Raw genomic sequence first — 269,633 nt, 5'->3', positions numbered from 1 at the left:
GCTTTGTATCATAACTTATCGAAAAGGTGAAAACGGTCTCCCGTACATTTTTTCACGTAGAATGCAGTGACGTAACTATTTCTTCGTTGGAATCTGTCTTTTTTTAAATTGACTAAAACTTATATGTTTTTTTAAATACGATATTTTGTATATTATTTTTTTTTTCCTTGTTACGAGCTTTCTAAAATACTTATTTTCATAAACGGGGTAAAAATGCATTATTTAACTTTATTACATAGTCGGCCGGTTTAAATTAGGTAATCAAAACAATCAACTAATTTATTCGACGTAAAATGTTGGTTAATGGCATGTTATTTAAAAGCAGCACAAGTTCAGTTTCCGTGTAGTATATCAAAATATCACGATGCAAAGCAAAATTATCTGGTAAAATTAAGTTAATTAATTAAATTAATAAAATAAGAGCCGTTTAGCAGTTTAGCAGTACCTAAATAAATAAATATAGAGTATATTATAATTTTAGAAAGCTCATAACAAGGCAAATAAAATAAAAAATAATATATAGAGTGTCCTGTTTAAAAAAAAGAACATAAGTTTGAGTCATTTTTCGAAATAGACAGCTCCCAACGAAGAACCACTTTCGTCACTGCCATTCTACCTGAAAAACGAGACACGGGCGGTGGGTAAGTACTCAATAGGTAGAACAAAACAAAAAATCAGGGTATCCGGTATATACCTGTACATTTAGATGAACAGTCTAATTTTATAAAAGGTATTTCCAACGACTGCATAGTAAATACCCGATATAATACCAGTAATGTCAGGAATACGAGTATATCTACAATATTTTTTATATATATATATATATATATATATATATATTGGTATATATATATATATATTATATATATATATATATATATATATAAATATATATATATATATATATATATATATATATATATATATATATATATATATATATATATATTGCAGATATTATATATTGGTATATTTCTATTCCCGGTATTATACCGGGTATTTACTATGCGGTCGTCGGAAACTCCTTCTATCTAAATCCACAGGTATATACATATATACCCAGATTTTATTTATCTACAAATTGGGTACTTACCCACCGCCCATCACTGACACTTTTCACCTTTTCGATAAGTTATAAGATAATCGATATACAAAGGTTATCGAAAATGCAAAAATTTCTACTAATTAAAAAAATAAAAAGTAAAAAGAAATAAGTTAAAGAAATAATTTTTGAACTAAGAAGGCTGGGATAAATACATATTTATCCTAGCCTTCTTAGTTCAAAGTTATTTCTTATTTCTTATGTAGCATATTTAGTTTCATAATAAGTAGAACAATGATGTGAAAATAGCATCTTTATATCTCTACTCATAAACCATAAACCCCATAAAACACACACAAATTGGACATCCTGTACATCTAGCAATCGCCAGTCGATATAAAAGTAATTCACACACAATAGTCTAAAAAATGGAAGAAAAAACAATATCTATTGTCTTCATATTTGTGAAAAAATGCATGTCCATATTTATGTAATCGTAGCGACAAAAATAAAAAAATAGAAATAATGTGCATGATGCCTTTACAAAAATATCTGAAGAAATGGGGATTGACATCATTAACGTTTAATTAGTATGTCATATTTCATGGTTTCGATATAAATTACATAATAAACTTTACTCTATTGTTGACTCGCCTTGTACATTCATACTGATATACCTTGGACATGATACTGAAATATTCGGATTTATTAAAAAAAATATATTATTAAAATTCAATTTTTATTTTTGACACGACAAGGAATTGCAGTTTTATAAAATAAAAACTATGCGCCTTTCGGATTTTTTAAAAATTTTAGAGGTTACTAGATATTTCGTATTAAACATGTAGCTGCTATATTAAAAATATTTTGTGGTGTGTTGTTGCATAACTGACTAATTTCCAAGCATCGAATGGACGAAGGAAGGAAGCGAAGGGACGAAGGAACGCGAGGAAGTAACGCGAGGAAGTAAGGCGAGGAAGGAGCGAAGTGTGAGTATGGGGCTTTAAATAAGTGGAAATATTTTTAAGAAAATATTTATCGATCTCAGGAACACGTCTATGAAGATTTTTCGCGATGAAAAATGCTAAAAATTTTGAATTGTTCTAATTATATTTAGTTTTGGAGAGGTTTGGAAAGATGGAAGAGTTTTGGATGTTTTTTTGGTTTTTAATTAGAAAATACGTATAATATTTTGATATTCTGACAACATAGGTAGTAGATTAAATTTAGAACCTAACCTAACCAAAAAAAATCAAGTGGTTTTCAAAATTTTAACACAAAATCATTTTTTTTTAAATTTTAAATGTAATAACTCAATTATTTTAGTCTTAGGAAAAAAGACAAATACTCTCATTTTCTAATATACAAAGAAACAAAGGCAATATATACAGGGTGTTTCAAAACAAATGCGAAAAACTTCAGGGGGTGATTCCTTGTTCAAAATAAAGGGTAGTTTGCTTTATAAACGTTGGGTCAAAAGTCAACCATTAGGGAGATATCGCGGTACAAAGATGGCGGAAAAATAATGTTTTTATTTTTTATCTTGAAAACAAAAAGAGATAGACTAATGAAATTTATGGAAGCATTACTGTTATGAAAACACACATTTAGGTAATTTTTTTTACTTTTTTAAAATGAGTGGAAGGGGTTGAAATAAACTACCCCTATCATTCTTGTTAACGAAATTTAAAGAAAAATCTTATCAAACACATGCAAATGCTTTAATTTGGATAGTTTAGTTTGTTTAGAAACTTTTTTACTTCTTGTGTTTTTTTGATAAAACTCGCCGACTGGAAATTAAAAAATAAAATGTAAAGCATTACATGTCAGGACAAAAAAACATTTTTAGATTAAGAATCTAGTGATAATAACGATAATAATAATCATCTAGATAATAACGTATTGCAGTAGAGTAATGTCAAATAAAATAATATTAGGAACATCCTAAAAACTAACAGCGGCCGACTAGATTTTTTCCTAAAAAAATTACAGCAGCCCACTAGATTCTTTATCAGAAAATGTTTTTTGTCCTGACATGTAATGCTTTACATTTTATTTTTTAATTTCAAATCGGTGAGTTTTATCAAAAAAATACAAGAGATAAAAAAGTTTCTAAACAAACCAAACTATCCAAATTAATTTTTTTGCATGTGTTTGATAAAATTTTTCTTTAAATTTCGTTAACAAAAATGATAGGGGTAGTTTATTTCAACCCCTTCCACTCATTTTAAAAAAGTGAAAAAGTTACCAGAAAGTGTGTTTTCATAACAGTAATGCTTCCATAAAATCTCATTAGTCTATCTCTTTTCGTTTTCAAGATAAAAAATAAGAACATTATTTTTCCGCCATCTTTGTACCGCGATATCTCCCTAATGGTTGACTTTTGACCCAACGTTTATGAAGCAAACTACCCTTTATTTTGAACAAGGAATCACCCCCTGAAGTTTTTTGCATTTGTTTTGAAACACCCTGAATACAGGGTGTTTCAAAAAATATGTGCCATCTCTCGTGGGGAGATTCCTCACGTAAAAATAAGATTTATTTTTCATATCAACATAGGTCCGATTCTGCTTAGTTTCGTAGCTACAGGGTGTTAAAGTCTTGCATATGGGTTGTCACTGATTTATTTTTCACAAAAAAAAACATGTGCGCCACTGACTTTTCTTTTGATATCAAAATTGTATAGGCCGTTTAATACCAATTAAAAGTTAACTCTTGATATTTTGTCGAATTTGGCCTCCTTGATTCGATAAACGCAATTTTATTAATGACAATTAATAAAATTAAAATAAAAATAAATTTAATAAATTATATATTTTACCTAATTTGTTATTAAATATAATTACTATTAGTTATTATATGAAAAGTTTTAACATCCTGTAACTCTAAAACCGGAGGCCGGATTCGACAAAATATCAAGAGGCAACTTTTAATCGGCATTAAACTCAATGGAAGGAAATATGCTTGGAATAACCAAGAAAGACAAAAATAAATATTTTTCATCACAAAATATAGAATTAAAATCCTTATAATATCTTGATCCCAGCACGAATTTTGATATAGGAGAAAAAAAATCTCCAACACACCCAAAATAAATTTCGAAAAAAAGAAGATTATATAGAACAAAAAAAAACAATTTTGATGTGGGTATTTGAAAAACCGCCAGTGCGTAAGGGCTGAACAGTTTTTGATTCGATTATACACGTGTGGGCTATGGAATTAAATAACGCGATTTCGTAATAATCTCCATTATTAATTTTTAATCTCCTGTCGGCCGTCTGTTTCCGGACTACACGCATATATCTATCGATATTTTTGGAAAACAATGCCCTAACCCAATAATGCGCCCGGCATTATTTTGTGATTAGCCTGGAATTTTTTTTGGGGAGGATACAGTTTTTATTAATTTATCAGGGTTAATTTAATATTTGGAACAAGGTAAGCTGGCATGTGTTTTTTTTTCAAGTTTTTTTTCATGTTTTTTCAGCAAACAAAACAGAACAATGTTTATCTATAGGTGCGTACACATGGAACGTGCAAAAAAGTAATTTTACAAAAAAAAAGGTACACGTTTAAAACATATTTTAATTATTACACAATTAAAACTAAAAAAAAGTAAAGATTTCTAATCTGGACGGGGCCTACTTTGTTTACGCGGAATCCGAACCGCGGTCCTCGGCCATATCATGGTCAGTGGCCTACCGACTTAGGAAGTGTCTAAATTAACTCTTACTCACGAGATATCCGATTTCATCCGGCCTCGAACCGGCGTGAATGAGCAGTGTGTATCAATCATAGACTTAAAATAAAATATAGACTGAGCATCTCATTCATAAATAGCTGGAACATGCGGTCAGACACTGTCTTGTTATTGTTGTGTTATTGTTTTAGGTTATAACGAGTGCGCCACGAGCGATAGATAGGTTGTCTCTGTCGTAACGGTCGTTCCCTGACGACTCTGCCGACAAACACAACACTGTCTTTTTTCTCGGTACACCTGAACTCTCCGTATCATAGCCGGGTAATTTTTATTTTAATGAAGCTATAATTAAATTAAAAATATATCGTATTTAAACTTTTTATATTTTATTAAGATTTAGGACAGGTTTTAAATAAAAGTTTAGAAAAAAACAATTTAGAGTCCAAAAGGATAAAAATAATAAAATACACGTTATAGAAGAAATTTTATAATCGAAATTAAGTAAATTTTGAAATTAACAATAAATTATTAATTTTAGTCAAACATTTACAACCCTAATATTAATCAAAACAGGATCTATTCCACAGATATAATAGAATCGGCGACAGGGAGAGAAAAAAAATATGATTGTTGTAATTTTTTTTGGTTAAGTGATGTCTTATTATGTAAATTAGAAAAAACATAATATCTGTTCCATTAAAGCAAGGAAGGTGATAGGAAGTTGAAAATAAAAACTACATTTATTTAACTCAGTTTTGATCTCGATTATACGGGTGCGTGTGTGGCTCATCCCCATTAATTTTTTATATTTTCAAATAAAAAACAAGATTTAGTATGTTAGTATATGAAATAAATTGTTTCCGATTGACAGCATTCAATTGATTTTTGGTCACTTCCTGTTTCACCGGAAATGACTATAACTTTTAATTTTTAAACGGCACCCTCGGTATATTTCTACTTTATTCGATAGAAAATGACACTCTGAATAGAATGACATACCATATGTCAACTTTTGACATTTTCGCATATGGTTTAATTGTAATTGTAACACGCGGTTCATAACGACAATTTGACTCGAAATACCAAGTGTGTGGTATCAATATATTCATAAAAAAATGCTTTTTTCCAAATATGCTAATGAGTCACCCTTGTTCCATTTGAAAAAATTGACATATGTATGATTAAAAATACGATTTGTACATCTTTTAACCGGCCTAGACAAGACACGAAACCTATTAGACGATTAAAACTATTTTTCCAAGGCTCCTTGATTAAAACTTAGTGGATTGAAAAAAACTGGATTGAAATTTAAAATAGGATATGTTTTTAAGCGACAATGTCAAAAGTTGACATATGATATGTCATTCTATTCAGAGTGTCATTTTTTATCGAATAAAGTAGCAATATACCGAGGGTGCCTTTAAAAATCAAAAGATGTAATCATTTCGGTGAAACAGGAAGAGACCAAAAACAATTGAATACGTCAATAAATCCTAATTTATGTCGTATACCTACTAACATACAAATCTGTTTTTTTATCTGAAAAATAAAAAAAGTTATAGGGTGAGCCACTTTTGAGACGACCCGGTATATTAAAAAATATTGTTTCATAATGTAATATCATTTTAAAATTCTTGTATGTTATTTTAGATTCTGAAGATAATTTTAGAATAAACCGGAATATATTTTTAATAAAAACATTATTAATTATTAACAGGGTTATAATTATGATTTTGTTACAATGTAAGTAAGTAAATAATGTAATGTAAGAGAAAAAATTCAGATTTTACATTTTACTAAAATATTATCTAAATAAGCGCCTTTCTACAACAACGCCACTGACTCCCAATGGGTAAATTGAGAGTTGCCTACCGGTCAAAAGTCGTTTCAAGACTTAAATGGATTATTTAAGTCAAATTTCTTGCAAATTTGGCACTGGCGAACCATATTTTATAGTTCTTGAACAGAAAAAGTCAATAAAATAAACACTTAAGCACTACAAGCTAAGAAAATGCGTTAATACAGCCGGGGAGATAGCGGCAACAAAGCTTTACCGCACACGTGCGACACGTACTACAAGGTAATAAATGAATGAATAGGCTCCCTCGCCTCTAATCGGTGTTGTCATATTGTAAAGAACTTATCCTTTTTAAACAGTATCCGACTTATAATTTAGTAGTATAAGGACTATTTAATACATCTCTGGAATATTAAAACCTACTTTATTAAACTGTAGTATTAATATCTCAATATATGTGTATAACAAAAAAAAAATATTGATAATATTAAAGACGTGACAACATAGGCTGGATGAGGAAGGCTCGGTCGACTGTACCCAGAAGTAAACATGTGTACAAAAAAGGTTGTTTGTCCGCGTTGAGATGTAAATAGTGTAGTCTATATTTTATTTTAAGTCTATGGTATCAATAGATTTTACACTTTTCCCTTGGACCACAGCCTGATATAGAGTTTCGAACCGGTCACCCGTCCATCCACCAGTATCGCCTTACGTCGCTTAACTTCGGTGTTCTAATGAGAACCGGTGTTTCACCGTAGTTAGGCGGTTGCCCGAATTGAAACTAGATATGAACCTATAATTATGTGACAAAAATTAGTTAGATGAAATCAAATGCTCAAAATGTATCCTTTCCTGTTAACTGCATAAAATTCACTCAAAAGTATTTCACTCTCGACCCAAAATTAATATGCAAAGAAGTTCTTGCTATAAGAACAATATTCTCTTTGATTCATGCAAAAATTCTTGATTGAAAAGGGACATTTCTTGATTAAAGAAACACTTTTCTTAAACCAATAGCGAATACTATTGACTTTTAGCGAAAACTAAAATTTATTTTGATCTAAGAGAAGTCTATACTTCATATACAGGCATATTACGAGGTAGGTATATTATTTTCTGATAAATTTAGGTTTTCCTGGTCTTTAGTAAGTAAAGTGATATTATTTTCCTCGATAGTAGTTATTTCTGCTTCTTCACTCCTTGGTATTTTTTGGGGTGGTTCATCACTCTACAAATTACAAAAAAATGTTACATCACGATTAACCAAAGTAAAGCAAATAAATTATTAAAATTATAAGCTTTGGTCACATTTTGAATTTTTTAATACGACGACTTGAAATTCTAAAATTTTTGTAATTATTTGCATAAAAAAATCGATACATATATTCTTATTCTATCTATAGTCATGCATGCATTATCTAAACAGGTGCATTAGGTAAATGTCTCTTACCTTCAAATATAGCAAATAAATGCTCTAATTTCCATTTTTTCAGAAACTCCTTTAAAGCATCCATATATCCTAATATTTGTCCATAAAAAATGACAAATGCATGTTAATAACGATCACTAATTTGTTATACGATATGCGTTTAAAAAGCAAATTATGCAAAATTCCAAGTGGAAAATTCCAAGCAACAAAACCCGTGCGTACTATGATGTGCGACCTGTGAAATGCGACGTACGACTGATCGGACTGCCGACTGATTGTATATACCGTCCTTCGTCATCTTCTTTGCGTGTCGTTATTATTTTTCATCAAAAGAATATTTAGCTATTGGAAAAATGGCCATGTTTCTTGAATGAAGCACTTTCTAGCGTATTTTTCTTATTATCTTAAAACAAAGTAACTTGCACTTGGTTGAATGAAAATAGATTCAAGAGAAATTTTCGAATTTTTCAAGAGAACCAGTTTTCTTGTGTTAAGAGAGTTTTTCTTCAGGCAAAATATTTTCTTTTACGCTAAAATAAATTCTCTTGCCACTAAATTTTTTTTTCAAGAACGATGACGACTTTAGTTCAAGTCTATCTTTTTTATCAGTGTACAAATAAATTTAAGAAGAAATTACATTAGAATAAAAGATATTAAGCCACGCCTGTATTCGCTTTTTATCTTTCCACTGTTCTCGAAACACTTGCGAACTTGAAATATTTTACAAGAAACGAACCGTTTTACATAATCCCAAACAATTACGGATTCCCCCCAAGAATCATAAATATTCAGGCATAATATTAACACAAGATTAAATCCTTTGTATGTTCTCTCTCTCTCTACTTTTAATTGAGTTTTTCGTCTCTCCGAATTAAATTGTGCATCCGTTGTATTATTTCTGTCTCTCTCTTCTGTCTTTTCTAATTTTTTCGGTATTAAAACACAACTGATAAGATTGCTATTGGTTCAGTATACAGGGAGAGTCTTAAATAAGTGCAAATATTTTCAGGGCTGGTACATATATTTCGACCCCCGAAAAACGATTATGAGGTTTTTTCGCAAAAAAAGAGGTTGAAAATCGTGCATTTTCTTTTAAATTTCCCTGTATATTTTTCGAAAATTTTTTAGAACTGCCTGTTCACCACAAATTTTCGCACGGTATAATTTCTTAATCTCTGATATTACCATAGTTACGGCTTTACTCTATGGTCACGGCACTAAAAGGGATGCAATTACAGAAAAAATCCGGTGGCTCTCAAAATTTTTTTCGAAAAAATTCAATTTTTTTTTTAATTTTCAAACTTAAATAACTCGGTTACTTTGAACTTTGTGTGTATGACAATGCTTGTAATATCTGGCACCCGCACAAAAAAAAATCTTGAAAAATAAGCTATTATTAGATACTATTATACGTTTAGTACTAAAGGTTAGGTTAGGTTGCTGGGGTTTGGGATCATGTTTGATCCCTCACTCGGAGGCCTTGGGCCCATTGTGATACCGCAATACCCCTGTATTGTTAAATAAATAAATAAATAAATAAATGCCTTTATTGTCAAAAAATTTTTCAATTTGTAGACAAAGGTAAACTAACAAACAAAGTAGAAAAAAAACAAGGTACACAAACAAACAAACAAAAGATAATAGAAAACATTATATAAATAATATTATTAAAGTCTTTTATTAAAGAGTCTTATTGTTAAAATAAACATTTATAAATGTTTACAATGTCAAAGAACAAAAAATTTAAAATAATATTCAAAAATATTTAGCCAGTTTATAGCAAAATATCAATGACCTCTAAATAAATTAATTTCGATGTCATTAGTAAATATAGCAATAGCAAACATTAGACCAGTGTTTTCAAGATCAAATTCGATTTTCAATTCAAATATAATTCATTTACGGCGTAGAAAGCCTTGTCTACTAAATAAGAGTTCAATGCTTTGCGAAATGAAAAAAATGATGTTATGGATTTGATTTCAAATGGCAGGTGATTGTGCATTTTTTTCGAGTTGTATAATATTGAACTTTTAACTAACTCTGAGCGTGGGGTAGGTAGATAAAGATCTTGCTCCGCGTTCCTGAGTGGATTAGTGTGAGATGGCCTTTCTTGAGAAGCTGATACATGTTTACGTATTAGGCAAACGGATTCAAATATAAATAAGGAAGGAAGAGTCAATATTTTCAATTCTCTAAAAAAGCCCCGGCAATGAGTTCTGCTGTTTAGTCCTAGTGAATATCGAACAGCTCTCTTCTGGAGCTTGAAAATGCGGTCAAATTGAGTCGCACAACACGTACCCCAGAATGGAAGGGCATACCTGAGGTGCGACTCAAAAAGTGCATAATAAACAGTTCTAGCCACTGACAAGTTAAGCTCCTTAGAAACAGACCTTACTGCAAAACAGGCAGAGCTCAATTTTTTCGACAAAGCTTCGATATGTATGTCCCATTTCAGAGAATTTTCCACAACAAGCCCTAAAATTTTTACAGATTTTACGACGTCAATGGTGGTGTTGTTAAGTACAAAACGCTGCAACGAGTTTTTATACGACAAAGCTTTAGTTTTAGAAATGTTGAGACTCAGGAGGTTCGAATCGCACCAAGATTTAATGGTGATTAAGTCATTTGATATAATCCTATGAAGTGCCGTGATGTCCTTGTTGCTCCAAGTGAAGCTAGTGTCGTCCGCAAAAAGACATATTTTGCCACTGATGTTTATGTTAGCAATGTCGTTAATAAAAAGAAGAAACAAAACAGGGCCTAGTACTGAGCCTTGTGGTACTCCACATTCTATTGGCTTTCTAGAAGACAACGTGGTATCCACCCTCACAAGTTGACTTCTGTTGCTCAGATACGACTTAAACTATCCGAGAGATGATCCCCTGAACCCATAGTGCTGCAGTTTATTAATTAAGATCTTATGATTAACAATCGAACGCCTTAGAAAAATCACAGAAAATTGTTGCTGTAGAATGATGGTTGTTTAGGCTGGAGTAAACTTTATTAAGGAGGGAAAACATAGCGTCATTTGTGGACTTGTTGCTTAGAAATCCAAATTGATATTCAGTAAGTATTTCGTACTTAAACAGAAAAGATACCAGCCTTCTTTTAACCAACCTTTCTATGATCTTAGATAGCGTTGGAAGGAGTGCAATTGGGCGATAGTTAGAAGCTTCATCTTTGTCTCCTCCTTTGTGCAGAGGAATGATTATTGCCGTCTTAAGACATTTTGGAAAAACACCATTTTGGAACGACATGTTTATTAAAGTTGTTAGGTGATTCAGAGTGCTTTCTGGCAGATTCGAAAACATTTTTAAAGTTAGCCCGTCGGTCCCAGAAGAGGATTTATTTTTGATGGTATTAATTGTACTCCGAAGCTCTTCAAGAACTACGGGCGAAAAAAAGAAACTGTGTAAGTTTACATTATCATTAGAGAGATAAGAAAGTGGATCATGAGGAGGACATATGGTATTAGTTAAGTTTTTCGCTACATTTACAAAGTAATCGTTAAGGTTCTCAGGCGAGGTAGAGATATTGCTAGACGAAGAAAAGCTTTGTTTCTCAACTCATTCACAATAGACCATGTTTCCTTAGCAACATTACCAGAATTGACTATTCTCCTATTATAATAAAGGTCCTTAGCGGCTCTTATAGTCTTATGATAAATTTTTCTGTATAGTTTTACGTAATTGTGGAAGAAGAGACTGTCTGCGAATTTTTTTAAGTGAGATAATGAACGCATGTTTTTAGAAGATATGCGTAGACCTTTAGTAGTCCAAGGTTTATTATGCTTATTTTTATAGGCCTAAGAGGAAAGGATTTGAACACTAGACTGGTTAATGTTTTTACGAAAATAGAAAATTCGGTGTCGACATCATAAGAGCTAGTATCCCAGTTGGTTGTTTTACATAAGTGGCTGAACTTTTGACCATTCTTTTCTGAAAAAATACGACATCATTTACGAGGGGCATTTTTGATTTTGGACTTTATCGAAAATTCAGTTAAAACTGTTTTATGATCAGAGAGACCCGAGCTAAAGACGTTGCAGGCGATGGAGTTAGGATCAAAAGATGATACAACATAGTCTATAGTACTAGAACTGGTATTGGATATTCTGATAGGTGAGCCTACATGCATGGCCATTCCAAAAGAATCAAAAATGGACCGAAAAAACTCCTGAGCAGCACATACACCAAGAAAGTCAATATTAAGATCACCACACAAAATTAGTTTGCTTTTCAAGGGCAGGGACTCAAGCAAGCTTAGTAGATTATGACAGAATAATTGCACGTCAGAGTCAGGTGTTCTATAAATACAAATAATGTAAAGATCATAAGCATTATGGTGGACAATAAAGTTGTACCAAACCTTTCTCTCATTCTTTCTTTGCGTTGCACTATGGGATAGAATTCAGTTATTTTGACCATGAAAGGATAAAAAACCAAACATGGGTTTAGGATGGGTTTTTTTCCAAACCAGTTTGAGTATTATATGCTTTTAAGAGAAACTTAAGTTAAATTTTAAAATCTCATGGCATTTTTTTAATTTTTTTATTTAAACGGAAATAAAAATTATTATTGCAAGTTCTAGACAATTTTTCAAAATTGAATGTGATCTAAACATGTGTGTAGAAAATAACATGTTATTATTTTTTTTCAGTAAAATACAATGTCAATTAATGAAATTTATTTACATTTACAAAGAAATAAATGGAAATCGAACAAAGTGGATAATGCAAATATGTGAAAGTTGTGAAAATAATTTTTTTATCTAAATCTAAGAACTATCATTGTTATGACTAAATACTTAACATTTCTGTATCAAGTTCAATGTTATCTAAGCCTAGATCCTCAAGAAAATTGTCTAGATTACCACAGTCTTCGGCATCATCATTGTCTTCTGTATGAGGATGATGATCTTGATTGTATGACTCTAGAAGATACTCTACTTTAGAAGGCAACGTTGTTTTAATTTGGATTTTCGTGATCCGACAGATAAACTTGAAATTAATGGGTCAGATGTATCCATAGCTCTATTGAAAACGTCCGTGAGAGTGTTGGTCCTGCTGTTTCTTCGTGCATGGCTTTCCCGATTTTCTGCACACATGTTTTTATTTAAAGTATACCTTTATTTGCATATTTGCTCTATATCATCTGCCACGGCCTCTCCCCTGGCCCCATCTTTGGCAAGTCTGTCTGCTTCCTGATTGCCCACCACATTGCTGTGGCCTGGCACCCGGCACAGAGTAGCCCCGCCCTGACGCAGCCAGGACAGTGCTTCTCGGCATTCCATCACAGTTTTCGATCTCACTGATTGCATTTTGATGCTTCTTAAAGTACCCAAGCTGTCAGAGTATATCACTATATCCCCTATAGGTCTATCAGCAATTTGCTCTCGTATACAACTAGCCGCTTTCTTTATGGCATAAATTCTGCAAGTAGAACATTACAGCCATCCGATAGCCTTAAATATCGTCGGATCTCTAGTTCCGCTGAGAAGATACCTGTGTCCCCTGAATTTGCGGAAGCATCTGTGTAGACTGCTATCTTTTGAGTGTTCATTACTCAGTTGCTTTCCCATTCTTCTCTTGTCGGGATGCAAATCCTTATCTTTTCTCCAAAATCATGTTTGGTGGGCATATATTCCGTTTTCTGGTATCTCTGGCAATTTTCTCTATCACTGGAAATATCCTCGAGTGACTGTTACTTTAGTACTGTGACAAAACTTTCCAGATTTGTCCGTTAACATGGTAGTGTAGCCTTTATATAATTATAATTAAAATAATTTATTGAGCGGTAGGCAGAACTTGGATAATGAGAACACCGACTTTTCAGAGCGTAAATATAGTTTATCGTTTACATATAAAAACAAAATATAACCAGCTAAAAATCGAAATTAAGGCAACGCACTTTTATGGTAAGGGCTCTTTCTAAATTCAGTTACTATAAACTCTATTGCCACTTACCTTATTACGTCAACATCCATCAGCAATACATCAACAACAAGAACCTATTGAAGACTTCGTTGGTCCCCTTGTAGATCTACCCCTTCGATCTTGGACTCATTCTTAAGATTGAACCACTCGACCGGTTATCACAGTGTTCTTTTAAATAACTTAATATTTTAGTGAATAGGTAAAATAAAGAAATAAAATGCCGATTTTTCACAACACCTAACTATATTTAATATAAAGAAATAAATAAATAAAAAAATAAAGAAAAAGATTTAACAACAAAACATTTATAATTAATGAAAAAGAAAGAAATTGAATCAAAAATAATTAATGACAATTAGAGAGTTGAAATTAAAACTCAGAGATAATAAAGTTAAAAAAAAATACAAAATATTCTTCTTATTAGAATTCTTATAGAATTATCATTGGCAGAAAATTAATATATTAAAAAAATATTCACTGAACAATTAAATTTAAATTAGAATTTAATAAAAAGAACAATTGCAAAATAATCACTTATGCAATGACATCTAAAATTTACTAAAGCCTTTAGAACAAACAGAAAGTCTTAAATCATTAATAAAGAAAAGTATTAGAGAAAATCCAAAAACAACAATTAAAATACTTTAAGCATGAATAGTTAAGAATTTCCTAACTTGAGAATTTATTTGAGACAATCTTTAGATAGAGAACTTACTAAAACAATTAAAAAGACCACTGGATAATATAAGATCTACACGGAGTAAATTCGACCGTCTAAATTAAAAGTCATTACCGAACTAATTTTGAAGATGAAAATACTAATGCTGGTACTATCTCAGAAAGGCGTTACTACATCTTCGGCACGCCCCTGTTTGAGGAACCTTCGAATACCCATCCAAATGCATATTTTGCACCTTTTTAATTGGCCGAAGGGTTCCTTCCCCGAAAGATCCCTAGACTTCTTTCACCCTTGTTTCTGGTTCTTATCCCGAGAGGGCATCAGCATGTCCTATTTATTAATTAAATGTAATTTTTAAACCCTTCCGTGTAAATCTTACTCTTTTACCAATTTGCTGAATAATATTCATAATCTAAGCCTTAACTAATACAAATGATATCGTGCCATAGGATTACCTTAAAAAAACCGCCTAGAAATTAGCTCTTTATTTCTTCACATTTTTGTCTATTTCTATTTAACTCTAGGAACGGAAAAAAAGACAATCCTATTTCTATCATTTTCAGACATTCATCTCGTGAACATTTGGATTCTAATTTTAAAACATATTTAATACTTTTAATTTTCAATTCAAAACCTCTAGCGAGGGGATGATTTAATTTTACTTATTTCGTTAAGCATGCCTACGTGCTTTTTCTGCGTTGTTTATTTTGAGATATCCCTAGGGTACACACACAACTGGTACCACTCTGTCAAATAGAGTTTTGATAATAAGGGATGAATGTTTGTTCTACTTTACCCTCATTTATGTGACTTTAAATTATTTAGAAGATTGTATTATTTGCTTAGTTAGTTTCTCAGGATATATGCGTACTTTTAGAGAGTTTATGTGTCTTGAATATCCTTAGATTATTTGCTTAGGCCTTTTAAAATTCGTTTGCCTATGTCAACTGATAACTTCGTAAACTGAAATGGTCTCATCTTAGAATAACAAACCAAAAGATAAAATTTTACAAAGCTTGATATTATTCTATTACAGTACTAAAGGAGACGGCACATGTTTTTGAGACACACCGTATAATAAAAACAAAATGTATAAAATCGCGACGATCTGATTTTGCCATTTAAACGGTAGCAAAACGCAAAACTTACATTTACACCCGACAAAAACCTGGTGTATTCGAAATAAAGAAAGCGACCCAAGCACCCGAAAGGATGCCATTATCGCTGGCGGGGCACAAAAGCCTCGCCACAAAAGAATTAATTTCGTTCGCTTATTTTCCTTTTGTCTTTTCGCGCTTAATTTTCACGGACAAAACTGCCCCCTGCTCTCTAATTGCTTTTTTTCAACTATTTTTCCGCTATTTGCCGTGGTTTTGTGCATTTTTTAGCAAAGTGTTACGGCCAAGGATGGGTTATGTTACATTATAGAAGGTGGCGCCTCTTATACGAAGCGGAAACTCCAAGGAGAACGACAGTTTGTATTGAAATGAAATTTCATGAGTATGTGTAGGTTAATTTAGAGCATTTTTTAAAAATATAGTGAGTTTTACAGGGTGTCCCAAAAAAAGTTACATATCAAAGTTGTGTTTTTTGTAACGGAACACTCCATATATTAATTGATTTTCGGATTCTAGGAGAAAAATGAATGCGAGTTTCATTAGAGAAATATATGACTGATATGTAAGATTTTTGACATATTTAACATTTTCTTAAAATGATGAACCAATTTAAAATTTCAATAAAAGCTACTTAAACGGAAATTTAACCGGTATAGCCTAATATGTAGTTAAAATAACCATTATACTCTAAATGAAATTAAAATTTCACGCAAAAATTATACAGGACACGATAAAATTAATATTGAACATTGGTCGCATTTAAAAGTAACCCATACAGCACATCAAATCACATTTACGATGTGTTTACATTATTAGATGTAGACACAGGGTGACACAATTCCCCCGATGTAAATATGCTACGTTTACACATTGTAGTTCAACACGTATGCACCAAGGTTAAACGTCCGCCTCACAATGTAGCCACAGTATAGCATTTACGTATACACAAAGTAAGGGATACACAGTGTGCCGTAGGATACACAGTGCTTGTTTATTACGTTTAAACTTTGTTTACACATTGCAGTTGTGACTACTGCGTGTATACGTATGTATTTTGCTTCGTATATACATCTTGTGCTAGGTAAAATTACTTCTTATGAACGAATTTAGGAAATAATACCAGTTTTGATGTCTAACTTTTCGTTCTTTTTAAGAAATATTTATTCAATGATACCAATTATATCTTTTTAGAAGGAAAATTAGGAAGGCAAAACTTTGTATTTTCCAAAAGTATCCCGTAAGTTCAAGAGAAGTAGCGTTAAAATTGTTCCATTTTTGTTTTGTATTAAATGTACCATTTTTCTTCCATAAAATGGATAGATCCTAGTTAAAAAATGAAATTCTTATATTTCTTTATATCATGAAACGCAATAGCGCAAATAACACAATAATAATTATTTACACTGCAGAAACCAGAACTAAGAAAACACTGTAAAAGAACAGAATTTGTATCAAAATGTATTAAAAATATAAGTATCTAGTATAACAACATACTAAAATGGTAAACACTGGTATATCGCCACGATTTGGTGGACCTCGTTTAGTCATTTTTTTCTGCTCTTTTCCCTCCAAGCAGTTGGTTTGTTAGCATACTCATTCAACGAGCACTCTGTTGGACTTTGTTGTATTTTATTTCCAGATTAACAATCTCACCCTTAAATTTTATATGAAACTGATTATTGAATATTAAACATATCTCTATTATTGATCCATCAATAACTTACCGAATATCAATGTAAGAAGTTCTTTGAAGTGTTTAAATCTTTCTTTATCTGGTCCATTTAGATTTTTATTATTTCCAAATTAAAAAAAATGATATTTCAGAGCTAACCTCTTTGTCATTCTACGAGAATATTTAGAGTTTTCATTCATTGGTGTCAAAATTTGATAAATTAGGTATCGAGTAAGGGAAGAGTCGCTGCTATAATATTAATAATACTTTAAACTACACGCAAACAGAACATTTATATAGAGCTTCCGAATGATAAAACAATAATGGCTGCTAACACATACCACTCCTAGAAAGGAGGAAGTAAAGAAGACACATAAGATACACTTGGTCGGTGTATCTACGCTGAGGCTATCCGCGCGTGCACACACCTTCATTTCGTGCTAAAATGTACACAACAGTACACTATTACAAAGTGTCTTATAGATATTTATATTATGTGTATACGTCACATTTTTACAAGGTGTGTACTATAGGCACAACTATGATACGAAGTATCACACATACTTATACATTGTATGTCTCATATACCGACGTCAGATTTCATCATTATAATAATTATTTGTTACGTTACAAAAAACTCTTTAGAATCTTGAGTGCATACGGTATACAACTAGTAAACACTGCATCACACAATTCTATCAATATAAACCTGCGTGTATCTCATATGTATATGTTAGAACTAGATGAACACTTAGGTTCACTTTAACATATGTTGTTTCTCATGTGTCTCCCTTGTAGAAACGTAATTTCATTTGGACGTGCTGTATGGGAAGTTACTCTTTTATTTTAAATGGAACACCTAGTATATTATTCCGTTATTCAATGGTGAATTCATGTCTCTTCAAAATACTATTAAGGTTGCCTACCCCTCAAGCAAAGATTTTTCTAGATATTTTCATTTTTATGATTTAGGGTCAGTAGATCTTTGTTATTTGGTAAAATCTAGGTGGCTATAATATGTCTGACGTTACTTCAACGTAGATTCAAATTCAAATTCAAATTTCTTTATTAGACCCCATTAAGTTTTACAGAATAATATTAGTATTAATAAATGTGTGTCTAAAGGGATGGCACCGCGATTATAAAACCGATACAATGGCACAAAGTGCCAGAGTAGTGCGACCCCAAATAAAAAATAGAAATAAATTCAATTATAAAAACAAACAATTAAAAAAATTAAAATGATATAAAAAAAGTCAAAATATAATTTTATCAGGGACCGGAACAGCAACCAATGACGGGCATATCAGAAGAACAAGATCTCACAAATCAGTCGAAGAAATTATAATATTTACGTATTTAGTAAATGACTTTTAATTTGTTTTTTTTATAATCTGTAAAGGATTGAAATTTAAAGTTATTAGAAATATTATTCCACAAATGTGGCGCTATGAAACTGAAAGATTTTTGGAAGTTAGCTGTTCGGTGTTGAGGAATTTTAAAATAATACACTTGTCTAGTCGAATGATCATGGTCAACGTAGTGAAACACTGAGAACAAATAGGGAGGCTGCTCTGTAGTTAAAATTCGATAAATGAATGTCATTAAATGAAATTGTCGTCTGTTAGTCATAGATAAAATAGATAAATTTTTAAGATGTGGCGTTATATGATCTCTAAAATGAATGTTAAAAGAAAACCGTAGATACGAGTTTTGAAGGATTTGGATTTTTCTAGAGAATCTAGCGTTTATGGATGTACCATAAACAACATCGCCATAATCAAATAGATGTCAAAAATTAGTTCAACTTTAACAACTAGTTATCGTTTTGTGTCAGTTAAAACAAAAAAATTCTCATGAATTTGCCGAAAATGGAAACTTCTCCTACATCAGAGAGAAATGATTTTATTAGTTGGGGACTGCAGTGTGCATTCACCAATTAATAGAATACTTAAATTGTCCTGATTTATCTAGTCTGGACATTTTTTTATAGGGATATTTGAAAAACTATGTTTTCAAAACTCGACCAACAATAATTGTTGACAACATGAAAGAAATAATTGTGGCTGTTTTTCGAAGTAGAACTTCACATACCCCTTCACATACTGAAAAGATCTTTTGAAAAGATTTTTATTTTATGCTTTGAACCGAAATAGGGGCATTTTGAGCATTTCGTTTCATCTAGCTAATTTTTGTCACATAATTATACGTTTATATCTAGTTTTAATTCTGTAGTAACTAAAAATGTTGTAAACGTGTATCTTTTTATTGCCTCTGAATATTTTACATTACATCCTTTAATTTTTGGTAAATTAACAAAAGCTATATCACAGCCACCTAGATTTTATCAAATAATAAAGATCTACTGACACTAAATCATAAAAATGAAAATATCTAGGAAAATATTTGTTTGAGAGGTAGGCAATCTTAATACTATTTTAAAGACTGTTTTTTTATATTTTAAATAACTGTTGGTCTTCTTACTATCTCTTGTAAAATAACGCCACATCGCATAGCTTTTTACAAAAACAAATTGTAGAATTTTTTCCAAGCAGACTTACAAAATATACGTTAAGGTATAATACTACGCATTTTTGAATCAAAATAAGTTATCCATTTAGAAATTAAGCACTAATCACAAAACATCCCCCTTTAGGACTTTTTCTTTAATGGCCATAAGCGGGAGTAAAAGCCCAACCGCCCGAACAAACACTAGAGGCGCCACCGGTCATCAAATGGTGTAAAAATTTCGAAAATTTAATCATCTAATTTTGACACAAGGGGTCGCGCTTAACTTTTTCAATTTTAATTCAATATTCATTGTTTTCAAACTATATTATTAGACTTTGTTGTATTTTTTGAATGTATAAACGTTTTCTTAGTATAAAGTTGCATTATAGTAATTTAAATTATATTACATACATATTTAAGATTCAAATATTATGACATATATGTCAGTTGCCGTCTAAAATGTCATCTTGATATCAAAAAGTTAGTTATTGTCAAAAGTAGTTAAAATCATGTTAAAATATTAAAATTTACAAGTTATAATTAGATATTTTATATTATTTCAACAACAAACACATAATAGTACAGCGTAATGTTGATATGCAGGTTCAAAACAAAAAGTGCCGCTATATTTTTCAGTTTTCGTTGTCAGACGCGGAAATTTCAGTGATTTTAGTGTTGTCGGATATTTTTATTTGTGAAATAGAAATATTGCGTTTGGATTGCAAAACTAAAAGTGGAAGTTTTATTGCAATGTAAGTAAGCGTTTGTCCATTTTATATTTTACTTTTTTCATACCTACGGCAAATATACATATATTGAAATTTTATAATTCGTTTTATTTAAAAAATGTTACAAAACAAGCTTGTAATCCTGTAATTGACATAATTGTTATGTAATATATTCCATTTAAATGTAATATATTACTTTACAATTAAAAAAATGTAAATTTAAAAAATATATTAAAAATATATACAGGCATTAATTGAAATTTTTTGAGTGCGAACAAACACGAGAGGCGCTTTATTATTTACTTTCATTTCTTAACATGACAGATGAAGTTCTAAAGGGGGATGTTTTGTGGCACTAATAGCGCAAACTAGGACACATTTTCAATCTGTTTTATACCAAGGTTGACCGCCTAGAATTATCGATTGCGTCGCGTTAATCAAGACGGCCAATTTATTTTCAATCGCAAAATCGCGTCCATTATTTTCGAAATTAGATAACGGTCTCATTAGATGAGATGGATTTGGATAGAATGCAGCAAATACAGAATCCGGGTGCGGCTTTGCGGAAACCTATTGGCCTACGTCGTCTCTAATTGATAATAAATTTCTCTTGTGATTTTAGCGAGGATACATTACCGATTTTAGAGTTCACTAGGGTAAAATAAAAAAAACTGTGTATTGTTTTATGAGGAGTAAAAATGATATTTATATATAATTTATTTATTAATTATATAATTTATGATTTTGTGGTAACAGGTTCATGAATCCTTTATACCGTATGGTGCATCGGGAAACGGGACATGTTGATTTATTGATTCATTGATTCATTAATTTATTAATTTATTGATTTATTGATTTATTGATTTATTGATTTATTGATTTATTGATATATTGATTTATTGATTTATTGATTTATTGATTTATTGATTTATTGATTTATTGATTTATTGATTTATTGATTTATTGATTTATTGATTCATTGATTCATTGATTCATTGATTCATTGATTCATTGATTCATTGATTCATTGATTCATTGATTCATTTATTCATTGATTCATTGATTCATTGATTCATTGATTCATTGATTCATTGATTCATTGATTTATTGATTTATTGGTTCATTGATTCATTGATTCATTGATTCATTGATTCATTGATTCATTGATTCATTGATTCATTGATTCATTGATTTATTGATTTATTGATTTATTGATTTATTGATTTATTGATTTATTGATTTATTGATTTATTGATTTATTGATTTATTGATTTATTGATTTATTGATTTATTGATTTATTGATTTATTGATTTATTGATTTATTGATTTATTGATTTATTGATTTATTGATTTATTGATTTATTGATTTATTGATTTATTGATTTATTGATTTATTGATTTATTGATTTATTGATTTTATTGATTTATTGATTTATTGATTTATTGATTTATTGATTTATTGATTTATTGATTTATTGATTTATTGATTTATTGATTTATTGATTTATTGATTTATTGATTTATTGATTTATTGATTTATTGATTTATTGATTTATTGATTTATTGATTTATTGATTTATTGATTTATTGATTTATTGATTTATTGATTTATTGATTTATTGATTTATTGATTTATTGATTTATTGATTTATTGATTTGTTGATTTGTTGATTTGTTGATTTGTTGATTTGTTGATTTGTTGATTTGTTGATTTGTTGATTTGTTGATTTGTTGATTTGTTGATTTGTTGATTTGTTGATTTGTTGATTTGTTGATTTGTTGATTTGTTGATTTGTTGATTTGTTGATTTGTTGATTTGTTGATTTGTTGATTTGTTGATTTGTTGATTTGTTGATTTGTTGATTTGTTGATTTGTTGATTTGTTGATTTGTTGATTTGTTGATTTGTTGATTTGTTGATTTGTTGATTTGTTGATTTGTTGATTTGTTGATTTGTTGATTTGTTGATTTGTTGATTTGTTGATTTGTTGATTTGTTGATTTGTTGATTTGTTGATTTGTTGATTTGTTGATTTGTTGATTTGTTGATTTGTTGATTTGTTGATTTGTTGATTTGTTGATTTGTTGATTTGTTGATTTGTTGATTTGTTGATTTGTTGATTTATTGATTTATTGATTTATTGATTTATTGATTTATTGATTTATTGATTTATTGATTTATTGATTTATTGATTTATTGATTTATTGATTTATTGATTTATTGATTTATTGATTTATTGATTTATTGATTTATTGATTTATTGATTTATTGATTTATTGATTTATTGATTTATTGATTTATTGATTTATTGCTTTATTGCTTTATTGCTTTATTGCTTTATTGCTTTATTGCTTTATTGCTTTATTGCTTTATTGCTTTATTGCTTTATTGCTTTATTGATTTATTGATTTATTGATTTATTGATTTATTGATTTATTGATTTATTGATTTATTGATTTATTGATTTATTGATTTATTGATTTATTGATTTATTGATTTATTGATTTATTGATTATTGATTTATTTATTTATTGATTGATTTATTGATTTATTGATTTATTGATTTATTGATTTATTGATTTATTGATTTATTGATTTATTGATTTATTGATTTATTGATTTATTGATTTATTGATTTATTGATTTATTGATTTATTGATTTATTGATTTATTGATTTATTGATTTATTGATTTATTGATTTATTGATTTATTGATTTATTGATTTATTGATTTATTGATTTATTGATTTATTGATTTATTGATTTATTGATTTATTGATTTATTGATTTATTGATTTATTGATTTATTGATTTATTGATTTATTGATTTATTGATTTATTGATTTATTGATTTATTGATTTATCGATTTATTGATTTATTGATTTATTGATTTATTGCCACTTTTTCAAACGTATGTTTTGTTTAGTTGTTTTACCAATTTTAAGATTTTTTAAAAATTATACAGGGTGTTTCATAAAATATGACCATTGAGTAATCACGATTCTGCTTAAACTGCTTGACGTTCAAAGCTAATTTTTGGTAAACGGATTGACTGTGGGGTGTAGAGGTTCGATAAGGAGGGGTTGTAAACACTATTCAAATATTACAATATTTGTTATTTAAAAACGGTTAGTCTTTCGGGAAAACGCTTGGACACGCATAATTTATTTTGTTTTTTTATATATTTTGAAATTTTTTAAAAAATCATACAGGGTGTTCCAAAAAGTTGGGTAATTGATTAACCACGATTCCGCTTAAACTGTTTGACGTATAAAGCTTATTTTTGGCAAACGGTAACCTCTGTTAGTAAGCAGTTTCAAATATGCGCACATAGTGCATACACTGTATTTTTTTATTTACATCACATGATTAAAGTAAAAAAACACTTGATCACGATTTAAATCATGCCAGCCCTGCTTAAAATCCGTTTTGAATATCTGAGGCGCCTGGAATAATTTTTTTTTCTTTCTTCATTTTCTAACCAACTATATATATATAACTATATGACTATCTCAACCATACATAAAATTGATTTCAACGCTTGCCAAAATAATATCGCCCTTGTATCCGCGAACAAACATCCGAAACAGTCCAACAAAACAATTTTGGAAGTTTTTAAAAATGTTTTCCGACTAATATAACTATTTGACGAAACTTTGTGTAACTTTATTTCCGTCACGATGCAGATTTGCCTAAGAACAGCGACTCCAACAATGAAACTTTTCTGGATTCTCTCCGGAAGCTGCGAATGTACGACCGACTAAAACGCTATTGCTTTATCCTTGAAGACTCGTCCTCGATGTGTGTATTTCCAAGGAGAAAAGCGCATTCGAAGTAAACACTTCCACGATAAAGTTGCACATATATACATGGATATATATTTCTATCGGCAGAATAAGTTGAAAATCTTCGGGAAGTCGAATCATTTCGCTCGAGTTGAGAAACACTTTTAAATTCCGATATTTGGCTCCAGACGAGAATTGTGTTCAATTTAATATTTTACATTAGAAACATTGACTCAAAACTGACATTACAGTTGAGGGTTGGAACCTTTGATGTTACACAGCAAAATAATAACACTAAATCACCACAATACACCAAAACACTTTTACTTTTACACTGGACGCGCGTTTCGCTAACCATGTTAGCATCATCAGCAGATGATTATAAACTCAACTAAAGTACAATCTACAATTGGAGCGTTTATATACTCGCTCAGTGGGCACAGAGTGGGCGTGGCAAGATCTAGCCAACCGAGTCAGAGCCAACTGAGCGTAACAGTTAGATTTCCGCCACTAGAGTAGTAGGAACAAAGAACTTGAAGGAATTGGACCGTTATCTCTGTTCATACTATCTTTACATTTATTATAAGACGGCAATAATCATTCCACTGCACAAAGGAGAAGACAAAGATGAAGCTTCTAACTATCGCCCAATTGCACTCCTTCCAACGCTATCTAAGATCATAGAAAGGTTGGTTAAAAGCAGGCTGGTATCTTTTCTGTTTAAGTACAAAATACTTACTGAATATCAATTTGGATTTCTAAGCAACAAGTCCACAAATGACGCTATGTTTTCCCTCCTTAATAAAGTTTACTCCAGCCTAAACAACCATCATTCTACAGCAACAATTTTCTGTGATTTTTCTAAGGCGTTCGATTGTGTAAATCATAAGATCCTAATTAATAAACTGCAGCACTATGGGTTCAGGGGATCATCTCTCGAATGGTTTAAGTCGTATCTGAGCAACAGAAGTCAACTTGTGAGGGTGGATACCACGTTGTCTTCTAGCAAGCCAATAGAATGTGGAGTACCACAAGGCTCAGTACTAGGCCCCTATTTTGTTTCTTCTTTTTATTAACGACATTGCTAACATAAACATCAGTGGCAAAATATGTCTTTTGCGGACGACACTAGCTTCACTTGGAGCAACAAGGACATCGCGGCACTTCATAGGATTATATCAAATGACTTAATCACCATTAAATCTTGGTGCGATTCGAACCTCCTGAGTCTCAACATTTCTAAAACTAAGGCTTTGTCGTATAAAAAACTCGTTGCAGCCTTTTTGTACTTGACAACACCACCATTGACGTCGTAAAATCCGTAAAATTCTTAGGGCTTGTTGTGGACAATTCTCTGAAATGGGACATACATATCGAAGCTTTGTCGAAAAAATTGAGCTCTGCCTGTTTTGCATTAAGGTCTGTTTCTAAGGAGCTTAACTTGTCAGTGGCTAGAACTGTTTATTATGCACTTTTTGAGTCGCACCTCAGGTATGCCCTTCCATTCTGGGGTACGTGTTGTGCGGCTCAATTTGACCGCATTTTCAAGCTCCAGAAGAGAGCTGTTCGATATTCACTGGGACTAAACAGCAGAACTCATTGCCGGGTTTTTTTTATAGAATTAAAAATATTGACTCTTCCTTCCTTATTTATATTTGAATCCGTTTGCCTAATACGTAAACATGTATCAGCTTCTCAAGAAAGGCCATCTCACACTTATCCACTCAGGAACGCGGAGCAAGGTCTTTATCTACCTACCCCATGCTCAGAGTTAGTTAAAAGTTCAATATTATACAACTCGAAAAAAATGCACAATCACCTGCCATTTGAAATCAAATCCATAACATCATTTTTTTCATTTCGCAAAGCATTGAACTCTTATTTACTAGACAAGGCTTTCTACGCCGCACAGTGGGCCAGCGTAGCCTTATTTTATTGAAAAATTATTGTTCGCGTAGAAATTGGTCTTGAACGTGATACAAAAGCTAATATTGATTAAAATGTGAAAAATATCTAAATTGGACAAGTAGAAACATAATTATATAGGGTATAGTAGGAACTGAATATAATACCGGGTGTACCTCAAACGTGGCTCGCCCCTATAACATTTTTGTTTTTGACGTAAACAAATAATATTTGGGGAGCGTATATAAGAGAAAAATCGGGATTTTTCTGCGTGTTCAATTGTTTTACATCACTTCCGGTTTGACCGGAAGTGACCCTAACTTTCGTTTTTTAAATGGCACACCCAAACTTTCTTTACCAGTTTGATAAAAAATTACATTTTTAGTACAATAATATGTCAACTGGTACTTTTTGACATATTTTTATTTTAGTTTATTTTAATTTTCGATCTAATACTATGTATTAATGTCAAAGTCATTTGCCAAAACTTTAAGACTATTACTTTTCTAAATGTAAAAATGCCATTCTTTAAGAAACACCAACCATTTTTGTGAAACAATATTGAATTTAATAACAAATTTAAAGTAAACAAAATAAACTTTTTTATAAAGTAACAAACACAACAAATATAATAAATACCTACAGGAACAAAAAGTATAACAATAATTATTTCGAATCTTACAAAACTACTAAGCTAATCCGAATCATCATCGCTGCTGTGGTTAGAAGAAGTAGTTTTAAATGACTTGAACATATTAAGTGCTTCTGGGCAAAATATTTTCTTTTTTGGTGTACTATGCTTTCTTAGTGAAGTAATTTTTGGATCGGAAGTAACAAGCAAATAATTAAAAACATCTCTATTTGTTGATACTCTATTGCATTTTCGAGAGTTTTGTTCTCTAGCCCTTCTGTACTCTTTATTTCTGGCCTCTTGGGCTTCCTCTGACAGTTGCCCAATAGGCACAGGAACAGACTTGATTATTTCTGCACTGTGAATAAAAATTTTATGTAGTGAAGCAGGAATTCTATACCATGGATATAGATGCAGAAAAAGTCTTCCTGTAGCAATGCAGTAATATTTAAATTCTCTAATTTTAATATCAAAGCCACTAGCAATGACTTGCAAAATCACATAAATGCGATATATTAGATTTTCGTCAATATTGGTTATTTCAGCGGACACTTTATAGTTTTGAAAAAATGTCCTGGCTGTGTTGCCATCATTAGTCGTCCCTGCTCCCTGTTTTGTTTGATCCACAATAATCCCCAAACGAGATCGAAAGGCTGCTTGGATCCTATTTTTTTCTTGCTTAATGACATTTTTATCATCACCTCGTGCTTGCCACTTTTGTATCTGTAATCGATAACTGATTTTCAAAATACATTCGAATGATCGAATCCATGCATGTAGGGATGTAATTCCGAAGGAAAGATGGTTCTTATCTACAGTTCTTTTCAGAACTGCATCAATATCGTTCATCTCAATGGGTGAAGCACCGCACAAATAACACTTTTGGGATGATGTACCTGTTATTGAGTTAATCATTTTATTATCTACCATTGACATGTATAGTTCATGTTTTACCAAAATAACCGAATTATTTTTTAATCTAAAATTAGTCGGTGATAAATTTAAAATTTCTTGGTCCATATGACTTTTCTCCTTTTTTGAAATTTCGATAGTTTCTTTCAAAAACTGCATTTTTAGAGGTCGGCAATAAACCGTAGATGCAGGGTGGGGGTTCTGCCAGACATAAATTTTTGCGCTTTGACCGTTTGTGGTATTTAACTGTAAAGGAACCAGACATGTAAGCAGCAAATTACTGTCACTATAATTGCCTTCAAATGCTTGTTTATATTCGTTTTGTCCACTACTTCCGTCCATTCCCCACTTAGTAATTAAAGTAAAATTTAAGTTTTCAAAATGTTGGTTTTCTAGATCCAAAGTCGACAAAAGCCTACAAGTTGTATGATCTAGTAGCGATTGTAAAGGTAACACCACAGAATGTTCCTGCGCAGAAATATTCTCCGGATAACATAACTGCTTTGCCTCTCTTATTTTGTTGTAACTGGGGTAGATGTCGAAATTGTTTTCTTTAGCGTTATTTCTTAGAAGTTGGTATGATCGCTTAGTAAGTTTAGCGTCAAGAAATAACGCTAAAGCTTGATCTGAACTTAATGGAGATTGTGCGTTTTTGGAAGTAGTTTGATTATTTTTTTTTATTTCTTGGTTCGGAGATAAAACAGTACGAGATCGAGATAATAATTTAGCAGCTTCTGGTCTTCCATCAGACCTTAATCTTAATTCAGTAGCAAAAATCAGCTCGCTTGTTTCCGTTTTTCGTAACTGTTCCGTTCTTCGGAATTTTCCAGAGTAACTGAGATTTTGAAACTCAGATTTGGGTCTTCCAGTAGTTTTTGTTTTAACACAAGCAAAATTTATGACCCTGTCAAGCCATGTTTTGTTCCAGTCTAAAAATCTACTCTTGGTCCTTTTTGCAGCCAGCCATTTCCTTCGAAAATCAAGGGAATAAAGACGAGAATATTGCATTACTCTTGCCTTGTTTTGCTTCATGCACTTCATACATAAAATAGAGTTTAATGTCTCTTTGATTTTGATCCTCTCTATGCCTTTTTCAAATATTTGTCTTAACTGAATCGTATGGGATTCAAGTTCTAAAAATGCAAAAACCCATCAGAACTATTAGAACTCCATCAAAATTATATATTAAGAACAGCGTTTATTTGGTAAAGAAATAAAAAAATAAGGTCAATTTTTTTTCGATTTGCCACATTTTTTTCATGTCTACATTCTTCCCAACTTTCTTTTTTTCAAATGTAAACGTATGTTTTGTGGTAGCTCGTTGGAAAGGGCACAAAAAAAGGAATATGACCCACTATTTACTTTTGTATTTTATTAAACTCGTAAAAAAAATATTATTTATTGCAAAAAATTGTTGAAAATGTTCACTATTTTTTTCCTGACAGAACCTTAATCTAAAATGAAACTCATTTCCGACATTCTGTATTATTTCTGGGATTATTTGTCTATTTTCTTGTGTTATCTTCCAAATTTTCAGATTTCGTTACGTAAATTTTAGATTTCGGCTACCACAAGGCATTTACATTAAAAAGAAAAAGTTGGGGGTTGTTTTTACCCCCAAATGGGGGGTGAGTGTCATTTGGACATGAAAAAAATGTGGCAAATTGAAAAAAAATTGACCCGTATTTTTTTTAATTTCTTACGAGATGAATAGTATTTTGTAATACAGAATTTATTCCAGTTAAAAGTTCCACCCTGTATAATAAATGTAGGCTTTCACGGCATTATTATTATTATTTTAGATAATAATAACCCGAAAAAACGACTCACAATACTATAAAAATAAGCGTATTGACCTTTTCGTAACAAATGCATAGCAAATAAAAACGCTCATTTTTCAATGGGGGGCACTTTGGGGCAGAATTTTTTTTTATCAAAATAAAATATAGTTGTTATATATTCCAAAAATATAAGTTTCAAAAATATGATATTTCCTCATTTTAAAAAAAGTCTGTGGCAAATTTGAACTTTTCGATTTGAGGCATATTTTTACCAATTCAGGAGTCTTCCTTTAAAGTGCCTTTTGTTGTAAGATTTACTAACAAAATAAAATATGTTAAAGCAGACTACACTTACCTCTTTCACCTACATCCATCACAAAAATTTGATTGCTTATAATTTCCCACAGAAAAAATATCGAAATTGAAACTTTTTAAAGACAAACTTTTTTTCAAATGCGAAAGGCAAACCTGTCGTAAAATGACGCGTTATTTGACGTCTCCATGACGATCAATCGAAATAATTATTTTGTTTTTTTATGGATCAAAGTCTACTAAGTTTATGCAAGTGTTAAGTTATCAGATATGTTAATAAAAATATTTTGGACTTATTCAATATTAAAGGGTATTTCTGGCCCTCTGTGCGCCGTAAATAAATTATATTTGAATTGAAAATCGAATTTGATCTTGAAAACACTGGTCTAAGGTTTGCTATTGCTATATTTACTAATGACATCGAAATTAATTTATTTAGAGGTCATTGATATTTTGCTATAAACTGGCTAAATATTTTTGAATATTATTTTAATTTTTTTTGTTCTTTGACATTGTAAACATTTATATATGTTTATTTTAACAATAAGACTGACAATATTATTTGTATAATGTTTTGTATTATTTTTTGTTTGTTTGTTTGTGTACCTTGATTTTTTTTTACTTTGTTTGTTAGTTTACCTTTGTCCACAAATTGAAAATTTTTTTGACAATAAAGGCATTTATTTATTTATTTATTATTTATATTTATTTATTAATTAATTCTGATGCTTTCATATCATCTAATTGCCTGTAATTTGAGACTTGTTTAAGGAATTTCAAGTTATTAAGATCTATACAATGTTCTTTATCAACAATATGTTCGGCAACGCAAGATTTATCAGGTCTACCATATCTTATCTGTTACAACAATTATTAGGTAATCCAAAGGATAAAACACCTCTACTGGAAAGGTCGGGTATTTATGAAATTTTTTGTAAAGATTGTAATCAGAAATATGTTGGGCAAACTAGAAGATCAATATTAACTAGATTTAAAGAACATTTAGCCAGATAAGATATGGTAGACCTGATAAATCTTGCGTTGCCGAACATATTGTTGATAAAGAACATTGTATAGATCTTAATAACTTGAAATTACTTAAACAAGTCTCAAATTACAGGCAATTAGATGCATATGAAAGCATCAGTATTAATAAATGTAAAGATGGTATGAACAGAGACCAATTCCTTGAAGTTCTTTGTTCCTACTACTCTAGTGGCGGAAATCTAACTGTTACGCTCGGTGGGTTCTGACTAGGTTGGCTAGATCTTCCCACGCCCACTCTGTGCCCACTGAGCAATCCAATTGGAGTTTGTATTTTAGTTTATAATCATCTGCTGATGATGCTAGCATGGTTAGCGATACGCGCGTCCAGTGTAAAAGTAAAAGTGTTTTGGTGTAATGTGGTGATTTAGTGTTTTGCTGTGTAACACCAAAGGTTCCAACCCTCAACTGTAATCTACTATTTTTGATAGATATAAGGCAATTTTAACAGTTGCTATGGACAAAAAATCCTTTAATTTAGAGCCTTACATTAACGATTTGGTATTCCAAAAAGAGTATTTTTTGGAGATGGCCACGTAACAATTATTTTAAGGTTGTACACCCCCAAGTTATTGAAACAAGCGCCGCTACTGGTAACAGTACAATCGTGTTCCTCTCTGTAATCCAAAAACTCTTTAAAGAAAACGCAGACTGAATGACCACTACCGACTGCCGACATGCATTGCTGTATAATTTGCTTGCCCGTGATTTATTTGGACGTGCCGAGATGGATTATGACGGAGCGATAGCAGAATTACACATTGAATACATTGACTGATCGCCTCAATTTAGCAATTTTATTTCGGAAAGGTGAACCGAGAAATATAATTAAGCCATTCTGAGTAATAATTGGTTGGTTCGTTATTTATATTACATTTTATAATTAATTTAATATTATAGCTGTTTTATTTTATAGAGGATAGTTCGAACTGTATTCCGAAAACTTCGGCAGCATATTCTGCAAATAAAAATAAGTAAAAAAGTTCGTATAAATGTATGTCCTAAAATGCTTAGTTTTGGAGATACAGGGTGTAGAAGTTTCATTTTTATTTCGATTTTTTCCAAATAATTTCTAAAGTACCTAACGTCAATATTTAGATGAAAATTGGTATCTGGGAGTTTTTTGACATAAGAAATTTGATTTTGTAAAACTTGGAAAATAAGTTGGTTATAATAATGGTTTTATAATTCGGAAACTCTCTATTTATTTATCTAGTAATGCTAGAACACTCTATTAATTTGAAAGTCGATTAGAGAAAATAGTATGATTCATTGGCAAGCGATGTAAATATTTTTTGCGATTAGATAAAATTGTGATGTAACAGGCTTAGCTTGCCGGCGAGTCAGTAGTAGACGGGACGGCCGGCTGTAAAGTAGTGTTGTGTTGTGTTTTGTTACAGAGCTGACATTTGGAAGTCGCGAGTCTTATAACTAAGGTTGCGAGTATTTTGACTATTAGGATGAGAGTCTTATTGACTATTAGTCTTTTGACTATTAGGATGCGAGTCTTTTGACTATTAGGATGCGAATCTTATTGACTATTAGGATGCGAGTTTTTGACTATTAGGATACGAGTCGTTTGACTATTAGGATGCAAGTCTTATTGACTATTAGGATGCGAGTCTTATTGACTATTAAGATGCGAGTATTATTGACTATTAGGATGCGTGTCTTATTGACCATTAGGATGCGTGTCTTATTGACTATTAGGATGCGAGCCTTATCGACTATTAGGATGCGAGTCTTTTGACTATAAGGATGCGAGTCTTATTGACTATTAGGATGCGAGTCTTTTGACTATTAGGATACGAGTCGTTTGGCTATTAGGATGCAAGTCTTATTGACTATTAGGATGCGAGTCTTTTGACTATAAGGTTGCGAGTCTTTTGACTACTAGGATGCGAGTCTTTATGACTATTAAGGATGCGAGTCTTTTTGACTATTAGGGATGCGAATCTGTTTAGCTGCAGATTTGCGTCCGGGGAAAGCCCCTATACTTATTTCAGGTGACACCAGCTAGTTGTTGAAGATTAACCAATAGATCCGAATAATATTTGAATTAGATGGAAGATATGGAATGGGATATATTGAACACAATACCAGTGGCTAGGGGGCGGAGTACACCCGGGTGAGTTTTACTATTTAACTATCAATTTTATCCAGATCAGTAAATGTTTGTTTTATTATTTTCATGTACAATGAGAGTCTGCTTGCCAATGACCAACTAAATGGATATTTGAGGTGAATTTGCATTGTGAGACCCGGTTGAGTAAGCCCCAGAAATAAGGGATTTTACAATTTTGATATTAATATGACTTCTACTTGTAGAGGGCGCCACTTACATTTGTTTTAAATGATTTGAAGAGTAATATATTTTTCAGAATTCAGAGATTCTTGGTCACTGCATATAGTGACTGCTCTGTGACATAATGTTTTAACTATACCTCTTTTCGTTGCTTCAGAATGGTTCGGAATGGCTTCAGAATGATTCGAAATAATGGTAGCTTTAGGAATTAGATTAGTTCTCAGTTGATAACGATTAGTGATACTTTTGACCGAAACGTTGTCTAAGCAAAATAAATAAAGACAATGGGAGTCCGAAATTCTTTTAGTTTTAATACTGAATCATTGTCTACGACATTGCATTACTCTCTGCCCTTTGAGCCTCTATCCATTCACCATATTTTTTCTCGCTAAAACGAAAACAGCACAAGTCGGCAACGGTTATTATTCGAGTCGATCGCAGTGTATTATACGGTCGAATATGTGCAATGGATTACCATTGTTGCCCTTACAAAAGGGGACTCCCGTTTAGATTGATAATCCGGCGATGATGGGGGTTTTATATTCGGAGGTGCCAGAGCGAAACTGGTTTTGTTATTCGCGCTTCGGTTTCTGTTTTTCGGCCTGAGATTTATCGATGCTCCTTTGACGGCGAATTTCAGTTGTCCGTAAAGTAACGGATAAATTCATTTAAAATTCAACCGTTTTTTTTTTGGAAAAACGCTCGGACACGTCAATCTTAATTTTTAGAGGCGCTACTTTTAAACTAATTTGCTGTTATACAGGGTGGCCCAAAAGAAAGATGTCACGTGACACTTCAATTTTTTAAATGGAATGCCCCGTATATTTTAATGAATATCGATAGAGCTCATCGAGACGAATTCAACGATATAGGGGTTAATAGGTCTATCTTGAACCGTTTGTTTACAAAAAATAAAAAACTTTACAGCTGTTGCAACGCTCAGCAATTATGATTTATTTTAATGACAGTGCTAAGAAATGGTGATAAGGTAATAACTTATTATTTAATAAAGTGTTCGAATTGAAATCCCTCTTGAGCTTGACAGAAACCTAAGCGGTTAATGAATTCCTCTTGAACCCTGCTTATAGTTTCTCGAGAAATGTTATCGCATTCTCTTCGAATCCTGTTTTTTAGTTCTTCGAGATTATCAGGTTTAGTTTTGAATACGACGTTCTTCAGGTGACCCCAGAGGAAAAAATCAAGGGGTGTGAGGTCAGGTGACCTTGGCGGCCATTCGATACTTCCTCGCCTTCCAATCCACTTCCCTGGAAAAACTTGATCTAGGAAACGTCTCACATAAACTGCATAATGTGGCGGTGCGCCATCTTGTTGATACCACAAATTTTCGTGTGACATTTCAGGATTATTTCTATTTGGAAATAATCCCCTTAGTGTAGGTATAAGATAAGTCTGCAGAAATTGAAGATACCTGATCCCAGTTAGAGTGTCGTCAAAAAAATAAGGCCCAATAATACGATTCTCTACAATGCCCGCCCAAACGTTGATTTTCTGAGGATATTGGGTGTGGCTTTCTCTCATCCACCTAGGGTTTTCGTTGGACCAATATCGTACGTTTTGGCGATTGACTTCTCCGTTTAAAGTAAATGTAGATTCATCTGAGAAGATTATACGTTTTACGAATAATGGATCATTATTGCACCTATCCATCAATATTTGGCAAAACTGCATTCTACGATCTGGATCATCTTCGGATAACTCCTGTACTAACTTCATTTTGTATGGGTGCCACCTCTCCAGTCTTAGCAAGCTGTGAACACAGCTTTTCGAAACATTATATTCTCGACCAACCTGACGGACACTATTATGTGGATTTTCTTCGAAAGATAAAAAAATGTTCGTTTTGGCTTCCTCACTGACAGAAGGACGTCCGCTTTTTGACAAATTATCAACAGAACCGGTTTCTCGGAATTTATTTTCTATTCTACTTACTGTTGATTGAGATATGTTCATTTCAGGATATTTATTATTGAACAAAACGCATACTTCTTTCTGTGTGCGTACTCGGTCCCCATATCCAATCATCATTAAAACTTCAATTCTTTGTGTAAGTGATAACGGCATTGTACTTCAAGGCAAAGGAATGTTTAATTGATAACAAAATGCTCTGACACTCAAGTGACAAGGCTAACAATAAGACTGGTGTTTACTTAGCGTGTGCCTACCTGCAGTTAGTCAAAAAAAAATATTAAGATGTTTTTTGATAGTGTAAGTTTTTATTTTTTGTAAACAAACGGTTCAAGATAGACCTATTAACCCCTATATCGTTGAATTCGTCTCGATGAGCTCTATCGATATTCATCAAAATATACGGGGCATTCCATTTAAAAAAAATTGAAGTGTCACGTGATATCTTTTTTGGGCCACCCTGTATAACAGCAAATTAGTTTAAAAGTAGCGCCACTAAAAATTAAGATTGACGTGTCCGAGCGTTTTTCCAAAAAAACGGTTGAATTTTAAATGAATTTATCCGTTACTTTACGGACACACTGTATATATATATATATATATATATATATATATATATATATATATATATATATATATATATATATATGTATATAAACAAAAGATGTTATCGTGGGGACTATAATAAAAAAAAAGAATGAAATTATTGGGCAAACCTACAGTAAGATTAGCCATAAAACATAGCTAAAATAGGAATCAGCAACGATGAACTAGCGATCCTGTAAAAGGAAAAAGGGAAGCAAACGAGGCACTAGGCACCATTTGCAACCTGGTTAAGCAGTAGCTCACAATTCGCAAGCGTTGCTACGAAAAAACCGCTGCGGAGGTACTTCAACATACCTCGCCGCTATCACCTTGGTACAGAGAAAACAATGAACAAAAAATGTTATCGTGGGGACTATAATAAAAAAGAAGAATGAAATTATTGGGCAAACCCACAGTAATCGCTAGTTCATCGTTGCTGATTCCTCCCGTATTCACGAAGCCGGAAGGCAGAAACACTAAGTTACAAAACTCAGATATTTCTGATCGTTTAATATAACTTGCATATCGTTTAATATCAAATAAATCCTCTAAGAAAATCCAGACAGCGCTTATCTTCTTACGCTTCATTTCACTACTTTCCAGCTTTAATACCCAGGCAAACGTTTACAAATTTTCAAAACACGTCAAAGCCTCTCCTGTTTTAATACGCCGAATTTACTCAAAAGGTCTTCCTGACTCCGGTATAATGCATATAGACAAACATTTGAGTGGCATTTAAGCCAAAGACAATGGCCTGATCTCGGTTCGCCGTTGTAGCGAATAATATTGCTCGAATGCATGTAATTCGTACTTTGTGATATATTATTGCGTGGTTGCGTCTAAAGTGGGAAACTCTCTGGGAAGGAAATAAGAGCTGGATAGGAATAAAAGGCGCACAAGCTTGTATTATTAATGGAGGTTTCGGTTTGGGTTTAGGAAGAGAGAATGAAAGCATTTCGAGTACACAAAAGGGGTTTTGCAAAGCTGTTGAGAGATATATAAAAAAAAGTGTCTCATATGTTCAAGGGTTATGATATTGATTGTACAGGTTGAGTCAACGATAGAGTAAAGTCCATTATCTCATTTGTTTCGAGGTTTACAAAAAAATATTAAATATAAAAGTTGTAGAGATGGTCAAGATACACATTTTAAAATTATTATAGAGTATACAGGGTTCTTCAAAGAAGTGTGGCGAATATAACATATGTTTTTTTAAATGCAACACCCTATTTTTTAATTAATTTTTAGATTTTGCGTAAAATTTCATAACTTTTTTATATATAATGTTATATGCCTAAAATTAATAGTTTTTGTTATATTTAAATTTGTTTAAACAAATATTAGATTGCAGTGTGATAAAAAATTGTCATTGATGACATTGATTCTGAAGTTGGACAACTAACATTTGGTAGGAGAATTTTATAGAGATATAGGAAAAGACCTATGTAAAGATATTTTAGTTAGATGTTACAGGGTGTTCACAATATATTTATGAATTTCAACTACTTAAAATCAAGAAATTTCAATTTTTTTAAACGGTACACCCTATATATTATCATTTTTTCTGATAGATTTTACAAAACTCTTCAACTTTTATTAAGTATGTCATATACCTATTGTTATTAGTTTGCGATTTATTCCAATTTTTTCTATTTTTACCCATATTTTTAATACAATTGCGCTGTAACATCATAGTCGCCATGATAAAAAGTAATAATAATTACAATTTCATATCTGTTAAGCAAGTTAAGAACAAAATTTTAATTTTAGTTTAATTTGTTGTAATAAATGGTAGAGATAATAGTTACAGATTTTCTTGAAATGAATTAGTCAATGTGACTGATATACACGGACAAGCCTAAAAAAACACATTTACTACCGTATGATCGAGAAAAAACGGCGTCAGCGATGGCTATGGAATGAAGATCGCTGTCATTTTAAATGTAAATTTATATGGGAAATGTCATTGATGTTCATTTCCCAGCCAACTGGACGCCGTTTTTTTTCGATCATACGGTATAAGAATAGATATATATTATCTAGAAAACATCTTCAGTATGTAATGGGGACGGTTTCGTGGCAGTAGTAATATTGGCTTTACCAAATGAATTATAAACCAGAATTACTACGAAAAAAAGCTTTACTGTATGTCGAAGAAAATTTCTATATCAGCAGTCTTCAGCAATTAGGTAATCTAGTATTACCCTAATCTGTGGCTATTCGCCCTGACAAAAAATCCTTCATAATATAGGTATACACCAAGAAATTCACTACTGCGATTTAGTTTATTTGAGTAAACTTAATTAATTTTAACTAATACCAACAATTGTAACTAATTATGAAGCTATTTATTAAAGGTAAGTAATAAATAGTTTTGTTTTGTCATGGCAACTATGATTTTATAGGGTAATTGTATTAAAAATATGGGTAAAAATTTAAAGAAAATTTAAGTAAAGATTTTTTAATTTTAAGTAGTTGAAATTCATAAATATATTTTGAACACCCTGTATCATTTAACTTTTAACTAAAATATCTTTACATATATATTTTTTCTCATCTCTATAAAACTCTCCTACCAAATTTTGGTACTCCAACTTCAGAAACAATGACACCACTGACAATTTTTTACCACACTGCAATTGAACATTTGTTTAAATCATAGACTTAAAATAAAATATAGACTGAGCATCTCATTCATAAATAGCTGGAACATGCGGTCAGACACTGTCTTGTTATTGTTGTGTTATTGTTTTAGGTTATAACGAGTGCGACACGAGCGATAGATAGGTTGTCTCTGTCGTAACGGTCGTTCCCTGACGACTCTGCCGAGAAACACAACACTGTCTTTCGTTTCTCAAGTACACCTGAACTCTCCGTATCATAGCCGGGTAATTTTTTTATTTTAATGAAGCTATAATTAAATTAAAAATATATCGTATTTAAACTTTTTTATATTTTATTAAGATTTAGGACAGGTTTTTTAAATAAAAGTTTAGAAAAAACGTCTTAGAGTCCAAAAAGGATAAAAATAATAAAATACACGTTATAGAAGAAATTTTATAGTCGAAATTACGTAATTTTTGAAATTAATTAAAAATTATTAATTTTAGTCAAACATTTACAACCCCTAATATTAATCAAAACAGGATCTATTCCACAGATATAATAGAATCGGCGACAGGGAGAGAAAAAAAATATAATTGTTGTAATTTTTTTTCTGGTTAAGTGATGTCTTATTATGTAAATTAGAGAAAACATATATCTGTTCGATTAAAGCAAGGAAGGTGATAGGAAGTGGATAAAATGAAAACTACATTTATTTAACTCGGTACTGTCTTTATTATACCAGGTGCGTCCCAAAGTGGCTCATCCCCATAATTTTTATATTTTTTCAAATAAAAAAACAAGATTTAGTATGTTAGTACATGACATAAATTAGGATTGATTGACGCATTCATTGTTTTTGGTCACTTCCTGTTTCACCGGAAATGACTATAACTTTTAATTTTTAAACGACACCGTTGGTATATTTCTACTTTATTCGATAGAAAATGACACTCTGAATAGAATGACACATCATATGTCAACTTTTGACATTCTCGCATATGGTTTAATTGTAATTGTAACACGCGGTTCATAACGACAATTTGACTCGAAATACCAAGTGTATGGTATCAATATATTCATAAAAAAAGCTTTTTCCAAATATGCTAATGAGTCACCCTTGTTCCATTTGAAAAAATTGACATATGTATGATTAAAAATACGATTTGTACATCTTTTAACCGGCCTAGACAAGACACGAAACCCATTAGACGATCAAAACTATTTTTCCAAGGCTCCTTGATTAAAACTTAGTGTTTTTTACAACACCATGGCACCCTGGATTGAAATTTAAAATAGGATTTGTTTTTAAGCGACAATGTCAAAAGTTGACATATGATATGTCATTCTATTCAGAGTATCATATTTTATCGAATAAAGTAGCAATATACCGAGGGTGCCTTTAAAAATCAAAAGATGTAATCATTTCGGTGAAAAAGGAAGAGACCAAAAACAGTTGAATACGTCAATAAATCCTAATTTATGTCATATACCTACTAACATACAAATCTGTTTTTTTTTATCTGAAAAAATAAAAAAGTTATAGGGGTGAGCCACTTTTGAGACGACCCGGTATATTAAAAAATATTGTTTCATAATGTAATATCATTTTAAAATTCTTGTATGTTATTAAATAACATACAAGAAACATACATAACATACATATAACATATATACTAAAATTTTTAGATTCTGAAGATAATTTTAGAATAAACCGGAATATATTTTTAATAAAAACATTAATTATTAACAGGGTTATAATTATGATTTTGTTACAATGTAAGTAAGTAAATAATGTAATGTAAGAGAAAAAATTCAGATTTTACATTTTACTAAAATATTTTCTAAATAAGCGCCTTTCTACAACAACGCCACTGACTCCCAATGGGTAAATTGAGAGTTGCCTACCGGTCAAAAGTCGTTTCAAGACTTAAATGGATTATTTAAGTCAAATTTCTTGCAAATTTGGCACTGGCGAACCATATTTTATAGTTCTTGAACAGAAAAAGTCAATAAAATAAACACTTAAGGACTACAAGCTAAGAAAATGCGTTAATACAGCCGGGGAGATAGCGGCAACAAAGCTATACAGCACACGTGCGACACGTACTACAAGGTAATAAATGAATGAATAGGCTCCATCGCTTCTAATCGGTGTTGTCATATTGTAAAGAACTTATCCTTTTTAAACAGTATCCGACTTATAATTTAGTAGTATAAGGACTATTTAATACATCTATGGAATACTAAAACCTACTTTATTAAACTGTAGTATTAATATCTCAATATATGTGTATAACAAGAAAAAAAATATTGATAATATTAAAGACGTGACAACATAGGCTGGATGAGGAAGGGTCGGTCGACTGTACCCAGAAGTAAACATGTGTACAAAAAATATTGTCTGTCCGCTTTAAGATGTAAATAGTGTAGTCTATATTTTATTTTAAGTCTATGGTTTAAATAAATTGAAATATTACAAAAACTATTAATTTTAGGTATATAACATTATATATAAAAAAGTTATGGAATTTTACGCAGAATCTAAAAATAAAATAAAAAATAGGGTGTTGCCTTTAAAAAACATATATTATAGCCGCCACACTTTTTTGAAGTACCTTGTATACTCTATAATAATTTTAAAATGTGTATCTTAACCATCCCTATAACTTTTATATTAAACATTTTTTTGTAAACCGTGAAACAAATGAGATAATGGACTTTACTCTATCGTTGACTCACCCGTACATTACGTTCAAAATATAGTAATTTTTGCTTTTACATAAATATTGTAATATTAAAAATGATTTTTAACTAATACAAAAATGTTGAAAATTACGTGGTAATTTTTTATTTATAATTATTGATGGTATATTGAACAGTTTAATTTATCTAAGTGATGTTTTTGATTTTAAAATTATTTTAGTTTTAACAAGCAAATTTCAATGTTCATTATAAAACATATTTTTTAATTATATATAAAGAAAAAAATTAAAAAAATAATTTCTGCTGTTCTATGTTTGTGTGTATTAATTCATAGTTAAAATCTCATTTCTATAACCTATGATTTAATTCTTTCTTTGTTTTTTCTTTAATGTAATTTTAAGTTTTGAAGAGCATGTTTACTTAGTCTATCCTTAACAGAAGTTGAAAAACATTAACAAATTTTATTAGTTTGTAAAATACGAAAATCTTACGGTGGAGTGCTTGCGTTTGATGGAATAATGCTTAAACTTTCGAACTGCCTTAAAATATTGCCGAAAGTACTCTTGTAGCCGGTTAAAACATGTACATCAAAGTTTGCTAAAGATAATTAAAGCGCTTTTTATGAAGTAGGTACTTACGAAGTTTTTTTAAACTGTCTTTTACATTTTTATCTAGAAGTTATGAAGCATCTTGTCGAACACAGATAATAACTAACTACACTGAAAACTTGTTTAAAATTAACTTGTAAAAAAGGAAGAAATTATTTTAGATCATTTTCTTCTAAAAATAATTATTTGTTTATTTTAATGAGAGTAAATTTACAAACATAATTAAAATACAATTACAGATTAATTACTGTAATTAAAGCTGACCCTCCTTATCAAGTTTAGTATAAAATTTTGTAGCAAAGTTTTGAAGTTCAATGAACGCCCAATTAGGGTATCCATTAAAGAATCAAAATGGTTATTATCTTGCAGATAAGTTTGGAAATTTTGAGCGATTAACGTTCGAAACTTTATTTGAACTTTAAAATTAGAATTTACAATTATAATTAAGACGAATTTATTCGTCATGAGGTTTCCTGGCCAAATTTACAAAAAAATATATTTGAAACGGTTTTTTTTTTGGAATTTTGTTTTTTTAAGTATGATTAGCTTATTCAACCATGCATTTCCAATTATGGTGTACAGAACGAGTGTGGAGAGGAAGAATGATGGTGAAAGTTAGAACAAATAAAACTTTTAAGAATATTGGTTCACCTCGATATTCAAGCTGATCTAGATATCTTAAAATTACATTAATTTATTCTTTAGTATATTTATTAAAAAATATAGAAAATAACGACATATATATATATTAATCGATTTAAAACGTTCTACGTCTTCCGATGCCATCTCTCCATGCCTGTCTCTCTCTCCATACACCGCCTCCGAGAGATCTTTCCTCCATAAACGTGTCAATCCCTTCCTGCCAACTTCTTCTCGGTCTACCCGGTTTTCTTCTTCCTGCAAGTTTCCAGTTTATAATTTGCTTTGGGATTCTTATTTCTGCCATTCTTTGGACATGCCCGTACCATATGAGTTGACTGTTCTTCATGTCGTCCACTATCGTATGTTTAACTTCCATAATCTCTCTTATGCGTTCATTAGTTATTCGCTCGAGTCTTGATTTGCCTGCTGATCTTCTCCAAAAATCCATCTCTGTAGCTTCCAGCGTTCGTTTTGTTGTTTCCTTAATTGGTCAGACTTCACAGCTGTACGTGGTTATACTCTTTATGATGGTATTGTATATTAGAGTTTTGTTCTTGTTGTTTATGCTTCTGTCCCACAGTATCCCATTCAATACCGTGATAGCATTCCTTCCAAATTGGTTTCGTTCTTTAATTGCTATATCCAACAGTCCATCATTTGTGATTTGCATACCCAAATATTTATATTTTGTGCAGCACTTAATTTTCTTCCCTTCTTCTAGTCTAGAAAATAACGACATAACCTTCTAAATATTAAAAGCGATAGTAAACGTTTCAAAACGTACAAAAGAATTAAAAAAAAACATTCATAAACATAAGATTACTTACTGGTACAAGGTTTTTTTAATAAAGTTCTTCATCGTGGACAAAATAAAGGTATGCCCGAATTTTCTTCAACCGGGAATTATTCGTATTTTCAAACCGGCTACTTCAAGCATATCGAAACGTTTAATAAGTTCATAGTCACTAGGTACTTTAATATTTTTTTCTCTTGCACTCTTAACTTTTGCTATAACTTCATTATATTGCAAAAGTGAAAAACAGGCACTGTTGCATTTTTGCGAGTGCCTGGTTTACCTTAATTTTTCACCGAAAATTTCTTCGGTATGGAAAATACCTTACAGCACTTTTTACAACGATAACAAAACAATTATACATAACCACAAAAAACAAAGCGAATTTACGCCAGATGTTTGTCAACGTTGCCAACATTTAGCCCAACTTAATGTTATCCTTATATTGCCTATTAATTATTCAACTCATCCTTATTTATCCATATATTTTACATGTGGCAACCGCGCTAACTGAATCTTTCAAACTCACTGCCATCGTTCAGAGAATGTTAGCATTCACTAGTAAAAGTTATTTTACTTTGAAAATTTCCAAAAAAAAATATTTTTTGCTCAAATTTTGAGAACCACTGGATCTTTTCTGGATTTTCTTTCTTCTAAATTTAATCTACTACCTATGTTGCCATATTATCAAGAAATTGTGTTTTTTAACTAAAAACCATAGATTTAGTAAGAACAGATATCACATTGTGCATTTTAACCCGATCAAACAATCGGAGGTTGACTACGTGCTGTAAAAACCAACTGAGATAGAGAAGGCGACATTGCCACATCTCAAATTTGCGCCTATCTACTTAGTTTGATTTGCAGAAAACGTGACTTTAAAACCTTCACCGGATTTCAATAAATCTCAATTTCTTAATTAAATTAATAGTTTATTTTTAAAGAAGCATGCGTAATAATATGGTTATTAACCAGAGGATATATGCGTTACTATTAAAGGACGTGTTTACTGTTTAATGTGCTGAAACGTCTAGAACTATTGGCAACGTCGCTGCTAGTCTTCCAGAATGAAATAAGCCATCCGTCCCACCACCCCTCGCGACGGCCTCTGATCCGTTATAGCGTACTACGTTTAGCTTACGGTGTGTTTGAAGTCGGAATCAAGTCCGAAGTGAACTTTTCAGTGGTTTTCAGTAGTTTTTGATTTTGTATAACATACTTTTGAATCTGCGAATTTTCAATATGGTAGGACAGTGTCAAATGTGTGGAAAAATAAGCTCAAATTACCCGAATTTGTCTTTTCACAGGTAGGTATTGTTTCCGCCGTAATCGTACATAGGCGTCCCACAAGGGAGCATCTCACAATTAAAATAATTTCTAATTATATTTGTTGAATTTTGATCTATTAAAACAAAAACGTATTAGCCGGTAATTGAATTATAATTCGTCTCAATTACTACCTAACTGTTGTAGATCATAACAAATTTGAATATAAACGTTGCATTTGAAACTTTATTATATGCCAGAAAGTGACATTTTTTTAAATTGCGTCATATTTTGGTAATTATATACGATATTCTAAAGGAATTTTGCTCAACAAATAAACAAAGGTGTTTACCCGTCCTTTTTTACATTTTATTGCTTTATTATATCTTATATCTCCCCCTTCGGTCTTGTTTAGACAAGTTTTTACCACCGTACAATACAAATACCTCTTCCTAGAGTTATTTGTACTGTGTGTTTACCTTTTTTTAGAATGGGACGAACAGTAAATAATTCTTAGGCTACTAGTTTTATACATACCTATATACAGAGTGACCCAGGCTTCCAAAAAAGCTTTTTACGTATTACGTTTTTGATTTGTGATTTTTATTTCAATCTTTACATAAGAACGGGGCACATACAGGGTGATTCAATCCGCAATACATATGCTTAATACAGTTCATGAAGATTGGGACGTTTAACTAAAATTTGATTGTCTGATTAAGCTACCTAAGTAATGGATTTATAAATAAATCCTAATAATATTCATTATTATGCGACAGAAATCCCATACTGTAGCACACAGATTTGATACTTTTAATGATAAATGCCCTCTATTGAGAGACTAAAAGGTAATTGCCTCGTATCAGAGCCATCATAATACGAGAAGAAGACCGAAAGTCAAATCTTGTCTTTCAAAAAATACTTTCATACAAACTTTCATATTTTCAAAAAAACACAATTTTCTCATTAAAATAAATATTGATTTTAGGTATAGGAAGTTATTAATAATGCAAGATTAAACAACTATTACACAGTACTTCACAGGAAGCTATCGATTGCAAACTAACTAAATCGTTACTAATTATTAACTTTGAAAAGTTCTTTTTAAGTTCAAAAATGGTAAAACTAAAATCTAAACTATCATTTGAGATTAAACGGGAAGTTCTAAATAATGTTGCCTACTCTAAACAAGAAAAATTTATTTATAAGTTTTATAACACCTCTAATTAAATTTGGACGAAAAGAATATTTCTGTTTGCTGTTAAGGTAATGCTGTTGCAGGTAATTTTCTCAGAGATTAAACGGGAAGTTCTAAGTTCTCTTCTTCTCCTAGGGAAAATACGTAAATAAAAATGAGTTTTTAAATCAAAAAAAGTCAAAAGGACAAGTTATTCCAAAAAAGGACTGTCCTTTTCAAAAAAGGACAGGTGGCAATCCTAGGTATTTCTGGAATGAAAATTTAATGGCAAATCTACAACTTTAGTTTGAAAATATGTTCTGGCCACCTATGATTACAAAAATGTCTAAAATGTGCTTTACCATTGCCTCAATATTCTAAAAAAAAATTGAAAGAAAAGTCACCAACCACAAACCTAATATAGAACTGTTTCGGATGCCTGAGTCACCCTGTAAATATTCAAAAGTAACTGAAAGTTTATATAGAAGTAACTGAAAGTTTAAATTGAATATCGACGTTGGAGCGATTTTCGAAAACTACCTACTAACGTTTCAACATAAGTATATGTGGGATATTAATTATATTATTATATTAGACCTTATAACAAAACTCATCTACTATTTTTATTTTGTACATTTTTCTTGCAGTGGCGAAATACCCGTATAGATTTTTTGGAGAGATGAATCCGCCACATAGGTATAGACATTTTTATGATAACATTATGATGAGAGGAATAAGACAGGGTTGTGTGCTGTCTCCATCGTTATTTAATGTTTATTCTGAGGCGATTTTTCGGGAAGCTTTCTTTTCAACAGACTGCGGTATTAAAGTCAACGGCGAAGTCATTAACAACATTAGATTTGCCGATGACACAGTTCTTATTGCCGATTGTGATACTGGTCTCCAGAGTTTAGTGGAACGACTTGAAGGGTCTTGTAAGAAATACGGGATGAAGATCAATTCTCCTAAAACTAAAGTCGTGGTATTTGGAAAGAACCAAAATGTACCAATTCCTATTAAAATAGAGGGCAATACCTTAGAACATGTCTACAAGTTCAAATATTTGGGGTCCTAGATAGTTAACACCTTGAACAACGACGTGGAAATAAAAACTAGAATAGAACAAGCGAGAAATGCATTTTTAAAAATAAAGAACGTCTTCCAGAACCCCAGATTGGACATTGAGTTGAGAACTAGGCTCGTTAAGTATTATGTTTGGTCAATCCTATTATATGGAGCAGAAACATGGACACTGAACGTTCAAGAGATGAATCGCCTCGAATCGTTCGAAACATGGATATATCGAAGAATGCTTAAAATTCCATGGACAGCCCATATCACAAATACCGAAGTCTAGAACAGAATAGGCAGAGAAAGAAAATTGCTCAATATAATAAAAATAAGAATAACATCATACTAACATACATAATCATACTAATATATACATAACGGCATATATTGAGAAATGAAAAATACCACTTCTTACAATTGATAGTTAAGGGTAAGATTGAAGGAAAGAGAGGTCTCGGCCGGAAGAAACTATTTTGGTTGAGAAACATCAGAAACTGGACTCACCTAACTTTTGAAGAACTCATAAGGAAAGCCGAGAATCGTGAAGATTTTGTCAATCTGATCGCCAACCTCCACGAAAGAGACGGCACGTAAAGAAGAAGATGATAACATTGTTGTTTCGTGTGAATTTCTGTCTTTTCTGGGATAAAATTTAAATAATTTTCTCTCGTTTAAGTTAGATGTCTTTAGTATTACTATTTATCGGTCTGGCTTACCCGAATGATGATACGAAGAATGCGTTTTGGGCGGCACCAGCACAGCTTTCTGGATAATGCTCTTCCCTATATCTGTGACTTTGTCGCCTCCGGCCGCGAGAAGTTTGCCTCCCCCGGAAACCACGTAACCGCTACCTTTGATTATTTGCCCTTTGATGGCCAGCACTCCACCCTGAATGGCTTTCACGGCTTGCAGCAGCGTATTGAGTACGGATTTCTTCAGGTCCCACAAGTTAAATGACGGTTTCTCGTAAGTCTGAAAATTATATGTATAAAGTTGAAAGGATTATACAAATTTAAATGATTGAAATTATAATTTCATTTGATTAAGGGTCCATTTTACTAGTCCGAAAAAGTGGCAAAATAAGCGTTCGGCATTTAAGGTTTTATGTCAAACTGGCTAGGTATTTTGGTTTGGTTTGGCAGAAGGAAATTAGAGATAAATGATTATACTATATCCGTATTGTACACTGATAAATAAAAAAGATAGACTTGAACTAAAGTCGTCATCGTTCTTGAAAAAAAAAAAAGAATTAGTGGCAAGAGAATTTATTTTAGCCTAAAAGAAAATATTTTGCCTGAAGAAAAACTCTCTTAACTCAAGAAAACTGGTTCTCTTGAAAAATTCGAAAATTTCTCTTGAATCTATTTTCATTCAACCAAGTGCAACTTACTTTGTTTTAAGATAATAACAAAAATACGCTAGGAGGTACTTCATTCAAGAAACATGGCCATTTTTCCAATAGCTAAATACTCTTTTGATGAAAAATAATAACGACACGCAAAGACGATGACGAAAGACGGTATATACAATCAGTCGGCAGTCCGATCAGTCGTACGTCGCATTTCATAGGTCGCACATCATAGTACGCACGGGTTTTGTTGCTTGGAATTTTTCATTTGGAATTTTGCATAGGTAATTTGCTTTTTAAACGTATATCGTATAACAAATTAGTAATAGTTATTAACATGCATTTGTCATTTTTTATGTACAAATTTTAGAATATATGGATTCTTTATTAAAGGAGTTTCTGAAAAAAATGGAAATTAGATCATTTATTTGCTATATTTGAGGGTAAGAGACATTTGCCTAATGCACCTGTTTAGATAATGCATGCGTGACTATAGATAGAATAAGAATATAGGTATCAATTTTTTTATGCAAATAATTACAAAAATTTAGAATTTCAAGTCGTCGTATTAAAAATTCAAAATGTGACCAAAGCTAATAATTTTAATAATTTATTTGCTTTACTTTGATTAATCGTGATGTAACATTTTTTTGTAATTTGTAGAGTGATGAACCATCCCAAAAAATACCAAGGAGTGAAGAAGCAGAAATAACTACTATCGAGGAAAATAATATCACTTTACTTACTACAGACCAGGAAAACCTAAATTTATCAGAAAATAATATACCACCTGTATATGATGTATAGACTTCCCTTAGATCAAAATAAATTTTAGTTGAGTCAATAGTATTCGCTATTGGTTTAAGAAAAGTGTCTCTTTAATCAAGAAATGTCCCATTTCAATCAAGAATTTTTACATGAATCAAACAGACTATTGTTCTTGTAGCAAGAACTTCTTTGCATATTTATTTTGGGTCAAGAGTGAAATACTTTGGACAGATAGATTCTTCTATTCTCTAAAGTATTTTTTTAAAGCTTATGAAAAGATAGTTAATGCTTTGGGCAAAGAAACGTCGTTCTTAGCCCTATTGAAAAGCGCCAATCTTTTGGGTCAAAGTCATATTCATTTCGACTGAGAGATCCTTTTCTTCAGTGTAGCACATTTTTCGCGTTCGTCAAGAATGTATACTTTCTCCGCTATTATTTAATATATATAGCGAATCAATTTTTCGGGAGGCCTTGACTAGTAGAAAGGAGGGCATCACTATTAATGGGCAGGTCTTAAATAATATGCGGTTCGCGGACGATACCGTCCTTATAGCAGACAACGTGGAGGGTCTGCAAATACTTCTACAAAGACTAAACAACACGTGTAGAGTCTATAGCCTGAAAATGAACCCTAAGAAAACTAAATTTATGATAATCACTAAGAGAGAAGATGTCCAAGCCAATGTTCTAATAGATGATACTCCTATGGAGAGAGTACAAAAATATAAATATCTAGGCAGTTGGTTGACCGAAAACTTGGATCAATCAGCAGAAATAAAAGCCAGTAGCGTAATTTGAAATGTGAGGCCCCCCCCGCAAGATTTTTTTGGGGCCCTTAAAAGCTCGAATAGAAATAGCCAGAACAGCCTTTGTAACACTCAAAAAATTTCGCTGCAATGGAGACATCAACTTAAAGCTTAGATTAAGAATGCTAAGGGGTTACATATTTGCAACTCTACTCTATGATTCAGAGGCTTGGACACTTAAAAAGGCCAAAAAATCGGCGTATGCTGAGGATTGCATGGACTGACAAGGTTACAAATGTAGAACTTCGACGCAGAATTCAGAAGGACGAAGATATGATTAACACTTTTAAAAAGAGAAAACTTGAGTACTTGAGGTACTTGTACACATAATGAGAGGACCTAAATATGCCTTGCTGCACGACATAATAGAAGGAAAGATAAAGGGCAGAAGGAGCCAAGGAAGAAGAAGAACATCATGGCTCAAGAATTTGAGAAAATGATTTGGAATGACTTCAAACCAGTTATTCAGAGCAGCCGTTAACAAAGTTAGAATTGCCATGATGATTTCCAACCTCCATTAGGAGATGGAACCCGAAGAAGAAGAGCACATTTTTAGACAACTTCTTTATCTTTAAGATGTTGATCGTCAAACATCAACAAAATATTTCTTATGTTTGGAGTAAAATTTTCTCGAAAATAAAGATATAATTTAAAATTCCCTTACAATACGGAAATAGATTGAAGTTTTGTGATTAAAGTAATATATAATTTAGATGGTTTTATAACAAATTGCTCGCTATTTTATGGCAAATGCTGAAGCTCTGCAATCCTTAATCAAGCATTAATCAAAGCACGTGTGTTTGGAATTTTGGGTGTGGCTTAACATAACAGGATAGGGCTAAGTCTTAGGCAGATTTCAGAAATATAATATATATTTCCTTCGGCCAAACACCCGCTTTACCCGATACGTAACTACAAGATTTAGTTAAATAAAAAATGAGTTTTACGATTTTACAAACTATTTTTTCCTCAAAAAAAACTAGACTAGAAAAAAAATACTAGACAGATCTATTAGTTAAAAGTTAAGTCGATTTTTTTACCACCATATTTTTATTTAAAAAAAAGAATTATCTAAATGTTTTTGCATTTGTAAATATTTCAAATTAAATCATTGATATTTCAAATTTTACAAATTCGAGAAAGATATGCAAAAAATAGCTTTAAAATGACATTTATCTAAAAAAACACTCAATGAGAATTACGATATTATAGTAAAAAAAAATCATGGCCAAATCCAATCAACTAAAAAATATCCCAAGACTCAGTGTTCTGAAAAAGCTCCATATCGAACATGTAATTTGAAATTTCCACTCAAATCTTTTTTAGAAACTATGGGAACAATGCAAGCTCAAAAGCTTTTCGAAGCTGAAAACGTGTTTGGCGAAAATCCGCTTTAGTCACACAATTGGAAACTTGATATATAGAGTAAGAATAGAAGAAGTAAAATCTGATCCATTAGGAACAATTACTTTGGAAAAAATCCTAACCAGAACAATAGAAATCATTAAATTACCTATAAATTATATTAGTTTATTATAATGTCCTATAAATTAACATTAAGACATTCTAATAAATAATAACACAACACTTGAAATACTAGAGGAATATATCTAGGGGACAACTAATACACAGCTCAGATCTTTACTACCAGAATTAATATAGCATGGAGTACATATTATGAAAGAGACTCAATTATATTCAAATCTATAATGACAATTAGATATACAGGGTGCTTTCAACAGTCGCAAAAAAAGTCTCGGGTGATTCCTGTTCGTACAGCGGGGTGTTTGCTTTAACGTTGTCAAAGTCAACTGGAGATCGCATAAGAGGCGGCGGCTGCTTGTTTTTTATTCTTGAAACGAAAGATAGACCAATGAAATTTTATGGAAGATTACTGTTATGAAACATACTTTTCGGTACGCCTTTAAATGAGGTTGAAATAAATTACCCCTATCATTCTTGGTTAACGAAATTTAAAAGAAAATCTCATCAAACATATAAAAAAAATAATTTGGATAGTTTAGTTTGTTTAGAAACTTTTTATCTCTCTTGTATTTTTTTGATAAAACTTACTGATTTGAAATTAAAAAATAAAATGTAAAGCATTACATGTCAGGACAAAAACATTTTTAGATAAAGAATTTAGTGGGCAGCTGTAATTCTTTTAGGAAAAAATCTAGTCGGCCGCCGTCACTTTTTAGGATGTTTCTAATATTGTTTTATTTGACATTACCCTACTGCAATACGTTATTATCTAGATTATTATTATTATCATTATTATCACTAGATTCTTAATCTAAAATATTTTTAGTCCTGGCATGTAATGCTTTACATTTTATTTTAATTTCAAATCGGTGAGTTTTATAAAAAAAATACAAGAGAAAAAAAAGTTTAAACAAACTAAACTATCCAAATTAATTTTTTTGCATGTATTTGATAAGATTTTTCTTTAAATTTCGTTAACAAGAATGATAGGTAGTTTATTTCAACCCTTCCACTCATTTTAAAAAAGAAAAATTACCAGAAAGTGTCTTTTCATAACAGTAATGCTTCCATAAAATTTCATTAGTCTATCTTTTCGTTTTCAAGAGATAAAAAATAAGAACATTATTTTTCCGCCATATTTGTACCGCGATATCTCCCTAATGGTTGACTTTTGACCCAACGTTTATGAAGCAAACTACCCTTTATTTTGAACAAGGAATCACCCCTGAAGTTTTTTCGCATTTGTTTTGAAACACTTCTGTATAGATACCTGGACATATAATAAGGAAACTGCAGGTCACATAACGCTCAATGGAACGAAATATGCTGGGATTAATCAAGAAAGACCGTAAAAGAATAGAGTGGATACAACTAAAGACCCAGGTAATAGACGTCATCCACAGAGTCAAATACCTCAAATGGCAAGGAGCAGGACACCTGGCAAGAACGATGTACCATAAAACTCACAACATGGTACTCACAAGGAATTAAGAGACCTAGAAGAAGACCAAACCTTAGATGATACCATGATGTTAGGAAATTAGCAGGGGTAACTTGGACCCGCACAGCTAACAACAGATACAATTAAAAGGAGAACATTTAAATATGTCTGAGAGGGCTATACCACAATTGGAAATGGTTCAATAAGCTGAAATGATGATGATGATGTTGAAATTATATTAATATACAAAATTATCTACATGAAACTCCATGATAGTTTACCTTAAGCACTTTTACTTACTACATGGGGATGATCGTACGATGTATGCGGACCTTTAGCTTCGCCATGTCCCGAAGAACTGCCCTTGCTGAAACCAGCAGAAGCCCCAACTACAGCACCAGCCGAACCTTGAGCTAGCTGTCCTAGTTTCTGCTTCAGTCCCGAAACTAAGGCTGACTTAAACTGGTTGACTATGTCAGCTGAACCACTCACATCGCCGGATCTTTTCGGCCTAAACGAGATTTACTTATTAATATAAAAATAATTAAATAAGTTTTTTTTATATTTCCAATTACTAACCTAGATGGTTAGTTCTGTATAAAGGTGTTACCTGTGATAATATTTCTCCCAAAATTCGATTTCTTTGATATCTCCTTCGATTAAATCTTCACCATTCAAAGGGTAATAGGGTGAAACCACTGCAGAACTTTTGACGGTTTTTGTAGAAAAAAATGTCCAATAAAACATCAACCATAAGTATATCTGTAACAAAATAGAAAAACATATTATACCTATACGTAGTTTTTTTATTTTAGTTATCTTGGGTCTCAGGTTCTGGTTTCTTCTTTTCTCTAAATTAAGACATAGAACAAATAATGTTGTTTAATCTTCAAAAACAAAAAAAAAATCGGCCAAAAGCCTTCATCAGTTCATGTCATGTTTACATACACTATATTGTTATACAAACACTAATATTACTAACAGAACATTAGCTTGTAACGTATATACAACCTATAAGTAGTTAGATTAGCCTGAGTACCAGGGCACAAGGGTAACAAAAAGGCATATGAAATATGCAAAAAGGCTCATCAGTGATGCCATTTATATGCAAAGAAACCTTCTGTGGCGTTGCAAAAGCTGCCACAATTGCCACAAAACAGTCGTTGTCCTACAAGTCGTAGTAGAAAATTTGCAATAATGCAGGACAGACTTGATAAGCAAAGAAAGAAAGACAGTCAAAACTATAGTGGGTCTACTATAAGCTGTCGTGTCGTTTAAAGCTGATGGGATTGACCGGCAAAACCATGTGCATATTTTATCAATCTCATCATCATCATCATTGAAGGCGTTTTCTTTCATCAGCTTTTCTGTAACTGAAAAGCACGATTCGTGATGTTATCTTTCTTCCGCACTCCGGACATTCAAAAATCTCATTACTTTGTTGCCTCTTTACTCTTTGGTTGTCGCTGTTAACTGAGTTTACCTTCTCCATTGCATTCTGTTATACGCTGATTCCTCCCACTGATTCTGGCATGATTATCCCCTCTAAGTTTTCATGGAAAATATCCTTGTATCTTGTGAGTTGCCCACCTGGTTTCCTTTTACCCTCTACAAGCTCACCGTAAAGAAGATATTTCGGTAGGCGGTTTTCTTGCATCCTGCATAAGTGACCAGACCAAAGACATTATAAAGATATACCGAACATCTCATTCATAAATACTCGTTGGTAGTGTATCAAACATTCCAATGTGTCAAACAAAGACAGAAGAGACAGAGAAGTCTAAAATTACCGACCCCGGCAACTAGGCGCATTTGAATTATTCTAATGGCCAGTGGCGTATCGTTTTTTGGAACGAATTTAATTAGTAAAGTAAAAGTAAAAGTAATTAGTAAAATTTTTACTCCATATTAATATACTACATTAACACTTTTTCGTTAGATGAGTTTTGTTATAAAGTCTAATATAATAATATAATTAATATCCCACATATACTTATGTTAGAAACGTTATAGGTAGTTTTCGAAATCGCTCCAACGTCGATGTTCAATTTAAACTTTCAGTTACTTCTATATAAACTTTCAGTTACTTTTTGAATATTTACAGGGTGACTCAGGCCGAAACAGTTCTATATTAGGCTTGTGGTTGGTGACTTTTCTTTCAATTTTTTTTAGAAATATTGAGGCAAAGGTAAAGCACATTTTAGACATTTTGTAATCATAGGTGGCCAGAACATATTTTCAAACTAAAGTTGTAGATTTTGCCACAAATTCTCATTCCAGAAATACCTAGGTTGCCACCTGTCCTTTTTGAAAAGACAATTTTTGGAATACGACTTTTGACTTTTTTGGATTTAAAAAGTCATTTTTATTTACGTATTTTTCCGTGGGAGAAGAAGAGAACTTAGAACTTCACGTTTAATCTCTGAGAAAATTACATACAGCAAACAGAAATATACTTTATACAGCAAATGTGAAATATTTTTCTTTCAAATTTAATTAGAGGTGCTATAAAACTTATAAATAAATTCTTTGTTTAGAATAGCAACACATTATTTAGAATCAGTTTAATTTCAAATGATAGTTTAGGCTTTAGTTTTACCTTTTTGATCTTAAAAAAGAACTTTTCAAAATAAGTAATTAGTAACGATTTAGTTAGTCCGCAATCGATAGCTTCCTGTGAAGTACTGTAATAGTTGTTTAATCTTGTATTATTAATAACTTCCTATACCTAAAAATCAATATTTATTTTAATGAGAAAAATTGTGTTTTTTTGAAAATATGAAAGTTTGTATGAAAGTATTTTTTGAAAGACAAGATTTGACTTTCGGTCTTCTTCTCGTATTATGAAGGCTCTGATACGAGGCAATTACCTTTTAGTCTCTCAATAGAGGGCATTTATCAAAGGGCAAGTATCAAATCTGTGTGCTACAGTATGGGATTTCTGTCGCATAATAATGAATATTATTAGGATTTATTTATAAATCCATTACTTAGGTAGCTTAATCAGACAATCAAATTTTAGTTAAACGTCCCAATCTTCATGAACTGTATTAAGCATATGTATTGCGGATTGAATCACCCTGTATGTTGACTGTATATTGACTGTATGTGAAAAATCACAAACCAAAAACGTAATATGTAAAAAGCTTTTTTGGAAGCCTGGGTCACTCTGTATATAGGTATGTATAAAACTAGTAGCCTAAGAATTATTTACTGTTCGTCCCATTCTAAAAAAAGGTAAGCACACCGTACAAATAACTCTAGGAAGAGATATTTGTATTGTACGGTGGTAAAACTTGTCTAAACAAGACCGAAGGGGCAGATATAAGATATATAAAGCAATAAAATGTAAAAAAAGGACGGGTAAACACCTTTGTTTATTTGTTGAGCAAAATCCTTTAGAATATCGTATATAATTACCAAAATATGACGCAATTTAAAAAAAATGTCACTTGGCATATAATAAAGTTTCAATGCAACGTTTATATTCAAATTTGTTATGATCTACAACAGTTAGGTAGTAATTGAGACGAATTATAATTCAATTACTGACTACTACGTTCTTTACTTTAATAGATCAAAATTCAACAAATATAATTAGAAATTATTTTAATTGTGAGAGGGTCCCTTGTGGGACGCCTATATACGATTACGGCGGAAACAATACCTACCTGTAAAAGACAAATTCGGGTAATTTGAGTTTATTTTTCCACACATTTGACACTGTTCTACCATATTGAAAATTCGCAGATTCAAAAGTATGTTATACAAAAATCAAAAAAACTACTGAAACACTGAAAAGTTCACTCGGACTTGATTCCGACTTCAAACACACCGTAAGCTAAAACGTATTACGCTATAACGGACCATGGGCCGTCGCGAGGGGTGGTGGGACGGTCGGCTCATTTCATTCTGGAAGACTAGCAGCGACGCTGCCAATAGTTCTAGACGTTTCAGCACATTAAACAGTAAACACGTCCTTTAATAGTAACGCATATATCCTCTGGTTAATAACATATTATTACGCATGCTTCTTTTTAAAAATAAACTATTAATTTAATTTTCAAGAAATTGAGATTTATTGAAATCCGGTGAAGGTTTTAAAGTCACCTTTTCTGCAAATCAAACTAAGTAGATAGGCGCAAATTTAAGATGTGGCAATGTCGCCTTCTCTATCTCAGTTGGTTTTTACAGCACGTAGTCAACCTCCGATTGTTTGATCGGGTTAAAATGCACAATGTGATATCTGTTCTTACTAAATCTATGGACCAGACCATCTGAACTTCCTAGATTGCCAATCTGAATTGTCCAGCCCATTGTCAATCTGAAGAATAATCGACAGATGACAGAACACATTTTGGGTTAAGCGACAACTTGACAATGTGTACTTTGTAATAGGCAAATGACAAAGAGCCATATGGGCTGGATGATTTGCCAAAAAAGATTGATTTGAGAACAAACTTCAAAGGTCAGAAGAAGACCACAATAGATTTGAAAAATCGCCGATAGCTACAATTCTATACCGGTACAATGAATAGTCTATAAACTTATTTTATCATATAACATAATATTAACCGGAAGAAAATGAATAACAAATACACAAATGTTCAAAACAAAATTAGTAGTTTAAAAACGTTAGATAACAATAAACGTTTTAAGGTGTCAAATAATCAAATATAACTGAAAGAGCGTAACAATAGACCATTAACAAAGGAAAGAGGAGAAAGTAAACACCTAATCGTTTCTTGTAAATATACAGAGTCAATTAATATTGAAGACAACACATCCTTTGTCATACATCATAGCTCTGACCATATAGCACAGAGATCACGCTAAAATACACTTTCTCTAATTCGACATCGATATATGGGTGATTCCATTTTAACTGAATTTTTTTCTGTCCCATACGATATCAAATATACTACCCTAAACAGATTTACACTTTGCATATTTTTTTTAATCAAAATATTTTAGGAAACAAAAATTAAATTAATGAGTAAAACTAAGGTGTTCCAAAACAAATGCGAAAAACTTCAGGGGCGATTCCTTGTTCAAAATAAAGGGTAGTTTGCTTCATAAACGTTGGGTCAAAAGTCAACCATTAGGGAGATATCGCGTATAAAATGGCGGGAAAACAATGTTCTTATTTTTTATCTTGAAAACGAAAAGAGATAGACTAACGAAATTTTATGGAAGCATTAATGTTATGAAAAACACACTTCTGGTATTTTTTTTAATTTTTTAAAATGAGTGGAAGTGGTCGAAACAACCGCCCCTATCATTCTGTTAACGAAATTTAAAGAAAAATAAGAGGAAACACATGCAAAAAATTAATTTGCATAGTTTAGTTTGTTTAGAAACTTTTATCTCTTGTATTTTTTTGATCAAACTCACCGATTTGAAATTAAAAAATAAAATGTAAGCATTACATGTCAGGACTAAAAATATTTTAGACTAATCTAATGATAATAATGATAATAATAATAATCTGGATAATAACGTATTGCAGTAGGGTAATGTCAAACAAAACAATATTAGAAACATCCTAAAAGTCAATAGCTGCCCACTAGATTCTTATCTAAAATGTTTTTTGTCCTGACATGGGCATTTACATTTTATTTTTAATTTCAAATTGGTGAGTTTTATCAAAAAAACACAAGAGATAAAAAAGTTTCTAAATAAACTAAACTATCAAAATTAATTTTTTTTAATGTGTTTGATGAAGATTTTTCTTTAAATTTCATTAACAAGAATGATAGGGTAGTTTATTTCAACCCCCTTCCACTCATTTCAAAAAAAGTGAAAAAAAAAAAAAAAAAAAGATTTTTTTTTTTTTTTTTTTTTTTTTTTTTTTTTTTTTTTTTTTTTTTTTGTTTTTTTTTAAGTAAGGTTTTCATAACAGTAATAAGTTTCCGCAAAATTTCATTAGTCTATATCTTTTCGTTTTCAAGATAAAAAAGAAAACATTATTTTTCCGCCATCTTTGTACCGCGATATCTCCCCTAATGGTTGACTTTTGACCCAACGTTTATAAAGCAAACTACCCTTTATTTTGAACAAGGAATCACCCCTCTGAAGTTTTTTTTGCATTTGTTTTGAAACACCCTGTATAAAACAGTTATTATTTACATGAAGCTAAATATTTTTTTTTTTTTTGCTTAAAATATCACAACACTATTTACTTAAACCAAAAATTCGTAATACAAAACTAAAGTGTCAAAACAAGTGACAATGTCAGGAAATAAATAAATAAATGTTGCAATTTGACATTTTTTACAGCAAATCTACCACCTGAATCCCAAACGGGAGATAGATAAATCCCAGTTAGTCAGGCCGGCGCCGAATATGTTCATGGTTGGCAACGATGAATTTAAAAATCGCACCCTTCATTACGTAACTAAATGTTTAATTGATATCAAATATATTACTAAATGGCAATGGCAATGGCAATAAATACTGTAGCTTGGCATAGAAATGTATAGCAAAATGCTATTAAAAAAAATATAATAGCAATAAGCAGGAATAAAACAATAATAAATCGCTATAAAAAATAAAAATGTTCATAAAAGTGTCAAAATAGCATCAACCATATTTTAGATTTATTTCTAAATAAATAAATTTTTATGCAGTATTTATTTATATACATATACGAATTATTGAGTTTGAAATACTTAAATATGTTTATTAATACCTTCTTACCTAAAGCAAGTTTCTTCAAAACGTTCTGTTTATATACAGGACCGAAAAATCTAAGGCACGCCAAAAATTCCGAAATAACTTTCACTAAAAATCGAATTTATATCAAAAATATTCCGTAAAAAATATGACATAAATCCCAACGGCTATACATTAAAAGGTTTAAATTTAACGTGTTGTGAAAGTAAAAGTTGGTTTACCCAGATTAGCTCCATTTATATTCGAAATGTCTTTTTGAGAAATGTATTCTACGAATTCGTTTTTTTTATTATGTCATATCGTAGGTATAGCTATTATTATACAGCTGTTTTATTTATTTATTAATTATATCGTATAACTGCTACCCAAGCAGCATTTGGACGTCGGGACAACTTTGTGTCACGCGTCACGCGACCGTTTTTGGGTCGAAACGACGTTGGATACCTACGTTAGCTAGCAGCCTAATTTAATACAAACTGCAACGTTGTATAAAATCCTAATTCACAAAAATTTCTAAAGTTTTATCCTAAATTGGGATAATTATAGTAAAAATATTATTTTTATGATTTAGTCAGAGACATATGCCAGATGGCAGTAAAGGAAAACAAAACAAAAGTATTTAAGTGTGGAGGATGTTTGAAGATCATAATTATTGAAACACTTTAACCAGCTCTGTAACTCGTTACCCAAGGCAGAAAAGTTAAATGCAAACAACTTTATCGATAAATGTATTGTTTCTACTTTGAAAAATACTAATGGGCCTTAAAATTAAAGAAGCTTTAAAAAATTTCTTGAAATTTTTTTTTAGTAAAATGAGAATAATTTATTCGCAGTCGAAAAAAAATTGTTTGCGCGTGATGTTTAGGGTCAAATATTTCAAGTTAATGTATTCAAAAAGCAGGAATTGCTATTTTAGGAACGAAACATTTTCTTATTCAACAACATGGCGGCTTTCACTATGTTGTTTTTTGGAGATTAAGATGGAGTAGTTCGAGTAGTAGCATACTGGACTAATAAAGTCCGAGTTCAGCCTTAACAGGTAGTATCCCATACAGCACGTCCAAATGAAATTACGTTTCTACAAGGGAGACACATGAGAAACAAAATATGTTAAAGTGAACCTAAGTGTTCATCTAGTTCTAACATATACATACATATGAGATACACGCAGGTTTATATTGACAGAATTGTGTGATACAGTGTTTACTAGTTGTATACCGTATGCACTCAAGATTCTAAAGAGTTTTTTGTAACGTAACAAATAATTATTAAAATGATGAAATCTGACGTCGGTATATGAGACATACAATGTATAAGTCATATGTATGATGTATGTGTGATACTTCGTATCATAGTTGTGCCTATAGTACACACCTTGTAAAAATGTGACGTATACACATAGTATAAATATCTATATAGACACTTTGTAATAGTGTACTGTTGTGTCTACATTCTAGCATGAAAGGAAGGTGTGCGCAGGCGCGGATAGCCTCAGCGTAGATACACCGACCAAGTGTATCTTATGTGTCCTCTCTCCTTTCTCCTTTCTAGGAGTAGTATGTGTTTGCGGCCATTATTGTTTTATCATTCGGAAGCTCTATATAAATGTTCTGTTTGTGTGTAGTTTAAAAGAGATTTTAAGGTAAGCACAAGTTTTTAATTACCTTGTTACACCTTCCTAAGAGTATTATTAATATTAGTAGCGACTCTTCCCTTACTCGATACTCAATTTACCAAATTTTGACTCCAATGTATGAAAACTCCAAATATTCTCGTATAATGATAAAGAGGTTAGCTCTGCAATATAATTTTTTTTAATTTGGAAATAATAAAAATCTAAATGGACCAGAGAAAGAAAGATTTAAACACTTCAAAGAACTTCTTACACTGATATTCGGTAAGTTATTGATGGATCAATATACAGATATGTTTAATATTCAATAATCAGTTTCATATAAAATTTAAGGGTGAGATTGTTAATCTGGAAATAAAATACAATAAAGTCCAATAGAGTGCTCGATGAATGAGTATGCTAACAAACCAACTGCTTGGAGGGAAAAGAGGAGAAAAAAATGACTAAACGAAGTCCACCAAATCGTGGCGATATACCAGTGTTTACCATTTTAGTATGTTGTTATACTAGGTACATATATTTTTAATACATTTTGATACAAATTCTGTTCTTTTACAGTGTTTTCTTACTTGTGGTTTCTGCAGTGTAAATAATAATTATTATTGTGTTATTTGCGCTATTGCGTTCCATGATATAAAGAAATATAAGAATTTTATTTTTTAACCACTTAGTCCATTTTATGGAAGAAAAATGGTACATTTAATACAAAACAAAAATGGAACACAATTTTAAGGCTACTTCCTCTTGAACTTACGATCGAGATACTTTTGGAAAATAAGTTTTGCCTACCTAATTTTCGTTCTAAAAAGATATAATTGGTATCATTGAATAAATAGTTCTTAAAAAGAACGAAAAGTTAGGCATCAAAACTTGTATTATTTCCTAAATTCGTTCATAAGAAGTAGTTTTATCTAGCACAAGATGTATATACGAAGCAAAATACATACGTATACACGCGGTAGTCACAACTGCAATGTGTAACGAGAGTTTAAACGTAATACACAAGCACTGTGTATCCTACGGTACACTGTGTATCCCTTACTTTGTGTATACGTAAATGCTATACTGTGGCTACATTGTGAGGCGGACGTCTAACCTTTGTGCATACGTGTTGAACTACAATGTGTAAACATAGCAGATTTACATCGGGGGCATTGTGTCACCCTGTGTCTACATCTAATAATGTAAACACATCGTAAATGTGATTTGATGTGCTGTATGGGATACTAGTGGCAAGATTGCCTAATTTAGTCATCCTAGAGTCTAGCTTATACCGCCCCGGTAGTAGGCTATGACCAAAATCGCATGGCAACACCATCTGTCAAATATTGTTTATTGTAAACCGGCTTAAGATTTGAGAAATAATGTCGCAAGTAAAAAAAAGGAGAAATGGTGGAATATTTGTATAGAAAAGGTGTTAGAAACATTAAAAAATTAGTGCAATTGACTGAACTCGGAATCAGTGCAGTATATTAGACAATAAAGAGGATAAAAAATGGCACAGATATGAAGCGTGGACCAGTTTCAGGAAGACCGCGTAAGATTCGCGAAAACCATTTAAACGCTTTAGTGGCATTAGGACGACTGAATCCGCGCCTAGGGTTTCGCAAATTGGCTAACAGATTGGGAAGTCAACCAAAAATTAAAAGTGTATCCAGAAACCGTCCGCATGTCACTGAAGAGAAAATGCTACATATAAAGGAAGCCAAAAAAAATCCCTGCAATAACACCTCTACAAAGCAGCGAAGAATTGATTTTTGTCAACGTTTTCAAGAAGATCATTTTAATAATGTTTTTATTTTTGACGAAAGTTGTTTCCAGCTTGGTGGAAACCACCTAAAAATCCTATCAAAAGAAAATGTTACCGTTCAAGTTTCAAAATTTCCCACTAAAATAATGGTTTGGGGAGCAATATCTCAGCGTGGTGCTGCACCTCTGTGTATAGTCTATGAAACTATTAATAGTGCAAAATATTGTGATATTTTAAATGGCTTTCTTCTTGAAACGGCTCATATTTTAAATCCAGAGGGGTGGCGTTTTCAGCAGGATAATGCAAGATGCCATACTCAAGCTTGGATGCAAGATGCAAGAACACCATTTGGCAACAATTTCATAGCCAGCAGCTTCACCAGAGTCCCATTGAAAACATATGGGGACTAATGAAGATTGAAGTGGAACGAGCAGCTCCACGAAATAAACAAGATTTGATTCGCTCAGTTTTACAGGCCTTGGACTAACGCCTCTGAAAATTATGGTGTGGACCTAGTTTCGGGTGTACCTGGACGTTTAGTTAAGTGTTTGGAGTTAAATGGAGGTTGTATAAGTAAATAAAATTAATAGTTTGTTATAATAATTGTTTTAACTTAAAATATATATCGATAATTGTAATTTTGTTTTCTTTTTGCCGGGTACTTTCTGGACGGACTATTTACATTGTACATTGTACATCATCATACGTTAGTTTGTGCTAAACCACCCTTACAAATTCCAATATACTGAACTTTTGTCAGTTCCTTTAACTTCCTTATTGATACTAGTAGTTATGTAAATCGTTTTCCAAAAGTTAAACTCTGCTATGATTAATTTCCACTTAATAGTATACAATTAAATACCTAATAAAATTATTTTTGAATACTTAATGGAAACGAGTGCGCTTATATGAGATATCGATTTAAATTGGATTTGAAATTCTTGTAGTGGAAAATTTGTTTACTAGTAGATAATTGAATGATTCAGATCTAAGCTAAGCTGCATATTACATAATTAGTGATATAAATGAGTTAAAGGAATTTGTGTACTAAATAGTATGATATAAGACTAAATAAATTAAAAATGATGCTTAGACTACTTATAGAAATTAATTAGGTAAATATTTAAAAAAACAACAACATAGATTCTTGAATGAATTTAGAAGAAAAAAAGATTTTAAAATAAAACAGACATAATATGCAAGAAAACGAACGTAGGATTTTACACTTTTTTAAATTAAATTGTGTAATGCAGAAATGGAAACCTGATATAATATAGACTAAAATAGTAGACAGAACAAAAATACTAATATCTTCCAATCATTTCTCAAGAGAAACAAATAAACTTTCAATACAGGGTTATAATATAATTATTAATTATATAATAATAGTTAAATAATAATTCAAATACAGGGTGGTCCAAACTATATTCTGGAAACTCAGCAGCATATTCTGCAGATAAAAATAAGTAAAAAAGTTTATAATATAAATGTATGTCCTAAATTGCTTAGTTTCGGAGATACAGGGTGTAAAAGTCACATTTTTATTTCAATTTTTTCCAAATAATTTCTGAAAATTGGTGTCTGGGAGTTTTTTGACATGAGAAATTTGATTTTGATGTCAATATGACTCCTATTTGTAGGGGGCACCACCTATATGTGTTTTAAATTTTAACTGTTTTGAAGAGTAATAAGTTTTTGTCCGTACCTGTATAAAACTACCGAGTAAAATACCTAATCAAATTATTATATTGAAATATACATTTCCGTGATTTTTTACGTAAAAAATGTCTTTTCATAAAAGCAGCTACGAGCAACCATTCTCCAATATTTCGAATGGAATTAATCAATACAACATGGCATTATTGACAAAAAAATAAACATATGTTGAGTAGATAGTTGTTTCACAGAAATGATAAATTTGGGAACTTTTTAATTTTTTTAAATTAATCATAAAATTTTCTTCGAATAAATTATGATAAAATAGTTTCTTTTGAAATTGACACAAACTCATTTCAAATTCATGATTTCAGTCTAATAATTATAAATTAGTCAATATATGTTTTATTTATGTCAATGATGACAGGTATTGATTATTTCGATTCCAAATATCTCGAGAACCATTACTTGTGGCAATTTTTACCAAGAGATCTTTTTTACATTAAAAACGTCGTAAATGTATGTATTTTTACCGAGTAGTTATATACAGGTACGGAGGAAAAGTTATTACTTTTCAAACCAGTTAAAAAATATGTGGCGCCCTCTACAAGTAGGAGTCATATTGACATCAAAATCAAATTTCCCATGTCAAAAAACTCCCAGACGAAAAGTTTTATCCAAATATTCATGATACTTCAGAAATTATTTGGAAAAAATCGAAATAAAAATAAAACTTCTACACCCTTCTACACCCCAAGACTAAACATTTTAGAACATATATTTATACGAACTTTTTTACTTATTTTTATCTCCAGAATACGCTGCCAAAGTTTCCGGAATACAGTTCGAACCACCCTGTATACAGGGTTAGTCTTAAATAAGTGCAAATATTTTCAGGGCTGGTAGAACTCGATAAAAGAAACATATTTTCCCTTTACCGTTTTTCAAATAAGTCCAAAATACCCGAGATATTTTACTTTGAAAATTAAAGAAATATGATTTTTCGATTAAATTTTGAGAACCACTGGTTCTTTTCTGGATTTTTTTTTTGTAAATTTGCCATATTATCAGGAAATTATGTTTTTTAACTTAAAACTAAAAAAAAATCCAACAAATTTTAATTTTTTTTTGTGAAAAAAAAATAATAGACGTGTTTCCTACGGCCGAATTATACTACACCTAAAAATATTTGCACTGATTTAAGACTCGCCCTGTATTTAATAAAGCGTGCCTTTCTTAATAGCGTACTATTCTTAACAAGCTTTACTTAAATTATTACATGGCGGCACTCCCCACTACAACGAAGTCTATATTTGTCCTTTTCCGAGATGGTTTTTTGGCACGAATCACACTTAAAATCTGCCATTTGGAAGTGTAAAGGAACAGCAAAATCGGAAAATATTAAATTAAACAAGACAGTATAGTTCAATAATAAAAACAGTGTCAATGTCAACGAAGCTAGGTCACGTTTGAATATATGATGTCTGTAAGTGTCCAGATTTTGCATGGATAGATCATAACTGGGAGTACACATTGGTCGAACTTTTTCTTCCATAAGTACTCCACTCTTAACTTAATTCTTTTGTTGATTTCTGGTAGTAGAGACTCTGACCTGCGTATTAGTTGTCCCAAATATACAGGGTGTCCCACTTAAGATGGATACAAGCCAATATCTTGGTTCTTTGTTGAGCGATCTTTTTAATTTTTGGCAGGAGGCTGTATGGCTATAAGACGTACATTTTGCCCAGGATAAGAAATGCGATACCTCATAGACGTACGTTTTGATGGGATTTAATATTATTCGAGTTAAGAGTAAACTACCCTTAGGACAGTATTTATTTCAAATCTGATAAATTATATTGAGTGCTCCTTATCCAAGATACTTAAGTTCTAATTTTGATAAATATTGATACAGGGTGTGTTATTAAAATAAGACATTTTTATTTTTATTGTTATTTTTATAAGTACTTACGACGCCACTGCAAAAACAACTGGTTTATTATCAATAACCAATTATAACCAATTATCAATTAATAATCGATTTAAGTTTTCAGATAGCTTCCATAATAATTAAGATACGATACAAAAAAACTAAATATTTTCAATTTATTTTGTTTACTTTAAAAAATTGTTTTTTTAAGTTTGCTAATACAAATGAATAAAATGAGTTACAAAATAATTTAAACCCAGTTTTCAATGGAATCTGAAATATAATATTTATTCGTTTTATTGAGGAATATTTTAAAAAAACCAAATAGTTATTTAAAACAATCACTCTTAACTTTGAAAGATATGCTCTAAACAAAGATTTGTAAAACTATAACGAACTAAAAGTCAACAAGAATCATATTTATCCAATTGGATATAATTGGTTATTATTATTGGATATAATTGTTACAGTTGTTTATCCAGGGGCGTCGTAAGTACTTAAAAAAATAATAATAAAAATAAAAATGTCTTATATTAATGACACACCCTGTATCGATATTTATCAAAATTAGAACTTAAGTATCTTAGGTAAGAAGGATTCAATATAATTTATCAGATTTGAAATCAATATTGTCCTAAGGGTAGTTTACTCTTGACTCAAAAAAATATCAAGGTATATTGACGCATATCGCATTTCTTACCCTGGGCAAAATGTACGTCTTATAGCCATACAGCCTCCTGCCAAAAATGAAAAAGATCGCTCAACAAACAACCAAGATATTGGCTTGTATCCATCTTAAGTGTATATAACTATATCTATATAGTTATATATACTAATATCACCCTGTATATATTCTTCTACTATTTCCAGTGTTATGTCATTTATTAGAATGTCTTTTCTTTCCAATAGTTTGTTGTACATCACTTTAGTTTTTGCTAACTGTATATAACTTATTTAAATAATTAAATTTACTTATTTTAATAATTATTTATTAAAATAATAAATACGAAAAAATAATTCTGTGTTTTTTTGCCAGTAAAGCTAGAAAATGAAAAAATTTTGTGGAAAAAATGTCTGTGGCCCATTCATCTCGTCAAAATAGTCCTATGAGTTTTTCGCCATTTGTACTGCGAAAGAAACCTTTAAATATAGACCCTTACTCTTCGAATTAAAGAACATAAAGATTATTTAAGAAAGGCCGATTTTCACCAATCTAAGATTTGTCAGTATTCATGGGACACAGGGCACAGAATAAATTTTAATAACGCCAAAATCATAATGAAAGAAGCGATAGCCTCTAAAAGAAAAATAAAAGAGGCTCTTTTAATATACCCAAGTAGCATATATCTGACTTTGAACTAAATCTGATCTGAAGCGACGTCAGACTTTGTGCAAATTTAGGTCGGGTGCTGGTGATACGACCTGTGACGTCGCTTTCCTATTAAAAGCGACGTCGTTGGATCCGAGTCGGTAAATCCAACGATCTGTCGACGTACAAAATAACAACGTACCATTTTTATTAATTTCCCAACGTAGTTCCCACGTTGGCTTGCACGACGTACATGTACTTGAACTAGCCCGACGTCTACCCGTTGTCCGAATAGGATACGTCTCACTGATAATCCCTAAAGTAACGTCCAATTATATTTTGTTGTGTTTTATGTTATATTTATAACCTAATTTATGTATCTCTATTTACGTCCATAAATACAACCCATTAAGTAGCATTTGCGACCTAATGAACATCATGAACATAACCTAATAAAAAGTTTTTGTAAACAAACTTAATTTTTTTATTATGCCTAAAAAAACACTAAAAAGGCATTTATACATTCATCTACATTTTACAGAAAGAGGTCGAGGCTTTTGCAAAATAATAATAGTAGTAGTGATGTCTTGCCTCCACCCGTAAATGCTTTTTATCCGGAAGAGATGCTGCATTACACAGGTGCATCTTAATTTCATTTTTTAGCTTATGAAACCAGCAGACCCCATCCTCCTCCGACATGTGAGGTTAGGCTGATCACTGATACGCAAAGTGGCTGCCCATTTTTTTTAAAGGAGAAAACAAAAACTAAAATATAGTTGCACAAATCCACAAAATCACTGATACGCAAAGTGAGGGTTACGTGGCGTACGTTGGAATTATATACGTCATAATACGATCCGCCGGTCGTCCGGTTTGATGACTTCGGTCGTGTGAGACGACTAATGTTGGAGACCCGGTCGGAATTGGTATATTGGTAGTTCATATTAAGTCGGACACAGAAATCCGCCATTCTTAACACGTATCCGATTGTCAGCCATTTTAAAATCGTTTTTGTTTTAAAATTTATATTCACATTTCGATTTCTAGTAGAATAATATTGATAAGGTTGAGTTTGGGGGAACCACAGTACAGTTTATGATTAAACCAGCTAGAAAATTAAAAAATATTTTGCGAGTTACTTTTTATAGATATATTTTATTTCATAAATCTACCTAATTTGAAGGCGCTCGTTGTTTTCGGAGTATTTTAATCAGATATATCAAGAAAGTGACTTCCGTTGACAAAACTGATGTCTGGATTAATGATTCAGAATTATTATAATATGAAATTAGATAGGCACTTATAGTTATATTCGAGGAAAGTGATTATGAATCCATTTGTAATTAGGTAGTTTGGTTAGGTTTTATGTATTCTTGGTAGCGAATATGAAACCAAACGTAACGTAAGTGCTTAGCGACGAATTTTAAGTGACTAAAATCCAACGTAATATGACGTTGGTAATTGGTTGAATTACATTCCCTATTAGGTCAGATACCGACGTCGAGGCGACCCAAATATGTATTCCCCATTTAGGTGCAAATAAGAGTCGTCAGGCGGTCGAACCGACGTTGGTACCCGACGTCGGGTTTATTGAAGGCGACGTATACCCGACGTTAGATAACGTCCAAATGCTACTTGGGTAGTCTAATAAAAATAAATGTATTGCTCAGGCATCTATAGAGATTTGTAATGTATGACTAATAGAGGCTGGTAGATCTCGATAAAAGAAACATATTTTTACAGATTTTTAAATAAGTCCAAAATAACTGAGTTACTTGAATTTGAAAATTAAAAAAATCTTTTTTGCTTAAATTTTAAGAACCACTGGATCTTTTGGGGATTTTCTCTCTTGTAAATTTAATCTACAACCTACGTTGCCATATTATCAAGATATTATGACTTTTAACTAAAAGTTAAAAAAAAAACAAATATTTCTTAAAAAATTCAAAATTAAAAAAATGTTTTTAGAGTTTCTTCTCTGTTTCTAGAGTTGTTTCTTATAGAGGTGTTTCTTCTTAACCGTAAAATTGTGTTTGCCGGCTTTATTAGCTAAATGAGCTGTGCTCCTTATTTATACATCTCTCCATTTAGAGTCGTATTTTGTAAATTCTAATTATATTTGGACACAAAGCGAAACAGGGAGCACGAAAATGTTAAATATTGCGCCTTCGTTCCCGATTATAAATGGGGTAGAGGCGCCTAAATTAAGACTGCACATTCGGGGGGAAACAGCATAGCCCGATCACTTTAGTTAAAATTTGATGAAAGATTATAAATGGTGAAGGATATGGGTACTTTTGTTTTTGTGTGTTTTATTTTCACCAGTATTGCTGAATCAAGGTCTTTGATATCGTCAGTTGTTAATCTGCAGAGCTCGTCCCGCCTGCAAGCTCCTGTTAATCCAATTGCCACGACAGTCTAAGAAGTTAAGATATACTATATTATTTTTTCAAATTTATTAATATTATTAGGCAATGTAGTATGCATGTAGGCAATGTTGTTGTCTCTGGTTACGCGGCGATAACTTTAGATATACCAATTATTAACCGGACTTTCACCTTTAAGGTAACCGTGCGCAAAAATTGCACACTACAGAATTTGCGCACGGTGTGTGAAAAACGTAACTTTCACATTGACTTTGGCGTGCGTTTTTTAACGTTTTACATAGTAGTCGTAGAAAAAATATTTTTTTTTGGTGCACCCTAGGGGACATACTCTATATCTACTTGTCAAATAGGAACAAACTGCATCAAAAGTTGGGATTCTCCAATGAGGTTATATACAGGGAGACGCTATGAGCATTTAAAGTGCTTGCGAAAAATGGTAACACTAGGCGTGGCTTAAGCCAGCACCAATATGGCGGCATTAGCAGGGCCGGATTACAGAAACTTCTTTGAAAATTTTTATTTTACACAATATAACGACCTCAACTTTTTTAAATAAAAAATAATTAATCAAAATAACTACAAAACCTACAATTTTTTCAAAAATATAAATTACAAGATTAATTTTAATGACTATATACTATGTATATTTAAGGAGGAAACACAAAAAAATAATACACATTAAATAAATTAAATTTTATTGCTCACTAAATAACACTGTTTTGTTGCTAGTATGTCTTAAAACTAATTGCGCCTTGTTTTTATTGATGTATCTAACAATAATAACGTTAACATTTTTAAAAAAAAATTAGAAAAAAAAGCGGAAAATAATTATACATGATTACTGATTTACCATAATTAACATTTTGATAATCATTAAAATTTAGGAATCTTAGGAAATGATTATTTATTTGAGATATTTTATTGAGATGTTCTGTCAAAACAGCTATCAGAAAAATGTTTCGAGCATAGAACACTACCTGATGTAGCTTGCCAGTTTCTCCTGTTCACAAACTTCACCCAAGCTTCTCGACGGATGGGATTTTTGGGAACCTAAAAATCAGATTTAATATAATATTTATTTGATAAAAATTTTACTAAAGAGAGCACAAAATTTGTATACTACGTACTAAATTTAAAATGTTCTGATATAAAATTTTATTAAAATAATAAATATAAGTCGTTAAGACTTTATCTGCAAAAAGTAAATTTACTTTGTTGATTTTATAATATTTATCTAAAAATGAAAGCACAAAGTTTATATAGTATATGCTAGCAGATGCTATAAACGAATGTAAATAAAGTTTTAACTACAAAAACTTAGTGTAAAAATAGAAAAATAAACCGTTTTTAAAACAAAACTTTTAAATTTGGCCTAGCAAAATAGCATTTCCTGTCAAAAAAGTATATTAGTTAAAAATAACAGATATTGTTAAGAATTTTTTTCAACAAGAATAGAAGTCGAGACATGTTTTAATTACTTAATTGCCTCTAACAAAGTATTAAATAACTAAACAATTATATAGTATACTTTGTCATTATATAAACACTTAATATTTAATTAATAAACGCATAACTAGTTAAATGGAAAATACGAAAATAATTTAATCAGGTCCTGTATTATGTTAATCACTACTCCTGTGGAATATGCTCAGTGGATTTCTTCTTCTACAATGCTGTCGACTGCAACAACTACATACAGCACACGAAGACATGTTCGGATAGTACAAATATTCAAATAAAAACACCAAAATAATCTTGGAAAATTAAAAAAACACTCGCAGCAGAGATATGGAAGTGGGAGAATGAGCTTCGACGAGTGCGCATCCAAATTTTTGTCGACGGCAAGATGGCAGACATCTTCCAGGTCTCGCTGTCACTTCCCCTCTTTAATTGACATCTGTTTGTTTTTTGTTTTTGTTTTTCTTTGTGTGTTGTATATCTAGTTAAAATTTTATTATGATCTATATTTATTCTAATGACGTCCTTTGCTGATATGACATTGTATAGTTCTTAGTAAATATACAGTGGTTATATGTCGGGAATAATGATTAGTTTTCATGGTAAGAAGTCGTACAACATAATCAATGAAAACTAACTACGATAAAATACAGGACATGTAAAGTTTTCCTAAGAGAAAATATAAAAATGTGATTGTACTTTAATTAATTTAATATAATTCCATATGATGCTAAATCGAAGATGTTTTAACCTGTAGATTCTAGAATCTATGTTTGATTATCCATCTAGGAAGAAGATACTTGGAATCAATGTTCGTGCTTCTTGTAAAACAGTGCACCTTTTATAGTGTCCATGAAAGCACAAGTTCAAGTGACCAGAAATATATCAAATAAGGATTGGTCCTTACTTGATAAGAATAATATCTATAGGAAAGTAATACTGTATAAGATAGCGTAATATAATGAAACCCTAAAATTTAACATCACATTGTAAGTTTTACTGTGGTCGACATAGTTTTGTTCTAAATATTTGTAACCACTAGCAGCATATATGTACGATATTATTTAAAATGTACGATTAATTAGAAGACTGAAAATATAGAAAATCTAAAGGCATAAAACATAGTAACGTAAATCTATACTTAGCTGTTCTTTATGTAATCTGCCAAAAACAAAGGAATATTGGACTGAAAAAAATGGCAAGATTTTATATAGGAAGAAAGGGGGTATTACAATAAGAAAAAATTAAATCTGTAGGCAGTAGAAGTTTCATTTAAAAAACTGTTATGGGGCATATATTAATTTGTATCTGTGCCTCAAATCACAGAAAAATCATATAATATCTATAATTGTTAACGAGATGATATCATTTAAGAGAGTTAAAAATGAGATTATTTATTAGTCATGGAAGCTTACTAAATGCCACTTTATTTCAATATTACACTTTTATTCCTTGTAAAATCTATGATGAAGCCCAAAAGCATTTTGGTAAAATCTTTAAATTGTGAGCTAGGACGGAGTATCAAAAGGTATTTTGATGCAATGAAACTTAATCAGAGTGAATCCCATGGGACTAAATAGATAACATCCACGCCAAAGTGGCACAATATTACAGTTGAGAAGAAACTATCGTATCTTAAAAGGGACACTCGTAAAATTCTGACATCTGTATAAGTTAATGTCTGTACATAAGGCACTAGGTATATGTACCTTGTAAATAGTCAGTACCTTGGTATGGTCAAATAACCTTGGACACAGTCCGTACCTTGGGTGCTAAAATAAATTATTCTTGTAGTTTAAAACCAAACAAGGTCCTAATAAACAAAATAAACCTACCTCGACAAATGCTTCCGAGGGCTCAATAAATAATAAACAACATGTCCCTTCTTCCATGTGACATTCTGGAGGACAAAAAGGAAAGGGACGCCAACATTCTGCCAGCAAAAATACAATTACAAGAGTTAGGTTGGGGCATCCGCAACTCTACCCTAAAAATACGCAGTAATAGTAACGAATCCTAAAAAGGATAATATCTCATCATTACCTGTAGCTTCGAAATATTGAAGCTGATTCAGATTAATTTTACTGAAATATAAAATTGATGTTTTCTCACAAGACTGGGACTAATGGCGACAAAATCCAGGCCAAACACTAATAACCAAAAGTGATAGTTAAATCACAGATGAGTATGTATTATGAAGCGACGTTGACAGCGCGCCATGTTATGATAACAGGGTTGTGTAACGAAAACAGGGTTGTGGACTAGAGAACGTAAAACAAAAACATATTTTTCTAGAGTTTATATTAAAAAATACAAGGTAAGTAATCATCAAAAATAATTATGCACCAAATGTTTTTATGAATATACAACTTGAACAAAAGTTGTTTAGAAACAGTCTACCAAATTTGCAAAAATTTTAAATTGAAACGCGTAATTCTGTACAAGTAAACATGAAATAATTTAAAATACTCTATTTAATGGTGTTTCCTGAGTGTTTAACGACGAAAAAGGTCATCGGGTGACGATAATGTTAATCTCACCATATTATATATGAAAGAATGTAACGAACTAAAACGTTACAATGTGCCCACCGTGTGAAATGTAATTTCGAGTGGATTTCTTCTTCTCTACGTTGTAGATTACTGCCTATATACAACAGCACACGAAGACATGAACATGGCGTACAAATATTCAGGGATAAAAACACGCATGCTGAATCTTCATCCCCTATTCCTCTCCGACTCGCAGCAACGCACTTAACCTCAAAAAATGAACTGTCAAAATTGCCAGCACCAATATGGCGTAACTGGGTACATTTCTCGATAGCTTATGTCGCTTCCCCCCCTTATAACCTCATTGGGATTCTCTAATTTTTTTTGCTTGAAAAAACTCTAAAAGGATTGGGCTAAACAGGGCCGTACCGCCATCACCGGCTAAACTACACGAATCTGAAAAATAAATTATTTCCGCCATCGCAACCGAATACATTTTCCAGGACCGGATTTATGGCGCGATGAATTATGAATAAAAAATGGCAATCTCTGCATTCGCAATGGCTGGCCGGAGGTGCCGCCTTTCTTAATATTTAATGTTAATGCGTTCGCGTTAGAATTATTGCGCCAGATATTTTGCCGCTGGTTACATTATATGGCAACGTTGTGTTTTTTTTTGTTTTCCCTATATATTTTATCAGAAATTATATGCAGGCAACTATAGTCTGTCCAACGAGAAGATCCTTGACAGTGATAGATGTGTCTGTCATTTTAATTTCAAAGTAGTTTATTTTATTTTTCAAAGAAATAAGTTGGTACAACTGGAACGCATAGCAGGATATATTTAAATTTGATTGACAAGATGACAAGTGATTACTTCAAAATATTGTGAAAAAAACTGTATAAAACTGAAAAAATGTAATCGAGTTATTTTATTTAATAAAAACGGTATGTGTTAATACAAAACAAACAAGAACAAGACACTACATACCAAAAAATATGAAAAAAGAACTATTATTTACTTTCAAGCTTTATGAAACTACCCGCATTTATGATTATGTTTATCAATATAACTTATGTACAAATACAAATTTGTAATATTCCACAGGAATAAATAAAAACAACATAGGTAAATAAAACAAACTATTTTAATAATAATAACACCTACCAAATTTATACCTAAAGGTTGATTAATTAACTTTTAATCTTAATTTTTTTAAACCAGTACCTTTTGACATTATTTTTTCTGCAGTACTAAAATCCATTATTTACCTATCGTGTGATGTCGATATTCTACAGCTACCAGTTTTTTAGTATGTGTTTAGTTTGATCCTTCTACCATATACGAGATGCACTTATCTACGACGAAATGGTATACAAACTTTATCGATGGCAACTTCATTGGTGTATAAGACTTTCTGCCTGGGCAGCAGTATTAACCATAAACTGTGCTCTGGGTCTACAGTTAATTTTCCACTCGATTTTTCCTCCACTTAACTTCAAAAGACACAAAACACACGTAATAATACGAATCAAAATGCATCATCTTCCAAAACGCAGGTGTGCATAAGGTATTAAAAAAGTTGACAGGAAAATTATAACCTATAATTTGGCAAGACTTTGACAAGCGTCAAAATGACAAAAAATTTAAAGGCGAGTTCATACGCATACGTCCGTTTGTCGTTCATCGTTCCGTCAAACCAATATAATTGAAATACGAGCTGTCATTTTTTAAATAAACCAATAAAACTGGTTAAAAACAAGACACGACACATGACGGATTTATATTTAAACCCATCCATAGATAACTTAAAAATTATTAGAAACTTTTTTTAGTAAAATAAATAGATTGGTATGGGACGTCATCTGCTTTTCTTCTGTCATCGTCTGTCGAAATCTTACCTGAGAAAAAAACAGAGTATATACAATTTTAAACAGAGGTTCCCTAAGTGAAGTAAATGAGCACTTAGAAGCGATTTTTTAAATTCAACCACTAAGGCTGGCTGCAACGACGTCCCGCACAGTTAGCCTGGGCCAAGATGTCAAGAGAAAAAAATATATAAACTTTGAGTACTTTATTTTTTAAACGCCGATACCGCTGGCTTCAAAAAAATATAAAAATTAAAATCGCCGACGTACAATTGGGGTCTCTACACAAATTTAGAAAAAAACCTTTTTCAACCAAACTAAAAAGCGCGCAAAAAGTTTTGTTAATAATAAATAACAACCATAATCACCAAAAGGTATGCTTACTGTTGCCCCTCTCCCTGTTTCTAAATCCAGGAGGTTGGGTCTCTGAACAAATTTAAACAAAAATAGACTTTAATCCAATGGAAAAAGCAAAAAAATATTTTTTTTCTAATATTTTAGTGATAAAATTTTACTTTATGATCATAAGTATTAGTAAACAAGTAAAACTACAAACTAACAATTAAGGAAGTACAATTAATAACTTTAACACACACTGAATTTAGACTAAAAAGGAAGAAAACAATTAGGTACTAGCTATAAGTAAATAAAGAAATTTTTAAACATTGTTACTGTTGTAGGAAGCAACACTCTAAGGAGATTTTTTTGATAGTTTTTGATCTCGGATTTAAATTAAAGTTTTTGAGAACAACTTAAAGGAATGATGCACCTGCTCTGAGGCTTGCTCAGAGTAAAAGCCCAATGCTTTCTGTGAAATACTAACTAAATCCACTATATGGTGAACAACAGCGTGAAATTTTGGAGTAAAACTGATTTTCGTAAGTATCTCTTATTTTGTCGGAAAATTTCAGTATATAGGCTTCGTAATTGGTATCAATATATTTTCCAAAACAGCTGGCTACCACATCATTGAAGGCACAAAATACCTCTATGTATTTGTTGTCTAAAAAAAATAAGCAAAGGGCTTAGTGTCCAAATAACAATAATAAAATAAAGTTTTGTTACTAGTTTGTCTAGTGCTTTAAGGACGTCAACTTTTTTAAGCAAGTTTCTGGCATTATTTCCATTAAATCTGCTGTAATGGTCTAATTGTATCCCAGAACTTCTTAGCCAGCTTTCAGCAATTTCCGGAAAGTCCTTTTTTAGAGAATCGTATATTTTCCCATCTTTAGTCCCATCTAAATAAATTATAGTTGATAATTGGAAGATCGTCATCACCAGTTATTAAAGGAGTGTTGACATAATTTTCTAAAAATTTTAATTAAAATTTGCAAAAAATAACTATTAAAAAAGTCAATGAAGTAAACTTAGCAGTACACTTACTGTACTTTTTTGTTTCTTTTAAATTTCCACCTGTCTCCTTGTTCCATAATGTACTCCATTTGGAAATATCTTTTATGGATCTTAGTTCTCCCCTTGACTGTAAATTTTTTGAGTTAACATCACACCAGGCACATGGATGGCATGATGATGAAGATTGAAGGCCCAATACAATCATTATCAACTTTAGATCTGCGGCAAATGTGTAAGAACTGACTCCACAAATAGTATGGAGTTGCAAAATCTCAAACATTGCTCTGATATTTTGTAGGTTTCTATTATTTTGGAGCCAATCCTATTATAATAAGTTTGTTTATTCCGGTACTTTTATGTGTTTCTTGTTTTATTTCAGGATTTTCGTAACAACATAAAGACAGACAAATTTTAAAGATCTACCTCCACTATCTATGCCCAGTTTTAAATGGAAATCATCAGTAAGTTCACGTTTTTTTTAAACTAATGGTATTTCCACCTGGCCAGGCAGGCAAATTGGTCAAAAAAAATCTCCTTAGGGAGTGTGTTGCTTTCTACAACAGTAACCATGTTTAAAATTTATTTATTTACTTATAGCTAGTACCTAATTGTTTTCTTCCTTTTTAGACTAAATTCAGTGTGTGTTAAAGTTATTAATTGTACTTCCTTAATTGTTAGTTTGTAGTTTTACTTGTTTAATAATACTTATGATCATAAAGTAAAATTTTATCACTAAAATATTAGAAAAAAAATATTTTTTTGCTTTTTCCATTAGATTAAAGCCTATTTTTATTTAAATTTGTTCAGAGACCGAACCTCCTGGATTTAGAAACAGGGAGGGGGGCAACAGTAAGCATACCTTTTGGTGATGATGGTCGTTATTTATTATTAACAAAACTCTTTGCGCGCTTTTTACTTTGGTTGAAAAGGTTTTTTTTTAAATTTGTGTAGAGACCCCAATTGTACGTCGGCGATTTTAATTTTTATATTTTTTTTGAAGCCAGTGGTATCGGCATTTAAAAAATAAAGTACTCAAAGTTTATATATTTTTTTTCTTGACATCTTGGCCCAGGCTAACTGTGCCCGTAATCTTGCTGTTAAAACATAACAGCTGTTTTTTGAAATAGAAGCTGGTGAGACGAAGAACGCGGCTAAGAATTTTCGAGTCAGATCGGGACTATCTGTTTCTCTCATATATAAGCCGACGCCTGGAGCCTGAAGAGGACAGAGAAAAGCAACTGATCGACGCGTACAGTTACAGTTACCGCGCTAAATTCAAAATAAATTCCTTTTAGATAAATAGTTAGATAAATTGTAAATAAGTTATAAATAGTTCTTTAAGTAGTTTTATCGTTATTATTTTGTTACTTAGTGTTAAATAAATTGTGTTTAAATAAATTAGACTTTCTATCCACACGGAACTGACCTCCTTACTTAAGTTATAACTCATGATTCATATGCTTCCAGAGTTACTTGAGTTATAACTTATCCTTGAACTTATCATACATGGGAATCTTCCAGTTGTAGGGAGGACAGGTTATTTCCAACTTACTTGAGATATCACTTATTATAGATGGGGATCTTCTAGTCGGAAGGGGGATAACATGTTTTCCATCCTCCGACAACAGCTTTTCATTCTCCCAGTAGTAGAGGCTAGTCTGCTATCTAACTACGCGTCCCTTTAACCTGGTCTCGCCATCGCAAGATTAAATTTTTTGTTGAGGTTGCCTCCTCGTGGTCCAGGCGGTTAAGCTAAGACACCCCTACATTCTCTGCCCGTGATACATGACCACAGATAGTAAAGGGTGCCTGGCTGCCTGGTATGATAGACAGGCTAGTCCCATGCGGCATCAATGTAGCCAGGGACATGACAGTGAGATGCTCCTTAGACCCAGTCAAAGTGCAAGAGGAGATTTCCCCTAACCTAGATTTTCCCCTACAACCTGACTAGGAGCATTCCCACCAACGACAAGGTCTACCACTAAGGGGTAAAATAAGTAGTGAAAGTTTGTATAAACATTTATAAAATCTGTTCTTTGTATAAAAAATTTTGAAAACCAAATATGTATTGTTAAAATTCTTCCAAAAGGTTCGTTAAAAGTAGCGCAATCATAACCACTCTAAAGAGATTCTTACTAACGCTGTTTTTGACTGAAAAACTTCGTTCGTAACTGTTGAAACAAAATAAACAACAATAAAATACAAAGAAATTGCAGCAAAGGTCTTAATATATGAATAACGTGGAACGGATCGCCGCGGGTGATTTTCGGGGATGCACTCTGGCAAAGTTTGCCGCGCAAAATAAATTTTTAAAAAGTTTCTTTCTGCCGTTTGGCGTCCGGCCGACCGGAAACTTCCTTTCAGACGCGCCGACTTACTGCCTAAATAGTTAAAGGGAGGGAATTTTTATAAAAGTTCTTTGCTTGAAAACGACCGGGTCGTAAATATTAAAACGCGTTCGCCGGGAGGGATAAAGTTTATCTTAGCTGGGAGCCCACACCAGATTAGTTTTCGTAAAGTTAATTATGTATATAGTTATTCTTTATACTACAATATAAAGAAAAGATTGTGTGTGCACTATGTGCGCATATTTGAAGTGAAACTACTTACTAACAGCTATTAAATTGAAGGATTTTAAGGATATATACACACATCTATATCTCTGACTACTACCCTTGTATATGAATTTTTAAAGTAGCTCAACCTAAGACGTTTATGGATGTAAAGCACCAGATGGCGGGGCGTATTTCACAGTCTTTTACTAGAGAAAAATATTTTTTGTTACTCTGAATTTTGAAACGGCCAATAAAAACAGAGAAAATAAAAATTGATAATTTTTGGACTGTGCCAATTGGTTACTAATCGACCAGATACTTTTTGTCTATTAGACAAATTATGCTATAAATAAGATGGTAATGATACAATTCGACCATTGTAAATACCCGACAAATTCCGCAAGGCCGACGAGGTCGATGTTTTTCACTGATAAGAAAAAAAAATGTTTGTTTAGATAATTTTCGAGATATTTTTTCTTTCTGAATGCACATTTTAAAGTATTTTATATTCTTTGTCCGCTTGATCTATTATACTGGTCGCACGTATTGAAGTTTTATTTCTTGTAGTTTTAAAACATTTTCGTGTTTCTTTGTAGTTGTAATGTAAAATTAGATTAATTTATTAAGTTTGATTATAATGTTTAGTGTAGACTACCAGAAGAAATTTAGTAGTGTTTTTATATTTTATATTGAAGTTAAGTAGTAGGTGAAGGGGTAATTTGGTTAATTTTTCTTTATGTTTGATTAATTAATAAGTTTGATAATTTGTTTAGTGTAGAATACAAGGAGTAGTTTGTGTAGTGTAAGAGATTATATTCATTTATTTTGTAGTTGAGTAGAAGGTGAAGGTATTTGGGTATTTTTTTCTTTTTGTTTTTCTTCTAATAATTATTGTAGTAGTTCTTTTAAATATTGTGATAGATACATTATAATCTTCCTTCTACTTTTCTGGTAGTTGAATATACGAAAAAAATCTGATCAAATTTATTTTAAATGAAATTAATCTAGTCTTATTAATTAATCAAATTAAACTAGTCAAATAATATTAATTGCAATCAATTATTAAAAAATATTAATTATTTTGGAAAATAACTTTTGAAATGGAGTATTATTGATAAAATTTAGCCAATTTTTTTTACCCAGTAGCGTATTTCAATATGATCTTATCATTTATCACTGTATAATAACTTTGTTGTGGCAGAAAAATATACCAGTTAGTTTCAAAATATTATTTTTTTTTCAAACGTCACAAAAGTATTAATTTTTGCGACGTGATTGACAATATAAAAAAGTCATTTTAACGCCTAGGCATAAAAGTAAAGCACTTTACGCCTAAGCATAAAAGTATGAAAATATATTATTAAAATGACATAAGTCTCAAATTCAACGAGCCATAACCATAGTTTCTCGATATATAATTACTCATGGTACAAAGAAAACTTGAAAACAAGGTATGGTCGATAGCGTCTCCAATTTCGTTCAGTTTGCGCATATCGCCTGTGACGTCATATGCCATACAACAAAATATCCGTCTTGTTCAATTGCCACTAATAAAAAAACTCCTAAAATAGGGAAGAATTAAATAACCCCTAAAGTTATGTAAAATCATCGAGCTGGACATTTGAAAAGTTATGACACATTATACACATTTATTATGTGTCATCTGTTTGAAAATTTGAAATTGGCGCGTGGAGCTTGCCGACCAATATTGCTTATCACCTGTGACGTGGTGACCAACCTGCGCAATATCATACCTTGTTTTTTTTTTGTATCATGATAATTACTTACAAGGTATGAGTTTTAAATATGTTTATATTATTTGGAACGTTTGAAATTGTTTAAAACATTATTTGTGGCGTTTGAAAAAAATAGCATGTTCTATTCGGAGTAAAAATGACTTTTGTGCTTCGGCTGTATGTCAAACCTACAGTCTCGCCACGAAAAGTGTCATTTTTACTCCTAATAAAACAATATACTAGAAATTTTTATGTTTTAACGGGCTTTGTGAGTTAAAACATAATGATATTTTCAGTTTTTATAATTCTTGATCGAAAATAAACGGAGTCAGCGATGGCTATGAAATTAAGGTCGCTGTCATTTTATATGTAAATTTATGTGGGAAATGTCGTCGATCGTCATTTCCCTGCCAACTGGATGCCGTTTTTTTTTCATATGGTACAAAGTTAAAGCAAACTTGACTCTGACCATGTTTTACGCTAAGAAAGATTTATTTCGTGTAATAAAGATTTAAATGGTGTATTAAGTACATAATATTTCTTTAAATGTCAAATAATATTATTGAAACAAATGCCAAGTTTTATTTTTAATTAAGAAAAAAATTAATCAAGAATGTATAAATGTTTTGTTTTCAAAAAAAAATTATCTTAAATTCGTAAAACCTCAATTTAGAATAAAATGATGAAAGAATGAAATAAAATGTTATAGCCCTGGATCAAATCGAAATAAAGTAAGTGTATGTAACTTTTTTTAAATATTAATAATTACCAGTAATTAGCATTAATGTACCAACATATTGAAAATTGTTATTTCTTTGTTAAATACGGTTTAGAATCCTTAAAATAACAGCAAAAATAATCGAAAATCGACAATGAAATAATAGTTTTGTTTAAATTTCTTAATCAGCTGAGCCCTATTATAGTTCCGCAAAAATTCGAGCTATATTATTACATTCCTCTGAGGGAAATACCGCAAATAATCGATATTTTTGACTCCGCCCCTAATCACATGCTTCATTCCTTTAAAGCTTTACGATTTGTTCACCAGAGGCAGCACATTTTGTCGAGAGGTTGACCAACTTTAAGAATATATAAACAAGGCTACTACTAACTGCTACTATCCAACAATTTGTTTCGTGTACTCTGTGGTCTGTTTTTGTTTGAATCTTTTATTCATTATTCATATTAGGGGTTTATTTATAAATTAATCTTAATCGTTAGGCAACTGTTATGTTCGGTGGGCTCTGACTCGAACTTTTTCTAGAAAAATTGTAAGAAAGGCATACTTGACTCGTCGTACGACATATTACGGTATCCGCTTCAAAGAACGTTCTTTAGTTTCCCCTTTTCAAACGTCTAGACGTTTTTGGAGCGAGCAGAGCAAAAAGCTTTCCAGATTTCGTCATGCAAGAACTGGAATATTTACGACCCGGACGTAAAGTCGAAAAGTGCAAGGCGCAAAGCAGGTGCGGCACGGGCTTAAAGTGTGCGACAAGATGCCCGAGCGACAAGTATTAATATAGCATCTGTTGAGAATCTTCAGTCAGTGAATTCAGTCGATAATATTTTATCGATAATATAGACTGTGAAGTTAAGGTGTGAAATCGATTTGGTACAATCTGGCTTCTTAAAATTGAATAGATGACGAAAAACTTATTTCGTCAAAAATATAAAATGTAAAAAAATGTTGTGAGATCTCATGTAAAATCATCAAAGATTTTAGTTAGTGTCTGTTAAGGAAACTTAATATTTTATATAAAATTATTTTCTTTTTATGTAGTTTCTTAGATTAAGATTAATTATTTTAATTTCTTTTAATTTTAAATTGCCGCACTTATACCTGCTTCCTGCAACATTAGTGTACGCATGCCCGAACACTAGGAAGTGTGGCACACAGTCGATTACAAACCGTCGTACGACCACAGATTAGGTATCCTATAAGTATACAGATAAAAATCTTGTCCCTAATTCGTGGTACGAAAATTGTTTTTTATGACGATGTGCAAACGAGTCAAATTTCCTGTGCGCAAAAATAAACTCGCGTAAAATAACAATAAACAGCGTAATAGAGGGATATCGCTAAACCGAATAGCGTGCATGGACGTTAATAAGGCCAGATGTTATTTCCTTTACGTGAGGTGGTATTAACTCTCTTCATTTATAGTTATCGGATCGGAAAGAATTCTGTTCGCGTCGCGTCTGCTAACTAAAGGGCTAAAGTGCTTATTTCCAGTGCTTTATTGTTCAACGTCTGTCAGTGGGTTTAGGGCAACAAGCAACAAATTCTCTTAGAAGGGCTAAGTCGTCATCTGCTGTAAACCTAAGACTCTTTATAGGTTCTTTATAAAACTAATCCCAGCTACTTAAATATCAAATTACCTTTTTTATAGATGGGAAACGCCTTTAGCGTGGGAATCTCCCTCATGCGAGGGGGTCTACCCACTAAAAACCCATCTGTGCTCTAAGCTCGCCAATCTCGGTACCGCCGAAGGCATTTCATCAAGAAATATCAAATTACCTAATAAAACTAAAGCAATAATTCAAAACAGTTCAAACATAACCTAAAATAAAAGATCTCGCCGGCCGGCTCCGGTTGTCAAATACCCGCACATGCCCATTTAAGCAATTTTTAAATGTTATCAGAGGTTATTTAGAAAGAGCGCTTGGTGTAATTGATCCGCAAATTTCGTCAGGCGGTCACGTTATTAGCGGGTGTTGCGTTAAAAATTGACTCGCGCATATCGTAACCACGATAAGGTACGCGTAAATACTGGATGACGCTATTCGGTTTTCCGATATCTCTCTAATAACTGTGCCAGTCAGGCGCTGTGCACAATTTTAGAGGCCATAAGTGGGCGTAGTGATGGGTTGTTATTTAACTATCTGTTATTTTTTAACAATTATTTATAAATAACATAACGAAACCGTTATTACTTCTAAAAAATAACAGATATAAAATAACGACACGTAGAGATCGGCCGCTCGTGAAACGAAAAAAGTCGGCGCTCTGCACCGTCACGAAATTCTATGCTGCTCGAAGCAATTCCAAAAAACAACTAGGATGGAAAACATGTTATTTCGTCAACCATCGATACAGGCGGCGAGACAACGGACAACGGAGTGGGGAATGCGCTACGGCGAACGTAGCTGCTTCGGTCGATACCGTCGATGGTCGTATTGAGTTTGCAACAGCTTAAAAATAATAGGATATAAAAGAAGCAGCTTTTTTGAAACAGTTGCGGGCATAACGCCTGGCGGTCGAGATAACAGGAGTGGGAAAGGAACGCTGCTGCATCGGTCGATTGTCGATGGAGGCTCGCAACGGGTTGGAGAAGCAGTCATTTTAGATACGTTGTTTTTCAACCTGTTACGAGCATAACAGGGCGATGGTCGAGATAATCGGAATGGGAAAGGAACGCTGCTGCATCGGTCGATCGTCGATGGAGGTTCGAAACAGTTTGGAGAATAACGCATCAGTTGTTTTAGATAGTACATTGTTTTTCAACCTGTTACGAGCATAACGGGCGGAGGTCAAGATTTAGGTATTTATTTATTTTGAAAAATTTTCAGAATAATATAATAGACCGCCTCATACTCTTTCAGATATTTAGCAGTAAAATAAAGAAACCTGTTATTTTTAAGCTGTTATTTTAAGCTGTTTTTTATAAATAACTATAACAGTTTCAACTGTTATCTAAAAATAACAGTTTTGCCCATCACTAAGTGGGCGTGCTATGTGCGCAAACTATTCACCTAACTAGTGCCCGATTCCGAAAATTGGAACCACGAAAAACAATAAAGAAAAAACAAAGATTATAATCTGTATAATCTGTGGTACGACGAAATTGGTCAGCTAATCGGTACGCGCCGAAAGTCTGAACTTAAACTTAAATCTCTTTTAAAGACGTTTCATGTTAGTGTATGTGTGAAAAGTAGCGATGAGAACATCAAGATCGAGAAAAGGGCCCTCTGAAGCTGTCTGAGACGACCATTAAAGGTAAGAACAGGTTTCTCATTTTTCTGTGCGATTTCTCCCAGCTATTAACTTAATTTACATTGATAAAATAAAACCAGTCAAATCAAAATTAAAATTAATACAGTCTGTTATAACAACACGTTTATTTTTTGTTAAAAATGACATGTATTGACTATTTCCGTTCTAAATATCTTGAGAACGGAGCGATTTTTATCAAGAGTTATTTTTTACGTAAAAAATCACGGAAATGTACATTTTTTTACTCAGTAGTTTTATACAGACGAAAAGTTATTACTCTTCAAAGTAGTTAAAACACATGTAGGTGGCGCCTCCTATAAATAGGAGTCATTTCGACATCAAAATCAAATTTGGCATATCAAAAAACTTCCAGAAACCAATTTTAGAAATTATTTGGAAAAAATCGAAATAAAGATGAAACTTCTACACCCTGTATCCCCGAAACTATGCATTTTAGGACATACGTCTATAAGGACTTTTTTACTTATTTTTATCTACAGAATAAGCAGCCAAAGTTTTCAGAATACAATTCGGACCACCCTGTATAGATTGGCAATTTAGCCAGCGTGTCAACTTCATTAGTAAAAATTAATATACCTCCTTTATCCACAACGAAGTTACAGGGTGGTCAAAAACTTCATGAGTTACTTCTTACTGTGAGAAAAGGATGGTGCGGCTGTGCTCTATTTTATTTTGTTAATAAATAGTCTCACACTAGAATAGAATCCGCTTTGATATTCAACATAGATTGGGCCTAAATAGAAAAAAAGTACTAAAAAGAATTCACTGACTAACACACTTCATTTTACACTGTTGTGTATGGTAATACTTTTTAAAATTTGTTTCTTATATCCTAGCTTCCTTTATACAAATTTCGGTCGGAAAGGCAAAAAAATAATTATGAGATACGCAATCACGCTGATCCCACGCGGCTAATTCCAAAGGTGGAAAATTCCGCGCTAAGGTGATAAGCATAAAATATATCTTTTATTATTACCCGAAATATCCTCTTTGCAGCTTTTATAATTTCATTACCCCCGTTCCAGCATTAGACCATAATATAGTGTCTAGATACAATTTTCTGTTGGTTCTTTGTATATTGTTTTTGGTTTTCTATTATGGAGTGTACGGTTAGTTACGGAGTTTAGTTTTTGAATTTTATTACCAAGGTAAACTTGGACAAAACCTACATGTTTATAAGGATTTTGAACAGCGGTTATCAGCCATAAGTTTCACTCTTATAGTCTTATACTTTTTTACTTCTCTACTCTTGTATACTCTTGTACACTTGTACTCTTGTACTTTTGTATTCTTGTACTCTTGTACTCTGGCAACTTTGTACTCTTGTACCCCCCTCTGTACTCTTCCACTCTTTACTCTTGTACCTTATTGTACTATTATGCTAATGTGCTAATGTGTTAACGTGCTATTGTACACTCTTGTGTTCTTTACTCTTGTATTCTCGCACTCTTTACTCTTGTAATTATTGTACTATTGTACTATTGTGCTATTCTACACTTGTGCTTTTGTACTCTTGTACTCTTGCATTCTTGTACTTCTGTACTCTTTATTATTACACTCTTAAGCTCTTGTTCTTTTATATTCTTCTTCTCTTATACACATGTACTCTTGTACTCGTGTACTTTTGTACCCTTGTACTCTTACGGTTTTGCTGTTTTCCAGTTTTGCACACTTGTACTCTTGTACTTTTTACGCTTTTACTCTTTACTCCTATACTATTGTACTCTTGCACTCTTTACTTTTGTGCTTTTATACTATCGTACTCTTGTACTATCGTACTCTTATACTCTTGTACTCTTGTACTCTTGTACTCTTGTACTCAAGTACTCTTGTACTCGAGTACTCTTGTACTCAAGTACTCTTGTACTCTTGTACTCTTGTACTCTTGTACTCTTGTACTATTGTACTATTGTACTCTTGTATTCTTGTACTATTGTACTCTTGTTCTCTTGTACTCTTGTACTATTGTACTATTGAACTATTGTACTCTTGTTCTCTTGCACTCTTATACTTTTGTACTCTTGTACTCTTGTACTATTGTACTCGTGTACTCTTGTACTCTTGTATTCTTGTACTATTGTACTCTTGTTCTCTTGCACTCTTGTACTATTGTACTATTGTACTCTTGTTCTTTTGCACTCTTGTACTTTTGTACTCTTGTACTCTTGTACTCTTTACTTTTGTACTCTTGTACTCTTGTACTCTTGTACTCTTGAACTCTTGTACTCTTGTATTCTTGTACTATTGTACTCTTGTTCTCTTGCACTCTTGTACTATTGTACTATTGTACTCTTGTTCTTTTGCACTCTTGTACTTTTGTACTCTTGTACTCTTTACTCTTGTACTCTTGTACTTTTGTACTCTTGTACTCTTGCACTCTTGTACTCTTGTACTCTTCTACTCTTCTACTCTTCTACTCTTGTACTCTTGTACTCTTGTACTCTTGTACTCTTGTACCCTTGTACTCTTGTACTCTTGTACTCTTGTACTCTTGTACTCCTGTACTCTTGTACTCTTGTCTCTGGTATTCTTGTATTCTTGTACTCTTTTACTATTGTAATCTTTTACTTCTGTACTCTTTTACTCTTGTACTCTTGCGCTTGTACTTGCGCTTTTGTACTTTGTACTCTTTTATCTTGTACCTATAATTTTGAAAAAAAGTATGATTCTTTTCAGTTTCAAATTACTTACCTACCTTGTAATTTTTTTACAACCTCAACAAACCAAAATAAAGGCATCTTATCCGTTATAACGCAGAGATGTGAAATTTTCAAAGTTAAAATTGACAAATTCGCATCTACTTTCCCCATGTACGCTCTGAGATTTAAGCTTGCTACACTTGTATCGCGTCGTGCAACGCAACGCCCGCACATCCCAGAACGTTAACGGAAACGAACTAAATTAAAATTAAAACATGATCCTCGGGGTTATTTCCGGCCCTTGTCTCGGGGCTTAGCGGGGCTCCGCTCTATTATTTTCGTAACGGCTTCGTAGGGCCGAAATTAATTTTTCGGGGGAGCTTTTTTCCTTCCTCGTTTTCTTTCCCCGCTAGCTTTTCGGCCGGCTGGTTGTAACGATAAAGATTAGGAGTAAGCCGGCACGGTTATGAATTTATCATTTAAACGCACCTTTAGGGGAAAGAGAGAGAGAGAGAGAGATAAAAATGTTGAGACAAAATTCGCGTGTAAATAATTGTGTTAGTTGAGTATTGTTATTCCGTAATTATACAGGGCGATTCACGAGGAAATGTAAATAATTAACGCACTTATGGAAGACCAAAAAATGAGAATAAAAGTCTATACAGGGTGGTCCGAACTGTGTTCCGGAAACTTCGGCAGCATATTTTGCAGAAAAAAATAAGTAAAAAAGTTCGTATAAATGTATATCCTAAAAAAGTTTTATTTATTTTTATTTCGATTTTTTCCAAATAATTTCTGAAGTAACGCCTATATTTGGATGAAAATTGATATCTGGGAGTTTTTTGACATGAAAAATTTTATTTTGATGTCAATATGACTCCTATTTCTAAGGGGCGCCACCTACACGTGTTTTAATTGTTTTGAAGAGTAATAACTTTTCGTCCGTACCTGTATAAAACTACTGAGTAAAAAAATATACATTTACGATGTTTTCTACGAAAAAAAGATATCTTGGTAAAAATCGTTGCGAGTAATATAGTTCTCGAGATATTTGGAATCGAAATTATCAATACCTGTCATCATTGACATAAATTAAACATGTTGACTAAATAGTTATTAGACTGAAATCATAATTTTGAAATGTTTTTGTGCCAAAAGTTTAACAGAAACTGTTTTATCATCATTTTTTTGAAGAAAAATGTATGATTAGTTTAAAAAATAAAGTTCCCAATTTTATCATTTCAGTCAAATAACTATCTACTCGACATATTGATTTTTTATCAATAATGACATGTATCGACTGTTTCCATTCAAAATATCTGAAGAACGATTGTTTGTAGCGATTTTGACAAAGAGACATTTTTTACGTATAAAATTACGGAAATGTATATTTTTTACACAGTAGTTTTATACAGGTACAGACGAAAAGTTATTTCTCTTTAAAACAGTTACAACGCATCCACCAAACACATCCACACAAACCAAACCAATCACATGTACATGGGGCCACCTACAAATAGGAGTCATATTGACATCAAAATCAAATTTCTCATGTCAAAAAACTTCCAGATACCAATTTTCATTCAAATATTGACGTTAATTCAGAAATTATTAAGAGAAAATCGACATAAAAATATAACTTGTACACCCTGTATCTCCGTAACTAAGCATTTTAGGACATACATTTATACGAACTTTTTTACTTATTTTTATCTGCAGAATATGCTGCCAAAGTTTCCGGATTACAGTTCGGACCACCCTGTATATTAAAAATAATAAAATAAAATAAAAATCAGATAATAAGATTTTCGTAAAAAAATTCCCCTAAATATATTTCCCCTGTTCTATTCTTCCTCTAAAGAACGAAACAAACAAAAAACGCCGAAAGCGTGTTAAACGCAATTTGTAAACGTCTTAGCCGTCATCTTAACAGAAAGCAAAATTATTTTCGAACAAAAGACGCGCACGAGACTGCATCGGTGCCCCGGTGCACTCGCGCCGCCAAAGGAAACCTGCCGGAAATACGACCGGAACAATGTTCCTGATTTATGTCGGTTCTCGACGAACGCAAAGTGAAACACGTTATTTAATTCGCCGGCGAAAAGGGCGAGACGAAGGGGACGGATCGAGGGCCCCCGCGCCCTTTTGCTACCCGTCAAACAAACACCGTTTGTTTTTTGTACTTTAATTGTGTTAGAGACGATGGAGGCAGTTAACTAGACCTTAAAACATTATGATATATTAACAGGTATGCTGTAGCGTTTTTTTTTAAACCACTACCACTGCGAACGGCAGCTTTTCATCGGAGAGCAGTCGTGGATAAGGTATTTCACTAGAGAGAAAATTAATCAGTAATAATTAACAAAAGATATATAGATATTGGGCGCCAGGCATGTACAGAGAAAGAAAACACAGTTGTATAATACTTAAAACTAATGACTATATTTATTCATGACGTTCTTTGCTGATACATGACATTGTAGAGTTCTAGTAAATATATAGTGGTTATATGTCAAAGAAAGTGGTGGTAAGAGTCGTACTAAATATCAATGAAAACAACTACGATAAAATACAGGACATGTAAAGTTTAAGAGAAAATATGAAATGTAGCATTACTTTAATTAATTTGATATATTCCATATGATGCTAAATCGAAGATGTTACAACCTGTAGATTCTAGAATCTATGTTTGATTATCCATCTATTAAAATAGTGCAATAATATCTAGAAGTAATACCATTACAAGACGTAATGCAATGAAACCTAAGATCTAAATTATATTTAAGATTATATATCGACATGAATGTTCTTAACAATCTAACCACTGAACATAGTCTGTACGATATTACTTAAGATGTACGTTATTGTTTAAGACTGAATATGTTTTAGATGTTAAATGTAAAACTAGAACTTAAATATACACTTAGCTGTTCTTTTATGTAACCTTGCTTCAAACACTAACAGCGTGAGGTGGTCTAGCATCTCTGTACTGTCTGTCGGCGATCCTGTTGGTCAAAACAACAAAAGGGGCCAGATTGAGGACACCGTGAATCACTACAGCCGTAGCTACTGACTAGGCTTAGAAATGGGAGTGAAGCAGCATGGGACTCAAGCTACATCCACGCTGTGGCACTTAGATGCAAAAAAAAATCGCTCTCACTGGGGACACTTGTCCACAGGACATCCGTGCATAAGATAATGTCTGTACATAAGACACTATCCGTATCTTGGAAATAGTCCGTACCTTGGACCCTAAAAATATGAAACTCTTGTTTAAAACTAAACAAGGTCTAATAAACAAAATAAACCTACCTCAAAATACTTCCGAGGGCTCAATAAATAATAAACAACATGTCCTTTCTTCCATGTGACATTCTGGAGGACAAAAGAAAAGGGACGCCAACGTGCCAGCAAAATACAATTACAAGTTAGGTTGGGACATCCGCAACTCTACCCTAAAAATACGCAGTAATAGTAACGAATCTAAAAGGATAATATCTCATCATTACCTGTAACTTCGAAATAGCAGCTGATTCAGATTACACAGCAAGATTTAAATAATCACCATTTCTCAAAAACTGGGACTAATGGCGTCTGACAGGCCAAACAGTCTAACCAAAAGTGAAGTTAAATCACAGAGAGTTGACAGAAGCGACGTTGACAGCGCGCGCCTCCACAGAGCGATAACAGGGTTGTGTCAAACGAAAACAGGGTTGTGGACTAGAGAACGTAAAAATTCGTCAAATAAATCATCAGGCCCGAACGATACGGAATCGGGTGACGATATGCCAGACATCATATATTATATATAAAAAAGACATGTAACGAAGTAAAAACGTTACAATGCATATAAATGTTGTCATAATTTTTATGTATGTGATGGATTTCTTATATTCTTTAAAATTTAGCACAGAGTTAGCAGCGCCTCAAAAGGATTTTGGAAATTTAAAACAGGGTTTTCTACAATCATGACTTGAGCACAAAAACGAAACTTACAGTGTACCGAGCAATAATAATCCCCACCTTGTTATATGAAAGCGAAACCTGGGTGCCATACCGCCGGCACCAAATGGTACCACCAAAAAACTAGCTGCGGGAGCGCTGAAGTCATGATTGCTAAATTCCACTTAAGATGGGCTGGCTACGTATGCAGGATGCAAGAAAACCACCTACCGAAATCTCTTCTTTACGGTGAGCTTGTAGACGGTGGACAACTCAAAAGACACAAGGATATTTTCCATAAAAACTTAGGGAGGATAGGCATGCAGAATCACTGGGAGGAAGCAGGGCACAATAGAATGCAATGGAGAACAATTGTTAACTCAGTTACCAACGACAATCAGAAAGTAAAAAGGCAGCAAAACAATGAGATTTTTGAATGTCCGGAGTGCGGAAGAGAGATAATATTTTCAGTCACAGAAAAGCTCATGAAATAAAACGCCTTGTATAACCATCTTCTGATGCGTGTCAAATACTCGTCAGCGAGTAATGGCATTAAGTAAGTAAGTAAGTAAGCAATATTCTTTAAGAAGTAGTGGGTAAATAGAATGTCCCGTGTTATCTTGCTTCCGTCTTCTGTGTAGTTTAACTATGATAGAGGCAATAAAAGTAGGCAATAATACCTAAAAATGTACAGCTCTACTTATGAATTTTGTCATAATTTTCATGTATACGATGACCATCTTATATTCTTTAATAAAAAAACTGGAGGAATTGAATCGCTCGTGTTGTTTTGGTTAGGTTGCTTGAGTTGAACAAAAACACAGTTTGTTTTGTGTAATTTAACTGTGTTAGAGACGATGGAGAAAACATACATTCTCAGCAGCCAATTTCAAGAATAATTGAATAGCTAACCAAGATTCCAGCCGTTGGCCGTCGAGGCCGCCTGACTTAGTGCTCATGGATCTAATCCTATGTATATATTTGCGGAAGAACAAAGGTTCCTTATTGTTCCGTATAATCTAGACAAGAATTAGAAATACTTTGCAGTTATGAGAGGGTATTTTTCACCCCCACTGAGTTAATGAATTCCGCGAGAAATGTTCAAAAACTGCCCCGTCTGTCCATAACAGAAGACGGTTGATATGTTGAACACCTGTAGCAAAATCTCATGTCTTGGTTTGCTATTTATTTTTATTGTTATTAGATAGTTTAAATGTGTTGATGTTGGTTAAATATATTTTAAATTGTTATAAAATTCTGCATCTCTCATAGCGAATATTATTTTCGTTTTAATTGATACTCACAGCTAAATTTTTTTTGCATTACAGCCGGTGCTGTTCAAAGCTTACTTATTTAAAGCGGGCGAATTTTTATATACTCTATATCTCGACGAGCAAAATATCAAGTGTGTTATATTTTTGGAAAGGTAATTTTAAATTCTTTTCAATAAATTAAAAATATAGAGGGTGTCCCATATAAAAAATCAAGTTTTCTGTTCATAAATCTTAAATTATTAATTTTAAAAAAATTATACTTAAACCATTAAATTCTACGTAAAAAGGTGCTTTGGAAATGTTTTCATAAAAATACAAAATTTTCCATAGCAAAAAAGTTACAGCGATTTGTTAAAAATGCATATTTTTGAAAAACACCCGTAACTCCGAAACGGTACCAGATATCGACATGCGGTTTTCACCATCATGTTTTTGACAAAAATTGAGCTCCAGACACCGATATTAGTTTTCGTCTATCTCCTATAGAAAAGGGTGTTTCCATTTAAAAGCGTCGAATTTGACCCACCCTGTACAGGATACCTCATAAAATGTATCTGAAATACAAGCTACAAGATACTTCTAAGCAAAGTACTTGAGATATCAGTTACAAAATACTTTTAAAAAAGGTATTTGAAATACTAGATATAAAATACGTATTTCCTAAATACTTTTATTAAAATAAAATACTTTTTAAAGAAAACATTTTTTATGTTTTCAAATTTATTTAGATTATTACATTAAAAATAATTATAAAAGAAGAATCGTGTACATCTGAAAATAATGTGTTTATTACTTAAATAATGCAGTGTTTCTAACCAGAGGTGCTGCTAGTAGACTCCATGTTCTCACTACTTACAATAGAGGAATCAGAGTTGTAATATACTAAAACATAAAATAAGATTGTTTTTTTGTCTTTTTTTACGTATTCACATTGTTGTTTAAGGTGTCCAATTTTTGTTTTTCATATCGATTAATTTTATGTGTTTCAGTGAGGACAAGATCTATGACATTGGCACTCATTTCATTTTACAGAATGAAATGGGTGATTTTCTTTAATACGTTCATTAATGCTAGATAGATCGAGAAGAATAAAAATGTATGTGTAAATTTTAAATGCCGAAATCAGGAGATTAATTTATTTATAATTTCTTTACAGTTTTTTACAATCTTTTCACTAAAACTAAAATCGATGCATCGTAATCCTGAAAACCGTTCATCTTTTCGAACTAAACGAAGAGCACCTGTTTTACGTAAAAAACTAGCTTTTTATATCATTTGTTGAAATTACTGTATCTATAAGGATTAAAGTAGTAAGGTTTTTAACACACTGTATAAGCTCACTTTATTCGGTAATTAAAAAAAAACAAGAAAAATGTAATGATGGTATTAAAACGTACAGGTATACATATCAATATTTTCTTAATTTTCATGTATGTGAAGGATTTTTTATATTCTTTAAGAAGTAGTGGGTAAATCGAACGTTTCGTGTCATTTTACTTCCGTCAAACAAAATCACAGTTTGTTCTGTGCAGTTTATCTATGTCAGAGACCCTGGAGGTAGGTAATAAGACCTAAAAATGTACAGATCTACTTATGAATTTTTTCATAAGCCAGGGAAAAGACAGTGAGATGCTTTTTAGACCCAGTCAAAGTGCCCGAGGATATTCCTTCTAGCACCTGACGAGGAGCTTCCCCACCAACAACAAGGTCTCGCATCATGAAGACAGTTAATTATACCTGGAAATATCATTAACTACTTATAAATTTTATCATAATTTTCTTGAATATGATAACCTTTTATATTCTTTAATAAAGATGTGGGGAAATAGAACACATCGTTACACCCGTCATGTAAAAACATAATGTATATTAGACATTAACACAATTAAAGGGAACATTTTCTGAATTATTATTTTTAGCTGTATTTCCTCTGAGCTGCTTTTCATAAACATACTCCGAAGTAGCATCTATCTGACTTCGAACTAAATCTGACCTGAAGCGACGTCAGACTTTGTGCAAATTTAGGTCGGGTGCTGGTGACGTCGCTTTCTTATTAAAAGCGACGTCGTTCGATCCGAGTCGGTAAATCCAACGATCTGTCGACGTACAAAATAACAACGTACCATTTTTATTAATTTCCCAACGTCGTTCCCACGTTGGCATGCACGACGTACATATACTTGAACTAGCCCGACGTCTACCCGTTGTCCGAATAGGATACGTCCCACTGATAATCCCTAAAGTAACGTCCAATTATATTTTGTTGTATTTTATGTTCATATTTATAACCTAATTTACGTATCTCTATTTACGTCCATAAATACAACCCATTAAGTAGCATTTGCGGCCTAATGAACATCATGAACATAACCTAATAAAAAGTTTTTGTAAACAAACTTAATTTTTTTTATTAAGCCTATAAAAACACTAAAAAGGCATTTAGACATTCATGTACAATTTACAGAAAGCTAATAAATAAAATAATAATAGTAGTAGTGAGTCTTGCCTCCACCCACGAATGCTTTTTATCCGGAAGAGATGCTGCATTACATTGGTGCATCTTAATTTCATTTTTTAGCTTAGGAAACCAGCAGACACCATCCTCCTCCCACATGTGAGGTACTGGTTCCAATTCTTATAAATTTTGTATATATACTATCTTAAAAAAGTGGCTGCCCATTTTTTTAAGGAAAAAACAAAAACTAAAATATAGTTGCACAAATCCACAAATCACTGATACGCAAAGTGAGGTTACGTGGCGTACGTTGGAATTATATACGTCATAATACGATTGCCGGTCGTCCGGTTTGATGACTTCGGTCGTGTGAGACGACTAATGTTGGAGACCCGGTCGGAATTTGTATATTGGTAGTTTATATTAAGTCGGACACAGAAATCCGCCATTCTTAACAAGTATCCGATTGTCAGCCATTTTAAAATCGTTTTTTGTTTTTAAAATTTATATTCACATTCCGATTTCTAGTAGAATAATATTGATAAGTTTGGGGGGAACCCCAGTACAGTTTTATGATTAAACCAGCTAGAAAATAAAAAAAATATTTTGCGAGTTACTTTTTTATAGATATTTTTATTTCATAAATCTACCTAATTTTGAAGGCGCTCGTTGTTTTCCGGAGTATTTTAATCAAATATATCAAAAAAGTGACTTCCGTTGACAAAACTGATGTCTGGATTAATGATTCAGAATTATTATAATATGAAATTAGGTAGGCACTTATATTCGAGGAGGAGTGATTATGAATCCATTTGTAATTAGGTAGTTTGGTTAGGTTTTTATGTATTCTTGGTAGCGAATATGAAACCAAACGTAACGTAAGTGCTTAGCGACGAATTTTAAGTGACTGAAATCCAACGTAATATGACGTTGGTAATTTGTAGAATTACATTCCCTATTAGGTCAGATACCGACGTCGAGGCGACCCGAATCTGTATTCCCCATTTAGGTGCAAATAAGGGTCGTCAGGCGGTCGAACCGACGTTGGTACCCGACGTCGGGTTTATTGGACGCGACGTATACCCGACGTTAGATAACGTCCAAATGCTACTTGGGCTTCCAGTTCAGTATATAGAAGTTATAAGTTATCTTTGGTATCTATCAATATACAAAATTCCCTTTAAATCTGACGATCTTTTGATTTGATTCATTGATGATTGGATTTTGTGGCGCCCGAAACGTCGTCAAAATATGACAAGATAGGGCTCTTCGAGCCCCACCTACATTCAGAGTTTCAATCCCCTAGCTTACATAGGGCTCGAGTTACGACGTTCCGTCTTGTGTGTCTCGTGTGTTACGGCTTTGAATTTTTACTCCCATCGCGCGTAAAGAAGTTTCACTTCAAACGTTTATGAATTGTGTCGTAATTTACACTCCTATGACGAGCGTTAAGTTAGATTCCCGACATCCAGGTATACAGTGCGCGACGACCATAAATTCCTCCCCATTGTCGTCGAGCCATATTAGATGTTGATTGGCGCCAAAACGAGTACCTCTCCAGAAGCCCATTATCTTTATTGTTCGCCGCCGTCTCGCCCGGCGGCAGCGCCGTCAAATAAATATCCGCGCGCCGTGTTCTCCAGACCGCGTTCCTATGAATAATATTAAAATCAATTATTGTTAAGTTGTCTCGTTAGCGGAAATGTCTCGGCTGCCTTGGCTGCCGCGCGCCTTTCTCTCTCTCTTGTCTATTACCGAATCGTTTCCGAATAAGCTCTTTCGTTGTTCGGCCGACATCGGACGGATCTAATTTCGTTTATTATGTTCTCTCGGATAGTCGAGGTTTTTCAAACAATGTGAATGTAAAACGGACTCGAGCGGTGATTTTATTCAACATCATAACCTAATGCCAGTATTACACTATCAAATTTCTTTGTCAAAGGTTTTATTTTATCAAAGAATTTGACAGTGTTATAAAATATTGTGCAGGGTGGCGCCTCTCACACGTTGTTTTATAACTAAATTTGACTTTTAGGCTATACAAATATTTTTGACAGCAAGTTTTTATTCGTCCAAAAATTTTAAATATTTGTTTTCTCAAAAACGGTTAAAGTTAGGTATAGAGTGTTTAACATCAATATTCATAGAATTTTACAGAGAATTTAAGTATGTAATAAAAAATGAGGGCACCCATTTAAAATTAGAAAGTTGCTGTCAACTTCCGGTATTTCCGGAAGTGCCGCCATATTGAAAATATTTTTAATCGATAGATCTCGCTGTAAAACAATGATGTATAAAAAATCTCCGATCTAGATATTGTGGTTCCCTAGAAACTTCTAATGCACGCTCAGCCTAGGACACCCTGTATATATTAATTGATTTTCGGATTCTGGGAGAAACATAAAGGTGAGTTTTATAAGAGAAGTATATGACTAAAATGTAAGGTTTTTGACATATTTAACATTTTCTAGAAATAAAGAACGATTGTTAAATTACAATAAAAGCTACCTAAATTGGAATTTATCCGGTATAGCCTAATATGTTAAATTAACTATTTGTTATTGTTGACCTATTTGTTGAAAAGCGTACGTTACTTTGAATACCTTTCTGAATGAATAAATGTTGAGAATTATTGTCTCTTATCGCCACTTTACGAACTAATTTCAATCTAAGAAAATACATGTTTCACTCAACAATTATTTACAACGTATTTTGTCTTTTCGATGTATTTCGACAATTCCATCGACAGCCTAACCGGTCGTTCTTCTCTGGCCTAACCGTCAGCCAAGAACCGCCGCGTGTGAACTGGTCCTTTGAGTCGCCGGTCGCCGCGCCGTCGTGGCGGGCTTGCGTCAGACGACGATGTTAAGCAACGTTGCCGTAGTTACAACAATTTCAAATTCAAGACATTCGAAGCAATCAAATTCGTATTAAATTTTAAAAATAAAACAGAGAAACATGAAAGAAAATAAACAAAACAAAAATGAATTGATTATTCGTCGGGCTGTTTTCGATGTATTAAATTCTGAATTACGATAAACATTTTAGAAATTTCTTTTTTGTGACCTTATCAATGACCAATTCATTTGTGTTTTGTTTGTTTCCTTTCATGTTTTTCTGTTTTATTTTTAAAATTTAATAAGAATTTGATTGCTTCGAGTGTCTTGAGTTTGAAATTGTTGAAACTACGGCAACCTCGCATGGCGCAAGCTCGACACGGCGGTGCGACAAAGGAGCAGTTCCCAGTGATGCGCCGCTCTCTTGGCCGGCGGCCGACGCGACGATTGGGCTGTCGATGGAATTGTGGAAATACATAGAAAAAATAGCGAAAAAAACAAAATACGTATTTAAAATTGTTGAGTGAAACATGTATTTTCTTAGATTGAAAGTAGTTCGGAAAGTGGCGGTAAGAGACAATAATTCTCAACATTTATTCGTTCAGAAAGGTATTCAAAGTAATGTGTGCTTTTCAAGGTGTTTTGTGAATCAGTGATTCAAATTGTGATGAGGCCTATATGAAAATAATGTGTTAAAAATGGGGACTGATATTTTAGTAGTTATTATAATAACTACAGCATGTACAAGTAAAGCAGCACAGTGAAGTGTATTTTAGTTAAGTGTATATCGAAAAAGAGAACTGTCACAGTTACATCGATCTGTCATAAGTATCTTCTTTAATATTGGGTAAGTTTTTTAATTTAACTTTTTTAAAACATTATTAAACATTTAACTTTTAATTTATTTTATGTAATAATATCACAATCTTAAAAATGTAATGCATCTCTGCAAATTCCTCAGGTTTAACATATACTTTCTTGTCCCTATGGCAACACAGTGCGTCGAATTAACTGAATTCCGGGCTTGATCCGGGCAATTGGATGTAGTTGGCGATATCTGCCGACGGTTCTCAAAATGTTGCGATTATTTCTTTAAATTTTCAAAGTTAGATAACTCGGTTATTTTCAATTTATTTTAAAAATGGTAAAGAGAAAATATGTTTATTTTGACCAGATCTACCACCCCTTAAAATATCTGCACTAATTTCTGGCACACCCTGTATATTTTTATAAAATGCTTTCGCTCCTTGGAGCTTCCGCGGCGTCAGAGAGACGCTCGCCACCCTGTATATTAACAATGTCAAATTTTTGATCAAATATCTTTTATAAAAGATCTTTGACAATAAAATTTGATAGTGTAATATTCTGGCCTTACACTGTTGAGTTTACGGGATCTCTCTGTAGACTTATATGGGCCACCGTGTATATCTATGAGCCGTTCGTGCGTGTCCAGAAAAGAAAGGAAACGACGACGATTTGTCATTCGGGGAAATGTGACAGACGTGGAACATTCGAGCCGAAATAAATGCTTTATTCGATACGGAGAATCCCCGGCCGACAGATACAAATTTCCACTATTTCGCAGCTTTATTCTACGACGAGGAATTTCCTATTTGTTTATATAATAAAATCCGGGAAGCGGGATCATATTTTTTCGTTTGTTCGCCGGTCCGGAACCGGCAAGAGACGAATGCCTTTATGAAATATAAATATCAAAGGGTTTGTTTCGCTGTTTTTGTTTATTTCGCTGTAACTCTTTTTGTGAAATTATTTTTCATAATTTTTTTTTGTTCATACTAGCTAAACCACTTGTTATTTTTTATCTATATTTTTGTTTACTTTTAGATTCAAGTAAGTATTTTCTATTTATTTCTATAACTTTTCAGATTATAATGTACTATTTTCCGTTGAATTTCTATTCTATAATGTCTAATAGGGTGTTTCAAAACAAATGCGAAAAACTTTAGGGGGTGATTCCTTGTTCAAAATAAAGGGTAGTTTGCTTTATAAACGTTGGGTCAAAAGTCAACCATTAGGGAGATATCGCGGTACAAAGATGGCGGAAAAATAATGTTTTTATTTTTTATCTTGAAAACAAAAAGAGATAGACTAATGAAATTTTATGGAAGCATTACTGTTATGAAAACACACTTTCTGGTATTTTTTTCACTTTTTTAAAATGAGTGGAAGGGGTTGAAATAAACTACCCCTATCATTCTTGTTAACGAAATTTAAAGAAAAATCTTATCAAACACATGCAAAAAAACTAATTTGGATAGTTCAGTTTGTTTAGAAGCTTTTTTATCTCTTGTGTTTTTTTGATAAAACTCACCGATTTGAAATTAAAAAATAAAATGTAAAGCATTACATGTCAATGACATGTCATGACAAAAAACATTTTTAGATTAAGAATCTAGTGATAATAACGATAATAATAATCATCTAGATAATAACGTGTTGCAGTAGAGTAATGTCAAATAAAATAATATTAGGAACATCCTAAAAAGTAACAGCGGCCGACTAGATTTTTTCCTAAAAAAATTACAGCAGCCCACTAGATTCTTTATCAGAAAATGTTTTTTGTGCTTTTATTTATTGTTATTGATTAGTTTTCTAGTGAAATACCTTATCCACGACTGCTCCCCGATGAAAAGCTGCCGTTCGCAGTGGTAATTTTTTATAAAACACTACACTGCGTCAATGATGGCTATATGATATGAAGATCGCTGTCATTTATATGTAAAATTTTATTTAGAGGTCATTGTTAGAAACACTTGAAAAATCACAATCAGAAACGTCCTGTATACACACCTTTCCGGAATATATCTCCAGAGAATTGAACGTTTTCCAAACACTCGATTTCTTTTCTGAATATTCTCTGCCAACAAACAGCACTGTATATAAAAGTTCTTTCGGGAAGACATAATAAAGCAGCCTGGCACGGGAAACTTCAACAAAGTCGTTGAAGAAGTGTTCCAAACACCGATTCCCATATTGTTCCCGGCACGGTCGATCGACCCCTTCGCAGCTGAAAGACGGGCCAGTCTCGACTTGATTTCTCGATTCAGCACTTTTAGCGAAAAAGGATTGGTTTCATCCCACCGTAGCAAAGAGGACTATTAAAGTCTAAAAAATCTCTATTAGCATAACTAATGTGACGCTTATAATAATAACACAACTAATGCTTTGATGAATATAAAAGTGCGTCGGGATTCTGTAGCTCTTAATAAAAAAAAATAAGAATTTTGTTTAAGTGCAGACCTAAATTATGTACCAGAATGTATTTCAGAATTTTTTTTTTAACTTCTGCGGGGTCAAAAAAGTGTGGCTCAATTTTTTTTTAAATGGAACATCCTGTATATTATTGCATTTTTGGCTTCCTTTCACATCATCTTACATAATAAAAAAAGTCTATACCTATGTGGCGGATTCATCTATCCAAAAAATTCCTTATGGGTTTTTCGCCACTGCACTGCAAGAAAAATCTACAAAATAAAATTGTTATTGTTTGTAAACACTTCTGCGTTAAACCTAAACGGACGCTGCTTGTCAGAAGTTGTGTTTACAGTAATAAAAATTTGCCTAACAAAGAAAAAAATGCTTAACGTTTCGGAAAGTTTTCTCTTTCCGTCGTCGGAAGCAAAAAAATATAAAGAATCAAGAAAAAACTATTTAAAATATTTAAATTAAACTATTCGAGAACACTTTACTTTTTAAAACAGATACGTCTACAAGAAATCGTTGACGTTCTGTTAAAATGACATTATATTAAGTTAAACTTCAAAATTAACAATTACTACCTGATAATTACTTAATAAGGTAAAACGTAAAAAAGCCCAAACTTTCTGTATGATTATTTTTAAATTTTACGTATGTTATGTTTATTTATGTAATGTTCTTTAAAATCAAAGAAGCGATTGCCATACATTACTAACATCTACAGATGCATGAGCAATACATTTATTTTTATTAGATTGTATTAAAAAAGCCTCTTTTATTTTTCTTTTAGAGGCTATCGCTTCTTTCATTATAATTTTGGCGTTATTAAAATTTATTCTGTGCCCTGTATCCCATGAATGGTTTTTTATAAGGTGTTATAAAAAGTTTATATGATAGGGCAAAAATAATATGTACAGACGACATTTCACTAAACAAAGATATAAACCACATAAAAAATACGTTAATAAAAAACGACTATTCACCATATTTTATTGACAAAACATTAAACGAAATACAAACCCCAAATCATAGACACAAAGATAACAATACACAATATATACAACTTACAATTCCATACATACGAGGCGTTCCGGAAAAAATAAGAAGGATAGGAAAACAATATAACATACAAACATCTTTCAAAACACAAAATACACTTAGATCAATTTTATCACATACTAAACCAACGAATACAGAACAACAAACAAAAAATGTAATATACCAAATACCCTGTGAATGCGATAAATTTTACATTGGTGAAACATCTAGACCCTTAAATGTTAGAATTAAAGAACATAAAGATTATTTAAGAAAGGGAGATTTTCACAAATCTAAGATTTGTCAGCATTCATGGGACACAGGGCACAGAATAAATTTTAATAACGCCAAAATTATAATGAAAGAAGCGATAGCCTCTATAAGAAAAATAAAAGAGGCTTTTTTAATTCAATCTAATAAAAATAAATGTATTGCTCATGCATCTGTAGATGTTAGTAATGTATGGCAATCGCTTCTTTGATTTTAAAGAAGATTACATAAATAAACATAACATACGTGAAATTTAAAAATAATCATACAGAAAGTTTGGGCTTTTTGGTTTTACCTTATTAAGTAATTATCAGGTAGTAATTGTTAATTTTGAAGTTTAACTTAATATAATGTCTTTTTAACAGAACGTCAACGATTTCTTGTAGACGTATCTGTTTTAAAAAGTAAAGTGTTCTCGAATAGTTCAATTTAAATATTTTAAATAGTTTTTTTTTCTTGTTTCTTTATATTTTTTTGCTTCCGACGACGGAAAGAGAAAACTTTCCGAAACGTTAAGCATTTTTTTCTTTGTTAGGCAAATTTTTATTACTGTAAACACAACTTCTGACAAGCAGCGTCCGTTTAGGTTTAACGCAGAAGTGTTTACAAAAAATAACTATTTTATTTTGTAGATTTTCCTTGCAGTGCAGTGGCGAAAAACCTATAAGGATTTTTTTGGATACCTTACATAATGGTTCACATCACATTACATAACGTGGTTCATGCTGAAGGACAAGTTTAAAGGTCCCTGGAAACATCCATCCCAGATCAGGCCATTGGCACCAATTGGACGTAATCGTTCGAAGGACGCATCTAAAAGATGTCAGTCTCACAAAAGCCAGAGTAGATGCCGAATGTGGCACTGACCACCGACTTTTAATTTCAAAAATGAAAATCCAGTTAAAACCCAAACATCCACACTGCAAAAAGCAAAACAACATGACCAGATTGAACGTACGGGGTCTAGAGAACAACGATACCGCCGTCGCCCTCCGTCTCCGGGAAGCCATCAAAGAATCACTTCCACCGATAACTTCAATCTCAATCGTGGATGCTGAACAAGGCTGGACACAACTAAGAGATGCGATTTATAAAACCAGCGAAGCAGTACTGGGAAAATCCAACAAAAAGAAACAACCAGACTGCTTTAACGAAAATCAACGGCATATACAGGCTTTGTTGGAACAAAAGCATAGAGCACATCAAGCCGTCACTGCAAATCCACACAATCCAATAAGACTAGCAGACAACTTTAAAGCAGCCAACGGCACGCTCCGAAGAAACCTGCGCCAACTAAAGGATAACTGGCTAGTCACACAAAGCTAGTCAGATTCAAGAGTATGCCACGCATCACGACTATCGTAAATTCTTCGAGGTTGTAAAAGAAGTATACGGCCCAACTAAGAAGGCAAGATGCCCAATCATGGCACAAAATGGCGAACTTCTAAAAGACGAAGAGCAAATCAGAAACCGCTGGAAAGAGCATTACAGCCATATCCTTAACCAAGACAACAACCCCAATATAGAAGCACTCAACATAATACCTCAGTATAACAGCCTCGATGTATTAGACATTCCAATAACAGAACAGGAAATAAAGGACTCCATAATACAGCTTAAAAATAACAAATCAGCTGGCTGTGACGCGATTCCGGCGGAAATCTATAAGTGTGCAAGTAAAGAACTTATTGGTCATCTTAAGGCTCTCTTCGATGTCATATGGGATAGCGGAAAGGGACCTCAGGACTTTTGCAACGCGAATATAGTGAATATATTTAAGAACAAAGGAAGTGCATCAAACTGCGGAAACTACCAAGAAATTTCAGTACTGGCTATCGGAAGAAAATTTTTTGGAAAAATTATGTCAAACCACCTGCACCCACATATAGAAAAAATCCTCCCAGAATCGCAAACGGGTTTTCGCACCAACCACGGTACCGTCGATTTCATATTCTCCATCCGCCAACTACAGGAAAAATTAAAAGAGCAGCAGTCTAAACTTTACGTTGCATTCATCGATCTTTCTTTTTTTTTTACCGATATCATTTTGTATAACAAGTAAGTATTTTAAATAATTTAATTTGTGAAATGGTTACCCACCGCACTTCCAATTAAATTATTTTTGATACTTTAATGGTGGGCAACTAAACATACACCCAGGATTTTAACAGATGGATCTGTCACCAATGTCAACTTCTGTAATCTGAATCCTGAATCTGTGGCTGTTTGTGGTTAAAAATCAGCTGATAATGAAAAATAATGAAAATTATTATTTATTTCTTTTTTATTTTTAACTTGTAAATGCATAAGTTAAAACTGAAGACTGAAATAAAGAATGCTTCCATCGTCAAGTTATCAACCGAACTATTTCTCCATTGAAGATATTCTAGCCACCCAAGAACGAACACCATGCAAATTTCTCCAAGACGTCCCAAGAATGGGTATTTATTATTTAATAAATAAAATGTATTACCAAATTTACGTACCATTTTTATTATTATTCAGGTAAACTAAACCCGTCAGCTGAAGAAAAAGATTTAAAAGTCGGCACAGAGCTTGAACTTCCCTTATGGCTGGTACTAGACGGTGCAGCCGGTCGACAGCTAATCCTAGCCCCAGAATTACCGAAAATCTACCGGGAAGCTTACAGGGAAATCCTGAAAGCCGACGCCACGGCGATTGATTTACACAAATTCAATTTATACTTTTATGAACTGGGGTCCTACATAAAGCACTTCGATAGGAGAGGGGACGTACATAATATATTACTACACGTATGTATATGAATTTTATTTTAATTAATGATAATTACATAATGAATTTGTTATATTATTTTAGACATTCACAACAAGATTTAGACTCATCATGGACCTAGCAAATAATGCTGATTCTGACCCAACTATTCAAAATAAACTGGATACTTTAGAGAGAAGATTATTCAAAGATGGCCATAATGCCAGGATGAAACTAAATACATGGCTACTCGAGTCAGGGATTCCACTAAAAGCAGCCAGTATGGTTGATAATCATAGAAAAAGGAAACGAGTCAATGAAGAACTTGTTTGAATGTATTTTTTAATCATATAAGTATTTTATATCCTTTTTTTATTTTTTTTTATTTAAGGGAAATACATTTGTCAAAAATAAAAAAAAAAGAATAAAATTTTATAATAGAATATATTTTTAATCGTGTATAAAAATATAACAATATACATATATATTATAACATTAAGTGCCTACAATATCATCTCTCATCAAAGAGGGCTATCATTTGGAATGTATACAAAACAATCTTTCATTACTAGGAGTTGATATTGAATTACTAGGAGTTGATGTTGAACAAATCACCTATCAATAAAAGATGCTGCTGATTACCTACAATATCAACTCTCATTAATGAGAAAATGATATTGAATGCTTACAATATCATCCCTCATTAGAGATGCTACTGAATGCCTACAATATCATCTTTCATTAAAGAGAGATAATACTGAATTCCTATAATATCAACCCCATTACAGAGATAAATTACATTGAATGCTTACAATATCTCATTAAGAAAGATTAAGATGATTACAGCGAGATAATAGTAAATACCTACAATATCATCTCTTATTACAGAAAGATAATACTGAATGCCTATATCATCTCTCATGAAAAGATAAATTATACTGAATGCCTACAATATCTCATTAACAATGATATATTCACTAAGATATGGAGCCATTTAATATCACCCCTCATTAATGAGAAATGATATTGAATGCCTACAATATCACCTCTCATTAAGAGAAGATATCGAATACCTACAATATAATCTCTCAGATTAATCTAAAAAAGTTGCCAATACAAATACTGCTTGTGAGTAAATATATAATACCTAAAATACCAAACTTATGAGCATTCAATAAAGCTGAATACTGATTTTAGAAACAAACATACATATATCAATTCCCTAAAATTCTTACAACATTAATATAATGTACTTTACATAAGTATACCTAAATCTCCTAAATAGGTATTCGAATTCACATGGATTACTAGGTAATCCAAATATTTATAATATAATAATATTTTATCCGTAACAAACTAAATTTAAAAAATTAGAAATACATAAAAATCTTAAGTAGGGATTTTGAAACAGATAAAAAGTTATATTATTCTAAAGGTGTAAATTACTATGTCTAATAAAATAAATAATCCTATATACAGAGTGTTCAAAAAATGTACTGTCAAATGTTGGAAGGTGATTCATCCTCATCAAAAAAATATGGAAAAAAGATCCTACTAAACATGGCTCAGAGCAATGCATAGTTTTAAATATAATTTTTTTTTGAACATTACCTGCTGAAGCAAGACCTCATATTTTTTGAACACCCTGTAATTAAACTAACCTATTTTAAACACAATCTTCCAGGGACATCAGCAAGGGATTCACATACTCAAACCCTTCAAACTCTGACTGATCAATTTTTTCAATTACTCGTGGATCATCTGGAGTAAGATGTACCGGTTCATCTGTAAATTCTGGAGGGAAGTTAGCCAGATCTCTGTCAGAGTCCAAACGGGGCTTATATGGTGGAGGTACCTGTTTTTGCTCCAGTGCATCCCAATCGATGCTCTTGAAAAACTGATGCCCTGTTATATCAATAAAGGAATCCGTACTGTGACACCCTAACCTATCTGCTGGGTTTTTGTTCAGGAAACCTTTCAAAACGTTTGCGGCTTTCACACTGAGAGATCTCGGAATACGGATTGTTTTTTCTAAGATAACTTGGAACAGGTAATCTTCAGTGTTTTGATCAGGATTTTCTGAGGCTCCTGCTATGTCAAATGGCGATCTTCCAGCTAACATTTCATACAATAAAACACCTAAAGCCCACCAATCTACTGAAAAACCATAATCTTCACCTCTTAGAATTTCTGGAGCTATATAATTTGGGGTTCCACAGAAAGTCGAAGTGGTATCACCAGAACGAATACCTTCCTTACACATACCATAATCTGTCAATTTTATATGACCCTCGTGATCTAGCAAAACATTATCCAACTTTAAGTCCCTATAAATGATTCCTTTACAATGCAGGAAATTCAGTGCCAGAGATATCTCAGCAGCATAAAACCTGGCGTGTTCTTCAGGCAACTTCCTTTGTCGCTGCATGTGGAACATCAAATCGCCCCCTCTTACAAATTCTATTACGAAAAACAGTCTTGAAGGTGTCTGGAAGCACGAATGTAACCCTACAAGGAAAGGATGATTCGAGGCCGTTTCAAAAACATGTTTTTCTGTTTGGACCCAATCAATGTCTTCGTCATCAGTGACTAGAGCCTTTTTAATGACCTTCATTGCATAGATTCTTTTAGTTTTCTTCAGTTCTACCATCAAAACCTTTGCATACGAACCTCTTCCAATTACTCTAATCAGTTCAAAATCGATTAAAGAGTATTGACGTTGGGAACCTGGTTCTAAGTCGTCCAGCGGCTTGTTTGGGTCTTCAACTGGAACAGCTTCACCCGTAACATCTGGGGATGTATCACTGTATTCTATCACACTACTCTGAATACTTTCGTTTGTAGATGTTGTAACAGGCACAGGCATTTCTCCATTTCTATCATCACGTGAAACGGACTCAAGAATGTGGTCACTAGTACAAGCTACATTAACTGCTTTGTGACACTTTTTGTGTACTAATAATTTACATTGAATACATTTGAAACCTTGTCGGCCCAAACCCCAGATTCTATCATGACAGTAAGCGCAAAACGCTTTTCTATTGAATCTTTTAGCTTGGAAAATGTGTCCATTTACTCTGTACAACTTCCTCCATCTTCTTGCACCTCTACGATAGATACTTCGGTCCTCTCCTTGACAAGGCATTCCTGGTTGTGGTGGAGCGTTAGGAAACACATGAACTGTTATCTCCGAGTCTTTGTTGATTTCATATAATCTAATGGCCTCATTCAATTCTAACTGTGTGGAAATAGTGCACGGGTCCCCTTCTTCATCTACCCACTTCATGGTGAAGATTTGGTCCTGTGAAAATCGGCATATTTCCCGAATTTCTTCGCACAAATCTTCGTAGGTGATCGTCCGATCTATGTAGGTTATAAGGACTTCGCCACTGTACGCTATTTTCGCTCTGATTTCGTTGTTGCTATTGTCGTCGGCTAACTGAGTAGGCATCTTTGTTAAATATATACGCGAAAAAAGCACTAAAAACTTGTAAATTAAACGGAAATATGGAAAATTTTCAAACAGTTCTAAAAGAAAATAGTCCAAAATAAAATGACAAATGACGAAATGACTCAACGCCTCCGTCTATGACTCACGCCCTCTTTTTACAAACCAATATTATTACTCCCATTCTCTAAGAGTATATCTTTCTTGCTCTATTCCCGTATATTGAAAAGAAACATCTTATAATATGAGAAAAGTTACCCTGTACTTGTTTATTTGTGTTGTTGTCTTTGTCTAATAAATAACCATAGATCATAGATTGTAATTTGATCTCTCTTCTTTTGATTATTTTTTTCAGGACACTGGCTTAATGAGCTGTATAAGTTGAAGCCATTTAAAAATATAGAAGAAGAAAGTTTATGTTGAGTCTATGGTTGCTGGTTTATGTTGAATCTATGGTATCTAAAGTATAGAAAAGAAGAAGAACATTACTTTTATTCCGTGGTTACTGTTCTCTTAAGTCCTGTAATACAAAAAGGAAGAAGAATGCAGGTGGCGCTATTATGGAAAAAGTGTGAAAATTTTGAACTAAAGTGATGCCAAGTCAGAGATATAGAGATTTAATTTAACCTAGAATTTTTTGATTAACTGTGGGCATGCTGAAGATTGAATTTAATTAAATGAAAACCACAAGAAAAAGATTCAAAAATGTATTAAAATGAAAATGCACGATGGAAAAGAACATGATAGCGATAATGAAAGCGGAAGTGACACCTGTGATATTAGTGAAGTAAACGAAAGTTTATCTAACTGTGAACATGTCCATGTTCAGCCAGTAGGTTCGCAATATATCCTGCATATATCAGCTACCAGGTAAGCCAGACGATTTAAAACAATAATTTCAATAGTACGAATAACGAATTTTAGAGAAGTATATCCTTACATAGCAGCAGCTTTGTCCGATCATTCAACCGATGTGTTCTGCACAAATGAGAGTGGCCTGGAAAAAATTACTCGACTTTCAGAGCACACAAAAAGACTGGTCGATTGTAAGTTTGTTGATCACAGTAATAATTTGCTTTATACTGCTTCAAATGATGGTACGATTAAGTTATGGGACCTGAGAGAGTTTTCAAAGAGTGTTACTACATTTAATGGTAAATTATTTTGGTAAACAATTTTTAAGACTTTGTTCCTTATATTAACATAAATTTTTAGACACTACTCTGAATGAACCCAGTACAGTTAGATGTTTTAATTCGTTTGATGTAGCGCCTTGTAATAGAATAATTGCCGCTGGTACTGAATTCGCCCAAACTGATGCTTTTATATTATTTTGGGATGTAAGAAATACGAAATTGTTAGGAGCTTATTGGGAATCTCACTCGGATGATATTACTCAAGTGAGTTAAAATTATTGGAATAGAATTTTATAATGATTATGGTTTTTATTTTAGGTTAAGTTTAAACCTAGCGACACCAATACACTAATGTCAGGCTCAACAGATGGACTGATAAATATTTACAACTTGTCTGAATCGCGTGAGGAAGATGCCTTCACTGATTGTTTTAACACGGATGGTTTCGTTGACAACTTGCAGTGGTTTGAGGAAGATGGTAAAACAAGAATTAGTTGTATCACATCGACAATTGAATTACAACTATGGGATGTAGATAGTGCAGAAAAATATAAACATATTGATCGAGAAGATTTAGGAAACATAATTAAGGTTCCCATTAATAAAATATTCTTTAAGTTTTTGTAAATTATTTAATTTTTTTTGGTTATAGGGGACAACAGATAATACCTATTTAGCTAGTGTCCATCAGATTCAAGACTCTTTATTTGTTCTTGCCGGTTCGAAGGCTTCACAAGGATATTTCCTGTATAGTTTTCAGGTTAAAAATGGAGAATACTATCCAGCATTTAGATTCGACAACAGTAGGCAAAGGGTTAGAGCAAGTTGGTTAAATACAGATGTAAGTGTAAAATGTATCTCTTAGTGATTTTCTGCAAAATGTGTAGAGATAAAAACATGATTTTATTTTATAAAATAGAATTTATGTAGATTTTTTTGAAGTAACAAAACATTAATTTCATTTGGCAAAGAATGAATGTTATAATTTTGTGGAAAATTGATTAATGTTTTTATAAATCGTCTATACAAAGTGTCTCATTATTCCATTGATATAGAACTACTACATATTTTTGAAATAAAAATAAGTTATTTGGACACAATTCATAATAGTGCTATATCCATGGAATATTAAGATAGCCTATAGAGTATGTTCAAAAAAATCCAGTACCTATGTATTTAAAATTGTTTTTTACAAAATTATTTATATTAATATAGGAGGCATATCATTAAGGAACATATGGAGGTCATTAAGGACCCTGTATAATTGACTTGTTGCATTTGTCATTCATGTCTTTGATATTAATATTAAAAAAATAAAAAAACGAAAATTAAAAAAATTAAAGAAAAATTTAAAAATAAATAAAAAAAACAGTAAAAGTTCAAAGTAATTTTTTGGTTATGCATAGATTAGATCTTTGAATAGAAAGATTAAGGAAGGTTAATTTTGTGGATTTGACAGTCTTACTGAGCTAATTTTATGTTATTTATTATTTACTCTACAACTGGTAGTTCTTTAGAGGTAGTAAATCTAGAAAGATAAAAAATAAAGGATAACATTTAAAGAAATATTCACAAGAAAGTCGAATGTGTTACTGGCCAAAAATAGACAACATGGCAACAGCGTACGCTTATTTCGCTAGATATCGGCGATTCTCAAAATTTTCAATATTTTATTTTTAATTCTTAATAACTGGGTCACGTTTAATGGTGGGTTCATACAGCCAAATAAAATAAAATAAGAATAAAATAAAATAAGAAATAAGGAATTCTTATTTGTGTGCGTTCATACAGTCAAATAAAATAAAATAAGAAATATATATTTGCTCATGCGCAGTACGATGAGGCTGGATAAAAGTTAACTTTTACGATTGTTTATAGTAATTTTACTGTTTATAGTATATTTATTTATTCGTTGCCTACTATATTATACATTTTACTTATGTGAAATTATAAAATAAATTAAATCCAAACTGAAAATATTTGTAGGTTAGAATTAAGCGTGCGCAAAGCCGTTTTCACATAAAATAAAACAAGAAGTTAAAAGATAAAGACTTCTTATTTTATTTGTTATTTTATTTGGCTGTATGAACGCATGTACAGTATCCCATATAACCAACTTTCTTATTTTCTTTTATTTTATTCTTATTTTATTTTATTTGGCTGTATGAACCCACCATAATTTGTTTAAAAAATAATATGAGCAGATTTGGTCAGATGTTTTCCTTTAATTTAAAGAATAGCGTTTAAAATTTTATTATTGTAGAACTACTTGTCAAAAATAGAAAATATGGCAACAATGTATATTTATTTCATTAGATATCAGCAATTCTGAAAATTTTTAATATTTTATTTTTAATTCTCAATAATATGGGCAGATTTTATTTGTTTAAAAAACAAAAATAAAAATTTAGTTTTATTTCTTTGTTTGTTCTTTAAAATATTAAAACTGTAAAAAGTTAAAAGAAAATTTTGTGGCAGAACTTAAATTAACAGTGACCCTTTTGAGTGACACTGTTGCGATTTATCAAAAAGAGAAGTAGACAAATAGACAACGTGCAGTAAACCGTAAATGACCGGTAAAATTCACTTAAAATTAACTAATTATTAAATATATTTTTTCTTGCATTTTTTCTTTTATTTACTACTTGTCCATGAATTTAGATACGTTAATTTCATTTACCTACTTCAGTAACGTATCAGATGTTTGTTATAAATAATTATTATAACTTATCTATTTTTATTAGAATTACATATTTTCATAACAATTTTAATATCAACCAACGTTTATTGACAACGTAAATAAAACAACTAGGGAATGCAATCCCGCAAATGCGGGATCCCTCTGAGATTCCCCGGGATCAAAGTTGCGGGATTTACCGTGCGGGATCGACACTTTACTACTGGATTCTATATCGATCTCGATCAAGGTCAAACCGCTTCGTTCCGGGCCGATGCGTCGACGCTCGGAACCCGGGGGATTCCCCTTACGGCTTGGCCATTAAGTGAAACAAACATTGTTAGATGTCTTTCTGGCGTATGTGCGTAAGTGAAGAAAAGCGTTTAACTAGAACTTGTGGACAATTTCGTCAAAAAACTGCCGGACATAATTATGGGGACAAGCAAAATTTTAGGGTAAATTTAAAGTTGAATATCTCTTGAACTAAAAAAGATTTTGGGATACGGTTTGGACCAGGTTTTAGATGCATCTGTTGTGATTAAGATGCTATGTGGTTTTCGAAAATATATTAAGCGAATTCTCGTATACAGGGTGTTTTATAAGAGTGTGAAATTTTGGTCAAGAATCTTTTACCGCAAATTTACAATTTTTAAAAAATCGAAATTTTTACGACTAATCTGTATTGAAATTAGAATAAACAATTTGATCGGTTTTTTTTATTTTTTTTTTGTTTTAAGGAAAATACGTTTTTTTCGAAAAATATGCATTTTTAGTCATACTCCTAAATGGTACAAAAAGCTTTGTACATTCTGCATATGCCAAAAAATTATTGATATTGTTAGGGATATATAACAATCGATCTCCATAACAGTAGATTGTTTGTTTGTTTACAGGTGATAATATTATATTGACGTTTTAGTAATAAAGTCGTCAGAAGTTTAAATATTTAAATTGAATTTACTTCAAAAGGAATTTTGTAAAAGAGATAACAAATTCAGAAGTGGGATAATCGTCCGACGTTCATTTTTGAGAAGTATGAGTGAACAGGATAGTGAAATTAGCCCAAATCCTGTACTGGAATCAAATTTTGAAAATTTTACCAAAGTCAAGTAGAGCTGCCTATTAGTAATAATACACAGACACGACAGGGTGACCCTGTGAATTTAAATACTGTATTGGATACGATGCAAGCTATAATCCAACAAAATGCCATTATACTGCAAATGATGAACGACCGTCAAAATCAACAACGGGATAATCCAAATTATAATATTATGCCTGATTTTTCGAAATCCATTTCATTTTTCGACGGTATTGACTTGAAGAAAAGTAAATTTTGGTTAGAAAGTATAGAAAGTGCCGCGCAACTCCATAACTGGCCTCCAGCATTTATGTTGGAAACTGCGCGTTCTCATTTAAATGGAGCAGCATACCATTGGTATGATTATAGAAGAGAATACTTAAATTCAGAGACAATTCAAATAGTTTATGATTTATTATGTATCATCATTGTGGTAATTATGTATCATCATTATGTTAATTATGTATCATCATTATGCTAATTATGTATCATTGTTATGTTAATTATGTATCATCATTATGATAATTATGTATCATCATTATGTTAATTATGTATCATCGTTATGTTAATTATGTAGCATCATTATGCTCATTATGTATCATCGTTAGGTTAATTATGTATCATCATTATGTTATTTATGTATTATGATCCTATTGCTAGCTTATTGTATTATTATGAATTTCTTATGTTCTTTATGTTATTGTTATGTTTCTTATGTCTTTACTATGTTTATTATGATAATTATGTATCATCATTATGTTAATTATGTATCATCTTATGGTAATTATGTATCATCATTATGGTAATTATGTATCATCATTATGTTAATTATATGTATCATCATTATGCTCATTATGTATCATCGTTAGGTTAATTATGTATCATCATTATGTTATTTATGTATTATGATCCTATTGCTAGCTTATTGTATTATTATGAATTTCTTATGTTCTTTATGTTATTGTTATGTTTCTTATGTCATTATTATGTTTATTATGTTTCTAATTTTACTATAAATCTATTGTTATTTGTTATCGATCGGGGCGATCGAGTGTCAGGTTGGCCGATCTGTTAGGGATATATAACAATTGATCTCCATAACAGTAGATTGTTTGTTTACAGGTGATAATATTATATTGACGTTTTAGTAATAAAGTCGTCAGAAGTTTAAATATTTAAATTGAATTTATTTCAAAAGGAATTTTGTAAAAGAGATAACAATATAGAGTATATCTAAAAGCAGATAACTAACACAATTTAAAAAACACTTCAACATCAGAATAATATTTTTATTTATAAAATAAGTAGATAAATTAGATATAATAAAATTTAAGTTTATTTAATATTAAATATATTTTTTGAACACCCTGTATAAATCGGTCCAAATTTCTGTACAGCTAGTTTAAGATACACGCTATATCAATATATTGTGGGCCTATGCAAAATGTACAATGCCTTTTGTACCATTTAGGACCAAATGTATGACTATTGTTATAGTCCCGCAATTTTGCGGATCCGCAGGATTGATTACTTTAATCCCGCAGGTTTGCGGGATTGAGATTTTCGTGCGGGATTGCATTCCCTAAAAACAACAAATTATTGATCATATTTTTACACGTTTTGAATAAAATTAGAACGGCACTGATAAACCGGAATTTAAGTCGCCATTTTTGGTCTGTTTTTTGATATGCTCCTTCCTTAATCTTTTTATTCAAAAATTATAATATGTAGTGAAAAGTAACAATAAATAATATATTATTTTTCAGACTAATCTGTTAATCACAGGAGGCGAAAGCGGTAAGTTAGACTTGTGGAGACCCGATTTAAGCACACTAAACTACAAAACTAAGCGGAAATAAAACCACACTTGTATTTTTTTAATATATATATTTGTATTTCTTAAAATAACTCTTCAATTACCAAATCCCTTAAATTATTTCATGTCAAAATTAGTACGGAATATTTTTCCGAAAATATTCCACTCTTAACTGAAAAAAATCGAAACGTGGCAACCTCGGAGAAGAATATTACTAATAAAATTAATTATTAAAGAGAAATGAAAAAAAAAGTCGATTAAGATGAGCGTATATACAGTTCTCTATACGGGGTAACAAAAAAAAGGTAAAAATATATTCTATTTTTAAATAAATACTTCTCTAACTCAACAGTATATAATAATATCTAAAAAGTATATATTTTTTATATATATATCATCTTAATATAAAAAAAAAGAAATATTTCGTGATATTCTATCGCATATCTGGTTTAAAACTCTAGAAAAACACGTCGTTATATTTTCTCTCTGTCATTTTCAATATAGTTTTTCTAGAATTTTAAACCGTCCTGCGTTTTGTTTCTCTCAACACTATACCGGAAATCGCAAAAAATATGCCAAAGAGACAGAAAAAACTTATACCTATGTCGCTTGAGATCCTCAATTAAATATAATTATGTATAAAAAAAGAAAGAGACATCTCCTTAACGTTTTCGGTGATATTAGCACGAGAATTTTATTACATTCTGTGTGTATGTTGTGTTAGAACCAGGCATCAATGTAGCGGATGGTTTCGACATTCGGAAGCCAAAAATTTCTACTTCGAGACGAGAAACATAATTAACCTGGAAGAGAAGAGAACCTGATAAGATATACTTACTTATCGATGATTATCGATATATCGGGAGAAAAGCCCATCCCTAACAGGGACGGATTTTTATATCGACTTTACATAATCGATAATGGATTTTACATATCGATTAGTTATGACAATTCACGTATCGATATATTTTATTTATCGATATGTCGATAATCATCGATCTATCGATAACTTATTACAATTGGGGGTTGGAATCTTTGGTGTTACAACAGCAAAATAAAACACTAATTTATCACTTTTTGGTGTATTGTGATGAATTAATGTTTTATTTTGCTTGCTACTTGTATCGATTTTTGAAGTTAACGATCTATCGATAACTATAAAATTACCAATAACTCGGTTTATAGATAACTATCGATTTATCTACAATTTTAAAATTTCCTATTGGTATTCGATATATCGGTAAAAAGTTCATCTCTATTAGGGATGGGCGATAATGGGCCTATCGATAAGATATCGCAATTCAACTATATTTTAGTTATCGATGTACCGATTATTGTTTAAGTTACCTATTGTTTTTCGACATATCGATAGTTATCGATATATAGGGAAAAAATCATCTGTATTAAATGTTTCAATATACATATATTGTAATCCATATGTTGACAATTCTCGATAATCGTCGATCTATCGATAACTATCAAATTACCAATAATTATCGGTTTATCACTTGTCTAGCCCCTGCAAGGCAACTATTAAGCTTGACCAACCACGTTAGAGTTTTTGACAAAAGCGGATGCAAAACAGCTGTGGCGTACTATATAATTTATTACAAACAAATAAAGAAAATCAATAAATATCTAACAAACAAATATAAATTAGTAAAAACCAACCAACCCCACCAAATAACCAACGAATTAACACCTTCCAAATAACCACGCTAACCAAAGCTTAATAGTTGCCTTGCTGGGGCTAGACACAATTGGTTTATCGATATACATATAATATAGTATCTATATTTTTGAAATTATCTATCGTTATTCGATATATCAATATACATATAATATAGTATCTATATTTTTGAAATTATCTATCGTGGTTCGATTTTAGCTATTGATATGGCAATTTACCTATCGATAATGGATTTTACCTGTTATCTCTGGCAATTCTATTGATATATTTTATAATATACAGGGTTGTTCACCCCATACGACACGGAGTATTGTAGCTAAACGATTAGATTTTTACAAATTGTAAGTTTTGGGTTCGTTGCAGGACTATTAGAGCTACAATTTAAAAATAAAACGACTTATAGGATCGTGACCTACAAATAATTTTTACAAAATACAATACATTTAAATAAAAAAATTACAGCTATCAAAAAATATATAAATATTATGAATATTTTCTTGGTCAAAAAGTATGGAAACTTAAGAAGAATGTTTATTAAAATTCAAGATAATATAAAAATATACTAATATTTAGTGGAATATCCTTATTCTACATCTTAATGGCAAAAATCAATCATATCAGAGTGTCTAATCTTTTATTTTTAAATTATTTCTAGTCTTTAAACGGCAATAATTTGTTTTATTTGAAATAGAACGCCCTGTATATTTTGCTATCTAGATGCACCCATAAATTTTCAAATTGTATTACGCCACTTTTACCGGATCCCTTCAAGTTTTCGTATAAAATGCATTTTCTTACATTTAGACCTCATTTATCAATTATACCCATGGAAGATTTACATTTTAGATCATTTTTAAAGCAACAAAAGTACCATCTGTACAGGCTATTTCTATCATCGTTTTAGCAAAATGAAAATATTACTAGCCCATTGTCTTTGTAAAAAAGAAAACTATTATCCCATCTTTATAAAAGAGGATTAGTACCTTAACAATTAACACCGTTAATACCATTATTCTAAATAAATGTGGATGTTGAATGTGGGCATCTGGTAACTTATGTTATGAAACCGTGTACCTTTTGGTCTTAACGTCTCCGGTCACTACCAAACAGTTGAAACTTGCTTTCATCAAGCTAAACAGTACAGTATTCCATTTCTGATAAGACCAGGTGAGATGATCTTGAGCAAATTTAAAGCAGGCCATCCTATTTTTCTTTGATATTAGTGGTTTCTTCACCACAACTCTTCCAAAAAAGTCCCATGTCATCCAACCTTACTCTCACCGTGCGTGCAGACACCAATATTCCCCTTTCATTCATTTCTCGAGATATGTCTGTAATTGTTATTAATGGAACGCAAACATTGATATAATCTCTTTGAATACTGGAATCATATTAATTGTCCTGTTTAACAACTTATTTAAACAGTTCCTGACTTAAAAGCTAATGAAATAAACAAACTATATCGATTAATTTTAGTATCTGTATTTTTAAAATTTGATACCTTTTAAAATAATCTAAATGTCAGTATTCCATTTGTATTTGTATTGATAAACCGCTCTTGTATATTACAAGAAAATGCATTTTCTTTTTAAATCCGTAGAAGAGATAGGTAAAAAATGGTATAATACAATTTGATAGACAATTAAATTGTGCATCTGATTCTCATAAAATATACAGGGTGTTCAATTTAAATGAAACAAGTTATTGCCGTTTAAATATATTAATTATTTAAAATAAAATTTTGGACACTCTGTATAAGGTAGTATAATTTTTATTATTGCAGCACAATAACTGATCGATAAATAAACTTCTGTTTATACCTTTATCAAACTTAAATTTATTTTTATCGTAGAAACTATAATAATAATAATATACAGGGTGTTCCATTTAAAAACTTTTGGCCACAAGAAATCTATTGTTTCCTTTAAAACTGGACACTCTGTTTCTTTCAAAAATATTTTGGAATATTTTATTTGCTGATCTTCATTTATCCCAGAACTTAAGCATAGTAAAAATTTAATGTGATATTTTAAAAGTAAAAAGTTTCATGTGTTTAAACCACCACTGTATATGTTGATAATTATCGATATATCGACTATTATCGATAACTACCTATAACTATTATAATTTTGGAGTCACCTATAATATCGATAATTATCGATATATCGGGAAATAGTGTTTTTAACCAAAGTTTCAGTAAATGCGGAATAGATTGGCAATGTCGCTTAGTGCTTTAAATTAACTTTTTTTTTGTAGGTATACAACAAAATATTTTCTCTTTCGAAACTATGAAACATTTAAATAAAACTGTTTTTCGTATCTTAAACAACAACGACGGTATTGCACTTTACCTGAGATTTATAGTTTTCGCTGCTAGCAATCGGTTGCATTCGGCTGTGTCAGGTAACGGCAAGGTGACGTAAGGACTTTCGTTGTTCTGGTCTGTGAAATCGAACTCGTAAATCCTCGGTTTCACCTTGATGTCACCTACGGGACCTCTTAACACGATGTAGCTCAGATTCAGAGACGTCGTGGACTTGGACTTCAGAATCAACTGCAAAATAATATATGTAAGAGGGTCTTTTTCTGGAATTCGCCATAACGTCACTGTTAATTTAAGTTCCGACACAAAAAATCCTTCTAGATTTACTACCTCTAAACAAAACCAATGGTAAAATAAATAATAAATTACATAAAATAAGCTCAGAAAGGCATACATGGATAGGGTTAATTATAGATAGAGTTAACTATAGGGTTTCCATAAAGGCTTTTGGAAATTCCGGACTAATGAACTCTGAAATCCGACGTCACAAAAAGAAATTATAAATTTACTAGCGTGTACCAGCGACTTCGTTCGCGTCGAATTAATCATTTGTAATGGTGATGATAAAGCAAAGCAAGAATTTCCATTAACCATACAAACTGGATAAAATTTTCTCACATTTATATCAGCATGAGAAAAAACAATATGGCGATATTATTATATAACTTGGTAATATTTGAGGGGTAGTTTCATCTCGTTGAAATTTAACTTTCGGAAAATCCGTTTGTCAAAAATATGCTTTTTACGTCAAGCAGTTTAAGTAGAATCGTGGTCAATCAATTACCCAACTTTTTGGAACACCCTGTATGATTTTTTTAAAAATTTCAAAATATGTAAAAAAAACAAATAAATTATGCTTGTCCAAGCGTTTTCCCGAAGGACTAACCGTTTTTTAAATAACAAATATTGTAATATTTGAGGGGCGTTTTCATCCTCTTGGAATTTGAGATTCGAGAAACCCCTCCTTATGCAACCTCTACACCCCACAGTCAATCCGTTTGCCAAAAATCAGCTTTAAACGTCAAGCAGTTTAAGCAGAATCGTGATTACTCAATGGTCATATTTTATGAAACACCCTGTATAAATTTTTAAAAAATCCTAAAATATGTAAAACAACAAAATAAAATATACGTGATTAATTAATATTTGAGGGGTGGTTTCACCCTCTTAGAACTGGAATTTCGAAAAATCCCTTCTTATCGAACCTCTACACCTTAGAATCAACATGTATGCCAAAATTGAGCTTCTTACGTTGAGTGGTTTGAGCAGGATCGTGATTAATCAGTATGTCAGTCACTTAAGGATTTTATATTTTAGTATAGATTTATGAACTTTTATAGGACGCAAATAATAGCCTCGAAATCAACAAAAAAATATAAACCAAAAAAGCATTCACTTTCTAGGAGTGCACCAAGTGCGAAAAATTTGATCGTCAAAGTATGTTTAGTTTCGTAACTGTCCTTGTACCTAAATTCTAATATATGTTGCTCTACGTGGCAATCGCGCTTAGCTTATTTGGAAGAATCGAAGACATCGATCAACAGAGACGCACGCGTAGAGAAATGGCATAGATAAATGCAACAAGTTTAGATTGGGAAGCCCGTAAAAAATTTAGGTCGCGAAATTATTTTGGGTCGCGACCGTTATACGCGATCTGGCGCTGCTATAGCGGTTGCTAAGAACAACGGCAAACAAAAACAGAAATAATTTTCTCTTGTCAAAGTCAGAATCTTCAAAAATCATAATAATCTTTCAAAATCTAAACCGCTCTCATTAAAGAAATTCCGAAAAGCGTTTATAGTGTCTATTTTCAAAGTAATAATTGCTATCTTGTGAGTTTAATTCAAGTTTTATTTACTCCAACCGGTGATAATTGTAAAAAAGTGGCATTAAAAACTTAAAAAGCTGTGCTGTAAACTGTGAACTGCAAAAACCATCGTGGATCGTGGCATAACGTCGGTTTCCAATGTTTCATAGGTATTTCATACATGCGTCCTTATATAAAATAAAGTTTCTTGTATGCAACACACTGTCTTTTATTTATAAAATTAAACGAAAATAATAATAAACTTGAATAAACAATATTTGGCGATATAATTCCGGAAAAAGCCGAACCGCTCCGAAATTTTCAAAAGTTTTGGGTCGCGACCGTTGCAAAAATAGCGCCAAATAGTGTTTACATTGTCCTTATGGGCACTTTCCAATCTAAACTTGTTTCATTTATCTATGGAGAAATGGTGGCTGAAACGTCAGTTGGCGTCTGTTTGTAAAATTATGAAAACATTGTAAAAATCTATCATAAATGTTGAAAACCTATAAGTATTTTAACGTATGTAGTGTTCTGCTCAGTATTATTGTTAAATGTAACGGAATGTTCAAGAAATATAGCATCATTAATATGGATTAACAGTTCAACGAAGTGTTTTGTTATTTACTCCCGTCCTTTCCTTAAAAAAGTAAGGAAAGGAGTCCTTCGAAGATAGAAAAAGTACGATTCTACAATTTAAAGAGACAGTATAGAACAGAAATAGAGCTGTAGCATCGTAGAGACTAAAATATTCAACAAAGTAACTGAGAAATTAATTCAACTGTAACTGTAAAATATTTTACAAAGTTAAATTGTTTTTGAGGTCAGGTTTCCTGGACGCTTTTCCAAATCCGGAAAAAAATAGTAAACTTTAAGAATCTCTCACCTGATAATTCATATCGCGCTGGGAACTCTGTGTGGGATCTTTTTGACAGTTGTTTATCCTTGCCTTAACCACCCACTGATTGTTGAAAGCGGAAAACCTGGACGATTCGTAAAACAAGCGGTGAACGAACTCGTCGGTCCTGTACGGTTTCAACTGTATATCTAAAGAAAATAAACAGATATCCGTTAGACAGAGCTTTAATGAATGCGACAAGGTATGAACAGCGACGAATTCCTGTTTTACCTACCGGTGAAGGTGATTTTCTCGTATCCCAACAAATCGAATATGTTCTCGAAGAGCTTCTTCTCCTCGGCCATCTGCTGGTCCATGGCCAGGAGCGAGTCCATCACTTCTGCGCCTGTGCGGTGCGGGTGCGCGCACTGGCTCTCGTGCTCCTGCCGCTCGTGTTCGGGGCCCCTCCAAGGGCATCCGATACGACTGTACTTGCATCCCGAGATTCTACAGGGCAAAGGAGAAAATAAAGCATTTATTACAGGGTATGTCTTAAAGATTAAATAAACGTTTAAGGCTGGAAAGAGTTTTAGTCAAAAACGTTTCTGACTAAAACTGTTTTCATATGCATCAATGCAAATTAAATGGACTAAAGAAAGATACGAAAATTTCTGCTGATATTGCATTAAATCTATGGCATGTGTTTGAAACCGAAGTGTGTTATTATTGTTATTAATATTTTTTGGGGTACCACCATAGACAAACAGAAAAATTAAAAGACTGCCAGAAGACATACGACGCGCAGGCAAATGTTCCTGTAGCGCATCGACGCAAGTGCCGAAATACGTCCATCTAGCTATCTGTGTTTCGACACTAGTCCGTTAGTCTTAGCATATTCAGAAAGAACACGCTAACCTCCAGCGTTGCCAATTTGTAAGGAATTCCCCAAATTTTGGGGAATCCGGAGCCGATTGGGAATTTTGTGGGGATTAGCAATAGGCGGCGAAAATAAGGGGAGTTTCAACATTTTATTGCTGATTGAAAATGGCGTAAAATTTTTAGCTTGAAAAACGGAGCGTGACGATATATCTTTCCCAACTTAAAAATTATAATCTGCTTTTTACTTGTGCTTCCTTTTGCAAATGCTTCAGTTGAAAGAAAATTTAGTGACCTCAAAAGGACTACTACGGAAGGGATTAAAAAACAAGGAGGTAATTTACAGTTTAATCCCTCTAACATATATAATAAATATTGTATTTATTAAAATTATTTTTTTTTTGTTAATATAATCATATGGGGAATTTTTGGTGAATCGGGACATTTTTCTCCCCAAATTGGCGAATTTAATTTAGATTTTTGGGTAGTTTAGAAAATTGACATTGGCAACGCCGCTAACCTCATTCTTTTGTTTGTTGTTTGTTCAAAAACCGAAACATGGCGTAGTACAAGGCTTGATCATTTTTTAAGAAATTTTTGATTGTTAATTTTATTTTTGTCCAAACTAAACAGTTGTTTTTTATTAAAAAATAGCAGACAAAGGTAAGAAAGGTAATGTCCATGCAGAAGTTTTTATTTCACAGGCTATTCTTTCTAGAAATTATACCATCCAGCCCTCCTATTTAATTATTAAATGAAAGTGTGAAAGAGATATCAAGGGCTATTCTGTTAAAATATCATCCGGCCAGTCTAGGCCCTGTTGTGAACCAGAAGGTCTGCTAAGTTGGATGTTGGATATAGAATGGAAGGAATATCATGGCCGAGAACAAGGCATAATTGTATGTCCCTTGATGTAGGAGGGTAGGTTTGTTTCTAATAGGCAGTAAAACCAAAAATTCTACTGTTAATCTTCATATGCTAGGCCTGTAAAGATAAATAATTCCTGGAGCCATCTCGAGGTATAGTACTCAAGTCGGAGCGAATCAATTGATAGCACGATGAAAAGAAATAATAGAAAAACCATCATAAAACTGTAAATATGTATATAACTAGTACAATGTAGCTATTTAACTGTAAGTACAATGTAGCTAGATATTTAGTAGAATAGGGGTATTATAAATTAATACAAAATACAATAATTGGTCATTCTTTCCATTCCCATTCAATTCTTCCCATTTAATCTTTTTCCCATAAAAAAAAGAAAATTAAAATTAAGAGTGCCCTTAACCAAAAATAGTGAAATAAATGGAGATGGTCAAATTTTATATTAGCGTGTAAGACTTTGAATAAAAAGGTGTAAAAGGATTATAAATGCTGTATTTATATCCTTTAATATCATGATAATATAAAATTTGACTAGGCATCTCCATTTATTTCACTGTTTTTGGTTAAGGGCACTCTTAGTTTTAATTGCCTTAAAAATAATAAGTATAATAATAATTTAAATCTCCCGCTCTTTCATAGTTCGTTCCTGTAGCCAACCAGAGGGCGCAAAAAGCGCAATCTCCCAACATTTTACCACGCGATTTACTACTCTCTAAACTATTAACTTTCTCTATGGGTACCACCTAGGCTTGGTGCATTTCAGTTGATTTCAACAAATTTCGACCACAGCGCTTCAACGGCAGAAATCAGATATAGATATACATCGCATTAAAATAATATTGAAATCGTAGTTTTTGTCATAATACTTAAGTATTTTAGTTTTTTGCTGGTGCAGTTATTGAGACTATAAAACACTCAGGTACGAGGTTTGTGCGATGTAACGCTGTTTCGGGTAGTAAAAAATAAGTGAAAAAGAATTCGAACTAGGCGTCGATCGTGCTGTGTTGTGAAAATTTCAAATGTTAATAAAATAGCCGATATATATGATAACGCGTAAAGGAGAGCGTAATAAAGGCGTTGTTGGGTGCAATAACATTCGATAACTAAACTTTTCCGGATATTCAACTCTCCCGAAACAACATTTTATACTTTCATAGTTTCTCACACTGATTTTATCAAAATTAAAAATGGATTCAAGTAGTTCGCCGAAACAAGTGAGTAAAGAAAGTGTGCTCGTTACATAATAAAAATATTAAATATAGACATATACTATGAGAGGATAAAATATAATTTACAATATTAATGGTATAGGTACTTTTTTAATCAACTAGCGATTAATAGTTTTATGAACATCTTCTATAATTATAATTATGTACCTTTAAAAAATTTCGTTAGAGCCGAAATATGCCTCACTAGCAAAACCGGTGATTAAAACTATGCTCGCTACCGTAGTTGAACTCATCTAAAAAGTTTTTTTTAACTGGAATAATAAATTATAATACAAGTTAGACCCTCTGAAAGATATCAAAATACATTATTTATTAATTAATTATTGAATTTACTTTTTTATTTTTAGAATTTTCATAAATTATACTTCCTAACACTTAATGTGTATTTGTATATACCAGTTGTTTACGATATTCTCCGATGGTGGCAGCACCGGCGGAGAATGTACCAAGCCTATAGAAACAGCGTACTAAACATACCGATTTGATCATTTTAGAAGTGTGGTCTTGATTTTAACGTGTAAGACAGTGATGTAGACAGCTTAATGGCGAATCAAATGTATTAAAAAGAGATAAAAGTTGGGTTAATACATTTCTTCTATGCGGTATTGCCGGATTTTGCATTAAAAAATTCAAACTGCACAAACAGGCATCTAGGGTTGGAACCTTATTTTTCACAATTACATAGTTAGTCATTTTACTACAGATAAATTATATTTAGCTTAGATATATTATCTTCATTTCAGTAGTATACATGAAAGTTTTTAAAATAGTTTTTTTCCTACAAACGTAAAAACCGGCAACACTGTATGCCGCTTATGATTTTGTCTCTCTATCTGTCAACCGGTCATATATATTCTCTGTCTTCCTCGTTAATATCCAGACCACACTTCTAAAATGACCAAATCGGTATGTCTAAGTATATCATTTTATTTAAAATACAAAGATTATACATTTGAAATTATTTTTAGTTTTCTAATTAAATTAAAATAAAAATTATTATGGAAGTAACTATGACAACACTGCTTTAGGAAGACTGTTTGCTTTGTTTTTTATTATTTTTTTTCTCTATACAAAAATGTTTTTGTCTAAGACAGTACGCTCTTTCTGCGTGCTTCTTTATACGTACCTCTCTTCGCACTCCTGCTCCTCGTGACGCTCCAGCGAGTTCCTCGGGTACTGCTTGCCGCAGAACTGGCACTCATTGGGCAGCTCACTGACCGCATTCTCCACGGCCAAGTTCCTGGTGGCCGACACCTTGGATATTTCCACGCGACAGCTGGGACACGTGGCGGTCTCGTCGCGCAGGCGCGCGTCGGCCAGCACGTGCGTGAAACAGCCCGCGCACATCAAGTGGCCGTTGGTGCACTAGACGGAGGGGGGCGGGCAAGAAAAAAAAAATAAGTCAGGTTATGGTCTAAGACAGAGATAAAAAAGGTGTAATTGTTTGAGGGTCGCCGGTAAAGAGTCTACTTGCGGTGGCTCTCAAAATGTTCACCGGTAGGTTTCAAAATATTTGCCGGTGGCCCTCAAAAGGTTTTCTGGAGTTTGTATTAGGACTACCGATACAAATTCGTAAGGTACAGTGAGTATACAGGGTGGTTCGAATTGTATTCGTGAAACTTCGGCAGCATATTCTGCAGATAAAAATAAGTACAAAAGTTCGTATAAATGTATGTAAAATACTTCGTTTCGGAGATACAGGGTGTAGAAGTTTCATTTTTATTTCGATTTTTTTCAAATAATTTGTGAACTAACGTCGGTATTTGGATGAAAAATGGCGTCTGTATGTTTTTTGGCATGAGATTTGATTTCGATGTCAAAATAGCTCCTGCTTGTACGGGACGCCACCTAAATATTTTTAACTGGTTTGATGAGTAATAACTTTTCATCCGTACCTGTATAAAACTACCGAGTGAAAAAATATACATTTTCGCCGTTTTTTACGTAAAAAAGGTCTCTTGGTAAAAATCGTTCGGAGTAATAGTTCTCGAGATATTTGGAATCGAAGTAACCAACATATTTATGTCATCATAGACGAAAATTGAACATGTTGATAAGATAGTCATTAGACTGAAATCATAAATTTGAAATGTTTTTCTAAAAGGTTTATCAGAAACTGTATCATTTCTAGAAAAAAAATAAAGAGTTCCTAAATTTAGCACATCTAGTTCACTTTTTTGTCAATGGTGACATATATTGATAATTTACATTTCAAATATCTGGAGAACTTTTACGTAAAAAAACAGCGGAAATGTATATTTTTTCACTCAGTAGTTTTATACAGGTAGGTACGTAAAAAAGTTATTACTCGGTAAAATATATGTAGATGCCGCCCCCAACAATTAGGAGTCATACTGACATTGAAATGAAATTTCTCATGTCAAAAAATACCCAGACACCAATTTTCATCCAAATATTTACATTAGTTCAGAAATTATTTGGAAAATGGAAATAACACTGAAACTTCTACACCCTGTATCTCCGAAACGAAGCATTTTAAGACTGAAATTTATAGAACTTTTTTACTTCTTTTTATTTGCAGAATATTCTGCCGATGTTTCCCGAATTCAATTTGAACCACCCTGTATAACATAGGTTACACAAACTATAGCACGTTTCTCATAAAAAAAACTTATTTAAAGTATGAGTGTAATCGCCGCTTAAATTTGACAAAACTAACACAAGTTAAAGATTAAAAAGTGTTTGAAGAACCATAGTTTTGTGGAGACTCCTCAAATCACTATCATGTACTTTATGACTGTTGAAACTAAATATTGACATATATTGTGAGTGAGTCTCTTAAATTTAACTAACGCAGATTATGATCAGGGTATTTCACGATGATAATGTTTTTATCGCTCAAAATAAGACCTTTTTCCTACAACGAAAATGGTTTGTTTATCTTTAAAAATTTAAACTTTTCTGTATTTTATGTACCTTTCCTGAAATTTGAAAATGGCCGATTAAACATTTGTTTTAATGTCGTCTACTTTATTATACACAGTAGGCATTCTTATATGGGTCACCGTGTATAGTTGTATGGTTTGCTTAAGTACAATGTATTTCATATTACAAAATGTAAAAGCAACAGAAGACCCTTGTACCTAAATTTAAACTTTAGCCTCCTGTAGCTGATGAAGAAATATACCGGGTGTTGCATCGTCAAGCGGCACATAGGAAATCCCATGTAAACTTTAATGGGGTCAATTATTAGCTTCCCTAATTATTTTAGAGAATAATTCTATTTAGGTTTATTGAAGAGCACTAAAACCCACATTCAAAAGAATAACTTTAGATATTTTTGATTAGCCCGTTTACGAGTTATCGCCGATTTCTTTTTAAATATTTCTCCTTTCTTATGGCCCTGTATTTACTTATGAGCACCAGTCAGGGTGCAGACACACTATCCTAAAAACGGCGTATCGGCGTAACGGCGTAATGACCTGAAATTTTTGACAGATGAATTTGACAGATAAAATTTCTGACAGATGAATGCTTCAGCCAATAGAATTACTGGAAATCTATTCAAGGTTATTACGCCGTTACGCCGATACGCCGTTTTTAGGATAGTGTGGCTGCACCCTTAAGGTAAAGGATAACTGTCAAATGAAGTTGTCATTTAATAGTACCTAAATTAATAAGTTATTGAATATTGTAATAATACTATAATTAACCTTATAATTGATTACTTTATTTTGCTTTAATTCATATTAATTTGTATTTATAAATACATCTTTAAGATTTCCGATGTAGGAATGAGTTTTCAATAATAATAAAGCACTAAATAGGTAAATTTCTGAAAAGACAACTTCATTTGACAGTTATCTTTTATCTTGACTGGTGCTCATAAGTAAATATTTCAAAAGAAATCGGCGATAACTCGTAAACGAGCTGATCAAAAATACCTAAAGTTATTCTTTTGAATGTGGGTTTTAGTGCTCTTCAATAAACACCTAAATAGAATTATTCTCTAAAATAATTAGGGAAGCCAATAACTAACCCCATTGAAATTTACATGGGATTTCCTATGTCCCGTCCGACGATGCAACACCCGGTATAATACATAATAATATTTATTAATTTCATAAACATTAAAAAATCATAAAAATAAATTTTATATTCCCATATTTTTCAAATTAGTAATAATTTTCTTTACAACACAATGTTTGAATTTGTTCCTACCACACTGATAGTACACTATTGGAGATTTCTATTCTTTCTATTTTAAAAATCTTCTAATGGGATTTACTAAAAATAAACAAGTCGTATATAGATTTTAAAAATAGTTTTTTTTTTAAATCAAACGCACTATTATAAGTTGGGCTATTAAGCTATTATAAAACTTTATTTTTTCAAATTAATGGAAAATTTTTCTAGAAAAAATTATGATAACACAGTCTCCGTTAAACCTTTGGTATCATTTCCAAATTTTATATTTTTTTAGTCACTATCTTATATTGATTATTTCGATTCCAAAGACATATCTTGAGAACCATTACTCCTACCAATTTTTTTCAAGAGACATTTTTTCTTAAAAAAGGCCGGAAATGCATATTTTTTCACTCAGTAGTTTTATACAGGTCCGGACGAAAAGTTATAACTCTTCAACAGTTAAAAAATTACGTAGGTAGCGCCCTTACAAGTAGGAGTCATAGTATCATCGAAATCAAATTTCTCATGTCAAGAAATACCTAGACACTAATTTTCACCCCAATATGCAATAAATTGTAAGACATAAATGTATACTAACTATTTAATTTATTTTTATTTGGAAATAATATGTTGTTCCATTTACAGTTGAAATGCTTAATCGATTTCAAGATGCCTAGGTAATTAATATTCAGCAATTAAACGATTATGTCTAGAATCTTTTAAATGCTTAGGTAATATTTAAAATATATTTAAAAAGAAATTAAAGATAACCCTACTTAAACATCACTATTTCAAAAAGTCTAATACCAAAAATAAATATTTATTGACCAATTTAGAAGTTATTATTGATAAGAAAGTACCGCTTTTATTGGCAGACACAACAAAAGCCTTGGCAGTCGTTTTAGTGTATTTATTTTGTCTTTTCGAAATACATATAAACAAATAAATTAAAATATTTACTGATAAATACACTTACCAATCCTCTTCATACCCTGTAACTAATCAACAAAATATTTATTAATGAAATTCACCCACGCAAAATGATGAACTATATGAAATCAAAAATGAAAAGAAGAATTGAAAAAAAACAATTTTTTATGAAATGTTCGGTTTACACATACACCTACCTTTCATAACAAAAAGATTTCTTTTAGACTGATTTTTCTTCGTTTTTTTTAGCAGGTACTACGTACTGAAAGTACTTAGGATGGGATTGAGGAATAGTACTAAATCTATAGTGAATAATACCACTATTCAGTTAGATTTAAGACGTTTATTGAAAAAAATTATGAAATATTTATATAAAAAATCAAGTAGAGACGATTACGATGATTACATTAAAACAAAAAAAAAACTTAGACTACACTAGTTTTTTTACAATTTATCTTAAAATTAAAAGATAGGCTTGTTAGTGTAAACAAAAAAAAAGTCCCTGTTATTGTTTCAATATCTTTTTTACAATGATTAAACTATAGATAAGTACCTAATTGGAACAAACTTATTTAAACGCTTGGGCGATCTCATACAAAAACAAATAAATAAGATGACATACCTTTTTGTTTAATTTCATCATAAACTATAAACAAAAATTTAATCAGGAATGTTGAACCTCCTTTTTTTATTATGGCAAAGGAGGCTCAACATTACACAACAAGTCTGGGCGAACTTTTCGAGTAAGCCCTGTATAGAGAACAGCCATAAAGACTATTTCTACTACGTCGTATTTTTAGCTGCAAGAGGAAAAAAATCAATAGGGAAAATGGGTCCTGCTGACAGGCGCAGCAGAACAAAGAAACGGCCCACATGAAAGCGATTTTCTCTGGATAATTACATAGTTATGTAATAGCGAATTGTAAATAAACCCGAATTTTCTTAAAATACAATCCACTTACCTGATAAACGGCGGCCCTGGGCAGATCGAGACAAACTGCGCAGCACAAAATTCCACCCAGTCTTTCTTCGAGTTTGTGCTTTTTATCGTCGCTCTGCTGTTTGGATATTTTACGTTTTTTCGCTTCGGGCTCCGTGAATTCCTCCTTTTTCTCCTGCGACGACTCGATCAGATCGAGGGGCAGCTCGCTGCTCGAGCTGGCAGCCTCCTGTTCCGTCGACATATTTTCTGAGAAATTTGCCAAAACACTGAACAGCTGAGCGAAAGGGGACAAACGTCAGGCCGATTCGATCAGATCAACAAAAATGCGCGTTGCGGGGAACGGAGAAACAGCTGACGTGACGTTGCAGCGGTTTGCGCTTGACAAGAAGCGAGGATGCTGCCCCCACCCGTCGCATTCTTTAGTTAATAGCCACGCCTGTCGGGGGGCGATTGCCGAAATCCATCGGTTTTAAGAATCAATTTCACTAGTCGAAAAAGTTGCAAAACAAGCGTTTGGCATTTAACGTGTTATGTAAAACTGGCTAGGTTTTTTTACACAAATGAAGAAGGAAATTAAAGATAAAGAATTATACTATATCCGTAGTAATGTAGCACATTTTTAGACACTTCTTTATTTTTAAGATTTTGATGGTCCATTATTATGGTTGATTATGGATTAACCATTAACTTGGTAATAAAGAAACAATCTCCATAGAAAATTATTACTATATTATACAAATCTCTTGCAAATAAAACAACGGGATAATAACGCCGATTTGTCCTCATTAGATACGCTCAATTTCATCTCATTTCGTATCTAGGAAATCCCTAGTATAGTCTATAAAATGAATAACTTTGAATTTTGACCGTTATTTTTTACCAATATGGCAAATATAAAATCCCTCTGTCAAAAAAGTTACTGATATTCTTTAAATTGAGTACCTGAACGAATCAGATAGGTAACTCTTTTTACTTTCGTGAAATAGAAAAGGAAAATAATAAAACAAGTGACAGTTCTTCCTCTTCTTGCAAAAATCAACCCGAAATGTCATAATTGCCAAAAGTAAAATGTCATCAGCGTTTGACATTTCTAAATATCAAACCAATGCCGTCTCTAATAGAACAGCCACGGAGCGAGATTTATGACGTCACGCTAATTAGATACTAAGGATTAATAAATATGTTGTAAAATACATGGAAAACATAATTATTCCTCGTATTTTTGGTTTGTATTTTAAAAATGATATAGTTTACATGAAATATATATAATATACAGTTAATAAATACAATATATATACCTCTTTATAGTAATAAATACTTTGGCAAATAAATTATAAACCATACAAATGCAGCAAATGTTTTACAATATACAAATAATGAATAGGTACGTAAGATAATGGGTAAAATGTAAAATATATTTTAAATTTTGGTGTTTGAAAATCGATCTAATTTAACAAAAAACATTCAATATCTACTAATAGTGATGTATTATTATTTGCATTCACAAAATTTATATGTATATTTTGCAAGTATCAATGTTCGAAAAATTATATTTGCAAATAATACAATATCATAGAAAAAAGGCGTCAGCGATGGCTATAAAATAAAGATCGCTGTCATTTTATATGTAAAATTATTCTAAAATTTTTGATTTTCTTGGGATTTAGGTTAGGATGGAGTACGATTTCAGCCATAGTCAATGTAGATAGTTAGTGTTAAGAATAATAATTTTAAAAAATAAACAAAATATTAAAAATAAACAAAAACAATAAATAATAATGAATTAATATTATTAAAAAAGTTATTAACTGTATATTATGTATATTTCATGTAAACTATATCAGTTTTAAAATACGAACCAAAAAACGAGGAAATTTTTTCCATGTATTCTACAACATATTTATTAATCCGTAGTATTTAACTAGCGTGACGTCATAAATCTCACTCCGGGGCTGTTCTATTAGTGACGGCATTGCGTCAGCATGGCCGCAAGTTGCTAACCTAATAAAATTAACACTAGAAAAGCGCGCGGGAACTGTCAAATTCAAAGTTATTCGTTTCACAGAGACTATATCAATCACACATAAACGAAAGGCAAATTTTCGATGGAACTCGCGAATCGCCTCCCGAATGTTTTGTTTCTCTTCTACACGCCATGTGCTGGGCAAGATCAGCTGTATTTACGTTCGGTACAGGGTGGACCAAACAATTTAAGCCAGCTTTTGGTTCCCAAAACAAAGCCACAAATCTTCTGTTGTACATTTAGATGGTAGATTTTAAATACAAAAGAAAGGATTTGTTTGATTTTAATCTGATCTTGAAGTTTTAATGACCTTAAAATTGTTTACAATTTGTTAATTCACACTATTCTTGTGGAATAAAATAAAACTTTTAGTAAAAATTAAATTTGATATAGTTATTATGAGAAATATGAGGTGCTTATTAACTATAATTATTGCTAAAAGTCTGTTTCTAAACGGTTCAAAAGGACAACAGGATGGCCCTATGGCCCACCAATAATTTATGCGAATTCAATAATTTGACATTGAAATTTATATAGCACCAAAGGGCGGCACCACTCGGTTTGAGGCCAATTTAAAGGTAATATCAGCACAGTATCAGGTAGTATGGACTTTGTTATCCGTCATAAATAGAACAAAGACGTGCATATAGGGTGTAAAAATAAATTTATTTATTGCGGGATTTATTTGGTTTTATAGGTGATTATTATACATTATACAGGGTCAGTTTTAAATAAGTGCAAATATTCTTCAATTCAAAAATAACCGAGTTATTTTCTTAGATTAAAAATTATTTTACTTTGAAAATTTCAAAAAAATATATACCTATTTTTTGCTTAAATTTTGATAACCACTGGATCTTTTCGCGGTTTTCTTTCTTGTAAATTTAATCTACTACCTGTGTTGCCATATTATCAAGAAATTATGTTTTTTAACTAAAAACTAAAATTTCAAAAAAATCAAATTTTCCAAAAAAATTTTCGCCAAAAAAAAACAAAGTCGTGTTTCTGGGATCGAAATACAGGGTGGCGCCTCTCATACGCCGCGGAAGCTCCAAGGAGAACGGTACTTTATATCGAAATGAAATTTTGGCAGCATATGTAGGTTAACTGAAAGCATTTTTTTTAAATATATAGAATTATACAGGATGTCCCCAAAAAAAGTTACACATCAAACTTGTATTTTTTCTAATGGAACACCCTATATATTAATTAATTTTCGGATTCTAGGAAAAAAATAAAGGTGAGTTTTACTAAAGCAGCATATACCTAAACTGTAAGGATTTTGACATATTTAACATTTTGTGAAAATGAAGAGTAAATTTTAAATTTCGATAACAGCTACCTAAATTTTAGTTGACCTTGTATAGCCCGATATTTAATTACAGTAGCCATTATATGTTAAACCAAATTGAAATTTGACCCGAAAAGTTATACAGGGTGAGACAAAATTAATATGGAACATTAGTCACTTTTAAAAGCAAGTTACTCCTTTATTTTAAATGGAACAACTAGTGTATTTTTCCGCTGTTCAATGGGGAATTTATATATCTACAAAATATTATTAAGGTTGCCTACCCTATATTTTCCTAGATATTTTAATTTTTATGATTTTGCGTCAGTAGAATTTAATTATTTAAAAAAAATCTATGGTGGCTCTGTGATATACCTTTTGTTAATTTAACAAAAATTAAAGATTGTATAGTAAAATACTCAACGGTAATAAAAAGATACACGTATATAAACCTATAACGTGACTAAAATTAGCTAGATAAGATCAAATGCTCAAAATGCTTCCTTTCCTGTTAATTGCATAAAATGCTTGTCTTTTCAAAAGGATCTGTTCATTTTAAAAGGCATATGTGGAGTTCTGCCTCGAAAAGCAGCCACAATAATTTCTCTGATGTTGTCGACATTAGTTGGTCAAGTTTTGTAAACACTGTCTTTAACATATCCCCATAAAGAACCCAGACTAGATAAAATCAGGAGCATCTAAGTATTCTATTAATTTGTGAATGCACACTGCATTCACCAACTAACAGAATCATTATCAATTCTTTCTGATGTAGGATAAGTTTGCATTTTCGGCAAATTTCTGAGATTTTTTTTTGTTTTCGCTGACACAAAATGATATAGTCTATAAAATGAATAACTTTGAATTTTGACCGTTATTTTTTATCAACATGGCAAATATATAATCCCTCTATCCAAAAAAAAACCAAAAAGTTACTGATATTCTTTAAAATGAGTGCCTGAACGAATCAGATACGTAACTCTTTTTATTTTCGTGAAATAGAAAAGGAAAATAATAAAACAAGTGACAGTTCTTCCTATTCTTGCAAAAATTAACGCGAAATGTCATAATTGACAAAAGTAAAATGTCATCAGCCTTTGACATTTCTAAATATCAGACCAATGCCGTCTCTAATAGAACAGCCTCGGAGCGAGATTTATGACGTCACGCTAGTTAGATACCACGGATTAATAAATATGTTGTAGAATACATGGAAAACATAATTATTCCTTGTATTTTTGGTTTGTATTTTAAAAATGATATAGTTTACATGAAATATACATAATATACAGTTAATAAATACAATATACCTATTTATAGGAATAAATACTTTGGCAAATAAACTATGAACCAGACAAATGCAGCAAATGTTTTATAATATACAAATAATGAATAGGTACATAAGATAATGGGTAAAATGTAAAATATATTTCAAATTTTGCGGTTTGAAAATCGATCTAATTTAACATGAAAAGCGATGGCTATGAAATAAAGATCGCTGTCATTTTATATGTAAAATTATTCTAAAATTTTTGATTTTCTTGGGATTTAGGTTCGGGAAAAACGCTGATTAAGTTTTCATTTGGTTTTTCATTATTTTTTGGTCATCAGTGTTGTGTCATATGAAAAAAATAGTGTCGAATATAATCCAAAAAATTACATATAAATATATATGTAATTTTGAATAATTATATTTTTCATGTATTCTACAACATAATTAATCCGTAGTATCTAACTAGCGTGACGTCATAAATCTCGCTCCCAGGCTGTTCTATTAGAGACGGCATTGCATCAGCATGGCCGCAAGCTGCCAACCTAATAGAATTTACACTAGAAAAGCCCGCGGGAACTGTCAAATTCAAAGTTATTCGTTTCACAGACTATAACTAGTTGTTAAAATTGGACAAATTAGACAGCTATGTTGAAGTAACGTCAGACATATCACAGCCACCTAGATTTTATCAAATAATAACGATCTACTCAGATCAAATCATGTAAATAAAAATATCTAGAAAAAGAGGGGTAGACAACCTTAATAGTATTTTGAAGACACATGAATTCTCCATTGAATATCGGAATAATATACTGGGTGTTCCATATAAAATAAAAGAGTAACATGCTTTTAGAGGTGGCCAATGTTCAATATTAATTTTGTCTCAGCCTGTATAACTTTTTGGATCAAGTTTTAATTTTATTTAGAGTACAATAGTTAATTTAACTACATATTAGACTATACCGGGTAAATTCCAATTTAGGTAGCTTTTATTGTAATTTAAAAATTGTTCTTTATTTCTAGAAAATGTTAATTATGTCAAAAACTTTACATTTTATATGTCATATACGTCTCTTATAAAACTCACCTTTATTTTTCTCCCAGAATCCGAAAATCAATTAATATATAGGGTGTTCCATTACAAAAAAACACAACTTTGATATGTAACTTTTTTGAGGACACCCTGTAGAACACTCTATATTTTTAAAAAGTGCTCTGAATTAACCTACAAATGCTCACAAAATTTCATTTCAATACAAACTGTCGTTCTCCTTAGAGCCTCCGCGGCGTATGAGAGGCGCCACCCTGTATACTGCCCCTAAAAATATTTGCACTTATTTAAGACTCACCCTGAATAGTATAGCAGTAGAACAAAAAAAAAACAAGACGACATAATAATATTATGTATGTAGTTATGTGTATTAGATTTTTTATTTCATTTTATATTGTTTTTCCAAGACTGTTACGGTTCCATCCATTATTACATATTTTATATGCGTATCTTAGTAATAGCAGTCTAAAACTTTAGAGAATTAATAGTCTCTTAGGTTTTCAGTCAAATGAAAGACTTGCCTGACCGTATGTAACCATCTTTACCATAATTTAAATACCCATCTCAATGCCAGGCTTCGAGAATAGTACTAAACCAAACTTAAATCTTAAATCAAAGCTAACAATATAACTGTACAGGGCGAGTCTTAAATAAGTGGCCAGTAGATTTTCAAAATGAATTAACATAATTTGTTAAAAATTTTGATCAAAAATTTAATCTACTACCTATGTTCCAATATCATCAAGAGATTACGTTTTTTAACTGAAAGTTAAAATAAATTTCCAAAAAAATGTGTTCCTGGAATCGAAATATATCACCACTAAAATATTGGCACTTATTTAAGAATCCCCTGTATGTAAAAAGAGCAGAAAGGACAGATCCAACATAAAACATGCATTAGCTTATATAAATACCATTAAAAAACTTACATAAAGCAAACTTAACCTAATAAAAATTAAAATACAGCAGAGCGAACAGGAAAAAAATAGTAAAAAACAGAAGTTTTCTTAAAAATACACTTATCACAATATGAAAATTGTATAATTTGAACTTAATATGTGTTTAATAATCAGTAAAATAACCAATCTGAAAAAAATAGTATTAGGAAAATACAGTTATCTATAAAGGCCCGTCCACACGTAACGTGTTACCTGTCAGTCTTACCTGTTCAGTCTAATCGTATCAAGCAAAACCTTGTGTGTGAAAAACGGACTTTTTATTTGGACTAAACTAATACAGAAGACCGTTTAGAGAAATAAAGGTATCTTTTGCCTACACTGAAAAAAAATGTAAAGTAAATTTACAAAAAATCATATGGATATATTACAGCATCTTTAATAAACGACTTTTAAAAATCTAATGAATAATAATAATGATTTTTTTTAAGTTATTTCTATGTTAGTTTTAATTATGTTATTACCACTTATGGCGTTGTAAGACGTACATCAATAAATAAATAAATAACTCATAATAACGCTTAGTTTGGTTTGGTTTGGTTTGAAATATGAAATAAATAAAATAAGCTATAAAACAAATAAATCAATTTTACTAAAATATTAGTTATTAAATTAAAAATAAAACGTAAAAATCTTTAAAAATGATATAATGATTACCAAACGATATTATTTTCACAATTAAATTTGCGTATTTACGAATGAAATTTAAACCATATAACAATTTTATAGTAAAATTCCATGTTTTTTCTTTTCAGCTTCACTATACCCAATAGTATAAAGGTGTGTACAGATCTGACGAGACGAGAGTGAGACATTCCAAATTTGCTAAGTGGGGATGAATCTCGCGAGACAGTCTCGCGAGGAGTCTCGTTGCTATCCGTCAGGTTTTTCGACGGCCGATCAAAGAAATCTCGCAGCACAGTCTGGACGTGTAGATAGGCTCATTTGATTGCAAGATATCAGTGCATGCTTGTCTCGTGGCAGGCGTCTCTCAAAAAATGGATGGAAGCAGTCTCGCTCTCGTCTCGTCAGGTCTGTACGGACCTTAATTGATAAAAGCAGTGCTTCCTCTATGGTTTTTAACAAGAACTGATCTAAAATCGCAGGTAAAACTTGCAATGTATACGTATTGCTGATTAAAAATTATTTAACTTTGGAAAATTTCAAAAAAATATACCTATTTTTTGCTTAAATTCTTGATAACCACTGGATCTTTTCAAGGTTTTCTTCTTGTAAATTTAATCTACTACGTGTATTGCCATATTATCAAGAAATTATGTTTTTTAACTAAAAACTAAAATTTCAAAAAAATCAAATTTTCCAAAAAAAAATTCGCCAAAAAAAACCAAAATTGTGTTTCTGGGATCGAAATACAGGGTGGCGCCTCTCATACGCCGCGGAAGCTCCAAGGAGAACGGTACTTTATATCGAAATGAAATTTTGGCAGCATATGTAGGTTAACTGAAAGCATTTTTTTAAATATATAGAATTATACAGGATGTCCCCAAAAAAAGTTACACATCAAACTTGTGTTTTTTCTAATGGAACACCCTATATATATTAATTAATTTTCGGATTCTAGAAAAAAAATAAAGGTGAGTTTTACTAAAGAAGCATATACCTAAAATGTAAGGATTTTGACATATTTAACATTTTGTGAAAATGAAGAGTAAATTTTAAATTTCGATAACAGCTACCTAAATTTTAGTTGACCTTGTATAGCCCGATATTTAATTACAGTAGCCATTGTATGTCAAACCAAATTGAAATTTGCCCCGAAAAGTTATACAGGGTGAGACAAAATTAATATGGAACATTAGTCACTTTTAAAAGCAAGTTACTCCTTTATTTTAAATGGAACAACCAGTAAATTTTTCCGCTGTTCAATGGGGAATTTATATATCTACAAAATATTATAAAGGTTGCCTACTCCTCAGACAAATATTTTCCTAGATATTTTAATTTTTATGATTTTGCGTCAGTAGATCTTAATTATTTAAAAAAATTTAGGGTGGCTGTGTGATATACCTTTTGTTAATTTAACAAAAATTAAAGATTGTATAGTAAAATACTCAACGGTAATAAAAAGATACACGTATATAAACTTATAATGTGACAAAAATTAGCTAGATGAGATCAAATGCTCAAAATGCTTCCTTTCCTGTTACTGCATAAAATGCTTGTCTTTTCAAAAGGATCTGTTCATTTTAAAAGGCATTTATGTGGAGTTCTACCCCGAAAAGCAGCCACAATAATTTCTCTGATGTTATCGACATTAGTTGGTCAAGTTTTGTAAACACTGTCTTTAACATATCCCCATAAAGAACCCAGACTAGATAAAATCAGGAGCATCTAAGTATTCTATTAATTTGTGAATGCACACTGCATTCACCAACTAATAGAATCATTATCAATTCTTTCTGATGTAGGATAAGTTTGCATTTTCGGCAAATTTCTGAGATTTTTTTTTGTTTTCGCTGACACAAAATGATATAGTCTATAAAATGAACAACTTTGAATTTTGACCGTTATTTTTTACCAAAATGGCAAATATATAATCCCTCTATCCAAAAAGTTACTGATATTCTTTAAAATGAGTGCCTGAACGAATCAGATAGGTAACTCTTTTTATTTTCGTGAAATAGAAAAGGAAAATAATAAAACAAGTGACAGTTCTTCCTATTCTTGCAAAAATCAACGCGAAATGTCATAATTGACAAAAGTAAAATGTTATCAGCCTTTGACATTTCTAAATATCAGACCAATGCCGTCTCTAATAGAACAGCCTCGGAGCGAGATTTATGACGTCACGCTAGTTAGATACCACGGATTAATAAATATGTTGTAGAATACATGGAAAACATAATTATTCCTTGTATTTTTGGTTTGTATTTTAAAAATGATATAGTTTACATGAAATATACATAATATACAGTTAATAAATACAATATATATATATATACCGATTTATAGTAATAAATACTTTGGCAAATAAACTATGCACCATACAAATGCAGCAAATGTTTTATAATATACAAATAATGAATAGGTACATAAGATAATGGGTAAAATGTAAAATATATTTCAAATTTTGCGGTTTGAAAATCGATCTAATTTAACATGAAAAGCGATGGCTATGAAATAAAGGTCGCTGTCATTTTATATGTAAAATTATTCTAAAATTTTTGATTTTCTTGGGATTTAGGTTCGGGAAAAACGCTGATTAAGTTTTCATTTGGTTTTTCATTATTTTTTTTGGTCATCAGTGTTGTGTCATATGAAAAAAATAGTGTCGAATATAATCCAAAAAATTACATATAAATATATATGTAATTTTGAATAATTATATTTTCCATGTATTCTACAACATAATTAATCCGTAGTATCTAACTAGCGTGACGTCATAAATCTCGCTCCGAGGCTGTTCTATTAGAGACGGCATTGCATCAGCATGGCCGCAAGCTGCTAACCTAATAGAATTTACACTAGAAAAGCCCGCGGGAACTGTCAAATTCAAAGTTATTCGTTTCACAGACTATAACTAGTTGTTAAAATTGGACTAATTAGACAGCTATGTTGAAGTAACGTCAGACATATCACAGCCACCTAGATTTTATCAAATAATAACGATCTACTCAGATCAAATCATGTAAATAAAAATATCTAGAAAAAGAGGGGTAGGCAACCTTAATAGTATTTTGAAGAGACATGAATTCTCCATTGAATATCGGAATAATATACTGGGTGTTCCATATAAAATAAAAGAGTAACATGCTTTTAGAGGTGGCCAATGTTCAATATTAATTTTGTCTCAGCCTGTATAACTTTTTGGATCAAGTTTTAATTTTATTTAGAGTACAATAGTTAATTTAACTACATATTAGACTATACCGGGTAAATTCCAATTTAGGTAGCTTTTATTGTAATTTAAAAATTGTTCTTTATTTCTAGAAAATGTTAATTATGTCAAAAACTTTACATTTTATATGTCATATACGTCTCTTATAAAACACACCTTTATTTTTCTCCCAGAATCCAAGAATCAATTAATATATAGGGTGTTCCATTACAAAAAAAAACACAACTTTGATATGTAACTTTTTTTGAGGACACCCTGTAGAACACTCTATATTTTTAAAAAGTGCTCTGAATTAACCTACAAATGCTCACAAAATTTCATTTCAATACAAACTGTCGTTCTCCTTAGAGCCTCCGCGGCGTATGAAAGGCGCCACCCTGTATACTGCCCCTAAAAATATTTGCACTTATTTAAGACTCACCCTGAATAGTATAGTAGTAGAACAAAAAAAAACAAGACGACATAATAATATTATGTATGTAGTTATGTGTATTAGATTTTTTATTTCATTTTATATTGTTTTTCCAAGACTGTTACGGTTCCATCCATTATTACATATTTTATATGCGTATCTTAGTAATAGCAGTCTAAAACTTTAGAGAATTAATAGTCTATTAGGTTTTCAGTCAAATGAAAGACTTGCCTGACCGTATGTAACCATCTTTACCATAATTTAAATACCCATCTCAATGCCAGGCTTCGAGAATAGTACTAAACCAAACTTAAATCTTAAATCAAAGCTAACAATATAACTGTACAGGGCGAGTCTTAAATAAGTGGCCAGTAGATTTTCAAAATGAATTAACATAATTTGTTAAAAATTTTGATCAAAAATTTAATCTACTACCTATGTTCCAATATCATCAAGAGATTACGTTTTTTAACTGAGTCAAAATAAATTTCCAAAAAAATACGTTCCTGGAATCGAAATATACCACCACTAAAATATTGGCACTTATTTAAGAATCCCCTGTATGTAAAAAGAGCAGAAAGGACAGATCCAACATAAAACATGCATTAGCTTATATAAATACCATTAAAAAACTTACATAAAGCAAACTTAACCTAATAAAAATTAAAATACAGCAGAGCGACCAGGAAAAAAATAGTAAAAAACAGAAGTTTTCTTAAAAATACACTTATCACAATATGAAAATTGTATAATTTGAACTTATTATGTGTTTAATAATCAGTAAAATAACCAATCTGAAAAAATAGTATTGGGAAAATACAGTTATCTCTAAAGGCCCGTCCACACGTAACGTGTTACCTGTCAGTCTTACCTGTTCAGTCTAATCGTATCAAGCAAAACCTTGTGTGTGAAAAACGGACTTTTTATTTGGACTAAACTAATACAGAAGACCGTTTAGAGAAATAAAGGTATCGTTCAGTTTTACAACAAAACTGTCGTTTTGCCTACACTGAAAAAACAATGTAAAGTAAATTTACAAAAAATCATATGGATATATTACAGCATCTTTAATAAGCGACTTTTAAAAATCTAATGAATAATAATAATGATTTTTTTTAAGTTATTTCTATGTTAGTTTTAATTATGTTATTACCACTTATGGCGTTGTAAGACGTACATCAATAAATAAATAAATAACCCATAATAACGCTTAGTTTGGTTTGGTTTGAAATATGAAATAAATAAAATAAGCTAAAAAAAAAAATAAAACGTAAAAATCTTTAAAAATGATATAATGATTACCAAACGATATTATTTTCACAATTAAATTTGCGTAATTTACGAATGAAATTTAAACCATAGCTTCACTATACCCAATAGTATAAAGGTGTGTACAGACCTGACGAGACGAGAGTGAGACATTCCAAATTTGCTAAGTGGGGATGAATCTCGCGAGGAGTCTCGTTGCTATCCGTCAGGTTTTTCGACGGCCGATCAAAGAAATCTCGCAGCACAGTCTGGAGGTGTAGGTAGGCTCATTCGATTGCAAGATATCAGTGCATGCTTGTCTCGTGGCAGGCGTCTCTCAAAAAATGGATAGAAGCAGTCTCGCTCTCGTCTCGTCAGGTCTGTACGGACCTTAATTGATAAAAGCAGTGCTTCCTCTATGGTTTTTAACAAGAACTGATCTAAAATCGCAGGTAAAACTTGCAATGTATCTCCTATCCGTCTTAACTGACATGTAAATCGTTATGTGTAGACGGGACTTTTTTTTCCAACTTAACAACTTTTTGACCACAGATATGACATTAGAGTAGGTTTGTGCAAAAAATGTCTGCAGACAAATAACATCAAGGACTGCTTGGACAGAGAAAAGGTAAATATAAACTTATTGGATAAAGCTATGCCACAAGTTATTACAAACAACCAATGACTAAAGAATACAAGAACCAATAATACCAGGAACCAAACTGATACCAGTTGACAGAGAGCTATTGGGCCTTGTGTTATTTGTCTGTAGAAATGCTCGATATTTATTCAGAAATAGATTAAAAAAAGATCAAAACCACTTCGAATAGTTTTCGCTAATATTAAGTCTGATATAGTAGATATTCCTTGAGTAATTTCGGAAGAGGTAACGCCGCGACCGAATTTTTTTTGATATGAAGTAAGATGGCGTCCCTGCACGCCGCCTGAAGAGTGGGCACTATAAAGAAAGAAAAACGTTTTAGGTATTTTTTATGTTAAATAATGCACTTTTTTACCTTGTTTATGAAAATAACTATAGAGGAAAGTAACCAAATCCAGATATGGACTGGTACATATATATCTGTGAACTACGGTGACGTAATTGAGCAGTGAAATTTGGCCAAAGTACATATCGTCCTATTGCTGTCAAAAGTCACTAACTAACATTTTTCCGAACAACCAAATTCAATCACTAACTATGTTTTGAATCGGCGAATCGATTGCAAAAGTCATTTACTACGATTTCTGGCTATTTATGTTTTATTTAAAAGCTGACGTTAAAAAAACTCTAAAAGAATGTAACACCCTTATTGATCTTTCTTTAAAGAGGAAATTGCAAGTATCCAATCCCTCATTACCAAAATTGTATGCTGTGCCAAAAATTCATAAACCGGACAAGTCTATGCGCCCAATTGTTTCGGCTGTAAGTTCTCCGACTTATACTTTGATAAAATGGTTATGAAGGGAGTTCGAAAATTTACCTGATCATGAACCTTCTTTCTCAGTTAAAAATAATATTGAATTCATTAACAAAATTAAAGATATAACATTGCATGAAGGTGAAATTTTGGTCTCCTTTGATGTATCTTCGTTGTTCCCAAGTGTTCCAATTCCACATACTTTAGGCTACTTAAAGGAATTACTGAACGCAAATGGTCTCGACAACAAAACTGTGAGTGAATATATTGAGCTTACATCGTTATGTATGAAACAAAATTGTTTTCAATTTAATAACAACTTTTTTGAACAGCGGGAAGGTACAGAAATGGGTAATCCATTGTCTCCATTTTTGGCTAATTTATTCATGAGCAGGTTTGAAGTGGAGGCTAAGAATCAGTTTGGGTATTTTCCAAGAGTATGGTTTAGGTATGTGGATGATATTTTTGCTGTTTTTGACACACATTCAGACACTATAGATAATTTTATTTCTAAGTTAAATAATCGTTTTCCTTCCATTAAATTTACGCATGAAATTGAGAACAACGACAGATTACCATTTCTAGATGTATTAGTTATTAGAAATACTAATAATTGCCTGGCATTTGATATCTATAGGAAAAATACGACCACACGCAGATATATTCCTAATGAATCACATCATAGTGTTGAACATAAAATGGCTAGTTTAAATTTCTTAGTTCATAGATTACTTAGTTTCCCACTTTCCAACGAAAGATATGAAATAGAAAGAGATTACATTAGGAATGTAGCTGAGTGTAATGGATATTCTCCTTTACTAGTTGATAAATTAATTAGAAAACGTAGGTATAGGTTAATGATTTCTGAAAATTCGACTTTTCAAGTGGAGAAAGATACGTCTAAATATTTTTCGATACCGTTTGATAGAGAGTTATCCCGTGGTCTAAAAGGAATTTTTAAGAATGTCAATTTAAACTTGTGTATAGTGCTAATAATAAATTACAACAATTATTAGGTAATCCAAAAGATAAAACACCTCCACTGGAAAGGTCGGGTATTTATGAAATTTCTTGTAAAGATTGTAATCAGAAATATGTTGGGCAAACTAGAAGATCAATATTAACTAGATTTAAAGAACATTTAGCTCAGATAAGATATGGTAGACCGGATAAATCTTGCGTTGCCGAACATATTGTTGATAATGAACATTGTATAGATCTTAATAATTTAAAATTAATTAAACAAGTCTCAAATTACTGGCAATTAGATGCATATGACAGCATCAGAATTAATAAATGTAAAGATAGTATGAACAGAGTCAACGGTCCAATTCCTTCAAGTTCTTCGTTCCTACTACTCTAGTGGCGGAAATCTAACTGTTACGCTCAGTTGGCTCTGACTCGGTTGGCTAGATTTTGCCACGCCCACTGGGCCAGTATATAAACGCTCAACTTGTAGATTGTACTTTAGTTCATAATCATCTGCTGATGATGCTAACATGGTTAGCGAAACGCGCGTCCAGTGTAAAAGTAAAAGTGTTTTGGTGTATTGTGGTGATTTAGTGTTTTTATTTTGTTTTATTTTAATACCGAATAGTTACTATAGTAAACGCCACGAATGTTTGGGAGCGATTCATCGGTCGCTACCATGTGAACTAATCTGTTCAAGGTCACATAAACTTAATTCCAGTGCCGTGGTGTTTCAAGTCATATAATAATCAATATATAATTTGTTGTTTTAACTGTCAAAGTCTTGTCAAAACATATATTTGGTTATAAATATAAAATGGAATGCCCCATTGGTCGCACTGCAAGCACACCAATGGACTGACGCACAAAAACGAATCAATCAAAGAAACGCGATATAGTATCGTCTTTGTCAATCACGCCAACATTTTAGAATAAGTAGGAGGAGCGCAGGCAGATTATTAGACCCGGCCTTTAAAAACCTACGTCTGCGGAAAAATTTACGTTTTTAATGTAAAAATGATAGCGCGTGTGTCAATTCTAACTTCATCAAGCGATGAATCACTCCCAAACATTCGTGGCGTTTACTATACCTATAACATCTTTATGCAATGCAATTCATCTTTAGACGCAGTGACTTTTGGCAGCAATGGGACGATATTATTAAGGGATTAAGCAGTCCAGTCTATTTACCTTTTGGCTATTGTCTATTGATTCTTGACTCATAACATGACCCAGTTCATACTCTGACATTTTACTGAACAATGATGACGGAAAATTATATTTGTCAGTTCTTTAATTCTTAAAACTAATATCGGTGTCTGGAGCTCAATTTTCATCAAAAACATGATGGTGAAAACCGCACATCAATATCTGTTACGTTTCGGAGTTACGGGGTGTTTTTCAAAAATGTGCATTTTTAACAAATCGCTGTAACTTTTTACTATGGAAAATTTTGTATTTCTATGAAAACATTTCCAAAGCACCTTTTACGTAGAATTTAATGGTTTAAGTATAATTTTTTAAAATTAATAATTTAAGAGTTATCAACAAAAAATATTTTTTATTTGGGACACCCTCTATATTTTTAATTAACTGAAAAGAATTTAAAATTACCTTTCCAAAAATATAGCACACTTGATATTTTGTTATAATCCCCTTCGAAATATAGAATTTTTAAAAGTTCGCCACTTTTAACAAGTAGGTTTTGGACTTTGGACCCCTTATTGATGATATGCCCTTAATGGAACTCGAAAACATATTTTTCCAGCAAGACGACGCACCGCCTCTGAACGCTGAAGTTATCAGCAAATTTTTGCAGCCAATTTCAAGAATAATTGAATAGCTAACCAAGACCCCAGCCGTTGGCCGTCGAGGCCGCCTGACTTAGTGCCCATGGACCTAATCCCATGGATATATTTGCGGAAGAATAAAGGTTCCTTATTCTTCCGTATAATCTAGACAAGAATTAGAAATACTTAGCAGTTATGAGAGGGTATATTTCACACCTACTGAGTTAATGAATTCCGCGAGAAATGTTCAAAAACTGCCCCGTCTGTCCATAACAAAGACGGTCGATATGTCGAACACCTGTAGCAAAATCTTATGTCTTGGTTTGCTATTTATTTTTATTGCTATTAGATATAGTTTAAATGTATTAATGTTGATTAAATATATTTTAAATTGTTATAAAATTCTGCATCTCTCATAGCAAATATTATTTTCGTTTTAACTGATGCTCACAGCTAGAATTTTTTTGCATTACAGCCGGTGCCGTTCAAAGCCTACTTATTTAAAGCCGGCGAATTTTTATATACTCTATATATCGAAGAGGAATCGAGCAAAATATCAAGTGTGTTATATTTTTGGAAAGGTAATTTTAAAGTATTTTCAATAAATTAAAAATATACAGGGTGTCCCATATAAAAAATCTAATTTTCTGTTGATAATCCTTAAATTATTTATTTTAAAAAAAATATACATAAACCATTAAATTCTACGTTAAAAGGTGCTTTGGAAATGTTTTCATAAAAATACCAAATTTTCCATAGCAAAAAAGTTACAGCGATTTGTTAAAAATGCATATTTTTGAAAAACACCCCGTAACTCCGAAACGGTAACAGATATCGATATGCGGTTTTCACCATCATATTTTTGACAAAAATTGAGCTCCAGACACCGATATTAGTTTTCGTCTATCTCCTATAGAAAAGGGTGATTCCATTTAAAAGCGTCGAATTTGACCCACCCTGTACAAACTTAGACAATTTAAAAGCAAAGAAAATCAGCTTTTGTCAGCTGATTTACTGTTTTGCTATTATTTCTTATACGAAATATGTAAATTCTTAAAATGTGTAGCTCAGGCGATTGTAGTGTAGCTTGTGACAACCCTGCGAAAATGTCAAAAGTTGACATACATATGATATGCCATTCTATTCAGAGTGTCATTTTCTATTGAATAAAGTAAAAAAATTCCGAGGGTGTATTTAGTTTTTTTTATCTAAAAAAAATAAAAAAGTTATAAGGGTGAGCCACTTTTGAGACGCGCCCGGTATATTATGTAACAGAAAATATTAACTAAGAATAAAAATTTTTGATTTACAATACCTCTTTTATATAACACAAAAACTAAATGGTATTCCATATTTGATATGTGATTACTTTTCTCGACTATATTTTTAGAAAGCTCATAAGAAGGAAAATAAAATAAAAGAATATACAGGGTGTCTCATTAAAAAAACATCACAAGGTTGAGTTATGGTTAGCGAAACGCGCGTCCAGTGTAAAAGTAAAACTGTTTTGGTGTATTGTGGTGATTTAGTGTTTTTATTTTGCTGAGTTATATTTCAAAAATGACAGCTCCCAGCGAAAAATTAGTTACGCCGCTGGATTCTACATGGGCAACTCTACTCTTCGTCTTTTCTAAGTTATAAAATAATTTCTAATAAGTTATAAGATAATCGAGATATGAGAAGAGTAAAGAAATGGAACAATTTCAAATTAGCCCTGTATTTCAAAAACTAAGAAGACTAGGACAAATTTTTTTTTGAAACTTTCTTTAGTTTCATAAAAAAGTAGTATAGTGATTTAAAAACCGAATCTTTGTGTATCTCTACTCATAAACAAAAAAACCACATAAAACACAGGAAAATGGGACACCCTGTACATAGTATATGTATAATGAATATCATTAAAAAAACTTCAAAATCATAAAAAAATATATATTCTTGTTATAAGTTGTTTTTTGTACAAACAAATTTAAGAAAATCATACCTTGATACAATTGTATGATCCGTACTTTCTTCGTAGTTCCATAGACATCCACCACTACATGTAGTGGCGCTTCTTTGTAAGGAATTTTCTTAACACAGGCTCCCATATCTTCTCCATTAATAATATAATGCATTTCAGCCCCTTCTTCATCGGTAGGGACATACATCACTCCTATCCTTGACCCTGTTCGAAAAAAATATAATTTTTTGTTAATATAGTGCATACCAACCTTAAATTTTGTATATGATCTTGTCTAATAACGTTATATTAAAACTATTACCCATATCTGTTGGTAAAATATCTTGCATATCTCTCGGAGGCTTTAATAAATTAACAGGAATAGTTCCTCTACATAATTTATTAATGTTACTGTCTTTAGTCAGTTTTCTCCCACCCTGTCTAACAAATCTTTTCCCATTTTCAGTCTCATATTCACAAACGTTGTTATGAGCTTTGCTAATTCCATATATCCAAGAAGTTCCAATATCGGCAAGATCTAAAAATCCAACAAAGAAAAATTTTAGATCATATTATATTTAATACTTATTAATTTACCTGGTAAAGCATACTGTGGTATGGATCCTGTCTTATGTAACCTTAGGGGATCCAACTGAGTCAATCCCAATCGCATATGACCGCTCCAGCCTGTTTCGTTCTGTTCAATTTCAACTAAAAATATTTCACCAGGTCGCAAAGGTTTTTCGCTGAATGTGACCGCATTGGCGAAAGATTTCTTGCGATAGGCCACCGTATCGTCATCTGAGAGGTCTATATTTTCACCGTGGTACGGGTGAAACCTTGTGATATGCGTATTTTTGTCGTTAAACAAAGGGGACACTGATGAACTGGATTGTTGGGCGTTATTGGACATATTGTGATTAATTTAAACACAAGCACGACACGATTTCAATGTCCTTTTTAGAAGTTCGTAAACAGCTTGTTCATTTAATTACTATTCAAAACTAAATTCCAATTCACATATAAATATTTAATTTTTTTTTGTCTTTTGATGTACGTATTATTAATTAGCCATGTAGTAAAAACAGTAAAGAGGCATACGTTTTAAACGCAAAACCAATAATCGATTTTAAAATGTTAAAACAATAATATTATTAGAATTTCTTGTAACTTAACAAATAATTAAACAATTTAAAACACTTTTTTCTGGTTTATTTTTCTCGTTTTTCTTCAACATGACAACCACGTTGCCGGATTGCGGATAAATATCCATAGATTAAAAATTTTGCCCTTTTCATTCTGATATCCTTAGATTTTTCAGCGCTCAAAAATAATGACTAGACAAAGCTTATTAAAATTAAATTTGGTAATTTTTGTGTAAATACATTTTAAAAGGTCCTAGATTACAAAATATTTAACGAAACCGATGTATTTGAAGATTTATATATGACTATCGAGGATAAATATTGAAGATTGGCAATAGTGTAATAACTCGATTAAAATGTCAAAAATGTAAACAAAAAATGATTGATAACGTAACCTCACTTTTACATCGCGGAAATTTAAATATATTTAAATTTTATTATCTTTTTTAGAAAATCTGAGAGTAAAATGGATTTGCCGAGGTATAAATTTAATTCGCATAATGACGGCGATTTATTGGACTTTCTTAAAACCGCCAACGAATGCAAAAATGAAACCTGTTGTGATTTAGATGAATACGAAAAATTGAAAATTTTATTTCCGTTGGTAAGTATATGGAATTGTTATTTTAAACGTACATAAGTTAGACAATAAATTAGTTTGTATTAAGGAAGAAGGTACAAAGGTGAAACTGGAACAATATCCTCAAAATATAAAGGAGTTTATTGATATAACAAGCGATGATGAAGATATGAATCAAGAGTCTCTTCTTAAAGCAGATGACGACAATATTATAAAAGAAATATCTAGTATGTTAGAACATTCTTCGGTTAGAAAAGAAATAAGTGATATGGTTGATACTATAAAGGATATATTAATGAGTAAAGATGAAATGCCTGATTCAGTATTTAATGATTTATCCTCATTAAAAAATGAAGAATTAAATCAAGTGTTTGAATCATTAAATTCAAAACTTAATTTGGACGAAGTAGAACGCTTTTGGCATTCACTAGATAGCTATCATACTTTATGTGAAACTATCATACCACATTACATAAGAAGACTATTTTTACCAAAAGTAGGTATGTTAAATATTTTAAGATATTTTGATTTTATAGTATATTAAATTTTAGATTAAAGAAGTTTACAACACAGATATTCAAGGTATTTTTGTTGCCCATATGGAAAAGTATACAGACATTTTTAGGAGAATATTAGTCGAGGATTTTTTAGAACAGGCTCTTAGTCAAGTGTTGATGAGCTACGTTTTGTCTACAAGTGTCAAATTTAAGACTAATCTTTTAAGGTAATTTATGATGAATAATTCAATAATATTCTTCTAAAATTTTATTTTTTTAATAGGGATTTCCTTACATCGACACAGAAGTTAAAAGAATACTATATTCCGATAATCGAGGCATTGTTAAATCCCCAAACTGATGTTAACGTAGCTAGCCAAGTTATAGAACTTATGTCTAATTCAGCATATGAATTTGTAAATGATAATTCATATGGAAAATTGTTATTTAACGTTGTCAATTGCATCAAAAATCATATACCTAAACTAGAACAACCTCTAAAGCATATTTTGAGCATACATCAAAGTATTTGGAAAATAAAGGTACAAAAAATTGTTGTGGCTAACTTAGAGGAGAGTTTCAGTCAAAGTTTTAGGTAAAATAAATAAGGTGTGGTACAAAAAAGATTTATTAAGTAATGAAATGTACAGAATAAGAAAACAAAATATTTTATTACTGAAAGTTGGAATAAAAAAATGATGTAATGAAATTTTTCTTAACCTTTCTTTGTGTTTTCTGTCCTTTGTATTGTGGAAACTCCATCTAAGAATTTTGTTCTGAAGAGAACGTTTGCATTGTTGAACATGCCGTCTTTAAGAGATACTACAATAAACTGGAAAATAAAGATGCATGTTAATAGAAGTAAAAGTCAAACTACTAGAAGTAAAAAACAGGGTTGGCAAAAATTTAGAAAAAATAACAATATACTTGGATGTTTTTATTTAAATCAGATTTTTTTTATTTTAATCAGATTTTTTTGATTTTAACAGAAATCATTGTTTAAATGAGATTTTTTTTTATTTAAATCATATTTTTTATTTTAATAAAAATCATTGTTTAAATGAGATTTTTTTATTTAAATCAGATTTTTTTTATTTTAATAGAAAAGATTTAAATGAGATTTTTATTCAAATCTGATTTTTTTTTTATTTTAATCAGATTTTTTTTGATTTTAATAGAAAACATTATTTAAATCGTATTTCCCAATAATTAGGCCTTATTTCCAATTAAAGTCCTATCACAGATTATAAACTTTGTTTTTTCTTTATTGTTTTTCGTGGTTCCAATTTTCGAAATCGGGCACTAGTTAGGTGACTAGTTTGCGCACATAGCACGCCCACTTATGGCCTCTAAAATTGTGCACAGCGCCTGATCGGCACAGTTATTAGAGAGATATCGGAAAACCGAATAGCGTCATGCAGTATTTACGCGTACCTTATCATGGTTACGATATGCGCGAGTCAATTTTTAACGCAACACCCGCTAATAACGTTACCGCCTGACGTAATTTGCGGATCAATTACACCAAGCGCTATTTCTAAATAACGTTCAAAAATTGCTTAAATGGGCATGTGCGGGTATTTGACAACCGGACCGGCGAGATCTTTTATTTTAGGTTAAGTTTGAATTGTTTTGAATTATTACCTTAGTTTTATTAGGTAATTTGATATTTAAGTAGCTGGGATTAGTTTTAATTAAATAAATATGGCCCAAAATATGGATTCCACCTCTTCCAATATTAAAGAACCTATAAAGAGGCTTAGGTTTACAGCAGATGACGACTTAGCCCTTCTAAGAGAATTTGTTGCTTGTTGCCCTAAACCCACTGGCAGATGTTGAACAATAAAGCACTGGAAATAAGCACTTTAGCCCTTTAGTTTTAAAATACCTAGTAAACAAAACAATTTCAAAGTTTTAAATTCAAAGTTAGGTTAAGTTTAAATAGCGGACGCGACGCGAACAGAATCCTTTCCGATCCGATAATTATAAATGAAGAGAGTTAATACCACCTCACGTAAAGGAAATAACACCTGGCCTTATTAACGTCCATGCACGCTATTCGGTTTAGCGATATCTCTCTATTACACTGTTTATTGTTATTTTACGCGAGTTTATTATTGCGCACAGGAAATTTTACTCGTTTGCACATCGTCATAAAAGACAATTTTCGTACCACGAATTAGGGATAAGATTTTTATCTGTATACATATAGTATACCTAGAATTAGAATTAGAATTAGGATGAGTGGGAGGGGGGTTAATCACTTCGACCTTACAGATCCATTGTGTCCCCCTTTCTTGAATCATAACTCATCATACAGTCCCAGGGCTTTGACAAAAGCCAGTATCTGGGACGGTTTTATAGAGGGTAGTTCTCCATCTCCAATATCAGTCGTACCAAAATTCATGGCACGAATGGTTGTCGTCTCGGCGCACTCAGTGATGAGGTGTACTGGTGTTTCACCATCTTCCCCACAGAATCTGCATTCGCCGTTTCTTCTTAGTTTCAATCTACTGAGGTGTTCATTGAGGGAGACAGTGTCCTGTTAAAACCCCGTGACAATCCGAAGATTGTTCTTACTCAGACCCAGGAAGATCTGTGATTTTTCTTGATCATAAGCCCTCAGAAACTTCTTCGAGTGTCCTAGACCATTGCAAGATTTCCATTCCAAGTTGCGGATGGAATCTTCCAAGTTCTTGAGTTCCGCCTTGAGTTGGTTACCACTTGGAAAGCAGAAAGGTTCTGGTCCAGTTAGTGGAGTGTTCGCTCCTTTCCTAGCTAGATTATTTGCTTTTTCATTGCCTTCTATCCCTTGGTGAGCAGGCACCCAGTGTAGGAGGACTTTGTTTTCTTTGCCTAATTTATTCAGCTTCTCTATGCATTCTTTGACCAATTTCAAATCGATTGATACTGAGTTGATCGCCTTTAACGCTGCTTGACTATCAGATAAGATGGCTATTTCTTGTTTCCGATAGTTCCTATCTAAGATAAGTTGTACGCATCTCTCGATAGCGTAGATTTCTGCCTGTAGGATACTAGGGTAAGTGCCCATTGGTTCGGAGTAATTAGCTCTCGGCGCAAACACTCCGATCCCTGTTCCCGTATTGGTTTTGGAAGCATCAGTATACCAAGTTATGGTATGGTCTTTTAACTGCTGGGCAAGCGTTTCGCTCTTCCAATCCTTCTTATTGCTCAATACTACATTGACATGTTTGTCAAAGTTGTAGTTCTTGGCATATCGTCCATTGGGAGTTGCAGAAGTGGTATTTCCTTTTTGAGGGTGTTCCAAGCCCCTGATCTGACAATTCTCCCAGTACTAATTCCGTTAGTGACCATTCTAATCATTGTCGCATTGGCATATCTACCAATGACAATGTGCAGTGGTGTTAGATCTAGAATGACCTCCATTGCTGCTGTTGGACAAGTTCTCATGGCTCCTGTGATGCACATAGTATACCTAATATATATAGCACATAGTATACCTAATATGTGGTCCTATCTAAGTGGCTAAATATTCGTAACTCTGCCCGATACTGATAACATTAACAATTCTATGGCGCGTCATTTTTCCATAACATTTGAAAAAAATAGCATGTTCTAATCGGAGTAAAAATGTAGTTTTGTGCTTCCCTGTAACGTACTAGCTTTACGCTGGTCCGTCAAACGTACAGCCTCGTTTAGAAATGTATAATTTTTACTCCTAATAAAACAATGCACTATTGTTCGGAAATAATCTTAAGTCGAGAATGAAATTAGTACAATAGTACAATATGATCGAAAAAAAAACCGCGTCAGCGATGGCTATGAAATGAAGATCGCTGTCATTTTATATGTGAAATTATACGGAGAATGTCATGATTGTCATTTCCAAGCCAACTGGACGCCGTTTTGTTTTCGATCCTTTGAATAAGAAGACTAAAGCCGGAGTCTCATGCATCCGAAATCCGATGGTACGACATCCGAAATTTGAAGTTTTCCTGTGAAATAAAAAAAGCCTGTCAAAAGTTTTGACATTTTTCTGCTGCACTGAATAGAGATTCATGTCATGTTTTATTGGAGAAACACTTATAAAAATAACTTCCTCGCCAAATATTCCGAAATTACCCACTTCCCACTAAACTTGTTTTTAAAAACAAATGTTTTCAAAAAAAGTGAGGTTAAAAAACACACGATATCGTACAAAAGTTAAACAAAATTTAACTTTATACGACGTAGGACAATTAGTTAAAATTATCGGATAAAAATTGGTGTCAAAATATTTCGACCAATAGGAGCACCGTCGGATCGTCGTGTCATCGGATTTCGGATGCATGAGACTCCGGTTTAAGGAAGGAGCATAATGCTATCCATGTATAAATGCATGGTGGGCGGAAAAAGGACTCTAGGGTGGGGATCCTTGACAGTTCTGTTTGACGATTCATTTGACACATTTGAATTTGATTTGAAATTTTGTGGATTTGTCAGTCTTTACGGAGCTTATTTTATGTTATTTATTATTTATTCTACTACTGATAGTTGTATAAAGGTAGTAAATCTAGATAGAAATTGTGGCGGAACTTAAATTAACAGTGAGACTATCGCGATTTATCGAAAAAGACTCTAAAATAGTTGGTTGTGTAGCGTGCGGTAAATCTCGGTAAAAATCGAGTGAAATAATGGAACAACTTTTCGCTAGTAAGTGACTACATAATATACATACGTGTAGTAAACCGATCATTTATGAAATTCACTTAAATTAACTAATTATATATTTTTTCTTGCATTTTTGCTTTTATTTACTACTTGTCAAAGATTAGATGTCAAAGAATTTAGATACGTCAATTTGAGTTACCTGCTTCAGTAGCGTATCGGATGTTTATGGTTATAAATAATTATTATAACTTATCTATTTTTATTAGAATTTTATATTTTTACTACAATTTTAATAACTACCAACATTTATTCACAACGTAAAATAAAAAAAGAAATTATTGAGTCTACACCACGTCTACCCTACATCATAGTTTTACATTTTTTAAATAAAATTAGAAAGGCACTGATAAACCGGAATTTAAGTCGGTCATATTTGAGGCCCATCGCGCTGGACCTGAGATTTTTGATATGCTCCTTCCTTAGTCTTCTTATTCAAAGTTTTCGATCATACGATATTGTCTAAAACTAAACGTTCTCTAACCCAGTGTGAGTACATATTATCATTAGTATCCTTTTACCCGCCTTAAAAGGTTTTGCTTTGATATTATCTAATGTCAACGTGTAAAGTACTTAGTGCAGATCGAAATGTCGGTAGAATAGCGCTCCGCAGGTAAATCTGGACGAATGGAAACCCTACACGTTGTTTGTATAAATAGATGAAATTACCTGCGATTTTTTGAAGTGAGATCGCAACATACTGCCGATATTCTGGGTATGCGAAAGGTCCAGAGCTGCATCAACTTCATCGAGAATGTACAGTGGGGCAGGTTTAAAAAGCAGCATGGCCAGAATAAGGGACAGGGCCGCCAAAGACCGCTGTCCGCCACTGAGCTCGGTCAAACTATCTTTCCAAACGTTACCAAGGGAAACCTTAATCTGAAAATCAATGTTGTTCGATTATGATCGATTATGATACAAAATACAGGGTGTTCCTTTTAAAAAAGTGGAGAAAAATACAAGCCTCAATCACTGTATAATACACTATACTGTACCTACCTCTAATCCTTGTAAAATTGTTTTGCCCAACGTGGGTACAAGTCTACCGTTTGCCCCTGGAAGTAGTGTGGAAAAAATTGAACCGAAATCTTTTGACACTTGCTCATGAGCCAGTTTTAAGGCATTCTCTTTTTTTCCGTCCAACTGAGCAATCAGTTTCACCAATTTTGCCCTGTCGACTTGCACGATTTTCTGTTTCTTCAGTATATCTTCAAACTAAAAATAAAACAAAAAAATAATATGGAGCCACCCACAATGATTGAAATAGTTGGAAATCGGTGGCGTGCATATAATATAGGCAAAAAGACGTTGCCTACCACCGAAAACAAAATTCCTTCTAAAATTGGTTATAGCCGAAATTAGTGATGGGCAAAACTGTGATTTTTAGATAACAGTTGAAACTGTTATAGTTATTTATAAAAAACAGCTTAAAATAACAGGTTTCTTTATTTTATTGCTAAATATCTGAAAGAGTATGAGACGGTCACCGCCAGGCGTATTAACGCAGTTGCAAGTTGCAACAATGACGTGCGTGTCAAAACATTTGTAAATATCGATTGTTATCTAAAATACCTCTCTAAAAACGGTGGTTGTTTACAAATAAGCGCTGTTTACAAATTGCGATATAAAAAAAACAAAATTCCGCCACTCGTCTATACCTATACATTCCGATATACCTACGCCCTGCCCCTCGATCCGAGTAGGTCCTGAATTGCGTAGCAGTGTACAGGGTGCATCTCACACGACGGGCAAGGAGCTCTTAGTTATGATTTTACCATTTGCGGTCAAAAAATAGCAATATAAGAAAATGTGTAGTATATTCTTCATAAGTAAACCAACTACACACTAGAATTCGAATTAATTTTACACTTAAACTAGCGTGTACCCGCGACTTCGTTCGCGTCGAATTAATAATTTGTAATGGTGATGATAAAGCAAAGCAAGAATTTCCATTAACATACAAACTAATTAAAATTTTCTCACATTTGCCAAAAATAAGCTTTTAAACGTCCAGCAGTTTAAGCAGAATCGTGGTTAATCAATTACTCAACTTTTTGGAACACCCTGTATGATTTTTTAAAAAATTTCAAAATATGTAAAAAAAATAATATAATTTCCCGAAAAACTAACCGTTTTTTAAATAACAATTATTGTAATATTTAAGGGGGCCTTTTCACCCTCTTGGAATTTGAGATTCGAGAAACCCCTCCTTATCGAACCTCAACCCCACAGTCAATCCGTTTGTCAAAAATCAGCTTTAAACGTCAAGCAGTTGAAGCAGAATAGTGATTACTCAATGGTCATATTTTATGAAACACCCTGTATATATTTTTAAAAAATCTTAAAATATGTAAAACAACAAAATAAAATATACGTGTTTAAGAGTTTTTTCAAAAAACTCAACGGTTTTTAAATAAAAAATATTCTAATATTTGAGGGTGGTTTCACCCCCTTAGAATTCGAGTTTCGAAAAATCCCTTCCTATCGAACCTCTACACCCTAAAGTCAATCCGTTTTCCAAAAATCAGCTTTTTACGTCAAGGGCTTTAAGCAGGATCGTGATTAATCAATGACCAGATTTTTCAAAACACCCTGTATACATTTTTAAAAAAATCCTAAAATATTATTCTGAAAATTTTTCAGAATAAATAAATACCTAAATATTGAAACTTAATAAGTAAGTACTGAAACATACAGCGCCATAATATCTCGACCTCCGCCCGTTAAGCTCGTAACAGGTTGAAAAACAATCTATCTAAAACAACTAATGCGTTATTCTCCAACCTGTTTCGAACCTCCATCGACAATCGGCCGATGCAGTAGCGTTACTTTCCCACTCCGATTATTTCGACTGCCGCTCTGTTATGCTCGTAACAGGTTAAAAAACAACGTATCTAAAATGACGGCTTCTCCAACCCGTTGCGAGCCTCCATCGACAATCGACCGATGCAGCAGCGTTCCTTTCCCACTCCTGTTATCTCGACCGCCAGGCGTTATGCCCGCAACTGTTTCAAAAAAGCTGCTTCTTTTATATCCTATTATTTTTAAGCTGTTGCAAGCCCCACACGACCATCGACCGATGCCGTAGCTCCGTAGCGCATTCCCCACTCCATTGTCCGTTGTATCTCGCCGCCTGTATCGATGGTTATCGAAATAACATGTTTTCCATCCATAATCCATACACATTTCGTGGCGGTGCAGAGCGCCGGCTTCGTTTCACGAACGGTCGATCTCTGCGCATCGCTATTTTATATCTGTTATTTTTTAAAAGTAGTAACGATTACGTTATGTTATTTCTAAATAATTGTTATAAAATAACAGATATAGTATGTAAAACGAATAACTTTGAATTTGACAGTTCCCGCGGGCTTTTCTAGTGTTAATTTTATTAGGTTAGCAACTTGCGGCCATGCTGACGCAATGCCGTCTCTAATAGAACAGCCTAGGAACGAGATTTATGACGTCACACTAGTTAGATACTACAGATTAATAACTATGTTGTAGAATACATGGAAAACATAATTATTCCTCGATTTGTTGGTTTGTATTTTAAAAATTATATAGTTTACATGAAATATACATAATATACAGTTAATAAATACAATATATATACCTATTTATATTAATAAATGCTTTGGCAGATAAACTATGAACCATACAAATGCAGCAAATGTTTTACAATATGACTGAAATTGTACTCCATAGTCAATGTAGATAGTTTTTGTGTTAAGAATAATAATTTAAAAAAATATGTGGTCATCTTTTGACAAGTTTATATTAGTTTATTAATTGCAGTAAACATTATAATATATAAATAAATTTTGTGAATGCAAATAATAATACATCACTATTAGTAGATATTGAATGTTTTTTGTTAAATTAGATCGATTTTCGAACCCCAAAATTTAAAATATATTTTACATTTTACCCATTATCTTATGTACCACCTATTCATTATTTTTATATTGTAAAACATTTGCTGCATTTGTATGGTTCATGTTTATTAGCCAAAGTATTTATTACAATAAATCGGTATATATTATATTGTATTTATTAACTGTATATTATGTATATTTCATGTAAACTATATCATTTTTAAAATACAAACCAAAAATACGAGGAATAATTATGTTTCCCATGTATTCTCCAACATATTTATTAATCCGTATTATCTAACTAGCGTGACGTCATAAATCTCGCCTCGTGGCTGTTCTAATAGAGACGGCATTGGTCTAATATTTAGAAATGTCAAAAGCTGATGACATTTTACTTTTGTCAATTATGACATTTCGTGTTGATTTTTGCAAGAAGAGGAAGAATTGTCACTTGTTTTATTATTTTCCTTTTCTATTTACGAAAGTAAAAAGAGTTACCTATCTGATTCGTTCAGGCTAGTTCAGGCACTCAATTTAAAGAATATCAGTAACTTTTTTGACAGAGGGATTTTATATTTGCCATGTTGGTAAAAAATAACGGTCAAAATTCAAAGTTATTCATTTTATAGACTATAGTTAAATAACAACCCATCACTAGCCGAAATAACCCCAATTATGACCCCACTAGCAAAACCGGTTATTAAAAATATGCTCGCTACCGTAGTTGAACTTACCTAATAATTTTTTTTTTTAACTGGAATAATAAATGATAATACAAGTTTAGACCTTCTGAAGATATCAAAATATTTACTTTTTATTTTTATTTTTCGAATTTTCACAAATTATACTTCCTATATAACACTCTTTTAGAATAATTATATAATAAATTTTTCGTATATTCGCTATTTAAACCCGTGTATTTGTATACACTAGTTGTTTACGATATTCTATATAATATATAATATATCCTATAGGAATCTAATGGTGATACCAAAGACATTATAAAGATAGACCGAACATCTCATTCATAAATACTCGTTGGTAGTGTATCAAACATTCCAATGTGTCAAACAAGGACAGAAGAGACAGAGAAGTCTAAAATTTCCGACCCCGGCAACTAGGAGCATTTCGATTGTTCTAATGGCCAGTGGCGTATCGTTTTTTGGAAAGCATTTAATTAGTAAAGTAAAAGTAAATTAATTAGTAAAATTTATACTCCATATTAATATACTACATTAACACTTTTTCGTCAGATGAGTTTTGTTATAAGGTCTAATATAATAATATAATTAATATCCCACATATACTTATGTTGAAACATTAGTAGGTAGTTTTCGAAAATCGCTCCAACGTCGATATTCAATTTAAACTTTCAGTTACTTCTATATAAACTTTCAGTTACTTTTGAATATTCACAGGGTGACTCAGGCTTCTGAAACAGTTCTATATTAGGTTTGTGGTTGGTGACATTTCTTTCAATTTTTTTTTCAGAATATGGAGGCAATGGTAAAGCAAATTTTAGACATTTTTGTAAACATAGGTGGCCGGAACATATTTTCAAACTAAAGTTGTAGATTTGCCATTAAATTTCCATTCCAGAAATACCTAGGGTTGCCACCTGTCCTTTTTGAAAAGGACAGTCCTTTTGGAATAACTTGTCCTTTTGACTTTTTGACTTAAAAGTAATTTTTATTTTCGTATTTTCCCTGAGAAAATTACCTACAGCAAACAGAAATATTCTTTTCGTCCAAATTTAATTAGAGATGTTATAAAACTTATAAATAAATTTTTCTTGTTTAGAATAGGCAACATTATTAAATAATGTTGCCTATTCTAAACAATTAAATATATTGTAATAATTACAATCTAAATTTTAGAACATCCCGTTTAATCTGAAATGATAGTTTAGGTTTTAGTTTTACCATTTTTGATCTTAAAAAGAACTTCAAAATTAGTAATTAGTAACGATTTAGTTAGTTCGCAATCGATAGCTTCCTGTGAAGTACTGTGTAATAGTTGTTTAATCTTGTATTATTAATAACTTCCTATACCTAAAATCAATATTTAATGAGAAAATTGAAAATTGATTCATTAAAAGTATCAAACCTGTGTGCTACAGTATGGGATTTCTGTCGCATAATAATGAATTACGTTTGCTTCATCTACGTTACCGTAGATGGAGCTCAAGGCTTGGTAGGGTATGTATAAATAAACAAAATACAAGAAGCAAAAAATTATTAAGGCCTAACCCCTACATATATGCTTATTCTCTGCATTAAGTTCATCAGACTGAAGGGAACAGCCATTCGACGACCGGTTTCGGAGATTTATCTCCATCGTCAGGTCGACTTTGCTGTAACCCTCAATCCAACAAACGAAAAGCATAAAAGCAGAAAATAGCATTTGAGTACAAAACGTACTACTATGGCGAGAGCAGCTAGTAGTAATAGGTAAAAAGCTTTTTTGGAGGCCTGGGTCACTCTATATATAGGTATGTATAAAACTAGTAGCCTAAGAATTATTTACAGTTCGTCCCATTCTAAAAAAAAGGTAAACACACCGTACAAATAACTCTAGGAAGAGGTATTTGTACAGTGGTAAAAAATTGTCTAAATAAGGCCGAAGTGGCAGATATAATAAAGCAATAAAATGTAAAAAAGGTCGGGTAACACCTTTGTTTATTTGTTGAGCAAAATTCCTTTAGAATATCATATATAATGACAAGAAATGACGCAATTTTAAGAAAAAAATGTCACTTTCTGGCTGATAATAAAATTTCAAATGCAACGTTTATATTCAAATTTGTTATGATCTACAACAGTTAGGTAGTCATTGAGACGAATTATAATTCAATTACTGGCTACTACGTTCTTGTTTTAATAGATTAATTACAAATATAATTAAAAATTATTTTGATTGGGAGAGGCTCCTTTGTGGGACGCCTATGTACAATGACGAAAACAATACATTCACCTGTGAAAAGACAAATTCGGGTAATTTGAGCTTATTTTTCCACACACTTGACACTGTCGTACCATACTGAATTCGCAGATTCAAAAGTACGTCAAACAAAAACAAAAACCACCGAAAAACACTGAAAGTTCACTTTCGTCTTGATTCCGACTTCAAACACACCGCAAGCTAAACGTAGTACGCTATAACGGACCAAGGGCCGTCGCGAGGGGTGGTGGGACGGACGGCTTATTTCATTCTGGAAGACTAGCAGCGACGTTGCCAATAGTTCTAGACGTTTCAGCACATTAAACAGTAAACATGTCCTTTAATAGTAACACATATATCCTCTGGTTAATAACATATTATTACGCATGCTTCTTTAAAAATAAACTATTAATTTAATTAAGAAATTGAGATTTATTGACATCCGGTAAAGGTTTTAAAGTCACCTTTTTCTGCAAATCAAACTGAGTAGATAGGCGCAAATTTGAGATGCGGCAATGTCGCCTTCTCTATCTCAGTTGGTTTTTACAGTACGTAGTCAACCTCCGATTGTTTGATCGGGTTAAAATGTCTAATGCGATATCTGTTCTTACTAAATCTATGGGTGATACTCACCCTTTTTTCCTCAACGCTAAACATGTTCTGAGCTTGCGCATTCACTGTTCTGCCCAGTTTATGCGTCTTTTCCTGAAGTAATTTTATTCTTCTCTCCAGGTCTTCGCCTTCTTTAGGCGTGAGCGATTCGCCTTTTTCCTTGTTATAATCGTTGTTACCGATTTTTTTCGCATACTCTTGTTCCTAAAAAAATAAAAAAATAAGAGGAAAAAAATTAAAATATATGATAATATTGTACCCTGAATTTGGAATTCTTGCAGGCACTTTTCAAGTCCTTCAATTCGTGGGAATACTTCTTAATCTGTAGCTCCAATTCAACGATCTGTGCAGCTAATTGGTCTTTTTTCTTTATCTTTCCTTGGACCTCTTTGTTCTTCTCTGTTATTATGCTTTTCAGTCTTTTTACTTCTGACTGACATTCGGACACATCTTTCTACAATTCGTAATATTAAATATTTAAACATACCAGAAAATTATACAGGGTAAGTTTAAATAAGTGCAAATATTTTCAGGCCTGGTAGATTTCGACAAAAGAAACATATTTTCTGTTTACCGTTTTTCAAATAAATCCAAAATAATTCGAGTTATTTTACTTTGAAAATTAAAAAAAATATATTTTTGCTTAAATTTTAAGAACCACTGGATCTTTTCTGGGTTTTCTTTCTTATAAATTTAATCTACTATGTTGCCATATTATAGAAAAAAAATAAAAAAAGTTACAAAAAAAATTTCAAACAAGTCCAAATTTTCTTTTTCGCGAAAAAAATCTCATGGGCGTGAATTATAATAACCTAAAAATATTTGAACATATTTAAGACTCACCCTGTATAATCTTAGACTCTAAGGGTGGTCCGAATTGTATTCGGGAAATTACGAATTATTAATTAAAAATTACGAAATTATTAATTATTATAATGGGGTCTTTCACTATATTTTGGAATTAGTATAATTGAATAAAACAATTAATTCTAGAATTTTCTGCTATCTCACTTTCGAAAAATTTGAAGTCGTTCTTAAGAAAATAAATAAAAACCAAAAAGCCCAGAATAAAAATCCGCACTTTATTTTTAATACGTCACACCTGGCATGTTGAAAAGCGGCAACAGAGCCGCGGCCGGGCCACCATGCTGGCCCATCACCACCTCCACACAAGACCATTCAACCTTTTCCAATATGGCGGAGATAGAAGTGCTGTATTTGGCGCGTATTTTAAACCCTGCTTTGTTTCCAAATAGACATTTTTCACACAAATGTCGGGTTAGATTACGTAATATTTCACTAATTTTTTAATTTACAGGGAGTCTAAAGTTCTCCACATAAGTATGGAATTTTTTGTATTATTACTTTTATGAAAACATCATTGTATGTGAGGGGCAATTGTGACCTAAAAAAAGACTTACATCCAGGCCATTTATATTTTCAAATGTCAATGTTGTCAATATCTTTCTCTGATCTTTTTGATGTAAAAAGCTTGATTCTTCTTCCAATTTACTTATAGTGAGGTAAATGTAAGCAGTAGCCATAACTACATCCTCACTAGGGTAACAGAGGCTTTGGCCTTTGACCTTTTTGAGGCATATTTAATGCACTTCTTACCCGAGAACTACTAGTAGGAGTGAAATTATCTCTTTTAATAGCTGTCAACCATTTTTTACGAAGCTCGTCATTTTTGAATTTGGAACAGAGCATGTAAAAGGCATGCTACAATAAAATGTTAATACCTACCCTTTAATACCTATATTTTAATTATTGTAAGTAACCATTATAAAGTACTATGCAGACTGGCGGCGAAGGCTTTTTACTCATTTAGGTGTAATATCTTGATAAATACTTCGCTAGTTCTTACCTTAAAATAACTAATAATAGAGGAGTACGACAAGCACAAAAGTTTGAAGTTCTCTATGTGGAATGTCTGTTTTGGATTTTTATTACACTGTTATTTTATCACAATTTTCTGATCATACCATGCACTGAACACTAAGAACTAAACAAACGTGTTACAGAAGCACAACAAACTAGAGATAATTAATTATTTCTTGTATGCAATCGGAACGAGAAACCACGACCGGCTTTTCAGGTTAAAGGTAAACAATTTAATAATGCGCTGCCTTCGCCGCCATATTTGCCTTGCCCATATATCATGTTGATTGGCTTTGAGTTGAGGTGGTGCTGGTCAAATCAAATCGCAATGTTGCCAGTTGTTGGCTGGCGCACGAGCACGGTTCTGCAATGTGATTGGGTGTATTTTTCATACGTCATCAATTGGCGCTTTAAAATTATTTCAAATTAAAGCAATTTTGAGGGCCTATAAAAAAATTATTCAATGTCGTGGAACTATTTTTTTTTGGATAAATATACTGAAAATAGTCTTCTATTTCAGATTTTGTTCTTGAATTGGGTATTTTATTTTTTGTGAAAGAGCCCATTATTCAATATTATATTCTGCAGATAAAAATAAGTAAAAAAGTTCGTATAAATTTATGTCCTAAAATGCTTAGTTTCGAAGATACAGGGTGTAAATCTATTTTTATTTCGATTTTTTCGAAATAATTTCTGAAGTAGCGTCAATATTTGAATGAAAATTAGTGTCTGGGAGTTTTTTGACATCAGAAATTTTATTTTGATATCAATATGACCCCTATTTGTAGGGGGCGCCACCTACATGTGTTTTAACTGTTTTGAAGAGTAATAACTTTTCGTCCGTAAACCTGTATAAAACTACTGAGTAAAAAAATATACATTTTCGCGATTTTTTACGTAAAAAAAGTCTCTTCTAAAAAAAATCGCTAAGAGCAACTGTTCTCAAGATATTTAGAACAGAAATAGTCAATACATGTCATTGTTGACAAAAAATAAACGCGTTGAGTAGATACAGTACGTCTGTCCGTTCTGTTGCTACGGGGTATCCGTGAGAAGGGAAACGATATTCTCTCGATGTTTTTCGTAAAAAAATAGACGACGCGTCCCATCAATAAAAATTCAACAAATTTGTAAGTAGCCAATAAAATGAGTTGGCGGAGCGATTTGCGGTGACGCACTCGTCAAATCAACGTATAAAATATATTCCTGTTTATTTAAATGTTTTTTGTCCGCATTCCTTTCATAGACACAGATCCAGCAGATGCACAGTAGTTATCTGACTGAAATGATAAATTTGGGAACTTCTTTATATTTTTAAAATAATCATATTTTTTCGAAAAAAAAATAGAACAGTCTCTGTTGAACTTTTAGCACAAAAACATTTCAAATTTATGATTTCAGTCTAATAACTATTAGGCAACATGTTTAATTTATGTCAATAATGACAGGTATTGATAATTTCGATTCCAAATATCTCGAGAACCATTACTTGTAGCGATCTTTAGCAAGAGACCTTTTTTACGCAAAAAACGTCGTAAACGTATTTTTTTTTGCTCAGTAGTTTTATACAGGAACGGACAAAAAGTTATTACTTTTCAAACCAGTTAAAAAATATTTAGGTGGCGTCCTCTACAAGTAGGAGTCATATTGACATCAAAATCAAATTTCTTATGCCAAAAAACTTCCACACACCAATTTTCATCGAAATAATGACGTTACTTCAGAAATTATTTGGAAAAAATCGAAATAAAAATGAAACTTCGACACCCTGTATCTGTATATGTTATACAAACTTTTTTACTTAATTTTATGTGCAGAATATTTTGCCGAAGTTTCCCAAATACAACTGAAACCACCCTATATAATATAGCAATTTATTTACCTTGGCCTCATCCAACTTTTCCAAAATTTGATCGTACTCTTCTTGCATTTTGGCAATACTTTCCTCGGTCGAAATAATTTCTTCTTTGGTCGTTTTTACCGTTTTGGTTAGCTCTTCGATCTCCAACGTCAGCGTCCGGTACTCCTGTTCCCTCTGGGCCCATTCCTTCTTGCTCTTGTCCGCTTGGCTTTTGGCCTTCTTCATTTCCGCTTCGGCTTCCTTGAGTCGCCTTTCTTGGTATCCAGTGGCGTCTTTCATTTTGTTTTCCAAGTCTTTGACTTTTGCCAGGCATTGTTTTTCTGTTTCCTGGCTGGTTTTTACTTTCACTTGGAGGTCCGCTGATGAAGAGATTATATACAGGGTGTCAATAAATATGTACAAACAAGTGGTGATATATCAAAAGTGATCGATTTAAAAAATGCATTGTCTATAATAGTGTTTGTTTTTGTAATGTTGGTGCTTATTAAGAGTAACATGCCTATAGAAGAAAAATCTGTTTAATGTCAATGAAGCTGTTTCATAAGATACCTTGTACTTGATTTAAAACCTTGTACTTGATTTTAAAAAAAAACATTGTCTATAATAGTGTTGGTTTTTGTAATGTTAGTGCTTATTAAGAGTAACATGCTTATAGAAGAAAAATCTGTTTAATGCCAATGAAGCTGTTTCATAAGATACCTTGTACTGATTAAAGGTCATAAATCAATGGTAAAAAAACTCATATGACACGGTTAATTCGATTCAAAATTTGGACCGCCGGCCGCGCCGTTCCTTGCATAAAGACCATATTTTTTTGTGCAATTTAATTAAAAATATACGGCTTTCAGTTCTCTTCTGTACAAATTAGCAAAAGTTTAAAAAAAATCTCCAAAAAGATTTGGTCGCCCCTAGAATTATAACAGCGCTTACCATTGCTTAATCTCGAATATTACGTAATTTATATAAAGACTATTATTTTTTATCATTTAATTACAAATGTATAGTTTAACGATTTGTCTCTATACTTGTAGAATAAGACGGTATTACTTGCGAAATTTCATAGCTCTAGGTCAACTGAAAATACTAAGTTTTAATTCCCTTGAGTGCGTCGAAATATACGTTTATCACGGCATAAACGGCAAATTCTTTTTTTACGTTAACTTAGAATTTTGATGTTTTCTCAGCTGCAAGAGACTGTAGACCTGAGTATATGGTTTTAATTTCAACTCGATACCTCCAAGCGTTCCCGAGATAAAAGGTCTTGACAGACAGACGGACGGACAGACAACAAAGTGATCCTGTAATAGTACCCATTTTTCCTTTTGAAGTACGAAACCCCAAAAACACTCTTAAAACTCTTCTCTCTTTTATTAAGAAAGCAAAAAATTTTTTACTCTTATATTCATTTGTAGTCATTCACATCTTGTATAGTAGTTCAAATGTACCATGCGCAATATACGTGTTTATTCGCTTCTAATATCAAATAAAACGATTAAGGAAGGATTATATACTAAGAAAATTAGCAAAAGTACCATACAATAGACAAAAAAAGCGTCATAGATGACTTGGAAATTGAAGATGCTGTCATAAATCGTGTATGTAAAATTATATAGAAAATTTCAACGATTGTTATTTCCGAACCAACTGGACGCTTTTTTCGAACGTACGGTATTTTAATATGACCGAGTAAAATTCCGGTTTATCAGGGAAAAATTCAGGTCCGTATTTCAAAAAAAAATTGTGTGTGCACTATGGAAGCATATTTTGAAGTGAGATTTCTTATTAACAGGTACTAAATTGAAGAATTTGAAGGACAGGTTTGAAAAAGTGACATAATGTAATGTTTTAAAATAAATAATATTTTCAATTTAATTCTGTAATGTGTACATTTTCTGTTTCCTCAATAGCCTGCAAATTTTGTGGAATACCACCCAAAATACACACTTTTATGCAAATGCCTAATAATGTTAACACTTAAATTTATTTCAGAAGAAAAAAATTTTTGAACCTAGCCAACAATTCGTATTTATAGTGGTTTACAGCAATTTTGTTAAATTATACGAATATTCTCGTTGATTATTGGTTTGAAATAAATATGAAAGTATCCTCCAATGAAAATGTGAATTACTAACTCTTAATTTTGAACTGCTGTGTACCAGTTAACTGAGCTAATACAGGCAAGTCTTGATAGCAAAGAAACAGCACTTTGTGCCTTCTTGGACATTGCAGGGGCGTTTGACAATATACCTCACAAGGTGGTCAAGCGATCTCTTGAAACAAGAGGGGTGAACGATAAGATAATTCGCTGGTTTTGGGAAATGCTCTCAACACGAACAGCAGAAGCTGAGATAGGTACCAAAACTGTGGTTGTTAAAACAACGCAAGGAACTCCACAAGGTGGAGTGACCTCCCTCCTATTGTGGAGCTTGGTAATGGATGAACTACTGGAAGAATTAACTCTAGCGGGAATACACTGCATAGGGTATGCAGATGACATAGTCACGATTGCACGGGGGAAACATGAAGGCACCCTGTGTGATATTATCCAAAGATTGAGAGATGGTGCAGGACTGTCGGGCTGAGTATCAACTCAGATAAAACCGCGGGAGTGCCATTCACCAGAAAGCGAAGTTTGAAAAACTTGAAAAGAATCCATCTAGATGGAAAGGTAATACTGCCATCACAGGAAGTGAAATATCTAGAAATAACCCTGGATAGTAAACTTCTCTGGAACAGGCATATTAAGAACATTACCAGCAAAGCCACAAAGGCTCTCATGATATGCAGAAGACTGGCGGGAAATAAGTGGGGCTGCGCCCCAAAAATTTTGCGTTGGATGTATACCATGATAGTAGGACCCATGATTATATATGGAGCAGTTGCTTGGTATACAAAACTATAGCAACGTACAGCAAGGCAAAACCTGTGCAAAGTACAGAGACTGGCATGTATCTGTATCACAGGTGCCATAAGAACATGTCCAACAGCAGCAATGGAGGTCATTTTAGACCCAGCACCACTGCATATTGTCGTCGGTAGTTATGCCAATACGACAATTAGAATGGTCATAGACGGAAACAGTACTGGGCAAATTTTTAGGTCAGGGGCTTGGAACACCCTCAAAAAGAAAATTCCACTTCTCCAACTCCCAGTGGATGACATACCAAGAATTTACAACGTTGAGAAACACCTCACTGTAGTATTGAGTAATAAAAAGGATTGGAAGGAAGAAACGCTTAGGGCATATAAAAGACCATACCATAACGTGGTATACTGATGCTTTCAAAACCAAAGCAGGGACAGGGATAGGAGTATTTGGGCCGAAAACCAAATACTCCGAACCAATGGGCACCTACCCCAGTATCCTTCAGGCAGAAATTTACGCTATCGAAAGATGTGTACAATTTATCTTAGACAGGAACTATCGAAAACAGGAAATTGCCATCCTATCCGATAGTTATGCAGCACTAAACGCGATCAACTCAGTAACCATCAATTCGAAGTTGGTCAAAGAATGCCTAGAGAAGCTCAACAAGTTGGGCAAAGAAAATAAAGTCCTCCTACTCTGGGTGCCCGCTCACCAAGGGATAGAAGGCAATGAAAAAGCAAATGATCTAGCTAGGAAAGGAGCGAACACTCCACTAACTGGACCAGAACCGTTCTGTTTTCCAAGCGGAAACTAGCTGAAAACGGAACTGAAGAATCTGGAAGACTCCAACCGCAACTTAGAATGGGTATCTTCCAACGGTCTAAGACACTCGAAAAAGTTCCTACGACCGAAAAAAATCAAAGGCTTTCCTTGATTGGTAAAAACAATCTTCGGATTGTCACGGGGTTTCTAACAGGACACTGTCTCCTCAACGAACACCTCAGTAGGCTCAAGCTGAGAAACAACGGCGAATGCAGATTCTGTGGGGAATATGGGGAAACACCAGAACACCTCATCACTGAGTGCGCCGAGACGACGACCATTCGTGCCATGAACTTTGGTACGGCTGATGTCAAGGATGGAGAGCTGGTCTCTATGGAGCCGTCTCAGATACTGGCTTTTGTTAAAGCCTTGAGACTGTATGATGTGTTATAACTCGTTATAGCTCAAGAAAGGGGAACACACAATAGATCTTTAAGGTCGCGGTGACTAACTCCCCTCCTAAACATTCTACATTCTACAAATCTAAATTCTAATTCTAAGCTGGCAACTGAGCTAGATGCTTTACCTAGACCGTTATTCAGAAGCTACAAACCTATCGATGAAAATATGCATGAAAATTTACTTCCTAGCACACAACTATAGGATATTGGTATACAGGTACAGTATCAAGTTTATTATAGTGATTTCCTTAGCCGCGTTATGGCACAGATCGTGGCCGCGAGTTAAATTGTTTTACAAAGGGGTTGATCTACCCCGAATGGGGTAGCTGCGGCAACACTGCCGTTGCCACTTTTCCTGACGCTGGCTCGTGTGTCACGGCCTTGGATTTCCGAAGGCGCGTAAAGCTGTACGCACACTGGTGCGATCACGGCCGCGATCGCGATCTCCACGCGGCCGCGGCCAAAAGTTGCTGAAGAATACATATGAGTCGTTTCACATTGGTGCGATCGAATTTTGGAGACGAAGCGGCCTGGCGGCGTTCTATTCTGCGGTGGCGATCAGATTCAACTTGTCGAGTTTGATCGCGTGATCGCGACCCAACTGATAAGAATTTTCCGTTATTTTGTGTGTTTTTTCTTGTTGCAATTTAGAAATGGAAGACAGAAATTAACAGAGCAGCTAATTAAGGCTGTAAAAATACACAAAATTCTATATGATTTATCTGATCCAAGTTACAAAAATAATAGAATTAAAAATAAAAAGTTTGAGACAAAATTGGAGTTGCAATTGGATTAGATAGTACATAATATGTATACATTTTTATTGTTTAAGTTTAAATATTGTATAGGTAAATATTTAAGAATGTTTTTTTCTCGGTATACATAATTCACATTTTTAATTTGTGCCTATGTATACCTACAGGATAGCTCACTACATTATAGGTACGACGGTGAACGTGAACGCGTTGGTGTGTGCTAGAATGATCGCTCATGTTATCGCTGCCCTGATCGTGATCGTGATCGCGGCCGTGATCGCGCCAGTGTGCGTGTAGCTTTAGGAGTTGCACTTCAAAAATTATGTTGAACATGGTATCTCGGAAACGAAACGTCAGTAGAGTAAGAAAAGCAATAGGAAAGCAATGGGAAATAATATGGATATAATATTATTTTTTGTAAATTCATTTATATTTTTTTCAGAGATAGTCAAGATATTTCTGAAGGCGCCTGATGCCACTCTTTTTGACTAACTTCACTTTATTTATAACCGCTAAGTTCAGTTCGATCCCTTATTGCTTATTAGCGCCACTATGGTCTTTTAGTGAACCCTTATTTTCCCCTTTTAAGTGGCTACTTTTTCAAAAAAAAAGTCCCATTTTCTTAGATTCTCCTTAGAGTCGTACCTATTTGTTTCTTCAAAGTATCCAATTCTTCCTTCTGTCTAGCGAATGTGGTGTTCATTAATCTGTGGTTAATCAACTTCAATTGATGTTTAGCGATTTCCAGCTTGTACTTCAAAGAGTTGTACTGTTCCTGAGTTCCGCTCAATTGTCTCATTTCGTTTGTTATCTGTGTCAATTCTTCTTCTTTAATTCTTAATTCATTCTAGAATTTGACTTTTTTAACTATTAAATGATAAACCATAATTAAAACTCATACCTCAAGTTTTATTATTTGTTGAAGTTGTTTCAAAATCGATTCTCCTTTTTGTCTGGCACCACCACTAAGAGTACCTAAAAAACACAATAACATTATTTTAAATAGATATTTTACACTTACTTTCAAAAATCCTGTATACAAAATTCATAATGTTTATTCTTATACAGAAAAGTCCACAGACTTCGAGACATAGGAAAATCAAGTCCATTTAGCGTGTGTCCAAATTTTGACAAGTTTTCAACAGGGTTGGCAAATATCATGATATTTATATAAATATCAAATATCGGATATATATCCGATATATATCTGATATATATCCGATATATATCTGATATATATCCGATATATATCAAGTTTTGATATTTATTTTTTATGTCAAACTGCGTTTAGTATCAAGTAAAACGAAGAGCTCAAGCAAATATTTTTATTTCAACTTAATTATTGCCGCTTTGCACATAATATGAACAACATTTAAACAAAAATATATAAAAAATATACAGAAATTTTAAAAAATAAACAGAACTTCTAAAAAATAAACGGAAATTCTAAAAAATAATCAGCAATTCTAAGAAATAAACGGAAATTCTAAAAAATAAACAAATACTCTAAAACTAACTTTACATATAAAATGACAGGCGATCTTTATTTCATAGCCATCGCTGACGCCTTTTTTCTATGATATTGTATTATTTGCAAATATAATTTTTCGAACATTAATAACAATACATCATTATTAGTAGATATTGAATATTTTTTGTAAAAATAAGATCGATTTTCAAACCACAAAATTTAAAATATTTTTCATTTTAGCCATTACCTTATGTACCTATTCATTATTTGTACTGTATGATCGAATAAAAACGGCGTCCGGTTGGCTGGGAAATGACGATCGATGACATTTCCCATATAAATTTACATACAAAATGACAGCGATCTTCATTCCATAGCCATCGCTGACGCCGTTTTTTCTCGATCATACGGTATATTGTAAAACATTTGCTGCATTTATATGGTTCATAGTTTATTTGCCAAAGTATTTATTCCTATAAATAGGTATATTGTATTTATTAACTGTATATTATGTATATTTAATGTAAACTGTATCATTTTTAAAATACAAACAAAAAATAGGAGGAATAATTATGTTTTCCATATATTCTACAACATATTTATTAATCCGTAGTATCTAACTAGCGTGACGTCATAAATCTCGTTCCGCGGCTATTCTACTAGAGACGGCATTGGTCTGATATTTAGAAATATCAAAAGCTGATGACATTTTACTTTTGACAATTATGACATTTCGTGTTGATTTTTGCAAGAAGAGGAAGAACTGTCACTTGTTTTATTATTTTTCTTTTCTATTTCACGAAAGTAAAAAGAGTTACCTATCTGATTCGTTCAGGCACTCAATTTAAAGAATATCAGTAACTTTTTTGACAGAGGGATTTTATATTTACCATGTTGGTAAAAAATAACGGTCAAAATTCAAAGTTATTCATTTTATAGACTATACCATTACTTTGGATAAAATTAACAAAATTGAAAATTAAAAAAATTAAATTTTTTTACAGTAAATCTCACTACTCAAAGTATCGAGTCACTTACAAGCTGTCAATGCTGAAGTAAACAGTTTGCGACATTTTTGACGTTTATAGCAAAGCTGCCTATGATGATATTAATTATTTAAAAATACTTGTCCCAACATTTAGTTGTCAGCAAATTTGTCCTTTTATGAACAAAATCCGCTACTGTGAATATGGATTGATTTACAAATTCATAAAAATATTGTCAAGTTGTTTAGGATATATGGCTATGTTTATATTTAAAAAATTAAAATTCATTCATTTCGGTCATTTTGAAAAACCAGGGCAATAATTCCATAATATGACCTTGTCCCAACATATAGTTGTTAGGGCTCGTATTACAAGCGTTTTGCTCTTCCAATCCTTCTGAGCAATAAGAAGGATTGGAAGAGCGAAACGCTTGCCCAGCAGTTAAAAGACCATACCATAACTTGGTATACTGATGCTTCCAAAACCAATACGGGAACAGGGATCGGAGTGTTTGCGCCGAGAGCTAATTACTCCGAACCAATGGGCACTTACCCTAGTATCCTACAGGCAGAAATCTACGCTATCGAGAGATGCGTACAACTTATCTTAGATAGGAACTATCGGAAACAAGAAATAGCCATCTTATCTGATAGTCAAGCAGCGTTAAAGGCGATCAACTCAGTATCAATCGATTTGAAATTGGTCAAAGAATGCATAGAGAAGCTGAATAAATTAGGCAAAGAAAACAAAGTCCTCCTACACTGGGTGCCTGCTCACCAAGGGATAGAAGGCAATGAAAAAGCAAATAATCTAGCTAGGAAAGGAGCGAACACTCCACTAACTGGACCAGAACCGTTCTGCTTTCCAGTGGTAACCGACTCAAGGCGGAACTCAAGAACTTGGAAGATTCCATCCGCAACCTGGAATGGAAATCTTGCAATGGTCTAAGACACTCGAAGAAGTTTCTGAGGGCTTATGATCAAGAAAAATCACAGATCTTCCTGGGTCTGAGTAAGAACAATCTTCGGATTGTCACGGGGTTTTTAACAGGACACTGTCTCCTCAATGAACACCTCAGTAGATTGAAACTAAGAAGAAACGGCGAATGCAGATTCTGTGGGGAAGATGGTGAAACACCAGTACACCTCATCACTGAGTGCGCCGAGACGACGACAACCATTCGTGCCATGAATTTTGGTACGACTGATAGTGGAGATGGAGAACTACCCTCTATAAAACCGTCCCAGATACTGGCTTTTGTCAAAGCCCTGGGACTGTATGATGAGTTATGATTCAAGAAAGGGGGACACAATGGATCTGTAAGGTCGAAGTGATTAACCCCCTTCCCACTCATTCTAAATTCTAAAAAAAAAATTCTAGGGCTCGTATAATAAATTCACCTGAAGGGTCAGTTGAATCGCCGTCCAATGTGACGCATCTTTTCCGGATCCTATCGTGAAACGTCACTTTTTTAGCTACGTTTATGTCCTTACAAATAAATACGTTGCCGAACACGTATTGCATGGCTGCCGATAAGGATTTGTCGTAGTTTATCAAGGACAAAGCCGGCATACAATTTTCTTCACCCACCTGTAATAAATTCAGTAATGTGTTCTGTGGTTTTTGATTTTTTAGCAACTTACCAAATTTTGAGCCAAGCGAATAGTGTTTTGATCCATACTGCTCGACGATATTTTATTTAAAGGAATAAAAGTAGTTCTTGTCTGAAGATCGCCTTTTTGTAGCAGTTTCCTACTTGTGTCATCAGTGTCAACGACAACATTAAACAACTAAAGAAAAATTACAGAAATCTTGATTTTTTAGTCAACATTTTTTTATTGTTGTCACATCCTGTACAGAGCGTCCCGTTTTCGTGTGGTTTCTAGGGTTTCTCGTTTATGAGTAGAGATATACAGATATAGTATATTTATATTAGACCTAAAATAGCCGAATAGAAGAAAAAATTTAAAAATATTTTTGTATGTTGAGATTAGACGCACCAAAAGGCGACTTTTCAAAATCAAAAGAGTTCTTAACTTTAAAGTGTGAGCTTCACCCCCAAAAAACACCCCCAATACGCCCCTCAATGGTTTTTCGCTTTTTTCTCAGAACCCGTTGCCCCCACAAAAAAAATTATACTTACCGAAAATATTCCTTATGAAATTTACTACAAAAAAGGTTCTATTCATTATTTATATTTATCCAGTGCATTTCGAGCAATAACCGTTTGAAAAATGGAGTACAAAAAAATACAGGTCCCCTTTCAAATTATAGTCTCCCAAGGTATTTTTTACGTGCTAAATATACACGCAACATATCATAATAATAATAATAATAACTTTATTTAATAATAATAATAATACAACCGAATGAAGCTATGATATACTATTTGATATTTAACAAATATTATTCTAAATATTATCTATCGGATGAAGTACCTAGATGTGTAACATCTGTATGTACTTTAAAGGTATAATGAAACTTTATTTTATTTTAAAGGATATTCCATAATATCAAAACTTTACATAACTTCGACGTTTTGTTACATTTTTATTTATTGACATTTTTGCTCCTTAATGCTAATTTATACGTGCCCAGTAGCTGGCGCCAATATAACTAGTACACCAGCACTATCATGGTGTTGACATCATGTATACACTACCGTCTCAATCACTGGCATGAAAAAGTGTTTACTACTACTGGATATACGTGTTAAGCTTGATTTTCATGCGTTCGTTATCCGTTGATACGATGGTCCAACGGCGCTCTGATTCATAGTGATCATCATAACGATTTCGCGCCACTTTTCATCCGTTAATTTTTTACTCCAGCCCGTCAATGGAGAAAGATCGTACGATAACGGACGTTCTGACATTTGTTTGACAAATTTAATTTAACCTTAATAAAAATATAATAGTACAAGGACTAACAACGTCGAAAAAACGAGAATTTTAAGAAAGCTGGTTCTTTAATGTATATTTTGCTATGCTCTCCTGACCAAAGTGCGGGCCATCTGGCTGCCTGATGTAAACTACTGTGGTTCACTACTGCGCATCACATTCTCGTTTATGATGCCATTTTCACATTATTTTGCTACTTTTTTATGAAACTTGTAGCATTTTTTATTTCCTTTAATAAAATTGAATTTAAAATTCTATTTTTATTTAAATTTCTTAGTATTGGCGCCATCTATTTGCTAGATGCCAAAGATATCAAACTTCATTTATTACAGTTCACTTGTCTTGTTTATTAGCGCCATCTATTCGCTATATGCCAAACTTCCTTAATTGTATTTCACTTGTCCCGATATTTAATTTTTATTAGCGCATCTATTCGCTAGATGTCAAACTTCATTTATGACAGTTCGGTTCTGAAACTGAGAAGAAGGTCTTTTTTTCTGGGAATTTGGATCTGAAGAAGACGCGTGTTTCGGCGTCCGACAAATTTTCCAGTGAAAAGCACTCTGAATCCACTTTTCGATTTCCATTGCATGGGTATCCGATTTGGAAATTTGAAAACCTTGTAAAGTATGCAATCCAGAGTATAGATCGTATTTGTTTGGTTTCTTCTTGGAATGATCACCGTAAGTTTATCCGCCATTTTATGTAGCCCTATCTAACTAAATTCTGTTTCAGTTATTTCCGTTTTTTATTTCGTTTATTTGAGTATTTAATTACTGGTTTGGATCGGCATATGGTTTGAATATATTTATGCAAAGCTGATTTTCAGACCGTAAGTTGTTTTTTTATTGAGTATCTGTCCTGAGAACTATTTTTTATTTATAGAGTAACTACCACATGGTACTCAGTAACTACCACATGGTACTCAGTAACTACCACATGGTACTCAGTAACTACCACATGGTACTCAGTAACTACCACATGGTACTCAGTAATTACCACATGGTATGCAGTAATAATGCAGTAATTATTGTATGTTTCACCAACTTTCATTTTGTATGGACCTATGCAGACCTTAAGACAGTGTTCCTGACATTACAATCGTTCTTTTGGCTGATATCGAAGACTTCTCCTGCCATAGTCATCTGCATCCACTTCTGTTAGTCTGGAGAATACGTACCTACCTGTTTACATCATAAGAAACTATATACAGATAAGTCTCTCTTAAGTTTAATACACAAGGTACGCTTTTATTTTACAATTTTTGAGACAACAGATTTAATAACCTGGTAAATTATCACTATTTATCCCACATATTGTAGTCAAAATTATTTTTTATTTAACGTTATAAGTTATAATTTGATTCGTACAGTACACTCTTACTTAGCTATGATATTTTATATGAAAATTATTAACACGTATTCATTTTAAAGGCTTTTGTACACGACATGTTTCGAAACATCATCGTATTGGGACATACATAAATTTCACCTGTTTTTATTAAGTAGCTTACTTAGTTCAAAGAATACAGTTACTAAATTTAAATCTATTTAAAATAACTTGCGGTTATATTGGGATCACTGTGACTAATTGATGATACTTGTGTTCGTTTTCAATAAATGTTTAATGTAGGATGGTTATTTCTGACTTTTATTCCTGATAAACATAATAGACCCTTAATGCTGTTGATTACTTTATTTTAGCTATGTTGTGATATCGTATTTTTCTTTTGGTTTCTTACTTTACCACTCTCATAAACAAAGTAAGTGGCGCCCTTTTCACTGTCTTTGACCATACCTATTTGAATTCTTAACATCAATATTAAAATCTCTGCAACCTACATATTATCATTTTTTTATTTTTTAACAACATTAGAAAGTCACTGTGAGTCAGAAGCCTTACCTACGAACCCAGCTTTCCTCTAACCCTGAGCAACGGATTCTTTTTTCATTCTATTTGGGTAACGAAGAAAAGTCGTCACAAACTAAATATGCTACACATTTATGAAACTAAATATGCTACATTTATGAAACTAAATATGCTACTAGCCTCCTTAGTTCCAGAAATACAAGGCGAATTTGTGATGCGCAGTATAGTGAACAGATGTTGAATACAGATATGATGCGCAGTAGTGAATAGTGTTGCACCAGAGTCTTGAAAAAGTCTTGCAAGACCAAGGCTCTTGCAAGAAATTCAAGACAAGACTTTAAAAATTTCTTGTCTTGAATTTCAAGACAAGACAAAATTTTAATATGTAGTGGTAAAAATAAAGGTCTAACAACCATAAGCAAATGGCAGCTGATTTATATTTTGAGCGGTATCCAGAGCGCGAGCAACCAAACCCAGCCATTTTTAAAAGGTTAGAAGATAGTTTAATCAATTTTGGATCTTTTCAAAAACCGCGTCCGAAAAATTATCAAAAAGATAATCAATAAAATCAATATATTAATGTCCTCGGAGCCGTAACACTAGATCCAACAACATCAAGTAGAACTATTGAAATGCTATTAGTGGCGGCGCCGGCGCACAGTGCTTCGAACATATGGCTCTAGAGGACAAAAATCCAAAACTTCACTTTTATTGTAAGCAATTTATTCAAACTAGGTTTATTTGACACAAATGATGAGTACTCTCATTGTACTAAATGATGACGTTCTTAGTCCCACGTTTATGAAAAAAAAATCTTATAAATAATAATAATGTTGGAGCTGTGTTCCATCTAAGCAAATAATAAGTTATAGTATGAAAACGGTGTAAGTATTAAATAAATCCCGGTGATAAAAAAGAATTGAAATAACATTAGAACGTGATTCCTACAATATAAGCCTAATATAAGATAAAAATGTTTTTCTTTAATGAAAAATAAACATTGTTATATTTAATTAAAAAAAAACTTAAGATACTATAAATTTACTTTAGGACAACAAAATGCATAGATCGTAACAACTCTGATTCAGAAGAATCACTGCTGACAGAATCTTCCAAATTTATAGTATCCAAATCACAGGTAGATGAAGTATCCTCACATGTAAGATATTTCTGTACATCATTTTCTAATATGTTACTTTTTCGCGTTGTTACTGTTCATTTTGTCGGTATGAGAGGTTCGATGTTAATAGTTACCTCTTTAATAGACCATATCCATATATTATTTTTTCCTTTTCTTGGGTATGAGATTTTATAATAAATTGAAAGATGGACACTTTTTTTTATGCGACGTTTCGCTCCAACATAGTGGACTTTTCAGGCACAAGTGGTGTCTCATTTGGCTGGAAGGTTCATCAATATCTAATAAGAACATATTTTTTGAAATACAAATAATTTTGAGTTCTTGTCCTTATGATCAAGCCAAGTATTAACCAGATCGGCATTGCTTATCAATTTTACTCCATCTGAAAAGTATTATAAAATAAAGTTCGTCGCAAGCAGACGCAGGTGAACTATACAAAAATTAAAGGTGTATGAATATGGCAACAAAAATATTTAATAAATACGGTATGTTTTGATATGTTTTTTTAAATGCCTTTTTGAAGTTTGAAAACGTAAAATTTTTATACCCATTTAAGAATCATCTTAAAAAATAAATAAAAACTAAACAATCACGAACTTGTTTAGAAATAAATTTAAAGTACAGACCTTGTTTAACAATATCCATAGTGGCTTTCAATTAAGTACATTGCATCTGCTTAACTCCACAATATACAGAACTACTATAATTGTTATTCTTTTCACTGATGAGATAATGATCGCAAAATTTATTTTTAGTGAAAATATTTGCTAACAAAAACGCTGTATATGAAAAATAATATACAGGATGGTTGAACATTGCTATAAGTATAAAATTATATATTCAGATATTAGTAAATTTTAACTTATTTTTTGATTTTTGTCCATGGGACGAAGCACTGTGCGGCGCGGCGTGCGGAGACGGTACCAACTCTGTCTAGATAATAATGGGCAGCGCATCAGTCTGAACATTTAATGTAGTCTTTGTGTTTTTATTTTTTTTATATTAACTGAGAAGCCGATTGACGTAACCTCTTGAGTTTATATTAAAATATGTTCTTTTGTTTCTGTCACATTTATTTTTTATTTGCTTCGTATTGTTCGATTTCATTTAATTGCTAATTCATGTATTCGGCTCCGAGGACATTAATATATTGATTTTCTTCATCTTCTTTCTGATCATTTTTCGGACGCGGCGGTTTTTGAAAAGATCCAAAATTGATTAAACTATCTTCTAACCTTTTAAAAATGGCTGGGTTTGGTTGCTCGCGCTCTGGATACCGCTCAAAATATAAATCAGCTGCCATTTGCTTATATTTGTTAGACTCAATATAACATTCTAACATATTATATTTCTCAAAATTTTCAAATTGACTATTTTTTTATTATTTAAAATACACACACTTCAATCTGTTGAAATGAAGTGTCCCGCATTCATCAAAGGTATGTTTCGATCACCATAACAACCACTTACTTTGTTACTCGGCGCGGCCTACTATCTACTAAGTGGATATTTTAAGAAAAATTTGAAATGTTGAGGTTAATAGTGAAAATAAATATAAAGTGTTAATTTTTGAGAAGCCCATGCCAAGCTGAATAAGAAAATTTAAAAATATACAGGGGTTAAAGAAACATAAGTATAGTTAATATCTCAAAAAATATTTTTTTTTTTGAAAAAAGTCTGACTACGCCACTGCATTCTACCCAGAAAAGTGCCTTTAGAATGTATAATTCATTTTTCCGTGGTTGCTGAAATAAACAAACTATCGAACATCTTCAAAAAGTACAAAATCTGAGAATCCCCCTGTAGCTTCGAAACCGATCAAGATAGCCACGATCCGTTTGCGCCATTGTATTTTTTTCAAAAAAAGAACCCGAGACCGCAATATCAAAATTTGAATATTTCTCACGGTTTCCTAGATACCCTATAGAAACAACCAAAATGGTTCACCCTGTACATATTTTTTTAATAACAAAAATGGCATATTACAGCAGGATCAGAAAACAAAAACTGGAAATGCTTACCTTACCGCCAGCTGCTGTCTCTAATGCTGTAGCATACCTATTGTCCTTCAAATTAATTAATTTACACACAACCCCCTTTACTCGAGACCTATTGAAATTCGGTTCAGGATCTCTATATTTGCAGCTGGTATATGGTTTGCTAGCTTCGAAATTTTCAACAGAGTCCCTCAAATTTCTCACTTCTACGTTCAAGGTTCTGATGTGTTCTTGCAAGTCGGCCATACGAGTTTCTGAATAGTTTAATTTGGCCATAGAAGACTAAAATCGAAAAGAAAAAGGTATTATTCAAGTAATAATTCAGAAATTTGCCAAAAATTATTAGGTAATTATTTACTATAGTGGGCGTTTTTCAAAAGTGGCTCTCCCATACGACATTTTTATTTTTTCAGATAAAAAACGAGATTTGGTATGTTAGTATAGGACATAAATCAGGATTGATTGACGTATTCAATTAGTTTCGGTCGTTTCCTGTTTCACCGGAAATGACTACATATATATTCTATCCTACAGATATTCTGAATAGAATGACATATCACATGTCAACATTTTTATTTCAATCTAGAATGTCACGACAATAAATATAACGACAATTTGACTCGAAATACCTATGTTATAGGGCCTGTTTCTCTCTACAATTTCCTGTCTCACAATATACCGTTTGTGTCCGGGAAGGGTTCATAGTATCATAGTTGTCTATTTTCGAAAGAAATCAGTACATGTACATTATTTCGTATATTTTTCATTTTATTGATTTTATGGAAAGCACTGTTCATTAAAATGTTGTATCCTATGTTATAGGGCTTGTTTCTCTCTACAATTTCCTATCTCACAATGTACCGTTTGTGTCCGGGAAGGGTTCATAGTTTCATAGTTGTCGATTTTCGAAAGAAATCAGTACATGTATATTATTTCGTATATTTTTCATTTTATTGATCTTATGGAAAGCACTGTTCATTAAAATGTTGTATCCTATGTTATAGGGCTTGTTTCTCTCTACAATTTCCTGTTTCACAATGTACCGTTTGTGTCCGGGAAGGGTTCATAGTTTCATAGTTGTCGATTTTCGAAAGAAATCAGTACATGTATATTATTTCGTAAATTTTTCATTTTATTGATTTTATGGAAAGCACTGTTCATTAAAATGTTGTATACTATGTTATAGGGTTCATAGTTTCATATACCCAGTTAAGGCTTTTCATTCATTTTTTAACCTGCGTGATTCCATTCTAAGCAGGTTAAGCGGAACATGGTTGTAGTAGATTTATAAATGACTTGCTACGTCTATTCTCTTAGTCTAAGTTGTACACTTCAAGAAGGTTATGTCGTTATTTTCTATAATTTTTAATAAAGATAGTACTACAGAAGTAAATTGTAATTTTGAGATATGTGGATCAGCTTGAATATTGAGGTGATCCAATATTCTTAAAAGTTTTATTTGTTCTAACTTCCAACAACATTCTTCCTCACCACACTCATCTTGTACAGGGTGGGTCAAATACGACGCTTTTAAATGGAAACACCCTTTCATATAGGAGATAGACAAAAGAAATCAGTATCGGTATCTGGAGCTCAATTTTTGTCAAAAAATTGATGGTGGAAACCACTATTCATTATCTGTTGTATCCTATGTTATAGGGCTTGTTTCCTCTCTACAATTTCCTGTTCGAAAGAAATCAGTACATGTACATTATTTCGTATATTTTTCATTTTATTGATTTTATGGAAAGCACTGTTCATTAAAATGTTGTATCTTATGTTATAGGGCTTGTTTCTCTCTACAATTTCCTGTCTCACAATGTACCGTTTGTGTTACGGGTTCATATTCAAAAAATATGCATTTTCGAACAAATCACTGTAACTTTTTTATTATGGAAAATTTTTTCATTTTATTGAAAAACATTTCCAAAGCAACTTTTACATTAAAATTTTGTATGGTTTAAGTATATATTTTTTTTAAAATTAATAATTTAAGAATTATCAACAGAAAATTTGATTTTTATATGGGATACCCTGTATATTTTCATAGTTGTCTATTTATTGAAAAAGAATTTAAAATACCTTTCCAAAAATATCGTATACTTTTTCATTTTATTGATTCCTCTTCGAGTTATGGAAAGCACTGTTCATTTAAATAAGTAGGCTTTAGGGCGACACCGGCTGTAATCAGGGTTCGGAAAACTACATGTACCTTTTGTAACCGGGATAAACTACATTACATGTAGTTAATGTATTTTATGTAAGAAATCAGTACATGTTTATGTAACCTATGTATGTAACTTTCAAATATCAAAGGTTTGAGATGAGGTTATAATAAGTTGATGCTTGGCTCACAATATGTATTTACATCATATTATCTCTATTACACCTCATACAAAGTTGTCTATTATTCATAATATCAATACATAGTTTATTAACGTAGTTTTTCATTTTAGTTAATGAATGGAAAAGACAGTTTTTCAAGAAAACTACATCTTAGTTAATCAGGTAAATTTCGTCTTAATTTCCTACTCTCACAATGTACCGTTTGTGTCTGGAATGGTTCATAGTTTCTAGCTGTCGATCAATTAAAAAGAAAATAAGTATTTGCTATTAGAGATGCAGAATTATGTAACAATTTAAAATGATATTTAACCAGCATCAACACATTTAAAATGTTGTATCTAATGTTATAAAATAAAATAGCAAAATTTTCTGACATAAGATTTTTGTCCGGGACAGGTGTTCATAGTATCATACCGTCTCTGTTATGGACAGAAATCAGTACAGTTTAACATTTCGTATATTCATTTCAACTCAGTTGGGAGTTAAAGATACCACTCTCCATGGCTCTCTGGGCTACTCTTAAATTTTCTGCTGACTTTTTTCGTTAATGTGAGAGTTTCCGCTCCATAACTGTAATGTACCGGCTAAACTAACAAGTGTTTCTAATTCTTCTTCTAGATTATACGTAAGAAGAAGGAACCTTTATTCTTCTGCAAATATATCCATAAGATTAGATCCATAGGCATCAAGTCAGGCGGCCTCTGACGGCCAACGGTGTTTGGGATCTTGGTGAGCTATTCAATTATTCCTGAAATATTTGCATAATGTGTTTCTGATAACTTCAGCGTTCAGAGGCGGTGATCGTCTTGTGTCAAAACTATGTTTGTCAGTTCCATTAAGCGTTATACATCAATATTTATCCGGAGCCCGACTAGCAATGAATATCTAGCACGCAACAGAAAAATACTAGAAATGAAAGAGCTAAAATTGCAGATGGGCAATACTAGATGGCGACAATATCATAATCAAGAATATAATTAGAAGATTTTTAGAATTTTCGGTTTTGGATCGACGGCTCGTCGAGAGGCCTTATAACTCGGCTAAATATGCACAGTTGCCAGATTCAAAAGACTTGAATTGCTGGAAATTGGATGATGACGGCCCAAAATCGAGACATGGAGAAATATGGAGGAGGCCTACGTTCAGCAGTGGACAACGATGGCTACTGTTCATTAAAATGTTCTTTCTTATTGTTATAATGCTTGTATGTATTTATTTTCTGTCTCACAATGTACCGTTTGTTGTCAGATACACTTCATATTAATTAGTTCCTTTGGCTATTAAAATCAGTTTTATGTATATTATTACAAAACATATATTTTATTTTTTATAAACACTATACATTATAATGTTGTAACTAAGAAAATACCTTTCATTACTTTTAAAATTAATAGTATACAGGGCGATTGATAGTGATATTTATTAATGCTGGAACGTTAGTAATGAAATATAAGTTTAATAATAATGGAAATAATTTAATAAAATGCACTTGCTAAAATATTCTCTTACTAAGAAATACTATAATAACAAATTTCTGTCGTTATTTGCCATAATTATTTATATAAAGATAGACCTACAGGTAGATTTTAAAAGTGAGACAGGTGGACAATTAATATTATATTAGTTATTCATAAAAGTTGCTGTCATTTGTTCTAACAATAAATTAAAATTCATAAAATAAATTAAATTATTAAATAAAATAAATCTTTATAAAGAAGTTCATACCAAATTTGGGGCCCAATCAACTCCAGGAAATGATATCATAATAGTGTACTATATTATGGGACCACTGGGATATACACTGGGGCGCCCATAATATTGCAATGTCACCAAAAATCTGAGTAAACCAAATTTAAGAACATCCGAATCTCATGAAATGGTATCGTAATATGGTACTATACTAAGATACCGGCTTTATATGCGTTATTCCAGTCAATCATATATCGTGTGCAGTGTAACCTGAAGATATTCGTAGTATACGCAAGTTTTGAGCCCAATCGAAGGGTAGTGAAATGGTATCGTAATATGGTACTATATTAAAGCTTTCACTTTATATGGTATCATAGTTCCCATCATATTACAATGTCACCGAAATGAGTAGTATCCCAAGTTTAAAGGGTGGTACGCCATGTAATGTAATATATAAACATATTATGGTCTTTGCCAGTTGATATGCTAAATTGGTACCATAATAATGTTATGTCACTCAAAATACGCAAAAATATATCAACATTTGAGAACCGCCGGTAGATATTGCCAACTACATCCAATTACCCGGATCAAGCCCGGATTTCAGTTAATTCGACGCACGCCAGGAAGATGGTGATATTGAAATATGGTACTATATTAAGGTACCACTTTATAAAAAGCATCATAGTACCATCATACTCCACAATAAAAAAAGATACGTAGTATAACAAGTTTAAGTCCACTGCGACGTCAGGAAATGGGTATCGTATACATGGTAACTATATTATGGTACTTCTTATTATGCTGCTTGGTACCATAATATTACAAAATCACCGAAGATACGTAGTATCCCAAATATAAACCCAATCACACGCCATGTACATATATGGCTTCATACTATGGTACCACTGATGATAAAACACCATAGTACCATCATATTACAATGTCACTTTGAATATGATGTGAGTATACCAAGTTTAAGCCCTATTGCCGCTATGTACCACTAATACGAACTACTGTCAATCTAAGAACTATAGAAGGTTTCACTCAACATATGCTCCATGGTACCATGCTTTTTCGCAATGTCACTGAAGATATAGTATACAAGTTTAAGCCCAATCGAACGCCATGTATCGTAATAAAAAAAGAAATTTCTAAAATGTTTATCGTGATTCAGAATTCAATATATCGAAAAACAGCCCGACGAATAATCAACAATTCATTTTCGTTTTGTTTGTTTCCTTTCATGTTTCTCTGTTTTATTTTTAAAATTTAGTACTATATTATGGCTATCACTGTCTTGATATGCTTCTGAAAAACGGCGTCGTTGGCTGGAATCGTCGTCTGGCGCACAGCCTGCCATATAAATTTACATATAAAATGACCAGTGATATTAATTTCACTCTTATCTGAACGCGACGTTTTTCCCGATTATACAATATGAACTTGGTATAAACACAAATCGAATTTCAGGAAGTTGGTAAACATGTCTAGTAGAACAATACTTATTATATGTCGCCGAATTACAATGAAATTCAGGATTCAATTATAAATCAAACGCTTTTCAAGGTGTAATTTGTAAATAAGATTTAATTCCAACTAACATGGCAAACTGAAAAAAAATAGCTCTGAATCTATTTTAATACGTTTAACATGATGTAGCAAATTTGAAGGTGACCTGTATTGTGAATTAATATGATGAATTACACATTCGTAACACTCACAAAAATGTTTTTTTAATTTTCGTTTGTAGAAAACTGTTTTCTTTTAAATTTATTGCCCTCTATTATGTAGTAATAAACTAGCACATCAAAATATTTGATTTTCCTACAGACTTTTAAAGTAGAAATTCCTTTCTACCTAATTTTATACATGTAGAACTATGTAGAATCTGTTGCGTAACATAGATATTCTGCAACACTACTAGTTAAATACATCGTAGCGAACTTTTAAAAATCTGTATTTCGAAGGGGATTACTAAACAAAATATCAAATGTGCTATGTTTTTTGAAAAGGTAAATTTTAAATTTTTTTTCAGTTAATTAAAAACATAGGCGGGTGTCCCAAATTGAACTCAATTTTTCTGTTAATAACTCTTAAATTATTAATTTTAAAAACACCCCTGTATACTTTGAAACCATTAAATTGCACGTAAAAGGTGCTGAGCATCTGGAAATGTTTTCATAGAAATACAAAGTTTTGACATAGTAAAAAAATTACATCTGATTTGTTAAAAAATGCACATTTTTTGAAAAATGGACCAGGAACTGGGCCATTAACGGTAACAGATATTGTTGTGCGGTTTTCACCCTACCTTACATATTTTTGGATGAAAACTGAGGGAGATTCTTGTTAAAAAACGCATTTTACTCTTTTGACGAGTTCTTGTCGCACAGATTTTGACTAAATGTTTTGTGAATTTTAATATCTGTGGTTTGTATCTTGTGAATTTTTATTTTATGTTAGTGCTTTTTGATATTATTCACGTTTAAGTCTTTCTATTATAGAAAAGGGTGTTTCCATTTAAAAGCGTCGAATTTGACCCACCCTGTACAATAGAATAACTTTTTATTGGCAACCTTTAGTAAATCTTACTTTCACTAGTGAATGTTAGAAATTACTAGGAAAAGTCGACAAATCTCTTTAAAATACCACATTCCCTGGTCCAATGCGTAATTGTTAGCATTTCCTAGTGAATGTTAACAATCACTGAATTTCCAACTTTCACTGTAACATATACATCAAAAAAACATACAGAAATAGATTACAATTAGAATCCGATTTAAGATTACGACTAAGTAAAAACATTAACCCGAATATTACTAATTTAGTTGAACGAAAGCAGCACCAACCTTCACATTAATACAGTATTTTTAATTTTTATAAAAAAGTATTTTTAATTTTTTACTAAAATAACTGGTACTAAAATTTCTGTTTTTTTTTAAATTAGGGGGGTCCTTGAAATTGTGCTTGATTTGGTCTTGAGGGGTCCGCGAACTGAAAAACGTTAAGAAACGCTGCTCTAGATTGAAATTTAAAATACAATTTTTTTTTAATTGAATATGTCAAAAACTGACATAATATATGTCATTCTATTTAGAATGTTATAACAGGGGCGGGAAAGTGAAATAGCCTTTGAATAAGAAGACTAAGGAAGGAGCATAATGCTATCCATGTATTCATGCATGGTGGGCGGAAAAGCCACCATAAAAACTCTCTAGGGTGGGGATCCTTGACAGTTCTGTTTGACGATTCATTTGACACATTTGAATTTGATTTGAAATTTTGTGGATTTGTCAGTTTTACGGAGCTTATTTTATGTTATTTATTATTTATTCTACTACTGATAGTTGTATAAAGGTAGTAAATCTAGATGGAAATTGTGGCAGCACTTAAATTAACAGTGACACTATCGCGATTTATCGAAAAAGACTCTAAAATAGTTGGTTCTGTAGCGTGCGGTAGATCTCGGCAAATATTGAGTGAAATAATGGAACAACTTTTCGCTAGTAAGTGACTATGTAATATACATACATGTAGTAAACCGATCATTTATGAAATTCACTTAAATTAACTAAATTATATATTTTTCTTGCATTTTAGCTTTTATTTATTACTTGTCAAAGATTAGATGTCAAAGAATTTAGATACGTTAATTTGACTTACCTGCTTCGGTAGCGTATCGGATGTTTGTGGTAATAAATACTTATATAACTTATCTATTTTTATTAGAATTATATATTTTTATAACAATTTTAATACCTACCAACATTTATTCACAACGTAAAATAAAACAACAAATTATTGAGTCTACCCCACGTCTACCCTACATCATAGTTTTACATTTTTTAAATAAAATTAGAACGACACTGATAAACCGCAATTTAAGTCGGCCATATTTGAGGCCCATCGCGGTGGACCTAAGATTTTTGATATGCTCCTTCCTTAGTCTTCTTATTCAAAGGAAATAGCAAAAGCGGTTCCACCGTTTCCACGGAAATTTCAAATAAAATAGTTCCAGCCTCAGGCGCTAGGTGGTAGTGCAATTAATTTTTAGGTTAAGAAGTTGCTACTAGTTATTGCCAGATGGCGTTAAATCAGAATTTTTTTTTATAGTTTCCATAGTTTCCAACAGCCATTGTCATACTATTGTCAAATTCTCAAAAAATATTGTCGTTGTCATATGGTTGTCATAATATTATCAAATGATTGTCAAAACGTTTTTCAAACTATAATTTGTTATATGTGTTTTAATTACACAATTCCTTTTGTTTGTGGCCCTATATAATGTAAGTCTTTTATTTTTGCCATCATTTAAGTACCTATTTATATTTACTCCATTTCCAAAACTTAGGGTGCATTACGTTGGTCTTGTTTTATTATAATAAACGATGTTTAAATATTTGACTTATAAATAAAAACTTTAAATAATAAATAATATTTCACATGTTTGGCTTTAATTTTATTTAATAATTGTATAAATTATACTGTTAAATCTTTTTTTTACACATCACAACGATACTTGTTATTAGTACTATTGAATTTGTGTAAAAAATAAGATTTAATAATCAAATTTAATTATTTTAGAGTAAAATTCAATAAATACGCTCATTTAAAAAGCCCGCGCTTCGATCCATTTAAAACAGGCCCTATTCAATAGATGGCGCCACTTCTGTAAGACCATTTTTCAGTATGGCAGAGTCCATTCTTTTTATGAGAATAGAGAAACCGTTTTTATCACTCTATTAAATTCAAAAACACAAAAATTCCGAATAACAATATAGCCTAAGAGCTGACGACATATTTAGAGAACCTATTTTAGGCAAGCTAGAATAACTAAAAATGTATAGTTTATTAAGTGGTGAACCCAGAATACTAAGTCTGGCTGGGGGTTGGGGGTATTTCCTACTGTGCAACCCATAACATTTGCAAAAAATAAATCCAAAACACATTCTTTAGGCAACTGAAATTTGTTTATTCTTAAATTTTAGCATCTATTTAACCTAGAAATAAGTATGCCAGACTTTTTTTTCGGGTTTAAAGTGTAACCCGACCATTCCAAATATGATTAATTATTATACCTAGAAAACATACTTTAGGCATTCTAAAATTTTTACAGCGTGTTTATTAGATGATATTAAAAAATATGTGTTAATTGCCAGACGAATTCAATGGGATTTAATACTTGCCAGACGCGAATAAAGATTTTAAATGAGCCCGATAAGAAAGTCTTATGAGTATCTATAAGCGCGAGAAAGATAGTTTATTGAGACCCGGTCGGCAGCCGATGCTGACGTAACAGCATTTTGGAGTCGTAAAAACTTAACAAAAAAAGAACTAACTAATATTGCATAAATAAAAAGAAACATTTTTTAATAAAAATGTGATTGAAATCCTTTCAATAAGAAGACTTTTTAATTTAAGTATTTTGTATCTGAAAGAATAAAAAGACGAATAATTATTTAAAAATTAGCATAATATAAAATACATTTTTTTCAGATGTCACAAAAGTATAATTATTATTATACTTTTGCGACATATTATATTATTATTAATTTTTGCGACCTGATTGACAATATAAAAAAGTCATTTTAACGCCTAAGCATAAAAGTAAAGCACTTTTACTTACTTTTGAATCTATTTAGAAAGATTAATAATGGTACTTTAATAAAACTCCAGAATACTTATTTTTTTAGCACTGTACGTGGTACCCTTTTGTCGGGACTACATTTTCTGGTAAAACCACTTCTTTAAATTTTAAACCATGTTGTTGGCGCACTTTTAAAAATTCTTTGCATTTTTGTAGTCTGCCTTCATCAAAAACAATAACTTTGTCACTAGTAACTTTTTTACAAACTACACAACTTAAATATTTTTTATCCATTGTGATTTAGTAGTTAGTAGCGAAATTAGTAGTTACTAAAATATTTATTTGCAATAATTATTCTAAACTATTTACATTATGCACATCAATATTTAATTAATATAAATACATATTTGTACATGGTAACTTAATTCCAACAAACTAATCTCTGAATTAAAAGCCTGCAAATAATTGAAATGAAACCGAAAAAAAAATATTTTTATGAAAATTTGAAGTACTCCAAAATGCTGTTACGTCAGCCGCATCGGCTGCCGACGGGTCTCAATAAACTATCTTTCTCGCGCTTATAGATACTCATAAGACTTTCTTATCGCGCTCATTTAAAATCTTTATTCGCGTCTGGCAAGTATTAAATCCCATTGAATTCGTCTGGCAATTAACACATATTTTTTAATATCATCTAATAAACACGCTGTAAAAATTTTAGAATGCCTAAAGTATGTTTTCCAGGTATAATAATTAAACATATTTGGAATGGTCTGGTTACACTTTAAACCCGAAAAAAAAAAGTCTGGCACACTTATTTCTAGGTTAAATAGATGCTAAAATTTAAGAATAAACAAATTTCAAGTTGCCTAAAGAATGTTTTTTGGATTTATTTTTTTGCAAATGTTATGGGTTGCGCAGTAGCGAAATACCCCCAACCACCCAGCCAGACTTAGGATCCTGGGTTCACAAGTTATTAAACTTTTTTTTTGTTATTCTAACTTGCCTAAAATATCTTCTCTAAATATGTCGCCAGCTCTCCGGCTAATAGAACAAAAGGCAAAATTAAACAAACAAGAGTAGAAATTGAAACACCCTGTATATCTATGAGAAAACCCCAAATTTTTTTTTGTTAATCAATTAAAATTAAAAAAATATATTTAGTATCTTACTTCTAACTGTGTAACCTCCTTCTCCGTTTTGTCCATATCACTTTTATCCTTCTCATAATCCGACGAATTTGCAGTCGCCTGTTTCTGCATCTCCTTCAATTTGTTTTGGCAGAAAACCAGCTCCATAGAAGCCTGCTTACTTTCCGTACTTGCCCTAAATATACACGATTTAAAAAATTAAATTTTCACCCAAATAAAGGTTAAATTACTTTGAAGCTTCCTCTTTAGTATTCATCAGTTGCTCCAGGAGCGTTTCACTTTCCCCTTGATCGTTAACTTCCATCCCGGTACAAACAGCCTCGTATTTTCTTTCAGCCAATGAGAAAGCTTCGCTGTCTCTCTTGTCGTTCTCTTTCAACGTCTCGAATAACGACTGGACCTATAAACCAATCAAAATTGAACAATAATTATTTATTTACAGAAATTTTAACCTTATTCAGTTGATTTTGCTGGGTTTCCAAAGCTTTTTCGTCACTAACAACCCTCTTTTCCAACTGTGCCTTTTTCTTCCCTTCAACTGAAATATTCTCCTTTATAGACTTTACTGAAGAATTTATAGTAGTTTCGTGTTTTTCCTTTGCCTTTAATTGAACTTCTAATTCGTAAAGTTCTTTGGAAAACTCCTGAAAAAAATTCATTAAAAAACTGTTATACAAGGTGTCCCAGAAATAAGTGCAAATATTTTAACTGGTAGTATAGTTCAACCCCAGAAACACGCCTATGAGATTTTTTTTGCAAAAAAAAATTTTGAAAATTTAAAATTTTTCTTGACATTTTCCGGGAAATTTGAAAAAACTTTTTAGTGCCACTTGTTTATTCGCCTGAGATTTCTCTAAGATGTATCTAAACCTTGCAGTGTTGCAACCTCCTATGTTATCCACATTCTACATAGTTAGTTCTACATTTATAAATTCATAGACAAATTTCTACTCAAAAAATTAGGAATGTTAAATTTAATCTTTTATCAGTGCTCATTATTAATAATTATAGAAAAAAATAACACATTAATTATTTTTAGTACTTACCCTTTCAATGAAAACTTAACAAAAACCACCGAAAATTAACTAAAACATTATACGTTTATGACGTTTACGAAAATCTCTGTTATGCTGCAAAATAACTTTATTTTGGAATAAATTTAATAAAATGATTCATCATATTATTCACAATCAGGTCACAAAAAATAAATTCCTAAAATGTTTATCGTAATTTAGAATTCAATATATGGAAAACAGCCCAACGAATAATCGATTCACTTTTGTTTTGTTTCTTTTCTTTCATGTTTCCCTGTTTGATTTGAACCACTGATTTACAAAACACCTTGAAAAGCGCACATTACTTTGAATACTTTTCTGAATGAATAAATGTTATATAAATACTTTCAATCTAAGAAAATACATGTTTCACTCAACAATTTTAAATACGTATTTTGTTTTTTCGGTATTTTTTCGATGTATTTCGACAATTCCATCGACAGCCCAACCGTTGTGCATCGGCCAAGAGTACAGCATGGGAACTGGTCCTTTGAGGCGCCGCGCCGTCGTGGCTGGCTTGCGTCAGACGACGATGTTAAGCAACGTTGCCGTAGTTACAACAATTTCAAATTCAAAACATTTGAAACAATCAAATTCGTATTAAATTTTAAAAATAAAACAGAGAAACGTGAAAGGAAACAAACAAAACAAAAATGAATTGATTATTCGTCGGGCTGTTTTCAATATATTGAGTTCTGAATTACGATAAACATTTTAGAAATTTCTTCTTTGTGACCTTATCAATAATCAATTCATTTGTGTTTTGTTTGTTTCCTTTCATATTTTTCTGTTTTATTTTTAAAATTTAATAAGAATTTGATTGCTTCGAGTGTCTTGAATTTGAAATTGTTGAAACTACGGCAACCTCGCATGACGCAAGCTCGACACGGCGGCGCGACAAAGGAGCAGTGAGCAGTTACCAGTGATGCGCGGCTCCCTTGGTCGATGGTTGGGCTGTCGATGGAATTGTCGAAATACATAGAAAAAATAGCAAAAAAACAAAATACGTATTTAAAATTGTTGAGTGAAACATGTATTTTCTTAGATTGAAAGTAGTTCGGAAAGTGGCGGTAAGAGACAATAATTCTCAACATTTATTCATTCAGAAAGGTATTCAAAGTAATGTGTGCTTTTCAAGGTGTTTTGTAAATCAGTGGTTCAAATTGTGATGAAGCCTATATGAAAATAATGTGTTAAGTTAAAAATGAGGACTGTTATTTTAGCAGTTGTTATAATAGCATGTACAAGTAAAGCAGCACAGTGAAGTGTATTTTAGTTAAGTGTGTATCGAAAAAGGGAACTGTCACAGTTACATCGATCTGTCATAAGTATCTTTTTTAATGTTGGGTAAGTTTTTTAATTTAACTTTTTTAACTTTTAAACATTTAACTTTTAATTTATTTTATGTAATAATATCACAATCTTAAAAATGTAATGAATCTCTGCAAACTCCTCAGGTGTTGTGATTTTATGACTTACTTTTAACATAACTTTCTTGTCCCTATGGCAACACAGTGCGTCGAATTAACTGAAATCCGGGCTTGATCCGGGTAATTGGATGTAGTTGGCGATATCTGCCGGCGGTTCTCAAAATGTTGCGATTATTTTTTTAAATTTTCAAAGTTAAATAACTCGGTTATTTTCAATTTATTTTAAAAATGGTAAAGAGAAAATATGTTTATTTTGACCAGATCTACCACCCCTTAAAATATTTGCACTCATTTCTGGGACACCCTGTACATATATCAAGAAATATCATTATAATGACATACCGATTGATTATTACTAGTTATATTCTCAATTTCTCCTTCCAGTTCCTGGATAGTCACTCTGTTTTGTTCGATTTGGCCTTCCATAGATCTAACTTTGTTCTCGCCATCCTCCAACGCCTTTTCAGCCTTCATGAGATTCCGTTTTGCTTCAAAATATTGCCACACTTGATACAAACCCATTAAATGTTCCAGTTCCCTTTCCGTTCTCTGGAACTCTAGAAAATGCTCCCTTTCTGCCTTTAGTTTGTCCAGTTTCGGTTGAAGTTCCTCTCTAATGACCTAATAGTTTTCAATATAAAAATAAATTATATCTATAATATACAGCCTCGGCGTCGTTTGAGAGGTGCCATCAGGTTAAAAATCTATAATTGACATAATATAGGGTTGTTCACCACATACAACACGGAGTATTGTAGCTAAACGATTAGATTTTTACAAATTGTAAGTTTTGCATTCGTTGAAGGACTATTAGAGCTACAATTTAAAAATATTTTTTCAAGATACAGAATGTCCCAAATAAGTAAAAAATATTATAGCTATACTTTTTTAAATGGAACACCCTGTATATTATCCTATTTTCAGGTTCTACAATTGAAATAAAGGTAAATTTGATTAAGGTTTGTCACACTTAAACCTTACCGTTCTTGAAATATTTTTAATTTTGTGAAATTGCAGTAAAAATTTTAATATTTTGTGTTCCATGATCAAAAAACACAACTATGATGCTTAACTTTTTTTGGAAAAAAATAATTTCAATACAAACTATGGCCGTGTTGTATGAGAGGTGTTACATTACGTACAGCTTGAAATTCTAAGAGTTTTGCATCTTTCCTCTCAATTAGCTTCTGTGTTGCTTGCTTCTTTACTTCATACATTCTAGTACCTGCAGCTTCTTCAACCATCGATAAAATCTACAGAAAATAAAACTATAAGGAAAATTATTATAAAAATAATTAACACAACTTACTTCGGGCGGTTTCATGTTTAAAACTTTCGTGATCCGTCCCTGCATAATCAGAAAGTGCGGGTTATTCACGTTCAGCTGTATAGAACAGAACAAATCCTGAATTTTTTTGCTCGTTACATTCGTACCGTTTATCATATATTTATTTTTGCCGCCGATGGCGATTTGTCTTGTAATAACGATCTCGTCGATGTTTTCGTAACCAGAAGGGCATTGAGTGTTATTTCTGTTATCGAAAGTTATGGAGACAGTGGCTTTGTTAACACCGGCTTGACCACTCTTGTAGATGAGATCTTGTAAACTGTTTGCTCTAACCTAAAAGATAGAAAATTAAAAAAAATACAAATAATCTGCATTTTTATGGGACTTACGTGTGTTAAATTAGATATACCCAGGACAAAACAGATTGAATCTAATATATTTGATTTTCCGCTGCCATTTAGACCAGTGATGGCATTAAACATCGAATCAAATCCGGTTATTTCGGTTCGTTGTCCGTAGGACTTGAAACCGTCCAGAACTATGGACTTGATATACATTCTTAAAACTTTCAAATACTACAATTAGTACTGTCTATTTGTATTTGTTTGTTTCATTTAAAAAGAAAACAAATTTCAACGGCTTTTTAAACATTCGAAAGAATGACATTTTTTTGACAGTTTTGACCTTAGAGAAAATTGGTCTTGACCAGAGATATAGGCACAAAACACATACACGGAGATATAGGGGTAGGAATGTGCTTCGACGAGTGCGCTTCAAAATATGATTTGAATGCGGCGGCTCCCGCCATGTTTGCGCTTAGATCTACAGGGGAAAGCAATAAGTAATAACCTGTGGTAATAACATAATAGCTTCTAATTTGTTTGAGTTTGAGTTTATATTCGTCTTTTGTCCTATATTGTTATTCCGAATTTCTAGATTTTTCGGGATTAGCTTGGCAAGTGTTTTAGATTTTTGTGTTTCCTGAACTTATAGACCGATATAAACAGCTTTTTTATTCTTCTGAAATCTTTTAAGTAATTTGTGTGTAAATGAATTAATGAGAAATTCTTATTTGCGATTGTTCAAACGGCATAATATTTTAGCATTTTACTCTATGTATTTAAGATTTGCTAAAGATGCCCGCCTAAAAAACTATAAAATACGTATGTATAATCACTATTACTTTTTGATTTTCCCCTATAGAACTAAGCGCGAACATGGCGGCTGTCATGATTAGAATTTCTGCGCGCCTTCATGATTCTCCTCCAGAGAAATAGAAGGAATACCACTTCCATATCTCTGTTCTCCTCCCTACCTCTATATCACTGGTTATGACCATAGAATAAATAAAGGAATTTTATGACTTTGTGAATGACAAATGACAACAATGACATTTCGATATTTTCCGACGGCTTGAATATGGCTTGATTCGGAAAAATTTAATATTTTCTTTTATATAGGATTCTAATTCATATTCACGATTTTGATATCGCCCAGAAAGTATTTGGGAAGCTAGATTTTCAAGTTTAATATCAATTAGACACATTTAATTAGGAAATTTGATTGTTTAACATGTGAACGGTTTGTTTGAAAACAACTGCCCCTGTTAATTATCTATTATTTGTGATCAGGACACCGCCGTTTATGAACAATGTGATGAACAGTGATTGTATTATAGTGTTTTAGTGGGTTTAGGTTATAGATTAGACTAAAGAATGGGGACTTCAGCACCAGCAGTAGAGGTAGAATTTAACGCGTTCCAGTTCGAGAAACTCCTGACGAACCTGAAGGACTCGCAGGACAGTATAAACCACTGTTGCCAGTGGTGTTTGCAGAACAGGCAGCACCACAAGAAGATCGTGAATTCCTGGTTAAATGTGGTTAAACGCGTCAAAATCGAGCAAAGGCTCGTTCTGTTTTACCTGGCCAATGACGTGGTACAATATTCAAAGAGGCGAAACTATGCCTATGTGGAGAGCTGGGGAACGGCTATTCAAAAGGCTACAACTTTGGTTCGGTGAGAGCATAGTTTAATGTGATATCTTACCAAGTACTATGGAGTTTGTATTTTAGCGATGAGAAGGTCAAACACAAAATTTTACGAATATTTAAGATATGGGAACAAAGGGGCGTGTATGGAGAAGATTTTATAGCAGACTTGTCTGGTTTAATCAGTGTACAACCTACAGGTCCTAAAAACGATGAACCGCATGAGTTTCAAGTAAATATTATTAATATTGTAATATTGGGAACTACATTAATTCTTTTAATAGGCAAGTTATGTGATAAATAAGATAAAAAACTGTGCAAATTTAGAAAAAGATACGGACTTGAAACTGAAACATTTAAATGAACATAATCCAAAGATACAGATATCAGAGGGTCTCACAAATTCGTTAAAAGGTATTATAATTTTCTAATGCTTAATATTTATTAACGTAAAGTATTTTAGATCGGGTTCATGTAGATGATGTAGAAAAAGAATTGGATGTATATGTACAGCACATGGAGGATTACATCAATGCTCTGAAGTTAGAAATAAAAAACCGAATTGCTTTGATCTCAGTACTGAAACAAGCCGAAACACAACTCGAAGCAGACAGAAAGGACGTTAAATTGGTTGCTCATGTGAGTTGAATGGTTTATCTGTTATTCTTATAGCTCTAATTATATTCTGTAATTCACCAGGCCTACAAAACGTTTGGCCAAAGAGTGAAAGTATTTCAAAAAAAGTTAGAAGAGCATATGGAAGATTTACCAAGCCCTGTACCCTCTCCGGATATAAATGCACCTTCGCCTAGTCCAGACTCGGACTTAGAATTGCCCGATGATCCAGCGGAAAATAAGTCTACAGTTGCAGGTAATGTACAGTGTGTCAAAAATATATTTCAGATTTTGGAGAAATAAAAGTAAAGTAAAAGTATTTTAAGTTAATGTCTCCTTTTTGCTGCCAATATTGTCATTTTGCCATAAGCTGTCATTTTAATTGAAAAGTACCAAAAAATTGAAAAAATGGTGTCAAAGACGGCTGGGGATTGACAATTGATGATAATTTTGTCGATTTTTTTACCTATCTTGTCAAGTTTTCATAGAAAATGGATTTTCTTATAATTTAGACCTCATTTTATCAATAGACCCATGGAATATTGACATTTTAGATGATTTTTAAACATGGTACAAAGAATACAAGGTATGATCGATAGCGGCTCCAATTTCGTTCAGTTCGCGCATACCACCTGTGACGTCACTAGGAAAATAATGAATAAATAAAAAATAAAGAAAGTTGACAGGAGATCTGCATTTTTGAGGTTATGGTTAAGCATTGTTTATTTTTAAGACTTTTTAGTTCGTTTAATTTAATAATTACCCAAATACTAAAAAAACTGAATTTTGTATGTGTATTAGACAGTGTGGTAAAAAATAATACCTTATAAATTTTATTCAATTTTTTGACGAATGCTTATTTATAACAACAAATTAAGACAATTCAACAATTAAGTATGTAATTAATTAATATTTGGGCGGAAATAATGGTGGTATGTTTATATAATTGGCATATTCTTTTACAAAGATTTAGGTAATTTTTTTTTTGTAAAAAAATATCGGTTTTAGCACCTGTACATTTTGTACATTTGTTGCTTTCAAAAATATCTAAAATGTCAATCTTCCATTCCATAGGTCTGTTCACTAAAAAAATTTGCACTAAAAGCGGTAAAAAATTAATGTTTTAGTATTATAATACCAATTAAATAACTTTTTTTTTCAAAAAAAAACTCCTTTGACAAGAGAGAATCTTGAAGTTATGCGCTCCGTTCAAATTAAATAAACATTACATTATCATTTTTGTTGTTGAATACCGTAAAAGAAGTTGTATTTGTTGCTAAATATGGAGGAGGGTTTCCAGAAAGGAGATTCGCATAATTTACCGCAAGTAGATGTCAATATGGTATTTGACTTTCTCGCGATGAATACTGATTATAACCAAGTTGAATCCAGTGGTGTTAAAGCCTTTTTACAATATGTTAATAACAATAACGAAATAGGGAAAAAATACTTAGCACAAATAAATCTGCCAATGTTAGCAAGAGGTGTTGAAAAAGGGATATTTTGCGTAGCACACCCCAATTTTGAAACTACAAAGGCAAGGAAATTACTGTTATCAACGTTAAATATGATGAGGATTTTACAAAAGGTCTTATTGACTCTGCCATACACTTTTGGAAAACCAACATTTTTAAATTACTGTATGCAGTTTTTACTTGTAAGTAGTAGTTAGTTTTTTTTTGTAAGTTTATTATGGCACAGAAAATACTAACTATGTTATCTAGTTTTTAAACCATTGCTGAAGAAATAGTAGAGTGGGGTCCTAACATTTTAAAATGTCGCAAGCGATTTATTATACGTTCAATATGTATTCGCACACTTGCAATTCTTTTTGTAAACAGAACGTCATCCTTGGTAATTTTTACATTACTTACAACACTTGGAGGTCTGATCAATGTACATTTTTTTTCCTTAGAGATGTTTCAATTTGTTTAAAACCTCGGTCTGCCATAATAACGCAATTTTCTGGAAGAACTTTTAAATATCCACAATCTTCAAAAATTGCAACATCGCTTGCGCGTCCTCCATCCTCCATACCCACAAGATATAAAGTTTATGAAAGCCTGTTGAACAGGGTCGCTAGGTTTTTGGTTTGGTTTAGACTGTACATTGTAAAAAGACATTCGAAATTGAATGGGAAGATTTGAATATATAAGGAAAACTTAAACAATTAGTTTTAAAAGTAAAATTTGATATAAAAATTGCCGACTCTGAACTGTCTGGAACTTAGAGAGGTAAAAAGTAAAGTGCGTGTTGAAAAGTAGAGTAAAAAGCGACATCTTGCAACTGAATTGAATTAAAAAGTGTGATTAAGCACAGAATATCTAGCTACGCAACAGAAGCCTCGTTACAGGCTTTTAAAGCCTGTCTCCAAATCAGTTATTTTGATGCGGTAGTTTCACTACTACATAACAGAGGGCGATAAATTTAAAAGAAAACAGTTTTCTACAAACGAAATTTAAAAGAATTTTATGCAGTGTTGCCATTGTGTAATTTATATTGTAATACTTCCTGATAAAATCTACGTTCAAATTTGCTACATCTTACTACTATTATGACACCACTTCCTGACGTTCGATTGTGTTCATACCGTATGATCGGGAAAAAACGGCGTTAGCGATGGCTATGAAATGAAAATCGCTGTCATTTTATGTGTAAATTTATATGGGAAATGTCATCGATCGTCTTTTCCCAGCCAACTGGACGCCGTTTTTTTCGGTATCATACGGTATTTGATATATACTTGCGTATTTTTCATGACATTGCAATATTATGGTATCATGAAGCTTATCAAGTGATACCGTAATATAGTACCATATTACGATACATGGCGTTCGATTGGGCTTAAACTTGGTATATTTATATTACGTATCTTCAGTGACATTGTAATATTATGGTACCATGAAGCATATCAAGAGGTACCATAATAGTACCATATACGATACCATTTCCTGGCGTGCGATTGGATTTATACTTGGTATAGTAAGTATCTTCAGTGACATTTTAATATGATGGTACTATGATGCATATAAAGTGGTACCTTAATATAGTACCATATTATGATACCACTTCCTGACGTTCGATTGGGCTCATATTTGACTATACTTGCGTATTTTTGATGACATTACAATATTATGATACCATGAAGCATATCAAGGGGTACCATAATGTAGTACCATATTACGATACCATTTCCTGTCTTTCGATTGAGCTCATATTTTATTATACTTGCGTATTTTTGATGACATTGCAATATTATGGTACCATGAAGCATATCAAGGGGTACCATAATGTAGTACCATATTACGATACCTTTTCCTGGCGTTCGATTGGGCCCAAATTTGATATACTTGTGTTTCTTTATACAGATTTGTTTAATTAATAATTTTAATTTATTTTACGAATTTTAATTTATTGTACGATGTCGTGACACCAACTTTTATGCCGAACTAATATATTATTAATTGTACCTGTGTCACTTTTTAAAATCTACCTAGAGCTATATAAATAACATGACAAACAGAAAAAATTTGTTATTATAGTATTTTTTTAGACAATTAACATTTTTTGTACTGCATTTTAATAAATCATTTCCATTATTATTAAACGTATATTTCATTACTAACGTTTCAGCATTAATAAATATCACTATCAATCGCCCTGTATATTATTAATTTTAAAGGTAATTAAAGTTATTTTCTTAGTTAACATAATAAAGTAGTGTATATTAAAAATGTATTTTGAGAGCATATGTTTTCTAATTTATTTTTTATTTTTATTAATTTATTCTAATTTTAAAAGCCAAACGAATAATTTATATAAGTGTATCTGACAAGAAACGAATAATAGAAAGAAATTATTATACACCAGAAAAGAATGGGATGCCAATTAAAGTCTGTTTGAATCTGGCAACTGTGCATATTTTGCCGAGCTTGAAGGCCGTCGACGTGCCGTCGATCTACATCGATCCAAAACCGAAAGTTGAACATTTCCAATTATATTCTGATTATGATATTGTCGCGCCATCTAGTATTTTATTTGTGCAATTTTAGCTCTTTCATTTCGAGTATTTTTCTGTTGCGTAGCTAGATATTCTGTGGATTAAGTGTTAAAACTATAGTAGACCTTTGTTTGCGTAAAATACAAATGTGTCTGAACAGAGGCTATATAATTTTACAATAAGGACTTTCCATCGATTAATGATAATTCAAGGGTCGTTTATGACTAAGCGTAAAACAGAATCGGTACAAATAATTCTGAATACAGTGGCGTAACTTGTAGTACAGATAAAACTTGACTACAACTACATAACTAATCTAATTAAATCTAGACAGGGATACAAGAAAACGGCGCAAAGGATCCGTCTGTTATGTCTCTGGTAAAGCGCTACGCGCGATTAGCGAGCATGTGACGTCACACCCATGGTAGCTCTCCTAGCAGCGTTTTCCCGCCTCGACGAAAGGATTCAAATTGAATTACGAATAACTCGAAAAGTCTGAGGCATGTTTTTTAAGTAAGTACCGTTTTGCGATTCTGCCGCCGCAGCGCTACGGTCGGCGTTCCGCGCATGCGCGCTGGTTACCTACATCTCTTGTCTATGCACAGACGCCAGTACGGTCTGATTCTTCATTGTATACGTTGTTTATTGAGTGTTTAAGATGCCTCCGACAATCGTGAGCCCCGCCGATTGTGAAGTACGGGCTGTCATACGATTTCTTAGTGCTAAAGGCGTAAAACCGATCGATATTCATCGTGAGATCTGTGAAGTTTACGGACAAAATATTATGAGTGATGGAATGGTAAGGAAATGGGTGAGAGCATTTAAAGATGGCCGCACAAATGTGCATGATGAAGAACGGAGTGGGCGTCCTTCGAAAAGGTGAAAGAAAACAGACGCTTTACAATTTCATCATTGTGCGACTACTTTCCTCAATGTTCTCGTAGTGTATCACAATGTGACCGAGAACTACAAAAAACCGGAGTTGTGTTCACGTTGGGTTCCGAAAATGTTGACGGATTTGCACAAAACCCAACGTTTAGGATCTATGCATTGACTTTCCTTGAACAGTACCACAATGAAGGTGAAGATTTTTATAGACAAAATTGTTACTGGTGACGAAACATGGGTGGCCTACGTCACACCAGAATCGAAACAACAGTAAAACAGTGAAGTTTAAGCAAACAATTTCTGCCCGGAAAATCATGTGCACACTTTTTGGGACAGAAAAGAAAGATTGCTAGTGGAGTTTCTGCCTCGTAATGAGACAATCAATGCAGCATCTTATTGTGAGACATTGAACAATCTGCGCCGTTGCAATCCAAAACAAAAGACGTGACAAGTTGAGTAAACTTAGTGTTTTGCTGCATGACAATGCCCGTCCACATGTGGCTAATCGGACCAAAGATCTCATCAAATCTTTTAAATGGGAAACTCTAGATCATCCTCCATACAGCCGTGATCTGGCGCCCAGTGATTACCATTTATTCCTGCACTTGAAGAAACACCTGGGCGGTCAGCGTCTTCAAGACGATAACGAAGTCAAAACAGTTGTGATACAGTGGTTAACCAGTCAGGCGGCAGAATTTTATGAGGAGGGTATTGAAAAACTGGTGCCACGTTATGACAAGTACCTCAATATTCACGCAAATTATGTAGAAAAGTAGATTAAGGTACAGGCTTTCATGTAAAAATAAAATTATTGCGATATCTTTGCACGTTTTTTTTTAATTCCAAAACGGTACTTACTTAAAAAACATGCCTCGTATATGAGTATTTGTTTTCAAACTTTGTACGGTCTTTCAATATGCACAAATTTATAATTTGCAGTAGAAAACTAAATTTTGTTGACAGACATATTGATAAATGAGGTCAAAATTATAAAAACTTGAAGAAATAGATAAAAAATGGTATAATACAATTTGATATACAACTGAATTGTGTATCTGATTCACGTAAAATATACCGGGTGTTCAGGTTATTTAAATTAAACAGGTTATTGCCATTTAAAGCTACCTAGTAATTATTTAATATAAAATTTTGAGACACTCTGTAAAAGGTAGTATTATTTTTATTATTGCAACACAACATTTAGTAGAAGAATAGAAAAACTTAAATCCAATATTTGGTTCTAAAAACTTAAATACGCCTAGAAAAATGAAACATTAAAATTGTTACTGCATTTTCACAAAATTGTAAATATTTCAAAAACGGTAAGATTAAAATGCGATAAACCTTAATAAAATATACCTTAATTTTAATCGTAGAAACTAAAAATATAATAATATACAGGGTGTTCCATTTAAAAAAAATTCAACTTTGATATTTTTTCATTTGGGACACTCTGTACCTTTTGAAAATAATTTTAAATTGTAGCTTTAGTAGTCCTCCAACGATCCCATCACTGAAAATTTCTAAAAATTCAATCATAATATTTGATTCTGTATTGAGTAAAAATGATTTTTAAATGGCGTAGTTAAAAAATTCGAGAAAATTTTTTTAACCTTATTAAGATCGGCAAAAAAAAGTTTTTTTAATTTCACTCAAAATGAGTTATTTGGGTCACATAAATGACCTAAATACAAAATATTTTCATGGTGTCTGTCTGTCCGTCTGTCTGTAATACAATAACTCAAAAACCGCTAAACCGATTTTAACCAAATTTGTGACAAAAATACTGTGGCACCCGAGAATCTGGCCTTTGGTTTTTGGTGGGGGTGGGGGGTTGGTAAGGGGGTATGGCAGGGGGTTAAAAATTAAAAAAAATTGTAACTCCAAAATTACAGTAGCTAGCGAAACGCGGTTTTCAATTTAAGATTAGGAATAATATTTGCAACAAAATTTGTAATAGCATCAAAATCAGTCAAAGTCGCAGTTGTTGAGTTAAAAAAAAATATGAAATATTGTTTAAACAAAGTTTTTTAGTATGGGCGCCAATTTTTTGGAAATAGATTTGGTGTGTCTGAAGACGGTTCTATTCTTTTTTAATCTTTCTATAATTACTAATGTAAATTTTTGACAATTTTTAGTAAATTAACCTCGCCAAAATTATAATCGATTGTCATTCCTCAGCTATCTTTGACGCCGTTTTTTTTTTTGATCATACGGTAGTTTCACTTGTTTTTACCACAGATACTTCAGTGGATTTGTCTGCGACGATACAATTCACCAATCCGGGCTATTATAATCCAGTGGCTCCACATTTAGATACCAGTACAAATTCCCTGGCAAACACGACGGCCACTGCCGGTACTAATGAGAGTAACCTCAGTTTTTTATCGAACGGTTTCACCAGTTTTCTGGGCCAGAACCTGTCTTTCGATATTACGGTAAGTAATTCTATGTCCCTAACCTCAAAATATTTATTTTAATCCATTTTTTTCCGAAGAATATCAGTGCAAGTGGACTGTTTACTAGTTCGGTGAATAACAGTAGTGCACTGAATAATTCACAAACATCAAACAGCTATGCTAATACTTCAACAGATTTAATTCAGCCTCCTGTACCGATTGATTCAAAAGCCAGCGAAAATGATTTGTAAGTTTTATTTTTTTTTATTTTTGCAGCATTTTGAATTTACATAGTCGCGTTATTATTTTCTCTAGTGATCAGTGAGACTGGTCTTGGTCTTGCTGTCTTGGTCTTGCACAAAAAGCAAGTCAAAGACAGACCAGTGCAAGACTTCTACAAGATCAAGACCATGCATGCCAGATTTTTAGCAAACCCTGCATTTCTTTTCAAATTTATATTTTCATTTACATACCCAAGTAGCATTTGGACGTTATCTAACGTCGGGTATACGTCGCGTTCAATAAACCCGACGTCGGGTACCAACGTCGGTTCGACCGCCTGACGACCCGTATTTGCACCTAAATGGGGAATACAGATTCGGGTCGCCTCGACGTCGGTATCTGACCTAATAGGGAATGTAATTCTACCAATTACCAACGTCATATTACGTTGGATTTTAGTCACTTAAAATTCGTCGCTAAGCACTTACGTTACGTTTGGTTTCATATTCGCTACCAAGAATACATAAAAACCTAACCAAACTACCTAATTACAAATGGATTCATGATCACTCCTCGAATATAACTATAAGTGCCTATCTAATTTCATATTATAATAATTCTGAATCATTAATCCAGACATCAGTTTTGTCAACGGAAGTCACTTTTTTGATATATCTGATTAAAATGCTCCGGAAAACAACGAGCGCCTTCAAAATTAGGTAGATTTATGAAATTAAAAATAGCTATAAAAAAGTTACTCGCAAAATATTTTTTTAATTTTCTAGCTGGTTTAATCATAAAACTGTACTGTCGTTCCTCCCAAACTCAACCTTATCAATATTATTCTACTAGAAATCGAAATGTGAATATAAATTTTAAAAACAAAAACGATTTTAAAATGGCTGACAATCGGATACGTGTTAAGAATGGCGGATTTCTGTGTCCGACTTAATATGAACTACCAATATACCAATTCCGATCGGGTCTCCAATATTAGTCGTCTCACACGACCGAAGTCATCAAACCGGACGACCGGCAATCGTATTATGACGTATATAATTCCAACGTACGCCACGTAACCTCACTTTGCGTATCAGTGATTTGTGGATTTGTGCAACTATATTTTAGTTTTTGTTTTCTCCTTAAAAAATGGGCAGCCACTTTTTTAAGCCTAACCTCACATGTGGGAGGAGGATGGGGTCTGCTGGTTTCCTAAGCTAAAAAATGAAATTAAGATGCACCAGTGTAATGTAGCATCTCTTCCAGATAAAAAGCATTTATGGGTGGAGGCAAGACATCACTACTACTATTATTATTTTGCAAAAGCCTCGACATCTTTCTGTAGAATGTAGATGAATGTCTAAATGCCTTTTTAGTGTTTTTTAGGCGTAATAGAAAAATTAAGTTTATTTACAAAAACTTTTTATTAGGTTATGTTCATTAGGTCGCAAATACTACTTAATGGGTTGTAACGTACGTAAATAGAGATACGTAATACGTAATACGGACGTAAATAGAGATACGTAAATTAGGTTATAAATATGAACATAGAATACAACAAAATATAATTGGACGTTGGATTTACCGACTCGGATCCAACGACGTCGCTTTTAATAGGAAAGCGACGTCACAGGTCGTATCACCAGCACCCGACCTAAATTTGCACAAAGTCTGACGTCGCTTCAGGTCAGATTTAGTTCGAAGTCAGATAGATGCTACTTGGGTAATGGAGGGACGTATTCGGCGCCGTGCTGACTAACCGGAATTTAAATTTCGCTCTGAGGTTTCAGGTGGTGGCTCTGCTGTAAAAAAATCTCTAGCTGCCGCATTTATTTATTTATTTCCTGACATTTTCATTCGTTTTGACATTTTAGTTTTGTTTTCCGAGTCTTTGGTTTAAATAAATAATAATGTTGTGTTACTTTAAGTTAAAAATGTTTACTAGAAGACCTTGCAGTCGAACATTGTTCTTTTTAGAACTTCTTTTCGTGCGAAGTGTACATAATAGCGTAATAGCCATAAAAAACTCAACCAAACTAAATAACTTCATTTAATTAGAATTTGTTTGTGTAATAATTATAGACACGTAATAATTTAGGTATACAAAAATATTTGTATATGTTTTGTGTCTAAAATTGAAGTAAGAAATCGGTGACAAACTTACGAATTTTATTTAACACTTGTCAAAAGTCAAAGTAAAAAAAAGTAATTGTGGCAACATTGTATAATGTGTCAAATATTTTGATGACGTGCACGCCCAAGGACTGTATATATTCTAAAGGACTGTTCGATCGCGTCAAATCGCCGCTGTCGTAGTCGCCGTGGAATGCTACGTCACGCGCTGACCAGCGCTCCACAGTGCGGCGGATGGTTATTCTAGCGGGACAAAATCTCAAGAGCAATGTTTGGGACTTAAAATCTAAGAACGTAGCAAATGGTCTAATATATAGCAACTATATGGTTAAATTTATTTATTTATTAACAACTTAATTTATTAATAAATAAATACAAGATAATAAAACTATGATATTATTCGTACATGACACGCAAAAACCGTATTGTAAACTATTGCCAAATACATAAAATTATGATATCAAAAAACTCTTTAGCAGTTTTTTTTTCATTAATTTGTAATCTTGTGACACCCTCTATAATTTATTTTAAAAAATATATTTTATTTTGAAAATAATAAATAAGATAGATATTTTAATTTTAATTTTAACACTCGGTAATTGTAAATTCATATATAGTAAGTATCTAAGACAATTTTTTAAACTCACTGCGTTTTGATGGAGTTGTTTTGTTTTTATAATATCTGATTGAAATGAATCTTTTTGGGCATTCAACTGTTAAGCTTGAACTCCCTGTGACTGTGACTACCTGTGTTGGTAACTATTGGTAACTCAAAAGATCTACATCATTCAATACATCGATATTTGAAAAAAAAGTGAAAGTTTGGTATCTGCAGAACAAAGGCACGAAGGATTTTAACAAATAATATACGTAATTTGGCTTTCTAATAAAATGTATAAGCACTTGTAAATATTTTGTTTTCGTATGATCTCTGCCTTGCTGAGCAGAAAACGACCAAATTTGGTTGATAAAAATGTATCGAAATACAAAGAATATTCATGCATTTTTGTATCAATTGGAATGTCAATAAAAACAAATTTTTGGCTTATTTCTAACCAAACGCTTTTGTCCCGCTAAATTTATCTTCCAACGCACTGTGCGCTCGTCCGTCAAATGCAAACATAACTGTCACTGTCTAAAATCTTTAGCGCCAACTTCAACTCGGTCAGTAGATGACGTAAAAAAACTGACAGTGCAGGACACAAAACACATACACAAGAAGAAGTGCGAGCGCCTTGCTAAATATTGGAAAGTGAAATTGACGTTTAAATTTGACACTGTTGACAAGTCTACTGCTACTAGCGCCCCCAATTTCGCTTGTAGGAACTACGGACTAAATTGTCACGCATGGCGGGAAGTTTAAAAAAAAAAAAATGTTATTTCTTCATTTATTTTTAATTATGACATACACAAAAACACAAAAAATACACCATTTTTTAAAAATATGTTTAATATCAATATCAAATATACAACAGAAATTAATTTCACCACAATAAATTAATAAAATTAAAAGAATAATGTTACAAGTAGATCAAGAGACAAAATTAATTATAACAAAACTGAAAAAAATGGCGTCATAGATGGCTTAGAAATAAAAGATATATCATAATTTTGAAAGTAAAATTATATGGGAAATGTCTTCGATCATCATTTTTAAGCCAACTGGACGATTATTTCAAACATACAAGCTGAGTTCGTTCATAGTGCTCTGAGAAATCTAGATAAACAAAGAATAATAAATTAAAAGTATTCCAGGGGAAAAGAGAGGAAAAACCTGTATCGTCTCTGATATCTGTCAGGGTATTGTTGAAAGTGTCATCTTTTTGCTCGAAGTTTTCAGGTCGATCAAAAAGATGACATTTACAACAATACTTTGCTGTAACTTTCACAAATATCAGAGAGAGTACATACAGGTATTGCCTCTCTTTTCCTCTGGGATGCTTTATATCTGTTGTTCTTTGTTTATCTATATTTCTCAGAGCATAATGCCGAACACGACTACAGTATATAATAATTTCAATATCCGAAGTGGAAAGAAAAAAGATCACCTTTCTGTTTTGTACTATGGTCCCTTTCTTCCGATGGCTCATCTCGTTGATATTTAGGAAGGATAAATAGGAAGGAAAATATAAAATTCAATTTGATTTGATGATCCTTTTCTGTCACCTAAAATCAGGAGAACGACAATGAGCATGTTAAGATGAAAAAAAAATTATCAACACTTACCTACACGTTAGTCCGAGGAGTTTTATTAAAAACCTATATATTTGCCTAAATAATTTATGTATTAAATTTGCAAAGCAAAATGCAGCGTGTAAACAAAAGAAATAAAATGGCGACAAGTCAACGTCAACGACCCGACAAGGAGAAAAGTGGTGTTCGAATAACAAATTATGGGTCACCAAAAATTGTTTTTGTCTCCTTTCAACGCACACTTTAGAAAGAAAAAGAGATGAACTGGAATACTGAAAGAACGTCAAGGCTTTATCTGTCACTCTTGTCAATAATTTATCGGTAAGGAAGATTCCTAGAAAATCGCTTGTAGTCAAATTTTCAACCATTGCCAGTTCTCCCATAAGAAGTGTCATCCACCTGGTGCAGGAAGATAGGAATCGAACTATCCTTATCTCTATATAGTATCCTTGGTGCACGCCAACTTCCATTGGTTTTCCTACAGCATTATTTTTTAATTACTTTTAATAATTTCGTTAATAAAATACTAATTGAAATCCTTTTAGAAGCGCCGTGTATAATCCACTGTTGCCACCTCCGATGCCTCCATTTTCGAAAAATAACGATGATGGCGGTTTCAGTTTCAATTCATCAATGGAGGGTACAAATACTTTTGGTAAGTATTGTAAAAAATATCACTTTTTCTAGTATTAAGAAGAATCTTTACTTTTTAATATTTAATATTTTTTTTCACTACTTTAAAAGTCAGGTTACGACATTGTTTAACATTAAAATGGCATAATCTTATATATCACACTGTTAAATATGTACTTTTTGTACTTAAGAAAAAAAATATACCTAAACTTATACAACAAGACTGCTGACTACATAATATGGAAAAAACGGCTCATTTTATGGAAAAAACGGCTCATTTTACGGTTACTGGAATACAGTGTTGCCATTTATATCCCATATATACTTGATCCATTTAGCGGACAGTATACAACAACTGTTCTATTAAAGCTAACGCACTCTATATTTTTTAAAAAGATGCATGCTATTTGTTGTTATAGTTATTTAAATACTTTGAATAAAAGGGCCAAAAGGAAGGAGCCTAATATTATTTTATATACGCATGCATTAGTGGGGGAATTGACATCATCACCCCCCATTTTTGACCGTTTTGTCTGACGTTTCGTTTGACATGTTTGAATTTGATTTGAAATTTTGTGAATTTGTCAATCGTTACTGAGCTTGTTTTTTATTATTTATTTTTTTTTATTACGCTTTTGTTTTCTGGTAGTAAATCTAGAATGATATTGTGTTAGAACTTAAATTAACAGTTACATTATTGCGAATTCCATAAAAAAAGAGTGTAAAATAGTTGGTTGTGCAGCGCGTGATTGATTTCAGTCAAAAATCGATAGAAAATTTTCCATTGTTAAGTAACTATAATATACACGTTACAATCAATTATAAAATTCACTTAGATTTAACTAATTATATACAGGGTGTTCCTTAATGACATGCTAATATTTAAGGGTGTGATTCTTGGATCTATTCTAAGAGAAAAACTTCATATGCATGTATGTCCTAAACATCGTAATTTCTGGTGGGTGGTAAAGTTTTCTAAAAAAAAACTCTTTTTCATAATGACTCTGATTTTATTATAGATATCTTTATGAAACTTGATTGACGTATTTTATGGATCAAAATACCTTTTTTGGTATACAAAGAATTTTATTTATTTCAACCAGTGCCGTCCGTACGGGTTTTACATTGAATATTTTTGAAGAAAAAAATGGTACACCACTGACTTCTTTTAAAATAAAAATTATTTTCAAAATTTCCATTCATTTCTAAACATTTTTTATCTCCTGATTTTTTTCGTTCGTTTTTGCCTAAAAAAATTAAAGTCAGTTTACTTCATGGTCATATCGCTGAAAATCTGACGCAGTGATTGTTGTGTGGAAATCATTTCTGCATCGGCTGGAAGGAAATTAAAAAATAAAACAATTTTTTGGTATATCAAAATATGGAAGACTTGTATCTCAAGGCTCAGTATTAGGCCTTATTTTGTTTCTTTTTATTAACGACATTGCTAACATAAACATCAGTGGTAAAATATGTCTTTTTGCGGACGACACTAGCTTCACTTGGAGCAACAAGGACGTCACGGTACCTCATAGGATTATATCAAACGACTTAATCACCATTAAATCTTGGTACGATTCGAACCTCCTGAGTCTCAACATTTCTTCTAAAGCTTTGTCGTATAAAAACTCGCTGCAGCCTTTTGTACTTAACAACACCACCATTGACGTCGTAAAATCTGTAAAATTCTTAGGGCTTGTTGTAGACAGTTCTCTAAAATGGGACATGCATATCGACGCTTTGTCGAAAAAATTGAGCTCTGCCTGTTTTGCATTAAGATCTGTTTGTAAGGAGCTTAACTTGTCAATGACTAGAACTGTTTATTATGCACGTTTTGAGTCGCACCTCAGATATTCCCTTCCATTCTGAGGTACGTCTGTGCGACTCAATTTGACCGCATTTTCAGGCTCCCGAAGAGAGCTGTTCGATATTCACTGGGACTAAACAGCAGAACCCATTGCCAGGACTTTTTTTAAAAATTAAAAATATTTACTCTTCCTTCCTTATTTATATTTGAATCCGTTTGCCTAATACGTAAGCATGTATCAGCTTCTCAAGAAAGGCCATCTCACACTTATCCACTCAGGAACGCGGAGCAAGATCTATATCTACCTACCCCACGCTCAGAGTTAGTTAAAAGTTCAATATTATACAACTCGAAAAAAATGCACAATCACCTGCCATTTGAAATCAAATCCATAACGTCATTTTCTTCATTTCGCAAAGCATTGAAATCTTATTTACTAGACAAGGCTTTCTACGCCGTAAATTTTACTACCCTGTATCTGAAAAGTTAAGATGTTTAGGACATATATTCATATGAAGTTTTTTTCTTAGAATAGGTCCAAGAATCACCTCCTTAAATATTAGCATGTCATTAAGGAACGCCCTGTATTGTTTCGTGCATTTTTGCTTTCATTTACTACTTGTCAAAAATAATTAGGATACGTCAATTTGACTTCAGTCAGTGTGTTTCAGTAGCGTCTCTGGTATTTTTGTTATTAATTTTAATAACTAATAACATAGTTTGTTGATATGCTCCTTCCTTAACATTTTTATTCAAAGTAGTTACAAAAAAGGGTACTAAAAACAGGGTAGCGTGGACCATCTCTATAACTATTTACAATCAACCCTTACATTACTTAAATTTGCACAGCGGGATCTTACGATACGTCGGTAGCGACATACTCCGGATCTACTTACAGTCCTTCGACGGCTACGAATAGCCATTACGACTACCAGTTACAAACTGGCGTGAATCCCTATCCGCCCGAAGCCAACTACGATCCCAGCGACTTGCCGACCCGATGGGACGACGCAGGTGACATTTGGAACGAGCTAAAGGACTGCGATACGCCCGAAAGTCCTCCCATGTTCGAGAAGAAAGGTATCAGATAATTACCGACTATATGCTTTTTCTTTTTGACTACTTCAGCACTGATTTTTTTTGTCCTCCGATAGTATTAAGTAGTATTTTAAGTTAATTATACCACATATTAGGTATACTATATTTATACAGATAAAAATCTTGTCCCTAATTTGTGGTACGAAAATTGTTTTTTATGACGATGTGAGGCTCTCTCCGTTTTTGAGAACGCTCACGGACGCCGAGATGCCTTGGTTCGGTTCCTCGGGCGCCACCCCCCAAAGTTTAAAGTGTTTGAGAGACCACTAGTGCCAGTACGGGTAGCTTTTATACAGTGGAGACACCAGGGAGTGATGAGATGAAAAGAAAATAAAACACAATTAACTATAACGTAACACTAGGTTTTTATTTAACAAATTAATTATGTACAAAAGTAATCAAGGAAAGTTCACGTTCTCGAATTGTAACAATAGTGAAATAAAATGTATATTTAGAAACCCGTAAAGTAAAATTTACAATAACAACCGTGTACCTCTAGAGTTCTGATCGATTATTCCCAATACGTAACTCTCTGACTGATTCTATCACGCGAACTCAAAACGCGTTCCCGAAGTGACGTTCTATTAGACACGCGCGAGTTCCAGATCGGCGTCGGATTTAGTGACGTCCTAATGAACACAGACACGTAGATACCGGAGCAACACACTCTACCACGACGCGACTCTCTAAACGGCGGCGACGTCGTTACAGGCGTCCCGATGGTCACAGCTAAATATTTATCGGAGCAGTATCCTTTTTGACAGCGAAATACGGACCCCGGATCGGCGTCGGAGTTAAAAGCGTCCCGTGACACACTCACGCGAGTCCTGGATCGATCGCGAAGTTAACCGTGTCCTGTGGGATACACAAACGCGAGTCCTGGATCGATCGCGAAGTTAACCGCGTCCCGTGGGATACACAAACGCGAGTCCCGGAGTGACGTTGACGTTAGCGACATCTCGGCGAGTTGTACGGCGTTCGGATAAGCGCGGCACGTACACACACAGCCCGGTCAGGACAGCCTCGGGATTTCGGCGAGATCCCGTCCAGCGTTACTGTTGCAGGATGCCGTCCGGACGGCACACCTAGAGAAATACGGGAGCGACAAAACCAGCCTCGGGATTTGGGCGAGATCCTGTTCTAGCCCCATAAATATTCGCGACCCGTGCGTTTACTGAACCACTTTAGCTGTCCCTTAAGAAAATTAATTAATTATTAGCCCGTAATTAGCTTTTCCTCGAGGGGTACGTTATACCGGGACAGTTGTCAGACTACCCTTAAGGGACATGGTTTCCGGCACCTGCCCTAGCACCCCATATTCCCTCTTTCGCCTGCTCGGCAACTCTGTTAATAAAATAAATTAATTATTTGCCCTTAAGTAGCTTTTCCCGGGAGGTTACTTTATACCGGGACAGTTGTCAGACTACCCTTAAGGGACATAGTTTCCGGCACCTGCCCTAGCACCCCGTATTCTCTCTTTCGTCTGGTCGGCAAACCTTCGCTCTCCCTTATCCCTAAAACGCTCCTAGGTGGTACAATAACCGCTAGTAATCATAACAAGGATACGACCTACCTTCGAATACTTCGACGGCTGGTGCTTACCTAGCGCAGTACGGCGGCGATCGGCGGCTGGCAGCAGGTCACTTGGCAGGCACTCCGGACTCGACCTCACTGTTTCGCGTGCGACCACAAACTGTCTCTCTGGAACTGCTGCAGCCAAGGTACTCGACTCGCGCTCCCCTCCACTCAACCTGCACTAGCAGAGTAGGGCGATCTGCGCGAACGGCTCGATTTCTCGCATTAAACTTATAACCCACAAAATTCTAAAAGTTACTGGTTTGTGGAAGTATGCTTTGGAATTAAATAAGACAATAGAAAATTTCATTAATGACTTATATTTAATTAACAATTATAAACAATCAATGTAATTGGCTGTGACAGTCTCGATTATATGAGATTAGATATGCAACTGGAATACTTAAGTGTTTCTGCTTCGGTTGGTTGGGAGAAAGGCCTCACCCTCTTCGCTGCACTCGTCCGCTGGTGGGTAGCGTGATTGTCCGGCTAACGTTGGAGAGCTTGTGAGACTCCACCAGTCTCAGTGCGTGAGCTACTTATGGGGAGGGTCAATTCTCGTATCTTCCTAGAAGATAACAAACAGCAGTATTCTACTCAACACAATTGATAAGTACCCAGTTTTGTGGTGGTGTTCTAAATTACCAATTGAACTGTCTGTTGGTTGCCAATGAAGGTACAATAAAAATAACTTATGATTAAACAACATATTAGTGATTCAAATAAACAATAATCAATATCTAAATCCAACTACTAATTATTATAGTAAAAATTATAATTAAAATTTAAAAAAGAAAATAGGCAATGACAGTTTAAATTAGTTATAATTGAAAAGATTGTCCAAATTATTTAAAGAATATAAATATAGAATTATAAAAAAATATAAAAGAAAAATATTTTGCTCTCTCTCTCTAGAAAATTCCAGACGACACAATCACTTCGGTACGACTTGAAAAAAAAAATATATTGTTACAGTAAATTATTTGATTTAATTTGTAGACACGTGTAAAAAGAATAAAAAAATATGTAAGATTAAAAAAACTAGAAATGTAGGAAAATTTAAATTAGAACAAAAGTTAATATTAAAATGCGATATTAAAAGATAAATTAAAAAAACTAGATAGAAAGATAAAGGTAAATAGAAAGATAGAGATAAGATACGAAAAACGATAAATGCTCAATTCGACAGATAAAAACTAAAAGAAAAGATATGTCACTCCAGGAACGAAGATAATGCATCCGCTAAATAAGATAAAGATAAGGTAAGGTAAATTTGGCAGATACGAGGTAAAGATACGTTCCCCAGAGTGACCCAAAAACAACAAAAAACAAAAATCTATCTGTCGAATGGCCTGCCAATAGACACCACCACTACAGGGTCCAGATAAAACAAGAGTTGCCTTCTGGCAAGCAAGGATTCGTTAAAGGTGACATAAGTCGTATAATATAAATATTATTAAAAAATCCTTACTTACCAGAGTCCCTCCTGGTTCGTCTCTGAGAGTACTCCTTCAGTGATTGATTCTGTTCATGGCCCCTGAGATTGCTAAATCGAACACCTCTGCGGTTCCTGTTCGACAGCTTGCGTCTCAGTACATAAATAAGAAAGATAAAAATAATTAGTACTAAATAAAAGTTAAAGGTATTAGAAAAATTTGTACAAAACTACCATACACGTGCTACTAAGATAAGAAGATAAAGAAATGATGATAAAAAAAATGAACTGTGAGATAAAAAGATAAAATAGAAAAAGGAATTTAAAGTTACAAGCTAATTAAATAATTAAATCAAATAATTAACTCATATTAGATAGTAAGAAATGTTTAAAAAAAACTAATAAATAATTTCCAAGTCGTACCTCGTGCCGGTGTCTGGAAAAAAAACTAGGTGTTTAAGCAAAGAAGATCGAGATGAGAGAGAGAGTGATTTTCGGCAAAACAAGTCCCTTTATAGAATTCTCCCATTCATTTAGACATGCGTTAAGTACCAAATGTCAATATAAAAATTTATAATTAATAGTAAAAATAATACATACGATAAAATTTCCTACATACCTTCAAAAAAAATGTGTGTAACAATTGCATCTTAATTATTTAACACTAAACAAAATATTAATAATAAACCTTCGTTTTCATTAAAAATAAACAAATTATTATCGGTAACCCATAGGCAACCAGAAAATATATAAAATATTTAAACAATTTAAACTAACAACCATCGCTAGTGATGTGTACCACTATCGAGGTTCCGCAAAAAATCGATAATATATAAAAAAAACGGATAAACGATATAAAAGGAAAAATGTAACGAAAATATTTTCGTTACAAACTATAGCGACCAAAACCGATCAAAACTCTCTTACAATATGGCAATTAAATATTTAACTTATTTAATTCAACAATCGGAACACTAATGAAGTTCATTACAATAATGATTTAACAATTAACAATAAAATACATTGACTGTCATTATTAAAAGAAAATGAAGTCCCTATTATTCTAGTATAATATTATTTAACACAATATATAGGGTGTCCCAGGAGTGAATGTAGAAATTTTTATGAACTTCATTACAACGATGAGCAAACGAGTCAATTTTCCTGTGCGCAAAAATAAACTCGCGTTTAAACAGCGTAATAACTGGGCCGCTCAGGCGCTGTGCACAATTTTAGAGGCCATAAGTGGGCGTGCTATGTGCGCAAACTAGTACCCTAACTAGTGCGCGACTCCGAAAATGGGAACCACGAAAATCAATGCTTTTGACGATAAGTTTATAATCTGTATAATCTGTGATTTTCATTTCTATGAATTTTCAATTCTGTGAATTTTCAGTAACATTGGATTATATGAATACCTCAATTATCGCTGTAGTAATTAGTGTAGTTTGCCTGATGATCTGCTAATACTATTACTGCTTCCGGTTATGTCAAAAATTAGTATAATGAAATTTCTTTTAACAAACTGTTCTTTGTATTGTTCTAGATGTTTTTTTGTGTCAGAGGGTAATATAGCGAACAACTTAAAAAAATATTTGTCTCAAATATATTTGGCTTATTCTGTTAGATGTAATTATTGGTATGTTAATATTTTTTCGACTAAATGTGTATTTAACCTGGTTAAAGGATATGGTAATCCGGTGGAATACCATGACGGTTCTATGTCGACTGGCGCAGCTGACGTAGATCAAAGGGTGTTACCTGGTCTGGGAGATTTAGGTACGTGTAGTAGTAACAAAGTATGTAAAGTTTGTTCAGCGAGAGAATGTATGATTTCGACAGATAACTTAAAAAAATACGAAAGTAAGACTTTTCAACTATAACGACATAACAACTGGCACTGTCCTGTCTCTCGCTGGACTGACTATATGTATATTATTATGCATGTAATTGAGTTGATGTGATGTTTAATTTTAACTTAGGTATAGGAAGATGGTGTGATTGGTGCCATTTTATATTTTCATTTCTATAACGATTTCGTTGTTTTACTTATAGTCTAAGAGCTATAGTCTGTGAAACGAATAACTTTGAATTTGACAGTTCCCGCGGGCTTTTCTAGTGTTAATTTTATTAGGTTAGCAACTTGCGGCCATGCTGACGCAATGCCGTCTCTAATAGAACAGCCTAGAGCGAGATTTATGACGTCACACTAGTTAGATACTACAGATTAATAACTATGTTGTAGAATACATGGGAAATAATTATTCCTCGATTTGTTGGTTTGTATTTTAAAAATGATATAGTTTACATGAAATATACATAATATACAGTTAATAAATACAATATATATATATACCTATTTATATTAATAAATATTTTGGCAGATAAACTATGAACCATACAAATGCAGCAAATGTTTTACAATATGACTGAAATCGTACTCCATAGTCAATGTAGATAGTTTTTGTGTTAAGAATAATAATTTAAAAAAATATGTGGTCATCTTTTGACAAGTTTATATTAGTTTATTAATTGCAGTAAACATTATAATATATAAATAAATTTTGTGAATGCAAATAATAATACATCACTATTAGTAGATATTGAATGTTTTTTGTTAAATTAGATCGATTTTCGAACCACAAAATTTAAAATATATTTTACATTTTACCCATTATCTTATGTACCATCTATTCATTATTTGTATATTGTAAAACATTTGCTGCATTTGTATGGTTCATAGTTTATTTGCCAAAGTATTTATTACTATAAATAGGTATATATTATATTGTATTTATTAACTGTATATTATGTATATTTCATGTAAACTATATTATTTTTAAAATACAAACCAAAAATACGAGGAATAATTATGTTTCCATGTATTCTCCAATATATTTATTAATCCGTATTATCTAACTAGTGTGACGTCATAAATCTCGCTCCGTGGCTGTTCTAATAGAGACGGCATTGGTCTAATATTTAGAAATGTCAAAAGCTGATGACATTTTACTTTTGTCAATTATGACATTTCGTGTTGATTTTGCAAGAAGAGGAAGATTTGTCACTTGTTTTATTATTTTCCTTTTCTATTTCACGAAAGTAAAAAGAGTTACCTATCTGATTCGTTCAGGCTAGTTCAGGCACTCAATTTAAAGAATATCAGTAACTTTTTTGACAGAGGGATTTTATATTTGCCATGTTGGTAAAAAATAACGGTCAAAATTCAAAGTTATTCATTTTATAGACTATAGCAACATTTTAGCTAGCAAAAAAGCTGGTTCTTTAATATATCTTTTGTTATGCTCTCCTGTTGACTGCCGGTAGATATTTCGTTCACTACTGAGTATCATATCTGTATTCAACATCTATTCACTGCGCATCACAAATTCGCCCTGTATTTCAGGAACTAAGGAGGTTAGGACAAACATATGTGTAGCATATTTAGTTTCACAAATATCTAGCAAAGTAATGTGAAAATCGCACCATTGTCTCTATTCATAAACGAGAAAGCCCATAAAACACGAAAATGGGATACCCTGTACAGATGTGATGCGCAGTAGTGAACCGCAGTAGTCTACCGGCAGCCAGACGGCCCGCACTTTGGTCAGCAGAGCACAGCAAAAGATATATTAAAGAACCAGCTTTCTTAAAATTCTCGTTTTCCCTACTTTATTTAATCTTGTACTATTATATTTTTATTAAGGTGAGATTAAGTTTCAAAAGACTAACTTTTTTTAAAATTAACTAAACTTTCTAAACTAGTTGAAAGGGCACGAGCTATAACAGATACGGGCAAAATATTTCTTTTATTGTATTGTTTTTTAAATCTTTTATGTCAGATTCAATCGTTAGTATTGGAGTGAAAGACGTAGATCACAGAAATCTCATCAGTTTGACCGGCTCTCCAAATGATGACGCCGATCATGTAAATGGTGTCAATCCACCACCTCCTGTAGCAGACAGAAGTAATTTGACTACCATCATTCCTCAAGAGACTCTATGGGAAAACCACGATCAAGTAAGATTTTCAGTTAATTCAAAAAATTTTATAATTTTTATTTTAAATTGGTATTTTTCTGTATACTGTTTTTTTCGAGAATATATTCTCTAATTTTTGATATTTTTTCAATTAAAAAAACGAGATTTGGTCTGTTAGTATATGACATAAATTAGAATTGATTGACGTATTCAATTGTTTTGGGTCACTTCCTGTTTCACCGGAAATAATTACAACTTTTGATTTCTAAATAACATCCTCAATATATTTTTACTTTATTCGATAGAAAATGACACTCTGAATAGAATGACAACAAATGTCAACTTTTGACATTTTCGCTTAAAAAATCGTATTTTCAATTTCAAATCTAGAGTGTGTTAAAAACACTAATTTTTGAGCCTTGGAAAAATAGATTTGATCGTTTAATGATTTTCATCTCTTGTTCTGGCCGGTTAAAAGATGCCCAAATTGTATTTTTAATCATATCTCAGTTTTTTCAAATGGAACAAAGACGTAGCTCACATAGACGATATAGTAATTGTGCCATGTACTAGAGATAGATTGGACACTGATATAAAACAAATAGGTCCGTCGTTTAGAGCCACCTGGTGATCCGGCAGGAAACTAATGGAAAGTTTTGGCATAACATATTTTTAGCGTTTCGTTACTTATTAACGCTAACTAAACCGCCCAAGTAGCAAAAAGAAATTCTAAAAGGATTGAATTATTTTATAACAGTCGAATAGCGTTGTCTTAAGGACTGCTTGATTTTATTAAGCGTTTGGTTTCGACCATTCTGTTTTTTAATAAAAGTTGTCATATTAAACTATTTTCTAGTGGTTTTTACAACGTATCCTATAACGCATTAAACGATAATTTCTTTTAGTATGATATAACACTTAATAAGGCAGTGCTATATGATAACAAACATATTATTTTATTAGACTATTATACCCACCATGTAAGAGTTCTATAATATTCATATAACTAGTAGTCACAAGATCATATAATAGTTACTTAAACTTGTCTTATTAAAGTTGTATTACGTTGTATGATAGAATGTTTTATTGCGTTAAACTACGGTGCTGTATACAACACTAGTTATATAGCCTTATATGATAAAATTGTGATTAACAAAATAAATTCGCTGTAATATCTGCATTATAAAACTGGTAATGTATAATATAACCTCATTTTAAATTAAATGGTATACCTAGTTATTTATTTTGTTATTGTTGTTGTTGCAAAAGTAATATCTACGTACGAGTATAATCAATCACAGCTATTATGAATTCTGGACAAAGTTGGAAAAAAGTTAACATACGCAGTGGTAGTTATAAAGAGCATGTAAGAAAAAACTCATCGAAATTACGGCAAATAATCCCGAGAATTCCCTGGGTTCCCAAAAGCCAAAACCTCTCGGGTTGTCTGGCTTCTTCAAAGCATTGTTGCCACGTTGATGTAAAAGTTTTACTGTAGTAATGTTTGTATTGTTTTATTGTTGTTTTTCCAAGTCCTTAGGTTGCCGCTCACTCGTCGGGCATGCATGAAATGCATTGCGTGCATAAATCCATGAAAACCTGATCATGTTTGTTAGTTTAAATACTAATCAAATGAGATTTGCCAACATCCATTTGTCACAAATCTCAATATGTCAAAAATAGTTCTATAGTGCCTGGAAATTCTGCGTAATGATAGATATTTATCTTATACCGTTTTATTTTACCACAAAGACTTATTTAAGGGATTCATTTATAATAAAATGGTTGCATTATAATTCGCCATGTTTAAGGCAGAATTTTTGTATGGCCTATGGCCGCCATTATATGAAGCAAAATTAAAAACATCAAAATAAATTGTAAAATGTTTTTTTTGAGAACTATTTTGTGATAAGATTCCCACATACAGTAATAAACTGTTTAATTAAATTAAAAACAAGAATTTTTGAAAATTTTATTTTATTTTATTGTTTAAATTTATACGTAAACCTAAATCGAAATTAAAGCGCTTTAATTTTTTGCCAAATACATACCTAATCTACCGGTAAAATTTTCGGCGCAACAAAAATTGTCCCTACTTTTCAAACCCTATTAATGATTTTTTATATTACATATTTGTTGTACCTTCTGACTCTACCCGCCATTTTCATTGTCGAGTAAAGTCTCCTTTTTAACAATCCACATCCTCTAGATTCATTTTACGACACGCTTAAAATATAATTTGCTCCTAATATTCTTTGGTAAAAAATAAAATACTCTTGTACCTCGCTAAATGATCAAATGTTCTTATTGTTCTGTTTCTTAGATGTGACCACGTAATACATAATAAAACTAGTTTTATAATAGTCATATAACGCTGTGTAAAATAGTTGCATAATAGTTGTATACCCTTTTTATAGAACTTCTATACTACGAAACGGTTGTATAAAAATGGGCCTTTTTTGGTTGTAAAGCTATCATATTACGGTCATATAGCACGTTATATGAATTGAGGTATCCTATAAAAATTATCACATAGCTGTTTATACAGCCTTTATAAAATAAAATTTGCTACTTGGGCGGTAACGTTATTCAAGCGCAAAATTCCGTGTAAAGTATAAAATAATACTTATATACTTTTTTTATCACATTTTATGTTTTATTAAATAATTAGAAGTATAACATAGTCAAAACCAAAATAAAATTATGAATACATACATTTTAAACACCGACAATAATAGAGCACATAACGACTATTTTTTTGATGTAACAAATAAATTATAATATAGTCAAAATATTATAGGCTACTTATTAACTGTTACTAAAAATATTATATTGTATTACCAACTATGTACTGACTTATTAATGATTAAACTATTTTTTTATTTGGTTCATAAATTTGTTATTTTTAAAATGTCAACATGTCTTTAATAAAAAAGTTTAATATCTAATACGAAAATGATCATAGACTGTAAATATCAAAATGCACAAACTAATAAAAACACAAGCTACAAATCACTGAATTTTTCGACAAATCAGGAATATCTGAATTAATAATTATTTAAAAAACGATATAAAAATAACTTGACGGATCGCCAATATTCTGTCTAAAAAGCTAAGTTTGTAGGTCTATAAAATTACTATTGAGTGTCTAGGGCCTGGTAGCGCATTAGTATATTTGGAAAAAGCATTTTTTTAGGAATAATTTGATACCACACCCTTAGTATTTCGAGCCAAATTGTCGTTATGAACAATTTCAAATATACCATATGCGATATTTAATAATCTAAAAACTGTCAATTTCAGAAATATTAAGTTGCCATATTGCAAAACCACATAACGCAGTCATATTATAAGGGTTCTTTGAAAAACTATTTATTGTATTACATATTTTCAAAATATTCTATAAATATATTACTTAGCAAAGTAATATCCTTGTTTATATATTCTTAAAGTTGGTCAACCTCTCGACAAAATGTGCTGCCTCTGGTGAACAAATCGTAAAGCTTTAAAAGAATGAAGCATGTGATTAGGGGCGGAGTCAAAAATATCGATTATTTGCGGTATTTCCCTCAGAGTAATGTAATAATATAGCTCGGATTTTTGCGAACTATAATAGGGCTCAGCTGATTAAGAAATTTAAACAAAACTATTATTTCATTGTCGATTTTCGATTATTTTTGCTGTTATTTTAAGGATTCTAAACCGTATTTAACAAAGAAATAACAATTTTCAATATGTTGGTACATTAATGCTAATTACTGGTAATTATTAATATTTAAAAAAAGTTACATACACTTACTTTATTTCGATTTGATCCAGGGCTATAACATTTTATTTCATTCTTTCATCATTTTATTCTAAATTGAGGTTTTACGAATTTAAGATAATTTTTTTTTGAAAACAAAACATTTATACATTCTTGATTAATTTTTTTCTTAATTAAAAATAAAACTTGGCATTTGTTTCAATAATATTATTTGACATTTAAAGAAATATTATGTACTTAATACACCATTTAAATCTTTATTACACGAAATAAATCTTTCTTAGCGTAAAACATGGTCAGAGTCAAGTTTGCTTTAACTTTGTACCATATGAAAAAAAAACGGCATCCAGTTGGCAGGGAAATGACGATCGACGACATTTCCCACATAAATTTACATATAAAATGACAGCGACCTTAATTTCATAGCCATCGCTGACTCCGTTTATTTTCGATCAAGAATTATAAAAACTGAAAATATCATTATGTTTTAACTCACAAAGCCCGTTAAAACATAAAAATTTCTAGTATATTGTTTTATTAGGAGTAAAAATGACACTTTTCGTGGCGAGACTGTAGGTTTGACATACAGCCGAAGCACAAAAGTCATTTTTACTCCGAATAGAACATGCTATTTTTTTCAAACGCCACAAATAATGTTTTAAACAATTTCAAACGTTCCAAATAATATAAACATATTTAAAACTCATACCTTGTAAGTAATTATCATGATACAAAAAAACAAGGTATGATATTGCGCAGGTTGGTCACAGGTGATAAACGGCAATATTGGTCGGCAAGCTCCACGCGCCAATTTCAAATTTTCAAACAGATGACACATAATAAATGTGTATGTAACTTTTAGTTATGTGTCATAAGTTATGTGTCATAACTTTTCAAATGTCCAGCTCGATGATTTTACATAACTTTAGGGGTTATTTAATTCTTCCCTATTTTAGGTCTTTTTTTATTAGTGGCAATTGAACAATACGGATATTTTGTTGTATGGCATATGACGTTACAGGCGATATGCGCAAACTGAACGAAATTGGAGACCCTATCGACCATACCTTGTTTTCAAGTTTGCTTTGTACCATGAGTAATTATATATCGAGAAACTATGGTTACGGCTCGTTGAATTTGAGACTTATGTCATTTTAATAATATATTTTCATACTTTTTTAGGCGTAAAGTGCTTTACTTTTATGCCTAGGCGTTAAAATGACTTTTTTATATTGTCAATCACGTCGCAAAAATTAATACTTTTGTGACGTTTGAAAAAAAAATAATATTTTGAAACTAACTGGTATATTTTTCTGCCACAACAAAGTTATTATACAGTGATAAATGATAAGATCATATTGAAATACGCTACTGGGTAAAAAAAATTGGCTAAATTTTATCAATAATACTCCATTTCAAAAGTTATTTTCCAAAATAATTAATATTTTTTAATAATTGATTGCAATTAATATTATTTGACTAGTTTAATTTGATTAATTAATAAGACTAGATTAATTTCATTTAAAATAAATTTGATCAGATTTTTTTCGTATATTCAACTACCAGAAAAGTAGAAGGAAGATTATAATGTATCTATCACAATATTTAAAAGAACTACTACAATAATTATTAGAAGAAAAACAAAAAGAAAAAAATACCCAAATACCTTCACCTTCTACTCAACTACAAAATAAATGAATATAATCTCTTACAAGAACACTACACAAACTACTTCTTGTATTCTACACTAAACAAATTATCAAACTTATTAATTAATCAAACATAAAGAAAAATTAACCAAATTACCCCTTCACCTACTACTTAACTTCAAAATAAAATATAAAAACACTACTAAATTTCTTCTGGTAGTCTACACTAAACATTATAATCAAACTTAATAAATTAATCTAATTTTACATTACAACTACAAAGAAACAAGAAAATATTTTAAAACTACAAGAAATAAAACTTCGATACGTGCGACCAGTATAATAGATCAAGCGGACAAAGAATATAAAATACTTTAAAATGTGCATTCAGAAAGAAAAAATATCTCGAAAATTATCTAAACAAACATTTTTTTTTCTTATCAGTGAAAAACATCGACCTCGTCGGCCTTGCGGAATTTGTCGGGTATTTACAATGGTCGAATTGTATAATTACCAGCTTTTATAGCATATCTAATAGACAAAAAGTATCTGGTCGATTAGTAACCAATTGGCACAGTCCGAAAATTATCGATTTTTATTTTCTCTGTTTTTATTGGCCGCTTCAAAATTCAGAGTAACAAAAAATATTTTTCTCTAGTAAAAGACTGTGAAATACGCCCCGCCATCTGGTGCTTTACATCCATAAACGTCTTAGGTTGAGCTACTTTAAAAATTCATATACAAGGGTAATATTTACGGTGTATTTTCTAGGACTACCGGACACTGTCCACCCTGAACAGCGACGTTGGTCCACCTCCACCCCCTCCCTCGTCCAACTCCAAAGACCAAGACTACCGGCTCCAGTTCGGTTTGGACAACCTGACCATACCGCCGCCTCCGCCGCCCCCCAAATCGCCCGAGCCGCCACCAAAAGCACCGCTGGCGCCGCCCCCTCTGCCACTCCCCGTTCTGGCTGCCGCGCCCCCTCCCCCGCCCCCGCCCAAGGAGGGCAAGAGTCCGGGGAGGAGGAGCGATAACAACGAGGGTGACATAGATATGGATCTCAGCGACGATTTGGAGGTGTCCGCCAAGCCGGAGGGTGAGTAAATAATAATAGCGTATGATCGAAAATAAAACGGCCGCGGCGTTCGGTTGGCTTGGAAATGACGATCGGTGACATTTTTCATTTAATTTTACATATAAAATGACAGCGATCTTCATTTTATAGCCATCGCCGACGTCGTTTGTAGATAGGTTGTATTTTTAACTGCCCAAACATTGGCTCTCCTGTTGATTTTATAGCCAAGTTGTAAATAGATTTTTTTTTTATACCAAATTTGAACAATTTCGGATAAGCCGTTTTTTTAACTGATTTAAGAGAAACTGCATCTATTTAAGTCAACACCTCAGCAGAGGTTGAGATAGGTACCAAAACTGTAGTTGTTAAAACAACGCAAGGAACTCCTCTATTGGTGAGTGACCTCCCCCTACTGTGGAGCTTGGTAGTGGATGAACTACTAGACGAATTAACTCTAGCGGGAATACACTGCATAGGGTATGCAGATGACATACATGATTGCACGGGGGAAACATGAGGCACCCTGTGTGATATTATCCAAAGCGGACTCCGCATCGCTGAGAGATGGTGCAGGACTGTCGGGCTGAGCATCAACTCAGACAAAATCGCGGTAGTGCCATTCACCAGAAGGCGAAGTCTGAAAAACTTGAAAAGAATCTATCTTGAAATGATGAAAAAGATAGATTCTTTTCAAGTTTTGAGAGAGTTTTCAAGATGATGAAAAGAGTTTTCAAGATGATGAAAAGGAAATACTGCCATCACAGGAAGTGAAATATCTGGGAATAACCTTGGACAGTAAACTTCTCTGGAACAGGCATATTAAGAACATTGCCAACAAAGCCACAAAGGGTCTCATAATATGCAGAAGACTGGCGGGAAATAGATAGGGTTGCGCTCCTAACGTTTTGCGCTGGATTTATACCATGATAGAAAGACCCATGCTTACCTATGAAGCAGTTGCTTGGTACACAAAACTAAAGCAATATACAGCAAGGCAAAGAAAATACGGACAAATTACTTCTAACTTTTCCACCAATAAGGAATATACGTAGATAAAAACATACACGTAGATAAATAAATTTAGCATATGGCGTCGGTATATCGAATAATGATTCAAATTATGTTAGTTTTTATTGTTTAAGCTAAACTATTTCTAAAGTAAACAGATTTTAAGAAAAAAAGATAGAAAGATATAATTATCTTATGTAAATAATGTACGTATTTTAATTTAAATTCTAACGTTTATAACGTCTTTCAGACGAATATAAATCTAAATATTATTGGCAAAAATATAAAACTTATAAAAAGATATTCTTCAGTCTGAATAAAAGATGGCAAATAAAAAGTATTGAATACCAATAAATTATATTATTTTATATTTTTTATTTAATAGTTTTATTTTCAAAATTAAAAGCTAACATAGCTAAATTCTTCTAGCCATCTGCATGTTGTTTATTATTTACAAATTTGGAGGGTTTATGAATTGTTATTGTTTATAAATTTGCATGGGTACAGAGATAACGGCGGGGAGGGGAGTAGGTAGGTACAGGGTGGGTCAAATTCGACGCTTTTAAATGGAAACACCCTTTTCTATAGGAGATAGACAAAAACTAATATCGGTGTCTGGAGCTCAATTTTTGTCAAAAACATGATGGTGAAAACCGCATATCGATATCTGTTACCGTTTCGGAGTTACGGGGTGTTTTTCAAAAATATGCATTTTTAACAAATCGCTGTAACTTTTTGCTATGGAAAATTTTGTATTTTTATGAAAACATTTCCAAAGCACCTTTTTACGTAGAATTTAATGGTTTATGTATATTTTTTTAAAATTAATAATTTAAGGATTATCAACAGAAAATTTGATTTTATATGGGACACCCTGTATATTTTTTAATTTGTTGAAAATACTTTAAAATTACCTTTCCAAAAAATATAACACACTTGATATTTTGCTCGATTCCTCCTCGAGATATAGAGTATATAAAAATTCGCCGGCTTTAAATAAGTAGGTAGGCTTTGAACGGCACCGGCTGTAATGCAAAAATTCTAGCTGTGAACATCAATTAAAACGAAAATAATATTTGCTATGAGAGATGCAGAATTTTATAACAATTTAAAATATATTTAACCAACATCAACACATTTAAACTATATCTAATAACAATAAAAATAAATAGCAAACCAAGACATAAGATTTTGCTACAGGTGTTCGACATATCGACCGTCTTCTGTTATGGACAGACGGGGCAGTTTTTGAACATTTCTCGCGGAATTCATTAACTCAGTAGGTGTGAAATATACCCTCTTATAACTGCTAAGTATTTCTAATTCTTGTCTAGATTATACGGAAGAATAAGGAACCTTTATTCTTCCGCAAATATATCCATAGGATTAGGTCCATGGGCACTAAGTCAGGCGGCCTCGACGGCCAACGGCTGGGGTCTTGGTTAGTTATTCAATTATTCTTGAAATTGGCTGCAAAAATTTGCTGATAACTTCAGCGTTCAGAGGCGGTGCGTCGTCTTGCTGGAAAAATATGTTTTCGAGTTGCATTAAGGGCATATCATCAATAAGGGGTCCAAAGCCTACTAGTTAAAAGTGGCGAACTTTTAAAAATTCTGTATTTCGAAGGGGATCATAACAAAATATCAAGTGTGCTATATTTTTGGAAAGGTAATTTTAAATTCTTTTCAGTTAATTAAAAATATAGAGGGTGCCCCAAATAAAAAATCAATTTTTCTGTTGATAACTCTTAAATTATTAATTTTAAAAAAATTATACTTAAACCATTAAATTCTACGTAAAAAGGTGCTTTGGAAATGTTTTCATAGAAATACAAAATTTTCCTTAGTAAAAAAGTTACAGCGATTTGTTAAAAATGCACATTTTTGAAAAACACCCCGTAACTTCGAAACGGTAACAGATATTGATGTGCGGTTCTCACCATCATGTTTTTAATGAAAATTGAGCTCCAGACATCGATATTAGTTTTCGTCTATCTCCTATAGAAAAGGGTGTTTCCATTTAAAAGCGTCGAATTTGACCCACCCTGTACAGTAACCAGAAATACCACTTAGGCGGGAACAGCGACACTTTGGAAGCCGGAGCCTCGGTTACAAAATCGCGGTATTTTGTCGCGGTATTTCACTGGAACGGTCGCTATTGTAACGCGACTAATGTGGAACCGGTATTCCCATCACTACTATGCATCACCCGGTAAAATGCAAATCGTACTTACAGAAACAAAGTTTTGTATAATAACTTATGACAGCTTTATCCACGGAGTTTATAGGATGTAATAACGATATGTTTTTCAGGAAATGGCCACGCCTCCCTGGAACCGCCCCCGCCCTTGCCCGACCTGCTCGACGACGTCGACGCCAACCAATTCCTGGACGACATCTCGAACGACTGAACGAGTTCAGCAATTTGTCGGCGGAACTGAACCCGCCCGACGCGGTCGAACACGGCCCGGCGATGGACAAGGCGCTCCTCAGTCCGATCGACGTGCACCAGAGGCCGCCCTGGCACGGGGTGCCGCCGCCCATGCCGCCCTCGATGGCGTTCAATATGGGCATGCCGCCAGCGGCTATGATGGGCGGAATAAACAGAGTAAGTAGTTTTTTGGAGTGAAACTTCTTTACGCGCGCTGGGAGTAAAAATTCAAGCCTGTGGCACACGAGCTAGTGAGATGAAAAGTGGGAAGAATCGCACAATCGCGCAAACATCAAAAAATATTTGATTTAAAGCTAAGAAAATCGTTGCCTTGTTATGAGCTTTTTAAAAATATAATATGCTCTATATTTAATATCATAAAAAAGTTAAAAAATGTATTATTAAACTTTTTTTTAAACCGTAACCCAAGTAGCATTTTCACGACTTGCGACCACATGTTTATTAAACACAACGTTGGATTAGTTACAGAAAATAGTTAGCTCCGTACCTTGGGTATTAAAATAAATGTAAACGTTGTTGTAACGTTGTGCCGACGTTGAACTAGTACTACAACAAAGTAAACGCTTCTGCGACGTCGAATAAACGTTGTCTTGTAACCTTTTTTGCTTAAGTGATCTTTAGGTGGTTCGGACAACGTAGTTACAATGTTGGGCAATAAAGATTTTTCCGACGTCACTTTCAGGACCTATTCCAGCGTTATGCAAACGTCGTCTGTTTTACTAATTCCAACGTAGTTTAGATTTCCTTATTCTTACGGTGGTAGGACGTCGAGCCACTACCTTTTTGCAACTGTATTAAACCATAACTTTAAATCTTAAATTTTCACTTCATTGTTCTCTTCAGTCAGACAATACTGTGCTGTTTTTGTTTTTATAAAAAAAAATTAATTAAAATGGGACGTAAGAAAGGCACATATAAAACTAAATTTAAATATATATCGACATATTACCGATACTTTATCCACTCCCTCGTTTATTTAGAATATAGAGGGCTGCACAAGCTAGACTCTAGGATGACTAAATTAGGCAATCTTGCGACTAGTATACTACCTGTTAAGGCTGAACTGCGACTTTATTAGTCCAGTATGCGGCTACTCGAACTACTCCATCTTAATCACCAAAACAACAAAGTGAAAGCCGCCATGTTGTTGAATAAGAAAATGTTTCGTTCCTAAAATAGCAATTCCTGCTTTTTGAATACATTAACTTGAAATATTTGACCCTAAAAAACACGCGGAAACAATTTTTTTTCGACTGCGAAAAAATTATTCTCATTTTATTAAAAAAAATCTAGAAATTTTTATAACTTCTTTAATTTTAAGGCCCATAAGTATTTTTCAAAGTAGAAACAATACATTTATCAATAAAGTTGTTTGCGTTTAACTTTTTTGCCTTGGGTAACGAGTTACAGAGTTGGTTAAAGTGTTTCAATAATTATGATCTTCAAACATCCTCTACACTTAAATACTTTTGTCTAGTTTTCCTTTACTGCCATCTGTCATCGTCATCACTAACTAAATTATAAAAATAATATTTTTACTATAATTATCCCAATTTAAGATAAAACGCGACTTAGACGCCATATTATTATAGTTTTGTATTTCTGTGAATTAGGATTTTAAACAACGTTGCAGTTTGTACTAAATTAGGGTGCTAGCCAACGTAGGTATCCAACGTTACGTCGTTTCGACCTAAAAATTATTCTCCAAACTAGTGCAGACTAGGGTTGGCACGAGGTTGTGCCGACGTTGCGCCCCGACGTTTGGTCGCGTGATACAACGTTGTCTCGACGTCCAAATGCTGCTTGGGAACGATCTGTGCCATACGCGGCTAAGAAAATAACTATAATAAACTTGATATTGTACCAAACTTGTGTGCTAGGAAGTATATTTACATGCATGTTTTCATCGATAGGTTTGTAGCTTCTGAATAACGATCTAGGTAAAGCATCTGCTGATTTGCCAGCTCAGAATTAGAATTTAGAGTTAGTAACTCGCATTTTCATTAGAGGGCACTGTCATATTTATTTCAAACCAATAATCAAAGAGAATATTCGTATAATTTAATAAAATTACTGTAAATCACTATAAATAATGAATCGTTTGTAATTGAACTGTAATTTCAGGATTATTAATCCCGTAAATGATGGAGAAAAACAATTGTGATTGATTAAAATTTTATTTTAAGATGAAACTTTTGTTAACAACATTCTGGGAATTTGAATAATGACAAGACAAGTAACATCTGTCTAAAAAAGACAGCGATTTAGAGTGACAATTTGGTTATGTAAAATTTAGAGCGACAATTTTGATTATGCAAAAGAAATGCATGTTCTATGAGTTTGCCTAACGATTACCGTTAATTTAAAAATAAATCCCCAACATGTATAATGAACAAAACATTTAAACAAAAACAGACCACAGACCACACAAAACAAATTGTTGGTTAGAAGCAGTAGTAGTCAGATATATATATGTAGTAGTATTTTGGTTTAATGGCCACTGCTGCCAGGCTATCCGGCCGAGTAATGGAATCATCGTTTTTTAATAAAAATTTAAAAAACATAAAATTATAAAGCTAGAATAGTATACGGTTTTATATTAACTCTATATGTCCTTCAAATACTTCAATTTAATAGCTGTTAGTAAGAAGTTTCACTTCAAATATGCGCACATAGTGCACACACAATTTTTTTGTCGAAGAATCATCCCCTAAAAAGTTGCCATACATTTTCCAAACACTCTGTGTACTATAATACTATTCTTTTTTGACATTACCAGATGGATATGAACAATCCCCCAACGCCAGGCCTCCTGCCCACGCCCACAATGAACGGACCTCCTCCTCCCATGCTACAGCCTCCCCAGCCGCCCTGGATGGACGGCCCACCTCATTGGAACCACCACGCCCACCAAACTCCGCCACGTTACGGCGATCATCCGCTAGACGGTCCCCCGTACTTGCCCGAAGACAACTTACCGTATTTCCCCGACGAGAATCCGTACTATCCCGAAGATAACCCGTACTATCCCGAAGATAACCGATACGGCTTCGACGATAGCTTCGGCATGGACAGGCAAGAGTTCAATATGAGCGGAGGGGGAGGAGCCTATAGAAGGGACAGCTTTAGAGGCGGGTTCGGTAATAAGAATCAGGATGGATTCGGATTCAGGGGGCGTGGCCGTGGAAATAGAGCGGGAGGACGAGGTGGGAGGGGCAACAGACGAGCTAGAGGAAGAGGCGGGTTTAACAGAGGAGGGTTTTGATTGGGAAGATTGAAGAACCGAAATGAAATGTAAATTGAAGATATTTTCGAGCAGTTCCGATCTTTAGGTGGTAGGTAGTAAGATGATTTTTGATTTTTTCCCTCGTTTTTTTTTATCAATATTAATAATAATAGTTGTGAATTGGCACGAAGGATTTTATATTTAAAAAAAGATCCACATTTTTTTCCATTTAAATGGTTTAATGGAAGCTGTGACTAATGTTCTTTTTTCTATGAGCGATATGATGTGTGTATGAAAATTAAAGATATAAATTTAAACAAATACAAACTGGTACAGTTGCTTGCTCAATGTCACTGGTAAGATCCGTATCAAATTATGGGTTATGTTTTATCAATTGATTTAGATTAAATTTGACTTTGAAGCTAGTTTTTTTGCTTTGAAATACATACTACATAAAAAATCAACTTCCTTTGCTCTCAGGTATCTGTCAAATTTGACAGTAATAACTGTCTTATTGGCCGAAGTTTTTTTTTTAATTTTGGATATACAGGGTTGTTCACCACATACGACACGGAGTATTGTAGCTAAACGATTAGTTTTTTACAAATTGTAAGTTTTGGGTTCATTGAAGGAATATTAGAGCTACAATTTAAAAATATTTTTACAAGATACAGAAGAGTGTCCCAAATAAATAAAAAATATCAAAGTTGTATTTTTTTAAATGTAACACCCTGTATATTATTACATTTTTAGTTTCTACGATTAAAATAAAGGTAAATTTGATTAAGGTTTATTACACTTAAACCTTACCGTTTTTGAAATATTTTCAATTTTGTGAAATTGCAGTAAAAATTTTAAGGCTTCATTTCTCCAAGGGTATCAAAGTTTTTAATACTAAATATTTACTGAAGTTTATTTATTGATCAGTTATTGTGTTGCAATAATAAAAATAATACTACCTCATACAGAGTGTCTAAAAATTTATTTTAAATTATTTCTAGCGTTAAACGTCAATAACTTGTTTAATTTAAATGGAACGCCCTGTATATTTTACGAGAATCAGATGCACAATGCAATTGTCTATCAAATTGTATTATACCACTTTTTACCTCTCCCTTCAACTTTTCGTAGAAAATGCATTTTCTTATAATTTAGACCTCATTTATCAATATACCCATGGAATATTGACATTTTAGATTGTTTTTAAAGCAACAAATGTATAAAATGTACAGGCTAGTAATATTATCGTTTTTAGCAAAATGATAATATTACTAGCCCATTTGCATGCAAAAAGAAAACTATTTAAATCTTTATAAAAGAGTATAGCATTAATTAAATATACCACCAATATTTCCGCCCAAATACTAATTAATTACATACTTAATTATGTTCGTTAATAAATTATTCTAAATAAATGTGGATTTGAATCAGAAATCAATATAATAATAAGTTATGACAAGGAATGTCTCTGTTGTTATAAATAAGCATTTGTCAAAAAATGAAATATCATTTTTAAGGTGTTACTTTTTACCACATTGTCTAATATACATACAAAATTCAGTTTATTAGTATTTGGAGCAATTATTATTAATCAACGCAACAGCCAATTAATGTAGTTTGAATACTGGAATCATATTAATTGGTCCTCTTTAACAAATATTTAAACAGTTTTTTTATTTCTTAATGAAATAAACAAACTGTATCGACAATACTAGTATCTGTACTCTTTAAAAATTTGGTACATCTTGAAAAATAATCTAAAATGTCAGTATTCCATGGGTATATTCATAAATGAGTTTTAAATTACATGAAAATGCATTTTCTACGGAAATTTGAAGAGATAGGTAAAAAATGGTATAATACAGTTTGATAGACAATTAAATTGTGCATCTGATTCTCATAAAATATACAGGGTGTTCCATTTAAATTAAAGAAGTTATTGCCGTTTAAAGCTAGTAATTATTTAAATTAAAATTTTAGACACTCTGTATAAGGTAGTATAATTTTATTATTGCAACACAATAACTGATCAATAAATAAACTTCAGTAAATATTTAGTATTAAAAATTTTGATACCTCTGGAGAAATGAAGCCTTAAAATTTTGACTGCGATTTCACAAAATTGAAAATATTTCAAAAACGGTAAGATTAAAGTGCGGTAAACCTTAATCAAATTTACCTTTATTTTAATCGTAGAAACTAAAAATTTAATAATATACAGGGTGTTCCATTTAAAAAAATACAACTTTGATATTTTTCATTTATTTGGGACACTCTGTATCAATTAAAAATATTTTTAAATTGTAGCTCTAATAGTCCTTCAACGAACCCAAAACTTACAATTTGTAAAAATCTAATCGTTTAGCTACAATACTCCGTGTCGTATGTGATGAACAACCCTGTATAAGTATACAGATGAAATATTTTTTTAGTTTCTGTTTTACCAAAAGTAGCGGTTTCTCTACTAGGAAGCAAAAATAACTGTTGTTAGTCTGTTTGAGACTCCAATATTTACCTAGTGGGTCATATATTTAGTTAAATTTATTGAACCAATTAATAGTGTTTAAAGAAAAATTCAAATTAGTTGTAAAAATTTCCCCATTTATCAATATGTCATGATGAAATTCAAATTTGTACAGGGTGGCTCGAATTCGACTCATTCATCATTGGATTTCGGAAACCGTAAGAGATATAGGATCGGTTAAGGGCTCAGACTCACTGACGACCAGGTCGCAAAGACCTGGCCGTCGGCTGGCCGGATGTATTGCGTTTTTAGCTGCGGCCAGATGAACGGCCAGTTTCAACAGAGTTGTCAAATCTAACGATTTTTTACGTTTTACCAATTAGAAAATATTGTTTCAGAAATGTTAAAATATCCAAGTTTACTAAAAAGCGAAGTATTCACAACAAACAAAAACATTGTGTACGCGCGACCGACAAAAAGGGAGATATTCTGTTTCTTTTTTCTACTGATATGGCGCCCTTATCGACTTTAGAAGTAAACATATTAGGGTCATCGTAAAAAAAGATCGTCAGACACTGGCTCTAAATATAAGCAGGTAGAAAGTTTAGCTTCCAGTTATTTCAATGTTTACAATCTAACGAAGAATCTACAATAGTAATTACTTCTATTTTTTATGAATGTTTAAGTTACTTTCTTATTTTTTTTTTTCAAAATAATGTACCTAGTAGAAATATAGTCTAATGAACCCTGTTTGAAAAACGTTAAATTAAATATAATATTTAAAATACAGTTGTCCTCTTTGTACATGACTACAATACAACTAAAAAAACTAATTTAAAAAAAAAACAAGTGGTTGTAGAAAAACTTTTAATATTATTTTTTTTTTATTTTTTAACATCGAAACTCCAAGGTATAATAACAGGTATCATACCAACCATAAATAGAGTAGGTATGTCATATAAAAATTTTGAGTTTTTACTCGAATCGATTACTTTGATCCAGTCTGTATACTATTTCTTTGGATTTTCTGCACGTGTGCAAAAACTACACTAAAACACTATATCTTATAGAAAATAAAATATTGTGCCTTGAATTTGAGGGATTTCATCTGAAAAATTATTAATTTGGAAGAAAACCGGCAACAAGCGGCAGAAAATAATAATATTTCCCTGCAGTCTTCTGGTCGCAACAACCAACGGACGGACGGCCAGGGCGTTAGTGTGCGCTATATCATTTGATTTAATGGTTTTAGAGGTAACTGCGGCCTGGCCGGTGCGACCTGGTCGTCAGTGTGTTCGAGCCCTAAATGGAGGCAAAGTTGCGCAATTTGATGCTCAATAAAATGCCGTATTGCATTTTGAAAAATTCCGAATACTTCCGAATATATTCGAAAAAAACCCGGAATTTTCAATTTTGTTTTCTATTGTTTCCTGGCTTTATTTTTTAAGATAACTTAAAATGAAAAACACATTTTCATGGCCATTTTTTCTGCTCTATAACTCTGTGTGATTAAATATTGACTCTGACTGACATTTCGACTTCTGGCGAACATCATCAACTTAATTTTTTTAAATACGGGATTTTTTTTTCAATTTAATTAAATCCTTTCATCGCTCTTAAAACACTATACAGGGTGTTTCAAAACAAATGCGAAAAACTTTAGGGGGTGATTCCTTGTTCAAAATAAAGGGTAGATTGCTTTATAAACGTTGGGTCAAAAGTCAACCATTAGGGAGATATCGCGGTACAAAGATGGCGGAAAAATAATGTTTTCATTTTTTATCTTGAAAACGAAAAGAGATAGACTAATGAAATTTTATGGAAGCATTACTGTTATGAAAAACACACTTTCAGGTAATTTTTTAGTTTTTTAAAATGAATGGAAGGGGTTGAAATAAACTACCCCTATCATTCTTGTTAACGAAATTTAAAGAAAATCTTATCAAACACATGCAAATGCTTTAATTTGGATAGCTTAGTTTGTTTAGAAACTTTTTACCTCTTGTGTTTTTTTGATAAAACTCACCGATTGGAAATTAAAAAATAAAATGTAAAGTATTACATGTCAGGACAAAAACATTTTTAGATTAAGAATCTAGTGATAATAACGATAATAATAATCATCTAGATAATAACGTATTGCAGTAGAGTAATGTCAAATAAAAAATATTAGGAACATCCTAAAAGTAACAGCGGCCGACTAGATTTTTTCCTAAAAAATTACAGCAGCCCACTAGATTCTTTATCAGAAAATGTTTTTTGTCCTGACATGTAATGCTTTACATTTTATTTTTTAATTTCAAATCGGTGAGTTTTATCAAAAAAATACAAGAGATAAAAAGTTTCTAAACAAGCTAAACTATCCAAATTATTTTTTTCATGTGTTTGATAAGATTTTTCTTTAAATTTCGTTAACAAGAATGATAGGGGTAGTTTATTTCAACCCCTTCCACTCGTTTTAAAAAGTGAAAAATTACCAGAAAGTGTGTTTTCATAACAGTAATTTTTATTAGTCATCTAATCGTTTTCCATAAAAAAACATTATCTTTCCGCCATCTTTTTCAAGATCTCCCTAAAACATGATTTTTGACCCAACGTTTATGAAGCAAACTACCCTTTATTTTGAACAAGGAATCACCCCCTGAAGTTTTTCGCACTTGTTTTGAAACACCCTGTATATAGTCACTTTGATGTTTGCCGACGTTTCGTACAGAAAATTCCATCACCAGAATATTTTATGCAAAAAAATGCAATACGGCATTTTATTGAGCATCAATTTTTTTTTACAACAGAATTTCTTCTTCTTTTAGAAGGCGTATCGCCTGTTTAGTTCCGGTTTCCTCCTCGTCTAAGCAACTCTTGCGAGGTTGACTGCCAACTGTCTTGCCAACGTTTAGCTGGTCGTCCAGTAGATCTTCTGCCATGGGGTACGTTGTTGCGAATTATTATGGCCATTCTGTCGGGGCCCGTTCTATTGACATGCTGGTTCCATTCTCTTCTTCTCTGCCTTATCCATCTGACAACGTCGTTTGTTTGGCACTTTTCTCTTATGTCTACATTTCTCTGTCTGTCCCTCAATGTGTATCCAGTTATCATTCTTAAGGTCTTCATTTCAGTAGTTCGTAGGATTCTCTTTGTTACTGATGTTTCAGCTCTGGTTTCCGCACCATATGTCATCACTGGTCGTATGCAGGTTTTGTATATTCTTGACTTACATTCTGTACTCAAATGTTTGTTTTTCCATATGGGATATTTAAGATGTCCTGATATTGCGGCAGCTTTATTGGCTTGTTTCCTTACTTCTTCCAGGAATCCTGAGCTTGTAATTTTGCATCCGAGGTACTCGAATGACATTATCTGATCAATAGTTTTGTTTTTTATTACCAATTTGCATCGTAGAGGCTCCTTTGTAATGGTCATGCACAAAAACAACAGAATTTAAAAAGTATTAATTCAAAATATTTAACTAGATATATGAGCGCTAGATACATATTGTCGATCAAATAATACCATCAGTTATTTTTGTTTCTATCAAGAAAATCAGCTGCTATTATTATTGGTTAGAAATGACCAAAACATTTTTTGGTATACTTAGGCAAAATTAAAGAACAAACAACTTTTTCAAATAAAATTTTCAAAATTCCACCAGGAAACCCATTTTGTAGATATGTGTCTCCAGATAGGAATTCACTTTGGCTGATGACATTTGTACACGGTGTCCCACTTAAGATAGATACAAGCCAATATCTTGGTTGTTTGTTGAGCGATCTTTTTCAATTTTGGCAGGAGGCTGTATGGCTATAAGACGTACATTTTGCCCAGGGTAAGAAATGCGATACCTCATAGACGTACGTTTTAATGGGGTTTGATATTTTTCGAGTCAAGAGTAAACTACCCTTAGGACAGTATTTATTTCAAATCTTATAAATTATATTGAATCCTCCTTACCTAAGATACTTAAGTTCTAATTTTGATAAGTATTGATACAGGGTGTGTCATTAATATAAGACATTTTTATTTTTATTATTGATTGCTTTGGTTTGAACCTTTTTGTTTGTTTCCTTTCATGTTTGTCAGTTTTTTTTAAATACAAATATGATTGCTTTGAATGTCTTCAATGTCGGCTGGTGTATTGCCCAATCTGTTCGAAATTTCAGGATTGCGCATGACTAGCAAACGTCAGCTGGAGACATTTAATTCTTTAAATGTCAATTTTGACAGATACCTGACAGCAACAGGTTAAATATTCTTAGGTCATTTTTAATCTACTTCAAAAAAGAGGCTATAAATAAAAAATTCCGATAATGCGGACTTTATCTTTATCTTTAACACTCTTAATACCTTAGACACAGAGACATAGAGGTAGACAGGCAAATATAATTTATTAATGGGATTAACTCGAGTAATTTTTATTTAAATTAATTTAATGATACGTCATCTGTCGAAATAGTCTCTTTTCTCGCTGTTTTCAATAGAAAATCTGATTAAACTACCAAAATTTATGAATTAGAAGACAGCTGTTGTAATTGCAATGTAACATAATGGGTACCTTTTGAAAGTGGCTCACCCCTATAACTTTTCTATTTTTTTCAGACAAAAGAGCGAGATTTGGTAATGATTGACGTATTCAATTATTTTCGGTCGGATTTTTTTTAAATGGTACCCTCGGTAATTTTTTACTTTCTTTGATGTTGAACTTTCGGCCTTTTTGAGATTTCTCGCTTAAAAATAGCATTTTAAATTTCAATCTAGAAAGCAATGACTGTCTCGAAATGTCAAGTATGTAGTACCAAATTATTCTTTAAAAAATGATTTTTCCAAATATGCTAATGAGCCACCCTCGTTCCATTTGAAAAAATTGAGTTTTTTAATTGATTGGGAATTTTGATTTTAAATGCTCAGGAAACCTCACGAAAAATATTAGATTATCAAATGTATTTTCCCAAGGCTCCTCGATTAAAAATTAGTATTTTTAACACACCCATGGTACTCTATATTGAAATTTAAAAACTGTTTTTTAAACAAAAATGTCAAAAATTTGACATATGATATGTCATTCTATTCAGAATTTAATTTTCCATCAAATAAAGTAAAAAAATAGATGGTACCATTTAAACAGTTGTGATTTATTTCAAATACTAATACACCAATTCTCGTTTTTTTTTATTTCAAAAGATAAAAAACTTATTGGGCTGAGCCACCTAAAACACCCGCTATATATTATCTCGTATTTTATACCAGTGAGTATTGAAAAGACTGCAAAATTAAGAAATGTATAGAATTTTTAATTTTTGTATTTGTTGCCATATTTACCAAAAATATAGTATTTTTCTCTAACATTTTTTTATAATCTGTTAAAAAAATGTATCAGTGTTCACAAAGGTTTTTGATTTTGGTTTGTTTTTCTTTATTAAATCACAAGAAGAATAATAAAAGACCCACAGTTGAATGAGTTCCTTACATTATATTAGTATAATCATATTAGGTGGATAGTATAGCATTTTTTTATAATTCTACAACTTATCATAAGTTTTAGAGAAATTTACTTTGATTTTCTAAACATTAAATGTTCTTATTGCTTTTAATTTAAAGGTAAGTTATAAGTTATCTTAGCAATTACAGTCCATAGTGTGAGGAGGTGCTTCAGATAATATAGAGAGAAGATCTTCAAGATTTAGCAGCTAAACCATTCATTTGTTCACGCAGAATACCATTTTGTAGTAGATTTCTAATTACAGGTCATTTGCAATGTAAAAATGTATTTAATTTAAATGCATTTATTTTCATTTTATAACTATAGTCTGTCCAACGAGCCAGGGAAGGTTTAATCGACATTTAAGAGTGCATTTAAAAGGTACAACTTCACTGTCACGTATCCTCTCTTTAGACAGACCATAGATTTATGTTATTTTATAATATACATAAAGTAAAATCAAATTTTAGACTACTTTCTAGTCTTTTTTGTTATTAGTACTTTATCGATTATAATGTAAATCGAGTACTGTTTTCAAAACTAAATATTTACTATGTAAGGTATTTAGTTTAGCATAATATTATGATTGTTATTTTAGTCTAGTGATACATCAGCTTGATTGTAATAAAACGGTGTATTATTTCTTTTGTTAATAATAAAATGTATTTCATGATGGGCACAAATCAATAATTTTATCAGGTACTATTTGTCTGGCTCGCCTTTTTGCTTTAAAATTGAACCAAAAAGGAGAGTGGTAAGATTTTTTAGTAAGCCCTCGAATAAAAAAAGAGTCACGTGAATAATTTAAATATTTCAAACTATAAAGTTATTTTTATTTACCTTTTTAATTTTGAATATTTGTTATTGATCGGCGAGGTTAGAAAATGAAATGACAAGAAGAATCAGCTGTTGCGGCAATTTAAAATTTTTGGCGTATGCTGCAACTCACAATACACCACTAGTGTATTATGGGTTGCATATAAATAAAAAATATATACCGTATGATTGATAAAAGCGGCGTCAAGTTATCTTGGAAATCCAGTTTGAGATATTTTACACACAAATTGTTATTGGTCATTAATTTTAAGGAAACTTGACACCGTTTTTCTTTATTTTACGCTAAATTATTGATAATCAAATTGTTTCAGGTTATTTTGAATGGAGGAAACAATTCCCATCGTTTTAAAAACGACTGAATATTATTAAATTTATTATTAGAATAAGCACATCAAATGTTTATAATAAGTATGTACATAGTAAAAAAGAGAGTCTATGATTTTTATATTTGTGTATTATAGGTATTTTGTACTGTCTGCATATTTGTAAAATATAACTTATTGTTACTAAACTTGTGATAAATAGTTGATAGTATTTTTGTAGTGTAGTTTAATCAAAGATTAAATTCATTTTAAATAAAATATTTTTCAGGCTATTATTAATGCATAGAAATTATGTGAAATATAAAACAATGTCTACCAAATCTAATCTCTGTGGGGATTCCATATTCCCAAAGGAGGTAGTACCTAATACAGGTAGATTAAGAAACACTCGATTTTCTGTCCTTCAATACTGGGACGTGAATCCTCTTATTGCTCTTATGGGGAGGCCGTCGTATATTTTATTTAACCGTATTTGGTAATTTTATACAGGTATGGACAAAAAGTTATTACTCTTCAAACTAGCTAAAAAATATGTAGGTGGCGCCTTCTACAAGTAGGAGTCATAGTGACATCAAAATCAAATTTCTCATGTCAAAAAACTCCCAGACACCAATTTTCATCTAAATATTGACGTTACTTCAGAAGTTATTTGGAAAAAATCGAATTAAAAATGAAATTTCTACACCCTTTTAGGACATACCTTTATACGAACTTTTTTACTTATGTTTATCTGTAGAATATGCTGCCGAAGTTTCCAGAATACAATTCCGACCACCCTGTATATGTATCGTATTTTTAAGCCGTATAGGCTGTCCTTACCACTTTTCGTCTCGCTAGCTTGTGTGTCACGGCCTTGAATTTTTACTCCCAGCGCGCGTATAAAAGTTTCACTTCAAAAGAATTGAATGAAAATCTATTTATCAAATAAAAACACAGTTTTGTACGATTTTATTTCTTTATTACTTTCGTCTTTTGAATGTTACTTAAAAATCGCATTAAAAAAATATTTGTTCTGTAGTAAAAAAGAAGTTTGTAGGTGAGTATTAACATCAGACCAATCAAACTCGTTAAGGTTTGTTATGACTGTTAAATTTCCCGCCAATAGGACAGTTTTCTTCGTACTGCATGCACCATTCCGGTTCCAGAGCGTCCGCGTTCACGCCCAACTTGACCAGTCGCTCCCTGTGAATCAGGAACCGAGTTTCCGCCTTCCGCCACGTCGTTTCCGGTTCCGACCACAGCACTTCCGCCATGGCCGACGCCCTCGGCCACAATCGGCTGTCCAGCGAAGTGGAATCGGCTTGTTCCGTCCAGAACGTGGCTTCTGCGCCTAGGACGAGTTTCCGTTTTTCTCCTGTAACAGAAAAATAGAGAATATTACTATAGAAAGAACCTTATTAGCACATTTAGTTGGACCAGGTCTGTAAATTTATTTTCATGCCTGTTATTTTTTGAAAGTGGTATGTCTTCCGAACTGTTATTCTTCATAAACAGTTGGAAAATAACATTTTGAGACGTTGTCATTAAATTACAACGTCTCTATAGACCCTTATATTTCTCTATAGGTCCTTATATTTATTTTTATGCCTATTTTGTTTGGAAAGTAACAAGTTTTACGAACTATTATTACTAAATAATAATTGAAAAATAATAGATCATTAAATTACAACGTCTCTATAAAACACGGAGTTAGGATGACCAGGTCTGTATGGATATATTCATGCCTATAATTTTATAAAAGTAACAACTGTCGCAAACATAGAGTTAAAAATAAGTCGCAAACTATTATTCTAAATAACAGTTGGAAAATAACAGCTCTGAAAATATTAACGTCTCTATATAAACTATAGATTTAGAATGACCAGGTCTGTATGCTTATTTTCAAGCCTTCTATTTTTTCAAAGTAACAATTGACGCGAACTGTTATTTCTAAACAACAGTTGCAAAATAACAGGTCATTAAATAACAACGTCTCTATAGACCACCACTAGGTTTATATGTCTATGCTTTTATGCCTATTATGTTTGGAAAGTAACAAATTTTGACGAACTGTTATTACTAAATAACAGGTCATTAAATTACAACGTCTCTATAAACCACGGATTTTGAAATTACGGGGTCTTTATATTTATTTTTATGCCTATTTTGTTTGGAAAGTAACAAGTTTTACGAACTATTATTACTAAATAACAATTGGAAAATAATAGATCATTAAATTACAACGTCTCTATAAAACACGGAGTTAGGATGACCAGGTCTGCATGGATATATTCATGCCTATAATTTTATAAAAAGTAACAACTGTCGCAAACATAGAGTTAGAAATAAGTCGCAAACTATTATTTCTAAAAAACAGTTGGAAAATAACAGCTCTGAAAATATTACATCTCTATAAACTAAATTTAGAACTGACAGCTGTGGCACAAAGCCTCTATTTTTTTAAAAGTAACAATTGACGCGAACTGTTATTTCTAAACAACAGTTGCAAAATAACAGGTCATTAAATAACAACGTCTCTATAGACCACCACTAGGTTTGTATGTCTATGCTTTTATGCCTATTATGTTTGGAAAGTAACAAATTTTGACGAACTGTTATTACTAAATAACAGGTCATTAAATTACAACGTCTCTATAGACCACGGGTTTTGAAATTACGGGGTCTTTATATTTATTTTTATGCCTATTTTGTTTGGAAAGTAACAAGTTTTACGAACTATTATTACTAAATAACAATTGGAAAATAATAGATCATTAAATTACAACGTCTCTATAAAACACGGAGTTAGGATGACCAGGTCTGCATGGATATATTCATGCCTATAATTTTATAAAAAGTAACAACTGTCGCAAACATAGAGTTAGAAATAAGTCGCAAACTATTATTTCTAAAAAACAGTTGGAAAATAACAGCTCTGAAAATATTAACGTCTCTATATAAACTATAGATTTAGAATGACCAGGTCTGTATGCTTATTTTCAAGCCTTCTATTTTTTGAAAGTAACAATTGACGCGAACTGTTATTTCTAAATAACAGTTGCAAAATAACAGATCATTAAATAACAACGTCTCTATAGACCACCACTAGGTTTGTATGTCTATGTTTTTATGCCTATTATGTTTGGAAAGTAACAAATTTTGACGAACTGTTATTACTAAATAACAGGTCATTGAATAACAACGTCTCTCTATAAACCACAGTTTGAAATTACAGGTGCTTTATATTTATTTTATACCTTTCATATTTGTTTTGGAAAATAACAAGTTTTACGAACTATTATTACTAAATCTTGGCTAGGAAATGACCGATTAACAATTACAACGTCTATAAGAAGAAACACAAGTTGGGATGACAAGGTCTGTATGGATATATTCATGCCTATAATTTTACATATAAGTAACAACTATATGACATGAGTTTGAAATAAGTCGCAAACTATTATTTCTAAAAACAGTTGGAAGAAATAACAGCTATAGACAGAAAATATTGCGTCTCTATATGGCTATAGATTTAGAATTGACCCAGATTCATGTAATATTTTACAAGCCTTCTATTTTTAGAAAGTAACCAATTGTTTGACTATTTCCTAAATAACAGTTGCAAATAACAGATCATTAAATAACAACGTCTCTACTGGACCACACACTTCAGGTTTAGCAATACTAACGCTTTTTATTACTATTATTTTTAGGAAATATGCATTTACGACGAACTACAAACCACTAAATAACAGGTCATTAAATTACAACGTCTCTATAGACCACGGGTTTTGAAAGTGGGGTCTTTATTTATATGCCTATTTTGTTTGGGAAAGTGACAGTGATTTTAATTAATTTAAAAAAAAAAAAAAAAAAAAAATAATAGATCATTAAATTACAACGTCTCTATAAAACACGGAGTTAGGATGGTGACTGGTCCATGGATATATTCATTTATTTCATAAATAACCAACTGATAATAGAGTTAAAATGGTCACCGACTTCTTCAATAACATAGAATGGGGAGAAAATAACAGCTCACAAATGTGCTTGTCTCTAAATAAACTATAGATTTAGAATGACCAGGTCTGTATGCTTATTTTCAGAGGCTTTCTACTTTTGAAAGCTTTTAGGTGGTGAACTGTTATTTCTAAATAACAGCTTCAAAATAACAGATCATTAAATAACGCCTCTATAGACCACCACTAGGTTTGTATGTCTATGTTTTTATGCCTATTATGTTTGGAAAGTAACAAATTTTGACGAATTGTTATTACTAAATAACAGATCATTAAGGTACAACGTCTCTATAAATACAGTTTTTGATGCCCAGGGGTCTTTATGTTATTTTATGCCTATTTTGTTTGGAAAATAACAAGTTTTACAGACTAACAGCTACTAAATAACAGGTTGGCCATTGAATTAATTCTAAATTACAACGTCTCTATAAACCACGGATTTTGAAATTACGGGGTCTTTATATTTATTTTTATGCCTATTTTGTTTGGAAAGTAACAAGTTTTACGAACTATTATTACTAAATAACAGTTGGAAAATAATAGATCATTAAATTACAACGTCTCTATAAAACACGGAGTTAGGATGACCAGGTCTGTATGGATATATTCATGCCTATAATTTTATAAAAGTAACAACTGCCGCAATCATAGAGTTAAAAATAAGTCACAAACTATTATTTCTAAATAACATAGAATAGGAAAATAACAGCTCTGAAAATAATAATCTAAATAAAAAAAACTATTAAAAATCTTCAAATTTTCTGTATGCTTATTTTCAAGCCTTCTATTTTTTCAAAGTAACAATTGACGCGAACTGTTATTTCTAAACAACAGTTGCAAAATAACAGATCATTAAATAACAACGTCTCTATAGACCACCACCAAGGTTTGTCATCTATGTTTTTTATGCCTATTATCCTTTGGAAAGTAACAAAGTACGACGAACTACTAAATAACAGGTCATTGAATAACAACGTCTCTATAGACCACGGGTTTTGAAATTACGAGGTCTTTATATTTATTCCCAATACCTATTTTGTTTGGAAAGTAACAAGTTTTACGAACTATTATTACTAAAAATAATTTTTATTGTTTTAATTAATAATAATGATCAATTTAAATTACAACATCTCTCTATAAAACACGGAGTTAGGATGACCAGGTCTGTATGGATATATTCATGCCTATAATTTTATAAAAGTAACAACTGCCGCAAACATAGAGTTAAAAATAAGTCACAAACTATTATTTCTAAATAACATAGAATAGGAAAATAACAGCTCTGAAAATATTAACGTCTCTATATAAACTTCTGATTTAGGAGACGACTGAGTCTGTATGCTTATTTTCAAAGCCTTCTATTTCAGGAAATGATAACAATTGACGCAGACTATTTCATCTTCAGTTAAAATAACAGATCGTTAAATAACTCGTCTCTATAGACCACCACTAGGTTTGTATGTCTATGTTTTTATGCCTATTATGTTTGGAAAGTAACAAATTTTGACGAATTGTTATTACTAAATAACAGGTCATTAAATTACAACGTCTCTATAAACCACGGATTTTGAAATTACGGGGTCTTTATATTTATTTTTATGCCTATTTTGTTTGGAAAGTAACAAGTTTTACGAACTATTATTACTAAATAACAGTTGGAAAATAATAGATCATTAAATTACAACGTCTCTATAAAACACGGAGTTAGGATGACCAGGTCTGTATGGATATATTTATGCCTATAATTTTATAAAAGTAACAACTGCCGCAAACATAGAGTTAAAAATAAGTCGCAAACTATTATTTCTAAATAACAGTTGGAAAATAACATCTCTGAAAATATTAACGTCTCTATATAAACTATAGATTTAGAATGACCAGGTCTGTATGCTTATTTTCAAGCCTTCTATTTTTTCAAAGTAACAATTGACGCGAACTGTTATTTCTAAATAACAGTTGCAAAATAACAGATCATTAAATAACAACGTCTCTATAGACCACCACTAGGTTTGTATGTCTATGTTTTTATGCCTATTATGTTTGGAAAGTAACAAATTTTGACGAATTGTTATTACTAAATAACAGATCATTAAATTACAACGTCTCTATAAACCACGGATTTTGAAATTACGGGGTCTTTATATTTATTTTTATGGCTATTTTGTTTGGAAAGTAACAAGTTTAAAACTATTACTAAATAACATTTAGATAACAGATCATTAAATTACAACGTCTCTATAAAACACGGAGTTAGGATGACCAGGTCTGCATGGATATATTCATGCCTATAATTTTATAAAAAGCCTTCATAAACATAGAGTTAGAAATAAGTCGCAAACTATTATTTCTAAAAAACAGTTGGAAAATAACAGCTCTGAAAATATTAACGTCTCTATATAAACTATAGATTTAGAATGATCAGGTCTGTATGCTTATTTTCAAGCCTTCTATTTTTTGAAAGTAACAATTGACGTGAACTGTTATTTCTAAATAACAGCTTCAAAATAACAGATCATTAAATAACGCCTCTATAGACCACCACTAGGTTTGTATGTCTATGTTTTTATGCCTATTATATTTGAAAAGTAACAAATTTGGACGAACTGTTATTACTAAATAACAGGTCATTGAATAACAACGTCTCTTTAGACCACGGCTTTAGGATGACCAGGTCTGTATATTTATTTTCATTGTTGATATGTTTTTCAAAAAAAGATAGCAAACCATTAAATATTGTCCCTATAGACACTATAGACCATGGATTTAGGATGATCAGGTCTGTATACTTATTTTTTAAAAAAAGTGTAGCAAACTGTTATTCCTAAATAACAGTTGAAAAATAACATATCATTAAATAATAACCTCTCTATAGTCCACTAATTTATGATGAGAAAATTATATAATTATTTTTTTTTTTTTTTTTTTTTTTTTTTTTTATTGTTATTTTAACTGTTATTTTAAATAACAGTTTTTTTTTTTTTTTTTTTTTTTTTTAAATAACAGTTGGGAAATAACAGAGCATTAAGTAAAGTATAATAAAAAATGTATTAAAAAAAAAATTTTTGAAAATGTTGCTAACTGTTTTATTTCTAAATAACAGGTAATTAAATAACAGAGTCTCTATAGATCACCGTTTTAGGACGACCTACAGTCTGTATATTTATTCTCAAAATTTTAAAAAAATTATATTATTATTTTCATTTTAAATTATTATTCTTTTTTTTTTTTTTTTTTTAAATCCAGGCTTGCGAACTATTAATAAATAACAGATTATTAAGTAATGTCTCCCTATACTGCAGATTTAGGATGATCAGGTCTCTGTATTATATTCATTTTCATGCCTGTTATTTGTTGGAAGTAACAACTACCGCGAACTGTTATTTCTAAATAACAGTTAGAAAATAACAGATAAACAAGAAAATAACACGGATTTAGAATGGTCAGGTCTGTATACTTATTTTCATTCATGTTATTTTTTGAAAATAACAAGAATTGCGAACTGTTATTTCTAAATAACAGTTAAAGAGCATCAGATCATTAGATAGGAACGTCTCTAGAGATCACAGATATAGGATGATTGGGTCTGTGTAAAGTAACAAATGTTGCGAACTGTTATTGCTAAATAATAGGTCATTAAATAACAACGTCTCTATAATGATTTTTCTGTCGTACCTGCGATCTTTAGAGGTGTGTTCTCGTAGACTTTTTGCCATCCGATGTACGGCGAGCACCAGTTATTTCCGTCAGTGACCCATCCGGCGAATCCGCAGTCCAGATACAGGGCGTCGTAGTTGCTCAGGATCACTTTGTAATCGTTCTTCAGCAAGTTTTTGACGATTTCGTCATGGCCAGTTGTCCAGATCTGAACGATGTACTTGTCTTTTGGTAAATACTCGAGCAGGTATTCCTTGTGAGTGAGGTGACTGGTCCACATTATCACCGGAATAGTTTTGCCAGCCTAATAAATGTTTGTATTAATATATAAAAAAAAAATTCTCAAAAACTTTTAATTTTTTTTTGTTTTCAATTTTTTTTCATTGTCATTACCTTTTTGTAGACTTTTTCTAAAGCCTGGCTTTGGAAATGATCCCACAGCTTGATAAAGTCAGCTTCTGTGCGACCCCAGCCTTTTTTAGCCATCCATTCGACGATGGATTTTGTGTTGTTCCAACAGTTAAAGTTTACCTCGTCTCCGCCCATATGGAAGATGTCCGGTTGGAACTGATCGAACATGTCGTTGTAGATATCTAAATAATAAATTATTTCTTAAATTTTTAAGTATATAACGCAAGTAATAATAATATTAGAGAACTAATTAATTCGTTTTAATTAAAAGATAAAACCTAAAAACCCGAAAACGAAAAGTTACTATACAGGGTGAGTCTTAAAAAGGTGCAACTATTTTCAGAAGAGCTGGTAGATATCGATAAAAGAACCATATTTTCTCATGACCGTTTTCAAATAAAAAATAAAAAAAAAAAAAAAAAAAAAATGAAAATTTCCAAAAAAGTTTTTTTTTTGTTTAAATTTTGAAACCACTGGTTTGCTTTTCTGCAGGTTTTTCTTTCTCATAAATTTAATCTACGTAGGCCCAGCATTTTTACGACTTGACCACGCCTTGTTTACTGAACACGTTGGATTAGTTACAAAAATAATTGAAAATACCTTGGGTATTAAAAATAAATTTAACGTTTTTTATAACGTTGTGCCGACGTTGGACTAGTACTACAGCAAAGTACAAGCTTCTGCGACGTCGAATAAACGTTGTCTTGTAAACATTTTTGCTTAAGTGATCTTTATGTGATTCGGACAGCGTAGTTACAACGTTGGACAATATAGAATTCCGACTCGGTTTTTCGGTTCTATTCAACGTTATGCAAGCATGCGTCTGTTTTACTAATTCCAACGTTGTTTAGATTTCTTATTCTTACGTTGGTAGGACGTCGAGTCACTAGCTTTTTGCAACTGTATTGTACCATAACCTTAAATCTTAAATTTCACTTCATTGTTCTGTTCAGTCAGACAGTTCAGTGCTGTTTTGTTTTTATAAAACTTAATTAAAATGGGACATAAGAAAGGGTAGATTTAAACCATCCGACATAATATATTACCGATAGTTTATCCACTCACTCGTTTATTTAGATTATGGAGGGCGGCTCGAAGCTAACTCTAGGATGACTAAATTAGGCAATCTAGCGACTAGTATACTACCTGGTAAGACCGAACTGCGACTTTATTATTCCAGTATGCGACTACTCGAAGAACTTTTCCATACAATCTCCAAAACAACAACAAAGTGAAAGCCGCCATGTTGTTAAATAAGAAAATGTTTCGTTCCTAAAATAGCAATTCCTGCTTTTTGAAAACTTGAAATATTTGACCCTAAAAAACGCGGAAACAATTTTTTTCGACTGCAAATAAATTATTCTCATTTTACTAAAAAAAATTCAAGAAAATTTTTTTTTAAAACTTCTTTTATTTTAAGGCCCATTAGTATTTTCAAAGTAGAAACAATACAGTTATCAATAAAGTTGTTGCGTTTAACTTTTTTGCCTAGGTAACGAGTTACAGAGTCAGTTAAAGTGTTTCAGCCAATAATTATGATCTTCCAAACATCCTCCACTTAAAACTTTTGTTTTGTTTTCCTTCACTGCCATCTGACATATGTCTCTAAGTAAATCCTATAAAATAATATTTTTACTATAATTATCCCAATTTAGGATAAAACGCAACTTAGACGCCATATTAGTTTTGTCTTTCTGTGAATTAGGATTTTAAACGTTGCAGTTTGTACTAAATTCTAGCCAACGTCGGTATCAACGTCGTTTCGACCCAAAAATTATTCTCCAAACTAGTGCAGACTAGGGTTGGCAAGAGGTTGTGACGACGTTGCGCCCCGACGTTTGGTCGCGTGACACAACGTTGTCCCGACGTCCAAATGCTGCTTGGGATGTTGTCATATTATCAAGAAATAATATTTTTACCTATTTTTTTATTCCAATGTTTTTCAGAAAAACTCCAAATTTTAAAATTTTTATTTTTTGCGTAAAAACCTCATAAAAACGTGTTTCTGGGGTCGAAATACCGGGTGCGTCTCAAAAGTTTCTCATCCCTACAACTTTTTTATTTTTCCTTATAAAACAACGATATTTGGTATGTTAGTATATGACATAAATTGGGATTGATTGACGTATTCAATTGTTTTCAGTCACTTCCGGTTTCAACGGAAATTACTGTAACTTTTGATTTTTAAATGGCACCCTCGGTATTTTTTTACTTTATTCGATAGAAAATGACATTCTGAATCGAATTACATATCATATGTCAACTTTTGATAACATGCGGTTCATAATGACAATTTGATTGAAAACCAAGTGTGTGGTATCAAATTATTCGTAAAAAAATGCCTTTTCCAAATATGCTTACGAGCCACCCTTGTTCCCTTTGAAAAAATTAGGATATGATTAAAAATACGATTTGGGCATCTTTTAACCGACCAGGACAAGACACTAAAAACATTAGATGATCAAATCTATTTTTCCAAGGCTCCTTGATTAAAATTTAGTGTTTTTAACACAGCCATGACACTCTAGATTGAAATTTAAAATATAATTTGTTTTTGAGTGACTACATGATATGTCATTCGATGGAGAGTGTCATTTTCTATCGAATAAAGTAAAAAAATACCGAGGGTGGCATTTAAAAATCAAAAGTTGTAGTCATTTCCGGTGAAACAGGAAGTAACCGAAAACAATTGAATACGTCAATCAATCCCAATTTATGTCATATACTAACATACCAAATGTCGTTGTTTTATCTGAAAAACTAAAAAAGTTATAGGGGTGAGCCACTTTTGAGACGCACCCGGTATACAACCCCTAAAAATATTTGCTCTTATTTAATACTCTCCATGTATAGTGGCATATTAAAATCAAGACGCGTTATTCTTTGAATAAATAAAACTTATATGTACTGACCTGCAATTACGTCATACAATTCTGGCTTAGTGACGTCAAATTGGCCACACGGTGGCTCGACACAGTAGTCCTGCCAGGGTTGCCAGTTGAAGCATGTTACTAAGTTGGTGTTCTGCCAGCCCTCTCCTACGTGAGCTGGAGCATCAAATTCGGGCAGTACCCTCACACCCCTGAAATCCATTTATATTTTTTAGGTTATTCTACACTCCTAAAGTAATATTGTTTGGTTCCCTTTGATGAGCAAAGCATATTTTAATAATACCCGTTATATGTGTTACTAGGGCGTACCAGCGACTTCGTTCGCGTCGAATTAATCATTTGTAATGGTGATGATAAAGCAAAGCAAGAATTTCCATTAACATACAAACTGGATAAAATTTTCTCACATTTATGTCAGCATGAGAAAAAAACAATATGGCGATATTATTATATAAATTGGTAATATTTGAGGGGTAGTTTCATCTCGTTGGAATTTGACTTTCCAAAAATCCGTTTGCCAAAAATCAGCTTTAAACGTCAAGCAGTTTAAGTAGAATCGTGATTTCTCAATGGTCATATTTTATTAAATACCCTGTATAAATTTTTAAAAAATCTTAAAATATGTAAAACAGCAAAATAAAATATAGCTTTTTTACATCAAGCGCTTTAAGCAGGATCGTGATTAATCAATGACCAGATTTTTCGAAACACCCTGTATACATTTTTAAAAAAAATTAAAAAGTTTAAGCATTTTTTCGGAAACTTGATCGTTTTTTAAATAAAAAATATTGTAATATTTGAGGGGTGGTTTCACCCTCTTGGAACTGGAGTTTCGAAAAATCCCTTCTTATCGAACCTCTACACCCTAGAATCAACCTGTATGCCAAAATTGAGCTTCTTACGTTGAGTGGTTCGAGCAGGATCGTGATTAATCAGTATGTTACTTTACTTAAGGATTACTTAAGGATTTTATATATTAGTATCAAAGACATTATAAAGATAGACCGAACATCTCATTCATAAATACTCGTTGGTAGTGTATCAAACATTCCAATGTGTCAAACAAGGACAGAAGAGACAGAGAAGTCTAAAATTTCCGACCCCGGCAACTAGGCACATTTGGATTGTTCTAATGGCCAGTGGCGTATCGTTTTTTGGAACGAATTAGTAAAGTAAAAATAAAGTAATTAGTAAAATTTTTACTCCATATTAATATACTACATTAACACTTTTTCGTCAGATGAGTTTTGTTATAAGGTCTAATATAATAATACAATTAATATCCCACATATACTTATGTTGAAACGTTAGTAGTTTTCGAAAATCGCTCCAACGTCAATTTTCAATTTAAACTTTCAGTTACTCTTATATAAACTTTCAGTTACTTTTGAATATTTACAGGGTGACTCAGGCTTCCGAAATAGTTCTATATTAGGTTTGTGGTTGGTGACTTTTCTTTCAATTTTTTTTTCAGAATATGGAGGAATTTAAGCACATTTTAGACATTTTTGTAAACATAGGTGGCCGGAACATATTTTCAAACCAAAGTTGTAGATTTGCCATTAAATTTCCATTCCAGAAATACCTAGGGTTGCCACTTGTCCTTTTTTGAAAAGGACAGTCCTTTTTTAGAATAACTTGTCCTTTTGATTTTTTTTTACTTAAAAAGTCATTTTTATTTACGTAATACATACATTTTTATTTTTTCCCTGAGAAAATTACCTACAGCAAACAGAAATATTCTTTTCGCCCAAATTTAATTAGGAATGTTATAAAACTTAACTTATAAATAAATTTTTCTTGTTTAGATTAGGTAACATTATTTAGAACTTCCCGTTTAATCTCAAATGATAGTTTAGGTTTTAGTTTTACCTTTTTTTATCTTAAAAAGAACTTTTCAAAATTAGTACCGAATTAGTAACGATTTAGTTGGTTCGCAATCGATAGCTTCCTGTGAAGTACTGTGTAACAGTTGTTTAATCTTGTCTTATTAATAACTTCCTATACCTAAAATCAATATTTACTTTATATTGTGTTTTTTTTGAAAATATAAGACAAGATTTGACTCTTTCGGTCTTCTTCTTGTATTATGATGGCTCTGATACGAGGCAATTGCCTTTTAGTCTCGCAATAGAAGGCATTTATCATAAAAGTATAAAATCTGTGTGCTACAGTATGGGATTTCTGTCATAATAATGAATACCTATTACGTTTATTTACAAATCCATTACTTTTTAAAGGTAGCTTCATCAGATAATCAAATTTTAGTTAAATGTCCTAATCTTCATGAACTGTATTAAGCATATGTATTACGGTTTGAATCACCCTGTATGTTGACAAAAATATTTTGAAAATGTGTGTTACAATGGCCCCCATCTTATGTAAAAAATTGAAATAAAAATCACAAGCCAAAAACGTAATAGGTAAAAAGCTTTTTTGGAGGCCTGGGTCGCTCTCTATATAGGTATGCATAAAACTAAGAATTATTTACAGTTCGTCCCATTCTAAAAAAAGTTAAACACACCGTACAAATAACGCTAGGAAGATGTATTTGTCCGGTGGTAAAAAATTATCTAAACAAGGCCGAAGAGACAGATATAATAAAGCAATAAAATGTAAAAAAGGTCGAGTAAACACCTTTGTTTATTTATTGAGCAAAATTCTTTTAGAATATCGTATATAATGACCAAAATAGGACGCAATTTTAAGAAAAAAATGTCACTTTCTGGCTTATAATAAAGTTTCAAATGTAACGTTTATATTCAAATTTGTTATTTATGATCTACAACAGTTAGGTAGTAGTGAGACAATTATAATTCAATTACCGGCTACTACGTTCTTGTTTTAATAGATCAAAATTCAAGCAAATATAATTAGAAATTATTTTAATTGTGAGAGGCTCCGTTATTGGGACGCCTATGTACGATTACGGCGCGGCGGAAACAATACCTACCTGAAAAAGACAAATTCGGGTAATTTGAGCTTATTTGTCCACACATTTGACACTGTCGTACCATATTGAAAATTCTCAGATTCAAAAGTACGTTAAACAAAAACAAAAACTACTGAAAAACACTGAAAAGTTCACTTCGGACTTGATTCCGACTTCAAACACACCGTAAGCTAAACGTAGTACGCTACTATAACGTACCAGGGCCGTCGCGAGGTGTGGTGGGACGGACGGCTCATTTCATTCTGGAAGACTAGCAGCGACGTTGCCAATAGTTCTGAACGTTTCAGCATTAAACAGTAGTAAACATGTCCTTTAATAGTAACACATATATCCTCTGGTTAATAACCATATTATTACGCATGCTTCTTTAAGAATAAACTATTAATTTAATTAAGAAATTGAGATTTATTGATATCCGGTGAAAGTTTTAAAGTCACCTTTTCTGCAAATCAAACTAAGTAGATAGGCGCAAATTTGATATGTGGCAATGTCGCCTTCTCTATCTCAGTTGATTTTTACAGTACGTAGTCAACCTCCAAATGTTTGATCGGGTTAAAATGCATAATGTGATATCTGTTCTTCCTAAATCTATGATTAGTATAGATTAATATCATCAAGTGATTTACCTTTCTTTGCCATATTGGATAATCTCTTGGACATCTTGAGCAGTGTACACCTTATTCGCAGAATAAGCGCCATATTTGGATAGTTCCGGTCGTGATTTGGACACATAAGGAAAACTATGAGAGTCAGTAATATGCCAGTGAAAAGTATTTAGCTTTGCTGCTCCCATTGCCGTTAGAGTCTTCTTGATGCTTTCAACCTGAAAGTAAACAATAAATTTAAACAAGACGTTGTATATACCATACGATCGAAAAAAAAACGACGTTATGGGATTAATAAATAATAATTTAAAAATGATTTTTAAATGGTGTAGTTTGAAACTCGAGAAAAAATGTTTTTTTAGAAATAGAGTTGCCTTTTTATAATTAGTGTTAATTTTTGACAAGTTTTGTTTCAATTTTTAGTAAATGACGTCTAGAGATTAACCTCGCGAAAATTATCATTGATTTTCATTTCCCAGCAGCTGTCTTTGGCGCTGTTTTTTTTTTTCGATCATACGGTATAGTTATTCTCGTGCGATTTCGTTAAAGGAACCAAAATTAGTAAATATTTATCATTAATATCATTTTAAGGGTTGCTATAGTCTGTTCAAATATAGAGTGCATGAGAGTGACAGTTGTTTTATGTCATTTTAATTCGAAAGTTTATTGTTTTCTTTTCGGTTACCGTTATAAAATTTCTGGAAGTATCTAGTAGAATTCCTCGATAGTGATATGCAGGTTTATCGGTGATGAGGACATCTCTGGCAATTTGCAATTCGTCCCTTAAATCGTCAAAAATTATCAGTTGATTCAACGTTTCCAGCCCATGTCTAGCACCGAAAAAATTTGGTGCGGTTACTAAAGCTTGAACTCGACCATCTAAAATTTATTGAAAATCGAGATTAACACTTTATACAATACTAACGAAAAAAAACGGCGTCAGAGATGGCTTAGAAATGAAGATCGCTGCTATATGTGTGAACTTATATGGAGAATATCATCGATCGTCATTTCTAAGCTAACGCGACACCGTTTTTGTGGACAATAGCTAATCAGTTACCTATCAACAACGTTTATAGTGGCCATGCCAATATTACACATCTTTATTTATTAATTATAATTAGTTAATAACTTTTTGTAGTGGAAGGAAATGCCTTGCGAAATTCGGCATTTTTTACATTTTATAGTTTTGATGGGATAGTATTTTACCTGAAGATTCAGAAACTTTTAGCGTGTAACTTTCATCTAAGTCTAAACTGAATTGATCGATATTGGAATTTTTAATGTCCAAAGTGACGACTAAAGATTTTCCTCCTTTGGGTACGACATTCCTGAAACAATTATTAAATCAGTTATTGTCTTCTATACCTCATTATAACATAATATATAAAATACGAAGGTTGTTTTTTATATTTTGCATATAGAAACATAGTAGGCGCCTGTCAACATAATATATCAAATGTCAAAAAATTAACTGTCATCTTTAGTTAACTTAACGCCAAAGTTTTAGACCGCTTCGTTTAAACCTTTGAATAAGAAGACTAAGGAAGGAGCATAATGCTATCCATGTATTCATGCATGGTGGGCGGAAAAAGCACCATAAAAGCTCTCTAGGGTGGGGATCATTGACAGTTCTGTTTGACGATTCATTTGACACATTTGAATTTGATCTGAAATTTTGTGGATTTGTCAGTCTTTACGGAGCTTATTTTATGTTATTTATTATTTATTCTACTACTGATAGTTGTATAAAGGTAGTAAATCTAGATGGAAATTGTGGCAGCACTTAAATTAACAGTGACACTAGGTATCGCGATTTATCGAAAAAGACTCTAAAATAGTTGGTTGTGTAGCGTGCGGTAGATCTCGGCAAAAATTGAGTGAAATAATGGAACAACTTTTCGCTAGTAAGTGACTATATAATATACATACGTGTAGTAAACCGATCATTTATGAAATTCACTTAAATTAACTAAATTATATATTTTTTCTTGCATTTTAGCTTTTTTTTATTACTTGTCAAAGATTAGATGTCAAAGAATTTAGATACGTTAATTTGACTTACCTGCTTCAGTAGCGTATCGGATGTTTGTGGTAATAAATACTTATTATAACTTATCTATTTTTATTAGAATTATATATTTTATAACAATTTTAATAACTACCAACATTTATTCACAACGTAAAATAAAACAACAAATTATTGAGTCTACCCCACGTCTACCCTACATCATAGTTTTACATTTTTTACATAAAATTAGAACGACACTGATAAACCGGAATTTAAGTCGGCCATATTTGAGGCCCATCGCGGGGTACCTAAGATTTTTGATATGCTCCTTCCTTAGTCTTCTTATTCAAAGGTTTAAACCTGTACTTTGCACTGAATTTTTGAAGTAGACGAGAAAATTTTCACGCAATATTTTTCTACAATTTCTGGAGGCAGTTGGCTCAACAAGAATGCCTTGCCGAGTTGGTTTATGTTTTCGGCAATTAAGCACCACATCAGTCGACTATTTCTGGCTGGTATATGAAGGATTTAAACGTGGATGGATTAGTTTTAGCGATGATCCAAGAACAGGCCCACCGACAACGGCAGTCATCCAGGAAAACGTCGATGCTGTAAGTAAGCTGATCCAAGAAGATCAGCATATCATATATCATGAAATTGAAGCATCATTGGGCATTTCAAAGACCACAATTCATAAAATCTTTATATATAAAGCGAATCTTTATTTAAAAAATAAAGATTCGCGTGACAAATTTGGGTTCAGTGTGGATTATAAAGATGATAAGGGAGCTTATCCTTATACCGCTAACAAAAATAATTAATTTGTGCTTTAGGGAATGCATTTTTCCATGTTGTCTCAAGGAGGCTGTTGTTGTACCCGTATTCAAAAAGGGGGACAAGAATGATATATCTAATTATCGTCCGATTTCACTGCTTCCTGTTTTTCAAAAATCATTGAGAAATGTATGGCCTCAAGAATGGCGTTATTCCTTGAAGATAATTTATTGCTGAACGACCAACAGTTCGGCTTCAGGTCAGGACACCAACGCACTGTACTGTGCTGACTATTCTGGACCTCGTGTCATTCATCTTGGAGGGCATTGAGGGTAGGGAACATGTTGGCGCGGTATTTTGCGATTCGTAAGTAAAGCCTTCGATTGTGTGTCTCACGAGTTACTCATTAAAAAACTCGACTATTATAATTTTAGTGAGGGTGATGTTGCCCCTTTGAAATCCTACATGGAGGACAGAATACAGAGAGTGGTCGTTGATGGTGGCTGTGGTCGAACCCAAGACCTCTTAAAAATGGTGTCCCACAAGGCTCAGTACTGGGCCCTTTACTTTTTTGATTTATATAAACAACTTACCACATATCCGACGTTGACGACACTACGTTTTATTCGCAGATGATACAGCGGTCTCGGTCAGAGGAAAGAACTAAAAGACCTAGGGGGACGCGCGGATGACGCTCAAGCGAGGGCGGCTGACTGGTTCGGGAAAAATAACCTAGTTTTAAATGAGGCCAAAACAAATCGTGTAATTTTTTCTTTGAGGAGTGCCCTTGAGGACTCGTCAACTTCTCCAGGGAATCTGTTCCATTTTAGGGGTTCAGTTGGACAGTGAAATGAGATAGAAATGCTCATATTGAGGCAACTATGCAGAAGCTAAGAAGCGCGCTCTTCGTTCTGCGTGTATTTGTCAGGTACTGTTTCCTGTTGCGTATTGCGGACGGCTTACTACGCTCTTTTTCATTCTGTGATGTCCTACGCTGTTTTGGCTTGGGGTCACGCACCTCAGTGGCGCAGGGTTTTCGCGCTTCAGAGGAGGAGACTGAGAGTTGTCGGAGGATTGGGCTACAGGGATGATTGCAGGAAACCTTTAAAATGTTAAATATACTTACTCTCCCAAATCTTTATATATTGGAAAATCTATTATTATATATTGTTTAAAAAGCCAATACGGAAAAATATCCCACAAATGCTCAGCACGGCTCTCACATGACACTCGTAGGGCGGAGCACCTCAGTATCCCTATACGCATGGATGAAAGGTCTCGAGATGGACCTAGATACTGGGGTGTGAAGTTTTACAATAAACTCCCGGATGGGTATAAACTATTGTCCGATAAGGTGTTTAAAGGCAGGGTTCGTGGCTGGTTACTTGAAAATCCACTGTATGACACGACGGAGTTTCTTTCAAGTGATATACATATTAATCTCACTTGATGGAAACTCCTTCTACAACTAGAATATTAGAGATTCTGGAAACTCCACCCCCTATATTTATATTAAAATGTATTAACTAGAATATATAACTGTCATTGTATACCCATCTAATATGATGGTTTTAACTTTGTCTTTTGTGTTAATTTTTAAGTTAATTGTGTTTTATATATGTATTTTATTTTATATTTTGACTTATGTACGCCACTATTTGTATGGTATTGACATCAATAAATTATTCTATTCTATTCTATTCTATTCTATTCTAAAATTTTACATGAAGAATTATGAGTAAAAAAATGAGTTTCTCGTTGAATACCGTATCTGTTGACGGAAGAACAGAAAGCAATAATTAGAGTCAATTGGTGTCAAAAAACTCTACACCACCGGTTTAACGCAGGAAACTCAATGGTGATGAATCCTGGATTTACTCTTATGAACCCGAAAATAAACGTCAGTTGGATGTTTGGATGTTCCGAGATGAACCAAAATCGACGAAAGTTATCCGTTCTCGAAGTGTTTCCAAAAAAATGGTGGCGACATTTGTCTCAAAAGCGGGTCGTGTAGCAACAATTCCTCTGCAAGATCAAAGAACTGTTGCTGCTGATTGGTGGTTATCTAGTTGTTTGCCGGAATAATTGCTGAGTTTCCAAAAAGCAACCCTCAACGACGAAAAATCCTTCACCAAGGCAATGGAAATTCCCACACAACTCGAAAAACATTTGAGTCTTTAAAGCAAGAAACCATTGAATTGTTGGACAATCCTCCCCAAGTAGCATTTTCACGACTTGCGACCACATGTTTACTAAACACAACGTTGGATTAGTTACAAAAAATAGTTAGCTCCGTACCTTGGGTATTAAAATAAATGTAAACGTTGTTGTGAAGTTGTGCCGACGTTGAACTAGTACTACAACAAAGTAAAAGCTTCTGCGACGTCGAATAAACGTTGTCTTGTAATCTTTTTTGCTTAAGTGATCTTTAGAACGTAGCTACAACGTTGGACAATATAGAGTTTTCCGATGTCAGTTTCAGGACCTATTCCAACGTTATGCAAACGTCGTCTGTTTTACTAATTCCAACGTTGTTTAGATTTCCTTATTCTTACGTTGGTAGGACGTCGGGTCACTACATTTTTGCAACTGTATTGAACCATAACCTTAAATCTTAAATTTTCACTTCATTGTTCTGTTCAGTCAGATAGTTCAGTGCTGTTTTTGTTTTTATAAAAAAAAAATTAATTAAAATGGGACATAAGAAAGGTACATATAAAACTAAATTTAAATATACATCGACATATATTACCGATAGTTTATCCACTCCCTCGTTTATTTAGATTATAGAGGGCGGCACAAGCTAGACTCTAGGATGACTAAATTAGGCAATCTTGCGACTAGTATACTACCTATTATTAAGGCCGAACTGCGACTTTATTAGACCAGTATGCGACTACTCGAACTACTCCATCTTAATCTCCAAAACAACAAAGTGCAAGCCGCCATGTTGTTAAATAAGAAAATGTTTCGTTTCTAAAATAGCAATTTCTGCTTTTTGAATACATTAACTTGAAATATTTGACCCTAAAAAACACGCGGAAACAATTTTTTCGACTGCGAATGAATTATTCTCATTTACTAAAAAAAAATTCAAGAAAATTTTTAAAACTTCTTTAATTTTAAAGGCCCATTAGTATTTTTCAAAGTAGAAACAATACATTTATCAATAAAGTTGTTTGCGTTTAACTTTTTTTGCCTTGGGTAACGAGTTACAGAGTCGGTTAAGTGTTTCAATAATTATGATGTCTTCAAACATCCTCCACACTTAAATACTTTTGTTTTTTGTTTTCCTTCACTGCCATCTGACATATGTCTCTAACTAAACCATAAAAATAATATTTTTATAATTACAATTATCCCAATTTAGGATAAAACGCGACTTAGACGCCATATTAGATTTGTATTTCTGTGAATTAGGATTTTAAACAACGTTGCAGATTGTACTAAATTAGGCTTCTAGCCAACGTCGGTATCCAACGTCGTTTCGACCCAAAAATTATTCTCCAAACTAGTGCAGACTAGGGTTGGCACGAGGTTGTGCCGACGTTGCGCCCCGACGTTTGGTCGCGTGACACAACGTTGTCCCGACGTCCAAATGCTGCTTGGGTCCATACAGTCCCGACGATAAGTTCTAACGACTTTTTTATTTTTCCAAAAATTAAGAATAAAAAATGTGTGGTCAAATGTTCCAGTCCCCAGAAGATGCAGTCAGTGCCTTCAAAAACGCAATTTTGAAGGTACCAACAAGCAAGTGAAGTAACTGTTTTCAGAATTGGTTCCAACAGATGTAAAAATGCATTTCTCTTCATTGGGAATACTTCGAAAAATAATATTTTTAAAAGTTATGTACTGTTTTTTTCTACGTCTATATGCAAAATATAAAAACAACCCTCGTAATAGTAATTTTTTAAATAAGTGTGTTTTCTCGTGTTTTTTCCACGTATGCCCACTTGCAAATTACCTACTTGTGAGTGTTTTCTCAGCAAATACTTGCTGGTCTATGAGTTTTAGATAGATATTCCCCAAAAATATGGATTTATTTAAAATTTATGATAAAATTTGCCATATTTTTTAGATTTTCGGACCTACCTTGGTACCAGAACTTCAATTTGTTTTCTGAATATCTTAGAAGCTCCTCTGACCAGTGAGAAAATCGGACTTTCAGATTTTGCACCCAATATATCAATGCTGTTGATGTTGATGGCTGTCAGGAAATTTCCTACAGATAAATCTCCTGTAGGTTTGGGCCATATCGCTGCAGCATCCGCACAGAAGATTCTACAGAATCAATTGAAAAATAGAGGAAATTAATATAAAAAAAATAATTGCATTGATTATTACCTGCAAGCTGGCAAACTTAAGGCAGTGTTTTCAGTCTCATTAGTGATTGGTCTTTTTTGGCAGTATCCTTCCACACATTCGTATCGCCATGGTGATTTTAAGGCGCTGAAAAAAGTGTACTAAATAAATAGTGATAGGTGATATTTTTAAAAATCGATACTATAATAACGGAATAGACGTCAAAAAGCACCGAAAAATTGAAAAAAATCAAATCTGATTATTTCTCTGAGACTTTAACTACATACATACAACCAAACTTATATAATAATAATAATAATATGTCTTTATTTTAATAATCCTCGGCGAATTTCAGTAAATAACTGCTTAGTTAACCGAGTACCATTACAGTATAACCTAACAAATAATATCAATATCCACTACCTTATCTTAAATTAATATATCAAATGTATAAATATAATAACAAAAAAAAAACAACAGAAAAAATACAAAAAAATATAAAAAATATAAAGCATTAACAAAACTATTAGTGTAACACATAGAGCACACATAGAGAACAATTAATACCTATAAGTACATTATGCAATAACATAAGACAACAGGCATGTATTGGTGTTGATGAAGAGAGAGCCAAGGAGAGGCATAGTTGGCTGGCTTCAAAAAGTATACTCAACTCACATTATGGAATAATAAATCTCTGAACCCCGATCTAAATGAACCGAGGGACTTAGCTATTAAAGCACTTGGGCAGGAATTATATAACGAGACCGCAGAATACGTAAATGATCGTCGATATAAAGAGGTCTAATATTGAGGTAGATATAACTGGTTAATATTTCGGAGTGTCTCTGCTATGAACAGTTTGGCGCAGTTTTTAATTTAGATTTTAAATATAATGGTGTCTGTAATTTAATTACTTTGTGTACAAAGGTAGCCAAATGCAGTCTACGGCGTTCATACATATTAAGCCACTTCAATTCTTTAAGCCAAGGTGAGATATATGCTCCCCTCTATCCAGAGAACAAATAAAACGTACACATGAATTTTGAATCTTCTGTATTCTGGAAGAGGAGGTGCACGTCAAAGACAAAGGTCCATACACAATGTCAGCATAGTTGGCATGGCTAAGAACCAAACTGTCACATAGGCTACGTTTCAATGCTTGACTCATAATATTTTTATTCCCTATACAATCCCCTCAATGCTGTATAACTTTTTCTGCACAATCGAATTGACATGATTTCGAAATATCAAATCACAGTCTAGAGCCAAACCCAAATTCTTGACAGTTTTTAATGGATGGATTATTTCGTTATTCAGTTTAACAGATAATCCCTTTGCTAAGTACCCTACCAAAACAAATCATTTGAGTTTTGCCAAGATTCAACTGAAGACCATGATTCAATGAGTATTTACTTATTTTCTCAAGAGCAGAATTAATATTATTGTAAAGCAGCTGCTGCATTTTCAGCAGTGTAAGTTGCATATATTTGCGTGTCATCAGCAAATTGATGCAGTTCGCAATCCCACAACATTATTTTTTCAAATCAGCGGTGTAAATAAGGAACAAGAGTCGTCCCAAAATGGAACCCTGAAATACACCCTAGAAAGCGGTAAAGCATCCGACTGAGCCTCATCGAGAACTACACACTGGCATCTATTAGACAAATAACTGCCAACCAATTCCACAACATTTTCCGAAAACCCGTAATAATGAAGCTTTGCCAGTAAAGGTCATGCCCCAAAGGTGTCAAATGCCTTAGTATAATCTAATAGAAGCAGACTTGCACCCTTACCTGTATCTAATTCTATTAATATATCATCCAAAACTTTAGCTAAAACGGCAGAAGTACCATATTTACTCCTGAATCCTGACTGGCAATCAGGGATCAAATTATGTTTAGTTAAATGATTTAAAACTTGACTATATACCAACTTTTCCAATATCTTTGATAAAACTGGCAATTTACTTATAGGTCGAATGTCTTTTAAACTTGTAGGATTGAGATTTTGGCAAGGGCATGATCATTGCATTTCTCCAACTAATCGGAAAATAGCTATTATTTAAACAGCAATTGTAAATATGAGCAAGGTAGGGGGCAATATAAGGACAGCACAATTTAACCATTAATAGAGATATACCATCGCAGCCTGCTGCATTGGATTTAATGCTAGCAAGGGCATCAAGCAGATCTGCTTCATTAATGCTATTAAACTGAAATGTTTTTCACGTGCGCTAATGTGTTATTATTGTAAAGGTTAACAGTAACAGGATCAGTCACACATTTCAGAGCCTCTAGAGTCTACAAAATGGCGATTTATTGTGTTCATCATCTTTAAGATTATCTGGAATTTTTTAGTATTATTGCGCTTATGTACATTTAAATTATTAAGTGCTTGCCATATTTCACGCTTACTGAGATTTTTTCGAGTATTTTCGAGATATTCATATTTACTTCTTCGCACTTCTTGTGTAAACTTATTTTTAGCTCTCTTATAAACTGCATAATCCTCCAGACTTAATGTTTTTTTATACCGACTAAAGGCACGGTTACGATCTTTTTTCAAAAGACGAAGTTCCGTACTAAACCATGGTGCTCTTGGTTTTGTCAACCTTACTCGTCGAAAGGGGGCATGTTTTTCAAAGAGACCCATTATATAATTAGTGAAAATATCAATTTTACTATCAATATCATTAGTATGAAATATTCTTTGCCAACTCAATCTACGCAAGTCATTATTAAACTCAGTCTCATCAAAATTCCGAAAATCTCTATAAGAATGAAATTTAATTTTTTCTTTACTTATATATATGGAATCATTCTTTATTTTTGACTAAATTTCTTGCAAAGATAAAAATTGGTATACAACTTTAAGATACGGCTTTTTATTGTAAATAAAAATGATAAAAAAGAATAAACGACTGCTGCGATTTATTTTCTTTTGAATTTTGCGTTCAGTAGTAAAATCACCATTGTCCGGTAATTTTCATTCAATCCAAAAAAATTAAAAAATGCCTTATGTTGGATTAACAGATGTATAGAGGGGAAGAATTATTGCTCTTACCGAACAAGGAATGCTCCAGAGAGACGTAGCAGAGATAGTAGGCGTTACCAAGGGTGTATCGAAAACATATACAAGGTACTTAGAAT

General features: G+C 32.4%; 12 protein-coding genes across 13 annotated transcripts in view; 5 read left to right on the top strand and 7 right to left on the bottom strand.

The window, feature by feature from the left end:
- Nucleotides 1–26,310: 26,310 nt before the first annotated feature.
- LOC115887154 lies at nt 26,311–30,260 on the bottom strand. Its single transcript, XM_030906499.1, has 2 exons — nt 29,983–30,260; nt 26,311–28,979 (listed from the first exon to the last, which is right to left on the bottom strand). Exons 1-2 carry the CDS (start codon nt 29,999–30,001, stop codon nt 26,998–27,000), a joined length of 2,001 nt encoding a protein of 666 aa, XP_030762359.1. The 5' UTR covers nt 30,002–30,260; the 3' UTR covers nt 26,311–26,997.
- Nucleotides 30,261–46,369: 16,109 nt separating this feature from the next.
- LOC115887173 lies at nt 46,370–54,006 on the bottom strand. The gene is made up of 5 exons (XM_030906518.1): nt 53,998–54,006; nt 53,125–53,276; nt 52,815–53,025; nt 47,383–47,638; nt 46,370–46,608 (listed from the first exon to the last, which is right to left on the bottom strand). Exons 1-5 carry the CDS (start codon nt 54,004–54,006, stop codon nt 46,370–46,372), a joined length of 867 nt encoding a protein of 288 aa, XP_030762378.1.
- A 51,200-nt stretch (nt 54,007–105,206) lies between these two features.
- On the top strand, nt 105,207–106,141 carry LOC115887119 (DNA replication complex GINS protein PSF3). Its single transcript, XM_030906448.1, has 3 exons — nt 105,207–105,447; nt 105,512–105,780; nt 105,845–106,141. The coding sequence occupies exons 1-3, from the start codon at nt 105,342–105,344 to the stop codon at nt 106,070–106,072; spliced, it is 603 nt and encodes a 200-aa protein (XP_030762308.1). The 5' UTR covers nt 105,207–105,341; the 3' UTR covers nt 106,073–106,141.
- A 23-nt stretch (nt 106,142–106,164) lies between these two features.
- On the bottom strand, nt 106,165–109,335 carry LOC115887118 (atypical protein kinase C). Its single transcript, XM_030906447.1, has one exon. It carries the CDS (start codon nt 109,188–109,190, stop codon nt 107,406–107,408), a length of 1,785 nt encoding a protein of 594 aa, XP_030762307.1. The 5' UTR covers nt 109,191–109,335; the 3' UTR covers nt 106,165–107,405.
- A 445-nt stretch (nt 109,336–109,780) lies between these two features.
- Nucleotides 109,781–116,201, top strand: LOC115887184 (WD repeat-containing protein 89). Its single transcript, XM_030906533.1, has 6 exons — nt 109,781–110,057; nt 110,112–110,341; nt 110,403–110,587; nt 110,642–110,914; nt 110,976–111,164; nt 115,848–116,201. The coding sequence occupies exons 1-6, from the start codon at nt 109,903–109,905 to the stop codon at nt 115,938–115,940; spliced, it is 1,125 nt and encodes a 374-aa protein (XP_030762393.1). The 5' UTR covers nt 109,781–109,902; the 3' UTR covers nt 115,941–116,201.
- Nucleotides 115,949–131,945, bottom strand: LOC115887185 (cysteine and histidine-rich protein 1 homolog). Its single transcript, XM_030906534.1, has 6 exons — nt 131,590–131,945; nt 126,672–126,910; nt 122,851–123,062; nt 122,604–122,764; nt 119,939–120,141; nt 115,949–116,700 (listed from the first exon to the last, which is right to left on the bottom strand). Exons 1-6 carry the CDS (start codon nt 131,809–131,811, stop codon nt 116,673–116,675), a joined length of 1,065 nt encoding a protein of 354 aa, XP_030762394.1. The 5' UTR covers nt 131,812–131,945; the 3' UTR covers nt 115,949–116,672.
- A 12,256-nt stretch (nt 131,946–144,201) lies between these two features.
- LOC115887123 (neuralized-like protein 2) lies at nt 144,202–151,049 on the bottom strand. Its single transcript, XM_030906455.1, has 4 exons — nt 150,397–151,049; nt 150,122–150,337; nt 149,842–150,024; nt 144,202–144,641 (listed from the first exon to the last, which is right to left on the bottom strand). Exons 1-4 carry the CDS (start codon nt 150,710–150,712, stop codon nt 144,526–144,528), a joined length of 831 nt encoding a protein of 276 aa, XP_030762315.1. The 5' UTR covers nt 150,713–151,049; the 3' UTR covers nt 144,202–144,525.
- A 280-nt stretch (nt 151,050–151,329) lies between these two features.
- On the top strand, nt 151,330–152,731 carry LOC115887108. Its single transcript, XM_030906432.1, has 4 exons — nt 151,330–151,548; nt 151,613–152,020; nt 152,076–152,248; nt 152,305–152,731. Exons 1-4 carry the CDS (start codon nt 151,411–151,413, stop codon nt 152,618–152,620), a joined length of 1,035 nt encoding a protein of 344 aa, XP_030762292.1. The 5' UTR covers nt 151,330–151,410; the 3' UTR covers nt 152,621–152,731.
- Nucleotides 152,632–198,324, bottom strand: LOC115887107 (structural maintenance of chromosomes protein 2). Its single transcript, XM_030906431.1, has 18 exons — nt 198,029–198,324; nt 197,661–197,972; nt 197,494–197,604; nt 196,694–196,972; nt 194,319–194,510; nt 194,097–194,266; nt 193,888–194,041; nt 183,115–183,372; nt 176,827–176,973; nt 176,584–176,773; nt 173,628–173,701; nt 173,372–173,573; nt 167,901–168,238; nt 164,397–164,591; nt 164,159–164,341; nt 157,710–157,925; nt 157,380–157,589; nt 152,632–152,853 (listed from the first exon to the last, which is right to left on the bottom strand). Exons 1-18 carry the CDS (start codon nt 198,194–198,196, stop codon nt 152,737–152,739), a joined length of 3,516 nt encoding a protein of 1,171 aa, XP_030762291.1. The 5' UTR covers nt 198,197–198,324; the 3' UTR covers nt 152,632–152,736.
- Nucleotides 198,325–199,052: 728 nt separating this feature from the next.
- LOC115887105 (formin-like protein 6) lies at nt 199,053–232,557 on the top strand. Of its 2 annotated transcripts, XM_030906428.1 has the most exons (13): nt 199,053–199,656; nt 199,713–199,860; nt 199,913–200,042; nt 200,092–200,267; nt 200,328–200,499; nt 207,373–207,569; nt 207,629–207,777; nt 212,624–212,733; nt 215,368–215,598; nt 220,313–220,405; nt 222,469–222,647; nt 228,794–229,121; nt 232,421–232,557. In XM_030906428.1, the coding sequence occupies exons 1-13, from the start codon at nt 199,355–199,357 to the stop codon at nt 232,516–232,518; spliced, it is 2,313 nt and encodes a 770-aa protein (XP_030762288.1). In that variant the 5' UTR covers nt 199,053–199,354; the 3' UTR covers nt 232,519–232,557. The 2 variants fall into 2 exon arrangements, with proteins under 2 accessions (XP_030762288.1, XP_030762289.1); XM_030906429.1 differs by lacking the exons at nt 215,368–215,598; nt 220,313–220,405.
- LOC115887106 (cleavage and polyadenylation specificity factor subunit 6-like) lies at nt 232,443–236,344 on the top strand. Its single transcript, XM_030906430.1, has 2 exons — nt 232,443–232,715; nt 235,339–236,344. Exons 1-2 carry the CDS (start codon nt 232,581–232,583, stop codon nt 235,822–235,824), a joined length of 621 nt encoding a protein of 206 aa, XP_030762290.1. The 5' UTR covers nt 232,443–232,580; the 3' UTR covers nt 235,825–236,344.
- Nucleotides 236,345–245,818: 9,474 nt separating this feature from the next.
- The window catches only part of LOC115887172 (chitooligosaccharidolytic beta-N-acetylglucosaminidase), a 27,086-nt gene continuing 3,271 nt past the window's right edge, over nt 245,819–269,633 (bottom strand). Inside the window, exons 4-12 of the mRNA XM_030906517.1 lie at nt 266,524–266,628; nt 266,272–266,460; nt 260,604–260,725; nt 260,080–260,273; nt 259,416–259,612; nt 255,858–256,027; nt 252,928–253,127; nt 252,553–252,838; nt 245,819–246,236 (exon numbers count right to left, since the gene is read on the bottom strand). Coding sequence (XP_030762377.1) covers nt 245,950–246,236; nt 252,553–252,838; nt 252,928–253,127; nt 255,858–256,027; nt 259,416–259,612; nt 260,080–260,273; nt 260,604–260,725; nt 266,272–266,460; nt 266,524–266,628 — 1,750 coding nt within the window. The 3' untranslated portion in view covers nt 245,819–245,949. The remainder of the gene's footprint in view (nt 246,237–252,552; nt 252,839–252,927; nt 253,128–255,857; nt 256,028–259,415; nt 259,613–260,079; nt 260,274–260,603; nt 260,726–266,271; nt 266,461–266,523; nt 266,629–269,633) is intronic.

The sequence above is a fragment of the Sitophilus oryzae genome, unplaced genomic scaffold (genome assembly GCF_002938485.1).
Source record: "Sitophilus oryzae breed Bouriz unplaced genomic scaffold, Soryzae_2.0 scaffold_552_pilon_pilon, whole genome shotgun sequence".
Taxonomy (NCBI): Eukaryota; Metazoa; Arthropoda; class Insecta; order Coleoptera; family Curculionidae; genus Sitophilus; species Sitophilus oryzae.
Note: the sequence above shows the minus strand (reverse complement) of the source record. Positions and strands in the feature narration are given on the sequence as shown.

What these genes read in the sequence shown, in the direction of transcription:
- LOC115887173 (XM_030906518.1), bottom strand. An exon ending in CGTACGATCATCCCCATGTA is followed by an intron (nt 47,639 to 52,814) that starts GTAAGTAAAAGT and finishes TATAATTTTCAG; the next exon opens with ACTTACGAGAAACCGTCATT. An exon ending in TTCTTCGTATCATCATTCGG is followed by an intron (nt 46,609 to 47,382) that starts GTAAGCCAGACC and finishes CTATTTTAATAG; the next exon opens with GAATTGGTACATTTTGGTTC.
- LOC115887119 (XM_030906448.1), top strand. Translation starts at nt 105,342, where the DNA reads ATGCTTCCATCGTCAAGTTATCAACCGAACTATTTCTCCATTGAAGAT. An exon ending in CCAAGACGTCCCAAGAATGG is followed by an intron (nt 105,448 to 105,511) that starts GTATTTATTATT and finishes ATTATTATTCAG; the next exon opens with GTAAACTAAACCCGTCAGCT. An exon ending in TACATAATATATTACTACAC is followed by an intron (nt 105,781 to 105,844) that starts GTATGTATATGA and finishes ATATTATTTTAG; the next exon opens with ACATTCACAACAAGATTTAG.
- LOC115887118 (XM_030906447.1), bottom strand. Translation starts at nt 109,190, where the DNA reads ATGCCTACTCAGTTAGCCGACGACAATAGCAACAACGAAATCAGAGCG.
- LOC115887184 (XM_030906533.1), top strand. Translation starts at nt 109,903, where the DNA reads ATGAAAATGCACGATGGAAAAGAACATGATAGCGATAATGAAAGCGGA. An exon ending in CTGCATATATCAGCTACCAG is followed by an intron (nt 110,058 to 110,111) that starts GTAAGCCAGACG and finishes AACGAATTTTAG; the next exon opens with AGAAGTATATCCTTACATAG. An exon ending in GAGTGTTACTACATTTAATG is followed by an intron (nt 110,342 to 110,402) that starts GTAAATTATTTT and finishes ATAAATTTTTAG; the next exon opens with ACACTACTCTGAATGAACCC.
- LOC115887185 (XM_030906534.1), bottom strand. Translation starts at nt 131,811, where the DNA reads ATGTCGACGGAACAGGAGGCTGCCAGCTCGAGCAGCGAGCTGCCCCTC. An exon ending in CCAGGGCCGCCGTTTATCAG is followed by an intron (nt 126,911 to 131,589) that starts GTAAGTGGATTG and finishes CCCTCCGTCTAG; the next exon opens with TGCACCAACGGCCACTTGAT. An exon ending in CGAGAAAATCACCTTCACCG is followed by an intron (nt 122,765 to 122,850) that starts GTAGGTAAAACA and finishes TATTTTCTTTAG; the next exon opens with ATATACAGTTGAAACCGTAC.
- LOC115887123 (XM_030906455.1), bottom strand. Translation starts at nt 150,712, where the DNA reads ATGTCCAATAACGCCCAACAATCCAGTTCATCAGTGTCCCCTTTGTTT. An exon ending in ACCACAGTATGCTTTACCAG is followed by an intron (nt 150,338 to 150,396) that starts GTAAATTAATAA and finishes TTGGATTTTTAG; the next exon opens with ATCTTGCCGATATTGGAACT. An exon ending in GATCATACAATTGTATCAAG is followed by an intron (nt 144,642 to 149,841) that starts GTATGATTTTCT and finishes CTTTCTTTATAG; the next exon opens with TGCCCACTCTTCAGGCGGCG.
- LOC115887108 (XM_030906432.1), top strand. Translation starts at nt 151,411, where the DNA reads ATGGATTTGCCGAGGTATAAATTTAATTCGCATAATGACGGCGATTTA. An exon ending in TGAAAATTTTATTTCCGTTG is followed by an intron (nt 151,549 to 151,612) that starts GTAAGTATATGG and finishes GTTTGTATTAAG; the next exon opens with GAAGAAGGTACAAAGGTGAA. An exon ending in GAAGACTATTTTTACCAAAA is followed by an intron (nt 152,021 to 152,075) that starts GTAGGTATGTTA and finishes ATTAAATTTTAG; the next exon opens with ATTAAAGAAGTTTACAACAC.
- LOC115887107 (XM_030906431.1), bottom strand. Translation starts at nt 198,196, where the DNA reads ATGTATATCAAGTCCATAGTTCTGGACGGTTTCAAGTCCTACGGACAA. An exon ending in AGACAGCAGCTGGCGGTAAG is followed by an intron (nt 176,974 to 183,114) that starts GTAAGCATTTCC and finishes ATTTTTCTTTAG; the next exon opens with TTGTTTAATGTTGTCGTTGA. An exon ending in CAATTTTACAAGGATTAGAG is followed by an intron (nt 157,590 to 157,709) that starts GTAGGTACAGTA and finishes ATTGATTTTCAG; the next exon opens with ATTAAGGTTTCCCTTGGTAA.
- LOC115887105 (XM_030906428.1), top strand. Translation starts at nt 199,355, where the DNA reads ATGGGGACTTCAGCACCAGCAGTAGAGGTAGAATTTAACGCGTTCCAG. An exon ending in TCCCATGTTCGAGAAGAAAG is followed by an intron (nt 215,599 to 220,312) that starts GTATCAGATAAT and finishes ACCTGGTTAAAG; the next exon opens with GATATGGTAATCCGGTGGAA. An exon ending in ACCTGGTCTGGGAGATTTAG is followed by an intron (nt 220,406 to 222,468) that starts GTACGTGTAGTA and finishes CTTTTATGTCAG; the next exon opens with ATTCAATCGTTAGTATTGGA.
- LOC115887106 (XM_030906430.1), top strand. Translation starts at nt 232,581, where the DNA reads ATGGACAAGGCGCTCCTCAGTCCGATCGACGTGCACCAGAGGCCGCCC. An exon ending in TGATGGGCGGAATAAACAGA is followed by an intron (nt 232,716 to 235,338) that starts GTAAGTAGTTTT and finishes TGACATTACCAG; the next exon opens with ATGGATATGAACAATCCCCC.